Here is a 288,358-nt window from a genome sequence, read left to right on the forward strand (position 1 = left end):
GCAGCTTGGTCTACAGAGTGAACTCCAGGAGAGCCAGGGAGACACAGAGAAACCCTGTTTTGAGAAAATAAAAAAGAAAACAAACAAATAAACAAAAACACAACAAAATGAAACAAACAAACAAAAATAAAAAACAAAGAAAAGAAAGAAAAAGAAAAAAGACAGTGAGCAGAGCTTAAAGCCCATCTCAGTTGGTTTTTCCTCTTGAGAGCAAACACAGAAATGACATTTCTCAGAAGGTAGCAGCTCACTCACTACTAGGTGGCAGCCATATTGTTCTTTTCCCGGCCCCTCTTCCCACCTGCTATAGTTTGGATCTTGAATATCTATCTCTCAGGTGCCCACAAGCTAAATAAATAAAGCCTTGGATCTCAGCCTGGGGCAATTTAGAAAGAGCTAGCATCTTTAGAGGACGCTGCCCGATGAAAGGAAGTTGGGTCACTGGGCTCCCTGGATTCATGTTCCTGCAAAGACTGTTGGGACCCTGCCCTCTTCCATCCTCTCCTCTTGCCTCCTTACAGTTAGGAGGCGAGCAGCTCCTTCACCGTGTGCTCCTGCCCCAAGTACTTACACTGTTGCCACGGGGACCATGGCTGAAAGAAAGCTCTGAAATTGAGAGGCAAAATAAACGGTTTACCCTAGAAGTTGTTTTTCTCAGGTGTTTGTTACAATAACAGAAACTGACATTCTTCTCCCTTTTCCCCCCCGACACCAGGCTGGCAGCCAGAGGCTCATCCTCTGCTTCCCATGTCCAGTGTCGGCCCCCCCCCGCCCATCCCCAGACCCTAACGTGGAATTGAAGCTCATGTAAAGACAGATCACCTTTAATTCCTCTCAGCCGAGGCACACCTGGGCTGAGGTGAGCAAAGCAACCCAGAGAGTCACCATGGGCTTCTTGACTCAGGCTCTTGGAAGGTCTGGAAAGTGGACCCCTACTCCCACCCCCTAGTTGTCTAAATCTTGCCTTGAGTCAGGCTTATGTTATAAATCTTGCAACCAGAAGAGGTTCACTCCCAGCAGGAGTTTACATAAAAGCTGCCCAGTCTTCAGTGGGCTGAGCCTGAATGGTGGAAACACATCACTGGGGGCTCTGAAGGTCCTGTTTGCTCCACGTTCCAATCTACATTTCTCTGCCTCTTGTTCTGAGTCCCATGAACAGCCTTGATTGTAAGGCTCTGCCCCCAGTGTCGCACCACTCCTACCCTTATGCCTTGCCTCAGGAAACTAGTCTCTGGTGTTTTGATCACGGAATGCCAAAATAACTGATACGCTTAAGGGAACCATGGGAGGACAAGGTCGTCTCTCCTGCCCTCCCATGGATGCTCTTTATTGGAAATCACACACACACACACACACACACACACACACACACACACACACTGAGAGAGAGAGAGAGAGAGAGAGAGAGAGAGAGAGAGAGAGAGAGAGACAGAGACAGAGACAGAGACAGAGACAGACAGACAGACAGACAGACAGACAGACAGACAGAGGCAGAATTCATCCCTCTATGCTCTAAGCACTGGGCCATGGTCCTACCCCCCCATTCTCTCACTAGAAACCTCACATCATAATACAACACACTACACACCCTGACATCACCCAGACCTGCGGATTCAGGAGAAAAAAAAAGAAAGAAAGAAAGATGCTGCTTCCGCGCCCTTCACAGAGGGGCATCGGGCCTGGCCATGCTCGTACTTACTCTGTCCCCTGTCAACACTGGCTCACTTTTGTATCCATTAGCCATTTATTCACTGCAGCACTGAAACAGGGCATCCCATTAAGAAAGGCAAAGGGGAGGGGAGAAGGGGTCGGATTTACAAATGGATAGAAGGCACCCCGGCCTGAGATATTCAGGAGTGAGCAGCTACAGCCCTCAAGGCCTCACAGTAGGATGCCATTAGCCCAGAACACTGGAGTCCAGCCCTTGCCAGGCTCCCAGGGAGTCCTCCTGAGCACTCCTGCGCTATTGGCTTTACAGTGTCAGAAACGCAAGGGCTGCCCAGGCTAGCATTTCCACTTCTTCCTGTACCACGGACACCAACAGTTAACTTAATGCGAGGGTGCGGTGTGCCAGAAAATTACTTCGCATTTAGTGACACATCAGTGATGCCCAGGAGCTACATACATGCGCTGCAGAAGTGAAGGCTGGCACTTGCTTTGGGGACACCCCACCCCCCCCCCAGCCCACCCCCTGTAACACAGTGTCCTCAACACAGTGAGGGAAATTGTTGATTTCGGTTTGTTTGTTTTTAATCCTCCCCCCGCCCCCTCCCCCCTCCGCTGCAAGAATCTGGGTTTGAAGAGAACTCCAGTAATCCGTTATCTGTTATCTTACCCACTTCTGGTTTAAAACACCAGCTTGCTGTCAGCTTGACTGCAGTAGTGTTTTAGGCTCAGACTCAGACAACACCAGGTAAGGTCTTCTTTGGCATGCTTATATTGAAATACTAAACAGCAAAAGCTCATTTTGCCTGGAGTTCATGGTCTGGATTCTTTTGAAAGCAATTTAGTGAAAAACAGGGCAGACTCTCTGGTTTTGAGAACAGTACTTAAGAAATACATGCTGCTAATTTTGTTTTGTTTTTGAGAGTCTTGCTATGTAGCTCAAGCTGGCCTGGAATTGAACAATTTCTACTGCTTTGCTTTAATTAAGCAAAGGGGTGTGTGTGTGTGTGTGTGTGTGTGTGTGTGTGTGTGTGTGTGTGTGTGTGTGTGTTTAGGTATGGGTGTGGCTGTGGCTAAACATGGAGGGTGTTGTGTGTGAGTATATGTACTCAATCATACATGGAGGTCAGAGGATGGTGTCAAATGTCATTCACAGGAAACTGTCCACTTTCTTTGAGACAGAATCACCCATTGGTCTGGAGATCACCAATTGGGCTAGCCTGCTTGCCCAGGAAGTCCAGGGGATCTTCTGTCTCTGCCTCCCATGGCTGCTGGGCATCCCAGGAAGGTCCTCATGCTTGCAAAACAAGCATTTCAATGACTAAGCCACCTCCCAGGGAACTTCCCCGACTCTCCCAAGTGCTGGAGTTATAGGTGTTCATCACACACCTGACTGAAACCTATGGGCGCAGAAGACAGCCAGGCATTCCACCTATCCTTTCAGAAGAGAGGATGGAGAGGCTCGTTGATAGGTTGGCAAGGGGAGGGGTCATCAGAACCCGGAAGGGACACTCTTTGAGTTTGTGAATAACTCACACCCAGCCTCTCAAGAGGTAGAACAGGACCACCGAACCTGAGCTTGTCACCTTGAACTGTGTGCCACAGGTTACCAGACAAGAGCCTCTTGTCGGGTTTCTCCACCTGGCCAGTTCGCTTGGCGTCGGAGATTCTTTGCAGTTTAGTTGTACTTTTTAGAGCTGCCTTAGCCTCCGAGGCGAGGAGAAGCGAGGTGACCACAGTGTGGCTCTGTGTCACCAGCAGGGGACGACTGGCATCCCTAACATCCGCTGAGTTTGTTGGCTTGCTGTCTTGCTTGCTGCTTTGGTTTTATTGCTAATTAAATCCCCCTAAACCTCCTGTCTGTCTTTATTCTGGGCCCTACTAAGCTAAGAACCAGGTGGCCTAGATGTGGAGGCTCGTTCTTTATTGTGTCATGAACTGTCACGTAGATCCTGGTGTGTCTCATTTTCCTCTTTTGCAATATAAACCCATGAACCAAAGAACTTTAAAATTGATGAGATTTTTAGATGCACCTAAATATGCCCGCTTTCTCTCTCTTTCTCTCTATTGCTGTCTCTTGCTCTCTTCTCTCTCTTCTTTTTCTAAAGATAAATTGAAACAGAGAAGTTAAAAGAATTGCTCCAAATTTCCACCTCCAGGGTTGATAATACAAATGAGGTCACACGCAGAGGGTGATGCAATACTCTGAACGCATTATTGCCTTTGGCCTTTTCTCTTCCTTTCCTTCCAGCACTCATCGCTGGCTGTCATTCAGATCTGCAGTCACTGTGAGCCAGGAGGGACTGGTAAGGCAATCACACCCACTGTGGCTTTTGATGGTACACTTAAGGGCAGCTCCATTTGTCTTGCTCAGGAATTGTATCACAAGAAGTATTAGTTTAGCAACTTTTAGAAATATGAAGAAGAGATGCTGGCCGTTGCTCAGCATTGTCTGTGTGTCTCCGTGTGTCCGTGTGTGTATGTGCATGCGTGCGTGCATGGGTGCGAGGGGAATTTCGTGTTATATGGGTGTATTGGGTGCACACATGGCACAGTGGTATGACTTTTCCAAATTGTGGCCTCTGGACTTAAACTCGGGTCCATATGCTTGTACTGCGAGCACTTTCCTGACTGAGCCTTGTCCTAACCTCCATTTTTTATTCCTACTATAGAATCTTAAACATAAAAAGACTCAGGCAGAATGCAATTATTTCTAGGGAAAAATGAACAAGATTTTGACAGGTCAGGAGCCAATCTATTGCTATGAGACTCTCTATTCTTCCTACAAGCTTGATGGCTATTTGAAGGCAACACAATACGAAACAAACTTTGTGTAGAAAGTAATGACCTGTGATTAATTTTCAAATATTGTCCTATCAGCTCCCAGTTGAAAAGTGCTGGCCCAAGTTTGAAAAAAAAATAAAAAATAAAAAGACCCAGCCCTACACCTTGCCTCTGTGTGGCAAACAGAATGCCCAGGACTGTGATGGAGATGGACCAGCAACAGTGCGTTGACTGGGAAATGTCCTCACAACCAACATTTTCCAGGTCTTAACTCTACTATTTGGAACCACTTGAAGTACAGTGGTCCTGGGTATCTGGGTTATTTTGAATTTGCTGGTGCTTGTCAGTATCTGAGGAGGGGAGTGCACAGGCCACGTTCCCAGGTGCATCCTTGTTTCAGGCCTAGAGTGTAGTTTACTGGGTGACAGTTATAATCCAGGCAGACCACACAATCAGAATGGTGTGGAGAGGCCCACAGGGAATAGCACAGTGCCTCAAGTTAGCCAGACTAGAAGGCAACCACCAGCCTAGCCCTGAAGGGCCAATGAAAAGGAGTGCTTACTGGAGCCTACAGAGGGTGGCAGCACAGGAAAGGATTTTTGACCTTGGGGAAGGATGCAGCTATTGTATATTAATCCTGCAGAAGGCCATTCACAAAAGCTAGTGCCCAGCAATAGATGAATGGACCAACCAGAGGTAGTTTATCCATACAGTGGGATAGCATTCAGTCTTACAAAGAAATACAATTCTAGTGCATGCCTGTTGGGTGGTGCAGCTGCCTTCAGGGGTGGGTCTGCTGTACTTAGTTTACTCTGGAAACATCCTCCCAGGTATGCCGGCAAGTGTACCTTGCCAATTTTTCTAAGCATCTCTAATAAGCCATCTTGTCTTTTCATCTTGCCTTCTGCTCTCTAGAACAAGGACTAAAGCTTCCTACCTTGCTATCAGAAAGAACTGCTTTGAGAATGTTGCCAGCAGGTGGTACACAACCAATAAACACAACAGTGTATTTTCTGATTAGCCCACAAAACCATTTTTTTAGTGCTACGATATTTTTACACACACATACACATCTTGTTCTAGACATCCTTACTTCTAGGAATCAGTAATCTACCTTAAGGGTGAAATCAGAGATTATGGCCTAAAGTTATATGCAAAGACATTCACTGCAATACCACTTGTAGGACTAGCAAGGTTGTGCACAGCACTTGGCTTTGACTTCCCAGAGCCCACATTTAAAAAGTAAAAGCCAAGTTGAGTGTGGTGGCGCACACCTTTAATCCCAGCACTTGGGAGGCAGAGGCAGGCAGATCGATGTGAGTTCGAGGCCGGCCTGGTCTACAAAGCGAGTCCAGAACAGCCAAGGCTACACAGAGAAACCCCATCTTTAAAAAACAAACAAACAAACAAAAAACCCCAAACAAAACAAGAACAAAGTGAAAGCCAGACGTGTCAGTGTGTCTTATAATCCTAGCCATGTTCCCAGAGTGCCAGGCTCAAGTGGATTGCTGGGACGCCCTGGCCAACCAGCCTAGCTTACTCAATGAGCCCCAGGCTAACTTGATCTCAGAAGAGCAACGTATACAGCTGCTGAGAAAGATACCTGGCTTACACACACACACACACACACACACACACACACACACACACACACACACACACGCTCATGAGCATGCCACTTCAGGCACACATACATGCACCTAAACCACCCCCGCCTCCCAAACACAGAAGGAATGTTAGCTAAATCCCAAGAGGCAGCTGAAGGTGCCACATCTCTAATGTAATATCAATCGAGGAAGCAACTGGCAAGCTGACTCTCTGGTCCATCACCTGTATAAGAAGGTACGGATCTCACTAGAAAGTTAAAGGGATTACCTTTTGAATCATTGAATTAAATATTTTTCCAAGTTTTCTTATTTATTTATTTAGCATTTTTGTTGTTGTTGTTGAACACGATTCACCCTTACAATCAACAAAACAAAAGCAAATACAACTTGTAAAGGCCTTGTGACCCACCTTGAGTGATAAATATTCCCACTAAGGAGCCCCATAGCCTCTGCCCTGCCATCCTGTATAAAAGGCATTGATTTACCTGCTGGCTGCCTATTAATTTGAAGAGAAGCAGCCAGAGGAAGGCAGCCACCTCCCCTGTAATAGACAGCGTGTGTGGCTGAGGGTGCAGCTTTGTGTGATGGAATATTGCTAACCGACGAAATTCTATCTCCCACAAGAAATTATTTCTGCTGGCTGTGCAGGCGTCAGGCTGGAGCCTGCCCTTGGAGAGGCAGCCGCATCGCTAAGTATTTGTAAAATCAGCAGAGGCGGCGCAGGAGCGGTCACAGTGGCTGATTTTACAAGCTACTCACGACGAGCATCTGCACACAGAAAACTGTAGCTCAGAGCATATTTAACCTGCTGTGATGCTCTCTTATTTCCTGCTTTGCCGTTTCGAAAGGGTGTCATTTCACTCAAAGGGGAATGCTCTTTGTGTATGTAGAATGGCTTCGCAGGCGTATGAAAACACAGCATATTAACCTGACCTACATGTAACGTGACCTAGCTCTTTTGTATTGTGTTTATTTAACCATTTGTCACCCTGGTACCTCAGACTCTGAGGTAGTGGCTTGTCTCATTACCATGCCAGGTGTGCATGGCAAGGTTTCCAGGAAGAATGGAGCTCTGGGTGGGCACAAGTCCTGGGAGACAAATACCCCATTATTCACTTTCAGCCCAGTTCCCCTCAAAATGTCAGGGGTCCACCTCCACGCGTGGATCATAAGCCTGCCGGATCTGCTCAGTTATGGCTCTCTAGCCTGAAGAGATCCTATCATTGACAGTGGTCAGGCTGGCATTTGCTGGTACAGAGACATTTGTCCCTGCATTCTTGACACCAAGGCAGTCTATAAGGGCAGATGAGAAGGAAATTTAACCCACAAGGACTGTATGTCCTTCAAAGAACACTTGGTGAGCTCCCCAAACTTCTAGCCATCTCTTTTTTTTTTTCCACAAGAATCGTTTGTTGTCCATCTTACCTTCCATACTGGCGTCTGGGTTTGGGATGTTTTAACCAGGGACATTAATTTTTGTATCAATCAAATCAATAAAATAAGATGTGTTACAGGAATACTTCAGATATCTTTTTGATTAGTGGATAAGAGATTGAATTCCTGTGTGTGTGTTGCCGGGGGGGGGAGGGGGGGTGTTACTGTACATGTGTGCACTGCACAGTGATTGCACTTTTAAAAAATCCTGGGAAACTCGGGAGGCAGAGGCAGAAAGATCGCTGTGAGTTCGATCAAGGCCAGCCTGGTTTACAAAGTGAGTCCAGGACAGCCAAGGCTACACAGAGAAACCCTGTCTCAAAAAACCAAACCAAAGGAAAAAAAAAATGTCCTGGGAAAACGAGGCTGATCTATTAGCATTAACGTAAGTAGAATACCTTGAAAGGAATAGTTTTTCTAAATTTTTTTTTGCACTTGGTTGCTTTAACTTGGATCTTTTCCCTCAGTACTGGTATCAATGTAGGGCCATGCACTTCCTAGGTAAGGAAGTGCTCTCTGCCAACGAGCTCTGTCTCTTGGATCTGGATTATGCCTTAAAGGCCCAGGCATTGGAGGCTTGCCTGCCTGCCCACGGTGCTTTGGATGGGAGACAGAATCTTTAAAGCTAGGATGTAGCCTTAAGAGCAAATCTAATCTTTTGACATTTTTAACACATGGGCACACGGTGGTGACAATGACTACAGAGTTCACATTGGAAGAGGGTGCAGTTGAGAGTTACCAAAAAAAAAAAAAAAAAAGCCAAGGAACCCACAAAACAAAACAAAAACCCCTCTCATGTTTTAAGTCAGTTTATGATTTTATATTGGAGCATAATCATAGCTATTGTTTTGTTTTGTTTTGAGATGGAGTCTCTCCACATAGCCCTGGCTGTTCTAGAATTTACTGTGTAGATCAGGCCCTGGTCTGGAATTCACAAGAGGTCCACCTGCCTCTGCTTCCCAAGGCATGGGACTACAGGCATGTGTTGTCACACCCAGCCAATCATAGCTATTCTTGACTTCATACGTCCTGTGGGTCATGGGTTGGATATGCCTGGCAATGAAAGAAACTTAGGTCAATGGCTGTGTTCTTAAAGGGAATGTTGAGACACAATGCTTTCTTTCTCTTTCCCTATTTGCTTTCTGGCTACCATGAGACTTTTGTTCTGTTCTGTTTTTGTTTTTGAGACAGTGTCTCCTGCCTCTGTCTCCTGAGTACCGGGATTATGGCATGTGCTATTACGCCCAGTCGTTCCGGCTACCATGAGGTGGAGAAGCCTCCTAAATCAATGTCCCATACCATTGATGTACAGAGCCATCAATGACCTAAAAAGATAATAGCAAGTAATTAAGAACCAAAATGAGCCGGATATGGTAGTGCACGCCTTCAATCCCAGGTCTACAAAGAGAGTCCAGGACAGCCAGGGCAGGGCTCTGTGTAACAGAGAAACCCTGTCTCCAAAAAAAGCCCAAAACAAACAAACAAACAAACAAAACAGAACAGTGAGTCTTTTTTTTTTTTCTCTATTAAGTTGATTACTTCAGGTATTTCACCACAGTAACAGAATGCTGAGTAAGCTATTTGTGTTTACATAAGGCAATGCCCCAGTGGTAGAGCTGTTGTCCAGCATGCATGAGGTCCTAGATTCAAAGCCCCCAACCGATAATCATCTAACACAAAGCAGAAGGCTCTTCGATGCCAGCTTTGTTCATATCTGTGCAGCACTTTCTGGTCTCCAGTCAGAGCAAGAGAAGATCCCCAGTCCTTTAATGACTAACCTGGCACTATTTCTAGAGAGAAATCTAATGGAGTATAAATAACTTGGCCAAGCCTACAAAGACAAAGGCATACATATCTGAAGATACCCAGAGACGCAGAACTGTAATTGTACTTGGGTCTAAATATAAAGCATTTACTCAGACTGGGTGTGGTGGCACACACCTTTAATCCCAGCACTGGGGAAGCAGAGGCAGGGGGATTGCTGTTGAGTTCCAGGCCAGTCTGGTCTACAAAGCGAGTCTAGGACAGCGAAGGCTACACACAGAGAGAAAAAACAAAAAGCATTTACTCAGAGGAAAGTGGATGTTTCTTAAATCAGCACTGAGCAAACACAGAATCCTTTTTTTTTTTTTTTCTCCCTGTTTGATAGTATTACATTATCAAAATTATCAGACCACCATCCGACACAGCCAGAAACGCAGGCAAGCCTCCCTAGAATTTTCTCGAGTGCATCCAGAGTTATGAAAAAAGTTGTTAAACTACATGTCAGGCAGTAAGGCTTCAGTTAACACAAAGACAAGTGTTGCAATCAAAGGACCGTTTCTTCCTGAACTCAAACATGGCAGAGCTGTAATTATATGTGACTGTTACTCCAGGATCACCTGGGCGGCGGGTCTGCTTGGAGCCCTCTGAAAAAAGTCTTGATAGCGCCTGCTTCGAGGGACAGTACACAGATTCATTTTCAAACTGCAATGCTTTACAAATAATGCGGCTTTGTGTGCTCTCTGCAAATACAAAGAGAGCCAGGCAGACGTCAGGGGTTTATTCTCCCACAAAAAGTTATTACCAACTTGAAGGAGCCCTTCAAATTCTCTCAGGTGGTTTGGATTTTCAAGACCTTAAAGTTGGTTAGAGGGAAAGGCGACACACAGGACAAACTAATAGCTGGACGAAAAACTCGCTTGCCGTTGAGACTGATTTTTTTTTTCTTCCCCATACAGAGTCGCCCTGGGTGCTCCCAGAGACCTGCCACAGTTTCTGAGAAATGTGTATACAAAGCTGACCAGTGTTATGCTAGATCCCCTGAGCAAGGGCGGCGAGGCAGGGGCGTGCAGCCCAAATCGCCTCGCTCACACTGGAGCTCAGTGCGATGAGCACATTTGTTTGTCTTCATTAAGACAGCGTTGCAGGCGCTAACTGACATGCGGAGGCAGCGTGCTGGGACAGGGCCAGGGGAGCCCAGCAGAGGCGAGCAGAGGCGTGTCTGGGGAGCCTGCCCTGAACAGAGCTCTGGCCCTGACAAGCTCGAAGCCTTGGGAACCCAGATGCTTTTCTGAGGTCCTGGGTAACTCATCAACAGCAAGAGGCATTTAGATACAGGTTTCCCAGCTGTGATTTCCAACGCCCACAGCATCCCCTGCCCACGCCCCCCGTGGCCCAAATCCCCAGGGTCAGTAAAGACCAACAAGAGCAATGCCTGGTCCCATTTCAACCGAAGCTTCTCCGACTGACTCCTTATTACACTAAATGACTGCTTTTGCAAGGTGTGAAAACCATGAGACTGGGGAGCCTTCCCATTTTTTCACTAAGAATAAGGCGAAGTAAAGAACAGCATTTTCTTCACAGCCGAGCACTGCAAAAGCTCTTAGAAGCGGAGGAACTCTGGGCAGCTTGCCTGGGTCCACCGCCCAACTCCTTTGCCTTGAACTGAGTGACTTTGGCCTCAGTTTCTTCACCTGGAGGGCGGGAGTAGTAAAGACAAGGATCTTAAGGGATCGCCTTGAGGAGTCTGTGAGTAGGTAAAATGACTGCCGCCGAAACAAGGGCTTCTTCTTCTTCTTCTTCTTCTTCTTCTTCTTCTTCTTCTTCTTCTTCTTCTTCTTCTTCTTCTTCTTCTTCTTGGCCCAATCTAACAGCCAACCTTTGGGCAGCATCAGTAATAAAGCCATGACAGGGCGGCCCGAAGAGCTCGCTCGTTCCGTGTCAAGGTGCTTGGAGAGTAATCAGATTTGCTGAAAGTGCCTTTTTTTTTTTTTTTTTTTAAACAGTGCTGCGCACTTCTGATTCACATTTGGGAAGAAAAGCAGAACAGAAGGTGATAAATTCCTTTATGGGAAAGCTTGGCAGGAAAGGCAGATGGAACTCTAAAGTTAATTGGTGGCTGGGACGTGGAACTCCTGGGCGGAGGAGCCAGGGTGAGGAGGCACTCCCTCTCCAGCTCTGGTTTATGGTGATTGCTTCATTAGGGATGCTGAAAAGCCCTTCTTGAGCAGCCGCTGCTTCTGTCTCTGCCCAGACAAGGGTGATGTCAGCGTATAGTTTATAGAGTTCTGCAGCCCTCCAGAGGATTCCGGGAGCTTGCAGAGCTGTCTCCGGGCTTCCTGCCAGCATTCGGAAAAAGGAATCCCACTAGAACCTTCTGAATCCCAGCTTGCATGTCTCTGTCACGGCTTCTGCTGTTGTTGCTCTCTCTATACAAGGGCCAGGTGTGAGATGTCCTCTTAGCAGTTCCTTCAACGGGGCTCATCTTTTGAGCCTTCCTGGCTTGGCTAGCTGAGAACCCAACTTGGTTTCTACCTCCTCAGATTCCCAAGGGATAGAGGATAAGACAATACACTGGGGATTTGCTGGCCTTAAGATGCAAAATTTAAGCTCCTAAAAGGTATCATTATTTTATGCACCGTGAAGACAGACACAGATACCTACCAATTAAACCCGAGCTCAAGCTTTTTATTTTGTCATCAGTCCTGGGACACCCCTTCAAGCCTGGGCATGGGTTTTTAAAATTGCGTTTCACTTTTTAAAAAGGAGATTTATTTTTATTCATGTGTGTATTTGTGTGCGCCACGTGTGAACAGGTACCTCATAAGTTCAGAAGAGAGTAGCAGGCTCTCTAGAACTGGAGTTACACGCAGTTGTGCTTGCCCTTACATCTCCTTTTCAAATTCATATCCTCTTTTATAATTGTGTGTGTGTGTGTATACATATATATATATGTGTGTGTGTGTATACACACAGTAAGTCCAATTAGAGCTGCCTACATGGGTTGGGACTGAGCACTGGGACATGCACAATCTATCAGGGGGCTCATCCCTGAAGAAAATTGACTCCCCCTCCCTCAGGAGCCCTCAGTGGCCCATAACTGGGCCCTGTGAGCCTTTTCCCTGTTTTTGCTAGAATGTTGTCTGGTGTGGCCTTGTGCAGGTGAGCCTAGCTGCTGAGAGGCAGTTCCTGTCATGTAAGAAGACGATTTCATTGCAGTTCTCAGGAGCTTTGCCTCTTGCGACCTTTCTATCTCCCCTGTTGTGATGTTGTGCCCGTCATGGGATATTTGCGCTGTTCTCCAGATATCCTATTTAGGGATGGGCAATCCACAGTTGCTTAACCTCTGTATGTTGACTAGTTGTGGCCTTCTGTAGTATCCTCCATCTGCTGCCAAAAAGGATTCTGTGATGAAGGGCAAGAGGTGCCCTTACCTATGGGTCGAAGGACAAATACGGAGAAGGTCATTGGGTACTGTATTCCTTTAGCAAAATGATAGCAGTGATAAGGGTCTCTAGGATCTGCGTGTGTTCTCTCTCTCTACAGGTTCCTGCCTATGTTTTTGAGACACCCCCCTCCCCTCAGAACAATACAGGCTACTGTCATCGCTCTTGGCTGCCTGCCAGAACTTGAGGGTAAGATCTTATTGATGAGGACACCACACAGTTTGGTCACAAGACTTAAAGAAATCAAACAGGCACTGACCTATAGAAGCCTCTTCTCTTGGCGGATTGCTCTCGTACTGTCAAAAGTGCTATGCAGGCTTCCAAAGGAGAGCAGTTAGCAAGGGTCTTACCCAGCTCTAAAATACTTGGAACTTTAATAACAATTAGCTAGATAAGCCCAGTAGTGCAATAGCGGTGCTAATATCTTAGGGGTAACCAACAGCTGTCTGATCGGCCTTAAGACCCACTTTGTAGAATGGAACATATGCGTGGTACTGTAAATCCTCTCCTAAGGCTTTCTGAGTACGCAGACTCTGTGTCTTCTGAGTGACCTTTTAACTTACAGCTGAAATAAGCTTTTTTGTTGTAATTTGTTTTCAGATAATACAATCCTCCAGGATATCTGGGGCAATGAGTCTATGTCAAAGCACAGAATCTATGTTCAGATAGAATTGCAAATGACCTGGGAACTTGCAGGGGTAGTGTGTGTCAATGGGACAAGCTCTGATAGGTGTGGACTTGTGCCGTGAGTGGCAACTTCTGTGTGACCATTAGCAGGCTAGCAGCAACTGTAAGGCACATCCCAGTTGGAGAGGTGTTTAAGGATCCCTGAGGATTGCTGGCAAGCTAGACTAGACCAATCATATAGTGCCTTCTATCAAAAAACAAAAAATAACAAAAATAAGGTGTGAGTGGGGGAGCAATTTAGGAAAACACCAGACGCCAACCTCTGACATCTGTGAACACACACACACACACACACACACACACACACACACACACACACACACGGAGAGAGAGAGACACACACAGAGACGAGAGATAAAGAGACAGTGAGAGATACAAGTGCCTTGGCGGGCAGAGGAAGTATGGGCTTCCGTGGTGGTGTTTTGGTGAAGTCAGTCAGCGTTAGCTTTGGCTTTGAAGGCGTTGTGCTTGCCGAGCACTGGGAGTTCAGAGAGGGGGGCAGAAGCAGCAGAGCAGAGCAAGCCTTCACGACCCACATGTTGCGAACTGATGCTCTAGATTGCTTATTTCTCATTCTTTCCTTTCTTTCTTCCTTTTTGTTTTTGTTTTGTTTTGTTTTGTTTTGAGATAGGGTTTCTCTATGTAGCCTTGGCTGTCCTAGACTCACTTTGTAGACCAAGTTGGCCTCAAACTCACAGCAATCCACCTGCCTCCATCTCCCAAGTGCTGGGATTAAAGGTGTGTGCCACCACGCCCGGTTTAGATTACTTAATTTTTAAGTCAGAACTTTCTAAACCTGGGCTGGGGAGATGGCTCAGTCAGTCAAGCGTTTTCCACATAAGCGTGAGGATCCAGGTTTGACCATCGGCACGCGTGGAAAAAGCATCACGGTGTCCCATAGGCAGAAGGGTGCCTTGAGGTTGCTGGCTAACCATCCTAATCTACCAGGCAAGCTCTAGATCCCACACAACACGTGTCTCCCAAACAAGGCTGAAGCCTGGAGAGACAGCCCAGCAGATAAAATTCTTTCTGCTCTTGCAGAGGACACAGGTCCTATTGCTGTTACCTATGTGACAGCTAGTAACTTCTATAACTCCACTTTCAGGGGAGCTGATGCCATTTTTCTGGCCTTCATGGGTATCAGACATGGATATGTTATGTGTGCATACACACAGACAAACAAACAAACATAAAAGTTAAAAGTTTAAAAAAAAAGTTAATCTCTCTTTTTTGTTTCTCACCCCTTAGACTGGGTCTTGTACCTGCTACCAAGCCTGATGATGACCTGAGGTTAAACTCCAAAGTGGAAGGAAGAGAGCTAACTCCCACAGGTTGGCCTCTGACCTCCACACACCTGTCATGACACATACAAGGCACACACATAACAAAAGCAAACAAGGTGGCCGGCTCCTGAGGAGTGACACCAAGGTTGACCACTGACCTCCACCAGCACAAGCACACTCACAAACACACAGACTCCCAGATTTTGATTGGATTGTTTTATTGAGTCACACTATAGGGCGAGCCAAATCATTAACCTAATCAAAATGCACATGGGCTGACTCAAAGATCTATAGGATACATTCTGCTGGTAACGTTTTGGTTCTCAGTCACCTTTCACTAAGGTCCCTGTGTCTGGGCTGTCCTCCATGAACCCTCTTTTCTTCTCTGATGTTAGTGGAATCCCCTACACGGCTGAATGCAGCCCAGCACCCATGCCGTTACCACACAGCTTGCCGTTTCCTCACGTGTGCTTTTTCATTCACCTCCTTTCTCCGGCTGCACTTGCCACAGTGCCCTCTTGAAGAACCATGTTTCTGTGCTGGACCGCATGTCGGGGAGCAGGTGGGCACCCCCTACCTCCCATCCATACACACAGTACAAGTGCCTACAGCGGCCACCTGCAAACCAGAAGAGTCTCTGCCTTCAATTGATTCCCTGCCCTCTGTTCAGATGTTCCTGTAAGCCCTCAGAGGAGGAAACAGGGTGTGCATAGTGGCTAGTTTTTAAACTAAACTTTCTTATTTTTCCTAAAAGACACGGCTGATATAAACACCTGACTTTGCAATGTAATGGTTGAAGGACAGCCACAGATGTCACTTTCAGGAACACCATCCACCTCCTGTGAGGCAGGGTGTCTAATTGGCCTGGAATTAGTTAGGCTAGACTGCCTAGCCGATGAGCTTCAGAGAGCTCTTGTCCCTGCCTTTTCATCACTGAGATGACAGGCAGGTGCCATTGAGCCCCTGGATTAAAAAAAAAAAAAATCTTCTCTCATGTAGTACACCCTGACCACAGCCTCTCCACCCTCCACTCCTCCCACCCACCCCCACTCCCCAACACACACCTCTTCTCTCCCCTAGATCTACCACTCAGATCCTCTGTTCCTTTCAGAAAAGAGCAAGTCTCCCAGGGATGTGAACTGAACATGGCATAACAAGATGCAATAAAACTAGGCATAAACCAGGCATGGTGGCACATGCCTTTAATCCCAGCACTTGGGGAGACAGAGGCAGGCAGATCTCTGTGAGTTCGAGGCCAGCCTGATCTACAAAATGAGTCCAGGACAACCAAGGCTACATGGAGAAACCCTGTCTCGAAAAAACAAACAAAAGACTAGGTATAAACCTTCATATCAAGGCTGGACAAGGTAACCCAGCAGGATGAAAAGGGTCCCACAAGCAGGCAAAAGAGTCAGAGATACCTCCACTCTCACTGTTAAGAGTTCCACAAAAAACCCCAAGCCAAAACAACAACAGCATGTATGCAGAGGACCTAGTGTAGAGCCATGCAGGCTCTGTGATTTCCCCTTCAGTCTCTGTGAACTCCCATGAGCCCTACTTAATTGATTCTGTGGGCCATGTTCTCCTGGTGTCCTCTGGCTCCAACAATCCTTCCTCCCTCTCTCCTGCAGGGCTCCCCAAACTCCACCTAATGCTCATTTGGCTCTGGGTCTCTAGGGGAGGAAGCCTCTCTGATGACAGTTGGAGCTCAGCATTTTTGTGCTGGTCCTGGGGATCAGGAAAGACTTTCAACTATGTTGACTAGGTCTTCTTTTTTTGTTTTTGTTTTGTTTTTTGGGGTTTTTTGTTTTGTTTTGGTTTGGTTTGGTTTTGCTTTTGTTTTTTAGAGACAGGTTTTTCTGTGTAGCTCTGGCTGTCCTGGAACTCGATTTGCAGATGAGGCTAGCCTTGAACTCACAGAGATCTGCCTGCCTCTGCCTCCCAAGTGCTGGGATTACATGAGTGCACCACCACATCCAGCTTTGTTGACTAGGTCTTTAAAGTTTTTCTTTTTTCAAATTACATGTATTTAGTGTATGCCATGTTGGGAGGGGGCAGAGGACAACTTTTGGGAGTTCATCTTCTCCATTGTGTAGGTTTGGGGGGAATGATTTGTGGCCCATCAGGTTGGTCTTGAACTCAGGGGTTTAAGTGATTCTCGTGCCTCCCAGAGAGCTGGGCCAACAGCACTACAGGTTTCATCCACTACACACAGCTCAGTTAACCTGGCAGCTTAACTACACCCAAACCACACACACTCTCTCTCTCTCCTTCTCTGTCTCCTTCTCTCCTCTCTCCCTGCCCTACACCTACCTGTTATGAAGGTCATTCCATGTCAAGGAAAAGCAGAGAGTTCTGGGAAGGCCTGTTGACCTCTCAGTGCACTCACTCTCCTTCGCCTTGGTGATGTCTCTGACCTCTATGTTTTCTTGATCATCTGGCACTTGCTAACGATGCACACACAGCTAATTCACACAACAACATCCCTGCCCATCTCTGCCTCCACAGTGGGACACCAAGAATTCTCATACTTACCTTTTTACAGAAAATAAATGTTATAAAGTGACCTTGATTTCTACTCCTCTATTGACTCATTAAGCTCCTTTATTCCTTTTCAGACACATAAAACATTTGGTAGATAATTCACACCCCTTAGTATTTTACCTGCCCATCAAATTAACAAACAAAAGAAATTCAAACAGGGTTTCAGGTTGTCTTTCCTCCCCACCTCTGGTGTTGGAGAATCAGACCTAGACCCTTGCATATGGTAGGCAAGTACTCCTCCCCTGAGCACTTGGCTTTAAACCAGATGTTTTCCAGAAATGCATTCCTTTGAACCAATAAAGGTCCCAATTCTGGGCAACGCTAGACAGTTGAGCTTCTTAGCTGAATCAGTTTCATGATGATAAAAATCCTGTCACTCATCTTGCCACATCAAATAGTTCTTTATTAATCCTGTTACTCAATCTTGCCGCAACAAATGCTTCTTTCTTCTTAATTAATTGAAGGGAGAGAGTCTCTCGAGCTACAGCTGCTTGACCAAGAACCCTGGCCACACAACTGCTGATGTTGCCTCTCCCTACGAATACCAACAGAGGACTGACCACTCTGAATCCTTTAAGGACGGTTTCCTTCTATGGCTCATCTGTGGTTATTGACAAAAGCATCTTCACTTTTCAGGAGAATTGGGGAAAGAATTTGATAAGTAAGGTTAGTAGGTGGGGGCAAGGGGGTGCATAGGAACGTTCTGGCAAATATTTACAGCTGTAAGTTAGACCGGTTCTGATGTCACATACCTTTTTTTTTTTTTTTAAGATTTATTCATTTATTATTTATACAGTGTTCTGCATTCATGTGAGCTTGCACGCCAGAAGAGGGCACCAGATCTCACTATAGGTGGTTGTGAGCCACCATGTGGTTCCTGGGAATGGAATTGACCTCAGGACCTTTGGAAGAGCAGACAGGGCTCTTAACCACTGAGCCATCTCTCCAGCCCCGATGTCACACACTTATAACCCCAGCATTGTGGAGTAAAACTGGAGAGTCATGAGTTCAAGGTCATTGCAGCCACAGTGAACTCCAGGCCAACATGGACTACTGAGACCCTATCTCATAAAAACAAAGAAATGAAAATAAATAAAGCACAGAAATACTGGTTTCCCCTCCTTGGGTTCAGTCTTGGAAATCTTTAACATATAAGGAAACAGATAAGTAGCAGTGCACAAGGTCACTCTTTCCAAGAGATGGACCTTCACTGGAGTGTAGAAACAGAAGACATGGGCATCTTGGGGAACCCAGAGGCCACAGAGCTCAGACACAGGCTAGTTTGAATAGGAATGGCTCCATAAACTCAAACATTGGAATGCTTGGTCATTAGGGAGTGGTGCTACTTGAGGGAGATTAGGAAGTGTGGCCTTACTGGAGAAAATGTGTCACTGGAGGTGGGGTTTGGGATTTCAGAAGCCCAAGCCAGGACCAGTGGCTCTTTCTCTTCCTGATGCCTTCTGATCTGGATGTGGAACTCTCAGCTACCATGTTTGCTTTTGTGCCGCCATGGCCCATGCCATGGCGAGAATGGACTAAACCTCTGAAACTTAAAGCCAGGCCTCAATGAAATATTTTCCTTTATAAGAGTTGCTGAGGTCATCGCATCTTTTCACAGCAACAGAACACTGACTAAGATAGACACTCTGGTCCAGTTGTATATGAAGTTAAGTCTACATGAAAAAGCTCCCTGAGAGTACCAGTTTCAAAGTTAAACAACCTGTCTAATTTCCCATCAATCCCTTACTCATTGAGAAAGGACAATAAGCCGGGTGTGGTGGCACATGCCTTTAATCCCAGCACTCAGGAGGCAGAGGCAGGCAGATCACTGTGAGTTCAAGGACAGCCTGGTCTACAAAGTGAGTACAGGACAGCGAAGACTACACAGACAAACCCTGTCTCAAACCACCTCCCCCCCCAAAAGAAAAAGGACAATAAAAGCACTTGCAACAGGACTTGTAACAGGAAGGACTTGACAACTTATGCAATACATTTCAATAATCAAGGAGGAAAAAAAAAAAACCCATGTTTTTGTTTAGTGGGTAGATTTATTTACTGCTAAATATTTCTGTACAGAATGTATGTACACTACAACTAGAACTATATTTGAACCATGGGTGTAGGAGGTAGCAAGCAAAATGAAGGAGTCTTGTTAGAATGGGACATATGCATAGCTTTTAAAAATCATGCTGTTATAATGCTACCCTATTATTTGTTTCTAAAAGGAATCATTACAATTTAGTTCTTAAATGCCCCCCCCACCCCCGCAAAGATCCATGTTCTAAAGGCTTGGTCACCAGCCTGTAGTGCATGTAAACTGTGGGCTTAGTGAAAGGAAAATAGGTCATTGGGAGTATGCCCTTGAAGGGATTACTGAGACCCCCAGATCCTTACTCTCTCATTCATTTTTATTTTCTCTTTTCCTCCCTCCTTTTTTTCCCCTCTCCTTCCCGGTCACTATGAGGTGAGCAGCTTTTCCTCACAGTTGGGTCAAAAAACAACGACCAAGTGCCCGTGGAACAGAGCCTCCGAAGCCATGAGCCAAAATAAACCTTTCCTCCTTTGAATTCATTTATCTCAAGCATCTTCTCACGGTGATAATAAGCCGATTAGCATATGAATGAAAGAAAAAATTGTTCTCCATCACCTGGCAAGAAAGGAACTTGAGTATCTGTAGCTTCTATTCAGCAGGTGTACATTTTTTTTTGCAGATGAGAAATCATGAGGTGAGGTGATAAGCCTTGAATGACCTCAGGGTACACGGTGAGTCGGCGTGAGAACCCCAAGACGGATGCTCCATCATTGTGTTTACAATTCTTTCACTGTTCATCGGTGTTCAGAAATGATCCATCTCAGGAACTTCTAATCTGGCATTCCCAGACCCTAACCACGTCATCATGTAGGGCTCATCGTCAAAGAGCCATTGCCATTTCCCTCTTCGGTTCTTACCTACACTAGTGAGTCCATGGCTTTGCTCCTCTTGGTGGCAGGACTGTGGTGGCTTCTGTGATAGCCGTCCAAGCCCCAGCTGTGCTAGATATGGAAAGATAAAAGTAGGTAGTTGCCTAAAGATTATCAACCATGTCTATGCTACTTGACTATTGACTGTTTCCTATTGTCCTGTTTCAACTCATTAATTTTCAGCTTGACAGTACTAGGAACCATAGGAGGAGTTTTGTCCCATCCTCTGTCATAATTCCAGGCAGAGACAACGAGCTGCAGTCAATTGAGGCTTTACAGTATGTTGTGTTGATGAGCTATGACGTTCATTCAGTTAGCTAGGCTGAATGCCTCTTGCCTTAAAGGTCTTTTTAAGTTACAATGGGCTTACTGGCATATAACTCCATTGTACGTTGTGGAACACCGGTCCGGTGAGCATGCAGATGGAATGTTGACTTAGACCCTGAGTCAGAGGTGAAATTAGACAGAGAAGAGATGAGGTGGAAGGAAAGTGGGAGAGGCAGCAGGCCATCCTCAGTGACATCAGCGTTGGCAAAGGTGGCCTTAGCCACTTGCTGGGGGTACTGTTGAGAGTTTTAAAAGTGTTTCTTAAGAGGAACATAGCAATACACGCAAAAGCTATGTAGGTTGCCTTGCTTTTATCGTAGCCAAATTATTATTTCTTACAATTTTTCACTGTTTTGCTTGTTTTACTTAAAGCCAGCTACTTTTCAACCACCCTGACAGCCATTTGGGTTTCAAAGTTTACAATCTAAAACCAGCCAGTACTAGTTACTTAAAAGATCAGTCACTGTTGCTTGTTTTTTGTTTGTTTGTTTGTTTGTTTGTTTTTTGTCTTTATATGCTTGTTTGGCTTTGGTTTTTGAAATATGGTCTCTACATGTAGGCTAGGCTGACCTTGAATTCATAATCCTCCTGCCTCTACCTCCATATCCTGAGATTGCAGGCAGATACAACCATGCTCAGCGGAAAAAACAAACATTTTTTTCAATCATTTGTTCAAAAATGAGTCCAAACAACCTTAAGGATGCTGCCCACTTTGAGATTCTATACTTTTTTTTTTTTTGAAATAATTTTATTTTACAACTTGTTCTTGTCCTTGTGTCAGCCTCTCAGAAGAGTAGAGAGAAGAAATACTTTTATTTGTTTTGAGGGTTTCCTTTAACCAAGGCTGTTTTTCGAACTTGCTGTCTAGGAAAGGATGACGCTAAATTCCTGCTCCTCTGGCTTCCATCTCCCAAATGCTGGGACAACAGGCATGCGCTGTTCTGTTCCTCTTGGGAAACACTTTTAAAAGTTAGAGAACAAGCCAGGTGTGGTGGTGCACACGCCTTTAATCCCAGCACTCAGGAGGCAGAAGCAGGAGGATCTCTGTGAGTTCGAGGCCAGCCTGGTCTACAAAGTAAGGCCACGACAGCAAAGGCTACACAGAGAAACCCTGTCTGCCCCTCCCCTCCCCCACATAAGCTAGAGAACAAGTATTTCACAAAGGGCAGTGTAAAGACTCATGATTAGCTCAGCGGTAGAAGGCTTGCTAGTATGCTTAAAGGCCTCAATTCAATACCTAGTACCAAAAAAGAAAAAAAAAGGGGGGGGGAGGGCTGGAGAGATGGCTCAGCAGTTAAGAGCAGTGGCTGCTCTTCCAGAGGTCCTGAGTTCAATTCCCAGCAACCACATGGTGATTCACAACCATCTATAATAAAATCTGGTGTCCTCTTCTGGCCTGCAGGCATAACACTGTATACATAATTTAAAAAAAAAGAAAAAGAAAAAAGAAAAAAATGGGTGTGTCAGTTGGAATAAGATTTGCCCCCCCCCCCCAGGCTCATATATTTGAATGCTTCGGGAATGGTCTTGTTAGGGTGGGTGTGGCCTTGTTGAAGAAAGTGTGTCTCTGGGGGTAGACTTTGAGGTTTCAGATGCTCAAGACAGACAGGCCCTCGCTCTGTCTCTCTGTCTCTGTCTCTCTCTGTCTCTGTGTCTCTGTCTCTGTCTCTTTCCTTTCCTCTCCTCTCCTCTCCTCTCCTCTCCTCTCCTCTCCTCTTCTTTCTCTCTCTCTCTCTCTCTCTCTCTCTCTCTCCTCTCTCTCTCCTCTCTCCTCCTCTCTCTCTCTCTCTCTCTCTCTCTCTCTCTCTCTCTCTCTCTCTCTCTCTCTCTCCCTGCTGCCTGCTACCTGCTAATTAGGATGTAGAACTCTCGGCTCTCTCTTCAGCACCAGGTAGCCTGTGTTCAGCCATCCTTTCTACCGTGTAGTAATAGACTAAACCTCTGAACCTGTCAGCCAGCCCCGATGAAATGTTTTCCTCTATAAGAGTTGCCGTGGTCATGGAATCTCTTCACAACAACAGAAATCCTGACTAAGGCAGTGAGCAATTTTAAGTAAAAATGATGGTCCAAGGGGCTGGAGAGATGGCTCAGTGGTTGGGAGCCTTAAGACTGAGGTGTGGCGTGGGGTGGTTGATTCCCAGCACCCACAAGGTGACTCTCAACTGTCTTTAACTCAGGCTCCAGAGGACCTGATGTCCTCTCCTGGCCTCCATGGGCACCAGGCACACATGCAGTACACAGACAGACATTCAGGCAAAGCACACATATACATTTAAAAGAAAAAGGGGGGGGCCTTAAAAGACCTCCCCTCCCCCTCATTTTCTTCTCCTATAAAGTGGAGGGTCATGAAAGTTCCCAGGTCCTGGTCTGGGGAGGTGACAGCTGTTGTGGTACATGGATGCTGAAGCCCCATGGGGAATCCTAGCTGTAAGTCACACCTGCCCCTGTAAGGTCCTATAAGCTTAGATATTTCTTCTCTCTATTCAGAGAGTTTTACAGAAGCAAGGGAATGAGATTTAGTGTTCTAGCGTGTAAAGTCCGAAGGAAAGTTCAAAACCTCCGTGGGGGAAAAAGCATTGCAGAAGTGCTAAAGATTGCTGACAGCTAGGCCTGGTGGCCCATGCCTGCCATCCCAATGCTTGAGGAGACAGAAACAGAAAAGTTGAGTCATCCAACTTTTAGAAGCGTTTCTTAAGATGCACATAGCAATGTGTGCCTAGAACCCCAGCATTTTGGAGGTGTAAGCGACAGGAGCGAGACTTTAAGGCCATTTTCTGGCACACAGCAAGTTCAAGGGGACAGTCTTGGCTAGATGAGAGCCTCAAGACAAATAAAAAACCATTTCTTCTCTCTAGTCTTCTGATAATCTTACAAAGATAAAGGGACAAGCCTCAAAATAAAAAGGCCAGCACTATCTTTTTGTAAAACAAAACAAAACAAAAAACCAAAAGGAAACAACTCACCTTGAGTCATTCAGAAAATAGTCATAGGAAGTCACTAGATGTAGGAGATTGAGTTTCCACTGAACTTGAGTTAAGGGGGGCAGGGCGGGGACTATGACTAAGCAAATGTCACTAGCTGTAACAGAAACTCTAGGTAAAGGAAGAAACTTCTGACCTACATACATCTTGAGAAACAAGACATGCTGAAGAGCATTGCACTTGAGAAGCACAGATGTGTCATCTCTCTCCATCTTTATCTCTGTCCTAATGGATAGTTAGGACCCCGGGGCTCAGACCTTCTGGGATGAGTGCATCTCAAGTTCTCAAGGACATATGAAAACTTTGGGAGTCACCAAAGTGGCAAACCAATTAATCTCCGAAGCCACAATATCAAGCCATGATCACACACACAGTTTACAGAAACCAGAATCCCTGGCCAGGAAGGGTGGGGTGGAGCTTACGGGTAGAGCCCTGAGGACAGTAAGGCCAAAGGCCAAAGACCGCTGTCCTGCTCCAAGCGAGGGAAGGTGGAGCCAGGAGTGAGTGACGTAGAGCCCACAGTGTGGGAAAGCTGAGCCGCTGTCAAGCAAGTCCAGTATGTTAAGACAAAAGGTGGGAGCAGACCCAGGAGACAGGTCATCCCACATTAGGGAACACAGACACACCCTTCTCCACAGGGCCACTTTAATAAGCTTTCATTTGTACTTTAAAACTTTAGCCAGAAGGCTCTATGCTGCATCCTCCCCAGAGAGAGTCTCTTTCTTTCTTTCTTTCTTTCTTTCTTTCTTTCTTTCTTTCTTTTTTTCTTTCTTTCTTTCTTTTTTTCTTTTTTTTCTCGAGACAGAGTTTCTCTGTGTAGCCCTGGCTGTCCTGGACTCACTCTGTAGACCAAGCTGACCTCAAACTCACAGGGGTCCGCCTGCCTCTGCCTCCCAAGTGCTGGGATTAAAGCCTTTCAAACTGTGTACCGTACTCATTTGTGGGTCATAAAATTTGTGCTGAATATCTCCCAGTACTTATTAATGAAATAGAGAGAAAGAAAAAACAGAGGAGAAAATGGCTGTGTGCGTTGCCACAGACGGGGCAAAGTTGTCTGTGTTAGCGTGGGTGCATGTACTGCAAGCATGTTCTGAGGCCCAGAACATGTGGGAATTCCCTCAGGAACAGCCTGTCTCCTCCTTTTCAAATTGGTCCTTCTGAAGTTAAAGCCCCTCCTCAAGAAGTTATCAAAGGGCGGGGCCAAAGAGCAGATCACAGGGCAGGCTAAAGTTCAGGTCCAGTCTAGGTTGAAGACGGTACTTTGGTTCTGATGCTAAGAGCCCATTTGCTGAGAGTTTACTCCCAAGCCTGAGAAGGCCATGGTGGAGCCATCAAGAGAAAGGGTCCAAGTGCAGAAGTTAGGGCATATGGGACAAAGTTATATACCCTCGCTCCTGGGATAAAGAGCTGGTGATGGGTTGGAATGTCCACTTTGGTGTTTGTCCACTTGGACCTGTAAGAGTCACCATCTGCTGTACCAGTCTAGCAGGGCTTTGGCAGAGGCTCCTGAGATGTCTTCTTCAGGACTTTACCTAACAGTGAGATGAAGCTGGTAACAGAGGTAAGTGATTGTTGAGTTAAGCCAAGGGTTACGCTCATTTTTTTTTTTTTTTCTGGACTCTTTGGCTTTGCATAACGGGGCCTCAGTACCTGCCAATGTCTGTATCTGAGGCCATTGTGTTTCCACACCAGTGACTTCCCTCTCACTTGAGCATCTGTTTGAGTGAGACTGCTGTACAAACACCAGAAATATTTTTCATTTTTTATTTCCCCTCTTGGTAAAATGTTCCTTTTATCTTAGTTTTGTGTGTGTGTGTGTGTTTGTGTGTGTGTGTGTTTGTTTTTTGTGTGTGTACATACACACACACACACACACACACACACATACATACATATTTTTTTTTAAAGCAATTTGCCAGTGGGTTTGGGTTTTGTTTGTTTTTCACATCTGTTAAGTTTGGGTTTGGGGGGTTGTTTTGTTTTTATCTTCATTTCCCCTCTCCTCACCCCACCTTCCACTGACTTATCTGGAACTCACAGTGATCCACCTGCCTCTGCCTCCAGACTGCTGGGATTAAAGGCGTGTGCATCACCCCAATAAAGGACGTAGGCTGTCAGCCAGAATTTAGCAAGGTAAGGTGGGAGGATCCTGAATTCCGGAGATGCCTGAGCTACAGTAGCAGATAGCAAGACTAAAAGTAAAGGGAGAGATTATGAAGGGGGTGGGGGGGTAAAGAGGAGAAGAAAAAGAATGAGCACCTTAATTTAAGATGTGCCTTTGTGCCCTTGTTTGCCAGGTGTGGCGGTGCCCATCTTTAATCCTGCACTCAAGAAGCCGAGGCAGGAGGTCTCTGAGTTTTAGGCTACAGTCAGAGTTACAGAGTAAGACCTTGTCTTAAACAAACAAGAGTAGAGCCATGCCTTTCTAGGTTTTGATAAACGGAGAGTTGGCAATTAGCCTTGCAGATGAAATTGTAATGCCTTCCTGGCTCCCAGACAGGCTGTGTAACAGCTCTGGATGTCCTGGAATCATGCAGTAAACCAGGCTGGCCTCGAACTCACAGAGGTCCGGCCCCCCCCCCCCCGCCCCCCCCAGCGCTGGGATTAAAGGCATGGGCCGCCACACCCACGCAGATGAAATTTCCGAAGTCTAAGGGTCAGAGTTCACAAGGACAGGTGAGGGTGTGCCTGAGATCCCTTGATGACAAGAGTGCTGTACTGTGAGCTCCAACTGTCTCCCAGAGGTCTCTCCACGGTGCTACTGGGAGGTGGGAACTTGGTGGACCAAGTTAGGTCCTCTCTTCTTTTTTCAGCATGTCCTGGTCACAGGAGGTGAGCAGCCTTCTAAGGCAAGGACCTCAGTCTGATGTCCTGTGTCATCCGAGGCCCAAAGCAATAGAATCACGTGACCGCCGACTGGAACTTTTAAAACTGAGAGCCAAGGAAATTTTTCTCTTTAAAAGTTGTTTACCTCCTTAGTCATGGTGGCACATGCCTTTCTCCCAGCACTTGAGAGGCAGAGGCAGGCAGATCTCTCTGAGTTCCAATGAGGCCAGCCTGGTCTGCAGAGTGAGTTCCAGGACAGCCAGGCTGCATAGTGAAACCCTGTCCCCCCGAAAAAAAACAAAACAAAACAAAACCCCGAAAACGAAACAAGATAACAAAAAAATGTTGATTACCTCAAGCATTTTATCACAATGAATGGTGACTAATACAGAAAGGAAAAGTGAAGGAGAGTGTTGTCACACCTTTTGAAAGCTAAGAGCTGGGGGAGAGGACAAGACAGAGAGGCCCCTGGTGTGGGAGAGAGACAGCAGTTAAGGATGCCAGCTCTGGTCCTGGGCCCCCAGTGCTTATCTACTGGGCAGGGCGGGCCCCCAGGGATCTCAGGATGTGCCACCAAACTGTTCAGGCAGATGGCAGAACCCCAGGGCAGCCTCCTATTTCCTTGAAGTGACCCACCCTGCTCTTACTGCTTAAAGGTTTGAGCTTCCAGAAGCTTCTCCACCTCTTTAAATGTTTTACACTTAGTGACACAAGATCTTACTATGCTGCTCAGCTTGCTTGGAATCTGTGGCCTTCCTGCTTCAGCGTCCTAAGTGCGGAGAGTGAAGGCATGTGCCGCCACGACCAGCCAGAATCCTTCTCCCCATCCCTAGCCTAAAGACTTCTTCAACTCCTGTGGAGGGAGAAAGGAGTGTTTCTTTAAAATCTCACATTAAGGTTTATGTAGGAGAAATGGATGCTTAGAAGTCAGGCAGGCAAAACAACAACAACAACAACAAAAAAAAACAAAAACAAAAACAAAAAACCAAAACTACATAGGCCTATTTTTTAGGCCTGAGTGGTGGCTCATACCTTTAATGTCAGCACTTGGGAGGCAGAGGCAGAGGCAGGCAGATCCTTGTTAGTTCAAGGCCAGCCTGGTCTACAAAATGAGTTTAGGACAGTCAAGGCTATACAGAGAAACCCTGTCTCTAAAAATCAAACAACAACAAAACAAACCAACCAAACAACAACAAAACAGAAGTCAGGCAGGCTCAGGAAACACTCACCAAAGACCTGCTGTGAGCTGCTAGAGACTTCCAGTTTCTAAGTCTGAAAATAGAGAAAGTTATGGGTCTTTTTTTTGGGGGGGGGGGCGGGGATTGTATTGTGAGAATTACATAAGATAAAGTTCATAAGCTGCAAGGCTGGATGGACATTTAGCTAATGAAATCAGTGTATGTATTATTGTCACTGCCACAGCGGCTCCAGGGGAAACCAAAAAAGAACCTTTAGAACCAGTGCCCAGTACAGAAGTAATTGGGGCACGAGTATGGAATTTATTATTTAAGATGATGATCTTTTTTTAAAGATTCATTTATTTATTATTTATACAATATTCTACATGCATGTGTGCCTGCAAGCCAGAGGAGGACACCAGATCTCATTATAGATGGTTGTGAGCCACCATGTGGTTGCTGGGAACTGAACTCAGGACCTCTGGAAGAACAGTCAGTGCTCTTAACCGCTGAGCCATCTCTCCAGGCCCAGGATGATGTTTTTTTGTTTGTTTTTTTTTTTAAGTTTTTAGGACAACATCAAGGTAAGAGCTGCATAGCTAGTTTTTAGTCCTGGGTGGTTACCAGTGTGCATTCTCCCAGCACTTTCTCTTCCTTCCTATCAAATGCTGGCTCCTCTGTGGAGAAGGAAGTAAGGAAGTTTGCAAGAAAGGCTTACAATAACATAAGCAGTCCAGATTTGAGGATTATCTAGTCTAACCTGAGCTTTTAATTAATTTATTTATTTTGCAGTGTTGGGGATCGAACCCAGGGCCCTGCAAGTACTAAGCAAAGCATGTTACGCCTGTACCACTCTGCCCACCGTTGTCTGTTTTCTGCCTCTTACTCATCCCTACTTTATTCTACATTTATCATTTGCTTGATGTTTTCCTCTCTGTTGATTGTTCTTAAGAAAAATAAATAACCCAACATGCGGAAACATCACAGGTTGAACCGGCTGGTAAGATCAATTCTTAAGTGGGGCTGGGGATGCAGCTCAGGGGGTAAACTGATTGCCTAGCATGCGTGCGGCCTGTGTTTGGGTCCCAGCACCACACAGACCAGGCATGGCGGCACGGGCCTGTAACCCCAGCACAAGCAAGGTAGGAGCAAGAGCATCAAAACCTCAAGGTCATCCTCACTACAGAGCAAGTTCAAGTCCAGCCTAAGCTATGTGAGAGCCACCCGTCTTTAGAGAAATCAGTGGCTAGTTAATTAATTAATTAAAGCAACTGCCCCTGTGCCGCTTAAAGCCATCTTGTGTACTGCCGGAGGCATAGATGGGTGACCCACGTGGATATATACACTGATCCTGTGAGCCCCTCATTTTGTGGAAGAGCAAGTTCCTGAGGACCAAGCAAGTGAAACTGCTGCCTCTGGGGTTCATGGTCCCATTAAAAGTCTGCTTTATTAAATAAGTTTGTAATTAAAACCATTTACGTAGGTTGGATGTGTGGCTTAGCATCACAGGGGCGTGGGTTCTATCCCCAGCACAACAAATTAACAAAGCCTCTACGTTTTTGAGTTGCAGAGATTTTCCACTTTCCAGCTTTTCTTACACTTCCCATGATACAAGAGAATCAGCCATGTAAGCATTGGCCTTTGTGACAAAAAGAACATGCCCTGTTATGTATATTCTTCTAAAAACACATGGAGATGGGTCAGAGGACAAAGAGCTAGTTTCTGGTCACTTGTTTCCCTCCTGAAACAATTTCAATAACCGCACGAACACACCACAAAGTGGAAACACATTTACCTATCTGTTTGTCCTGTTTTTTGAGTTTGTCAGGCTGGCACGATTAAGGTCAGGAGTGCTGGCCTCCTCCTGACCCCGACTGCCTTGTGCATTGAAACCCAAGTGTTAGTTCCTGTTTGCACCATTGTACCTTGTCAGAGAAGGTATTTCTAGTCTCCAGAGAAGGGACAATAAGCTACTGTATGTTTGGTCTCTCCAGTTCATTTCTTCATGTTTTCATTAGTTTTATTCATAAGATTCTATTAGAGTCGATTGTTAAACAGCTGGAAACGTCCCCAACAAAGGACAAAAAGGTTCTTCAATAAAACAAGAACAGCCCATCCCCTGCCCAGACTTGAAGGACCATAAATTAGTGTCATAAACTGCAGGATATAAGTAAGGAGCTTTTCTTTTTACTCTTCTAGGGACCTGGCGCTTGCGAGTCCATGTCTGAAACTAGGTCAGCAACCTAGTAAAAAAATAATCTTACTAAACACGAATTTGAGTCTGATGCTTTGAGAAATTATAGCTCTGCCTAGTTAAATTTTAACCCAGTATGCTCATTTGGCTGGATTCAGGTTATCTTACACAACTTAGAAATAATTGAAATTTTTGTTTAAGTTGTTAATCATAGCCTTTCTTAAAATAGTCCTCTTTTTAAAAAAAAAAATCCCTACCATTTCTGGAGATCACGGTCAGAAAAGCATTTTTCTGTTTGTCCTGGAGATGTCGCCTGATCTGCTTCCGTCGTGGCGTGGCATCACACTTCTCTAATACCTGACAAGCCTAGACCCTCTTCCTCTGTATTTTGAATTCCAGAAGGAATCCCGATGTAAATCCACTTTGCTTCATCACTATTTCGAGCTCATAAGGCACAAAGGGCACTATTTCAGAGTCTGCCTGGCTGTGTAACCTGAAGCCAAGAGCACAAAAGCGAGCCCATCACTTAATACTTATTAAGAATTAAGTACACAGAAGGAGCGAGTCACCAACAAAGGTGGAAACACAGTCAGACCCTCGTCACAGGAGGAACTTGGCCCATACATTGGAACGAGCCTTAATCATTTTTTGTGAATTGTACAGTTTTAAATCAAGCAACATGGAGCTAATCATTATAGAGAGGAGAAGAAAAAAAAATCTGTTTGGGGAAAAAATGTGAATGTATTGGAAACACATGCCAAATGCTTCCCCGGGTTTTGCTGTAGTCTCTATGAGTTTGGCATTGTTTTTAATCCCAGTTTCTAAGTCTGAAAACAGCTAGGTTAAGGAGGCAGGAACAAGAATTCTCCAAAGATAGTTGTTTTTCAGCAGAGTGAATAGTTACCTTAGTTTGAACTAAGTGTTTGCTGGCAGGCAGCTGGTCCTCATCCACCTGCCCCCGCCCACCCACTCATGATGTCTGTCCACAATTATTCCCCTAGCACAGCTAGCAGCTCTGGCTCATCCTTGGATTCTTTAAAACAAGTGGCCAGCCATCTCTCCAAGGCGCTGGAGGAGTATTCCCAGAACAGGAATCAGGCTCTCTGTTACCCGTGAATGCCTCATTTGTTCCATAAGCACCAGGGAAATTTCCTAATTGTTTATTCATTGCTGGCACTCAGAAACTGACAATCCAGAAACCAATGGCCATTCCTTTTGTGACCCTTAAATTAGGTCTGAAACAGTGGGAGGCTTAAGGAGAAGGGTTCTCCCTTCCTTTAGGTGTGTGGAGGAACTGTTTTAGGGATCTGTGGAACCCTTCAGGGAACATCACACCTGCCTGGGCAGCAGCCCCAAGGCGCTGGCACCTTCAGAGTTCTTCCTTGCTCTGGACACACCTACCAGGCTAATGTTCCCCTCCGCGCTTCCATTTTAAAACAGGACCTGACTTAGAAGCAAAAACCTTGTTCTGACTGGGCCTCTGTGAATTACACAATTTTAAGTAAAGCAATATGGGACATTACAATAGAGTGAAGACAGGACAGTTCTCTGGCACCCTAACACATTAGAAACACATGTTAAAGGCGTCCCTCTGTGAATGGGACCAGACCCCTGTTCTGCCCTCTGTCCCCTGGGCTGTTTTTCAGGTACCCCTTGGATCTGTTGACACGTTTGACCCCCATGCTGCACTCTGCCCCCCCCCCCCCATGTTTGCCTTGGTAGGAGTCTGAGTGCTCAGAGGCCTATGCTTTGTTGCTTCTAGGTCAATTCCATATCTCCGGCTATCCTATTGCTGGGATCTTAGTTTCTGTCCTTCCTGTGGCCTCTCTCACATAGTCCTCACCTGTACCAATCCAGATGGTAGATATAAATTCAAACCGGAGCCAAGCATGCAGGGGGGTGATCTGTGATCTCAGAATTCTGGAGGTTAAAGGCAGAAGGACACCAAACTCAAGGCCAGCCTGGGCCATGGTGAAATTCTGTCTCAAAGAAAAAACAAAGCATTTTAGAACCAATTAAAGAAAAAAAGAAAGAAGAAAAAACCCTCACAATTTAGTATTGTGAAAAATGTAAAGCATTTAGATGACCAATGCTATTGACAGTTATCACTTACTTGAAAGAATTATTAGTTCATACAGATGTCTCTTCTTTGTTTTATATTCAAGAGGGAATTACTGTGAGGGATAAACTAGAAAGAATGTGGCAGAGGCCAGGAAAACATGCAGAAGTGTTGGAAAGGGCGAATGATAAGAATGATAAACAGACGTAGAGTATTTATTTATGAGAAAAAAATGCATTTGTAACTTCGTAACTCTCTTTTAGAATGTGGGGTGGGGCTGAGGAGATGGCTCTGTGGTTAACAGCACTTGCTGCTCTTCCAAAAGACATGGGTTGGATGCCCAGTGCCTGCACAGAAGCTCACAATCATCTGTAGCGCCAATTCCAGGAGGTTCAACGTCCTCTCCCACCCTCCATGGGCACCAGGCTCACACAGGGTACACTTCCATACAAGCAGGCAAAACACTCATACACATGACATCAAAATAGTAAATAAGTCTTCTCAAAACAAAACAACAAAAAGAAAAAAAGAACATGGTCCTGGTTTTGGAGAGGTGGCTCAGTGGTTCGGAGTACTTCCTGCTCTTGCCAAGAAGCTGAGCTGAGGTCAGTTCCTACTGTCCATGCCAGGTGGCTCACAACTGCCTGTAACTCCAGCTCTGGGAAATCCAGCATCCTCTCCTGGTCTCCTAAGGCACACACACACACACACACACACACACACACACACACACACACACAGACAGACACACACATGTAAAAATAAAACAGTATACCTTTAAAAATGTGGTACCCAGCTGGGTGTGATGGCACATGCCTTTAATCCCAGCACTCGCACTTGGGAGGCAGAGGCATGTGGATCTCTGTGAGTTCAAGCCAGCCTGGTCTGCAAAGTAAGTCCAGGACAAGGCTCTGTTAGACAGAGAAACCCTATCTCAAAAAACCAAAAAGGAAAACAAAACAAACAAACAAAAACCAGTGGTACCTAAACACTTTCTCCCCTAGCAACAGCACTCCTCAAAAAAACAAAAACAAAAACAAAAAATACAAAAACCAAACAAAAAACCCAAACCAAAATAAACCCTTCTCTTTTGAAAAAAAAAAAAAATACGATGTGTGACTGCATGAACATTGGCTTATATTGTTCTTTCATTTCCTCTGTTTAATAAACATTACTGTAATATAAAATATGTGAAGAGAGAATACTGCTTCTAGTACTCACTGAGTGTGGAAGCAGCAACAATTTAAGTAAATCAGGGAGCCAGGTGTGGTAGCTCATGCCTTTAATCCCAGAACTCAGGAGGCAGAGGCAGGAGGATCTCTGTCTGGCCTAAAAACTGACTCCAGGACAACTGGGATACAAGAGAAACCCTGTCTCAAAAAAAAAAAAAACTAATAATAATAGTAACAACAACAACAGGGAGATGAGTGTCTCCTGAGACTTGCCAGAAGCAGAGTTTCCTAACCTTTACTCACATCCTCAGCATGGCCCAGCTCACCCTCTAAGTGATGAAACCATCCCACTTAGCATCTAAGTCCGCCTGGAAGAATGTGCTCTAAAACAAAGAGAGGAAGCAACAGCTGTACACTTGCCTATAGCAGCATTACTCAAAACGGACCATCTTCTACGATCATCATCCAGGCCCTCTTCTTCAGGGCTTCCCGCTCTCTCTCAGCATCGGCAGGGTAAACCCCCAGAGGCCATGATTGCACTGTATAATGTCATCTCCCTACCTATGGCTCCAGCACTCTAGCAGGGATAGAGCTGCCGCAGCTTGGGTGTAGAACGGAGGCGGAGGGGGGCTACTGTGTGGTGAAGGTGGTTACTGTGATGTGAATGCCCGTGCCCTACAAGAAGAGACATGTCAGGTAAGAGGAAAAAAAGAGAGTGGGGCAGACTAACCAAAAGAAGCAGAAGAAACGCAGGAGGGGCTACCCAGGTCTGAAGGCTCCTTCCAGACCCTCAGCTGCCCTTGTAGTGAGTGAATTCTGTGACATCACCGCTACCTTTATAAGAAGGCATCCTTTAAACTGGGTGTGGTGGCGCACGCCTTTAACCTGAGCATTTGGGAAGCAGAGGCAGGTGGATTGCTGTTTGAGGCCAGCCTGGTCTATATATAAAAGGCTACACAGAGAAGCCTTGTCTCAAAAAAAACCAAAACCCAAAAACAAAATAAAAGAAAAAAACAAAACAAAACAACAAAAAGAAAAAGGGAAAATAAAGAAATAAAGAAAAAGAAAAAGGGCTAGAGAGTTGGCTCAGTGGTTAAGAGCACCGTCTGCTCTTCCAAAGGACCCGGGTTCAATTCCCAGCACCCACGTCGCAGCTCACAACGGTCTGTAAATCCAAGATCTGACACCCTCAAACCAATGCACATAAATTTAAAAAAATTAAATAAAAATATTTTAAAAAAAGAAAAAGAAAAAAGGAAAGGATCCTTTAAGGTTAAAGCATATTGAATCATTGCTTTCTTTTTTGTTTTGTTTTCTTCCAGACAGAGTTCCTCTGTGTAGCCCTGGCTGTCCTGGAACTCACTCTAAAGACCAGGCTGCTTTCAAACTCACAGAGATCCGCCTGCCTCTGCCTCCCCAGTGCTGGGATTACAGGAGTGTGCCACCATCCAACTGAATCACTTTTTCTTTCTTATAAATGAATGTTTTTTAGAAGATTTATTTATTTATTATCTTATGTATACAGTGTTCTGCCTGCATATATGCCCAGGCGCCAGAAGAGGGCACTAGATCTCATTATAGATGGTTGTGAACCACCATGTGGTTGCTGGGAATTGAACTCAGGACCTTTGGAAGAACAGACAGTGCTCTTAACCTCTGAGCCATCTCTCCAGCCCCTATAACTGAGTCTTAACAAGACACAAGAATTAAAAACTAAGAGCAGTAAGGAAAGGCTTAAATAAATTATTGCATGTTAGCATGGTTAATTAAAAAAAAGATTTATTTCACTTCAAGCTATGTATTATCGTGTGGGTATGTGTATATGGGTGCAGCTGCCTGTGGAAGCCAGAGGTATCAGACCCCTGGAACCAGAGCTTTGTGAGCTGCCTGGCATAGCTTTGGGGGGGGGGTGAACTTGTATCTTCTGCAGTAAATGTCCTTTCAAAAGTGCTAAGAAGAAAAAAAAGTGCTTTTTGAAATTTATAGTTATTTGTATAGCTATATGTATAGTTATTTGTGTCTCTATGTGAGTATGTGCAGGTGAGTACAGGTGCCCACAGAGGCCAGAGATTCCTGGGGCTGGAGTGACTGGCATTTGTGAGCCACCTGACGGGGATGCTGGGAACTGAACTCCAGTCCTCTGTTAGAATAGCAAGTGCTCTTAACCACACAGCTGCCTCTCTAGGGCAGAGCAGCAGCTCAGTGTTTTTTAGCCACTGAGCAGTCTCTTCAGCACCTGGATGAATGGTTTTAAATCAGTGTTTCAAATTGTCTACATGGAGAAATGCAGACTGTGAAACTACATGGACACGTTACACGCAACTACTAAGATGTAGATGCAGCCAACAAGGCCTGGGGGAGTCCACAAGGCAAATAGCTACGACGTACACTGGAGGTTTGGAAACATTAATTTTAGAGGGGTGGCTGAGAATTAAACTCAGGGTCTCATAATCCATTCATGCTCTCTGCCATTGAGCCATACCCTCAGATCTCCAACAATATCTTTTAAATAAAGTTTGAACCACTGGGATTTTTTAGGTAGTTTTCAGAATACTGATTATTTTGATTAGGATATACCTCATTTGTCTTCCCTGAAAACACAGTTAGTTGTCCTTGAATGCTGCTGCTTGTCTGTTTTTGATCAGTGTGTGTGTGTGTGTGTGTGTGTATGGGAGAGAGAGAGAGAGAGAGAGAGAGAGAGAGAGAGAGAGAGAGAGAGAGAGAGAGAGAGATGTGTGTAGGCATATGCATTTTTCCGTGTGTGTGGGTTCATATGTAGGTGCACATGGATGTGTGTGTGTGCCTGTGTGTGGAGGCCTGAGGTTAATGAAGCCTCCTAAGTTTCATATCCATCTTTTTCTTGCTGCAGGGTCTCTCAGTCAAACCTGGAGCTCACAGATACGGCTCATCTTGGTAGCTAACTTGCCTTCAAGATGCCTTGTCTTTGTCTCCCAAAGTTACAGGCTGGCTGCCCTGTCTGCCTGGCATTTCCTTGGGTTTCCGGGACGCAAACTCTGTTCCTTGTGCTTTAACTACGGAGCCGCCTCTCCAGCTTCATGGCTTTCATTCCCCACACACAACCGACAAATTCAAATGTCTGTAACAGGGAAGTCTGCTGCTGATCCGCCTCTTCAACCCATGTCAGCAGCATGACGCAGGAGCCACTATCTCACTTGGGTGGCCACGTGTCCCTAGCCAGTTTCTCCAGATGTGCTTAGCTCCCTCCTGTCTCAGCCTTCACAGAAAATCAAGGGTGGCTATCAACTGATAGCCAGACTTCATGACTACTCATTTCTACTTTCCCAAAGAAGAAAGCAGGGTGCCCCGGGGAATGGAGTGATTGTAGTTTTGGGCAAGAACTGTGAACGATTGGAGGAGACAAGACTTGTATAAGGCTAGCCCAGGACATCTTATCATACCAGATGCCAGTGAAGCAGCTCAGGGCTGTGGAGGTCATGTCAGAGACTCAGAAGGCAACTTAAAGAGGTCCTGTTGGCACAAGAGAGGGCAACTTAAGTACTGACTTTCAAAATAAGCAACTGCAAGAGGCTGGGTGCTTACATCATATCCTAAAGGCTGATGAGCTCGTTCAGTGGGTGAAAGTGTCTCTGCCCAAGCCTGATGACCTGGATGCAGTTCCCAGAAGTCATGTGCTGGTGGAAGGAGAGAGCTGACCCATAACGTTGCATGTTCATCCCCACGTGCTTACCATGGCATGTGCACCCACACATGCACATAATAACAAGAATGTGCATCCACATACATACTCAGTAACAACAACAACAACATTATCATACATTGACCAGAATGTTCTGCTTTTGGGTACCCAGTAACTATTTGTAAAAAAAAAAAAAAAAGCAAATTTAAACATTTAGGGGCTGAAGAGATGGCTTAGCTGTTAGAAGAACTTGCTGCCCTTCTGAAGGACAAGAAGTAAGTTCCCAGCACCTGTATTAGGCAGTTCTCAATCTTCCTGTAAGTCTAGCTCTGGGGTCTCGGATGCTTCCTGGCATCTATGAATACCTACACGCATGCACATGTGTACATATACACAAGCACACACATGGGTACATCCACAGACAAATAAAAATATTAAAAACATATAAATATGTTTTAAAGAGCAAAGTCATCGATCCAGTAGAGACGAGATCATTGAAGAATGGGTAAGACTCAAAACAAACAAACAAACAAAAAACAACCCTGTGAAGCTGACTGGGGGCCTTTGGGAAGTCTGTGTGTGTAGCAGCATCTGGAAAGGACTCAAAGAGTAGACTCTTGGGAAGACAAAGGAATTTAAGAAACATGATTACCTTAGGCTTTTTGAGCCTTATGGAATGCCTTAGTCCATTCCTATAGGAAAATACCATAAGCTGGGTACTTAATGAATGGCAGAACTTCATTTCTCATTGTTCTGGAGACTGAGGAGCCTTCAATCAAGACAACAGCAGTATCTGTAACATGTTTATGTAACATGTATATGTGTCACTGTTTGTGAATACATATATACATATGAATATATTACAAATCAACTGAAAAGAAAATATCGCCTACATCTATTAGATATACTATTTTTGTATGTTATGTGTATGGCTTATTCCCAGTGATTTGTGACATGACTATTTGGGGTGGGGGGGGGAGGATTTAATCCAGATCTTATTTTGAAAAGGTTTATTATTAATTTATATGTATGTATGTGAATCTGAGTGTATTTATGTACACAAGTGCCTGTGCAGGCCAGAAGGAGTTGGACCCTCTGTAACTGGAGTAATAGCTTATGAGCCACCTGATGTGGGGGCTGGGAATAGAACTCAGAGTACAAAATGTGTGAAAAAAGGAAAGAGATTGAGATGTGTATGTGTGTGTGTGTGTGTGTGTGTGCCCGTGGAGGCCAGAGGATAGTGTCCTACTCTATGGTCCCTTGAGACAGTCCACTGAACCTGGAGCTAAGTCTTGCAGCTCACCAGCCCCAGGGATCCTTGTGTTTGTTTTGCACTGAGCTGGGGTTCTAGGCATGTGTGGCCATCCCTGGCTTTTATGTGGATGCTGCGAATTTGAACTCTGACCTCCACACTTGTTCTGCAAATGCCCTTCCTTACCCACTGACCCATCTCCCAAGTCCAGTCTTACACACATTACAGAAACGCTCTATCGTGACGCTGTGGCCCCAGCCCTTGTGACTTTAGTTCCAACATGTGTCTTATACCTGCTAGAATCCATTCCCAGGCTCTTACGTTCCGTCGAGAGGTTTGTCGCCTCCGCTTGCTATCTGCTGCCACCAGGATCTAATTAATACTCTTTTGTAGAATGGTTTAGTATCTGATACAGCTGGTTCCCCACCTTGCCTTTAGATTAGTATTTTCATTTACTTGTTCTTCCAGAAGAAGACAGTCAGGATAAGTTCCAAATTAAAAAAAAAAGTCCCTTTGAACTGCCTGTGCATATACTCTGTGAGAGGAAAACGTCTGGAAAATACCCAAATGCTAGGACCAGAGTTTCCTGCCTCTGGGTCACTCAGGCTGCGGTGTCACACTCTCCCCTCTCCCCAGGTCACACTTGTCTTGTTGAGAATGGGTGTTCACCTGCACGATGATGCCTAAGAGGACCTTATCTCTTAGAGCTGTCGTCCAGAGTTTGTGTTTATGAGACATTTGTGTTGTGGCTCATCTTAGACTTGAAGATGGAACGCAATACATTTTCAACACAAAGGAGCTAGGTGTGGTGGTGCATGCCTGTAATACCAGCACTCGGGGAGGCAGAGGCTACACAGAGAAACTCTGTCTCAAAAGGAAAAAAGAAAGAAAGAAAGGAAGCAGCCCCTGTGGTTGGATAGTTATCTTTCTAATTCACTTAACTATTTACAAATTTATTGTGTATTAATAAATATACTTATTATTGTTATGTTTATTACAAAGTAGGATATGAATTCTCTGCCTATTAATCCTGCTCTTGAATGCTGAATCCTGTAGTTGTGCAATGCTGAATCCTGTAGTTGTGCAGTGCACAACCAACATTTGTGTGCTGAGAGTGAAAGCAAACCCACACAGTTACAGTCGTCCAAGGCCATGTCTAATGTTGAATTATACCCTGAGAATATTGAGGCATTTCCCTCGGTGCCTCTTGGGCAACCTGTACATTTCCTGAGGCAGGGGTACAGATGATAATAAGATGTTACAAATTCCTTCTTGCTTCTCCGTGTCTCCTTTTATCTTCATTATATCTGCTTTCTGTGAAGAATGGGAATTATTACAACCCACGCATTCATACTGTATTAGAGATGAGAAAAATGATAGATCATGTGACCTTTCTGGATAATACGTAGTAGAGTTAAAGCCTTTGGACCCTAAAGCATTAACTTCACATTATTAGGCTTTGCCCAGGGCAGGGAACATGATAGCTCAGGTGATCAAGTGCTCGTCTTGCTAGCATAAGGCCCTGAGTTCGATACCTAAACCCACACATTCACAAGCCTGGTGTAGTGGTGAACGCCTGTAATAACAGAGCTGGGGAGGGGGAGACAGACAGATCTGTGGCCCTTAGTAGCCAGCCAGCTTAGCCTGCTTGGCAAGCTCCAGGCCAGTGAGGGACTCTGTCTTGAAACAAAACAAGCAAAAGAATAGTAAAGCTCCTGAGGAATCTCTCTCTCTCTCTTCCTCTCTCTCTCTCTCTCTCTCTCTCTCCCTCTCTCTCTCTCTCTCTCTCCTCTCTCTCTCTCTCTCTCTCTTCCTCTCTCTCTCTCTCTCTCTCTCTCTCTGTGCGTGTGTGTGCATGCATGTGTATATATGTTGTTAGAGTGCATACTTAACATGTGTGTGTATGTATGTGTGTATGTGTGTGTGTATGTATGTATGTGTGTGTATGTATGTATGTGTGTATGTATGTATATATATGTGTATGTATATATATATATGAACTTCGGGAAAGAGGGAGAGAGAAGGAGAGAGAGAGAGAGAGAGAGAGAGAGAGGTGTCTACCTTTTGTTGTTGCTGTTGTTTTCCACTCTAGATTCTGCCCCCCCTTCCCATGTTCCTGATCTTCCTTCCTAGTAAGTAACTAATACATTTCAGTTCACGTCTGCCTACTGTCAGCAACGCAATCTATAACTTAAGTTTTCAAAAGGAAATTTCCGAGTCACCAGCAGTAATGATGATGAAAATAAACACACATGGCATCTTTCTCATCACTGGATATGTACATGCTACAGCTTATACATGTTAGAGTCCCGAGGACTTGCAAGAGACACCTGCTGCCTACACCTAGGCTGCAACCACTTGTATGGCATTTAATGAAATTTCATGTCCTATACTCTCCTCCCATTTCTGTTCACTCTTACGCGATGGGACTAAGGCAATGGGTCACTGTGGTAGTTAATGACAGTTGTAACTTCACAGTGAATTCGGGGCATAATTTATGCTAATTTAAAGGGCAAGAATTTCTTCTCTTATGTAGGGAGTACTTAAACCATTTGAGTCTGCTTATATTTATCTTCCAGTAAGACTAGATAATGGTAAAAATAGAATATACTACAAAACAAAGCAGCCTAATTGTATGCATACAGCTGAAAATAATGCAGTATTATTCGAGGCTTTGTGTTTTTCTCCCTTTAAACACTGAGGCCTTGGTTTAAATATGCTATTACATATATTTACAGTTTTGATAACCAAATGGGTTTTAACCAGAGTAGAAAATAGACTACATAGGTTGCTATCATGATGCCCAAAGAAATAAACTGAATAATTAAATCTCTGATTAATACATGAACATAAAAGAAGTGCCGAGACACTGAACTCATCACTGAATGCTTTCATAGATTTTATTTTAAAGTCTTAGGTCCACAAAGAAGGACTGTAAAAATGGTTATTAAATCAGAGGACGTGAACGCCCACAGACAATTCTTTTCATCACTGTAAGAAAGAAATCTATAATTGAGTGATGATAAGGAAAATCTGGAAGGGGTTTTTATATATATGTTACATTTTATATCTAGAATGTGAATCTACTTATGACAGAAATTCTACATACGGATGGGAAATAAGCACCGTGAGTTCAATTATTTAAGGTGATTATTACGAATATGTAGAAGGAGCATTTTAAGATGAGAAATATTTACTATTATATTTCTTTCCCTCTTTGCAATCTGAAATTCTTTGTCTCGGCTACAGTGCTTGTCCTCTTAGCTACAGCCTGTTGTGCATGTTTTCCTTCCTCTGTCCTCTCCCTTAGATGACAACCACAGTTGCTATTTTCATTGCGCCTTTTAATGAGGGAAGTGAAACATGGAAGAGGAAAACTGAGGACACAGAGTGGGTATCCAGATCTTGCCTGGGGCAGGTGCCGAACGCATGCCGGGTGAGTGGAGGGTGCCCAGCGCACACTGGGTGAGACCTTCTGAGTGAGTGGAGGGTGCTGAGTACACTCTGGGTGAGTGGAGGGTGCTGAGTATACATTGGTTAAGAGGGTTTTTAAAAAATCCAGGCAGTTAGTGAAAAAGCTACAGGGACCATATTATAACACAAGGTCAGAAAAATAAACAAACTGAATAGTCATATCCTTACATTTTTGGTATTTTGCCTCCAGTTGTTTTTATATTTATTTTAAATTTTTAACTTTGAGATTGTAATTGAATTACAGTTCTCCTTTACCTCCAATTCTCCCATATACCTCTCCCTGCTCTCCTTCAAGTTCATGAACTCTTTTGCATTTTTTTTTTCCATTTTTTGAGACAGGATTTCTCTATGTAGCCTTGACTGTCCTGAACTTACTTTGTAGACCAGGCTGGCCTCAAACTCACAGTGATCCATCTGCCTCTGCCTCCTGAGTGCTGGGATTAAAGGCGTGTGCCACCACGCTTGACTTTGCATTGATTTTTAATAATATTTATTCAAAATATACTGTTCTTTAAAGTTAGGAAACGGAGGCATACATTATTGCTACTGGACATAGTACATTCTGTAAGCTATGGTCCTGAAAGATCAGGAAGTAGTGTACAGAAAAAGCAGCTAAACTGATATAACCATGTTCGATGACTGAAACTAGCTTGGATGCTGATTTAAAAATATTTGAGTAGTGAGGACCTTTTCCCCCCCTTTAAAATATTTATTTATCCAGTTGTAGTGGCACACACCTTTAATCTTGGCACTAGAAAGGCAGAGGCAGGCAAATTTCGGTGAGTGGAAGGCCAGCCTGATCAACATAGCACGTTCTTGGCCAGCCAGAGTTACATAGTGATGGACTGTTTCAATTTTTAAAATATCTAATTAGTCATTTATTTGGGGAGGAGTGTCACTTTGTTCCTTGCTCAGGATGACCAAGCTCCTGGCCTCAAGTGATTGTCTTGCCTAGGCTGTCTCAGGAGCTGGGACTGCAGGCATGGGCCAGTGTCCCTGGATCCCTGCTTAAAGTCTCCACTTTAAGCTTAGCTCCTCTTAGGGAGTGCACAGGGAGGACCTATGGGGTGAGACGGACAGATACACCTGGTTACTGGGGAGTGGCCGGCAGGACTTTTGGAAAAGCCCAAATGACCTCTGCTTGTTGGAGATAGCTAAGGGAAAAGGGAGCTGAGGTGCAACGGAGCCATGTCAACATTTCACAACCTGAGACCAAGATGGATGAGACGTGGGCAGGGCAGGCCGCTGCTCTGCAGACACTCAGCAGGCTCCTGGATCTGGGATCGGCATAAGGCAGTGGCAGAAGAAAATGATGAGACGAGAAGAGTAGACCCTTCTGTGGAATACTTCTCTGCTTGATTCAGGAGACAAAGTAAAGCTGCTGAAAATCCTTTAATTTACTCCTTTTTGTTTCTAGAGTGTATTAAAAATGTTTTCAGTTCTTTCACAGGAAGGCTTTTTAAAATGTAGAATGTGTTGTTGCTGATGTTTAAGACTCATGCTTCTTGCCTTTAAATGATGACTCTTTTTCTTAAGAAGCCTCACACACCCTGCGGTGTATACAATTGCTGTTTGCTGTGTGTGTGTGTGTTTGTGTGTAAAGCCTGCACTTAAATATGCTTTAGTTTTCTTAATAAACTCCAACTTTGATTCAAAAGAAAAAAAAAAAAAAAAAAAAAACCAGCAATGAATTTTGGCCTTTTTCTCTTATCACATGTTAAAAAAAAAAAAAAAAAAAAAAAAAAAAAAAAAAAAGAACAACAACAACAAAAAAACTTACATTTGATTATGAGCCTAAATGTAAGATTTAAAAGCAAAGCAGTTTCAGAGGAAAGTGGGGCAAGGGGCCTATCTTAGTGACTGGCTTTGACAAAGATTTCTCAGATACAACACACAAAGCATGGACTATAACAAGACATCAATAAGCCAGGCTTTAAATTAAAAATCACAATTCCTGATGGGATGGATAATATTAAAACGACAGATCCTATTAGTGATTGGTGAGGATATGGAGGAGCTGTTATGGACTGTGGGAGTGCAAGATGGGACAAGAATGATGCTCAGCAAATGCGCGCTGGTGCACACCTTTAATCCCAGCACTCGGGAGGCAGAGGCAGCGAATTGCTGTGAGTTCGAGGCCAGCCTGGTCTACAAAGCGAGTCAAGAACAGCCAAAGCTGCACAGAGAAACTCTGTCTCGAAAAACAAAATGAATGAATGAATGAATAAAATTAAACATATGCCCACCAGATGACCCAGCCACTCAGTCTTTGTGTATCTCTTCAAGCAAAATGGAAGCAAACAGCAAATCGAATACTCATCTACAGGCCGGGCAGCGGTGGTGGCACACACCTTTAATCCCAGCACTTGGGAGGCAGAGGCAGGCAGATCTCTGAGTTTGAGGCCAGCCTGGTCTACAGAGCAAGTTCCAGGACAGCTAGAACTGTTACACAGAGAAAGCCTGTCTCGAAACAAAACAAAACAAAACAAAACAAAACTCATCTACAGATGCTCACAGTAGTTTGATTTGTGATAGGTCCCAGCCGAGACTAACTCAAATAACCATCAACAGACACACAGAAAAAGAAATTGTGATATAGCCACACAGTGGAACTCAGCACCGAACAAGAACAAACAGCTGGCACTGGAAGAGGGAAATCCTCTCAAAATAATGTGCTAAGTGAAATAAGCCAGGAGGGGAAAAAAAGAAAAAAAACTTGTGTGATTTTTTTCCTCTCTTGGTAGAAGTAATAAACCAGATGAAGTCTCTGGCTTATATTCTAGTGGAGCTGCTATGAAGAAAGCAGCTGAGGAAAGGGTGAGGGCAGGTGTGATGGCTTGAATAAGAATGGCCCTTATAGGCTCCCTTAGGCTCATATTGCTGAATGCAGGGAGTGGAACTCTTTGGTAGGATTAGAAGGATTAGGAGGCATGGCCTTGTCTGAGGGAGTATGTCACTGGGGGTGGGCTTTGAGGTTTCAAAAGCACATGCCAGGCTCAGTCTTCTCCCTCTTTCTTTCTCTCTCCTCCAGGGGATCAGGAGATAGTCCTTAGCTTCTTCTCCAGCACAATGTCTGTGTGCTTTGCCACCATAATCCTGCCATGATGCTAATGGACCAACTCCCTGAAACTGGAAGCAAACTCCCAGTGAAATGCTTTCTTTTCTAAGTGTTGCCTTGGTCATGGTGTCTCTTTACAGCAATAGAGCAGTGATAGAAGTGCCTGTGTTATTTATGACAGGACGTCTACAGGTGACAGTCTTTAGTGCCCTAGGCATGCTGGAATGACTTGGTACAAGCTAGCTTTACCATGTGTTCTCTCTTATCTGTCCTTAGGTCCTCTATTTGTTCATGAGGTAGGACTGTGCTGAGAACAAATGGGAGTTGCAGGGCAAACGCCCTATCTTCCCACCCTATCTTGAGGACTCTGAGGTGTGTACCACATGGCGCCAGGAAGGTTGCTGGTGGGTTAGGTTGACCCTCTGCTGTTTTCAGTGGTATGCAGACCATTACAGACCCCTGTATTGGCCTTCCCGTCACTGTCTCACCCCTTCACCCCTCTTCCATTTCTTCCTGGTACCATGTTAAAAAAAATTTTTTTTTGTTTATTTTTATGTTGTGTACATTGGTGTTTTGACTGCATTTATGTCTGTGTGAGGATCAGATCTTCTGGAACAGGAGTTACAGACAGCTGTGAGCTGCCATGTGGGTGCTGGGAAATGGACTCAGGGTCTCTGGAAGAGCAGCCAATACTCTTAACTGCTGAGCCATCTCTCCAGCCCCTTGGTACCACATTTTACAGAGTCTACATATGCTAATTATAATCTGATGTTTACCATTAAAGGAACCCAGCCTAGGTCTGTGTGTCCAAGTAAGGAGACTCTCAGAATGAGAGTCTGCAGCTGGGTTGGTTCCTGCCAATGATACAGAAGCCACGGAGTAAGGAAATAAAGGGCTCAGGTCAAAAAACCAGCCGAAAACCAGACACCTTCCCATGACATCATCTTTGTAGATGTAGAGTCAGCAACTAGAGTCAGCTGAACAATATGACTCAGACACGATGGCAAATTAAACAGAACTGTAAAGAAGACTGGATTCGGAGGCCAGAGGGTTTCTTAAGCTGAAGTCAGGGGCTTCTTAGGAAGAAGGCCCTGAGACCTCTCTGACATGGGTGTCTGGGTGATAGACTTAAAAGTTTGAGTTTCCAGATTTCTCTTAACGTTCTAAGCTAGAGTATTCTGGAGTTTTCCCCTTACTAGGTAAAGGCAGGCTTGAGTTGTAGAGCCTTTTAGAGGCCTCGCCTAGAGCAGATACATTGCAAGATAATGCTTGTCTGCAGTTCCTTATATCTTCTGTTTCTAGGCCAATATTTCCCAGTTTTGTTTTGTTTTGTTTTTTCGAAACAGGATTTATGTAGCCTTGGCTGTCCTGGAACTCGCTCTGTAGACCAGGCTGGCCTCGAACTCACGGAGGAGATCCGTCTGCCTTTGCCTCCCAAGTGCTGGGATTAAAGTCGTTCGCCTGGCTGTCTTTTGTTGTTTAAATGAGTCACAGAGAGAAATGCTATTATCTTGTTATGTGATAAAGGGCTTATTCACCAAAAAGCACCGCAGAACCTGCCAAGTATGTACCGACCAGAACCAGAGAATGGATCTTAAAGCACCAACGACGAAGCTTGACGGGGGTGTGGGGGGTGTGTGGGGGTGTGGGGTGTGTGGGGGTGTGTGGGGGTGGGGGAGTGTAACCAACACAGGTGCGCAAGACGCTTGCTTAGCACGGGGCACGCCAGCTCTTGAAGTTGAAAGTAGAAGGAGATGCTAGAACTTCTTAGAAGAGAGATGTGAGCAGTGTCGGAAGGTCAGAAGAGATGAGAAGGAAGGACGTGCTGATTGCCAGAGAGTAAGGAATCTTCCTTAGTAGGGCCCAGAAGACACGCCTCTTGTTACATGAGGAGGAACGATCTAGAACATTCTGAGCAGCTCAGAATTGTCTGCCCAGAGTCGGTGGAGACAACAAGACTCTAGGGATCTGCTTGGCGGCACCAAACCACCAGCAACAGAGGGGCTACAATTAGTGCCACCTGTTCCCGCCAAGTTAATTCTGGGGACCTAATGTTGAGGAGTGAAAAGAGGATCTCAGAAGAGCACATGATCATGTTATTTTTAACATGGAAAATGAAAGTGTGTGTTTGCAGGAACGACAGGTGAGCACATGAAACTAGAATAACTGTTAATTCTGGGAGATGGGGGAGTGGGGGGGGGTGGAGGGGGATGAATGGTGATAAAGAGGGTACATAAAGGAATGTTTAAGAATGGCGCCAGCAATAGTTTTTTTTCAAGCCAGCCAGTGTGCACACGGTGTTTTCCCTGTTGTTATACTCTATGCGTACAGATTATAGTTTCTTGGATATATTTAATTTTTAACCAAGTAATTTAAAGACATAGTGTCTAGCCATAATTTCTCACGTGTTATGATGCATAGTAAAGAACAGTTTATTAGCGTTTTTGGGAGTCATAGAACTCATGGAATAAATAACCCCCCTCTATATATATGCACACACACACACACATATATGTGAGAGAGAGTGTGTGTGTGTGTGATATGTGTGTACATGTTTGGGTGTGTGCATGCACATGTATCACATGTGCTCCTGTGTGTAGGGGCCAGAGGCCTATGTCATATGTCCTTATTAATCGTTTCTCCATCTCATTTTTTTTTTTTTTTTAAGATTTTTTGAGACAGGGTTTTTCTGTGTAGCCTTCGCTGTCCTGGGCTCACTTTGTAGACCAGGCTAGCCTTGAACTCACAGCGATCCACCTGCCTCTGCCTCTCAAGTGCTGGGATTAAAGGCGTACGCCACCACCACCACTGCCCGGCTTCTCCACCTCACTTTTGAGACAAGGTCTATCCCTGAATCGGAAGCTGGTCACTGATTTGGCTAGACAACTGCTCAGCAAGCCTTGGGGATTGTCTTGTCTCCACTTCCCCAGTGCTGGGATTACATACACATGCCAGCGTTCCTAGCCTCTGACATGCATGTTGGGGGTCCAAGCTCAGCGCCTCATACTTTATATGTCAGTCCCTTTACTGACTGAGTGTCCCCAGGCCTCTGAGGCTTCTAACGCACCGTTTTAGTGATGTTCACCCAGCATCGTAGTAGTGATGGGCAAATGATGCATCTTATGGACATCTTCTACTCAGACCTTGCTCGGAGCAGGTGCTTACGGACTAATTCCTGCTATTCTGATTTGCCTGTGCTTCCCACCTCTTCTTCTTTAAGAACATTTATAGCTTCTTCGTTTAACTTCATTCCACTTAGTTTGTCCTGCAAGCAAAGCATTATGTGGGCAGGCCATACCTTCGCTTCTAAATACATATTTTAGCTTCTAGACTGATGTCAGTTTCTACCCTCAGATGGGCACACAGAAGAAGATCAATCAATCTTAGTAAATAAACAAAGGAAACAGGTAGGTGTTGTGTTCTGAGTCATGTTCCCTTCCAATTCCTACATTGGGAATCGTACCCCCAAGAGCTCAGAATTCTAGCCATATTTACATATAAAGTTTTGAAAGTGGTGATACATTTAAAACAAGGCTGTTGGAGTGGAGCTCTGGTCCAGCGTTGCTGATGTCTTTGTCAGAAGAAGAAGTCAAGCCAGGGAGCCACTCTCAAAGAAAACATCAGGGAGAAGAAGACAGCCCATCTGCAAACCAATGAGAGAGGTCTCATGGTCACTGGACTCAACCCCTTAGCCATTGACACTATGAGAAAACACATCTCTGTTGTTTTAGCCTTCTAGCCTCTGTCTGGTATTGTTAAGGAAGTCCTAGAAAACTAACATAGCAGGGCAAGTATAATGACCTCATTTATAAACATGGACCAGCTTCCAGGGTAAAGATGTGCGGCAGCATCAACAGTGAGTGGCAGAGCTGGCGCTGACTCAGTCTCCCACTGCTTTCTGCTACTTTTCATGGCATGTTCTGTTAAGACTTACGGAGCTGGACATATTTAACTTTTAAATTAAATCATGTTGTTATCAAAACCAACATAGGGGCATGGAAAGGAAAAAGGAGTCCTTGCCTTTTCCCTCCTGTGTGACTAGGGACTGACGTGCTATCCAGAGTCGGCAAAGCACCTTTCCCTTCATCTAACATGGTTTCCTTAGTGGTCACTTTCAACTCTAAGGATACCCCTTTAGCATTTGCACCAATAAGCTTATACAGATGGGTCCTAGTGTTTCCACAGCGGGACATCATCTAATATTTCCCCATTATTAAAGACGAGCCTTTAATAATCACAAGACATATGCTTAGCTACATTCTTGAACGTTTTTCCTTTCAAGATAGGGTCTCGCGCAGCCCTCAAAGATGCCATGTTGCCAAGAGGATGACTTTGAACTTTGACCCTCCTACATCTACATTTTGAGCTCTGGGATTACATAGCACTGAATGCAAGGCTTTGTGCAAGCTAGGCAAGAACTCCACCAACTGAGCTATATCCATAGCCTCCCTTTTGTTTAACATACATTTGCCACAATCTTGTTGCCTCCCCCGCCCCTTCCATATTGTCCTTTTTAAAATCTTTACATTAACCTGTTTTCAAATATCTGGTGATCATTGATGGTCACTTGATTAATGTATTTATTTTTGAGATTACAATATAGCTACTCCTCTTTTTTCCTTCTCCCAAGCCCACCCATGTAGCTCCCTGGTGTTGTTTTAAATGAAAATCCCAAACATTCTATTTTTACCAATAAATACTCAGGAGCCAGATGCTGGCATGAAAACCTTCTAGCTCAGAGGGACAGAGAAAGCATCCAGCTGAGCTTCCTACTCAGTTCACATCCCTATGGAAAAGGCCCAAAAGGCTCACTAACTCAACTGACAGCCCAGGAGGAAAAGGCCAAAAAACCCCAAAGCCAAAGGCTGCTAGCTCAAAGACCAAAAAGCCAAAGGCCAAGGAGCTAAGGAGACAGAGAGCTAAAGTGCTCCTTCTATTTCTACACACTGTCTTAAATACCCCTCAACTCAAAGTCTCTCCTACTCTTTAGTCCCTGTCAGCTGGTTTCTTGCTCCGCCTTCTGACCCAGGGTTAACTTTATTCAATCCTGTGTACAGAAAGCTCTTGGATTAAAGGTGTGTGCTAGGGCTCAACTGCACCAAACAAAAGACAGGCATTTACAGCTCACAATCTCAGGGATCACAATGGGATCAAATATCCTGTAACACCCTTGTTCTCTTTCAAATATGTGGTCTCTTGTTCTTTAATTGTTGTTACATATATATGTATACACACACACACACACACACACATGCACACATGCATGCACACACGCACGCACACACGTATTTCTAAATACATAAATACAATTTGCTCAGTCTGTATAGTGTTACTCGTATGTATGTTTTCAGGGATGACTATTTGGTACTGGACAACCAATACCTCCCTGAGGAAGGGCATTTCTCCCGCTCTCAGCATTCCTTAGATGCCTATAGCTCTTTGTGTGTGGGCAAGGCCTCATGAGCTTCCTTCTCCACTTCAAGCTAGCATGCCTATTGGTGAAGTCCTTGTTTGGCTTAGTTTCCACTTCCTGTGGCTGCTGGTGCTTTGGCTTCTGACATTTGCTTGTGCCTGGATAGATTGGTTAGTTGTTGTCGGATACTCATGGGAGTTCAGGCCATGGTCTTCGCCTCTCAAGTCAGACACTCCTGATGTCCACCGTGTTCTATTTCTGGAATTTTCTGACATCCACTCTCTGCAGCCATCACTTTCCTGTTCTCTTTTTACTTTTTGTGGCTTAAACAAAACAAAAAGCAAAACAAAACAAAAACAAAACAAAAAAACAAGAACAAAAACAACATCAAAAAGCCACCACCAACAACAACCAAAAAACCTTCCCATTGCTACCTTAGGGGGTTTTGGGAGGAAGTGTAAACAGACACAGGTTGCTAACCAGAAGCCTATTTTTCTAATTTTGACTTCTCTTGAATTTTGTTATTAGTCAACAAATATTGGTTCCTTTCAGTTCAGTGCAAATGAATCAGAATTTCCCTAAGTAGCCCCCTTTCCAGCTGCTGCTTCGATACCTTTTTCACACAGAAAGTAGGTGTGAAGGGCAACATAATAGCACATGTAAGTATCACTCATATGAGACAGTGCTTAGAGGAAGGCGAGGAGGTATTGGCCAGCCACTCTGGTGCTGTTTCTGTGGATCTTGAGGAGGATGAGGAAGGCTTCTCATGAACACGGCCTAGTATGGGATGGCAGAGACTGAAAGAGGAGGCCATCTGATACCAAGGGTTAAATCCCAACAAGCTTGTCACAGTCTTGTAGCCTTTTTTTCCTTCCATATTGTCCCTTTTCTTCTTCTTCTCCTCCTCCTTCTTCTTTTTAAAAATCTTTTAACTTATGGGGGTACGCTGGGTGACTATAAGACCCAAACTGGGAGCCAGCTGTGGTGGTGCATGCCTTTAATCCCTCCCTCCCTCCCTCCCTCCCTCCCTCCGGAGGCAGAGGCTAGTGGATCTCTGTGAGTTCGAGGCCAGCCTGGTCTATAAAGTGAATCCAGGACAGCCAGAGGCCAGAGCTACACAGAGAAACCCTGTCTCAAAAAACTGAGAGAGAGAGAAAGAGATAGATAGATAAATAGATAGATAGATAGATAGATAGATAGAGATTGACTGATTGATTGAGATCCCCAAACTGGGGGTAGGAAGGTGTCATCATGTGGGGATAGCCTGGCACAGAGGTCAGGCTGCGAGGGTAGTGGCAGCCAAAAGAATAACCAAGTAAAGAGACGTATTCGGGATAACTGCAGCCTTATGTGTCACGTAGGAGAATGGAGTCAAATGTGAAAAGGGAAAGAACTAGAAAAAACAATGCACTATTGAACCAGAAGTAACTGCACTGTGAGCCTATGATTGGGATGCGTCTCTGCCGCCTGTTCAGTACAGTGTGCATAGGTGGTGTCTTTGTGCAGGCACTGCCTTTTCTGCTGTTTAAGAGTCCAAGAGTTGCTGGGCGTGGTGGCGCACGCCTTTAATCCCAGCACACGGGAGGCAGAGGCAGGTAGATTGCTGTGAGTTCGAGGCCAGCCTGGTCTACAAAGGTAGTTCAGGACAGCCAAGGCTAACACAGAGAGACCCTGTTTCGGAAAAACAAACAAACAAACAAACAAACAAACAAAACAACAACAACAACAACAACAAAAGTCCAAGAGTTGTGTATGCAAACTGCAACCACCAGTCCTTCAGAGATCTTGGCTCCCAAGTACCCGTTGTCATTTGAGAGGAACCAGGGGTCCGTGACGAGGTGCCAGATCTAGCTAAAAATAATAATAGTAAATAGCAAACAGTCCTCACATAAAACTTGATGCATGAAACATATCTATGTTAAGCATTTATTCACCATTTATCTAAAATTCAAATTTATCTGATTTGTATTTAGCTTGACAAAACACTCCTTAGATCCCATCATTGGGACAAAAGTACAAGATGAGCCTGGGACACTTTGTTGTACTATAAGGGAAGTAAGTAATATTCAGAGCTGGTGAGATGACTCGAAGGGTAAGGGCACTTGCTGTTATGTCTGATGTTCTGAGTTGGATCTTGGGGACCTTCATGTTGGGAAAGAAACCAACTCCTTCAAATGTCCCTCTGGCCTGCGCATCTACTCTAAGCTCTGTACCTCTGGTCTGCTCATCTGTCCAGCATCCGTCCCTCCGGCCTGCCCGTCTACTCCAGCATCCGTCCCTCCGGCCTGCCCGTCTACTCCAGCATCCGTCCCTCTGGCCTGGTCATCTACTCCAGCATCCGTCCCTCTGCCCTGCCCCTCTACTCCAGCACCTGTCCCTCTGGCCTGGTCATCTACTCCAGCATCCGTCCCTCTGCCCTGCCCCTCTACTCCAGCACCTGTCCCTCTGGCCTGGTCATCTACTCCAGCATCCGTCCCTCCGGCCTGCCCGTCTACTCCAGCATCCGTCCCTCTGCCCTGCCCGTCTACTCCAGCATCCTTCCCTCTGCCCTGCCCCTCTACTCCAGCATCCTTCCCTCTGGCCTGCATGTCTACTCCAGCATCCGTCCCTCTGGCCTGTCCGTCTACTCCAGCATTCTTTCCTCTGCCCTGCCCATCTACTCCAGCACCCGTCCCTCTGGCCTGCTCATCTGCTCTAGCATCCGTACCTCTGGCCTGCCCCTCTACTCCAGCATCCGTCCCTCTGCCCTGCCCCTCTACTCCAGCATCCGTCCCTCTGCCCTGCCCATCTACTCCAGCATCCGTCCCTCTGCCCTGCCCGTCTACTCCAGCATCCGTCCCTCTGCCCTGCCCCTCTACTCCAGCATCCGTCCCCCTGTCCTGCCCGTCTACTCCAGCATCCGTCCCTCTGCCCTGCCCATCTACTCCAGCATCCGTCCCTCTGCCCTGCCCATCTACTCCAGCATCCGTCCCTCCGGCCTGCCCGTCTACTCCAGCATCCGTCCCTCTGGCCTGGTCATCTACTCTAGCATCCGTCCCTCCGGCCTGCCCATCTACTCCAGCACCCGTCCCTCTGGCCTGCTCATCTGCTCTAGCATCCGTACCTCTGGCCTGCCCCTCTACTCCAGCATCCGTCCCTCTGCCCTGCCCCTCTACTCCAGCATCCGTCCCTCTGCCCTGCCCATCTACTCCAGCACCCGTCCCTCTGGCCTGCTCATCTGCTCTAGCATCCGTACCTCTGGCCTGCCCCTCTACTCCAGCATCCGTCCCTCTGCCCTGCCCGTCTACTCCCGCATCCGTTCCCGTCCTGCCCCTCTACTCCAGCATCCGTCCCTCTGGCCTGTCCGTCTACTCCAGCATTCTTTCCTCTGGCCTGCCCCTCTACTCCAGCATCCGTCCCTCTGGCCTGCCCGTCTACTCCAGCATCCGTCCCTCTGCCCTGCCCATCTACTCCAGCACCCGTCCCTCTGGCCTGCCCCTCTACTCCAGCACCTGTCCCTCTGGCCTGGTCATCTACTCCAGCATCCGTCCCTCTGCCCTGCCCATCTACTCCAGCATCCGTCCCCCTGTCCTGCCCCTCTACTCCAGCATCCGTCCCTCTGCCCTGCCCCTCTACTCCAGCATCCGTTCCCCTGTCCTGCCCCTCTACTCCAGCATCCGTCCCTCTGGCCTGTCCGTCTACTCCAGCATTCTTTCCTCTGGCCTGCCCCTCTACTCCAGCATCCGTCCCTCTGGCCTGCTCATCTACTCCAGCATCCGTCCCTCCGGCCTGCCCCTCTACTCCAGCATCCGTCCCTCTGGCCTGTCCGTCTACTCCAGCATTCTTTCCTCTGGCCTGCCCCTCTACTCCAGCATCCGTCCCTCTGGCCTGCTCATCTCCTCCAGCATCCGTCCCTCTGCCCTGCCCCTCTACTCCAGCACCCGTCCCTCTGGCCTGCCCATCTGCTCTAGCATCCGTACCTCTGGCCTGGTCATCTACTCCAGCACCCGTCCCTGTGGCCTGCTCATCTGCTCTAGCATCCGTCCCTCTGGCCTGCCCGTCTACTCCAGCATCCGTCCCTCTGGCCTGCTCATCTACTCCAGCATCCGTCCCTCTGCCCTGCCCCTCTACTCCAGCATCCGTCCCTCTGCCCTGCCCCTCTACTCCAGCACCCGTCCCTCTGGCCTGCCCATCTGCTCTAGCATCCGTACCTCTGGCCTGGTCATCTACTCCAGCACCCGTCCCTGTGGCCTGCTCATCTGCTCTAGCATCCGTCCCTCTGGCCTGCCCGTCTACTCCAGCATCCGTCCCTCTGGCCTGCTCATCTACTCCAGCATCTGTACACACAGTATAAAAACGTGAAAAGAGGCCAGAGAAGATGGCTTGCTGGTGAAGAGGCTTTTGTAGAGGGCTAGAGTTGGTCCTCGGCACTAAGATGAAGCTCAGAACTGCTTGTCATTTCAGCCCCAGGTGATCCAGTCCCCTCTTCTGGCTTCTTCAGGCACAATGCATGCATGCACATATGCTCCCCAACTTCATACACACAACTGGAAAATAAGTCTTTTATAAGTGTAAAAAATAGATATTCTGAAAATAATGGGTCAAAATGACAGAATGTAAAGGGGATTCTGCTACCTAAATTTGGGCCAATTTGAACATCAGAACAATCATTAATACTAAGAGATCATAACCTATTGAGCAAAATAAAAAGTAATACTCTATACTGATAAAATGAAAAGAATATACTGAAAGTTTGATGAGGAATATAATACAGACAGAGAGCTAAAATATTTCCTTAAAAGTTAATTGCTAACTTCAAGTAAAATGCTTAGCAGCTTCACTTTCGAGTTGCTTCCTTGTGAAGAAAGCTGGCAGACACCATTTCAACCAAGTGACTGAAGTGAACGTCATCAGCACTAGGATGAATTAAAAATGTCACCTGATGCACAAGGCGCATATGCTGTTAATTTGGTGATATTCTTTTTGTTTTCATTTATTTATTTGATCTATATGAGTGCTCTGTTTTCATGCACACCGAAGAGGGCATCAGATTTCATTACAGATGGTTATGAGGCACCATGTGGTCGCTGGGAATTAAACTCAGGATCTCTGAAAGAGCAGCCTGTGCTCTTAACCACTGAGCTATCTTTCCAGCCCCCCACATTGGTGATATTCTTACTAAACACAAACAGTTTTAAGTTGAGGGATATTTAACAAAGTTATTCGTTGTCATCTTGAATAGACCAAGGTGTGAAAGCCAAAGGTTTATTAGATGGGAGGATAAAAAGATGGGACAATTAAGCATAACACATTCTGAAGTGACCTATTTTGCTATAAGGCATACGATAGATATGAGGAGGATAATTGTACTTAACCAGGTTCTAGGACTATATTAGCATACATTTGATTGTTAATTGTAATTATTTTTAAAAATATTTATTACATATATACCTGCACATCAGAAAAGGATACCAGATCTCATTATAGAAGGTTGTGAGCCACCCTGTGGTTGCTGGGAATTGAACTCAGGACCTCTGGAAGAACAGACAGTGCTTTTAACCTCTGAGCCATCTCTCCAGCCCGTTAATTGTAATTATTAATGAGAACACCATACATAGTTCCCTTTAAGCATTTGGTACAAGAGGGTATAAGGTTGGCAACTTAACCTTAAATTGTTCAAAATAAAGCTGTTTGTGCTGCACTTACAACTCTTAAGTTTTTTTTTTTTTTTTAGCTTGCTTTAAAATAAGCAAAAATGCTTACTTTTTGTTTGAAAAGAAAAGGCAGATATAAACATTCTTTTATTTGAGTCTACTAAAAAGAGCTTAAAATGCCTTTAATAAAATGTGGTTTTTAATAACAATACAAAAGACTAAAAGTCAGCCATCTGGAGATCACAAATTCATTTATTAAAAGATGATTCTAGGGCTGGAGAGATGGCTCAGTGGTTAAGAGCACTGGCTGCTCCTCCAGAGGGTCCTGAGTTCAGTTCCAGCAACTATGTGGTAGCTCCCAACCATCTGTAATGGAATCTGAGTCCCTCTTCTGGTGTGCATGGAAACAGAACACTCATATACATAAAATAAATAAATAATTAAAGAAATATCTGAAAAAAAAAAAAAAAAAGATGATCCTAAAATTAAAATTTCAGTTTTGAAACTACAAGGAAAACCAAAACAAAACATATCAAACCAGTGGCTTCTTCAACTACATATTTATGTAGAAAGCACAGGCAGAAAACTGCTATCTAGAACAAAAGTATTTCTAGGGTTTAGATAGTAGTATTTCATCTCTAGGGACGATCTCGGTCCTTTGTGTATCTGGTAATTTTCTACCCATCTCTATATTCCACGTTTCTCATTTACAGCCCTCCAACCCTACTCCAACCGAGGGGCTCATGCAAAACACTTCTCAGCTGTATTTGGAGCATGGCAGGACCTCACAACATTATGCCAATGAGGTATAAATGAAAGTGTTCTGGAAATACTGGGGGGAGGAATCGTTGTGGATGTGACTTCTGAGGATTAGCAGTCTTTTGTTACTTGTTAACTAGATGGTAAAAGTCAACAGGGGGCAAATGCCAAAGGAAAAGAAATACCTTGGCTTCAGGTTTGGATGTGAAAGGTTGCCTCTGCCCTGGCCAGGTTCCTCTGTTTGAACACGTGGTCCCTCAGCTGGTGGTGTTGTCTTGGGATGACACGGGGCCTTTGGCAAATGACATCTGGCTACCCTGAGGTGGGTCAATGTGGGCAGGGCTTTGAATGTTCTGGAAGCTCCTATTGCCAGAAGAGTTCCCAACTCTCCTGTCTTCCTTGCCACTGTTTTCCCCTGAAGGTGTTTCTTTCTAGTGTACAGTTCCATTACAGGGAGGAAGAAATCACCATTTATACTTCATGAAAAGACTTTTAGGGATGCAGCTACTGGTCATGCCTGTTACTTATGCCCAAATCTTATCTGTGATGCTAACCACATGACCCCGTCCAACTGCAAAAGAGGCTGGGGAATGTGACCTTCCCGTGGAAGGACTGTGGGCTCTTCACTTACTTGGGAGACTTTTGAAAATTAGGCACTATGCCTTTGATAAATGCTATTTCCTTTTCTTTCCTAGGATCAGGTAAGTACAGTAACTCAGTGTGATGAAGCTACAGTGGCAGATGGTGGTGGTGTGCTGCAGGTGGCAAGCTGCCTGCTAAAGGATAAAGGGGCCCAGTTGTAGACTTTGCTCTGCTCCTCTTAAAGGCGGATAGTAAAGAAGAAAACTCAAGTTAGGAGGTGCTCTTGAGTACAAATCAAGGACAAAGAAGTTCCAACGGTGTGTCTCTAGAACAGTCTAGGATCTTCCAGGGAAAGCATGCTGGCAAGAGCTGTGGAGGGAAGCAGTGTCCATGGCATGCAGATTCCCTTCAATAAACAGGGGTGCTCAGTAATTGACTCCTCGAGACATCTGCAGCTGCTTTCACTGGATGTCAAAGATAAGTACCAATCTACTGAATAAAATAGAGAACCTTTCACTAAAGGTTCCAAATGCGTAATGGACTTGAGTGACAAGCTGTTAAAAAAAGGAGGAGAAGGCAGAAAACAATTCTCTGTATTAGTGGAGGGGACAGCTGTAGTTTCTCTAAGAAGGCAAATGGAGAATGCTCTGTGTGAAACTCGACTGGATGCAGGCTGGGAGGTAAGCCATGGGAAACAACGTTAGGGCAGGAAAAATGAAATCCAAACTGAAGTTGTACATAGGGTTTTTTGTTTTTGTTTTTTTTTGTTACTTTTCTTAGGGAGGATCAAAAGTTAGGGTTGGGTACAGGTGTATCCTCTTCCTGAGTACTTCCTGCTGAAGCGCTTCAAGCCTTCAAGAGTCAGAATGCCTGAAAACTTATTTCAAATTGTCCAGAAAGCAAATACGGCAAAATGTGCGTGGCTGAACCGAGGTGGTGAGTGCATGAAGACGTATTAGCCTGCTCTTTGTAGTTTTAGAAATTGACATAAATTTCAAAAATAGTGATACTTGTTACATCTTTGCCTGTCAAGAGAACAGAAGCTAAAACTCATTTACAGAGAGAACACATCAGGTGCTAATCAGCAGGCCTCTCTCCCCTTCCCCTCGCCCCCCGCCCCAATGGGGGTCTCTCTGTGTAGCCCTGACTGTTCTGGAACCTGCTCTTTAGAGATCCACCCACTCTTGCCTCCTGTGTGCTGAGATTCAAGGTGCGAGCCATCAAGCCCCAGCTTAACAGTTTTAAATGGTAGTGGCTGGGTTCAGCTATTCACTAGGGCATATTCTTGCCACTGGGCTATACACTCCATGAAGTTTTTTTTTTTTTAATATTAAAATTGAAATTTATGATTTTGTGTGCGTGTGCAGAGATCAGAGGGAGGGCAGCTTGTGGAAGTTCTCTCTTTCCACTATCTGGTCCCAGGGACTGAGGTCAGTCTGTCAGGCTTGGCAGCAGGCATCTCTGTCAGCTGAGCCATCTCCTGGGCTCTGTTTTTCTTTCTCACTGCAGAGCCTCTCTCTCGCACTTAGCCAACTGCTAGGAAACAGGGATAAGTGTGATTTTTGTCAAATGAATAGTGATGTAAATGTGAAAATTCAGTTTACAAAACTTTCTACTTTCTACATATCATGACATTTTGGAAGTAAAAACAAGTGCACACTAGTAATGTTTGCACAATTAGCACTCTTAGAACCTCCTGTAAGTTCAGTAATGTAGGTTTTGAATTGCCAGGTAGATGTTCTAAAGCTTTTGTGCCACAAAGTCACATCTAAGTCAACCTTAATATTTTTGTACATTTATTAAGATGGCTTTACTCAATATATTAAAAGCAATGGCTGGATTTTATTACGTATTTCCCTAACAGTGTAAAACCAAGTGGTTATATCCTGAGAGAGACGCGTCTGAGGCTTTAAGGCTAGATTATGAATGGTTACAAACGATTCCGATACTATGCTCCTTTTAAAAGTGGAAGCCAGTGGTCATCTACCACTTTTCAGAAGTTCTTTCGCAAACTCAAATGAGAACAGTAGCCCCAGAGAGTCCTACTGGTCTGCAGGCTCCCTGGGTTGATTTCTTTCTTTTAAAATGTCATCGATTCTGACATCCTCCAACACCTGTCACAGCACTGTGAAACTGTTAGGGACTTGCTCACCAAATCAATGACCTTTCCTGCAACACCCGAAGCTCACTGCCTACTGCTTTCTTTTTATCAATTTCTTTACACACATGTCAGGGAAAAGAGTGGATTGGTTCTATGTTGAAGGGTAGAGAGAAGAAAACTTCATCTTTAAAGTAAGTTTCCTTTTCTTTAATCCCCTTTAAGTATTATTAATCTTAAGAATGTCATTCATGTAAAAAGTAATCTTCCACAGTTTCATACGCAGTGACCTTTGATTACATCCCCCTCCTCCTCATCTTTTCTTATTCTCTTCCTGGCAAGTCCTCCTCTCTCACAGGTCCTAAAACTCTTCGGCCAGAAGCAAACATACTCACCTAAGAGCTCTGCTACATGGGACTGAACACTATTCTAGACCCTGGGAATCACTGCTTTACTGCTCCAGAAGACTGAGTCAATGGGATAGAATGGTCTCTTTTTGAAGACTCGGGGCGGAGCTCAGCTTTCCTATTTACTTGCTTTCCTGACTCTGGGTAAGTCAATTTCTCAGGGCCTCAGCTTCCTCCAGTTTTAAAATATCATTGAGTCTAAACAAAGAACTGAGATAAGAATAATAGTCAAATATAGTATATTGGATGGTATGTTACAATACATGTAGAGTTACTGAATAAAATTATAAAAATAATTCCATATATTTTAGTAGGGACTATAGGAGGAAAGAATAAGCCATTGTGACTTTTATAAAAATCAATGAACCAAGGAAATGAAAGACAAAAGATCTGGTGGGAAAACACTTTTTTATAATTGTCTATGAGAAAAATACAAAGCAACAAGATTTTATTCATATAGCTTTGAGAGTAAACATTGCCTTTATGAGCTGAGGAAAATTATAATAAAACTAAGATGTTAAACTTTTAATAGTTGAAAACACATTGCTTTGGAAGCAATATATGTATGTGTGTGCATATACATATTTTTGTATATATCCTACTTTAAAGTTTACAATCAACTCATAATTAGATAAGCTAAATTCTTATTTTAGAAAGAATCTGCCCTGCATATAACTCATTTGGTGACATTACTGTACCCCAATCTTGGTGTTTAAATATAGACTACAAAAAGATGCTGGAAGTGTGGGTACTTCAGAGAATTGCTATTAATATATGTGGAGTCTTGGTTGTGAACTTGACTACATCTGGGACTAACTAAAACCCAATTGGCTGGGTACTCTTGTGAGGGACTTTTTTCTTAATTAAACCATTTGAAATGGGAAGACCCACCTTTAATTGGATTTTTTTGAGGTGGGAAGATCCCACTTTTAACCTGTGCCACACCTTCTGCTGCAGCCTATATAAAGGATGTAGAAGGAAGCGTGCTCTCTTTGCTGCTTGCTCTTGCTCTCACTGGCATGGCCATTCCTTGGCTGGCGTTAGAGCCCACTCCTTTGGTACTCTAGAGTATCTGAACCCCAGCTGAGGCATCCAGCCTCACAGACTGAACACTACTTGATCCTTGGGCCTTCAGCAGCAGACAGCCCTGGTAGACTAGCTGGACCACAGCCTGTAAACCACTCTAACAAATCCCCTCTCTGTAAGTTCTGCTCCTCTAGAAAGAGCCCTGACTAATACAATAGTGGACATAGGAAAGGTCCTCAGCAGTCAGTGATTGCGTAAATGTAAGTTAAAATTGAAATGAGACTCTCCACACTCGCCAGGATGGGAAAACAGTGTTTGCCAAGGATTGTGTGGAGCAATGGGCCTCATATATAGCTGACGTAGCTGTATCACGTCAGAAGACCATGTGGCATTATTTATTCAATTGTACGACATACACTTTCAAGTACAGATTACACAAAAACGTATGAAGATGAGTTGGCATACACACTGACAGGGTATTTCTAACAGTGTTTGTAACAGCCTGAAACAGAACCCAGACTTCCATTAACAGCAAAATGGCTAAACAAACTGTTTTATATATAGTGACAATGGAACACTGTATATTCAGCAATTAAAGGGAACAAATTACAGCTACGTGAACAACCTGAACAACATATGGATTACAGCAGGGTTGAGCAAATATGGTAAGCATAACAGATTACATATCACATTATCTCATTTATATAGCATTCACAAGAAAGGGAAAAACTAAACAATGCAATGCTTAGGGATGAACACCTGGGATAAAACAATAAAGAAAAGCAAGGAAATGGTTACCACAAAAGTCAGAATAACAGTGCCCTCCAGCAGCGAGCCCTGTGATTAGGAAGGCCATTAGAGAGCTTTTGGAGGATTGGCAAAACTCCATTTATTGGCCTGGTGACTGCTCACATGGTAGCTTCGTTGGTAATTACAGAACACAACCACCTTATGTCTTTAAAACCTATTTCAAAAAAAAAAAATGTGTAAAATTAACTGAATTTTTAGAAGTTTTGCTGGATAATATAGGTTATGTAATCTTTGACAGTAGAAAGCACTGATGTGGGATAGTAAACACTGACTAGTTTCTCATAGAAGCTCACTTTTAAGGGGAAAGTTATGAACCCTACACAGATATCTCTTTGCTAGGCTTTAACATAGTACGCAGAACTTCATGATAAACTGATGAGCCAGGAAAAGAATCTTGTTGGCTGAAATAAGCTTTTAATTGTGATCTTTGTCTTTGGAAGTCTTATTCACCTGATACATTGCTCTTATGGATTAACAGGCACTATAAGGAACTGAAAGGTCATAGAACAAGCTGCAGATGCATCAATTCCCCCTCTCCGGCAGCTAGTTGTGTAACAGTTCTTTTCTCCTGTTACCAGGCTGGGCAGGGAGGTGAATGAATCTTACTCAGTAAGCTTAGAGGACCGACTGTTCCTCAGGGCTCTCCTGAGTGTCATTCTGTCCCTCGGTGACAAGGCTCTAAACATTGGCAATGAAACAGATCAGGCCTCTGAACACTATGTATGGTGCACACTTTCCCAGAAGCATTCTCACTTGCAGGGCTCTGATGTTTTACTCAGCTTCAAAAAAATCAATCAATCAATCAATCAAACAAACAAACCCCCCAAACTCCTCTAAACCTGTATTTTACTTCTTTAATTTCTGCTGTAAGGGAGTCCAACAAAAAGGACTCTGTTGTAGCCATATTGGACTAGCTTACTGCTCTAAATCTCTGCGAATTTTGAATACAGCCAGCGAATGGATCACTTTTGTAGATAGTCAAACACAGGGTAATTAATTGGGACCAAGTTATCTGACTCCCGGGGTTTCCGGTGGTGTACAGCAGGGCTGGGTACGACTTTTTGTGAGTCTCTCCCTACTTTTTGTGGCATCCTCCTCTCCCCTTTATAACTCTTTTTTTCCTTGCAGCCTTTGAACAAAAACACCCCGAAGCCTTGATTTATCCGTGTAGACATTTCCTTGATCTACGGTTTGCATGTGGTGGTGGCAGCGGTGGCATAAACCCTGGGCTTATTTCCTAAATGTGTACACAGTGTATCTGGCCCAATCTCCTAAGCAAAGTGGAAAGGCCCAAAACACTTAGGATGGCCACTACTGGTTCTTCCAGAGGAGGGGAGTGCAGGGCTCCAGCCATACAACTGTGAAATCTGTTTCCCTTCATCTTTGCTGCTGCTTTAATCTCATTCTCCCCTCACCAAGAAGGACAGGTTGGGGACAGGTTTCTGAGGATTGTGGTCCCTTTGTCTCAAAATTCTTTTACTAGAGAACCACTGCTTAAATTTCACAGCTTAAAATTTCCTTAAACTTATTTCCTAGAACAGAATCTGTTGGACAAATGGCCCAATGTATTTATTAATAACACCCCCCCCACACACACCATCAGAGGCAGAGAGTGATTGAGAAAAGCGAGCGTTTGAATAATACCTGAGATGTGCCAAAATAATAAATCTTTTTTGAAGACAGTAAGGCGCACTCTGATGAACGAGATCAGCTTTCTAAAAAGCTCAAAAAAAAAAAAAATCCAAAGGACAAGCAAGAATGACTTTTGAATGGGAAGCCCGATTACATTTGCCCCTTGAAAACATGGAAATCCCCTCTATCCTTTGCTAGAGGTTGGTTCTCTCCCAGCCCCCCCAAGCCTGAAGTAGTGACTCCCATCCCTTTCCTTTCACGTCGGGGGTGGGGTGGGGTTGGGGGGGGGATGCATTACACTCTCAGGTTTCTACGCTTCGACTTAGAAAACGCTAGCGCTTCCACCCTCACCCCCGAGTTTCGCTATTGGAGCGCGAGAGGCATTCATTCATTCATTCATTCGTCAAACCTTCGCACTACAAAGAATACGGAGCAAGTTTTCACCCCACGCCACGGGAAGGGTGGGGCGCACGCTCCCTGGAGCAGGTGCAGCAACTGGGCTGTAGGTTAACTTTTCCACACGTCTCGCTGCTCCGGGTCAAAAGCCTCACCTTCGGGTGGTGCGCGCCCTAGCCCGGCCCCCGAGCCTGGGCCTCCTCCATGCTCCCAGAGGAGCAGTCCGCACCTGCCCCGGAGGGAACGGCTACGGAGCTCCCTCTCCGCGCCGCCCTCGGGTCAGGGGGTAAGATCAGGCGGTAGCTTAGGCTCGCCTGGGCTCCTCCCCTTCCTCTCTTCAGTTCTGACGCGGCCGTAGAGGCGGTGGCGGCAGCAGCGGCGGCGGCGGCAGCAGCAGCAGTCCCGCGGCCCGAGGCGCACCCACCCGCTAGCAGATCTCGACTTCCTCTTCCCTTGGTGCGTCATCAGAACGCGCCACACCCTCCCAGGGCGGGGCGGCTGGTGAAGGGGGAAGAGAAAAGGCCAGCGAAGGAAGGCGCCCAGAGGAAAGGGAGGGGGAGGAGAGCGGTTGCTAGGCGACTTGCGTCATCTCAGGGCGCCGCTCTCCTCCCGCCCCTCTCTGGAGTGAGGCGAGAGCCCCGCACAGAGCGAGGGAGACAGCGAGCTGTGCTCCGGGCGCTGCTGCCGCCGCCGCCACCGCCGCCGCCGCCGCCGGTGAGAGCGTGAGAGCGAGTGAGTGAACGAGCATCCGAGCGACCCGGCGCCCGTGCACTGGCCGCCGCCGAGACCTTCGCCGCAGCCCGGGCCAGCGGGAGCCGCGGCTACCGTCCGCTCCCCCCCTTACCTTCCCGGCCGGCAGCCGCAGCTGCACACGCCGGAGCCGGAGCTCCAGCCGGAGCCGGAGCCGGAGCCCGCGGCCGGGGGGCAGGGAAGAAGAGGCTGCCGCGGGTCGGGACTGCTAGCTGCTCTGCCAAGAGAGGACGTCCACGAGGGGCTGGGCTTTCTGCCTCGCCCCGGGGCGTGGGGCGAAGGACCCCCCGAGGTGTAGGGAGGGGGTCCCGGCCGCCGCGACACATGCGGGAGCCGGGAGCGGGGGCGGCGCCGATCCGAGCCCGCCGGGTCCCCAGCCTAGCCGCTGTCCGGTCCGGTCGTCCGGGGCCGTAGCATCGCATCGCGGAGTGTATGAGCCGAAGCCCCCAGCCCAGGAGCCACCCCCCGGCCGGGGGGGCGGGGACCCCGATGTGAAGCGGCCGCGGCGGCGTGGTGAGCGGCCCCGGCGCCGCCGTCCTCTCCTTCCCTTCCCCTCCCCTCCCCTTCACCCCCTGTTGGGGGTGGGCTTCTCCTCGGGCCAGCCGCCGCCCCCCTCCCGGCTCCTCGGCGGGACTCCGGGAGTTCTCGGTGCCCCCTCCCCGCCCCAGCCCCCCTGGGCGGCGGGGCCGGGGGGGACTCGGGGGGGGCCGGCTGCAGCCTCCGCCCAGAGGAAACTTTACCCAAACAAAATCATCGAGCTTTCCGATCGTGACTGTCCCGGGACAAGTGGCCCTGGACGGGCAGAAGCCACAGCCTGCAGAGACCCAGGAAGAGGAAAAGCGGTGACCGGGGCCGCCGCCGCCACTATCCCGGCAGCGCGGAAGATACCCGGGTGGCTGTCTGGTGGAGCGACTCTAGCACCGCTTCTTCCTCAGTTCCGCGCTGAGCCTTCCGCAGCTGCTGCCTCAAGCCTGAAGGAGGAAGGGAGCCAGCCCACATTGTCAGGGCCACCGCTGTTTCTGAAGCGTGAGTGGACCCAGGGGAGGGGGACGTTCAAGGGTGCCAGGTGGGAGCTGGTGGGTGCTCGAGTTCGGCTGTTGTTTCTCGGGAGGCTTAGCAGTGGATACCTTTCCTTCCTCCTAATGGGAGGAAGCATCAGTTTGCAGGACCAGTGCAAGTACACCCGGCTTTTCTTAGTGGAGCTGTCTCTCCAGAGTGGGCGTTTGCACTTTTCTGGATACTAACGGGCAAAGGGAAATTGAGAAAGCCTATGGACAGCTCTGTTCTGTACCTTTTCCTGGCACACTGGCTGTGCTCCACCACAGTGGTTTTTGTTTCAGGGAAACTCTCATGCATGGAGTCCCACGTGGCAATCACTTGAATCAAATTATTATTATTATTATTTTCCTTTTTAGCTATTGGTTTTGAAGTTGGCCTTGAAAGGAAGACCAGTTTTTGTTTTAGTACATAATGGAATTCGTGCCCCCCACACCTTATGTCCCAAGTGTGCAGATTGCTGTGTGTAAGGAAGATGCTAACACATTTCAGACGCTCAGGAGAATGCTAATTCCAAGGATGTGCAACTCACTGAGATTTAATAAATTACCATTTCATAAGAGTTGCAGTACTTTCTCTTCCTTAGTGCTCTTTTCTGTCTTTTTTGGGGCGGGGGGAAGGAGAGTAATATATTTTATATGATGGCACATTGTTACTAGGCATTGAAAGGACATATGCAGCTTTTCTAATTTGGCTCCATCTGTCACCTTAGGAGAAACTTCATACTCTTTCAAGAAAGCATTTCGGGTATCTTAAGGGTGCTAAATTAGAGAGACAGAAAAGTATTGTTTCATATATGTGAGGTTAAACTAAACACCTAGAGGGTTAACACTGCTGATTTTGTGTAACAAGGAGCATAGGTAGCGTGAGACTTAGAATTCTGGTCCATCCAGGCAACTAAATGTGCACAGAGTAGAGATGCTCTGTAGAAATGAATGAAAACTTGTGCTTACCTGTCTGTCTAGCCATCTGTCTGTCCATCTGTCCATCCATCCATCCATCCATCCATCTTAATTTCTCCATTCAGGATCATGATTTAATTTGTTTGAAAGTTTCTGACATTTCACAATGTTCGGGTCCTGGTCTCCTCTCCTCTTTTTAAAGTAATGAGCCTGCAAGTTTATTAGTTTCTGCATTATGTAACAATTCACTTATTTTCAATCTGCCTCCTCAGTCTTCCAAGACACAGTTTGAGGAACGATAACACACCGTGAGTTCATCTTTTCTCGCTTTTGTAGATTTTAGTTATTGCCTACTGTCGTCGGCCGACAGCCGCTACCACTGCTGCTTCCTGGTCGTCTTCTACCTCTTCTCTCCCTCCTCTTCTTCCTTCTCCTTTTCCCTTCTTTCTTCCTTCCTTTGTTTTTTCAAGACAGTTTCTCTGTATTGCCTTGGCTGTCCTGGGACTTGCTCTGTAAGCCAGGCTGGCCTAGAACTGACAGAGATCCACCTGCCTCTGCCTCCAGAGTGCTGGGATTAAAAGGCATGTGCCACACCTGCCACCTATGTCCCAGCATTTTAGAGTACTTTGACTTTTCCCACGTTTCTTTGATCACATTGGCCTCCTGTTTCCCTTTAGATGCTTTGTGCTTCATGTGCTTTCACAAGACACCTTAAAGTTCCCTAGATAGGAGTTGGCATGAAATGTTGAATTTTGAGTGTTACTTTAGGTCTAGACTAAAACATGGGTTTGGATCTGTTAACCTTATTTTGTGGCCCTGAGAAAGTCATGAATTCTAACTTCTAAAAAGATGATGATTGAGAAACTGCAGTCTTGCATAGTTTGCTTTTTAGAAAGAAAGGGACTATAAACCAAGATATTACACTTGAGTGTGTGTTGCATCTGGTCAAAGTTGCTCAGTGACATGAGGGCCTACTTTGTGTGTAAATTGGTTCTGAATTATGGGAGTACCTTATTGACTGAAGAGATAGCAAAACATTTTGATACTTCCAGTCTTCTTTCTTACCAATGACAAAGGCAATCAAATGCAAAATGCACAAAACTGTTAGGAAAAGTTGGGCTGGTGCAGTGGCCCAGTGGGTAAAGCTGCTTGCTGCATAAGTCTGAGGTTGTGGAGTCTAATTCCCATAACCTAAAGTGGAAGGAGGAAACTAAGTCTATAAAGTTGTCCTGTGACTTGTGTCATGTGCATGACCATGCGGTGGTCGTGGTCGTAGTCGTAATAGTAATAGTAAAAATAAATCAGCCCTTTAAAAATGTAGGCAAAGGGGGATGGATTACTGTTGTTCCTCTAAGATCACTGTATGCCAGGAAATGTTGATTTTTGGATTATCCAGGCATAATTGGAGTGTGGGAGCCAAATCTCGGGGAGTTCTTTTAGGAAAAAAAGAATACATACAAAAAAATATTAAAGACTTAGAGTCAGACTATGTAAAAGTGAAATCTAGTTAGGAAGTTAGCTTGGTAGGGATACCAACTGAGGGAGCTTCTTGGCTAGAGTTAAGGTCAGTTTGTGTTTGATTAGATGCATGGTTACAGTTCATAAAAGAATTTGAAATCAGTGTTCTAAAGAGGGTAGTGTCAGGTGATTGGGGAGAAATTATTTTTAGAGACATTATGCTAGCTCTTAAGAGTTTGTTTCATTAGGAGCCGAACATTTTCACACTATGGTCATCTAGGGGGCAGCACAGGAGGAGGTGTGAAAAAGGAAATGCTCTCAGTGTTTTTTAGCAGGGTGCTAGTAGTTTCTCACGAGCAAGAAATCAGAACCAGGGCAGCCGACTCTGCTTTGGATGCTGGAGTTTGGGTTAGGAGCTGGAGAGCCATATAATTCAAGTGTTGGTTCATTCTGTTTTTGTTTGCTTGCCTGTCTTTTCTTAACAGTTTTTCACTTTCTTTCTAGACTCTGTTTCTTGTCCCAGGCTGACCTTGAACTTGCTGTGTAGCTAAGGATGACTTTTTAACTTGTAATCACCTTGCCTGGACTTCCTGAATGCTGAACGTACTGGTGTATGCCACCATGTCTGGCTTTGTAGTCTGGGGATGGAACCTAGTGCTTGTGCATGCTCTGCAGGCAAGTGTAGCTCACTTTACCAACCGAGCTACATCCTCAGGCCCCGCCCTATGGAGCTTTTAAGACTGCAAAGGTTTGGTGGTATGCTGACAGTGTAGGTAGAGATAGGCGTCATCCTCATAGTCTTTCGGTTTCTGAAATTACTGACTGGAGCAAAGAGATGGAAGACGAGTTTTAAATTTTGGGGATGGGGCTTGTGTTGGTGTAAGCACAGGCATAATAAGAGAGATACTCCCCAAAGAGATGCTTTGTAAGTGAGCAAAAAATGACAGTTGAAAAGAGGAGCAGTCATTCACCATGGCTGCCAGCTCAGTTCCAGGGCATATAATTCGGTTTTAGAAGTAGTTAAATGTTTTCAATAGCATATTTAGATCCTGAGATATACCAGTTCAGAAAACAGGACTTTGTTAGGGAACTTATAAGTAAAATGGCAGTCTACTTTCTCCAAACTCAGGGTTTTAAAGTTTCCTTGCATTATTATAGTCTTAAGCTTGGTCTTAATACTAATGAACTGGGGCTAAAATTTGATGAAAGAGAAGGGTGTTTCTCTTACTTGCAGAGATGTGCGTCTTTATATCCCATACAAGGGAGGGGCATCCCTGTGTCAGCACAGATGTGTTAGGGATACTTTTTTGTGTGTAAACTTAAAAATAATTTAGTACTTAGGAGTATTTAAACAAAACAAACAAATAAAAACCCAAGCCAGGTCAGGGCACACACCTTTAATCCCAGCCTCAGGAGGCAGAGGCAGGTGGATCTCTGAGTTCGAGGCCAGCTTGTTCTACAGAGAGTTCCAGGACAGCCAGGACTACACAGAGAAACTCTGTCTTGAAAAATCTCTTGGAATAGATATTTTTAAACAAAGAGGTAGGCCTACCATGCCGTTAGGATGGGGCGCTAGCGATTGGAGTGTTTGCTGGATAAGGATCCTTTTGCTGCTTTCCTTATTCCTTACATGGGTGAAGACGTGCTTAAGTATATTTAGAAGGCAACCTTTTAGGCTTAACATGATTTACTAATATGGTGGATTCCATGATGGAGAATGGTACCATTTAAATTCTTTGCCTCGGCAATTTTGCTATTAATAGGTGAGCCTTGAAGGTTGCTGTCGTGTGTGTCTTAGTACCAGAGTCCTTGTGGGGCTTAGCAGCAGTTCACTTAGATATTCTTTGAAGATGATTCTTGGGAAAGTCTTGTGGGACGTGAAGAGAGGATTGGCAGGATTGGCAACCTTTCTGTGTGGGTCACAACTTTGAGCTGATCCTGTCATGTGAAAGCAGCTATAGAAAATATGGAAGTGGGCTACTGTTCCAGTGGGAGGGATATCATGAGTTACAAACAAGAAGCCGACGGGATGTATCCTGTAGGTGGAGTCTGTACGCAATGTATCCTGTAGGTGGAGTCTGTAGACCCTGCACATACCTAAATCCACCAGCATATAAAGTGTGAGCTGCATCCCACTACAGAGCCAGATTGCCCGTTTCAGGCTGGATTCAGTTTCCCAGATAAGATGTGTTGCTCTGGTCTGCCTTGTAATGATGATTTTTGCCATCATAGTGATGAGAATTATGGACCAGGAAGCAGAGGTGATGCTCTCTAAGTGGATCTGAAAATATCTTATCAAAACATGCCATAATTGATGTCTGCAACAAAACCAAGGCAACTTACTTTTTAAAAAATTTATTATTATTATTATTTTTTAAGGCAACTTATTAAAAAAAAACAAAAAAACAGCTAGCATTTAATTTTGCTTACGGTTTCAGTGGGTGGGTTCATGATTAGCATGGCCGGCAAACATGGTGGCAGGCAGGCATGCATGGCCCTGGAGGAGCAGCTGAAAGTTCACATCAGAGCCCACCCCCGTGACACACCTAGTCTTTTCAAAGCAGTTCACCAACTGGAGACCAAGTATTCAAATAGATGAGCAGTGGGGGCCGTTCTCATTCAAACCACCACAGTTGGTATGCTGGGATATACTTGTTTTCCTATTGTGGCTAAAATAATCTTGTTCAGGGAGAAGCTTGCTACCCGCACCCCCCCTGCCACTGGGGATTGGAACCCAGAAGCACAGTGTGTGCTAACCAAGCATTCTACCCCTGAGCTACATCCCCCAATGGTAGAAGCTTACATTTGAAAGGTTCTGAAAAATTGTAAAGCATTTGCTTTTAATGTGAAATTAAAAGCATTTAAGTTGTTTAAATCAGACAAAGATTGGTCAAGTAAGATGCTAGGAATGTTAAGGTTTAATGCTTTCTTTCCACTTCTTAAAGTCATTATCTTACTCTAAATCAGTGTAAAGAATTTAGCACAAACTTATTTTCATTTTGTTTTTTAAGTATTGTTAAATTTTAAATTACCTAAATCATTTGAAGTATACTTTAAAACAATATTACTACCTTTATGAGTAAATGCAAATGTATTGCATAGGAAAGACTAGCTATTCATTTAGTGCAATTTTTATGTTACAGTCAATGTTAAAACACTTGTTTCATATGTCAACAAATACCTGCATTAGATGATAGTATATTTACTCTGTTTTGCCAGTTTTGTTTCAAGATGCTCCTATTTTTTAGTGCAATACAGTACAATAGTGATTTCTTTTTAGTTAGTGTCAAAGCTGTATTTACTATAGTATAGTATATACTACACCCCTCGGTGGCATAGGACCCCTGCAGAGAGCAGAATCTGAGAATGTTTTTAAGTTGCATATATAAAATAAAGAGCTATTGAAAGGGCCTGATGAAGTGGCTTGCCACCATGTCTGAGGACCTGAGTTTCTAGAACTGACATGATGGAAGAAGAGAATTTACTCTTGAAAGTTGTCCTCTTGCCTCCACATACACAATAAGTGTGTGCCCCCCCCATAGGTCATAATCAAAGTATTTACATGTTGTGTGCTTTTATATATAAAGACATATATGCATGCACATATGTATATATCTATAAAAGCAACTTCTGTATGCTTTAAATTTCACCTCTAGATTACCTGTAAATACATAATACAACATAGAATAGCACATTAACCGTTGTTATGCTATTTTGTGTAGGAGATAACAACAATAAAAGTCTACAAATTTATTACACATTTTTTTCTGGGTGTTTTTGATTTGTGGTTGGTTGAGTTTGTGGACATGGAACTCACAGATAAGGATGTCAACTGTTTATTCTGTAATATAGTTCATAATTTGATTTCTGTTTTGATATAATCTGGCAATTTTAGTGTCTTTGAGAGGGTCACTTTAATGTATGTTTAGTATTTTTTTGTGGGGTTGGGAGGGTGAGCTGTTAGCTTGTCTGTGTGTGTGTGTGCACGTGTGTGCGTGCGTGCATATGTACGTGTGCATGCAGTTCTTTTAAGACAGTCTCTTTTACCATGACCCAGGCTGCTTTTGAATTTGAGATACCACTGCCTCAGTGTCTGGGGTACTGAGATTATAGGGATCTACAGCCATGCCTGGATTTATTTCTATTTTTTAATAATCTTACCTTACACATTCTGCTTTGTAAAATAATTTTTATCAAAGGATGGGTGACAAAGTTAGAAGACACAAGTGTTCTTCTCATGCCTGCAAGGAATTGAAATACAAATATTTTACTTTGGCAAAACTTCGTAGACCAGAAATGGTGAGCTCTGTGTGTGTGTCTGTCTGTCTGTGTTTATTACCATTGCAAATAGATGGGTAATTTGTTTTCAAATAGTGAACTCTTCTTTTGAGACTTTTGTCATCTAGTGTAAATCATCCTGGGGTAGACCTGAACATACACAATTAGAGTTTTGCTGTTCTCTGATGTTACCTTGCTGATAGTTTCTTGTAATACCTTTCATATATGCAAATGGAGTATATTTCCTAAATGCATATGATATTTATGCCTATCCTGGTAAGTACCAGTTTACATATAAATTTACTTAAAATTATTCCTAAGACACTTAGAAATTATGAAATCCTTGAGACACAGTTCCAATTTTCACTGAGCTCTGGGACAGTAGAATGATTAATTTAAAAGAAAAAATTCTAGAATGTTTAAGTGCTTTGAGTACACTCAATTTTTCTAATAGAGTAAGCTTAACAAGGGAAGTGGAAGCAGTGTTCCTGTTGTGTTATCTTCCCTGTGTGCAGAGGGAAATGCATAAGACATCCGCTGCTGTTTGCTCTTTCTCCATCAGACCTAAAGCACAGCTGTGCAGCAGTGAGGTCCTACTGGTCTGTTGCTAAGCCTGTCGTCCCTGCCCTTTGCTTCTACCTCAAGAATAACTACTAGAAATCCGTGTGCCTTTGGCATGAGGTAGCTCTTTTTTCCCTCCCTCTTTGTGCGTTTTATACTGGTATATTGTGATAGATGCTTTTTTCTATGCTATACGACTTCTTTGATACTTGTACATCTTAAAAGCTAGTGCAAAATAGGGTTAACAACACACACACTTAGCCTTTTTTATATTGAGAAGTCACCATGAACACACTGTGTTTGTCTTGGGCTTTCTTATCCCAGGCCACCCTGAGACTCATCTATATAGGCCTCAACTGGAGAGCCCTTGTTGTAGCTTCCCAAGTGCTGTGAGGATAGGCCTGTGCCACCAAACGCCATTTGCCAATACTGATAACACCAGTCAGCGAAATTGCCAGGCCAATTGCTGGTCTTCCGGAATAAAGACTATCATTGGTTGATGTTTTAGGATGTCAGTTTTTTAGGAGAGTCTACGGATTGTTAGAACGTGGCATGATGTTCTTGGTCTGAGACTTTTGCTTCACCAAAAGTATGGAGTAATTTATAACTAGCTATATCCAGTGAATGACAACTCATTCCTGGAACCAGCAATGAGGTGCTAGCCCGTGTCTCATCTAGGGACACAGTCACACTTCTGAGGCAGAAGTCAGTTAAGGGGGAGCAGTTAAGGGAGAGTTTTTAAGCTTCATGGCCTTGGACAAGTTACCTCCTCAGTACCCATTCACCAGGGAAAGCATATTTTTCACAAGGCTTGCTGTGATTCATGAGATAATTGAAAGCTGTGCAGAGCTCATATATATGATCACCAGTGTTAATTGATTAAGTTACATGCCTTTTCATGTATGATGTGAGTAGAAGACCAGGATCAGGCATAATTTTACCCAACAGTTTTGTCTTAGTTAGGGTTTCTATTAATGTGAAGAGATACCATGACCACGACAACTTTTTTTTTTCTTTCTTTCTTTTTTGGTTTTTCAAGACAGAGTTTCTGTGTGTAGACTTGGCTGTCCTGGACTCGCTTTGTAATCCAGGCTGGCCTTGATCTCAGAGAGTGCTGGGATTACCGGCATGTGCCACCATGCCTGGCAGGGCAACTCTCGTAAAGGAAAACATTTGATTGGGGCTGGCTTACAGTTTCAGAGGTTTAGTCCACATCATCATGACAGGAAGCATGATAGCACACAGGCAGACATGATGCTGAGAAGGAGTGGAGAGCTCTACATCTTGGTCCTTGGGCAGCAGAAGTGACCTACACACTAGGCCTAGCTTGATCATCTGAGACCTCAAAACCTGCCTCCACAGTGACACACTTCTTCCAACAAGGCCACACCTCCTCACAGTGCCACTCATTACTATGGGCCAAGCATTCAAGAACATGAGTGTATGGGGGCCATTCCTATTTGACACCCGCCCCATTCCCACCCCAGGGCAACAGGGTTTCTCTTGTCTTGCCTGTTCTGTAGACCAAGCTCTGTAGGCCTCACAGAGATCTGCTTACTCTTGCTGGGATTAAAGGTATGAGCCAACACTGCCTGGCTGAGTTTACCCAACATTTAAATGAATACTTAAATTTGTATTCCTGTTTCATAAGCATCAAAAGTAAATACATATTTAATTAACATTTTATTAATAAGTACTAAAATCTAGAGAAATGACAGAATTATTTATAGACAGCGTAGACTTATGTCAACATTGCTGAACTTTTAGTTCATTGCCAAAGACCTCAGTAGTGCATGGAGCTAAAGGTTTCCTCTTTATTCTTGAATAATTGGTGGCTTTGTTTTTTTTTCTGATAGTGATTAGGATTCAAGTTGCCTCTCAAAATCCTGGGATTCACTTATTAGTTCTCATTAGATACTCCCTCTTCAACCCTGGAAATAAAAGGCTTTGGAATATCGTGAAGCCAAGTAGAAGATTTAGCTGTATCAGTTACATTTCAGACTAAGATGGAAATAGCTTTATTTAGATAAACGCATTGTTAGTAGATCTACTCTTTTCATAAGATGCTTTTTTTTAGGGGTGTGTGTGTGTGTGTGTGTGTGTGTGTGTGTGTGTGTGTGTGTGTAATGTTCCTTAAATACAAGATAGCTTTCAAAAATACTTTTTCTTCAAGTCTAGAATAGTTTATCAGCATACAGAAGGAATAAATGCTTCTTGATGGTTTTAAAAGTTGGTTTATATTATTTTTAATTCTGTGTATATGTGTATGTCTCTGTGTGTACTTATGTGCAGGTGCCTGGAGAGGCCAGAGTTGTCAGCTCCTCTGGGGCTGGAGTTACTGGGGCTCATGAATGCCCCAGTGTGGGTGCTGGGGGCCAAACTGGGGTCTTCTGCAAGAGAAATGTCTGCTTCTAATGTCTAACCCATCTGATTCTCTTGATTTTGTTTTGCTTTTGGAATTTTCTTCTGGTTTGGGAGCCATTTGGTTAAGCTTTTATCAATTTTTATTTAACAGAATTATATATTTAAGTCTGTGAAAACCCCTTGGCAAGATAAAAGATTGAATATGTCTCAGCAGTAATGATCTTGTTAGCTCTGGTCTTTACGCCCGCCCGCCCCCCGCCTTTTTAGGCAAATTTCTCTAGATTTTGATGTAAATGCAAAAGTAGGTTGGTTTATCTGCAGGTGGGTCTCTTTATTCGATGGCTATTTGATGAAGACCTAACTTTTAGACATTTTAATATTTTAACCTTTTCTTGTTGGTAGCAATTGGCGTTAGGTCGTCTCTAGCTTTCTTTCCACTTCAGTTATTTTCAAGAGGGACCTTAGACTTAGGGTGTGAACACATCCTGATTTCTATAAGAAAGAACTCAGTCATTTGTTACCATTGTGTGGTCAGTAGCTCTTAGCTGTGAATCTGGTGGTGCAGGGCGTGCAGGACCTTTCTCTATGGATCATTACATAGATGGGACTGTTTTCACTTGGGAAAGATAAGATTTTAATGTACTGGATTGAGACATTTGGAGCAGGAAACAGATATTTAAATTTGTTATAAAAGTCATCGAGTAGGAGAGGTGGAAGGGAGGTGCAGGGTGAGGGGGAGAGACAGCAGAACCGAAGAGGGAGGGTTGAAAAGCAGACCTGGGGAGCCTGTCTCCGGAAGTTTTGAGGTCAGCCTTAGTCAGAGGTCACACCCTGTTATTTCTCTGGGTTGTGGACTTGGGGTGTTACCAGTTGTTATCTGCTACTCTTTGAAATGCTGATTAGAAGATTGATTTTGTTCCTGGCTTTTCAGCATCTGGATTCTTTAAACCATTGAATATCTAATCTGTATTCATAATCAGTGCGTCCCAGGGTGGGAAAATTTCCACTATACCTGACAGGAGGAGGTCTGGACAAAGGATCAGCCTTTCTAACTCACCTAAGAGGGATGCTAGTAATTCCATGTGGCCAGCTAAGAGGTGAGCTTTGAGTTGATGGCCCAAGTTCAGTGTGTTTGCTGTACAACTGTGAGGATGATAATAGTACCTCCAGCTCTCATAGGGTAATTAGGACGACTGGCATTGTGCATGAAAGCCTCTGCACAGTGTGGGTCAGTGCTCAGTAAATGCTAGCCGCTGTGCTAATTCATAGTGCAGTGTTAAGTTATTGTTATTTCTGTGAGGTTGCTCTGTTTTCAGGAGCTGATGTCATCTGTGATCTTTGCTCTTGAATACGTCTCTATTTTGAATACTGCCTTTATTCAGCAGAAGATATTTACTGAACACCTACTGTGCCAGGCCTTGATCTAAGGGAACAAAGCATAAAAATACCTGCTTGCTTGAAACTTCTCTCTTGGAGGAGGAGGCAAGACACACGCAAATTAAAAGCAAAACAGAAACGAAGGAACCGGGTTGGTGGATTTTGTGTGTTGGAAACTGCCGTGAATCAAACCTGCTAGTCTCTCCCGTTTCTGTTGGGAGCTCCGTGAGCTCGGGACACAGCTGGCTCCATGGTCCCTGGCTGTGGTCTGTCTCCCTTTGAAGGCAGCTCCAAAATTTTCATCTTAGTACTTAAGCTGGCTAGCTCCAGCTTCCCCTGTGAGTCCTCCAGACCCCTGTTTCAGCCTTGGTTTTGCCTCTCTCCAGCCTCCCACCTTTTTGCCTTTCATCTCTGTCATTCTCAAGAGACAGTGCATAGCAAACCTCTTTTCAAATGTGCTCTCTGTTTATGTGCATTTTCCTGTTTTGTGTTTGCTCTCTTTTCATTATCTTTAGTTGAGATACTTAGTTTGGTTAGTCTTATTTTTTTAAAAAAAATCCTATTTTTCTTGTATCTTTAATTAAATTGTGAACCTCTTAAGGTTACAAACCACTGTTCCATTCTAAGTTGAGCTTCCTTACTTAGGAAAAAAGGATACTGCTTGCCCCAAGGGGTGTTGTGAGTTTACTGAGAGTTAATGTAGGAAGATCTTCACAAATGGTGGGCCCACCTTCCTCAGCACTCTGCTTGCTGCAGCTGTGACCACAGTGCTGAAAACACTTGCTGTCTATCCCGGGCCAGTTTGGAGGCTTTACAATTTCACTTCCGTTTTGTTAACAGTTAGTTTTAGGGTTCTTTAAATTTTTATTTAGTTATTTATTTTTTTAATGTTGCAGTGTTACTTTTCAAAAATCATATGAAAAATGTGATGCGGCAGCAATGATTATAGAGCAGGCACTCAAGGCACCACGTGTGGGTGTAAGCCCAGGCCCTCACACTTACAGGTTGTAGGGCCTTTGGCAAGTTCTTTGAGCTCTCTGTTCAGTTCATCTGCATGATGGGGAAAATTAACACCTACCTTGCAGATGCTATGCTTTTAGGGAGAATGAGAATCACAGCACTGTATCTGGCATGTGGTAACTAATCTAACAGTGGAGGTGTTTCTGATGGTCACAGCTGTGTGGACCGTGAAGAGAGGAGCAGAGTGGGCAGTGGGGGGAGGGGAGGGGGAAGGGAGGATGAACTAACTAACTGGTATCTAATGACTAGAGCCTGCTATGAATGATACATAGTGCAGTTCTCACAGCAAAGGATTACTTGGTCTAGAATACCTGTACTGCTACTGTTGGGAAGCCTGCTTCATAATTAAACTCCCACTCTTTTATTTGAATTTGTTCTTTGTATAAGCTATTTTACCTGCTAGATTCTGTTTAAGACCTGATTGTTGATAAATGTGGATATTCAGTCTAAGAAAGACTTATAGGAAAGTCAGTCAATAGCACTTTTTTTTCTTTTTTCTTTTTGTTTTTCTAGGCAGGGTTTCTCTGTGTAACAGCCCTGGCTGTCCTGGAACTCGCTCTGTAGACCAGACTGGCCTCAAAGTCACAGAGATCCTCCTGCTGGGATTAAAGGTGTGAGCTACCACCACCAGGCACCTTTTTTTTTTTTTTTTTTTTTTTTTTAAAGGTGAAAGGGCAATTAGTTCAAAAATAATTTAAAGGTGTATATGCTCTTTTAGAAACTGGGAAATATTTCCTACTTTCTGGCAGATTTTACTAATTTTAAAAAAATTGGTAAACTACTCATGTAAAAGTATATTTAGAACCAAGAGCTTGTGAGTTATGAATGCTAGAATATGTATTTTGTAAATGTGCATTAAAAGAAAACACAGATCCAACTTAAGGAAATGACCTGATGGGAAAACTTGGGCCATGTGTGTTCCCTTTCTCTCCTCTTGTTTTATTACTTAACAAGCTAAGGACTTTTCTGTCTGTCTTCTCTTTTTAATTTTTTTCTCATTATTTAAAATTAAATCTTGCTATTCTTTGTTGGGCCTTTTTCTTTCTCTGCTTTTTTCCTTTGCATTTTCACCTCAGCTGACCCATCGTTGGTAGCCTTTCTAGTACAGATCCTATCTGCATGCAGACTTCCCTTTGCTGTCCCCAGCTCCTGGGAGACTTGTGGCCCTACAGCCTGAAGCAGGAATTGGGATGAGCAGACTGCTATGCAGTGTTTGCTGGCGTGCCAAGAAAGTAGTCACATGCTTTTCAGTCTTTTGTAGTTCACGTGACTTTTATCATTTGTATGTAAAAGACTGGCTGTGTTTTCAGGTATATAAAACATGCATACTTTATGTTTGTGTCTCTGGTTGTGTATAAGGCTACCAGAATCTGCAGCACTGCTTATAACCACTTTGAGCACCTTGAATACCCATCTTTACGTTACTTCCAGTAATACTGTGTAAAGGTAATGTAAACAGTCATTAAGCCCTATATCTAAGACAAGAAAAATATGTGTATTTGGTTGCACAAAGCAGTTTTTCTTTGTGTGTCTGTGCTCATGCATTCGCGCATACCTGTGTGTTGGCATATGTGTACGTGGAGACCGGAGGTTGACATTTGTTTTGTCTTATGTCATTTCTTCCTTATTTTTTGGGACAAGTCTGTCATTGAACCTGGTACTCACCAGTTGTGCTAGGCTGGCCGGCCAGTGTGTGCTAGGGATTCGCCTGTCTCTGGCTTCCTAATGTTGGCTATAATGACTGGTTTTTAACGTTCATCCTAGGCTCTTCATGCTTGCATAGCAAACTGTGTACTAGTTGACTTATCTCCTCATCTCCAACAAGCACTTTAAAAATTTTTGTTTCTCCTCCATGGCGGGTCCCCACCCCCCCCAACAGGGCTTCTCTGTGTAGCCTTGGCTGTCCTGGAACTTACTCTGTAGATCACGTTGCCTTCAAACTCACAGAGATCTGACTGCCTCAGCCTTCTGAGTGCTGGGTATCATGAATGTTTTTGATCTTGAGTTAAACTGAGGATGTTGAGTCTGGATTTGGAGCCCATAGATGCAGAGGGCCAGCTGTACTTCCATGTGTATTTGTCTCTGCTCCTTTCTGTTCCTTTGCCTGGAGGATTCTTTGTCCTTTGAAGACCCTACTTAAAGATCGTCCTGGGAAACGTGTCCTGATTAATGTAAGTCAAATGAGTTATGTTTTACCTGCAGTGTCTGTAGCTTTTAACAGCATGTGGTGTGATTCTGACTTTCTCTTTGTTCTCTTTGAGGGTAGGGTCATGTCTTACTGATAGTTCAGTGAGCTTCTCCCCCAGATGTCTTAACATTCCTGCTACATAGTAGGCATATGGTGTGTGAACAAAGACTGAAAGAGAGCAACACAGGAAGTCTTTTCAATAGTCTCTAAGCTGGAAGCTTTGTCTTGTTACCTGTGTATTCATGTGCTTGGTAGTGACTTCTTGAGAGTTAGTCTGTAAATATTTCTTTAGTGAATCAGTAGTAACTTCATTACACTTATTTATACCTGTGTCTCAGTGTGTATGCCACATGTGTGTAAGTGCCTGTGAAGGCCAGAAGAGGGCATCTAGTCCTGTGGAGCTAGAGTTTGAGGTGGTTGTGAGCCACCCAACCTGGGTATTGGCAACTGAACTTGGGGCTTCTGCAAGAGCAGCCAGCACTCTTAACCCCTGAGCCATCTCTACAGCCTGAGAGGCAGATTTTTATAGTTGATAGTTTTCATGTGACATTTTGAGGAAACATCTAATTCTAAGACAGCTTTGCACCCGTGGGAGAACTGTACCTTAGGCTGGCTTCTCTTGATTCAGTAGTAAGATTCTGACATAACGCAATCCGTTTAAACTTGTCTGCCTTTATGGGGCTGGAGAGATGGCTCAGTGGTTAAGAGTAGTGGCTGCTGTTCCACAGGACCTGGGTTCAATTCCCAGTACCCACATGGTAGCTCACAGCTGTCTGAAATTACAGTTTCAAGGAATCTAGCACCCTCACACATACAGGCAAACACCAGTGCACATAGAATAAATAAATAAACAAATCTTTAAAATACTTGTCTGTTTTTTATCTATGAGATTTATATTCAACTCTGGGTATAGATATGCAAATTAAACATTTATTAATAGTAAATGAAATATTTAAAGCAATTCTTTGGCCATAAAGAATTAAGTTTTACTTAGGTATGCAATCTTAAGGGTATAGACATTTTCAGCATCTTTCCAGAGATGGTTGACATATTGATTCTATAGTTGTCAGTGTTGAGAATGTTGCTTTGCTTATTGTTTAGTATAAATGGCAGGGGTATGTTTAGGGAAATTTCAGAAATTGTTGGAAATTTTGTTCTAAACTCCAAAGCTCACTGAGTAACTTTTTGAAATGAAATTTGAGCCAGCAACTTGTTTCTAAAACCAAACATTCTAGGGCTGGGGAGATGGCTCAGTGGTTAAGAGCACTGTGTGCTCTTCCAGAGGTCCTGAGTTCAATTCCCAGCAACCACGTGGTGGCTCACAACCATCTGTACCTCTTCTGGTGTGTGTGAAGACAGATCATTCACATACATAAAAATAAATAAATATTAAAAATTTAAACATTCTAATATAATACAACCCAAAGAGATAGGAATTTGATACTTAGATTCTGAGAAATGATGATAGGAATATACTAAAAGTCTTTGTTTTGCATAATCAAACCATTATGTTTGTGTAAGGGTGGGAAACTTTGTATAGACAGTAAACACACTGCAGTACTGTCATGGTAGTCTCGAATCTGACACAGCCCATTTCAGTCAATGTGCATTTGTGCTGCATGGCTGCAAAGTGCTTGTGTTCTGTGTTCAGAACCAAGGCTGTAGTGAAGTCATGTGGCACAACAGGTACATACTACTTAGATTCATTATGCATTTGAATTTGAATTAGCTTTCAGACATTGTGTTTCAGAAACTTTTACCGTTGCCAGCTTTTTCATGACCTCAGTACTGAGCTGTGTGACCCCTGGTGGGATAATGGGCCACAGTTGAAGAAACTGTCATCTAAAATGGGCTGCGTAATGATTCCTCATTGATTCCTTTTTTCTATTCACCAGCCTCTTCTGGTGTTGTGTTTGTTGAAAAAAACGAATGTCCTATGAGCCTTACATTACATAAGAGCTGTTAGTAAATAATAATGCTAAATAAAACTCGGAGGCAAGCCAATGAATATGTATTTTTATGTCTTGACCATAGCCGAGGGAGGCCTTTGAGGCTTAAAGAAGGAAAGCTCAGTTGGAAGTGAGGAAGTTGCCACTGTATCCCTTTTTCTTTTGATGATTGATTTTAGCCTCAGTCTTGCCCCAGTAACTGACAGGTAGAATTGTTTGAGTGTAGAAGGGAGAATTGTGTGAATTTAGGACATACATGTATAGATGGGCTCATCTGGTAAATTAATAAGTCACTGTGCTGAGGACTTCCAGACTTGAACACAGGGCTAGGAATTTGATCTCATGGAAGCTATGCATGGTACTTTACATATTAAGTTGTACTACCATATGAGAAGAAATTGTACGATTTTGTTGTTAGAAGCAGATTGCAGACTCAAAGAAAAGCAGTTCCCAGGTATCTGTCTATTTTCAAAATATTTGTGCAATTTAATCCTCTATTAGAATGACTTTGCATGAACCTCAGTTCTTAGTCTTGCTTTTAGTATCACTTTTAGATCAGGTGTCCAAGACATTGTCACTTCACCTACAAAAGTTTATTAAGATAAAATGTATTTAAAACATGAACTAGGGCTGCAGTTCAGTGGTAGTCGCTAGCCTAGCGTGTGTAGGGTACTAGGCTCCGTACCTAGCAATGCCAGAACGGGGCATTGGGGTCAGAGTCAAGGGACTTTTGTCACTTTCATAGTCAGCTAATATTCTTTAAAATTTTAATTAATTAGTTAGGATGGGGTCGCAGGTAGTCTGGGCTGACCTTGAACTCCTGATGCTTCTGCCTCTAGCTCCATACTGCTGGGACTACAGCCATGCACTGGCATTCTTGAGGAAGAAGATGAGACTTTGAAATACCACTTACAGTTTGAAAATTATGGTTGTAAATGTGTGTGAAGTATAGCAGAAACTTGAGAATTAATACTTGTTAATCTCTTGAGTGTGTTATTTAAGTTAGTTATTTGTGGAATATTTCGCTAATGTTATTTCTTTTTGGTCATTTAAGGAATGTCACTTTTTTTTCTTTTCTATATTTGCCTGCAGTGAGTCTTTACTCAGTATATTATTGATGCTGCATTTAAGAAGTACTTCTGATGTCTGTACTATTTTTATGTGTTTATTGGAGGATTTAAAAGTTTCACATTTTAATTTCATTACTTTTATAAAAAGCTAAGCCTGGGGATTGGTTTTGAAGTGTTTGTTTGTTTGTTTGTTTGTTTATTACAGTGGTAGAAGTCAGGCCCAGGCCCTGTGCATGCTAGGCAGGCAATCCACCACTTTTTAGTAAATAGTGTTACATATCTTTAAACTTTGCCTATTTGAGAACTTTAAATTCTGTGCTTTTGTAAAGTTTTATCAGAGGTTACATGTAAGAGTAGAGTACCTAATAATGTTCTATTAAAGATTAAAAAATAGTGAAATGGGGGTGGCTGGAGAGATGGCTCCACAGATAGAGCTTGCATGAGTTGCTCTTCTAGACAACCCACGTTCAGCATCCCTGCCCCTAGCTCATAACCTCTTGCAACTGGCTCCTGGGAGGCCACCAGCACTTACGTGTACGCACTTCCCCATCCCACATCTAAAAATAAAATAAATATTTTGGGGGAAAAAAGCCTGAATTTGGGCCTGAGATTCTTAGTAGGTGCTACTTCCAGGTCTGACAACCGTGTTTAATCCCTGGAGCTGACATGGAATGCCTGGAACTGGAGAGAGCGAGCGGACTCCCACAGGTTGTCCTCCACATGCATACTGTGACACATGTATAACAACACACAAACAAATGTACATCACACAGCAACAATAAGTCACATCTCTCCTTTAAAAGTGCCTAACAGGTTGGGGTTGAATTCTGATAGCGGAAGCTGGGGATTGGGACAAAGAGAGCCAGAAGTCTTAAGCTCTTCAAGTCCTTGGACATCGTTGACCTTTCCCCAAAGTTTTCTTTCTTAAAGTGGCTGTTAGTATTGGGTTTGTGCAAGTAAATTGATAGAAACAAGGCCGAATGTTTAATGCCAGAGGCTGCGGCCCAGCATGTATCTACCTCTTACATACTGAAAGCTTGGCATGCAGATGTTAACTGTCACCCTAGGATTGTGTGCAAGAGACCTCAGTGGGTATCCTTTACTGCCAGTGCTGCTTGCCAGGCTATTTCTTACATGTGTTTTAATAGAACAGAGCCTGAACCACACAAACACTATAGCATCTTCAGTGGCAGTTAATTATGTATTCTCTAAGTTTGGCGGAGCATGTATTATTCTTTTACTAATTTTCACTTTTTAAACATTGATTTATTTATCTGTGTGTGCGCGCATGCACATATGTGTGCACATGAAGTTGGTGCTTGTGTGTCGGCCTCTGGGCCCATGCCCACAGTGTGGGTATGGAGGTTAGCGGACGGCTTGTGAGATTCAGTTTTCTGTGTTTACCAGGTAAGTCCAGGGATCAAACTCAGGTTGTCATGCTTGGAAATAATCACCATTGTAGCTGGCCCTATTTTTCCTATTATTTAGATTTCAGACTTTATGTGTTATTTCTAAAGTTCTGGGTTGACCATGTCGATGTCAAAATGAGCTTTTCTGACCACTCAGTGATTCTCACAGGAGTGGATGAGAACCAAGGCTGCTGCTTTCTCCCACCCTCTTCCCTCCTTGCTCTTCTCTTTGTATTTCTTTTTGTTTTTCCTCCCTACCCCCATTCCTTTCTTTTCCCCAGCTGCTTAGGAAGACTGACAGAGCACACTCAGTTTGTAATCTTGTTTGTGCACACAGTTGAAGGAAGAAACACAGCCTTACAAATTACAGTCTTTTTAAACTGTGAAGTTTTGAGTACATTACCTGATTTTACTCACTGAGTAAATGTGATATACTGGAATTTGGGCTAGTGATGAAGACTGGTATCACTAAAGAGAAATAAGCCATATTTTCCTCACATCTGAGAAGTCACCGGCTTTTCACTGCTGCATAAACAGTGATCACAAACTCATCACTAACAGTCTGGCCAGGAATCTGGGTCTGCTTCAGCTGGGTCCTTCCTCAGAGGACATCCAAGCTGAAGGAAGTCCAGGCCTCATCTGCCTGTTGTCTCTCTTCCTGATGCTCTGGCTTGTCTTGGAGGATAACTGGCTGGCAGAATTGGGGTCGTAGGACACACGTCCACGTTTTCTTGCTAGCCGCCGGTTAGGGACACTTCTGAGCTCCTCAGAGGCCTGTTCATGTTCTTGCCACCACTCTAGAGCTCAGTCAAAGCCTGGTGATAGAAACATCTGCATACGTGCCCTGGGATGGCAGATGGCACCTGTCACGTGTGCTTGTCTGTTGTTGTTCCCTAGGTTCTTTCAGTCAACTTTACTGGGTTTATCTGAAAGAAGCACTATTTAAAATATATGACTTGAAGAGTTTTGACAAATTTATATACCAGAAAACACTACCCCAAGGGAGGAAGTCGCATCTTCCTTTAAAGACTGCTTCTCATCCCAGTCAGTCCCTCCTTGAAGTAACTTCATCTCTGACAGATATTCATTTTCTGTTTTCCCTAGGCTAGTTTTTCTCTCTGGTATTTTAAATAGCATGAAGAAAAAAGAAGAGATGGAGACAGGTTATTCTTCTGTTTTTAAAATAAATAGTTAAAAACGATCTTACTTTATTTCATGTCTGTGGGTGTTTGTTTGCATCACAGGCGTGATGGGTGCCCACAGAGGCCAGAAGAGGATGGACGTAACAGCAGTGTGAGCCACTGTGTGAGTGCTGGGAGTTAAACCTGCCTCCTTTGGAGCAGCCAGTCCTCTTAACTGCCGAGCCGGTTCTCCAGCCCTGACACAGATCATTCTTACTTTGTTTTCTTCAGATTCCTCCTTGACAAAATATTTCTTTGCTAGGTGTTGTTTTATTGTTTTGGGAAGTGGTAAAAATGATTCTCGTTGCATTTTCCTCAACATAGTTCCAGCGTGCACTTGCATCTCTGTTAGCTCTCCTATGCTAGATAGATCTGAATCGGTAGCTTCCTCGTCCACTTTTCTAGTTGCTGTCTTGTAAGGCCCAAACCAGGTAATTCCAGGATTATTGAATCTTTTCACTGATACTGACCCCCCTCCCAGGGAAGTTCATAATGTACTCATCTCAAGTTTTCTTGTTAAAATTCATGTCACAGTATGAATTAGACTTGAACAATATTCCTTGTAGTCACTTACTGTCACGCCTTCCCCCTGCCTTTTGTATTATCCAGTGTTGTCTAGTGCAGGAAGGTCTCTAGGAAGCCTTTCTTCTTATAGCAGGAGAAAAAGGGAGCTCAGAGGACTCAATAAGACTCCCTGAAAGCTGTTAACTGCTGTCTGAGGCAGTGTTGCATAGTGCCACATACCTGAATGCAAACTTTCTACTAGTGGTATCGAAACAGGTAGTGCTAATTTTAGTGTATTTTAAAAATATATTTATTATATATTGGTGTAATACATCCAAATATTATACTTCTGCATTTAAGCTAAGAAAACTTACTGAGGTATTAAATGTTATTTTAAGCCAAGAATGGTGATGGATGCCTGGGGAAGGCAGAGGCAGGTGGATCTCTGTGAGTTCGAGGCCAGCCTGGTCTACAAAGTGAGTCCAGGACAGCCAAGGCTACACAGAGAAACCCTGTGTTGAAAAACAAACCAACCAACCAACCAACCAACCAAAAAACCCAACCAACCAAAAAACCCAACCTAAAACAAAAACAAATAAACAAACAAACAACAAACAAAACAAAAACAAAACCCAAAAAGATATTTTAATGCTGATCTTTGAACTCTTGTGTGTGTTTTGTCCTTTACACGTCCAGTTTTAGTGTTACTACCCTCCCTTCTCGCCTTAGATTGGCCTGAGTTCTCTGGGTAACAAAAGCTGGCTTCAGACCCTTCGTTCTTCATCTTCCTGCCTCTGCTGGGGTTGTAGATAGTTGTGCCATCCCAGGTGCCCAGTGGTAGGTGTAGTCACGTGGCAGGTGCCCATGGCGGTGCTGCAGTACGCAGTGCTTGTGCTGCAGATGGTGACACAGCCTCACATGAAGTCCCTAGGAAGTTGCCTTTGAACAATGTCTGATTATCTTGTAGGTTAGGGTGGCAGCTCAGAAGCTTTCTGTGGTTACTTTTGTGAAGTTAAATATGTTGTAATACAGTTTTATTATACAAATCATGGCATTATTGAAGAGGTGATGGGGTTTGGTTGAGAGACTTGTTTCCTCAGTCCAGACTTGACCAGTGGTATGCTTGTCTTGAGTTCTTGTCTCGTAAGTATTTCATTTTAAATCAGTGAGAGAAGTAAATTCCTTTTTTTTTTTTTTCTTTCTTTTTTTTTTCCTTTTGGTCTTAATTCTTCATATTAAGACATTTATTATTAATGTCTTTAAAGCCCCTCCCTCCTCCCTTTTCTTGTTGCATTAACTACAGGGTCTGTGTGGCATTTTCACAATAGTCTGAATGTTTCCTGGATAGAAATCTGTTTTATTTAAGATGCAGTCTCATAGCTCGGGCTGGCCTAGAGTTTACTGTGTAGGTGAAGATGGGCTTCACCGCCTTATACTTATGTCTTCATGGAGTGCTGCACTAACTACCTACGGGAAGTTGTCTCCTGTCTCACTCAGAATTTTTAAGCACAGAAAGAAAGGTAAAGTAGAATAAATGGGAAAACAGAAACCAAAAGTTCTTTTTATTTTGTTTGTAGAATCAAAAAAGCATGTGACACTCTGTTGTGCTCTCCCAGCTGTTCCTGTCCAGTCTCTGTAGCTCTGGCTGTCCTGGAACTTGCAATGTAAACCAGGCTAGTTTCAGTAGAGATCTGACTGCCTCTGCCTCCTGAGTGCTGGGATTAAAGGTGTGCATCACCACGTCTGGTCTACCCTCTTAAGCCTATAGTGCATCTGTTAAAGTGAGGGAAGAGGACTCGCTCTTCTCACCACTGTGACAAAATACTCAACAAAAAACGTGTAAGGAAGAAAGACAAGATTTCTTTTGGCTCATGGTGGAGAAGGCATGGCAGCAGGAACTGAGGTGTTGGACAGTGTGACTAGAAACCTTTGCACCATCTTGAGCAGAGGGTTCTGCATATCTGGGCCTGCCTGGCTGCTTCTTAGGGTAGCAGGCAGACTGCGCTGCGGAACACAGTCACCTTTGCTGTCCTGTAGAAGGGCCGTACCAGCTTACAGTCTATCCTAGTTTCCTTCCTCTTCTGTTGTTCATGCTGTGTCACATTGTGTGTAACTGCTGACTCAGAAAGCAGCTTCAGCCATCATTAAGGAGTGTTCCCAGTTATTGTGAGAATACATTAGTATGTCACCATAAAAACATTTTTTAGGGGCTGGAGAGGGGCCTCAGCAGTTAGGAGCACTGACTGCTCTTCCGAAGGACCAGGGTTCAATTCCCAGCACCCACATGGCAGCTCACAACTGTCTGTAACTCCCAAGATCTACACCCTCACACAGACATACATACAGGCAAAACACCAATGCACATAAAATAAAAATAAATTAAAAAAACGAAACACTTTTAAAACCGAATTACTTATTGGAGTGTGCGCGTGTGTATTTTCGTGCACACATACCTGTGGAGGCTAGAAGAGGGGGTCAGGACTCTCGGAACTGGAATGAGCAGGTGGTTGTGAGCCTTCTGATAGGAGTGCTGGGATCTGAATTCAGGTCCTGTTGGAAGAGCGTAAGTCATCCTAACTTGACAGTTATCTTCTCAGCCTCAGTGTCTGACCTTCGACTTCTCTATTCCTTCTTTTATCCAGGAAGCAGTAATTGGTCAAATATATTACCTTAATATCTTCTTTACTTGTTTATTGTCACTGTATGTGTTTTCCCAGTCAATTCATTGTTGTTTTCTCTCTGGCTCAGATCACTTATGAGTCACATTTACTTGCTGCTGTATTAGCTGCTTTCCTATTGCTGTGATAGAATACCATGACCAAAGCAACCGATCGAAGAAATCCAGAGGCATCAGGATTTCGTCACTATCCTTGTGGGGGCAGCAGGCAAGCATGGCCACTACAGTATGAGGCAGAGAGAGTGCACTGGGAGTGGTGTGAGTTTTTAAAGCCTCAGAATCCCACCCATAGTGAAATATTTCTTCTAATAAAACCAAACCCCAAACAGTACCAGCAACTGGATATCAGGAACCCAAATGCCTGAGATTATGGGGGACATCTTCAGACCACCACAGTTTCCACGTGTTCTTAACCTCCTTCAATCTTAAACAATAACAAAACTCTTGCCTTCTCTTACTACTAGACTTTGGAAGTCAGCAGTTTTGTTGACTTTCTGTTTCTGCTTGCCTTATGTTTCAGTGTGTGTTGACTGTTGTTGGCTAAGAATACTGCAGAAATGGTATTATGAATCTTATGGAATAGCACACAGTATTGGTATGTCAATCTATTTGGTGATATCAGCATTGTTACCTGGCTAAGCTGATGTTAGCATTTTATACTAGTTCATGTTAACCTTGCAATTAAGTATCCTGTGGGGAAAATACCTTGTAATTAAGTTGGTTACCTTATTTTCATCATGCTTTTAGTTTCTAATTTCAAATTCTGTTGATAGCTTGTACCTGAATGAGTATTATTACTTTGGTGTTTGCTCAGTGTTTTTTTCTGTTTCTATCCTTTCTCCTGTGAGGAAGAGCGTTCTCTTCTGACGTATGTACTTTGCTTTAAGTGTATCAAAATAGACTCATGGATATTTTCTCTTATTAGATAGCCTCAGACTCTTATTGCCCCCATCACTTTCTGAGGGCAGATTACAGCACAGGGTGTCCCAGGTTCACCTTGTCCTTCTGCCCTAGCCCTGAAATCACCTGTGTCACTAAGAACATTTGCATTGTTTTACTGTGGGTTGAAAACCTTCCATTTTTTTCACCCTGATAACATCCTTTTGAAATGTTTGTGTGTTAGAATGGCTTTGGATTACCTCGACATATGACCCTGTTGTGCAGACACTGGTTTATAGCCAATGGTTGTCTTTATGGTGGACTTTGTTTCCCAGCAGGTTCATTTAATCATGGAGGAGTTTGACATGTTAACATTGCTTCACAGCTGGGCATGGTGATGCAGGCCTGTAATCTCAGCACTCTATCTAGGTCGCAGAGGCAGGCAGGTCAATGTGAGTTGGGGGCCAGCCTGGTCTACAAAGCAAGTCCAGGCCAGCATGACTACACAGAAACCCTGTGTTGAAAAACCAAACCAAACTAATCATCCAACCAAACCAACCAACCAACCAACCAACCAACATAGCTTCGCGTGTTATTCCATGGGAAACAACTGCTATTTGTCTTTCGTTTTGTTGAGTATTTGGTAATAACAATTTAAAAAGTCTTATGAAAGTTTCCTTCTAATATATGGTATACAAATGTTTACTTATTACATGTAATGCTTCAGTTTTTCCCTAAAGAAGTCTAGACTGTTTCTAGATTCTTCTAGTCTACTTCCATGTCAGAGGTGGGTTACTCTCCAGAATACATCTGTCTGTCTTTGTGTGAGGTTTGGTATGTTGTTGCTATATGTGTTCATGATGCATGCACACACATATGCAGGTGTACATGCCCTGTGCATGGGTATGTGGAAATTGAAGGAAGTCATTGGGTGTCTCCCTTTCAGGCTCTTTGCCTTATTCTGTTGACACAGGGTCTCTCCCCAACCAGAAGCTTGGCATTCCAGCTGGGCTGGCTGGCCAGCAGCTTCTGTTTGCTCCTCCCAGTGCTCTGGCTCAAGTTCCTGTGTTTGCATAGCAAGTGTTCTTTCCCTGAGCCTCCTCACTTCAGATCAGGCTCCACAGGCCCACAGTGCCTACAGTAGAGTTCATCCCCCCCTGCTGCTTTGGGTTTTCAAGCAAGTACTGTTCTCAGTTCATATCCTATCTCTGTTGTAAACTGTAGCTTGAAATTCGCAGTGTCTAGAAAGCTGGACAAGAGGAAAACATCATGCAGCATGGCTTATAAGCTGCTGCTTCGCAGTGTTGTGCCTTTAGCTGAACAAGACTCTAGCATGTGCTTGGGCTGTACTGTTCTGCCGCACAGAGTTCACCCATACTCCCCACTAATTTATCCCAGTTTTCCTTCCTTCTTTCTTTCTTTAGACAGACAGGGTTTCTTTGTGTAGCATTGGCTTTCTTGACTCATTTTGTAGACCAGGCTAGCCTTGAACTCACAGCAATCCTCCTGCCTCTGCCTCCCTGAGTGGTGGGATGAAAGGTGTGTGTCGCCACTCCCAGCCCTCAGTTTTATTTCTAAGTTCTGTTTTCCCGTAGTTCTCAATGTGCCCCCTGCATAGCAGCATCAACCTCAACTCAGAGCCCTGGTCCCAGGCTGGGAGTTTTGTGTTAGCTCCTCCTCCAGGTGCTCTTGGTGGCGGTGAAGCTGTGCTGATGCATTTCCCAGCGACTGTGCCAGACTGCAGAGCAGGGCAGGAGCAGCCAGCTCACCCTTCTGTCTGTTGAAAAGCAGCTCTTAAATTTCCACGTCAGTTAAGTGTTCTTCAACTGTTTCTTGTCATTTTTTTGCAGGTGATTTGCTTAGTGATGCTAATTAAACTTTTGTGTATGGATTTATGTTAGAAAAAAGTATAAAATCTTGATTATTGGTTGTGTAATGGGGACTAAACTTCAACACTGTTGTCTATACTCAGTAGCTAGGTCATGCTAAGCTTTCCTCTTTCATGCTTCACTTCAATGTGTTCATATGCAACGAGATATGAGAAAACAAACACTGCTTTTTTTGGTTGTTACTAAATATTGAAAAACATTTTTCATTAGAGTTAACTATAGAGTTAATTTTTGTGAAATTCTTGCACTATTCATGCAGTGAGCAAAGAACTTAGGATATTTATTTATTTATTTAGTTTTTTTTTTGAGACAGTATTTCTCTGTGTGTAGCCTTGACTGTCCTGGACCTCACTCTGTAGACTAGGCTGGTCTTGAACTCACAGAGATCTGCCTGCCTCTGCTGCCCAAGTGCTGGGATTAGAGGTGTGCACCATGTCCGGCACAAGATCTTTAAATGATTTCTGTTTCGTCTTCATTCCCACAGACTGCCTAGCATCCCTGTTATTGGCATGTGCATACTGAACAAGTTATGAACTCTACCCCTGATTTTTCATAGTCTGCCTTAGAAAACTGAGCACAAGCATTTTCAGCGTGTGTCATATAGGGGATAAAGCAGGGAGAGAAACAGTGGTTTCTTCTTCTATACTTCTAGCATAGCCAGGGCAGTTGGCTTGATAAAGCTAATTTTTGGTGCCTACTTGGTAGTTTTGACATATGAGGGATTAGTAAGGTCCATGCTGTTATTAATAGTTATACTTGGTTGTTACATTTTGGTTTTTTGACACAGGTCTGGCTGTGTAGCTCAGGTTGGCATCCAACTCACAGTCCTGCTTTAGCCTGACGAGTGCTAAGAGCTCAGTCCTGTGCCACTAGGACAGGCTCATCATGTTAAGTTTTTAAACAGTGACTTCTTTTTAGCAGTATTTCTTTTTATTTGGAAGTTCTTTCAGAACTCGTGTGAAGTTCTGGTTGGCTGTGCCCCTTGCATTTGACTCACTTAAAACTGAAGAAAGTAATTTTTCAAAATTTGAGTTTATTTTTGTTATTGTTACAAAGGTCTTTCAGGCCATGGGCAGTTGTTCCTAAGTAACTGAGGTGACCCTGACCTTAGGCCCTCTTGCCCTACTTCCTACCACTGGCATTGTAGGCTTGCTCCAGCATACCTGCTTATGAGATGCTGGGGATCAAACCAAGGGCCTTGTATACCCTAGGCAAGTACTCTACCAAGTGAGCCACATCTCCATTTGTGCCACTTCCTTTTTAATCCAGTCACTTAAAAAGTACAATTTAAAGTTATATTCAGAAGATGTTAAAATGCTTCAGATAAAAATCAAGACATTTTAGTTACCACTTGTGGTTTATGTAATTTACGTAGGCATCCTCACAATGCATTTTTTTGTAAAAAATCTTGTAGTAATGGTGCACGCCTTTAATCCCAGCATTTGGGAGGTAGAGGCAGGTGGATTGCTGTGAGTTTGAGGCCAGCCTGGTCTACAAAGTGAAGGACAGCCAAGGCTAGCCAGAGAGACCCTGTTTTGAAAAACAAACAAACAAACAAACAAACGAATGAACAAACAAAAAATAAAATCTTGTAGTAAATATATTATACTTTATATTGAAAATTGAAAAACATTCACTCCAACTGAAACAGTTAATGGCTATTGACAAGATGAGTATTATTTTTATGTGTAAGTTTGAATGAAAAGGCTTATGTCATAGGAATAGTAAGAAACGGGACTTTTTAACAAGAGCCCTGGAAAGAGCTGCTCAGTATTAAATTTTTCTTTGTATCATGCCTCATTGCCATGAAGGATTAAAAGAAAAGAAAAATCAAACTTGTTCATGGGTAAAAGTCTACATTGTGGGCTGGCAGGATGGCTCAATAGGAAAGGTGATTGCTGCCAAGCCTGACCCAAATTTGATCCCCAAAACTTGATGTGACTTGTGACTTGTGTACACACACACACACACACACACACACACACACACACACACACACACACGTTTTAGAAAAGACTGTAATTAAACCAGGAGCAATCTCCTTTAATAGTTTTTTTTCACAAGTAAAACCGTTCTCTGTATATATGTATAAAGGTCTCAAATTTAGAGCAAATATTTAGGTTGCATATTCCAGTTGATTTACATTGTGGAAAGGTTGCTAATGGATCTCAAATGCTGACTATTTTGAGTTTGGGTAGTGCACACCTTTTTAAGTGTGCTTCCTCTGTGGTGTGCTTTTACAGCTCGGGGTCCATGTGTCTCAAGTAGTTACAGCACTGCTTTCTTCCTCTCCGGGGTCGGCTGCTCTCCTGCTGGTGTCTGATCACCTGGGAGGGAATACCAAGTGCTCCTGCTGGTGTTTATCCCGCCAATCATCTGTTCTGCAAGTGCATGGTGATGTCTAGAGGCTTGCTGTAGAGTCAGGAGTAAGCCTATGAAAAAAGGAGGAGGAGGCGGAGACACTTGAACAAACCTGCTAGCTTTCCTTTTGAGAGAATTTGTCCAGTATTTTGTTTCTAGAGTGCATTCTGTGACAGTAATTTCAGGACCACTGATCCCGAAGAGGGAGTTTGTGTGATTACACCATGTACTGTAATTATAGCCTGTTGAGATTAATACTGCACATTGATATGCTAAGGTTTTTGAGCCTTCTCTTGAAAAAAGAAACCTATTAAGCTTGTTTATCCTGTATTTCTTAAGTGTCCTGGACAATGGAATTTTTATTCAGGCTTGTCTGTCCTGTGATAAATGCTGCCCTCTAGAGGTACACATTCACCGGCTCTTCAATTTTGAGCACCACAACACTTCCACGTGTAGTAAGCAGCTGTTAAACCCAAGTGCCTGGTAGAAAAAGATTGTCTAATTTAATTTTAAGAGAATGTATGTTCTAAATTGAATTTATTACACTTATTCTCCCTGCCCCTTGTTTTTTGAGACAGGGTTTCTCTGTATAACATTGGCAGTCCTGTAACTTGCTCTGTAAACCAGGCTGGCCTCGAACTCATAGAGATCTACCTGCCTTTGCCTCCCAAGTGCTGGTCTTTCTTTGGTGGTACTTGGGATGGAATCTAGGGCCTTTGCTCCATGGGCTTCTACCATTGTTCTACATCTGCACCTGAATACATTTTATCAATAGAAGAGATTGTTACTATTTAATTTTCATTACACTTTAATTTTATGAACATGTGCATAGACTTAAGAGAATAACTAGCAAAAATCAGTTCTTGCCTGATCCTGGGCATCAAACTCAGGCCATCAGGCTTGTCAACAAGCACCTTGGCCTGCTGAACCATCTTGCTGGCCCTAATATAGCAGACTGTTGACACATAATTCTTCAGTTTCGTTCCCCCATTATCTATGAGTGTTTCTTGGTGGTGCGTGTATGTGTTTCTCTTAAAGACAGGCTTTCATTCTCTAACCAGTAAACTCACTCTGTAGTTCAGACTGGCTTTAAACTCCTGCTGAACCTCCTGCCCTGTCCCACCACACCCAGCCTTGCCTACTTTCTTGAAGACCTAACATAGTCTGGCTTAAGAGAGTGACCAGCTGTTCCCACAGTCCTTAGGGTTCCAGATCTATAACTGGAGCTGAGACTATATCCTACTACACCCTTGTGTAGTCAGGCAGGGATGAAAGGATTGTGTAGAGTGTAGTTTTTAAAGACATGCTAAGCTAGCAAACATTTTATACATATGTATAGAACAACTTGTTTCTAAAAACGGGAGGGGAGAGGAGGAAAAGAGAGGAGGAGCAGCCACACACATAGACACCATGCTTTCACATTTTTGCTGACTGAGTCAATGTATTATACTTACAAAGATTCTAGATTCAGTGTTTTAGCTCAAATAGTTCTAATTGTTTGCTCTTGGTTTTGGTATTGTTATAAACTAAGTGAGACTCACATACACTTAAAAGAAAGTGAAAAAGTTAAAGGAAACTGGGTGATGGAGTCCATTTATCAGTATGACCATTTTCCTGTCTTTCTAATTCTTTCTCCAGAATTCTCCACTAAAGATCCTGAATACACTACATTTCCTAGGTGGGAAAAAAAAACCTTCAAGGTGCTGCTCCTGCTCCTGCTCCTGTGGGTGTCTTCCCTCTTTGCAGGAAGGACTGTTGGGATGCTAGCATGCTCTCACTTTCTTAAGAAAGCTAGGCATCATTTCTATAAGGAAGCGTGATAAACGTGATGGCCAGAGATACCCTGGCATGAACTCTTGCCTGTGGTTGTAAAGTGATGGAATTCCTAGACATTAAATTGAAGGGCAACCCATTAGGGTCTGTTAAGTTCTGCCCCACTCTCCACCCTCCTTATACTGAGGATTGATCCTCCCTAGGCCTTTGAGCGTGATAGGCAAGTGACCTGCTACTTGTGTTCCTAGGCAGTATCTAAGTTAGTTGCATAGGGTTGAGTTTGGGAGCGAGCCTCTCCTTGGCCTCTGCGTGTTTGAAGTACAGGCTTCTGTGAGAAGGGGCTGAGTTCCTTTTTTATATGCTTAAGTGTTAGCACACTCGCCCTCATTCTTTGTACTCTTGCTCCCCTTTTGCAATGTAGTCTGTAGTTTATAGAAAAACCAGGAAATGGCTATCAGTTAGAATTTCTGCTGTTAGAGTTAGTACAGCAGCTGAGAGGACTAGTTTTCAGCTTCCTATGAGGAAATAGGATTTATTTTATGCAAGTCTTAGCTAGAATCTATAATTTTTGAGAATCTTGTTTAGAATTTATTGTTAAGAATAATTGTGAGCCGGGCAGTGTTGGCGCATGCCTTTAATCCCAGCAGAGGCGTGTGGATCTCTATGAGTTCAAGGCCAGCCTGGTCTATAGAGTGAGTTCCAGGACAGCGAGAGCTACACAGAGAGACCCTGTCTTGAAAAGCAAAACAAAACAAAACAAGAATAATTGTGTATGCTGGTCTTTTTTTTTTTTTTTTAAGTCCTTATTTCAGATAGTCCGTAGGTTTTGGGACATTTGCATGCTAGACTATAATATGTTGAGTCCTTTGTACTAAGATACAGACATGTGGTCGAGGCTTTGTGAATCTCATGCATCCATAAGAAACTAATTCAAAAGAGAAATGCAAGGTGACAGCTTTTGCTTGGAATGGCCACTCCATGTCATATGGGGTGTGAAACACTGAGCTTGTACAGTGGCCTCATGAGCTTTTGTGGTACCAGAGTACTACTGTGGGGATCATCTGGTAGACTTTCCGGTGTTCCTGCCTGCACAGCCTGCTTTAGCTCTCTCAGGAGACTTCTTTGACTCATCCAATATGTTTGAACAAGCTCTTTTTTTTTGGCAGCTTAGATCCCCGGTTTTACAGATTTTTGTTAAGTGTTTTATTTTTCTAAGACCTAAAAATTGCCAAGCACTTTACTCCCAGTTTCTTCCCCCCAGAAGTTTACATTTCTGGCCACTTATTCTTGCGTAGTGTGTGTTTCGGATTGTTTCTGTGTCTGTCCTTCACCTACTCCGCTTCAGTGCCGCTGTGGTTAGGACGCCTTTCTGCCAGCTGCCTTCTTTTCTTCTGAATGCCAGCCACAGTTGTCTAGGTGTAAAGTGTTGGTGTTTCTCTCTGTATGCATCTTAGCAATGCACTCCCTGTGAACTGGTAACAGCCGCTGTCTCCTGCATTACTCGGCAGAATGCACCTCTTAGAGTCAAGGTCACCTGGAAATCAGGCTGAGTGACCTGAGATAACGAACTAGTTAGACTTGATTTACCTTAGTAGTCTGGCCAGGAGGCCCAGTTTCCTCCTTCCTTACTGAGGCTCGGGCCTGCTCTCATTAGTAGGTCATGGCCTTACCAGCTGAATTACTGTCTTTGTAATGGTTTATGATTTTTGCCTTGACAAAAGCCTCTATTTATCTCCCACTTCCTGCCTAGTTCCTCTCATTGTACCTTTTGGAATTGGTATTCATCATCAGCAAGCTTATTATTTTAAATACTTCTACTAAATAATGAAGTGAATCAGACACTATGGAAGTTAGAAGGTTCTGTAACATAGCTTTTGTGCTTAATTCAAGGTCAAGGAGACATTAACCTTTGGCCTCCCAGGCATCCCTCATTTGTTTTTATAGCACAGGCCGGCTTTGAACTGATGATGATCCTCTGCCTTAGCTTCCTGGCTTCTAGGAGCTTTTCTTCCTTTGAAGTTTTTTCCCTCTCGGCCGCCGTCTTCTCCTTTCCTAAGTGCCCAGTGTCCTAAGGCCCTGTGGTCATTCCACTCTTGTTTTGTATGTCTGAGAAATGTACATACAGTGATCTGAACATTGCTTTCTAGATGCATTCACTTGATGGAAGTTCGTTTCTTAAAGCCTCTGTTAACTTCCCATGTTGAGTAAGCATCGGTTTGCTGAGGGATAACTCGGTTTTGGTCTTTTGGCAAGCGAGACTTTAGCTTGCACACGGTGTTAGAGTAAGTGTGTGACGTGATCTGGCAGTGGCACTAGAAAGTAGAGGGTCAGAGGGTCTGGGTTCAGGTATTGCTTTTGGGTTCAAAAGGGAGTTACAACTTGATACCCGCTACCATGTTTCTCTTAATTTTATGTAGCCTCCAATTGACCTGTTTGGAAGATGAGAGTTGAGTTTTCATAGTTTTTTAAAAAAAACTTTGATATAAAATTTATTTAATTTTATCACTTTAATTTCTTGTGAAGTTGAACATCTTCGGTCATTCTGGTTTTCTGTTCTTTGAATCTTTTCTTTGTATGTTTTATATTTATTTATTGTATTTTGGCTTTATATTGACTTTCTGGTCCTTATTTTTTTTTTGTAATTTGTGTATTAGCGTTTTGGGAAATATGCATTGCATGTACTTTTCTAGACTCTCTTACATTCAGCTCTGTTAGTGTTTTAGTTTGTTATTGCTGAGTGCCAGCCTGATAGATTGAGCCAAGGGCCTTGGTAAAGAGCACTTCTGGGAGGAGCCGCCCTGACTGTGGGCTGTGCCAGTCCTAGGCTGTGAGGCAGGTGGAGTGAAAGGGGAGAGAAACCAGGTGTACACAGCTGTAATCCCAGGACTCCAGAGGCTGGGAGTTTTAGGTTCCTTTGGCTTACCCAGCAGGACCCCACCTCAAAGGCCAGGCACTGAGAAGACGCCCAGCCGTATAATGTTAGTGAAGTGTGAGCAAGGCCCTGGTTGGATCCCCAGAATTGTACCTCATCCCACCCCAGCCAGAAGTGGGCGGAACCCTGAGGGTGGAAGGAGGAAGAAGCCTGTTGGCATAGACAGGCATGCTGTCTTTCTGCTTCCTGACACCATGATAAGAGCTATTCTCCTGTGTCACACTTTCCGGCCACGATGGACTACAGCCCCAAGCCAAAGGAATCCCTTCTTTAGAATGTTTTCTGCCACGTTCCTTTAGCACTGGGAAAAGCCTGGCTAAGACAGTGAGTTTTATTTGTATTGTTTCTATTTTCTGTACTGACTTGGTTTGTCTACTTTAGTGTCATCATCCCACCATTAAAATTAGAACAGTTTAAATGTGTTTTGATATCTAATAAAGTGAACATTCTCTGAAACTTCTAGGTCAGCTTATCAAATTTCAAACCTTCCAAAATAATCTAATAACAAGCAAACCCAAACAACTATTGGGATTGGGATTGGAATCTTACTGAATTTATAGCTTTCAGTGTGGAAACAGTCATCTGTCTCCTTATGAACTATTTAGTGTTGATTGCTTTCATAAGCATCATCTTTAGATTCATGCTTGTTACTGTAGCCCTGGGTAGTCTGGAACTTTCTATATAGACCAGGCTGGCCTCAAACTCAGACATCCATCTGCCTCTGCCTCCCAAGTGCTAGGCTTAACGGTGTTCCACCAAACCCATGGGCCTATCTTCCCTGTTTACACCTCCCCATGCCCCCCCCCCCACAGTCTTAATTCAAATAAGGATTTTTGAATTCTTGTCCTGTGTTGATAATCCTATAATTAGCAGCACTGATTGTTAATGCTGCCTGAGCCTTTTCCTTTTACTTTTCCTTGTACTAACAGTACTGTAGTCCTTCCTTATTCTTGATTATTTTAATGCTAGTGTGTGGAGAAGGGGTGAAGATTTGAATTTTAAGGACCAAAAAGTCTTAACTGCAGTTCTTATAAAGGTTAAATACATAGTTCAGCTAGCAGTCCTTTACAGGGCAGAAACTTTTTCCCTTTGCAATCTTGTTAGTTGTACTGACATGTGAAGATCACTTTCATGTTGCCTAATAGATTGATTTATAAGAGAGGCTTTGATATATCCCTTAATGAAACTTCTGAGTCAGGCAGTTCAGAGCTGCAGTGCAGTCGCTATTTAATACATTCCTATAACTGAAACCACATTCTGTTTGGACACCTACTGTAACCTGAATCCTTAGCGTTTGGGGCGTCCTGAACTTTCTTACAGCATGACCTTTAAGAGAGTAACTAGGATAAACCCTTTACACTTCTTGATGCTGTTTCCTTCATCAGTAGAACTGTCGTTGAACCTTGCTGTGTAAAGGCTACTAGAATTAATCAATCACAAGCATCCTAACCACTGGGGTCAGCTCTGTCACCTGCCACCTACTGCCTACCTGGAGACTTTTAAATTCTGGGAAGACACGGTGTAACAGCGTTTCCAACCCTACGGTAACTCTTCTTGGCTTAGTACGTGCTTGGATGACAAGCTGGTGTTCTGGGTTTTGAACTTCCTGTGATTCTTTTCTCCTGCAGCCTACTCTGATTAGCATGGGAAGTACGTTAGTGATTGTTAACACTACTGTCCTTCAAGGAAGCTGCATTAGCTGTTGCCGCTATAGCTACTGTACTTGAGCGATTCGCTTCTTCTGTGCATTTACTTGCCCTGTTTTGCTTTGCTCTTGCTGTCTGAGTCTTGTCTACTTCTTGGCCAGGTTTTAACTCCTCCATACTTGAATATATTTGTCCCATTTGACTGGCAAAATCCTTCTTCTAGATTAAATCAGTTACCTGTTTTCTTCATTCCTATGCCACTTAAATGCTGCAGTAGAAGCCGCCCCAAAGGACACACATATACACATGTGTATGTATGTACACACACATATATATAGAGACTAAATTACAAATATGTAATTGTATATATTTGTAATATAAGATTATAAAAATGATTATAAATTTATGGCCATCAACAAGCTTGGCTGCCTGTTAGAATTCTCTTGATAATTGCTTTCTTGTCTTCCCAATATCATTTCAGTCTTTGGTTTTCTATGGACTCCCGTCAGTGTCTCCCCCCATCCTCCTCCGCCCTGGCTGTACTGGACTCACTTTGGAGACCAGGCTGTCCTCTTACTCAGAGAGATCGCCTGCCTCTGCCTCCTTCAGTGCTGGGATTAAAGGTGTGCGCCACCGGGCCTGGCTCCCAGTGTCTCTTCCTACAGAAGATGACAGGGATGACAGGAATCCCAATGGCATTCCTTAGTGTCTTCCTTCTTATTGGGACACAGACCCCTTCCTCTGGACCACTTAACATGCTCTGCCACTCTGCCTTTTTAAATGTTTACCTGCCTTTGTCCTTTGATTTAATTATTAAATAAAAAATAAATCTTGATGCTTGGTTCTAGACTGCTCTCTCCAGATTTTTCTTTTTTCTTTTCTTTTTTTCTTTCTCTCCAGGCAATTTCTACATCTTGATTTATACTTCATATTAACCTGTGTTCCAAACCTATTTTATAGCTCTATGCAGCTATCTTAGAAGTAGCTCAAATAAAACCTGTCTAAATATGAGTTAGCAATCTCCACTCACATAACTTGGCCTCTAGCCTACCTTCTCAGCTTTTTCTCTTTTCCCTTTTTATTTCTTTTAGTATAATTATTCTGGTCCTATGTCCTGAATGTACTGTATTTTTAATATAGACAAAAGTTACTAATGTCAATTATTAGGGAGATGCTAGTTAAGCCTACAAGGTAACCATCAAAAAATAGCCCTAAGGACTAAAATTCCATGACTGGCAATTTTCTTTCTTTCTTTCTTTCTTTCTTTCTTTCTTTCTTTCTTTCTTTCATTCATTCATTAAAATTTTTGGTTGTTTTGTTCTTTGTTTGTATTTTTTAAGACAGAGTTTCTCTGTGTAGCCCTGGCTGTCCTGGAACTCACTCTGTACACTAGGCTGGCCTTGAACTCACAGAGATCACCTGCCTCGGCCTCCTGAGTGCTGGGATTAAAGGCACATGCCATCACTGCCTAGCCAGATTTTCTTAGGAAGGTACTCCGGACCCTCCTAGATTACACCTGGGCAGCCTCTTACAGTCTGAAACATGCAGCACTTATGGACCTAACATTGTCCTCCTGTGTGTTCCAAAGAGAAATGCAAACACTCATTCATAAGAAGCTCTTTGAAAAGAAGGCGTACTAGATTTATTCAGAATAGCTGACAACTGGAAGCAACCCAGACATCATTCAGTAACTAACGGCTAAAGTTTCCTGCACTGGAATCCTACTCATTACTAAAAATGAACTCCCGGTGTAAAAAGAGACATTAATAAATTGTACAGTACACTTAGCAGAGGAAACTGGATAGAGAATTCTATAATTTCATTTATGTTTAGGTAAGATAGAGCAGTCTATGGTGTCAGCAGTAAAAATAGTGACTGCCTTTGGGTTTGAAGAACGCTGGTGGTGGGTAGTCACCTGGACATGCTTCCTAAGGTGGTAGAAGTGTTCAGTGTTTCCAGAGTGCTTACTTGATGGACAGCTAAGAAGTGCATGTTTGCAGCTATGGAAGACTTACCTCGTAATTATAAGAACAGTTGAGAGCCAGGTGTGGTGGCGCACGCCTTTAATCCCAGCACTTGGGAGGCAGAGGCAGGTGGATTCCTGTGAGTTCGAGGCCAGCCTGGTCTACCAAGTGAGTCCAGGACAGCCAAGGCTACACAGAGAAACCCTGTCTCAGGGGTATGGGTGGGTGTGGGGGTGGGGAACAAAACCAAGAATAGTTGAGTAGCTGGGAATGGCAAGTAAAGTGAAATAAGAACTGGTCGATGAAGTTGGGCACATTCTGTTTCTTCTCTACATTTTATATATGCTTGAAATTTCCACAGTCAAAATTTGAAGGTCAGTGTTGTGAAGACACCAACAACAAAGACCTGTGTATGTTCTGTATTTGTTCAATAATTAATACCCTCTCACAATTCTACACTGATTTCCTACTCTCTTGAGTCCCTTATTATTATTTTTCTTTCTTTTTCTTGTTTCTTCTCCTCCTCCCCTTCTTCCTCCTCCTTCTTCTCTTCCTCTTCCTCTTCTTCTTTTAGGCAGCAGTTCACTGTGTAGCCGAGGCTGGCTGTTTGCCCAGGCTTTGACCTTGAAGTCAAAGTCCTTGTGCTTTAGTATTCCCAGTGCTGGAGTACAGGTTTGCTCAGCCGTACTTTGCTTTAAAACCTTACTCAAAAAACAAGGTAAATGGCTATCTTGAGGAACCATGCCAAAGGTCAAGCTCTGACTCACACACACACACACATACACGTACACACACACACACACACACACACACGTACACATGCACACGCGTGTGTGTGTACACACACACAGCCCACACAGCCTTTACTTTAAACATCTTCTCTATGGGTCACTTCCATGGCGAAAGCTGTTCCTGATTTAGAACATTGACTAGGACATGCCCTTTATAGTTCTTATCACAATCGTGGTTTGGAATTAAATGACCATTGCCGGTTCATGTTTTGAATTCTTGTTCACAAATGTATGGGAAGTGGGCCTAGCTGGTGGAGGTGGGTCACTAGGAGTGCCCCTGAAGGTTTTAGCCTAGACTCTGGGTCTGGCACTCTCCACTTCCTTGTCTGTTGTGACGTGAGGGATCTCTAGCACAGGCTTCTGCTTCCAGGAACTCCTCTCCGCCCTTCCTGCAGTGCTGCATGCAAACCTCCGCCCTTCCTACAGTAATGCAGTGCAAACCACTTAAATTGTGCACCTCAGCAAGTCCTTATTAAGTTGTTTCTGTCCGGTATTTTGTCATAGTGATGAGACAAGTGATTAATAAAGTTATTTACTCTTTTCAGAAGACTTACACTTGCAGAGGGCAGATTGTAACTATTCTTGGTATTCTCCTATTGTTATCACTCAGGCTTTTTATATCATTCATTGTGAGCAGTACTTGAGAAAAGCAACTAAGGAAACTCTCTTTGTGTGTGTGCACACGTGTGCGTGTAAATTTTTATTTTGGCTATACACACACACACACACACACACACACACATATTTGTATTTATGACCCTTTTATAAAAAAGTTTGGGTCAGTTTGACTAGTTTCTTAAAAACAAAACAAAACAAAACCTCCTTTTTTTCCCAGAGGCTTTGAGAGATTATCTTTTGTTCTGGGAGGGTCTTGCAATGTAGCCCAAATTGGCCCCAACCTTTCACTGTTTTTTTCCACCACCTTCTGAGTGCTAAGATTAAAGGTGTGTGCTCCCATGCACAGTTCTTTTCCATCTAGTTTTCCCCTATAGTGTAGAGGCAATTTGTATGCATTAGGAGGATTGAAATTTTAATAGTACTAAGGCCTTCTCAGTCCATGAATATATTTCTCTATTTTATAGGTCTCTAGTTACTTTCCTCAGCTTATAGATTTTTACATATTTTGTATATGTATACTCATTTCTCTTTAAAGTTTTTTAAAAAGATCACTGTGTATATGCTTGTGTATGTGTGCATGTTGTGGATCAGGGATGACTTTTGGGCGTGCGTCCTCTCTTTCTACCATTAGATCTGGGGCTCAGACTCCATGTGGGTTCTCAGGCTTGCCAGCAAGCTTATCTGCGGAGCTGTTGGTTGTCTCCTCCTTGATGGTTTTGGAAATGTTATTGCTGCTTTACTCTTTCTTTTCTCCCTTAGTTACTTTTCTATAGCTGTGATAAAACACCAAGACCAGGACAACTTATAAAAGAAACTGATTAATTGGTTCAGAGGGTTAGAGTCCATGATGGCAAAACAAAGACATGGTGTCAGAAACAGCTCAGAGCTCACATCCAGAGCCACAAGTAGGAGGCAGAGAGGCACACCGGGGTGGCAGTGTGTTTTGCACTCTAAAGCCTGCCTCCAGTGACATACTTCCTCCAACAAGGCCATACCTCCTTATCCTCCCAAACAGTTCTGCCAACTGGGGACCAAATAGTCAAATATAAGTGACTATAGGGACCATTCTTATTCAAACTTCCACAGGCAGCAGAGCACTTTTCCTTTCTAGCCCAAGTTTTTTTTCCCTAATCAGGAGTAGATGCCAGATTTCCATCAAAAGCCTCTTCTTAGATATGAAAATAGTTTTTCTTGCTTAGAAAATGATCGTGTGTGTGTGTGTGTGTGTGTGTGTGTGTGTATTACGTGCACATATACATACATAATTTATTTGGTCTGGATGTGCACACAGGCCTATGTCACCACTTCTTTCCAAGTTCAGAGAACTAATTTTGGCAATTGTTCTCCTTTCATCAAATGAGCTCTGAGGTTCAAACTCAGGCACACTCAGGTGGCCAGCAGCAGACATGCCTACCTACTGAGCTACCTTGCCTGTTCTGCTGGGTTTTTAGAAATGCTGATCCACATGAGTGTTCCTGTGATAAACCACATTTGCTTGTCAGCCATTTCTTATTCAGTTTCTATATTTTTAGATTGCATTTTCTTATGTTTTGTTGAGGATTTTTGTGTATGTTAAAATTTCCCCCCATACTAATGTCCTTTAGCATTTTGAGTTGAGACATACTCCTTCTTCAGTTGCCTAGAAGAGATTGCCTTTAGGTATTTTGTCACTGTGTACATGTGAATGTTCATTGCATAGTTGTGAGCCCAGCACACAGCCTGACACTTCCTTTAGGAACTGTTGGCACTTGCAGGTTGGTTCTCTTTGTTTAGGAGAACTCAGATATGACTTTCTTACCTAAGTTTAGCAGTTCATGTGTTTCAGGATGAAGTGAGCATCCCTTTCCAGCTGCAGAATTTGTAGGCATCATGCATTCGCTAATTGATGACTGTTGTAAGGGCTTGGGCTGTGATCTCCGCTCCCATTCCTCCTGTTTCTTCATGTGTTGGCTACTTTAGCAGGAGACCTTCTCAGTGGTACCAAGTGTTCTGAAGAGCCGCCTTTTGCGCGTACTGTCTTTCCTGCTTCCCCTCCAGTGTATTGGCTGATTTCGGCGCGGTTACTGTCGTCTTGCTGCTCCTTTGAGTTTGCCTTGGTCTCTCTTGACGGCCCAGTGTCGTCGTCGCCTCTGTTCTCCCTTCCTCCTCTCTGTCCTCTCCCTATCCCCATCCCTTTCTCCTCCCAATTTATTTCTTTTCCTTCTTCTTTCTTTTTCTGAGACAGATTTCCCTTTGTAACTCGTGCTGGTCTTGAACATTGGGTCTACTTGCAAATTACAGCTATGTGCCATTTCCCTTCAAATATAGGCAATTAATGGTATAATATTTCTCCTAAGCATTGCCTAGACTACATCATGCACATTTAATATTGTATTTTATATTCACTTACCAGTTTTACAAGTTTCTTTAGACTGTTTATGGGATCATTTGCTTTTGAACGGAAAGAAAAATGCTTTAATTTTTTATGAGGTTAATCCTAAAGTCTTACTTGCTTTGTAGACAATTGGGGTGGTAGAAAAAGATACTGGGACTCTTGGTGGAGTAATATATTGCCTAATGCAGGATATGCTCTGTAATGTAGTAGGCAGTCTCGTTGTGTGATAGCAAGCACTTACACAAACCTAGATGGTTATAGGTCAATTACTCCAAGTAGCTCCTTGCTGCAATCAAAAGATATAGTAAACATGAGATAGAGCTACACAGTACACAGTTTACAGTAATTTTTTGTTTGTGTGTGTTTTGCTTTTTGTTTTGAGACAGGATCTTATTACGTAGCCCTGGCTGCCCTGGAACATGATAGATCTGCCAGCCTGGCCTCCCAACTCACAGCAGTCTGCTTGCCTCAGCCGGCTGAGTGCTGGGATAGAGGCTTGCATCAGCAGTCCACTGAGTAAATGCTTTTTATAAGTAGAGAGTAAACTAAAATGATGACAAATGATATACTAATCATGTGTCATTATCAGGCAGCGTTCAGTGGACATACTGTGTGTGTTATACTATTGTATGCTGAAGGCACAGTATGCTATTTTACCTGGTGTTATCACAAATACACACAGGTGCACTTTGTCATGCTATGAGTGGGAGGAAAATTTCTCCTCCATTTTGACCTATGGAACCATCTTCATGTACAAGTATACCATTGATGACCACAGCATAACACAGTGCATGATTTTACTTTGGTCTAGGCCATCTTGTGCTAGCATTTTAAGTAAATTCCTATGCCTTTTTTGTGTTAGCCACTTTTAAGTGGCAGCAATGAGACTTCTTTATAATATCACACTTAAGTTTTGTAGTACAAGATGGAAGAGGTTAAATGTTTAGTTATCTTAAGCACCCTTTCTTGTCTTTTATAAACCTAGTGTAGATCTTGCAGTTTTAAGTATTTTGTACTAGTAGTATTCCATGAAGTCTAATTTGCTGCAGAGCTGCTAGCTGCATAGCAAAGGAAGCAACATTGTGTTTCTAGAGTAATTTCATGAGGACTGAAGAGATGGCTCAGTGATGAAGAGCACTTGTTCTTGCTGAGGGCCTGGGTTCTATTCCTAGCACAAGGCAGCTCCCAGCTGTCTGTAGACTTCAGTTCCAGGTGCTTTAGCCTCCTCTTCTGGCCTCGTGGGTACCCAGCAGGAAACTGCTGTACCTGCACACATGGGAGAAACACCCATACACAGCAGATAGAAATCAAACGTTTGGAGTAACTGGGAACAGGAATTAGAATTTGTACAGTGTAAATGACACAACAGTAAAAGGATTCACTAGTGCTTGCGTTGGTTTAAGGAATATGAGTACTTGATAATGTTGGCTACTGATAAGAACTGTTAGGAGTTTTGAAACAGTTTGTGGAAACAATGAGGAAAACTGTAAGGAAACCTGTGTCCCATAAATGGGGTGAGTGGTACTGAAACCTGTTTTGATAATTGGAATAAATCAGATGGTTGAAAGGTACCAGCCTTAGCTTCTTTCTCATTTGCTGGAAACAGCTATGTGAATGTTGGAAAATTGAGGTAGTCCTTTCATACTGAGTGGCCACATGAGCTTTCTGCTGCTCTTTTGTAGCCCCAAGTCCCCACACTTTGGTAAGGAAATAGAAGTGCACCAGGAGGTCATTTTAATAAAAATTTAAAAAGATGCTTGAAGGGAAAGATAATAAATAGAATATAGTTCTGTATAAGGTTAAGGAAAAATAAATTGATTTACACTAGGCTCATTTGTGAAATATTATAATTAGAGTAAACCAAACACAGGAGAAACTTGGGAAATGACTTCTGAAGTTTGTCCCAAGTAATTTACGATCTGATGTTCATGTATCTACAGTGGCTGCCTCTTATCTTATGATGTCAGTGGAGGCTTGAAGCCCCAGATAGGACTGAATGCTGTAGATCTCATGTGTTTCCTATAAAGTTGAGAATCCTCACTGTTCCTACCGAGGAAGCTCTGTACAGATCCTCTTTGTCATTGAGGGCCACTTTATGTAAAATTAGGGGTACCTGGAGAAACTGCTCCCAGCTGAAGTGGTTACTGAGGCGTTGGTTGGTAGACATTGGTGTGTGCAGTTCATGTGCTGGCTGAAGGCATAACTCATCATAGGTGAGAGGAGCAGGAGGGCTCCAGATGTCACTATACTCATTTGTGCACAATTTAAACCTTACTGGTTGTTTATTTCTGGAATTCTTCATTTAATATTATCAGACTGTGGTTGATCTCAAGTAACTAGATCCATAGGAGGGAAACCTGAGGATTGTGGGAAGGGACAACACTTACAGTTTTTCAAACTCTTCATCAGCTAAGGAAACCCTTGCCTTTTTATGCTTCCAACTTTCCTTTCTTAAAATTAGAATTAAAGACAATAAAAATTAACAATTACTTAAGACTGCTACAAATGGAAGCAGGAGAAAAGGCTCAGTGGTTAAGATAAGAGCACATACTGCTTTTCTAGAGGATTAGAGTGAAGTGTCCAGGACCCATATCAGGAGGATCAGGACAGCCTGAAACCCCATTCCCAGAAGACCAACACTCTCTTCTGTCTTTCAACAGTAACCCCGCCCCCAGTGTGCATGCACAGATAAGTTAAAAAAAAAATCATCAAATTATAAGTACCATTTAAATGTGATATATTAAAACTTTTTTTTTTTTGTAGGACAGAAATAAGGTTTTTTATTTTAATTTAAAAAGCATGTATGTTTGTGGGGTCCCATGCAATGTGATACGTATATGCATTTGTAATGTTTTAAGTCAAGGTTAGCATATCTACCTCTTTAAACAGTTACCTTTTTTTGGTAGTGAAAACATTCATCATTTCTTTGTGGTGAAAACATTTAAAGTCCAGCTTTTTTGAAAAACATGTTCTGTTGTTGTTATCTGTAGTAGTTAGGTTACTGTGCAACAGAACACCAGAACTTGTGATTTTGACCTAGTGCCTGGGGAAGTGCTAGGTTGCTAAGTATCCATGTTTGCTGGTTATGACCCAGGAAGAAGCTTAGGAACTTCACTGTCGATGAACAGTGTGAAGCCGCTGAGGTAGCTGTACTTCTGTTTTAGAGGAGACTTCATGCTGCATTCTTACAGCCTTTCTGAGGTCTCTGTGTTATCAGCAATCATAGAATTGGGTACTTCCCCATAACAAACCCACAGTCTGCTTCTGTGGGCTCTGTAGATAGGGTATAATCTGTTGTCTTGCCTTTGGCCACTGTAGACTCTTACCTTCAAAATAGACCCACCTTCCCTCCCTCCCTGCCTCCTTCTCCCCCTCCCCCCTTGCCTCCCTCCCCCCTGAGGAGTATAGATCTCTTTGGGGTAAGAGTTCAGTAGTTAATCTTTCTCTTTCAGGATGACGAACTTCTCATTAAGAGAAAGTTTCCCTTTTCCAGTTATCACTTACATTAAAGGATGCTGATAGTGTCCTTAGTAATTGAAAGGCGACCTCAAACAAGTATGCTTCATGTTTAAAGGGAGAATAGAATCTGACTTAAAAATCAACTCAGGGGAAGTATTTCTGTGCGCTTTGGTCTGGAAGTGTTGGCATCTGTATTGTGTGGCTGGCTGTCTTCTCATAGAACACTCATACCTCTTGGTGACTGAGCTTTTTCTACAGGCCAAATTCTTACATCATGGTAACATTCTGATGAGTCCATCTCTAATGGATGCTGGCTGAAGGCCTGGGTTTGCAAACAAGTGGGTTTGTAAGATGACTCAGTAGTTAAAGGTCTTGCTGCCAGGCCGGCTAACCTGAGTTCAACCCTTAGAACCAGCATGGTGGACAAAGAGAACATATTTAGACGGGTTGCCCTCTGATTTCCATGTGTATCTGATAGCACTTGTGTTCATACATGCATACACAAAACAAACATGTTAAAAGAAAGCAAAACATGTAACAGTCCAAGGCCACTCTGCTGTTGTAAATTATAAAGTTAGGTATTTTTTTTTCAAATGTGTTAAAAACTTCAAGTTGAGGCAGGATGCTAATTTAGTTTAGAGAAATAGAAATTGTTTACAGTAAGAGACAGTGATAAGGTAAATAATAAGAAATGAGATACTTGTATTTTAAATAAGGAAGATACCATTGTCAGTATTAACAAGAATTTTAAGGATATAAGAATATTTATTTGTAAAGCATTTCTTCAGCAGATTCAAAAGACTTTTCTTTAAAAGGCACTGTTTTTGTTTGTTCGTTTTTAACCTCCATTTGCTAACACTGAGTAGTTGGTTTTACAAATTCCTGGCATGACCATCTAGTCTCTGTTAATTCCTTTATATATGTGCTGGGTTGTGCATGTGTAGTTTTGTTTGTGTGTGTGCATGCATGCCATAGTGCATGTTTGAGGTCAGAGGACAACATTCAGGAGTTGGCTCTAACTCTGCACTGTGGATTCTGGAGATCACATGACTGGGGCTTGCATGTTAAAGTTTTGCCTACTGAGACAGCCTGCTGGCCCATGTTTGTGGATTTAACCTGAGACTGCTTATAAGAAGTATTAGCAAAGCGTGGTGTAAGTGCTTGCCTTGCATGCATGGTATCCTAAGTTCACCCCCTCCCCTCGAGAAACCATTGATAAATGGAGTTGGGGCAATCACTCAGTGGGTTACAGTGCTTTACAGCACAAACATGTGCCAGGAGAGCCATGTACCCTTGTGACTCTAGTGCTTGGGGCAAGGGTCAGTTGGAGACAGAAGGATAATTGAGATTTGCTGGCCAGCCATCATGGCCAAAAACCACAGGTTCAGTGAGGGACCCAGGCTCAAGGGGCTAAGGCAGAGAGTGACAGAGGGGACCCCACCTTCCTCCTCTGTATGTGTGCACATGAGTACATGCAGGAACACCACTCACCTGATGGAAGGCTTGAGCCTTTGGGGTTTCCAACTTTTGGGTTAGACACCTAAAGGGGTAAACTACATGGCAATATTCTAAAATCAGAAAACTTTCTTTTTTAAAAATATATATTTTTACTTTTTATTTAAGATATATTTATTTTATGTATATGAGTGCTCTATCTGCAGATGGTTGTGAGCCACCATGTGGTTGCTGGGAATTGAACTCAGGACCAGACAATGCTATTACCTGCAAGCTCTCTCCAGCCCCAGAGAACTTATTTTCAACAAATAATATAAAAGCATGAAGAACCATTGCTGGTAAATTTATATTTAGATTTATGCTACTCTTAAACTTACTAGTATAGATGAACTGATCAAACTTAGATTACCTTTATATGATGAGCAAAAGTAATTTGGAAGCTGGGTGGCGGCGGCGGCGCAGAACTCCAGAGCCGCAGAGGCAGGTGGCTGTCTGAGTTCAAGGCCGTCTTGGAGCGAGTTCCAGGACAGCCAGGGCTACACAGAGAAACCCTGTCTCAAAATCAGCCAACCAACCAACTAAATAAAGTAAAACAAAACAAAACAAAAAACTAATTTGGATACACTGTTATAGGCTGTCAGATTTTCAGATTAGTGTTTTATGTGTCATAAACTTAATAATATAAATTTGTTTTATTAAAAAGTGATTTGCCAACTTTCATACGTTGCTTTATTTTCACAAAGTGAACATACCCCTTTAACTTGCCCCAGATCAAGAGCTGCGTTCTTCAGAAGCACTAGCTAGTAGCTCCTTCACAGGAAAGCTGACTACCCTGGGACTGTAGCAGAGGAAAGCCTTGTCTGGCCTCATCTAGCCTTGGTGTGGTTTAGTAGCTAGGTCCTGAGTGTGTGCTTGTGCTCATTTTTGGTTCTGACTCCTTCCATGTCGTATTGGATTTTTGAGATATATTTTATTTTGTTTATGATACTGGATTTTTATATTCTTAAGTAGATTTTTATTTCATATTCTTAATTTAGATACTGTTATATGACAGTACTGCAGTTTATGCCCCCTTCTGCTGTTGATATTTGGAGTCTGTGCAGTTTGGGGTTCATAGGGATAATTTGCTGTGGCATTCTCTCCCTGTCTTCTTGTGTGCTCATTCTCACTGTTTTTGGTGGAATGTTGAGGAGTGATGCTGTGTGATCAGTGGGCTTCTGTATCTCTGCTGTTTTACGTTTCTCTATCCAGGGTATAAGAATACCAGTTGCAGCACATCCTTGCTTGCAATTAATACCAGGCAGTTTTAAGATAAAAAATTATTTTGGTTTCCAGTAATATTTCATTGTGATGATAATCTGCATTTTCCCAATTATGTTGAATATCTTTTAAAATGATGTTTTGAATTTTTATTAGATCCTCAGTCTGTCTTAAAAGTTAGGTTGTCATTTTCTTTTAAAAATGATTTCATTTTGGATTGTGTGTATACATAGAAGTGTCTGTATGGGTTTGTGCATGTGAGTGCAGGTGCCTGTAGAGGCCAGGAGGACTTTGAACCCCATGTCCCTAGAGTTACAAGGTGCCGTTGTGGGTGCTGGGAACTGAACTGAGGTCCTCTGAAAAAGCAGAAAGTGCCCTGACCACAGAGGCATCTCTCTCCCCAGTGTCGCTTATCATTTTCTTGATGATTTGAAATTGTTTTCACCATGTGTTTTGGATATGAATCCTGGTTGCACATGTGCCTCGCTGGAGTTCTCTAGTCTGTAGCCTGCACTTGCAGCTTTTCATAAAGAATATCTCAGTATAATGGTCCAGGTCCCCCACCCTCTTTGTGTACTATTTAAGAAATCTTTGCCCAATTTGAAAAAGTTACAACCATTTCTTATAAAAACTTTATTGTCCTAAATTTTCTCTTGAAGTCTTTATTTATTTAATTGTTTTGTGTTATCTTGGCTGTCCTGAACTCACTTTGTAGACCAGGGTGGCCTCACACTCATAGTGATCCACCTGCCTCTGCCTCCCAAGTGCTGGGATTAAAGGTGTGCGCCACCTGCCCAGCACTCCTCCTCTTCTTCCTCTTCCTCTTCCTCCCCCTCCCCCTCCCCTTCCTCTGTTGTTTTGCTTGTTTGTATTTCCAAGACAGGGTTTCTCTGTGTAGCCCAGGCTGCTCTGGAACTAACTCTGTAGACCAGTCTGGCTCTGAACTCAGAGATTCATCTGCTTCTGCCTCATGATTGCCGGCATTAAACGTGTGCGCCACCACGCTCATTCAGCCTGTTGAAGTCTTTAATATACCCCTTTCTTTCTATATTTCCACAGTCTGGGGTTGGCTGCTATCAATTTAATTGCTCTTGATTTTAGCACAAGTCTATTGGTGTGACTTATGCTAAAGTTACATTGATTTATTTAATTTGGTGTGCATGTGTGTGCTGAGTGCATACATGTGTCAGAGGACAACTTGTAGGATAGGTTCCTTCATCGTTACGTGCTCTGGAGATGGAACTGAGGTCGTCACACTTCACATCTGGGGCCTTTAGCTGCTGACCCATCTTGCCAGCTCAAGAAACACTTTAGTTTTGTTAAGTGGCAGTATAATTTCTACATAGTAACAGTTTGTGTTGTTAAATCTAGCGCATCCATAAAAGGAATTTTAAAAGTTTTTTCCACCATGCTTAAAACTCAGTCAGCTTTACTCTAGTGCATTTTTTGAGACTGGTGGTGATGGTGGTGATAGAGGACGTGTATTTTCTTTTGAGGTAGTGTCTCCAGCTCAGGCTGGTCTTGAGCTTCCTAATGAACTCTTGATCCTCTTGTGTCACTTCCCAAAAGCTGAACCCATGGCCAGCTTCTAATGGTAGATAGAACTTGAATGGTGCGGGTCAGCGCAGCTGCTGTGTTTAAGCAGGTGGCTTAGTCATTGTTAAGAATGAAGTGATTAACAACCAAAAGATAACCAGATGCGTTTTAAAGTCCAGAGTGAAATGCCTGCAAGTAGTAAGTTCCCTAGATATTATTTAGTACTCTTATTCCTGAATTTTTGAACCCGATTAAAACAGAGACCTGACTGAGACGATTCATAGCTGTTTTATTAAGTAAGATGACTTAAATCTGACTTTTATAAATAGTAAACTCAATTTGCCAGTTATACATTTCTTTTTGCTATGGATAAAACATTTTGGTATTTTAAACGTTGCCAGTGTTCTTGTAGCTATTGTCTCATGTATGCATTATGCTTTTTTTTGGTAATGCTATTTTTAAGGTAATGAAAACTTTGTTTTAAATTAGGCAAAGTATGTTTAACCCTGTCATTGAATAATTGTTTTTATTTTTATTATTTAGGAAACCTCAGCTATCAACAAGACTTTTAAAAGGCTCTCTAAACACTCGGTAAGTGCTTGCTTTCTGTGTACTTCTGCATGGTCCTTAAATTTATGCATATGCTACGTAAACACCCTGACAGCAGAGAGTTAAATTGCAATACGAATTATATTTGTTTTCATTTTTACCTAGGTACGAGAATTTCTTCTCTTTATATCTTTTGTGATCCCTCTACACATTGTATCTAGAAAATCAGGTTAGTAAGTAGGAATAGTAATTTATGAATTAAATAAGACTTTCTACCTCAGATTTTATAATAATTACCTATTGATTGCCAAAATATGCAAATGATAATGATGACTGTACTATTTTTTGCGTGACTGTTCCTTAATGTATCGAGTCTTTTTCGTACAGTGTCTCAGCATAAGCACTCTTACTGTGGGTCAGCATCTATGCTGTTTCCATTCTGGATTACCTTAGTTTCTTTGTTCTAAGATTAAAATGAAAACTTTTGTAGTTGCCTCTATAAAGATCTTATAAGTCACCATTTCAGTAGGGCAAGCTGCCCCCCTCCCCATGTGTTAGTGTATGTGTGTGGTGTATATATTTGTGCACTTGTGAGAACAGGTATTGCATACACATGCATGCTGAAGCCAGAGGAAGAGGTCAGGTGTCTTGCTTTATCAGTCTTCTAGCTTATTCTCTTGAGACAGCGTCTCACTGAAACTGAAGCTCACCACCTTTGGCCAGGCTGGCTGGCCAGCAAGCCCTAACGATTTTGTGTCCCCCAACCCAGTGGTGAGTTACAGGGTTACCTGACCATGCCCAGCTTTTACATGAGTATTGGGAGTAAAACTTAGGTTCTTGTGCTGTCTTTCAGTCGCCAAGCCGTCTCCGCAGCCCATCTCTCGTTCCTGGTTCTTTGATGCTCCTTCCTTACCATCCATTCATGTACCTGTCATTCTGCATGCAAGAGAAAACAGGTGTTAATATTTTTCCCTGTGCTTGGCATAATCATTACTTCACGTGATGGTCTCATTTCCACCCATTTTCTTACCATATTTTTACTCTTCTTTATAGCTGAGGGGGAAAAGACTTCCCCCATAATGCAAACGTGCTACAGTTTTGTTTTTTTTTAATTTTGTCTATTCCTTCATCTGTTGTGTGGCTGTTGTGAATAGCACTGCAGTAACCACGGATGAACATAACACTTTGGTATGCTGACTTAGATTCTGTTAAGTGTGTGCCTAGGAGTGGGATAGTTGGATCACATGAAGTTCTTTTTGTAGCTTTTTGAAGACCCTCTGTACTGATTTCTGTAGTGGTTACACCAGCTTATATTCATATAGCAGTGTGTAAAGAGTTCCCTTTAAAAAATTATTTATTTATTCACTTTACATCCCAGTCATAGCCTCTTCCCTCCTCTCCTGCCAGTCCCACACTCCCTCCCTCTTTCCCTATCCTTCTCTCCCCCCCTCCCTCCCTCTTTCCCTATCCTTCTCTCCCACCCTCCCTCCCTCTTTCCCTATCCTTCCCTCCCCTATTTCTCAGAAAAGGGGAGCCCCCCTTTACCTACCCACCTCAGCTCATCAAGTCACATCAGGACTGAGCGTGTCCTTTTCTCCTGTGGCCTGTCAAGGAAGTCCCACCAGGGAGAAGTGATCAAAAAGCTGGCAACAGAGTCACCCCCCCCAACTCCCCTTACTAGAGAACACACATGAAGCCTGTGACCATTTGTTGTCTCTGAAGAAAGAGCTATTCAAAGTTTGTGTTCATTTTTCAGAGCAAAGAATTTTTTTGAGATGAGTTTTTCTGTGTAGCGTTGGCTATCCAGGCTGGCTTTGGATTGCAGGCATGTACGATGTCTGGCTCAGAACAGATACTTTTAATGTTGGATTGTGAGCATTCTTTACAAATTGTGACTACTAGAACTTTATCAAATATATGCAAGTATTTTCTCATGTGAATTATCTTTTTACTTAAAAAAATGTCATTGAAAGAAGGGAAAATTTTTGCTTATTGAGACAGGGGTTCTTTGTGTAGCCTGGGCTGTCCTGGAACTCACTCTGTAGACCAGGCTGGCCTCCAACTTAGAGATCTGACCACCTTTGTCTCCCAAGTGCTGGGATTAAAGGTGTGTACAGCACCACTACCACTCAGCAGAATGAAACATTTCAATCTTTATAGAGTTCAGCTTTCATTCTGTTTTGCATTGAGCAGCATGAAGTTACAAGTTCATTTTAGAATAAGTATTATTTTAGTCTAGGCTTCATCTCAAGTCCACACAGAACACTGGCATCTTTTGTGTCTGATGGCCAGAGCCCAAAGGAAACAGTTACTATTGTATTTGAGTTTCAGTTCCTCATGTGTTAGTTTCCACTGGCCTTATGTTTGACTTTGTGTGTTACAAAGAATATGTTACTTGTATGTTATTGGTTTATTTATATGAGTCTCTGTTGTGTGTGTTAGTCCCCCTTCCCCTGAGGTGAGACAGGGTCTTGCTGTGTGGCCCTGGCAGGTCTTGGATAGCACAGCTTCCTAGGTTCTGGGATTTTGGCAGTTTCGCATGCCTGCCTATGATATCTGTTGTTGAAAGAAAATTGATCCATACATCTTTGTTTCTTTTTTTACTGAGAATGATTTTGGACTTGGCCTATGGCGTGGGTGGCCAAAGCGTTCTTAGGGCGTCACAGACAGCACAAGGCTGATAGAAGAGTCGAAGTGCTGGGAAGAAGCTCTGAGGCAAGGTGACGTCAGAGGACGTGAGACATGCATCTGAGTACAGTCTCTGCCCAGGTCTTTCATTGATGACCATAAGCTTTTACTCCGTTGCCAGGGTAATGTTCTGGGCAGCAGGCTGATACATAGGAAGGAGTGGGTCAATGGGAACTCAGCACAGGCAGTAGCTGCACACTGCGAAGGAAACGGTTTGGAGTTCCTATCCACCACCCGAAAAGCAGAAGCTCCTCTGAAAGAATACAGCAAAGTCGGATACGCTGTTTCTTGACTTACATTGTCCATTTTCATCCAGAACTTATTAGATGTGTATGGAAAGTAGATAGATATGTACACTAGAGCTTAGTTATCTTCAGATACAGAAAATTAACAAGTAGAAACTAACTTTGAATAGGACTAGATAATAATTAAAGGTCTTAAAATAACTAAATATCATCAGAAAAAAACAAGGAATCCTGTGTTCAAAGGGCTCAAGGAGAATAGTTAGGCGTGAATAGACAGAGCGTAGAGTATCAACAGAGACACCTTGAGCACGCAGGAGAGTTTAGGGCTCTCTGGAAGGACAACTGGTTAGCAATGAAGAGAGTCAATTAACTTAGAGTAATAAAAGCCATCAGCTGGAAGGATGGGGAGAGTAAAGCAGAGACAACAGGGAGAGGCCTGTGAGAAGACTGCCAGCTTCATGAAGTTACCTGAGGATCGATAGTGGAAAGTGTCAGCCTACAAACCCAGGAAGCTCAGGCAGAACCAATAATCAAGAATCCACATTTAGCCACGGGAGTGGTCGAGCTGCTCGGCTACCACAAATGCAGAGAAAAATCTTGAAAGCAGTAATAGAAAAAGAGCTTATCAGGTACAGGGTCGGTTAGATGAGGAGCTGGTCATTCAGTGAGCTGAAGAAAAGCTATCAAATAGAAATTCTGTCACCATCATGGTTTGAAAGTAAAATAAAGACACGCTGGGGTTTTTTGTCATCTCAGCACAGTCATGAGTAATTCGAAAGGAAATCCCATCAGTTTGAATGGAAACAGCCCCAGAAATCACATCAAAGCTAGTAAATATGTAATTACTATAATTTTTCTAATTATAAAAAAACTTCATGCTTTTTCCTTACTGTAAAAACATCTATCTATAATACTATATTGTTGACTAAATAATGCGTACATGAAAACATTTATCAAATTGTGGGGTTTTTTTTTTAACTAAATTTTGGTTTTGTTGATGATGTTGTTGGATGTCTTGATTGTACTTTTGCTTTTCGTTTATTTGACTGCCTCTCCTGTAAAACATCTGAGAAACGACCTATCAGACTCTTCAGTAAGTCATACCATGACAAGTTGACGTTAAATGATACTTAATCTTTTAATATATGAGATCTGTATACGTCTTTAATTTCTATTTAGGATGTTTAGTAGTATAATTGTCACTTTTTTAAAATGTGAAAATTTCAGGTAGGCCATTCAGTGATATTAGTTCTGTTTACACTGTGTACACCTCTCATCATCTGTATACAGAACTTTATTTTTACTCCCACCACAAACTTTGTACTCAGTAAGCAATAGCCCTGCAGTTCCTCTTCTTTAAGAATTTTTAGACAGGGCCCAGAGGGGCCTGCTGAGATTGACTGTGTCTGGTCTGGACCTATGCCTCCTACAAAGACGTAGCTGGACAGGCAGCTCTGGCCTCATGTGGGTTCCCTAGTAAGGGGAGCGGGGGTCTGTCTCTGACGTGGACTCTGTTGCCAGTTTTTCAGTTACTTCCTCCTGGCAGGATTGTCTTGCCTGGCCACAGGAGAAGGAACTCTGCCCTGATATGGCTGGATGAGCTGGGGAGGATGTGAAGGGGAGCTCCCTTTTTCTGAGGAATAGGGGAGGTGATGGGATAGAGGGAGAGAGTGACCGAGAGGTGAGGAGGGATGGAGCTACACCAGGATGTAAAGTGAATAAATAAGTTAATTAATTAAAAATAATTATTATACTGTCTGAGCCATGAGAGCTCTGTATATTCTCAGTACAAGCTACTTATAGCTATTTGTAGACTCTTAGTTTGTGACTGATTGTCAGAAAGTATTTTAGTAGTTCAAAGGCCATTTTATATTTTTATTTTTACATTTCATACCTTTTGTTTTGGAAATTCTTTTAGCATCTCTATATACCCTAATGGCCCAAAACTCATTGCATAGACAAAGCTGGGCCTTAAATTTGCATTGGATCTGCTACCCACAACTCCTGAGGGCTGCACTGTCAACATGTGCCACTATGACTGACTTTGATATATTTTTTGTTTTATATTGTATTTTGGAAGACTGAATAATGCCTCCCCAAATATGTCTACCTCCTAATTTTGAAAACCTGTGTTGTGCTTTGTACTGAAGGAACTCTGCATATGTAATTAAGAATGTTAAAATGAAGAGGCCAGAGAAGAGGAAGAGATGAGAGAAAGATGCTTTGAAGGAGGAGAAAAGGACCAGTAGCTGGGGAATTGAGTAAGCTTTCTGCAGGCTGTGAAAGTAAAGGAGAACAAATTAACTCGCTCTGCCAGCACTTTGGATTTAGCTCAGTGAAACTAGCTTTGCACATCTGATTTCACGAACTTTGAGTTAATAAACGTATTTTCTGCCAGTGAGTTTGTGGTAGTGGCATTAGCCACAGAAGCTGATTCAGACTTTGTCACCTATTTCTCTCTCTGTGTGTGTGTGTGTGTGTGTGTGTGTAGGACTCAGGGGATGTATAGCAACTGGTAGAATTTTGAAGAACATGAAGGGAATAAACCTAGCTTGCTTTGAATATGGTAGAAATAGAAAAGTTTTGCTGAGGAGGCCTCAGCAGGAGGTAAAGGAACTTGATAAAGAAAGCTAGAATTGGAGCTAGGGAAACAATAGGGAGGAGTTGAGGACCCTCGCTGCTCCTACAGAGGACAGAGTTAAATTCCCTGCACCCACATTAAGCGGCTCCCAAGTTCCTGCACCCTTTAGCTCCAGGAAATCTGCGAGCCTGTCAGTGCCTCTGCAGGACATACATGCCTGTGCCCATACTGACACACATGCACGCAAGCACTGGCACACTCACACACAGAAGTAAGTAAATAAAAATACTGAAAGAAAAGAGAGGAATGAGTAAAATTCTCATAAATAGAACACTAATGGAAATGTAAGTGTTGAAAATACTGCTGGTGAGAGTCACCTGTGGGTGTGTATGTGGGGGCCTGTGGGTGATGTTGGGGGCTTTCTTTCATAGTCCATTTTATTTGCCAGCACAGGGTTCATTGAATGTGGGGTTTCCCAGTGGGTTAGACTGGCTGGCCGGTGAAGCCCCGGGCCCTCCTGCCTGTACTTGCTCAGTTCCACATTACCATTGCATGCTGGTCTTCGTACGTGGGCCTGGACTCAGGTCCTCAGGCATCTGCTCACCTAGCCACCCTTCCAGGTCCTGGTTTATGTTTTCATAAGGTATCAGCATTGCTTGGAACAAATACCTTTTAGAGCCGAGCATCAAACCCGAGGGTCTGCACATGCTGGGCAAGCTCTGCCACTGAGCTGTATGTATGTGTGCATCCCTAAACCTGCATGCTTAGGAGTTACCTTAAAGACGTTTTAGCTTCTTTTTGAACACATGGATGGACATCTAAGAGTTTAATTCAAAGCCCAGGGCTTCCTTGTTTAACAGTTAAAAGTTAATTTTATGATGAAAAGTTATTCTGCAAAATACATTAGTCCATTTGGATAAGCTTACTTATTGGAGAAAATTACTTGGAAAGTGGAAGTGCATGACTTTTGGAATAGTTCTAAATGGGGAGTTTTGGTAGTGGCTAATGAGCACATTTGATCATAACTATCCATATGCTCAGCCTTATGTACCTTTAAGACCTTTGTTCTGTGGTGCGGTCGTTTTGCTTGTTTTCTGATGGAACACATGCAAGAATATAATTACTGTGCTTTAAACTATCACTAAGTTGAGATTCAGTGTCTGAATTTAAAGTAAAATATAATGCTCCTTAGTGTGGAATTTCTAAATATTACAGTTCCCTCTTCTGTCACTTGAGAGTTACTGCACATGCTTAGCCTTTCTGATTCCTTTCCATAGCTGGCTAGCAGTTACCAGCAACCACACTGGTTGTATTGTTAATACTTCTTTGTTAGTTAATTTAGGACACTCATTGCCAAAGTTATTTGTAATTAGTATGGGAGATTGGGTAAGAAGACAACACAGTGAAAAAACACAGGCAGTGCATGGTTTAAGGAATCTAGTGTGTTTCTGCTGGACAGTGGCAGGGGAATCCATGCACCTAGAGAGTTCTTTGGGGATGGGAGAGCCTAGTGGCAACAGTGCTACTCCTTCCATCTGCTTAGACCTGCTAACGATAAAAGACATTTTTGAGACAATATGGAAAATTGAATATTGACTGGTATTAACTGTTAGGGAAATGTGGTTAAAAGGATGATATCCTATGGTGATTATGTGAATGGGAGAGGCATCTGTGAAAGAGTGTGTGTGCGTGTGTGTGTGTGTGTGTGTGTGTGTGTGTGTGTGTGTGTGTGTAAAAGCATGGTGCCTGGGACTTACCTGCAACAAAGTATAAAATATAGCCATACTGGCAACATCTTGAGTTGAATGTAGGTGTAATAAATATAAATATAAATACACTGTTCTTTATGTATATGGGAAACTTTTTGTCTAAAAAGTTATTTTTACCTGCTGGCTGTTTTTGCTGGCACTGCTTCTCTCCTAACATTTAAAAGTGTCTGAGATACTGTAAGAGCTTTATGATTGTTTTGTTGCATAAATGAGTTGTTTGTAAACGGTCTAGCCTTTCTACCTGTATTTTCTCCTTGGCACTTAGCATCATTGATTAAAGTGATTATTTTGCTTGTTATGTCATTTTTCCCCCCAGGGGGTGGGCGTGAGGCTGGGGTACCAGACAGGGTTTTTTTATGTAGCCTTGGCTGACTGGGACTTTGTAGACCAGGGTGGCCTCGAACTCACAGGGACCTGCTTGCCTTGTGCTTCGCCAAGTGCTGGGATTACAGGTGTGTGCTGCTGGGCCTGGCTGTGTCTTTTTTTTTTTTTTTTTTTTTTTTTTAACTTTATTTTTGTTCCTGGAATATAAATTTAATTCTAGTGGAAGAGATTTCTATCTTTTGTGTGTGTGTGTGCTGGGATTACAGGTCTGTGCCACCATGTCTGGCTATGTCTTTTTTAAAAAAACTTTATTTTGTTTGTTTTTGTTCTTGGAACATAAATTTAATTCTGGTGGAAGATGTTTCTGTCTCTTCTGCAAAATCTTTGTTACTCTTACTTGCCTAGCACATTGGGTGTTTAATAAGTACTAGAGTGATTGAGTGAATGGGGATTAGTTCTAGAAGACTAAGGGTTTGGTCAAAGACAGAGAGCCAAAGAGAATGGTTTTGAAAATTAATCTCACAGGGCTCTGGGATCCTTAGCCTGTGGAGAAATGTGGGCTAACACTCAACAGGTTTGGAAGAGTAAATCACCACCTCTTTTTTTTTTTTTTAAACTATAAAACCTTGATATTTCAAATATTTAACATAGTCTCAACAACAGAAATTGCTCTAAGTTCTTGTGCCATATTTTTTTTTTTTTCTGGTTGTCTTCAAAATGTTATGTGATTTTGAGATAAAATCTTACTCTGATTTCTAACTTGCCTGGGAGCAATCGCTCTGTTTAACCTGTCTGTCACCTCTGGGAGTTCATGCCTATGCTGCCATGACTGTTTTTTTTTGTTGTTGTTGTTTTGTTTTTTAATGTGTTTGAGTGTTTTGCTTGCATGTATGTCTTTGTACTACATATATGTCTGGTGTCTGTGACCAGAAAAGGGGATTAGTTACGGATGGTTGTGAGCTGCCATGTGGGTGCTGGGAATTGTACCTGATTCCTCTGAAAGAACAGCCAGTGCTTTTAGCCTCAGAGCCATCTCTCTAGCTCCAAATAAATTCATACATTTATTTAAAATAATGATATTTTCCTTAAACAATGAAATAAGAAGGATGGCATTGTATTTCGTTTTTGTAAATGTATTCAAGGTCTGGATTAAAGGAGTACATTTGAATTCTTGTATTGCTTCTGCGTCTAGACAAGTGAGACAGGCTGTAATGAGTAAGGAAACCTCTCAGGTAAGTAACTGCAGGTGTCTTCCTGTAGCATAGATTGAGAGTCACAGACTAAGCAACATCCTTGAAGTATTAAAGAAACAGTTTTGGTCTCATAGATTCCGTGCAAGAATCTTGGGGACACTCAGAGTCCATATTGCTGGAGTGAACCATTTGTTATGGGTATACTGTTGATGAGCAACATACTATGTGTTTAAATGAAAGAATAATTGTTTACAGGTGTAATAGAACCAGTCTGGTGAGGTTTTATTTGATGTATTTTTCTTGAGGACTGTTGACAGTAGTTTGTGTTTACTTACACAGATAAAAGTGGGCCAAAGAATGTCCTGTCGCAGAGTTGTGTTTGTAGGTTTCTGCCTGGATGGATGGATAGGTGGACAGACAGATGGAGCGAGCTGGAGATGTAACCAAGGGCCTTGTGCTTGCTAGGCAAACACTCAAGACTACTACTTAACAGATGGATGGATCCTTTTATTTCCTCAAGAATTGAAAATTAATTCAGTTTGCATACAGTATTTAACTTTTCAAAGTAAGAATTTGCGTTGAGTTACTTGTAGTTAAGAAGGAAAGTAGTTAACTCTATTGAACTCATCACGAGGGCTGGGAATGTGGCTTAGTGGTTTGAATGAGAATGGACCTGATGGCTTGTATATTCAGTGCTTGGTCCTTCTTTAGTCAGTGAAAAGGTTTAGGAAGGGTTAGGAGGCGTGGCCTTTTGGGGGGTTGGACTCTGAGTTTCAAAAGCCAAGGCCCAGTGCTTCCCTGCCTCCAACCTGCTGACAGGATGTAAGCTGTCAGCTACTATTCCAGCGCCATGCCTGCCTGCAGCCATGCCTGGCGTCACGAAGGCCAGGAACTCACCACCTGAAACAACTGGAAGCTAGCCCCAGTTAAGTTCCTCCTTGTAAACGTTGTCTGGGTCGTTGTGTGGCCTCACTCACTGCAGTAGAGCAGTAACTAAGACAGTGGCAGCAGATCACTTGCTTACCGTGCTTAAAGCTCTAGGTTTCATCCCTAGTACTAGAAAGAAAAAAGTAATTATAGTTTTAACTTATTATTGATCAAAGAGATATAATTTTCCTCTGCTTTTTAAAAAGGTCTGTATGTAGACTTGATTAAATATTCACTGTCCTTTTTTCAGAATAATATTACACTCATTTTTCTGATGTTTAAAAATGTTTATTTCTGTTGGTTAAGTCTTCAAGTTCTGTCTATATGCAATCTAAGGATCGATACTACATTGACTTAGCTGACAGGGAAAAAAATGATGAATAATGAAACTAACCATTATTGCTTACATTCTATTTTTGTTAGAACTAATTTAAGAGCTAAGGGATATTGGGGGTGGTGGAGAAAGTGAGGCCAAGGAAGCATTTCATGACTGGATGTTTCAGAAACATTGTTTGGGAATTTTTTACTGTAGGCTTTGTTTACAAGCAGTAGTAATGCTGAGGGCTGGTCAGATAGATGCCTTGCTTCTATTGAGAGCAGCATACATTTGTTGGAGACTTTAATTTGACACTTGGTTTATTTTGCACACGAGGATGTATTTCTCTATTCTGAGCATACTGTATATTTATTGGCAGCGTAAGTTACGTCAGGTGTTAATGCTTGGCTTCTGTTCTTACACTAGCACGATGCATTCACTTTTCAGTATTTTGACTAGCTAGAGAAGCACGTCAGCAGCAATTAAGACAGGACCCGTTCTCCGACTGTTTTTGACAGGCATCTCAGAAGGTGGCAGCACAGCTAAAGCCAGATTGTAGGAAGTTCTGTTGCTGCATCGTATTAGAAGCTTAGGCTGGTAGTCTGCATTTTGCATGCTCTGTGTTCTTGGCTCACTGGCTTGTATGGCAGCAGCACAGGAAGGTGGACCTCATGGAAGCTCAGCTCTATTGCATCCGCAGATGAGAATTTAAGTTCTGTTCAGCATACAGTGCCTTCAGCAGGCCAGTGAGCGGTTACTGGATTATTTTGCTTGTTTCTTTTCTTTATTTACAGAAGGTTGGGCGTTTTTCTCCCTGTGAAGTGCATGCCTGTTTATAAGTATTCTGGAAACCTGATTTAAGTATAACACCACTATGAAAAGGATAGTGCCAGGTGAAGGCAGAAACAGCATTGGCTCTTCTTAGCTTTAAGTCAGGGAAGAAAGCAATGCAAGACTACACAAAGAAGGAGCCTTTCAGTACCTCTGAGCATAGGATCTCTTAATAGAAGGTGTTTTTGTTATTTTTACTTTTTTTTTTTTTAAGGTATGTTAAAAAGAACTAATATCATTGGTATCTGAGTTCAGTAAGTTATTTTGAATATGATTATTTACGTTGACTATGATTATTTATGAAGACTAACAGATTTGTATTAATATCACTCTTATTTTGGGAATTTAGAAAGAATAATTATTATTAGACTCAAGTAACTTATGTTATCAGGAAAGGTAGAATGCTTTAAATATAAAATTGTTAGGGACTGGCTAACAGCGTCAGTGCTGTTGGCTTCAGTTTTGGAATTTCTGCCTACTGAAATGCAAACGACTGGGAAAAGATGCAGCGTCAGGATAGGGTCTTGCTGCTTTAGTTATTGCAAATATCACGTACGTGGCCACGTCCATTTCTTCTTAGTGAAGCTCTGGACATTTATGTCAGCAGGGATCCCAGGGCTCACCTTGCTGCTTAGTTCATCCTTATCTGTAGTGACTATTCTGTAGTAGAATTTTATTTTCATTTCCTCTCAGGTCTGAGTACAGTATTCAGAGGAAATGTTTTATTCCGTGTGTTATACTCAGCCACCCTCCTGCCCTCTCCCACCACTATTCAAAGATTTATACTAGCTACTGTCCAAATTTTATTTAAAAAAAAAAAAAAAACAAAACAGATTTAGGTCTATGTTTTGTTTCTCCCCGAGTTTTAGGTTGACTATTAAGATGGAGACCGGTTGTGTAAATTTACCTGGAGTAGAGCAGTGAACTGAGTGAGTGTCCTTACTGTGGGGGCCGGCAGGCTTCTGCAGGTGTAGAGCCATAGGTCATCAGTTCTGATTGCTGAGCTAGAGTCTGTCCAGCAATTTGCTTCCCCTGTTTCTCAGAGCAGCGCTGCAGCTGTTCTTTCCAGATCGGAGTCTTTCTTGAACAGTGTGCTGGGACAGCGAGGGGTGGGGCTCTTTCCGGTTGGCTGTTGAAATTGCGTCCATTTACAGAGGGAACAGGTTGGATAGGCTGAGCTGAAGGAGTAGGCAAACAGATCCAAAACTGATGGAAGACAGAAAGAGTGGTTAGTATGTTTTGGGGTGCCTTGAGTTTGCTCCTTTGCTAAGTTCTTGAGCTTTAATATAAACACGTTGAAATATTAAAGCACCTTACAGTCTCTGTGTAGTAGCCAGTAGAATTAGCTTTTCACAGAGTTTCTTGGCGATGAGTTTGTGGCTATCTGTATCACTTCTGTAGTGAAGTTGGTTTTTTGTTTGTTTTTGTGTTTTTAGCAATGTTTCTTTAAGCCAGAGAGCTGCAGAATGAGTCAGGTAGCCCGTTTTAGTATAGATAGGCCATTACTAGTTCTGTTTTTTTAAAGTCAAATTCTCTTTTAATGATCAAGTCAATGTGTGGCTGTGGCTGCTTCATTGTTTCTTTTTTAATGAAGAGGTTGAGCCGGTCGACTTGCTGCTCCGATCTGTTCCCTTGTAGCCACACATCAGACCAGTTGCAGAGATTTTCCATCGAATGTCCCAGGCAACCAAAGGTAACTACATAGATTTATTTCAAATAAAAATATACAGTTAAAATGGCTGCATTATAAGTAGAACCAAATAATTAAACATAGGAGACCAATTAAGATGTTCTTAGCAGTTTTCTTGACCTTGCAGTAGCTATCCAATATCATTTTGTCATCATCAGATTGTGGCAGTGGAAATGTACTGCAGTAATTGATTTTGTAATAGGATCAGGTGATTTACCAGCGGCACTGAAAACCACTTGCTGGCTCTGGCTGTGCAGCGCTCTAATGGATGTTGTGATTGCAGCCTGGAGTTGATGCGAGGCTGCGGGCCACCCACAGTAGCAGCATTTATTTTAAAAATCAGGAGAGTAGTAGGTTTTTCTTGTTTGTTTTCTTTGCTGTCAGTTTTACTTGAGTGCCCCTGTACAATCTTAGAGATTACAGTTTCCTTTTTCACTCACCAGTTCATAAAAAGTTTATCGGTGTGACTGGCCCTAACAAAACACAGTCTTCTCGCCCCACTTCTGAGCTCAGCATCAGCATACTGTGGTGCTGAGCTGAGGACACGTGTCGGACGTGAGCCTCTGTTAACTGTCGCACACTGTCTAAGTGGATAGAGGATTCCTAACCTGGAAATCCCGTCAGGTTTCAGCTCCAGCTGAGCGATAGCATTGGAACTCAGGGAATTATTGGTCCCGAGAATTGTTAGAAATTCTTTTGTGTCTTCTTTTAGTGTTTTGATTTCTCAGTGGTTTATTTAGGAACTCTAAACTGTATCATTTCTTAGGAATATCAAGAGAAACAGTAAGCATGCTACACATTAGTAACTTGATATCCAGTATTATTTAATATCCAAAATTTACAAAAATAGCTACATTTTAATGATTTTGGTTTTCATTTTCCCATGCCTCTAAAGCAAGTAATTGGTTACAAATATGTGCGCATAGAGCTCATTTTTGGTGGAGAGTGTGCCTGCTGCTGTGGGAATGTGATGCCCATGCTGAGGGCCGGGCTGCTGAGGTTTTGCTACAGTGAGCTTTTGCTTCAGGCTTTGTATTAGTGAAAAGTACAATCTCTTTCTCCTTACAGAACCACTACCTTTCTACTTAGTATGTAATATAGTGTTTTGTACAGAGCCACACACACGGGGATAATGACTTTTCTGTCATTCCTCAGATGTGTTCTTGCTATTCTCCCTTCCACATTTCATAATACTTAAAATAATTTAATAGTATTTAAAATTAGCTATTGTAGAACCGAGCATAGCACTGCCATTGCATATGCTATCAAAGCTCTAGCTGAGAAACTTCACTCTCTGACAGGCCCAGAGGTTAGTCCGTGCTGTCTGAAGCCATAGTGCTTCTTCAGAGGCAAGAATGCTAGCAGTCACACTTTGTCCAAACCCAGACACTGAAAAGGTAAGCACAGACGATGCAGTGTCGACATTGGAGTTCATAGTCTTAATTCTTCCTTAGGGAAGTTTCTTCTTCACCTCCTCCAGCCAACAACATAAGTCCCTCTGCATACATTGGTGATATGTACATAAGGATGTTATTACTATTTGAGATTCACTCAAGGGCATGTCTAAATTCAATATTTAGTGAAAGTGTTAAATGATGTACCACCAGCAAATCAATTTCTGATAAATGTTTCACTGTAGTGCCGCACGTTAAAGCTCCCCCCACCCCAGTCCCAACTTTGTACAGTTGATTGAGCAAGTCTGATGAGATGTGAGTACCAGTGTGTAACTGCCTGCTTACAGTAGTGACTGTGAAAGGCACAGGGCACTGTTACGGATCTGCAGTGTAGTGATAGTGTTTCCTTTAAAGTTAAGTAGTGTGAAGATCTAGCCCCAGTGAAACGGGCTTTCCTAAAGAGCCAGGCCAAACACTGAGGACCTGAATTTTGTCTGACTTTGTTATGAATACATTTGATGATCTTGGTGAAGTTACTTATGTATGAACGCTTTAAGGGTCCCTTATATTACCTGTTAAAAAGCAGGCAATGTACTGTGTCTGTGGGAGGTCCCTGCAGTACTAGGGGGTGAGGCTGCAGAAGGTGGAGTTCAGTGGGAAGAATGTAGAATTTCTTAAAGTGTCAGTTTGTAGGCAGTATTGATACCTTTTTTTCCTATTCATGTCTTTTTCTTTTTACTGAAAGTACTGTTTTATATTTTTGATACTTAATATACTTTGAATAGGGTATTTGTCCTATAATTTGTAACTCCAGATTGGGGTTAAAGCCTGACACTGATGATTTTTTTTCATAGGCTCTCTAATGGTGATGTTGTTAGGGCATTTTTGTTCAGTATTCAACACGATAGTTTGCAGAGTTCAGTGTTTGGGAAGGCACTGCTATTTCTACTGCTATGGCAAGTGTGCCTGGTAGGGAGGTGTGTGGAGGCTTCCATGTGGTTTAGGCATCCAACAGGGTAGGCTGCCGCACTGGTGCTTTCCCAGGGATGGGGATGTGGGGCTGACTCACATTTCTTCTTGAACCTTTCTTTGGGACTCTTTGACACTCTTTAATAATGACTTTGGTGTCAGTCATTTCATTTGTGAGATGGCACTCTGAATATTTTTAAGATAAGGAGACTGAGGCAGACCAAGGTCTCATAACTTTCCTAAAATGAGACAACTAGGAAATAGAGTAACCAAGGTTGAGGCTCTACTTTAAAATACTTTCTTTGCCAACACTGTGATAAAACACTACTATTTTCTGACACTTTTAAAGAATTTTTTCTTTTATTTAAGCTGTAACTGCAGAGATTGAAGCAAATGGCTGAAGATACACTTGTCTAATATTTATGTCTTGCATAAGAAGGAAGTGACATGCTGGCCCTCTCATTCAGTGCTCACATGTATGTGATAACTTGTCTTGTAAACATGCCGTGCTGCGTGTCCTCCTGCAGTGGTGCTTCAGGGATCGCTTGTATCACCTGTAGGGTGGAAAGGAGGGAAAGTAAAACTTAGGGCTGGGGAGATAGTTTAGTCTGTGCTTGGTGTGCAAGCATGTGGACCCAAGATTAATGCCTGGTCCTTATGTGAAGGCTAGATGCAGCTCCCACTACTGGGGATGCAGAGACAGGATCCCTGAGATTGCTGGCTAGCCTCAGATGCTAAAAACAAGATGGCCTGTGCCTGAGGATATACAATAGCCTAGGTTGATCTCTGGCTTCTAGATGCACTTGGACACATTTGCAGGTGTGTCTGCATACACATGCACATCTGTGTACTATGTACACATTACGTTAGTAACCATTGGCAGAAGCTGTGTAATGGGGTACAGGGATCTTTAATTTGGAAAAACGTACTGTGTGTATGAATGAGTATGTGCTGCGTATGTGCAGCACCTGTGGTCTGAGCTTCCCATACGGATGCCAGAGTCCTCAGCTAGAGCAGTATATGCTCTTAACTGCTGAGTCATCTCTCTAGCCCTGGATTCTTTTTTTAAAGAAGTTTTTTTTTTTTTTTTTTTTTTGCATGAGTCTTTTGAGAAACAGTGATAATGAGAACATATTCTCACTTTAACTTGTTTTGCATGTTGCCTGCGAGTTTTTCTTTTCTTTAAAAATTTATTTATTATTTATACAGTATTCTGCCCACATGTGCATCTCTCATTTCAAATGGTTGTGAGCCACCATGTTGTTGCTGGGAATTGAACTCGGGACCTTTGGAAGAGCAATCAGTGCTTTTAACCTCTGGGCCATCTCTCCAGCCCAAATTTTTCTTTTCTTAAGAACTGGTTTTGTAGAGAATCAGTTTTTGTAAAATCATGCTTTGGACTGATAATGGTGCCGAGACAGAATGAACAATTACTTTTCATTTTGATTCAGCCCCTGGTAGATGTCGGTTAAGAGGACGAGTCAGGTGCCGTTCTTGTCACTTACTGATAGCTGGGTAACAGTTAAATTCTTGTGAAAACCACTGGAAAGTACTGAAGCACAAAAGGCAAAAACTGCCCTGGAGAAGTGGCTGATCCCTTTAGGAAAGCGACATTGGAGAGCATAGGTGTGGTTCAGCTGCTGCCGGAGCTTGAGGCTCTTTGGCTTGCTTTAATGGCTTTGAAGTGGGTAGCGTGCGAGCCATCTCAGAGGAGAGTGGTAGACAAGGAGCCACTGATTGTACTTTTATCACAAGTTCTAGGAATCTGCCCTGGGAGCTGCGCCCTGCGCCCGTGCCTCCATGGGATGGCTCATCCCGTTGAGCTTTAAGGATGAGCTGTGTTGGTGGCAGCTGAGACGGTGAGAGCATGGTGTGATGGCCGGAGGAGGGCATGGAGGAAAGGGAAGCCCTAAGCAGCAGCATTGCGGGCATGAGTGTGGAGAGAAGGCGCTAAATGCTGCTGAGTTGCAGCCAGGATTGCAGTGTGGGCTGAGTCAAAAGCCGTAGATTTTACTCGAGCTTGAGAGGTTGCTACTGTTTGTTCTTTTGGTTTTGGTGGGGGATGTTCAATTCAGATGGCTACTCAGGACATGACAGTAAATGTCCTCCTAAGACAGACCTTCACATGCAGCAGATCTAACCTGGCAAGAGCACTTGGGTGTCGGCTTCCATGGGCATGTGTGGGGAACAGTCTAGTAGATGGCATCCTCTAGAATCTAAGGCCTGCCGTTGTTGCTTCTGTGCAGTCAAGCAACGCAAAGCACGTCCTTTAGCTTGTGCTCCTTGGCCTTGTGTCTGGGGTAATTTCAGGAGAGCCTGAAATCCTTAGTTACTCTCAGATCTGGAGGCAGGACAGTACAGCCTCTACTCACTGCAGACTTTATTATTGATTTTACTTTTTAAAACATTTCATTCTAATACTAGAGTTTTATTAAAGATAAATTGAAAAGAAAATCAAATAAAAAATTAAACCTGAATGGTTGAACTGGTTCTCTCCTCATTGTGAGACTTCACCATTCACCTTGGTTTTGTGTTGGCATTTAAGAATGGGTGTTGGAAGCTGGGCACACTGGCGCACATCTTTAATACCAGCACTCGAGAGGCAGATGTGGATCACTGTGCATTCGAGGCCAGCCTGGTCTACAAAGTGAGTTCAGGACAGCCAAGGCTACACAGAGAAACCCTGTCTCAAAAAAAAAAAAAAAAAAAAAAGCCACCACCATCAACAAAACAAACAACAGCCCCTCCCCCAAAGCCAAAAAACAAAACAAGAATGGATGTTGTAGACTTGTGCATGCTCACAGGAGGGGTGAACGAGCTTAAGGAGCTGCAACTTTTGAGCAGGAGGGGAGTGGTTAGTGGGTCCAGTTTCTGGACCAGGAAAGACATTCAAATGAACTGATGTCATTAGTTTGGAAATGATAAGGGAAAAGGAAGGAGTTATAAAATAAACCCTAAGTTTTGAGATTGGCATATCACTCAAGTTGGCATATACTCAGTTTCTGAAAGTGCCAGTCATCTCAGTGAATAGTGAAACGCCAGTTTAGCAGGGTGAGTTTTATTGCTCATAAACACTTTATCCTGTGCAGACTGTTAGTTTTTGGTTTTTGTTTGTTTGGTTGGTTTTTCAACACAGGCTTTCTCTGTGTAACCTTGGCTGTCCTGGACTTTGTAAACCAGGCTGACCTCAAACTCACAGAGATCCGGCTGCCTCTGCCTCCGGAGTGCTGGTATTACAGCAGAGTGTAGTTTTGAGTCTTACTTATTAGTGTTTTTATCAAGAGTGAAGATTGCTCTTAATTTACTGCTTGTATTTATTTTTCTATAAGAAAGATATGTTTGTTTGTTCTATATTAAACTTTTTGCAGAGGCCAGGTATGATGTGTCACATGTCATTAATACCAGCACTTGGGAGGCAAAAATAGGTGGAACTCTGTTTAAGGGCAGTGGTCTATATAGCAGTTCTAGGATTACATAGGGCCACACTGTGAGATCTCAACAAAACAAGACCAAACAAACCCTAAAATAAAATTTTGATAGAGACGCCTTATAGAGACGCTTTTGGTAATTAAATCATTAGGAAATGAAAAAAAGAAAAATAGAGTTTTGGAATAGTTATTGACCTTAATCCCAAGCCAGAAGCTGATTGAAAATGTTAAAGCAGAGAGCTGACATTGACATAAAAATTAAAAAGGTATGACTGACAGTTCCAAGGGATATTCCCAATACAGTGGATAAGCTGTATTGTGGGTCGGGCAGGGCTTACTATGTTGGTGGACTTTAAAGCTGCTGCCCCCCTGGACCCTAAAGTGCCACACACTCGCTTTTCTCTTACTTTTTGCTTCAGTGATTCTGTAGTCCACAGCACCACAGACGGTACTTTTAAAGTACAAAATGCAACGATTTAATTTTTAATCATTTGTATTGCCAAAATTTTGATTCAGATAGGAAGGGGTAAATACATGTTACATGATGAAGTCAGCTTTATTATTGTTCAGCTTAGTTAAAGAATTACCCACAACCAGGGATGGTGTGCACTACTTTCTCCTTGATAATTTGGAATTCTCATGAAGAAAATAATTTCAGTTTTGCTCTGCTAAAGGCTAAAAAGATGACTGTAGGGGAATATGTCATTTAATGGATGATATTTTTGTCATATAGCATTATAAAATCAATGAAACTGATTCAGTTTTTGTTTCTAAAAATAAGACGGCGTATATGCCAGAATTGAAATTTAATTTGCTATAAAGGACCACAGATCCCAGCTTTATAATTATAACTTGTATTTCTAATTTTTATGAATATTTCATTGTAACCATCTTTGTTAGTGTTTCTTAGACCACAAGCTTAAATGGGAATTATTTGAGGCTTACTGAACATGATTGAAGTGTTCAGCAGGAATAGAACTTTGTCTCAGTGTAGATGGTCTTTATCACATGGTCACAAACACTGAAGAAGTAAAGCACTTGATAGCTCTGAGCATCCTTAAAAGCTATTAACAGAAGCAGCTCTGTTACATACAGTGCTGCAAAGAGGAGTCAGTGGGTAGAGTGCTTGCCCACTGTATGGGGACCAGGGCTTTGATCCCCAATGCCCAGGTAAAAAGTCAGGCTGGTAGTATGTATCTGTAATGCCTGGACTGGAGAGACAGGTGAGGGTGGGGTGGGGGTGGTAAGGAGAGTTCCTGGGGCTTGCTGGCCAAGCATTGTAGCTAAATTGATAAGCTCTAGGCTCAGTAGGAAATACTGTCCCAAGCCAGAAGTGGTAGTGTATGCCTTTAATCCCATACTTGGGAGGCAGAGGTGGGGAGATCACTGAGCTTGAGGCCAGCTGGGTCTACAAAATGAGTTCCAGGACAGCTACTTAATAGAGAGATCTTGTCTCAAAAAAGACAGAAATAAATTAGGAAAGAAAGAGAGAAGGAAGGAAGGAAGGAGGAAGGAAAGAGAGAAAGACATTGTTTCAAAATATAAGAGACAGAATAAGGAAGATACTTAATGTTGAGTTATACCCTCCACGTGTACACATGTGCAAACAACCATGCATAGATAATCAATCACACATATGGTCCACATGCACACAAATAATATACAATCTATCTTTCTCTGAAAAAGAATGAAGCTCTGCAAAACCAGGTTCTGAAAATAAGCATGTGGCATTCAGAAACTTCTGTGGTCTTGAATTCTGTGCCAACAACAACCAATAAACATTCTAATAAAATACCAGGTAAACATGGCCACCCAGTGTCAGTTCTAGGTCTTACAAATTAGGGCGTATTTGTACAGCTGATAAAATTGTTGAAATTAACGAAGGGCTCTATCTAGGATATAGACTTTTTATCATTGCCACATCCCTGTAGAAATAAACATGGAGGAACCATTTCTTTACCTGTACCCAAAGCATTGCGAGGAAGTTTAACATGGAAAGCCTAGTGATTGAAGCCATTAGCCAGCCTATCGTTGTTCTTTTCTTTACAAATTTTTTAGACTGTTCATTTAGTGAATGTATGTATGTGTATGCATGCATGCCATGGTGCATGTATGGACACCAGCAGACAATTCGCAGGAGACTTTTTCTATCATGTGGGTTCTGGAAAATGAACTCAGATAATCAGACATGGCAGCAAGTGCCCCTCTGGCCCTTCAGTTGTGTTCTTTTTTTTTAAAGATGTATTTATTTACTATGTATAATATATGGTGCTCTGCCTACATGTACACCTGCAGGCCAGAAGAGGGCACCAGATCTCATTATAGATGGTTGTGAGCCACCTTGTGGTTGCCGGGAATTGAACTCAGGACCTCTGGAAGAACAGCCAGTGCTCTTAACCTCTGAGCCATCTCTCCAGCCCTTCAGTTGTATTCTTAATGCCATTATTGTTATTGCCCTCTTAGAAAGTGGTTTCTAATGGTGTGTTGGCTAATTTTCATGTCAACTTCACATAAGCTATATTCAGTTATTTGAGAAGGAATATTTGCTTCCATAGATAGGATTTATTTGTAGACAGATCTGTAGGGCATTTTCTTGACTGATGTGACAGGGCTGGTTTACTGCTGGTGATACCACCCCAAGGCCTGGATGGCATAAGGAAGCAGGCCAAGCAGGCGAGTACACAGTACTTTCCCAGGGCCCCTGCATCAGCTCCTGCCTCTACATTCTTACTTGGAGTTCCTGTCCTGACTTCTCTCATGGTGCACTGGATGTAAAACTAAGCTGAAATAAACCCTTGCCTCCCCAAGTTTCTTTGGTCATGGTGTTTTATCACAGCTATAGAAATCCTGAAATAGATGAACTTACATTACTGAAAATTATGGTGGACTAAAGTGACCTTACCATTATACCAGCTTCATCTCTCAGTGATGAACGCATGAATTAATTCACACTATAGAAATGTTTCATAGAGGAATAAGCTGTAGTTTCTAGCCCCAGTGTTTTGTCATTGATTCTTTATGTATTAACATACATTTTAATTTATATTTTTCTTCTGTATTATTAGTGTTCCAAACTTTTCTCTCACATGAGAGGGAAGCAGTTCTGAGCACTTACTGCTTTTGCAAATCACTCTGAACACCCATATGGCCTCCTACAGCTGTCTGCACCTCAAGTTTCAGGAGGTCTAAAACCTTCTTTTGTGCTTGAAGGCACCAGACACCTACATGGTATACATATATGCAGGCAAACACTCAGACCCATAAAATGAACATAAATCTCTTTGTATAACTTTAGGGTGTATAGCTTATCATCGGTTTGTTAGAATTATTGTACATTTCACTTTGTATACATGCTGACTTAGACATAAGCATTTCACTGTAGTAGAATAGAGGAGATTTGTAATTAGGCAAACTTGTGAGCTGTTTGTGGGAACCGGGAACAGTGCTTGGCTCCTCTGCAAGTACAGTAAATGCGTAGGATCTAGGCAAACCTGATGACTGAGGTTTGGTTGTTTTGTACTGCTTATTAGTGGCATCCTTTTGAACATTGAAGCAGTTTATTTAAAACAGAGCAATGCTTGGAGTGTAGCTAATACTCAGCAAACATTACTGTCTGTGTGTCAGCACTGTGGTTTGAAGACCACTCTATTCCCATCTTTAGTTGTTTTTAGAGAAAAATGAAGCCAAATTTAGCTGTAAGTTCAGAAGTGGAGTAGTAAACACGCATAACCGTGTACACTCAGGATACTGGATTCTCTTACTAACTTAAGGCTTTCCTTAGTTGATAGCTGTTTCATTTGTTCACACTTTTTCTACTTTGATTATGATGGTGGTGATGGTGATGACAGATTGGCAGGGAAACCTTTAATGTGAATTCTTACTCTAGTTAGACTATTTCCACGTGAGAATGCAGGATGCTGCACCCAAGGTTGTGTCAGCAGGTTCATTCATACCTGATTGCTCATTTCTAGTAGCATATGAAAATGTTTTTTTTTAGCTAAGCTATAGTACTTAGACATTGCCAGTTCATTGTTTACTTAAAACACACACACACACACACACACACACACACACACACACACACACACACACGGCATTTATCCCAGTATAAGTGCAACATACTGAGTTGCTTGCTTTGTGCTAACTATGAGTTTTCTTTCATGACAATTTGTAAGTTAATACATAGCTAATCTACACATTATAAAGCCAATTCCTTTTTTGTTTTTCCTTTAAAAATTTTTTTAAAATGATCATTATCTTACTGTTTAGTGATAAAAATATAGCAACATTTTTTTTTTTCTTTCCCTAGTTTGTCTTCTGGTAGGAGGAATTGAGATTTGTTCGCGTTGTCTACAGTTATTTACCTCACAGCCCTGTTACTTGCTATGCTAGAGGATATGCATGGTAGATTTAGGAGAGATGTATGACTTTATAGAGGTAATTATATTCTTTTATGTTTTGCAAATTTAAGAAGCAGAGTTTATAGTATTTGACATTGCGCAATGCCTCACTTCTATAAGTTTTAAACTGTCTATAATAATTTAGATTGTATATCCAAACATGTTTATTTTTCAAAGATTTATTTATTTACTATGTATACAGTGTTTTTCTTGCATATATGTCTGCACACCAGAAGAGGGCACCAGATCACATCATAGATGGTTATGAGCCACCATGTGGTTGCTGGGAATTGAACTCAGGACCTTTGGAAGAACAGGCAGTGCTCTTAACCTCTGAGCCATCTCTCCAGCCCCCAAACGTGTTTATACTAAGCAGTGAGCTTTGAAAAGTTCTGTGCTGTGTTTCTTTTCATAGTTGTTATTTTCCAGTGAGATTCCATTATATGCTGTGCTTCTTTTCATGGTTGTTATATTTCAGTGGTGTTAAGAAACCTAAAGGGAGTGTGCGTGCGTGTGTGCGTGCGTGTGTGGTTATGTGTGTGTGTTTAGTTAGTTTCACAAATAAAAAAAAAAGAAAATGATATGTTAAATGCTGACATGCCATTAATACTTGTGAAGAAATATGTAAAGAATTAAAAAGTGAAGAAAGTGTACTTTGTCAAATAACCTCAGGCATGTATTCAATTCTTAGGACCTTGTCAGGGAGCAAATCCCATGTTACTGAGTATGTAAATCAATCATATGTATGACATATGACTAAGCTGGATCTTTTGTTTACTCATTTGTTTGTATTTACTGAATTTCAAGTGCAGAACTGTATCTTCTCGGTCACATAAGCTTTCTTCCTTCTTAGACTTAGTATGTGTAAACCATAGCCAAATATCAAGTAACTGATAGTAGGTTTAACTTTTTTTGTTTGTTTTTTTTGTCATACATTTGCTTTAAAAGATAGTTGGTTTGTTGCTTCTCATGTATCTATTTCAGTTGCCTGGTGAAATAATTATGATTTTTGTTTTGTTGTGTTGTTTTTCAAGACAGGGTTTCTCCATGTAACAGCCCTGGCTGCCCTAGACTCACTTTGTATACCAGACTGATCTCAAACTCACAGAGATCCACCTGCCTCTGCCTCCTGAGTGCTGGGATTAAAGGCATGCACTGCATGCCCTGTGTAATTGTAATTAAAAAAAATTTTTTTTTACCTTGCTTATAGTGGTAAGAAAAAGAAGCAAAGAATACACATCAAAAAAGCATTTATATGATCATACTTTAAAGTAGTTAAATTTTTTTAAGTATTAGAAAAGTATATTGGCCTACTTTGCAGTTCTTAAAATAAAATACGAAAGTATTCCTTTTGTATTATTTACTTTTCGTGTTACTGTGATAAAACATGCTTAGCAAAAGCAACTTAAGGGAGAAAGAACATATTTTGGCACACAGTTGATTATGGTCTGTCATGAAGGGGAATTCCAAGTGGTAAGGTTGCTTTCTTAGTGAAGAGTCGGTATTGAACTCTTACTGCCCAGCATCTCTTCTCCTTTCTGGATCCAGGAGGTAATGATACCTCCCAGTTTTAGGGTGGCCTTCCCAGCTTCGAAAACCTAGTCAGGTGCAGGCATGGCCAAAGGCTGCTTTCCTGGGTGATTCTAGGTCCTGTTAATTTGACAGTATAGACTGTCACACTTTCCAGATGCTAATGGAATCTGAGTTTTCAAGAGACTGCATGATTATGACGTAGGATCATGCTCACATACACATAGATGTAGAGGGCAGAAGACAGCCTCTGATTTAGTCTTCAGGCACTGTCCAGCTTGTTGTTTTTGTGTCAGTGAACCCCAGGGAACTTCCTGTCTCCTCTGCTGGGATTAGAAGCACTATCATGTCTGCCTTTTTACCTGGGCTCTGGGAATTGAGCATAGGTCCTTTGTGAGTGTCAAGTGCTTTACTGGTGGAACTGTATCTCTAGCCCACTCGTCTTATTTTTTAAGTTTGAATTTATAAGCACAACTAGAAATGATTTTCTGACACCTTACAGTTTGAATTCCTATAAGCAGGCACCCCTTCCTCACCAGCTGAATAGTGGATAAGGAGGTGTGTAAAGCTAATTAACTGACTTGATGAATGTGAATACTGTGCCAAGTAGTTTCTAACAGAAGCGTTAAGACGGACATCCCATGCTTTACAGTAGTATGCTCTATCAGTTTCTGCATCTCATTCTGCTCTACCCTGAGATCACACATACTGTTGTTACCAGGTTCCCTCAGCTCTTGTGTGTTAGCTGAGATACTTCAAAGGGGTTTGCAGAAGAGTTCATCAAGCAGTTTATCACATAAAAGTTGTTGTAAGCAGACAGGAGAGGGCTAACCAAGAGGGATAGCCTGTAGGTCTCAGGCTATGAGGATTGTTTTAATTTTTTTTTCCTGTGTCCTCTACTTATGTCCTCTTCCTTCAACCTTTTGATCCATGGTTTTATAAAACAGGCTGTTGCTCTTTTGATCTTCTCCCAGTATATGCACCACTGCTAACTTGCTTGTGGTCTGGTGTCCTGAAGACAGATCACATGACCATTTGTTAGCTCTGATATCCTGTTACTATAGAGCTAAGATTAAACAATGCAGGCCTAGGAGATTCCAAGATGGTGGTGAGTGGTATGGACCTTGTTTAGAAGCCAGAGGAATCGAGTCAGGGAATTGGGCTGATTTCGAAACCAGGAATACCAAGCTCCCCACCCGACTACAGCGGGAGTATTCCACAGTTCGAAAGGAACAAACTAAGAAAACCTGAGCAGCCCTGAACACGGGAAGAGCATGGACCCTCTGGAGAGCAAACCATCTCAGCAACAGTGGTGCCTGCTGCAGGGGCAGCAGCTGAGGTTGGCAACTGGGAACGGCTTACAAGGAACCCACCAGCAGAAGTGATTGGCTTGGGGTCTGGGAAAAAGAACTCAACACACCATTTGGGTCCAGAGACCCTACCTGGACTCAGTGTGCAGTTTGGGTCCTGGGATCAAAACAGGACTCAGCTCACGGTTTGGGTTTGGGTTCAGAGATGCTAATTGGGGGCAGCTCGGGGTTTGGGCCTTGTGATGCTAACGGGACTCAGCGATTGGTCTGGGTCCCAAGACGCTACCTGGACCTGCAGACCAGGGAAGCATCAGAGCTCCAGGACTAGGGAAATCTCAAGGAGACAGGGAATGGAGTGGCCCTCAGACCCCCTGCATTCGACCCAAACCAGTCCCCAGAGAGCCCCGGTGCCACGCAGGGGTCCAGAAGGCTGTGGACACTTTGGCAGAACTCATCGCACATTCTTAGGCCCAAGATGCTTCTAGGACCCACAGTAAAGGGGAGCAGGAGATCACTGGCTGGGAGAGACCCGTACTGAGGGTCTGGCCTCCTGCCATCCAGACCAATAAAGGAAGAATCAGAGCTCCTGACCTAGGGAAATCATAAGAAAACAGGTAAATCTGCCCTCAAACTCCCTACACCTGATACCAGAAGCTACTCCACAAAAACATAGACAGCAAGGTGACTAGAGGCCAGCGTAAAATCATAAACAACAAAACCAACAACAATAGCAACAACAAAACCCCAAAACAATGTGGCATCTCTAGATCCCAGCTATCCCAAAGAAAGCAATCTAGAGAACTCAAACACAACTGAAATACAAGAAAATGACCTCAAATCCTTAGTAAAGATGATGATAATGGAGGAAACAAAATTTGTAATCAAATGCAGGAAGACTCAGCCAAACTGGTGGAAGACATAAAAAGGCCTATAGAGAGGCACTGGAAAAAATTCAGGAAAACACAAACAACTAGATGAAGGAAATCAATAAAACTGTTCAAGCTCTGAAGGCCTATAAAGAGGCAATGAAAAAAGCTCTGGAATATACAAATAATCAGATGAAAGAAATCAATAAAACAGTTCAAGATCTGAAGATGAAAATGGATACAATGATAAAGACACAGACAGAAGAAAAACAGGAACGAGAGAGCTCAAGAGAGGAAGGCGAACAATACAGAGGCGAGCTTTTCTAACAGAATCCAAGAGATAGAGGAACGAATCTCGAGTCTAGAAGATACAATCATAGGTCTTGAAGCAACCATTAAAGAAAACACTAAATCTGGAAAATTCCTGACACAAAACATCTAAGAAAACAAGGACACCATGAAAAGAAGAAACCTGAGGATAATAGGTATTGAGGAAAGAGAAGCTGTCAGACTCGAAGGCCCAAAAATATTTTCAACAAAATCATAGAAGAAAATTTCCCCAATTTAAAGGAGTTTATAAACATACAAGAGGCCTACAGAATACCAAATAGAATGGACCAGAAAAGAAAAATTTCCCATCACATAATAAACAAAATACAATAGAACAAAGAAAAAATATTAAAAGCTGCAAGAGAAAAAGGCCAAGTACTATTTAATGGCAAACCTATCAGGTTTCTCAGCAGGACCATAAAAGTCAGAAGGGCCTGGACAGAAGTCCTGCAAACCCTAAGAGACCACAGATGGCAGGCCAGACTACTATACCCAATGAAATTATCAATAAACATTGAGGGAGAAAACAAGATATTCCATAACAAAACAAATCCAAACTACCTATCCACAATTCCAGCTTTACAGAAGATAATATAATAGAAGGAAAACTCCACCCCAAAGGGACAAGCTACAACCAAAACTACACAAGAAATAGATAACTGTACCATCCCAAAAACACAACCACACAAACTCTACTGAAACCAACATCAAAATTAAGGATCTTAACAGTCACTGGTCATTAATATCTCTCAATGTCAGTGGTCTCAATTCTCTAATAAAAAGACACCGACTAACTGAATGGATACATAAACAAGATTCAACATTCTTCTGCATTCAAGAAACACATCTCACCCACAAGGATAGACACTACCTCAGGGTAAAATGCTGGAAAAAATATTTCAAGCAAATGGTCACAAGAAGCAAGCTGGTGTAGCCATTTTAATATCTAACAAAATAGACTTTCAACCAAAATTAGTCAAAAGATATGAGGAAGGACATTTCATACTCATCAAAGGTAAAATCAACCAAGATGACATCACAATTCTAAACATCTATGCTCCCAATACAAGGCCACCCACATCTGTAAAAGAACTATTAAAAAAGCTTAAACTATACATCAATCCCCAGACAATAATAGTGGGAGACTTCAACACCCTACTCTCACTGAAGGACAGGTTATCAAAACAGAAACTAAGCCGAGAAATAACGACATTAACCAATGTCATGAATCAAATGGATCTAACAGATAACTACAGAACTTTTGACCCAAAACACAAAGGAGTATACCTTCTTCTCAGCACTCCATGGGACCATCTCCAAAATTGATCGCATAGTAGGTGGCAAAGCAAGCCTCAACAATACAAGAAGATTGAAATAATACCTTGTATCCTTTCAGACCACCATGGTCTTAGGCTACATTCCAACAACAACAGAAATAACAAAAAGTCTACACATACATGGAAACTAAACAACTCTCTACTTAATGATACCTGAGTCAGGGAAGAAATAAGGAAGAAATTGTGGGCTTCCTAAAATTCAATGAAAACGAAGGAACAACATACCCAAATTTGTGGGACACACTGAAAGCAGTGCTAAGAGGAAAATTCATAGCACTAAGTGCCTTTATAAAGAAATTGGAAACATCCAACATAAGGAACTTAAGGAAGCTCTAGAAAACATCTGAAAGCCCTAGGAAAAAAAAGAGGCAGAAACACTCAAGAGGAGTAGACATCTGGAAATAATCAAACTCAGGGCTGAAATCAATAAATTAGGAACAAAGAGAACAATCCAAAAAATCAACAAAGCCAGGAGCTGGTTCTTTGAGAAAATCAATAAGATAGACAAACCATTAGCCAAACTAAAAGGCAGAGAGATACTATCCAAATCAACAAAATCAGAAATGAAAAGGGAGACATAACAACAGACACTGAAGAAATACAAAGAAACATATAAGATCCTACTTCAAAGGCATATATGCCACAAAAATTGAAAGTCTAAGGGAAATGGACGATTTTCTTTCTTTTTTTATTTTTATTTTTATTATTTATTATTTATTATTTATTTATTTATTTTTCTTTTTTTGGACGATTTTCTTAACCAATTCCACTTGCCAAAATTGAGTCAAGAACAGATAAACAAGCTAAATAGTCCCATTTCTCCTACAGAAGTAGAAGTAATCATTGATAGTCTTCCAACCCAAAAAAAAAAAACAAAAAACAAAACAAACAAAAAAAAAAAACCCAGGACCAGATGGTTTCAGTACAGAATTCTACCAGATCTTCAAGGATGAGCTAATACGGATACTCTTCAAGCTACTTCAAAAGATAGAAATGGATGGAACATTACCAAATTCATTCTATGAGGCCACAGTCACTTTGATACCTAAACCTCACAAAGACCCAATAAAGAAAGAGAATTTCAGACCAATTTCTCTTATGAACGTGGATTCAAAGATACACAATAAAATACTCGTAAAGCGAATACGAGAACATATCAAAGACATCATTCACCATGACCAGGTAGGCTTCATTCCAGGCATGCAGGGATGGTTTAATATATGGAAATTCATCAATGTAATCTGCCATATTAACAAACTGAAAGTTAAAAAGACCATACATGATTATCTCCTTAGATGCAGAGAAAGCATTTGATAAAATCCAACACCCATTCATGTTGAAAGTTTTGGAGAGATCAGGGATACAAGGCACATACCCCAACATAGTAAAGGCTATATAAAGCAAGCCAATAGCCAAAATCAAATTAAATGGAGGGATACTCAAGGAAATTCATCTAAAATCAGGGACCAGGCAAGGCTGCCTACTCTCTCCATATCTCTTCAGTATAGTACTGGAAGTTCTAGCCAGAGCAATAAGACAACAAAAGGAAATCAAGGGGATTCAAATGGGAAAGGAGGAAGACAAATTATGCCTATTTGCAGATGATATGATAGTGTACATAAATGACCACAAAAATTCCACCAGAAAGCTCCTACAGCTGACAAACACCTTCAGCAAAATGGTTGGATACAAAATTAACAAAGTCAGTAGCCTTCCTATATATAAATGACAATCATGCAGTGGAAGAAATTAGGGAAACTACACCCTTCATGATAGCCACAAGCAATATAAAATATCTAGGAGTAACTCTAACCAAACAGGTGAAGGACTTGTTTGAAAAAAATTTCAAATCTCTGAAGAAAGAGATTGAAGCTGACAGACATCAGAAGATGGAAAGATCTCCCTTTTTCGTGGATCGAAAGAATTAACAGTAAAAATGGCCATCTTACCAAAATCAATTTAGAGATCCAATGCTGTCCCTACCAAAATACCTACACAAATTTAAAGGACATTGAAAGATCAATTCTAAACTTCATATGGAAAAAGAAAAACCTAGAATAGCTAAAACAATCCTGTACAATAAAGCATCCTGCGGAGGAATCTCCATACCTGATCTCAAGCTGTACTATAGAGCAACAGTAACCGAAACAGCATGGTACTTGCCCAGCAATAGGCTGATTGACCAATGGAATCGAATTGAAGACCCAGAAATGAATCTACACACATATGGGCACTTAAGTTTTGGCAAAGAAGCCAAATCAATGGAAAAGGATAGCATCTTTAACAAATAGTGCTGGTCTAACTGGTTGTCTATATGTAGAAAGATGCAATTAGATCTGTATTTATCACCATGCATGAAACTGAAGTCCAACTAGATTAAAGACCTCAACGTAAAACCAGAGACACTAAATTGGTTAGAAGATAGAGTGGGGAAGAGTCTGGAACACATTGGCACAGGAAACAACTTTCTGAACAGAAGTCCAACAGCCCAGGCCTTAACGTCAATAATTAAGAAATGGGACCTCATGAGCCTGAGAAGCTTCTGTAAAGCAGAACAAAGCATCAACCCACAGCATGGGAAAAGATTTTCACCAACCCTACATCTGACAAAGGGCTAATATCCAAAATATATAAAGAACTCAAGAAACTGAACAGTACCAAACCCAATAACCCAATTAAGAAATGGGGCTCAGACCTAAATAGAGAATTCTCAACAGAGGAGTATTGAAGGGCTGAGAAACACTTAAAAAAATGCTCAATGTCTTTAGTCATCAGCGAAATTAAAATCAAAATGACTCTGAGATTCCATCTTATTCCCATCAGAATGGCTAAGATCAAAAACTCAAGTGTGAGCACATTTGGCAAGGATGTGGAGAAAGGGGAACACTCATTCATTGCTGGTGGGAATGCAAACTTGTACAATCACTTTGGAAATCTATCTGGCGTTATCTCAGAAAACTGGGAATAGGGCTTCCTCAAGACCCAGCTATTCCACTCCTTGGAATATACCCAGAAGATGCTCCAGCACACAACAGGGACATACGCTCAACCATATTCTTAGCAGGCTTATTCATAATAGCCAGAACCTGGAAACAGCCTATGTGTCCCTCAGTAGAAGAATGGATAAAGAAACTGGTACATTTACACTATGGAATACTACTCAGCTATTAAAAGCAAGGAAATCCCGGAACTAGAAAAGATCATAATGAGTGAGTTAACCCAGAAGCAGAAAGATTCAAATGGTATATACTCACTTATAGTTGGACACTAGCCCAAGAGTCATGTCTCATGAAAGACCTCACTTACCACGAAATTGGGATAGATGAGAGGACATCCTATTAGGACTCTAGGTGAGAGAAGTATGGGAGAATGGGGAAATAGAAAGATCCAGAGGGTCCTAGAAACTTACAAGATGAACATTATGATGGGTGGATCTGGGACCAGGGGGTCTGCTATAACTACTGCACCAATGAAGAACAATATGTGCAGTAAACATTTAACCCCTACCCAGATCTAGCCAATGGACAGGGCATTCTCCACAGTTGAGTGGAGAGCAGGGACTGACTCTGACATGAACTCTGGTGCCCCATATTTGATGCTGTCCCCTTGATGGGGAGGCCTGGTGGCACTCAGAGAAAGGATAACAGGCTATCAAGAAGAGACTTGATACCCTATGATCATATAGAGGGGGAGGAGGTCCCCCTCAGTCACAGACAAGGGGAAGGGAATAGGGGGAAAAGCAGGAGGGAGGGAAGGAGGAATGGGAGGATACAAGGGATGGGATAACAATTGAGATGTAATATGAATAAATTAAATAAAAAATTTAAAAAACAATGCAGGCCTACCACTGGACCCCTTCTTCCATTGTCTACTATGCCTTCTACACAGGCTGTGACAACTTAGAATAAAGTAACTTAAATGACTGGCCAGATCAGCTATGGGGAGTTTCTGTCAGACTGACAGATCTTATCTTTTGCATTTAACTGTCACATTTTCACAAGCAGTGGCTTTAAAGTGTAGACTAAGTGGTGATATTCCTAGGCAGCCTAGCTGAGGCTTTTCTCTGAAGCAGTATAAATTCTACCAAAGGTACAAAGAATTCTTACAGACAAAGCTCCAAGATAAAACTCCATGGAACAGTGAAGGTTCAACAGACAGGTGAACTGGGGAAAAAAAAAATGTAAGCACCAGAGGGTCAAACCTCTGTTCTAGTATGCATCTCATTTGCACTTTAAAAAGAAACAGAAGAATGGGGAAGAATCTGTTATAAAAAGGCAATCAATATTTTAAACTGTAGAAGTATACTTGTTATTACACATGAAAGCTCAGAGGATGTCAGGATAATAAAAATAAATTCACTCTCAGACACAGACATAATAACTATAAAATAATCAGCCTAAAGAAATATTTAAAATATAACTGAGAGCAAAAGTAATTTACCTAAAAAGAATTAGGTATTCTGCTGCTTGTGAGTAGAAATAGAGGGAGCCTGGTGGTGGTAACTTTAGTTTGCAGAGAAAAAGGAGGCAGGAGGCTGATATGTATATAGTAATTCCATCTATATTGGCTTTTACCTGCCATGTGACTACTGCCTACCAGACCAGAGGCATCAAAGGAGGAGTCTATGCTGGGTTACAGCAGCTGCATAGACTTCAATGTCTTTGCAAAGCACGGCCCTTTATAGTGTGTGTGCCCAGCTAGTTTTGTGGCATTTCATGTTCAATGAAAACGAGTCAGTATACACACTATCAGCTGTAGTTTCTTTTGTCAGAAGATTTCTCAGTACAATGCATTGTTGTACCACCCATAAATGTCAAATGTTACCCTTTGTTAAGAGGACAGCTACTTATTTTGAGAATTAGCTTAAATCATAATCTTTGTTAATTTTACATACCTTGCAAGTCTGGGGAGAGGTAGAGGAAGGTTTTGCTCTCCCCTGACCTACGCCTACAAAGCAGCAAGATTCCAAGCCCCAGCACTCAAAGGCAGTTTTGTACATGATGCAGCATTTATTCCCAGAACTTCAGAACACAATTTAGGTAAAGGTGTGAAGCACCTGTAGCCATGCAGCCCGTGTAGGGTCTGTGTCTGAGCGAAGAAAAGCGAAGGGCAGCAGTGGGAGCTGGGTACAACAGCCGAACCCCAAAATTACACGGTTACTTACAGTGTTTTTTTCCCTTTTGCCTCCAATGGTGGCTGCTGGGGGATCTTGGTCCTCAGTAACACGGGCTCTGTAGAATCTGTGTACAGTCTCACCCCACTAGTATCTGGAACCAAATAAATGCAAATCTAATGTGTGCAGGGAACACACCAGAAGTCTCCCTGATTTAGAGCTTTATACTCTCATAGAAGCAATCTCTTGGAACCTTTTGATCAAAGAAAGTAACAGAATGATGGAGTCTAAAGTTGTGTGAGAAATACTTTAATGAAATTGGGCAGCTATATTGGGAAAGTAAGTTAGAGAATGTCACAGGTGGACTTTGATTTTACATCTGCCAGAGAGGCCATAGCAAATTTAACTTCCCTTTTTTTTTTTTTTTTTATAAATTTTATTTATTCACTTTATATCCTGAACATAGCCACCTCCCTCCTTTCCTCCTAGTCCCACCCTCTCTCCCTCTTTCCCCTATCTCCCCTCCCCTACTCCTCAGAAAAGGGGCGCCCCCTATCCCACCAACCCACCCCAGCACAGCAAGTCGCGTCAGGACTGAGAGCATCCTCTTCCACTGAGGCATCCCTGCCAGGGGGCCATAATTAAAAACCAGGCCACAGAGTCTGTGTCAGAGACAGCCCTCCTGCTCCACTTACTAGGGGACCCACATGAAGCCTGAGCTGCCCATTGGCTACATCTGTGTAGGGGACCTAGGTCCAGCCCATGCGTGGTCCTTGATTGGTGCTTCAGTCTCAGCAAGTCCCCCTGGCCCTAGTTAGTTGGCTCTGGTCTTCTTGTGGAGCTCCTGACCTCCCTGGGTCCCTCTCTCCTCTCCACTCTTCCATAACGCTCTCTGCGCTCCGCCTAATGCTTGGCTGCGAGTCTAAGCATCTGCTTCTATCTGCTGCTAGGTGTAGTCTCATAGGACAGTCATGCTAGACTTCCATCTGCAAGCTTAGCAGAGTATTGTTATAGTGTCAGGGATTGGGTCTCTCCCAAGGTGTGAGTCTCAGGTTGGGCCAGGCATTAGTTGACTATTCCCTCAATCTCTGCTCTATCTTCAGCTTTGCCCATCTTGTAGGCAGAGTAAATTTTGTGTTGAAGTTTTTGTAGGTAGGTTGGTGTTCTCCTCGCTCCACTAGAAGTCTTGTCTGGCTAGGGGATAGCTGATTCTACTCTATTAAAAACAAGGAAATCATAAATTTGCAGGCAAATGATAGAACTAGAAAATACCATCCTGAGTGAGGTAACCCAGACCCAGAAAGACACAGATGGTACATACTCACTTATAAGTGGATATTAACCATACAGCATAGGATAATCATAGCCAGTTCACAGATCCAAAGCAGCTAAGTCACAAGGAAGACCCAAGGGAAGATGCTTAATTCTCAATAAGAAGGGGAAATAGAATAGACAGCAGAAGTGAATGAAGAGAGGGAACAGGGCAGGGGATGTGGTGGGGAGGGAAATGGGGATGGAGACCAGATGTGGGGTGAGTAGAGGTGGGAGACCAGAGGGCTTGGCGAGAGAAGAGAAACTGAGGGCCCGGGCACTTCTGAGACAAGCTGGAGGCCTATGGCAGGGTAGACTCCTGGGATGATTTGGGGGCAACTCTAGCTGAGTAGCAAGGGTCATGGAGACCCCTCGGCCAGGCAGGTAGAACTTTCAAGGGAGAATAAAGGAAGAACTTGGTATGTTTAAAATAGATGTACAAAATGCAGTGTATTGCTTGGATGGTATTTTGTTTACTCTTACAAGAACTACTAGCAATTATTGGTTACCTGCTGTGTGGGTAGTGCTAATAAAATCATCCGACTTGTGTTAGTTTAATATTTACAATGTCTTTCAAAGTACATTATTCATACATACTACTATACTCAGGACGTAAAGAGAGCCTTGAGCGCTAATGACCTGGCTTCCCAATTTGCTCTGCATTTGCTAGCTGTTGTAATCTCACCCATGATTTAAATCTCTACAGGCAGTTCCAGGGTCAGTTGTGAAGCTGTGAGCACAGAAGACAGTGAGACCCCCCCCTCATGCTCCCCTTTAGAAGGCTGGTGGTCTCTGTCACCCATCTCTTCTTCTGGCCACCTGAGCAGTGGTTTCAGACCAGATTGAGAACGCTTTCTGTGTGTGTTCTGTCTATTCTATTAAATTCTAAATCGGTAAAATTAAACCGCATAAGCCCAGTTGTCTATTAGAGCACAGATACCACCATGAATTATTGTCAGCGCCCGCCGAGAGGAAGTGGGAACAAAGAGGCCGTGGGGCCAGACCTGGGAAGTTTCTGTCACTGGGTGTCCTATGAAAACGTGGAGCTCAGGGTGAAAACAGTGTGCCTCCATATACGTTAGATTCTGAGGCTTTTAAAAAATTCCTCATACTTGAAATTTCACGCCCCCTACTCCCCAACCCCCAGCCCTTTTTTTTCCCCCCAGACAAAATCTCAGTCTGTGATTTATCCTGGCCCACAAGTAGTGGCAGTCTTTCTTATACTTCCTCCAAAGGGCCAGGATCAGACATGTTATCAACATGCTCTGCTTTAACTTTTTGATATTATTAGCTAATCAGTAATATCCAGTTATTAGTTTTAAGAAGACTTTTAAAATAAGGTGCTTCACAAGAAGAAACCAATTTCAAAATTTTCATATTTTGAGATTTTGCTTTATTTCCATAGCTGTTATTGATTGATAAGTCCTGATTTTAAAAACTGAAATCAGAAATGCCCCAAAATTCAAAATTGTTTACAGTCATGTTGTCATGCAGAAAGGCTCTGATTTGGCAACAGTTGGACTTCTTGGGATTTTGGAGTAAGGCATGTGCGGCCTACAGTACTCACTGTGTGCCAAAATACCTGTCAGCATTGTGTGCGCACACTCTCTCAGTCAGCCTTTAACACTGCTGTGAGGCACAAGTACAGCCATTGGAAATCACCTTGTGCAGATAAGACAGCTGAGATGTAAAAACATTGGGTAATTTGTCCAATTTTACAGGTAGGTGCTGGTACAGCTAGTGTTTGTATCTACACACTACAACTGCAGTGTTAAAGCCTGTATGTTCTGTAGCCGAGTGTGTTTCCCCATCCATCTGCTTTGATATAATCTAGCAATGGTCTGTTTTTAACGTCTTTATTACTATTTTTGCCTTCAACATAAAACACCTCTGCTGGAAGTGGAATGGCTTATCTTTGACCACAGCATATATAACTTCTACAGCCCTGAGAGTGGAATTCAGAAGGGCAGGTGTGTTGCAGCAGGTGGTCAGTGCTTAAGAATTTTGAGCCTGACTTTCTCACCTATGATGCAGCACGTATATCAGAGGTCTACTTTAACAGTAGAATCACACTTTACATGCACAGCACCTGATAATAATTTATTTTTGCTAAAAATGATTTTAAAAAATAAGTAATTATGTAATTAATAATTAAAAATAACTTTAAAACTTATTTATAAAAATAAGTTATTTTTCAGATGTGTGAGAAATTAGAAGGCAGCAAGATGAGGAAGTTGGATGTGTTCTTTGTGTTAGAACTCAAAATTTATTTTATTATTTTGCTTTAAAAACAGTTTCAGACATCAAAGTATTTATAATTAGATGTAAATACCATGCTTGCTTAAACTTATATGCAGCTTTGGAACTATTTTATAACTAGTAAGCAAGGGTGTCTTAGTGACTTTTCTGTTGCTGTACTAAAACACCATGACCAAGGCAACTTATAGAAACAAGTGTTTATTTGGACGTAGTGTTCCAGATGGTGGGGAATTGTGGCAGCAGGAACAGCTGAGAGCTGACATCTAAAGCCACAAGCAGGAAGCAGAGAGCAAACTGGAAATGGTGTGAGTCTTTGCAAGTAGAAAGCCCAGCCCCAGTGACAGACACACTTCCTCCAGCAAGGCCACAGCTCCCAAGCCTCCCTTCCAGTGCCACCAACTGGAAACCAAGTATTCAGATGCCAAAGACAATAGGGGACATCTGATTCAAGCCACCACAGAGGGCAGTAACAATGCGTGCATGAGCCTTGGGGTATGCACAGGAACTGAGGTGTTGTTACAAATGACCAAGACACGTTAGTCCTGATGCCGAGGTCTGAGGAAGAGAGTGGTCACTGTCTTAGTGTTAAGAGGGAGCTTTTCCACAGAAGGCCTAGTCACAGATGGTGCTATTTGCTGCTGTCAGCTCTGTCTTGTCTGTGTTGGAAGACAGATTGACTTATTAGAGTGTCTTAGAAATGCCCAAATTTAAACCTGTGCCAGCTACGCTTTAGTGCCCGTTTCCCATTCCACAGACTCTGAATACTGACCTGAGTCTAGATTAGATGAGTGTGGGCCTCCCCACGCCCAGTGTTGGAGTGGGCGCTCTGAGTGCTTGCTGGTTAGATGGAAACATCTTTACCAATCTACCAAACACAAAACCAGCTTTGTACCTGCTGACATTTTATTTTTTGTATTCTTAGTATCTTAGTTGGTAGAATAAGAATGGATCTACAGCATTTTTTTGTAATGTAGGAAAAGCTTTAGTGTTTTCCTCTGTTTCTTTCCTTTTCTTATTTTGAATTAACGCTTGGATTTTGTCTAGGCAAAAGGAATAATTTGAAGTGAAGGAAATGGACTCAGAAATTTTAAGATCTGTACACTAATCCTTTGAACAAACGTGGAAAACAGTGGTTTCGGAGGGTAGTGGCCCCCACTGTCCTCTTAGCTACTTGAGTGGCAAAGTTAGTGATAAAGTCCTTTGCAGCCTCCACTGTGATGAGGAATTCAAGCTTTGACCAACCCAACGCTGCTGCTTAGTTTTAGGGTGAGTGCACAACACAGCGTTGTTTGTACCGAAACCGAGTGTGTCTCCAAGTTGGAGCACGCTTACAACTGCTGCCTTGTTAGGTCGCTGCAGAAGTGCTGCTCTGTAACCTGAAAAATCTGAAAAATTTCTTGTGTGAAAAATACAGATTATTACAAACAAGATCTATTTTAATGATTCATTATTAAGACAGTGTTGCTTTATTTCTGCACAAATGGAGATCTTTGTAAGGGAGCCACGGTATTTCTTCCCATCTGGAAAATAATAGCTCATAGTCTCTGTTAGAGAAAGAACAATTTAAAGGCTTTATAGTATATGTTGGAGTTATAGCTGATGTTCTAAATGGCTCTGGTTTGGAGAATTTTTACAGTGATGCTGGTTTGACCACTACAGTGTTGACAGATAGGAGGAACCAGACCAGAATGAAGTACACATCACCTGATTGCTACCATAGTTATATTGCCTTTCCAAATCGTCCATGTTCACCATGCTGAGAGAAGGTCCAACTAATGAAAAAAACTGTTTTCTTCCTAATTTTAAGTCGCTGTCGGTAGCTACTGCACTGTTTATTTTAGATGCAAATATGCCTTTGGCCCATATTCTACCCCCAGTGCTGGCCCATAACATTTACATCTCTCTTAATATATGTTGTATGAAAACCGTGTGCAGGGTAACTGGACAGTGTCTTCCCTAGTGCCTTCTTGCCAAGAATCTGAAGGGCGGATAAAATGATTTTTTCTGAGACCCTGTATATGACAGCATGCTCATCTAAATAGGTCATCTTTTTGCCTCAGAAACTGTTTTAGCTAGGGTTTCTATTGCTTTGATGAAACACCATGACCAAAAAGCAAGATTTTTTTTTTTTTTTTTTTTGGCGGGGGCGGGGGACAGTGTTTATTTGGCTTACACTTCCAGATTATAGTTCATCATTGGAGGAAGTCAGGTCAGGAACTCAGGCAGGGTTGGAACCTGGAGGCAGGAGCTGATGCAGAGGCCATGGAGGTGCTGTTTACGGGCTTGTTTCCCATGGCTGTTTAGCCTGCTTTCTTACAGAAGCCTGGGCTGTCTATGCTAGCTCAGGGATGGCATCACTCACTAACTGAGAAAATGCCTCACAGCTGGATCACATGGAAGCGTTTCCTCAACTGAGGCTCCTTCCTTGCTGATGACTCTAGCTTGTGTCAAACGAACACACAAAACCAGCCAGGACAGAGAGTAAGGAGAGAAATCCAGACAGGAGTTTTTAAGAATGGAAAGTAGATGAAGTAAGGGCAGCATGGATTTAGCCAGGTTGTAACTGCATACTTAACAAATGAGAACTCTCAGGAAGTGATGCAAGAAGGGTAGGCTCTGTCAGAGGATATGGTTCTCAGTTTTAAACAGCAAATTGTAGCAAGACATTTCCCCCTTATGTTTCACCACAGTAAAATGGCAGCTAAGTTGGGAACCCCAATTAAGGGAACAGACTCCTCACCGGTTCTCTGTGAACACCGTTTTCCATACTGTAGTGATAGATTTATTTTTGAAGTTCAAAAACATTCTTGCAAAATGATATTGAGGCAGAGTGGAGAGAAAATCTAAATGGGTTTGAATTCATAATGGTTACTTTCCCCCCTCCCTCCCTCCTTCCCTTCTTTCTTTTGCCCCACCCCCACACTCCCAAGATGGAGTTTCTCTGTTTAGCGTTGGCTGTCCTGGACTTGCTCTGTAGAGCAGGCTGTCCTTGAACTCACAGTGATCTGCTTGCCTATGCTTCCTAGTGCTGGGCATAAAGTCGTGCCCATCACACCCAGCTTTCCTACAACTCGTGGCTTTTTTTTTTTTTTTTTTTTTTTTTTTTAAAGAAACGGAGTTGTTTCTGATACTGAGCAGGTCTGGGTCTCATTGGTCCTGTGGTCACTAAGTTTTACCTAGGGCAGTTGCTTATATGACCCTCTCATATTATCTGTCAAAATTTACCTGTTAGGGAACACTGGTCGTGCACTGTGGGCTGACTCTTGCATTCTAGGAGCTATGCCTTTGGTGAAATTGGTCACTTTCCCTATTGAATTAGAAAAATCTGGGTCTTTGTCCTTGTTCCCTAATGAGATTTTTTTCTGGTGTTATTGTAGGGAGATCCTTACTAATGAGGGCATGGAATCCAAGGCCAAACCTTCCTGAGCATTCAGCAACAGACTCATAGTAGGAGAGTCAAAGCAGATAGAGAAAATTGTATTGTCTTCAGTTTGACATACACATGCATGCACACCCTCTCACACTCATTTAAATCGAGGTACTCTAGCTTAACATGGGAAGCACAACTAAGTTCTAAACAGCATATATGCTTACACACCTAGCACATCAGTTAAGATACAGACTCTCATTGCAGAACATTCTTTTTTTAAGTCTATGTATTTATATGTATGTGTGTATTGTATGTGGAATTGTGTACTTGGTACAGTGTCTGAGGAGAAGAGGGTATTGAATCATCTGGAGCTGGAGTTACAGGCAATTGTGAATTGTCCAGTGTAGATACTAGGAACTGAGCTCTAGTCCTCTGGAAGAGCAGCAAGTGCTGCTAACCCCAATGAGTCATCTTTCCAACCCCCCCTCAAATTCTGTTATGCCCCATTTCAGTCAATCTCTATCACGCTTAGTAGACTTCTGTACTGTTTTATATCATTGTAAATAACCTGGGGGGGAATGTGTTGGCAGAGCTTTTGAATATTTCTTTTTGTACTTTGTGTCTGAATACACATGCATATACATTCCTATCCATGCATAGAGACCTTTGCGTGTCTTGTCCTACCAACCCCCCACCCCAAATTCCCTTCATACATTCTCTTTCACACAATTTGGAGCTAGACTAGTGGCCAGAAATCCCAAGTAATCTTGTCCCTCCCCCCTCCCTCCGTGAACTTGTTGAGTAGATTTGGCTAGCTAGCTGGCCTGCAAGCCCCAGGAATTCATCTGTCTTGGCTTTCATTTGTGGGGAAGAGTTAAACATATAAATATTTATAATCTGCCAACAAGGTATTGACATTTCAAGGTCTTGCAGTGACTCAGAAGGTGGAAAAAGAGTGAAAGAGACACATAGTAGAAATGACTAGTGATGCTATTTAAAGTTCAGTAAATGACCTGTCTGCTTTATTAAGCAAGACTAGAGATCTGAGAGTGGTTGTGGAGATACCTGTGGTAGGCTTATCTGGAGTTAGTTATGATATGAGAACTGAAGGTATGAAGGTGTTGGGGACACAGCAAAGGTAGTTTGTGAAAAACGATTGGGACTAGAATTATGTTCCATGTCCTCACTTTAACTCTCAGAAAGCTCTGGGTATAGGAGCTAGTTACTGTTTATTGCTGTGTTAAGACAATGTGACCAAGACAGCATATGGAAGGTGACATCTAATTACAGACTGTTAGAGCCTATGACAGGGAACACAGTGACAGGCAGGCATGGCACTAGAGCTGTGAGCTTCCATGTGATCCACAAACAGGAGGCAGAAAGGGGAAGAGGAGGGAGGGAGGAGAGGGAGATCTGGGAACGCTGTGGGGCCCTCTTCCAAATAAGGCCACACCTCCTAATCCTTCTCCAACAGTTCTCTTAACCAGGACCAAGTATTCAAGAACAGGAGCCCATAGGACCTTCTCATTCAAACCACCACAAGCACTAAGGACTTATTTTGCCCTGACCATTTGGTAATGATTTACCAGCATGATGCACTATCTCATCCAAACTTTAAGTATGCCCTTTGTTCTCTTTCCTTCCCTCTCACCCCTCTCCTCTTGTCCTTTTCCACTCCCTTCCCCTCCCCCTTCTCTCTCTCTCTCTCTCTCTCTCTCTCTCTCTCTCTCTGTGTGTGTGTGTGTGTGTGTGTGTGTGTGTGTGTGTGCGCGCGCGCGTGCGCGCGCATTTGCATGTGGGGACCAGACAGCAGTCCTCAGGTGTCATTCCTCAGGAGCCATCCACCCTGTCTTTTGAGACAGTCTCTTACTGAGGCTCCAAGCTTTCTGTGTAGGCCAGGCTGTCCAGAATTTTGGGGACGAGTCTGTCGCTGCCTCACCAGCACTGCCATTACAAGCGCATGTTACCACACCCAGCTTTTTACATGTGGTCTGAGCACCAGACTCAGTTTCCTCATGCTTGACTGGCAAGTACATTTCCAGCAGAGTTATGCCTGCCCATTTAGTATTCATTTTTATATAAACAGGACATTTTTATGCATAATGACAGTATAGCTATGAAAGTGAAGATGTAGGCATCAATTCAGAATTATTGAGCCTTCCTTTCAGTTAACCAGTTATCCAGTTAATGTGTCTCCTAACATATCAATGTAAGAGTTTGTGTTGCATTTGTTATGTTTCTGGAGTAGTTCTTTGATCTCATATTTTACTTTCATTCCCTTAACACACGTGATGCTGTTGCTGCTTGTACAGTAACTCTTGCCTGATGTATGTATCAGTAGCAGAAATACCAGAGACATGATGTTAACATTACCTCATTGCTTAGGTAGGACCATGACCAGGGATGCACTTTGAGTCCTTGTCAGTCTGTTTACACGGGAGTAAGAGCATTCACGTCTCTAGAACACCAGGGGCCAGCTCACCTCTTCAGGTGCTTGCCTTGCAACTCTGATGATTGGAGTTTGATCCTCAGAACTCACAGAAAGGTAGAAGGAGGAAACCTACTCTACATAGTTGCCCTCTGATCTCCATATAGCCTTTGTAGCAGGTCCATGCCCACATGCATATCGTATAGAGACATGCAGTAATAACAAAAAGAACACCTGCACGAAAATGGCTTCCACAGCTTGGTAACTTAGCTTGGCCCTGAGTTGTAGATAAAAATAGCTCACTGTCAGTCACCAGTGCTCTTTTGGAAAGATGCTGGTCTGTCTCTGATGTGTGTTTCGGGTGCGCCTTAGTAGCCCTTTTTCTGTGGTGCCCTCTCTCCACAGAGTATCAGCTCTTAAGGTATTAGAGCAAGAGGTGGAGACTCTATTTTTCCTACGTTATCTTTATTATATCATCAGATCTTCCCATAGATTTCTGTGTGATAGATCCAGATGGTATATACCAGAATAATTCTTACCCTCATTTTTCTTTCTTTCTTTCTTTGTTTTCGAGACAGGGTTTCTCTGTGTAGCCTTGGCTGTCCTGGACCTGCTTTGTAGACCAGGCTGGCCTGGAACTCACAGCGATCTGCCTGCCTCTGCCTCCCAAGTGCTGGGATTAAAGGCATGTGCCACCACCACCCGGCCTCTTACCCTAATTTTAATAAGAGTGAAATATGGCATTTAAGCCATCCTTTCTTTGGGGAAAAATATAACTCCCTGGTAATTATTCAATTTTTGGTCTTTGAAATCAATCCCTTATCTTTTCATAAAATTTGCAAACTCATAAGAACTTTAATAAAATACGTGTAACTAGTTTGAGCCAAAATGGGGCGTACTTTTTCAGAATCTAGGCTAGATGACTTAATTTAAATAAAGGCCTTCAGTTGATTACTTAATTTTATTTGTGCCATGACAGTTATTTATAGAGTTGAATAGTAAAGTTACTTACGCCAGTAACCCAGGAACTAGGAGCAGCTACATAGCCTAGAGGTAATGGCATGAGTCTGAGAAAACATTTTCTCACTTAGTTCTGTCAGCTGTGCCTGCTCCAGTTTAGCAGTTGGACAGGTCTTCTATCCCGAGCTCTCTGGTGCTTTTGAGCTTTAAGAATAGAAACTATTTTACTTGTTCTTTTTTTCCTGCTGCACAAATAATCTGGGTCCCATGCCAGATGGGTTAGTCAGGAGATCTCCCTTTCATATGACAAGGGTTGGGGGGCGAGCTTGTCTGTCATCGATGCTGAGTTAGAAAGGCTCCTGTAGCCAGGCATGGTGGTACACGCCTTTAATCCCAGCACTTGGGAGGCAGAGGCAGGAGGATCTCTGTGAGTTTGAGGCCAGCCTGGTCTACAAAGCAAGTCCAGGACAGCCAGAACTGCAAGAGAAACCATGTCTCTAAAAAACAAAACAAAAAACAAAACAAAACAAAAACAAAAAAAAGAGGACTCCTGTGTGCAAGTTAAAAACATGGCATAATGCTTATTTTCCTATACAGATAGCAGGATATTCTTTACAGATGTTGAAAATATGCAAGGAAATTAGTTAAAAATATCGTGAGTTTATCTCAAGACTGCAGCGCATCATCATTTTTTCCTCGTCAAGTCAGGCTACAGTCAGTCAATTCTGAATAGGCTCTTCCAGTTACACTGACAGAAACTTTTCCAGGTGATGCCTCGTGAGACTCCAGACTTGCTATTTCCCTGTCATAATGGCGGTGGTGTCATTCATGACGTCTCAGAACACATACTTCTCAAAAGCTTACATTCCCTTTATATCCATGAGTCTTGACTGATGGAATAAAAGCAGCCGCCATGTTCTTTATGCTGTACAAAGATCGCTGTAGGCTAGCTTCTGTACCTTCATCTTTAACTACTCAACACAATCTGGTTGTGGTTGTCTTAAAAGGACTTCTTCTAGATGACGCCTTCCCGAGAGATTTTCCTTTGCTAACCCATTGGATTTCTTTGGTTGATAATATTTTGAATGTTCTTGAACAAGATTACCTTCATTTGAATGAAGTTAACGATTTTCTAGCACCTTGTAGAACCAAATAATGTTATTACTAGAGTTTTGACTCTAATCCCTGTAGATAGCTATCTTCTTTGTTAGTATGTGTTCTCTGAAATAAATGTCAAGGACAGATTTAATGTGCAAGGGTCTCTCACCTCCTTCTAGGTAGTTGATTGGAGGAGTTCTTTTTCTGATATTCTCATCGTGCCCTGCAGATGCTTGGGCAGGTATAGATGTTGCCTTGGACTCACATAGTTGGAGGCTTTGTTCCTTACTTTAGTTAGGTTGAAAGTATATCTTGGCTGGGTACCACTTTGGACACCACATCCTTCTTACGCCATTCACACTGTGACACTCTTTCCCAATATAGATACCTTTTTAATCCTGCACACATTTAACGTCCCCTTCCTCCCATACGTGCCCTTACTATGTTCTGCCTTTGACCTCACTATGTGGATCCCTCTTCATCCTTCTCTGAGTCAGGCTATAATGCTGCTTACTGCTCTGTCCTCTTCCCATTTCCCATTCAAGCTCTTTGTGCCCTGCGTAGAGCAGCCTCCCAGTTCTGTACTGTCCTGCTGCCTCCCACATACACACCTGACTTGCTTGACTCTACTTAGTGGAGTTTTGGCTAAGTTGAGGGAGAAGACAATTCAGAGTTGGTCGTGTTTCTGTTGTCTAAAACTGCCTGGGATGTGGATACATATTTTCTCAGTGAGCAGAGGAAAGAGTAAGAAGATCTAAGAGTAATTTGGGGGCCTCAGTATGAAGGGATAGAAGTTTGGGTTTTAATGTAGTGAATCGAGGGTGACCGTGGAACACCTTCATACAGCTGGGACACAATAGAGGAGTCTACCTGGAGATGGTGGACACGAGCCTTATATGACAGCTGAAGCTGGGTTTAAATTATTTAGTTTAGATTCATACAACTCTGGATTATTTCTTGCTTATATGATGATACTACTTTTTATATTGTGAAAACCACAAAAGGGACAAAAGGCTTCTTTTGACTCACAGTTCTGGGGTGTGGCCATCATGGCAAGGGAGTCGTGGAGTGAGGAGCTCGAGGCAGCTGGTCACACTGCATCCCAGTCAGGATGCAGAGAGAGGGTGAGTGCTGGTCCTCCGCTCACTCCCCCTTTTTGTGCAGTCTAGATCCTAGCCCACGGGATGGTGCCATATTTAAGGTGAGTTTTTCCTATTTAGTTAAATATTTCTGGAAGAAACCTCATAGACTCACATGGAGACGTTCTTGGATAGTGAACCTGAATCTAGACAGGTTGACAGCAGTGAAGGTCAGTTATCACGCTCCCTTGTAATGCTCAGTCATTTCTTTGTTAATGCATTTCTTAGTCAGTGTTCTGTTGCTGTGAAGTATTGGCAACTCTTATAAAGGAGAGCAGTTAGTTGAGGCTGGCTTCCAGTTTCAGAAGGTTAGTCTTATATCATTAGGGTGGGGAGCATGGCAGGGAGCATGGTACGAGTCTCAACTAAGGGTTTTACATCTGGATCTTCAAGCAGCACGGAGAGGGAGGGAGTGGGGACGGGGGTGGGGGGGAGACAGGCGTGCGTGCGCGCGCGCGCGCGCGCACACACACACACACACACACACACACACACGGCCTGGCTTGGGCTTCTGAAACCTAAAAGCCCACCCCCTAGTGCACACTTCCTCCACAAGGCCACACCTCCTAATCCTTCTCAAGTAGCTCCACTCTGTGATTTTAAGTATATGAGCCTATGGAGGCCATTTTTTTTTCAAATCACAACTATATCATTGAGGATCTTTGAGTTATTTTGTGGTATCTGATTTTCATCTTAAATTATGTTTGACTCCCATCATTGGGAGATAAAGGACCAGAATTACAAAGACACAAAACAACAATAATTTGAAGTAAATTTGAAATATTAATCTGTACTAAAGATGACAAGATTTTCCCCCCTCTGTTTTATTTTGAGATAGTATTATTGTAAAGACTAGCCTGGTCTCAAATTAACAAGTTTCTTGTCTCAGCCTCCTGAATTCAACCTTAAAAAGCAGGCTCCAACAGGGCTCGCGGTGTAGGGGCTTGTCACTGTTTTTAGTGGGCTAGTGAGAAAACGTGCACACACATGTGCTAGTGTGCATGCCACGCAGAAGCCGTAAGTTGATGCTGGGTGCCATTTTCTATTGTTCTCCACCTTATATTTTGCAGCAGGGTCTCTCAGTAAGCCTGGAGCTTATGATTTCCTCTAGACTGCCAGGCAGGCTAATAAATGCTTGGGATCTGGCTGTTCTGCCCTGTCCAGCACTGGGGTGGTAGACTTGGACTGACACGCTAGGGTTTATGTGGGTGCTCGAGGGCTGATCTCATCTCCTCATGCTTGGGAAGCAAGCACTCACCCACTGAGCCACATACCAGCCTAGCTGTGGCCTATAACAACCATTTGTGGACATTTTTGTTTTTTGTTTTGTTGTTGATTGTATTGCTTAAAATGACCCCCCAGTCATACAACCAAATCACCTGCTAATGTTTGTTAGCTCAGGCTGTGATGCTACCTTAGGAAGAAAATAAGGCCTCAGTCAGTCATGAGTTATACTAGTTGGGCATGACTTCAGTGTTGAGTCAATTAAATGCATTAAATAAGATGTCTTTAATCAGAAGTGGAGTTCTGAGTTGGCTGGTAGATGAACAATATTGTGATCTAGAGGCTGATGGGAACCGTTCTTACCCCCCCCCCCCCAGGAGCAGTGGCTCAGGATTTACTAATTCAATATGTAAAGAAACCATGAATACAGAGAATCAACTATAGTAGTGACTTTAGGTGTTGAGAATGTTTCATTATCCCCACTCCACCTGAATCTATTGTTGCAGATGTGTTTAATATTTCCTTGTAGCCTTACAATATGAAATCTTATGTTACTGTTCTGGTCAAAAAGGCTAAATATCATTGCTTGAAACAAACAGAAACATGTCTTAGATTTTTTTTTTTTGTTTGATTTTGGTTTTGGTCGTTTAGGGGTGGGTGGTATGAGAAAGGGTTTCTCTGTGTAACCCTGGCAGTCCTGGAACTCAGTTTGTAGACCAGGGTGCCCCCAAACTCAGAGATCTACCTGCCTCTGCCTCCCAAACTCTGGGATTAAAGGTGTGAGCCACCACTGCCCTGCTAGAATCTGTTGTTTTATAATTTATTCTTGGTAGTACTTGGGATTAGGTGAAGAAACAATTTAAATATGTCCCTCCAGGGTATTAATGTGGGTCTGGAGTGGATGCTTGTTTTAGAATAATAGTGTGTGAACACCGCATTGGTTCTGGTGTGAGAGAAGGCAACATCAGTGTTAGAGCATACTGCGCTTAGGGTTTTATCATGTGCTTCTTGTAGACTAAGGCACACAAAGAAGATGCAGTCACAAGTTCTTAAATCTAGGTTGGTTTGTTTGAAGCCAGCAGCCTTGAGATGTGTACTCTCGTTGCGTCTCAGTTGTCAAATGTTTAACCGGGAACATTTGCAGTTTGAAGTTTGTGTGGTTTTGTCACTGTCATTCATGTTCCACTCATATCCAGCTGGGAAGGAAATTGAGCACTATTTTGAAAATTGTACAATGTAAACATATATTAACTATCAGATTTCATTTTTCTGAACTCTGGTTAAATCTCATTAGATATTGATAAAAACATAAGTTTGTACTTGATATATATTGACATTATGTATTTCTACTGGTATAAAATAGTAGAGCATTTAAAAATTTTAAGCTTGAGAGTTTAAATGTAAACACAATAGGAGACTACCCATTGCTGTTTGTGTTTTATGTGAATGTTCTGATTCATACAAAGCTTTCACATTAGTTTGTAAAACAAAACGTGCGTATTTGGCAGCTTAATTTGTTAACCTTTTCTGTGTGAAATTTTCCAGGTTCAGGTTCTAGGTGCTTTTTAAAATGTGTGTAACGTGTGGAAATTATTTTAGTTAAACCTGAATGTGATTAGATATCAGCAAAGAATGTTCTGCATGATGAACACACTGAAAAGTGTAACATGAAATATTAGAGCCTATGCCAAGACTCAAAAGAAAACATACCTGGTGTGTAAGATTTGAGAAATAAGTTACCGCCTCTCTAAACACCCAGACTTCATAGGAACATCATATCTTGCCTATAAATTCTAGCTCATGGACTATTTTTTAAAATTAATTAATTAATTAATTAATTAATTAATATGGATGTCTTGTCTCTATATATGTCTGTATATGCTTGGCCAGAAGAAGGTGTCAGATCCCCTGGAACTGCAGTTTTAGACAGTTATGAGCCCCCATGCAGGTGCTAGGAATTGAACGTGTGTTCCCTGGAAGAATGGCCGCTACTCTTAACTGCTGAGCCGTCTCTCCAGCCCGGCTCATAGACTCTTGTGTCTTAAACATCTTGGTGTTATCCTCATCCACCTACCCCACCTCCTCTCTGCATCCGTGGGCATTTTCCCTATAATTTTCCCTTTCCTGTTTTAGGATTACTTCCTTAGAATAGATTGCCACAGGTGAGGTTACTGGGTCAGAGGGTATAGATCTGTGAATATTTTGCTTTTGTATTTTTTAACTACAATTTTAAAATTTCTTGTTCAATTGATTTATATTCATTGTGGATTGTAAAAATCACAGTGATTGTGCTTCTTACCTGAAGGCAAGGCTTTGTGACCACAGAAGCCTGGGAAATTGCCAGAATAATAAAGCTTTTAGAAGGGGATTTACTTCAACATTTTCTGAGCCAGGCTGTACACTTTATAAGTGCTTTTGATTAGGGGTTTTTTTTGGTTTGTTTGTTTGTTTGTTTGAATATGTTTAATACTTAGTGAATGCTTTATATAGGACATAGTTTCTGAATTAATGATTTAAAATTTAAAATTGTTTTATTGACTGAGTTATATCATATTGATCAAAGCAACTAAACTATCACGCTTTTAGAGGTTTATGAAAAACTATATATGTCTGTATATGCCTGATCACCTGTTAAAGGTCTTTAGTATAAGTCTTTAAATGTTTTATAACTTATTTAATTTAAGACTTATTTATTATAAAGAGTGTGTGAATGCTTTCCACAATTATTAATTATACTTAGACTATAGACAACAACACAGATTGTACAAACCTTGTTTATCCCCCATTTCCTCCTACAGAATGTGAAAACCTTTGCATCTTCTGATAGTCTAGCCAAGGTTCAAGAAGTAGCAAGCTGGCTTTTGGAAATGAATCAGGAACTGCTCTCTGTGGGCAGCAAAAGACGACGAACTGGAGGCTCTCTGAGAGGGAATGCTTCCTCAAGCCAGGTAGATGAGGAACAGATGAATCGCGTGGTTGAGGAGGAACAGCAGCAGCAACTGAGACATCAAGAGGAGGAACACACTTCGAGGAACGGTGAACTTGTGGGGGCAGACCCTAGGCCTAGAGACCACAATGATTCCCAGCAAGGACCAGTGGAAGAAAACAATAACCGCTTTATTTCAGTAGATGAGGACTCTTCAGGAAACCAGGAAGAGCAAGAGGAAGATGAAGAACATGCTGGGGAGCAGGAGGAGGAAGAGGAGGAGGAGGAAGAGGAGGAGGAGATGGACCAGGAGAGTGATGATTTTGACCAGTCTGATGACAGTAGCAGAGAAGATGAACACACACACAATAGCAATGTCACAAACTGTGGTGGTATGGCGGACCTGCCTGTCCACCAGCTGTCGTCCCCATCCTACACAAAGACGACAAAGGTAAGCATCTCCAGGCTTCATCTGACACGCGGCGTCACTCTTTCAGTTTTAGGAAATTGTCCTTAGAGTCTGTAGCATTGCCAACTAATCGTCACATGTATAACAACTTTATTAAGTAAATTTTAGTTTGATAAAGGCATCAGTGCTATAAATAGAAATACTGTTAAGAGGGCAACCTGACTGCAAATGAGTGGGGGAAGCCAATCTTGTTTACCAGAAAAAAACCACCAGCTTTACATTTGCTGCCAAAGTAGTTTGTCTGAGTGTGCACGGTTGGTGTGAAACATGATGTGTGTAAATCAAGTTATTAAGAATCTTGTTATTTGCAGAATAACTATGTTTTGCCAGAGTTACTCTAGCGCGTAAGTTATTGGAACTCACTGCAGACAGTTCTGTTTCGGTATTTAGATAAATACCTGAACATTTAAGAGCGTCTCTTTTCAATACAATTTGTCTTGGAACAAAGTGTTTGATACATTTGGCTTAAAATTCAGTTTCTGTTTTAGGTTATAAAATAAATTCACAGAACACGTGTCTCTAATCTCTATAGCCCAGTCACATTATTTATTTGTTCTTGCTGTTGTTAGCATGACCTAGGAAGGAAATGCATCAGGTAATGGGATTTCTTCCATTTAACCGTCTCTGTCTCAAGATGGATGGTTTGGTCTGGACTGACAGTAAATGTTTTGCTCTCTCTTTTCATTTAGAAAACCTTCCAGCACTCTGGAGGGCAGGACAGGAAGAACTTGAGTTCAAGACAGCAAGGCATTGTCTCAAACACTGTAAAGATGTTTTTTTTTGTTTGTTTGTTTTTGTTTTTTGTTTTTTTTTTTGAGACAGGGTCTCTCTGTGTAGCCTTGGCCATCCTGGACTCACTTTGTAGACCAGGCTGGCCTCGAACTCACAGCGATCCTCCTGCCTCTGCCTCCCGAGTGCTGGGATTAAAGGCGTGCGCCACCACGCCCGGCTTGTAAAGATGTTTTTAAAGTGACCTGTGGCTGCATTAGGAAGACTTCACATAGCTTTTAGTTTAATAAGGGAAACAAGGAGAAACTTGTACTGTTTTAGTATTTTATTTTAGAGACCTTTACATCCTTGGATATTATAAAAAAGAAAAAGAAAAAAACAAAAAAGCTGTATGGTATCCTGGGCTGTAGTTTCATTCAAATCCTAAAAGTTTGACCTTTGAAAAAAAGTAGGAGCATGAGATGAAAACTGTCCCTTAGAATCATGTGTGGTGGCACACACATCAGTAATCTCAACACTTGAGGCAGGAGGATGACTGCAGACTTTAGGCCAGCTTGAGTTGTCTAGTGACTGTGAGTCTGGCATGGGCTGTACAGCAAAAATCTGTCTTCGAGAGAAAGAAACCACCACCCCCTTCTTCAAGTCTCCCTGAGTGTGCTTTACAAATAGTGGTGTGCAAGTCTCCTAGCAACTCTGGAGGGAGTTAGACTTACCTGCGTTCCTGCATCATTTCTACATTAATGAGTAAAAACGGTGGGCTCTCTATTGCACTGGTGTATTCTCCAGAATACAGTGGAACTACCAGAACTCTGAGGATAGTTTCCTCCCTGGTCACTGAAGGGTGCCCTCTTTTTAAGTGTAGATAGACAGGACTTTTGATCTGTGAAGTGGGTGCCCTTAAATGATGGGAGTGAACAATGGCCAGCCTTTGTGTTAAAGTAGACTTCCACACTATTTCTTAAAATTTCTGAAACTGACAGCTTTTTGAGGTATTTTCTGTCCAGGTGATTGACAGAACAATTTGGATCAACTCTTAGTTGTAGGGACACTCTGTTCTTTACCAAAAAGCTGTGTCTATTCTTGGGGCCACAGATACTACTACAATCTACAATTCCATTAGAGTAGATACTAGTTAAACAGATTGGAAATTCCAGCTATTCTCATATTAAAGGCCAAGAATTGCTGTTTATTAAATACAAATCATTTACATATTCCCAAGACAGATAAGTAAATTGAGGTCATAGAGAGCCAGATGTTTCACTCCACACTATACTTCTTTTTTCATGTTTACATCTTTTCTCCCTCCCCCCCTTTTAATTGAGAATAGAAATTTTTTTGTACAATATATTCTCATTATGCTTCCCCTCCCCCAGCTTCTCCAAGATCCTCCTCACCTCCCACAAATCCTTTCTGACATCTAAAGAAAAACAGTAAAATAAAATAAGATAAAACAAAAACAAATGAGCCACATAGGACAGAGCAGACAGAGAAACAGAAGATGACAAAGCACAAGAAAGATGTATAGATGCAGAGATACAGGTGCACACACTCAGGAGTCCCATAAACACACAGAACTAGAAGATGTGTGTGTGTGTGTGAGAGAGAGAGAGAGAGACAGAGAGAGAGACAGAGAGAGAGACAGAGAGACAGACAGACACCTGTAAGGTAAGAAGGAAAAAAATGTTCTGATAAGACATTGTGAGACAAAGAACCTCTAAAGATGCCATTGAGTTTGTGTTGGTCATCTACTGCTGGCCATGGGACCAACCATTAAGAGCAGTTTGTTCCCCCCAGTGAGACTCTGTTGGAGAAACTATTGTTTTTCGTTTGCAAGTGGTTATCAATTCTGTGTAGGCCCTGTGCATGTTCTAAGTAACAAAAGGTTTTATTCTTGATCTGCCCAGTTTCTAAGAACCCTCTCTTTCTGTGTTATGCTGCCCCCTATGGCAGGATGTAACAAACAGTACAACAGTGTTTCCTAGTGTCATGAAACAATCTAAGCTGCTTTAGAGCTTGGTTTACCTCTTCTCTTGTGTTTAACAAGGCATTATTGAAGATAGGAGGTTGAAAGGCTGAAGCTGTAAGAAATGACTATGGAAAAGGAATTGGAGGCTCTAGAATCCATCCCGTGCTAGCTCTTTGTCTTAGTATGACTAGTCTCCCTCACGTTCTAGAGTCAGCTTGCCTTGCCTGTGATGAGTGTCTGTCTCTGCGGGTTTAACTGTGTCAACAGCCTACTGTATCTTATTTCCCCCTTAAGAAATTCTCAGCTCATATTGAAACTTTAGCAGGTAAAAATTTAAAGTACAGATTATTAACTTTTGTCACTTTTATTTTTATCAGCTCACTTTTCAGTAACATGAAAAAGCAAATGGGACGACCAGAGGTCAGGTCTTTATCCTCCTGCTCTTCTCATGGAAACAAGCGTGTTTGGAAAGTGATTGCTGAAGGAACCCCATTCCTTACGTCAAAATTGCCTTGGCTGTCTTGGTTATTAGATCTTTCTAGTGATGCTTGTTATCCATTTGCCTCCAGGGAGAACTATGTGCACACATGGATGCACATGCAGAACAGATGCTTGAGTAGGCTGGGTCCTTAGGCTCTAAGCACTAGAGGACAAGCGGGGTCCAGTCACACAGGCCTGTAGTTCTGTGGACCAGAGAGAAGGCCATTAGACCACAAGTTTGAAGGCGCCAGGACCAGGGTCAAGGTTTAAGGTAACAGGTGTGTGGTGGCTCTGGTAGCGTTGCAACTGCCAGAAAAGTTGATGTAATAACGTGGCCAACAGCTGAAACTTAAAGGGCAGCTAAGTTAAGTTACACTGTGGAGAATGAAAGCCTGTGGCCTAGTTTTGTCTAACTCTAAACTCCAAGTTTTGTTAGGTATAGGCGTGCTCAGAGAGCAGATGTCTGACATATCATTGTGTCCTTGTGAAGAAATGGAAACATGGTGAGGTCTGACCTAAGTTGATTCAGAATGTGGGGAAAATGATGAAACAGGGAAAGGGGCCGGCAGGCCACAAAGGATGAGATGGGTTCCCTTAAGCCAGGGAGTGGTAGCTCTTGGTGCCTGAGCTTGGGTTACTATATGACTATGTATGTATAACCTTATCAGACTTCTGTGGTTTTCTAAGGATGAAGTAAAATCAGATATATAAAGTGAGTAACATAAAGCCTGAGAATGAGGCTGTGTGTAAGCAGGTGACTGGGCGTGGTCCCTGCGTGTCCCTTACATTGCGGCTGATTCTCTACAGCATGCACATCTTTTTTGTGATCTTTAGGTTCAGTCCTTATGTCACTGCTAACAGACAAAAGTTACGGAGAAATAAACAGATAATAGGTTAATACTTTAGTAAAATGTATGCAGTTAATTGGACTTAAACTGGGCTTCAGTAAAAAGAAAATAAGCTCTAATTTCTAAGTGTTACAGATGTTGCCAGTGAACAAGGCACATGCTGTTACTTGTAGTAGAATTTGTCAGTGAATTTGTCCTTTTTCCAGTCTTGAACTATAAAGTTTTTTTTTTTAAATGCCCTATAAGCCTTCCATTTGATTGACAAAGTAAATGTCAACTAGTGATAAATTCTAAGTTAATTTCTATTAATACAGTTTTTAATATATTTTAACATTGCTTGAAACTATAATTGCTCTAAATATGTTTTAGATCTCTGTGTTTATCAGATTATTTTCAGTCTATATATTATTTACTGAAAATAATGAAAGGATTATTTTAACTAAGAGCTTTCTCTAGAAACAGGAGGTTGTACCTTACATTTGGGAAGCAGAGGCAGAAACCTCTTTAGGCCAGCCTGGTGTACTTGATGAGACCCTGTCAAAAGCAAAAACAGAAGAGGAAATGTTAAAACTTTGAGTACAAACTATAAATTTCTGAAATATGTATTAGTATCAAGTAGAGTTATTCCTCGATGTTCTTGAGGCAGATCACTTTATATGTGTAATTACAGGGCAGTCTTTTAAATGCTATTTTGTGATAGAGAAGACAGTATGCAGGATGAACATACAGAATTCAGGGTGAATTTCATTTTATTTTGATAGTCTTAATAATTTTCTTAAATATAGTTCCAGTCTTGTTAAAGCAACCATTTATTAGTATCAGAAGAAAATAGATGTAACTGCCAGCAACCATTTTACTCAGGCTTTTGTGTAACTTTTATAATGCATAATAGAGAGTTAGAGAAAGGTTTTTCCTCCCAAGAACTAGCATATGCCCTTAAAGGAGGGAGAGCAGTGCGAGTAGAAAATGTCAGCACTGAGTGTAATGGGAAGAGTTTTATTTTATTGTCCAATGTGATTGGGTCCCACATCTGAGGCCCATTTGGAACTCTGGCAAATTCTAGCTAGGTGAACTGAGTTCGTTGCTGGAGGAAGATGGCTAGCGTGGCGCTGTATTTTCTTGTTTGTTGAGAATTTTTGCAAAGGTTTGCTTTTATTTATATTTGTGTGTACTCCGTGTACATGTGGGTGCCCCAGAACTTAGAAGAAGGTATTAGATAGGCCCACTGGAGCTAGTTAGACAGACCTTGGTGCCTGGTGGGGATTCTAGGAACAGTAGTCGCAATCTTTGGGAGAATCATGGGTGCTTTAACCACTGAGTCATTTCTCTAGCTGAAACACTTTTTTACTATGTAGTTTCGTGAACAGATTCTTCAGTGTGGTCCTGGCAGCTTTTGGCTCTTTGTGTGTTACTTTTCTGTTGTTATGAAGAGATACCATAACCAAGGCAACGTATAAATGAAAGCATTCAGCTGGGGGCTCGCTTACAGTTTCAGAGAGTTAGTCTGTGACCATGGTGGGGTGTGGTGGCAGGCAGGGAGGCGAGCATAGCACTGGACGAGTAGCTAAAAGCTCACATCTCACCCACAAGCACAAGAGACTGGGTCTTGTGTGGCCTTTTGAAACTCAGCAAGGCCACGCCTCCTAGTCTCTCTCAAACATTCAAATACACAAACCACTGGGCTCCTTCTCCTTCTAACCATCACACCATGAAGCACAGTCATCTTTTATTTAAGGGGGGCAGTGTGGGATTTTTTTTTTCCCTTTTAAATGTGTATTGATGTTTTGCCTGCATGTATGTCTGTGTGAGATCCTCTAGAACTGGCATTACAGACAGTTGTGAACTGTCATGTGGTTGCTGGGAATTGAACTTGGGTCCTCTGGAAGAGCAGCCAGTGCTGTGCTCTTAATCACTGAACCATCTCTCCAGCCCTGAGACTCTGTCTTTTGAAATAGTTCTGAAGTGCCTAGTGCTGTAACAGGAAAGCAGCAGTGCTTCCCTTTTCTCCTGACTCCCCATTTACTGAGACCTGTTAATACAGTGAGCTGTTTACCTTTCTGTTCTGGGTTTTAAATATCCTATAATAGAAACAGAAATGGAGGGGACCTTTGGGATCATCAGCTCCAAATGTAAGGTCATCAATAGGGGCTATTCCACTCAGCTTTATGTTTTTTACATTGACCTCTCTTTCTGGTTATGCCCTATCAATAGAAGACTGCTGTCATAGTTAATGTAGTTGGTGTATTCCCTGGACCAACTTCCTGGTTGTTTTTTTCTAGAGAAGCTGTTCTTGAAATGTTATGCCCTTAAGTCAGCATGATGTTGCTGAGGGGCAGTTGCCCAACCCATCTTCTGTCCGTGTTTTGGTCCTCACCAGTGCAATGGGAGTGGCATCAGTAATATTGCTGTAGTTCCAGCTACTTTGTATTCTCCTCCCAAGGATCACGTGAACCCGTATGTTCAATACCAGGCTGGGCAACATAGAAAGACTCTGTCTCAAACAAACGAAGAGAAGAAGCCATTTATTGAACACCCTTCTGTGTTTGGAGCACTCCTAGATCCCTTTTGTGTGTGTTCTTGCTGAGTCTTACGGCAGTCTCCAGTTGCCAGTCTCGTGTCTGCAGTGGCCTGTGAACAGGGGTTCAGTTGGTCATCAGGTGCATAGCAGAGCTGGTTTTGGAGCTGAGATCTCCCTTTCAATCCAGGTAATACTCTCTTTAAAATAGGAATAGCCAATATTACCAGCTTTGGGATCTACAGACTGTGGAATAGCCATAAACCTTAACATCTGTTTTCAGGTACCCCGTGTTACCCCAACGAAATCTCTGTTCCTATGGCAAGTTTATTAAGGCTTATGTAAAAATTGGTTTTTGACAGCTTTGCCTAATAATATTTATCACCTATCAGACATACTCTGATGTAAATATTAGTGATTACATAGCAGCTTCATTTTTATAATATTAATTTGCCAATCTTTGGCCGCATAGATACATATTTTTCATAGCTCAGACCTGAAGATCTCTGTAGATTCCTGAATTACTATAACAGACTTAGTTAATTTGATAACCTGTTTAAACAGTTACTGTGTAAACAGTTGGCCTCTTAAAAAGAAAACCCCTCTCTCCACAACTCAAATTAAGCTCCATTAGCATGAATTCTTTGTACCTGCTTTCACTTCACTTCGTCTGTGTAGTCACCCCACCGCTGCAGTCCTTTAACCTGATAGGAAGAAATGCGTTGCACCCAGAAGGAAACCTGTCCTCGAGTCAACAACTGCTCCTCCAGACTTGTGAAAAAAAATTTGGGGGGTTCTTGGGGGGGAATACTTTCCCATATTAGCCATTCTTTTTAATTATTTTAAAGTTAATAAACTTCTTATTTTCAAGTTAATAGCAAAGTTGAGTGAGAGGCCCCCATATGCTTCTTACCTCCACCCACATGTATTGTGTCCCACAGTAAGCCCCTCACCAGAGTGCTACATTTTTGGAAATGATAAGTCAGAAGCCACATTAGCATCAGCTTTCACTCCTGCTGTTATGGACCCTGTGGGGTTGAACAAACGTGTAATGATGTATTTACCATTGTAGTATCCCTCAAGATTAGCCTATTCAGTCTCCATCCACTCAACCCCAGGCCACCACTAGCCTTGTTACCATCTCCACATCTCCTTTCTAAAGTGCCATATAATTGGAATCATATACTATATAGTCCTTTAGCTTGCCATTTTAATAGCATTCATTACATTTCTTTAGTGGTGTATTTTCATGACCTGCAAGTACTTTTTATTGTTGAATACCATTCCTTTGTCTGGATGGGCTGCTGTTTACATATTCACTCACCTAGTGGAGATTGTTTTAGTGTTCCAGCTCTTGGCAATCATAAGCAAAGCTGCAGACAAGGGCTTTTGTAGCGGTATAATTCCTCCTGTAAGGAACTGCAGAGTGTCTTCTGTTGACTGTAGGTTTTGCATCTCACTGGCAGCGAGTGCTCTGTCCTCGCTGGTGCTTGGCATCATCTGTGTTCTGGACTTGGGGCCTTCTGAGCTGTGTTGCATTTCATCACTGTTCTTTCTCAGCGGTGTTCCTCTAGTGGTGTGTAGCAGTGAGCATGTTTTCGGATACATCTTGCCATAAGTTCATCTTTGCTGAGGTATCCAGGTCTTTTGCTTTTTAAAAAAATTAGATTGTTTTCCTAGCAATGCTGTTTTTAGAGTTTTATGCCTTTTTAATAAGTTATATATCAGGTGTGTTTTACAAGTATTTGTGGCTAGTTTGTGGCGTGTCTTCTTTGGCTGTCGATAGTGCCCTTTCAGAGACACCGCTTCATTGTAATGATGTCCATCTCACTATTCTTTCACAGATGATGCCTTTCGCTCTGTAACTAAAATGTCAAGGTTGTCTGCCTAGGTTTTCTCTTGTTGCATGTTTGTGATCTACTTTAAGATAATTTTTGAAAAGGGTGTAAAGTCTACACATGATGGTGTTGATGCTGATGATCATCGGTGTGTAGAGATTCAGGTGTTGTGGTACCATGTACAGGAAACTAACTCTTCTCCGCTGTGTTGCCTTTGTGTCTCTGATAAGGATCTGTATTTGCATTGGTCTGTTTCTGAGGCCTCCATCCTGTTGCAATGATCTGTTCCCTCACACTGCCCTCGAGATTGCTGGGCTTTAGGAAAAGACTTTAGGTTGGATAGTGTCAGTCTTCCCGTTTTGTCTTTCAGCATTGTGATAGCTCTTTCAAGTCATCTTCCTTTCTATTTAAATGTTGGAGCAGTTTGTCAATGTCTGCAAAGTAACTGCTGGGATTTTGGTTGGAACTGTGTTGCTTCTGCCCTGCCTTCCCATTGTAGAATTTTAGAATTCTTTATTATATACTCAGCATATGGATAGTAATTCAAAAGAAAGTACAATAATGAAAAGCCACAAAAGAGATGGGGATGTTCAGTTTTTAATCAGTCGGACACTGATATGTTTAGCAGTGCACTTAGTAAATTTGAGAAAGTAACTTTGGCAGTGAAACATACGTAATCATTTAAGTTTCTTCATTGAACACTAGAGGGCCATGTTGTACCTTGTTGATGGTGCTGTTTTCGTGTATTTGAATATATTCCTGTCTGCTTCCAATTTGGAATAAATATTATGGGAAGTTGTATATATTGTCATATAATATTTTTGTATTTTTTAAATCAAGCAACTAGCATGGTCTCATTTTGCTATTTTGTAACAAACTCATGTTCTTTGGTAGGATGAGTTTAGTTTTGTACTTCTCAAGAATTTACTCATAATCTTTAATCAGAAGACCTTCCATGACTGGTTGCTCCGGGCTTTCTCGGCATTTGCCTAAAAAAAGAAGGATCCTTGTGTTAGCACTAACGTGGGCTGTAAGCACTCAGTCATCAGCTGATTTTCTTGATTTGTCTTAGGTAGTGGTGGTGGTGGTGAGCCATAACCGCCAGGCCCTAGCTCGGTGGTGTGACTGTGTAAAGAGGACCTGGAGCAGCGTGCTTAGATGGGTAGAATATGGACTGCTATGTGCTCAAGTTCAGAATCGCAGTAGAGTCCTGCTTAAATGTTCATTTCTGGCTTGTAGTTATTTGGCAGGACAGTTCTCTTAATTTTTGTACTGTGTTCCGGGGAGACAGGGACTAGTCAGTGTTCACAGTGTGGACACAGGGACTAGTCAGTGTTCACACTGTTTTTAAGAAGTGGGCGAGGATGCTGAGCGCTATGGAAACGCCTATCTACAGCTGTGGCCTGGGGAAGAGAGGGCTGGGGCTCTGGCAGCTTCCCTGCGAGCTGTCATTTCACTGTGAAGTCACTGCCTTAGTTTACTTACTAAAATAAGCTGGCGATTGTGGTTTGGACATCTATATTTTATGGGCAGGTTGATCCCTTTGCATATCGATGGATATTAAAATTACTGCTGTTGGCAAATGGTTGTGTAACTGATTGATTGCAGTTGACCTGCTTCCACCATGTTCTTGCTGGTTCTCTGCAAAACACAAACAGTCTTATAACTTGGCAGATTAATGTGAGTTTAAGTAACTAAACACGTTTTGCTCTAGATAATGAAATTAGTTACAATAATCTATTATGCTGGTGAAAGTTAAATTCCTAAGTGACTAAAACCATAAGGTTAGAAAAGGGGTCCGATCTGATGTGAGAAATGCCTGCACTGCTGCTAACAAAGTAGGACATACTGCACGCTCCCGAGGAGCTGGAGATGCTAGCCTTGCCTTTCTAAGCATGTGCTTTCAGATGGGGTTTTGCAATTTCTTAATAGGTTGCATGCTTCAATTTTAATACAGCCTTCCTGTGGCTTTGTTGCCAAGTGGGCAACCTTCAGTCTAGATCACAGACAGAAAAAAGTGGGTGTTACTCATTGCAAAATCAGAATAATCAACTTGGTAGAAATAAAGTGTTGAGTGCCACAGCTGTGCTATGTGGTCTGCTTTCCTTCTCAAATAGATGAATTTCAGATGTTAAACTGCCAAGTGATGCAATTTCATCATCATTATAGTCACCATTATTATTATTATTGATATTTTTTATTTTTATGTGTGTGAGTTATTTTGCTGTATTTATGCCTGTGCACTGCATGTGTGCCTGTTGCCTGAAGAGCCAGAAGAGGGTGTTACATCTCCTGAAATTGGAATTGTAGACAGTCGTGAGCTATCGTGTGTGTTAGGAGTTGAACTGGTCCCCTAAAAGGACAGCCAGTGCTCTTCACCACTAAGCCATCTCTGCAGCCCCAGGGGACCTCATTTAAGGAGATACGTATCCCAACTTTTACAAGGAATTTGAGGTGGTCTGTATTTACACTGCACCTGATAAGATGTTAGTGTATGTGAAAATCAGTGCCAGTGAAAATACTGGAGTAAAAATGAAGCCACAGCCAGAAGAGGGCAGATGGAAAAAGTTACAATGTACTTACAAAGTAAGTAAGCTGATAATAGGATGTAGATTGGACACTCCTGAGCTTGAGTTGCAGTATTCTTCAAAGTGGGACCCCTGAACTAACAGCACCAGACACATCTGGAGTGATAATTAGGTCAGTGAAGTCTATACCACAACAACTTAGCCTAACTCTAGGACTGGAGTGTGCATTTTAAGTGAGCTCCGTCCTAAAGTTTGTAGTACACTGGCCTATAGAGTGGTGCCATAGGTTCCTTGATAAACTTGAGGACAATGTACACAGTCCTCCCAATCAAGAACAAATATTCTGTGTCTGTCTGTCTGTCTGTCTGTCTAACTCACTCATTGGATTTCATGCGTGCACTAGCAGTACCCTCAATAGTACCTGTATAACAATGCATCAAAGTTCATAAGTAGCAGGAGGCACTGATCTCTGCAGTGAGATAGCTAGCCAAGGCCAAACCAACCATTAACTCTCTGATGATGTTAAGAGTGGTGGTAGTACCTGTCATATAGTGTTACTGAGAGGGTTTGCTGAGGCCGGAAAGGTAGCCAGGACAAGGACTGGGAGTGTTCAGTAAATATGACCTAATTAAATTACATAATGTCAGTGATTTTTAAGTTAGCTTAATGCCATGTTATGCAAAGCATTTTTTTGTTTCTAAGAGATTGTCTGGTGACTTGAAATTGTTCCCTGACTTCTGCCTAAATGATTGTGGCATTTAACAAGGAGTGGAACTGTAGGCCATTAAAGTTTAGTTAGCACTAACTATGAAGTAATTAATTGCTTCATGCTGAAACTAGAAGGAATTTGGAACTTAAAAGAAAATACTGATAAACTCGGGCCAATTGAGAATATTCAGAAGAGAGGTTTTATTTCTTACTTCGGGTTGTTTTTCTTGAGATGATTGGGTGTGGTGGGACTGAGTGACTGCAGTAAATGGGGTCCATGCGGCACATCTGTAGGTCCCCTTTCTGCTTTTTGCTAGAGAGAATGCCCACACGTTCACATTAAGATGTGATCGGAAACAAAGGCAGCAGTGGCTGCGGATGGGTTGAATTACCTGTGCTTAGAGTGCATTGGGAGAATGTGCTTTGTGGTCCTCACCGGCTGTCAGACCTGGAGTCCCATTGGCTTGTTCCTAACATAAGTGGTCTAGTTAGGGCAACATGCACTGGAAGCTTCACCTCTCCCTGTGAGATGGGACGGAGGATGGAATGCTTCCTCTCACTGATCACCAAGGTGGAAAATGATCCAAATATTTTAAAAAATGTATTTCCCCAGAAAAGAGCCTGCTTTAGACAGATGTGCATTGCCCATCTATCAGGTGGTCCTTGCTGATGCACTTGTTAACAGTGGCTTCTCAGCTTTGCAAATAGCAGCTCCTTTTAGGGCGTGTTCTATTTTCAAAGTGAATATGCTTTAATTATATGGGTTTCTTGTTGTTGAAATAAGATGCCAGTACGGATTGCGGTGTGAGGAAAAGGCTGCTGATTTTGCGGAGTGTTGGGAGTTAGTAATTCGCTTCTGCTTGTCTACGTTGACCTTGGGCTTTTAATGAACTAATAATGCTTGTGGTTTACTAGGGCATTGGCATCTATCCTAGGGTCTAATGGGTGACAGTTTTGAGTAGACTGAGGCACGACTGTAGTGTTAAAGTCAGTTCTGAGGATTATTGTTTCGTGCTCTTACCTCCTGTAGCATAGATTGGCCCAGTATGGCGATTTACCCTTAGCCCCAGCACTTAACTTGTAACAGACGCAGGCAGATCTCTGAGTTTGAGGCCAGCCTTGTCTACCTAGTAAATTCCAAGCTATTCAGGGCTATGTAGTGAGACCCTATCTGGAAAGGGGGTAAGGGGTTCAAAAAGATTATATTAAAATATTGAAGAGAATTTGTTATCCTCTTAATTATGTATTAAATATGTTTACTTCTTTTAAATTATTTTGTACTTCTTTATTCCAGGCAGAAACAACAGAGATTAAAACTGTTGTCTCATAAAATGTTTTTTTTAATACATTTAAATGTATTGTCAATGCTTAAAATATCTGAAAAGTTTACAGGTAAAAGTACTTCTTTTTCCCATTCCTTTGGAACTCTAGGGTATGTGGCTTCCTAGTGGCTTATGCTTAAGTGACACAATCAGTTACCCCTTTGGTTGGGATTTCCAGGTCTCAGATCTGATGTACGTTATTTCTACTTCCCTACTACTCTGTGGTCATTTGAGTGTTCATGAAATAAAGATGAAAGTGTCATGATAAGAAATTTAAAATAATTAATTTCCTTTTCTTATATTAAAGTAGCTCAGATGAAATCCAAGCCAAAGTATTGTATAACATTTTTTATGGTTTTGTTTTGAAAACAGCCAGAGACTTGCTAAATGAGTCATTTTCAATAGATATCAAAGTGGGAAGTTGTTACCAAAATATTTTCCACCCTCAGAATAGCAACTAATCTTTGCATTTTAGGTCACCTTTTGTTTTCTCCACTGTTGTTAAAATGTGACGTTGACACTCATTGGGGAGACTACGAGGACACCATATTGCAGTGAAGACTGTGTAGGGACCATTCACAGTGAAGGCTTTGTAGGTGTAGTCTCACAGTGAAGGTGTGCCCTTTGTGTTGATGTGTATTTTGTGATCCGCTGGCACAGTGCAAGTCAGGGTGTGGCTAGAGGGGAAGTGGTGGGTCTGAGTCAGCTGGAGGCTGGACAGTCACCCGCCCAGCCTGCAGTCTCAGGCTCTACTCGTATGTGCCCTTAACTGAGCTGCCTTGGGCTTTATTCTGTTTCCTCAGATCACTTGGGTATAGAATATCAATATGAAAAACAAGCTGAACCTTTTTATCGCAGGGCGTTCCTTTAAACAAAAAAGTCTGCCCATTTTTTAAAGTGAAGAGGATGTGGGCTCCATTTTTCAGAGTAAGCATTAGGGTCCTACTACAAAAAGAGTGTGAAGGCAGGAAGACCGTAGGACTGTCACTGAGAATGTGCACGCATGGGGTGTTGTCATGCCTCTGCCTTTTGTCCTGTCTGTCTCTCCTTATGTAGAGGCTAGGGATGGGTGACGTCTCTCACTGAACCTCCAGTTTGCTAGACCAGCTAGCCAGCAAGCTTTGGGGACCCTTTTCTCTCCTGTTGGGCACTAGGATTTTAGATGCTGGGACCCACAAGCATGTAAATGTGAAAGTGGGGGTTGGGGATTGAATGTAAGCATTGGGTCTCCATGTTTGCATAGCAAGCACTTACCCAACTGAGCTATATCTCCATAGCCTCTGACTCCTTCCTCTTAACTCCCAAGATCTTTCTACATAAGCACACTCGGGATTATAGAAATTGAATTAATTTATCTCTTTTGAAAGCTAATTAGTGTTTTATTTATTGAAGAAATGAAAACTCAGACATCTGCTGTAAAATTAATATTGAGATTTATGAGACTGTCAGTTCATACAGGAATGAAACCCTAAATTAATTATTCTACAGCTTGATTGTATATTTAATCTACTGTATTTAGAGTAAATATTCCTATTTACTCTAATATTTACATTTTAAAGGTGTACACATACTCACTCTGTCACACACACACACAAAACACGCAAACACACACTTTGCAGGAGAAATAAATAATTTATAGGTAATATTAAATCTGTTTTAGCTGAGAGGTTGGTATGCTATTTATGCATATTTATGTAATTTAAATAACAGACTTTAAATGTGGACGATGAAGTTGTTTTACTCTTCTTCCTCCATCCTCACATGGGGTTGGGATTCTTGCATGATTGAAATACCTGTAATTACAATGGCATTCTTGTCATAGTTGACTTAAAGGTACAGCTATATTAATCACCAGCTGAATTCTTGGTGAGCAGCTGTGTAAGGCCAGTTTAACAGCTGGGGTAACCCGGCACAGAACATCAGAGTTAAACTTAGTCATGAGGTAAATTATGTTACAGACATAAGGACTTCGTCCTGGGCACTGCAGAGATACTTAGAAAACAATCTGAAAGTTGGACTTCAGGATTTAATCTCACATATTTCTTTAAATGACTGATAAAAGAATGAGAAGTTTGTTGTGAAGTTAACAGTTCATACACACACATATAGGATTAAAATTCAAAGCTTACATTAAAAAAAATCCCTTATGTATATCTGTCATCTGTCTATATACTTTGTATGTCACTGGCTCAGTTATCACAGTAGATAGGAGATGAAAGTAAAAATATATAATTTATTGTAGTGTTAATTTCTTGAATTTTATCTTTTGGTCTGTTTTTAAAACTTCTTTTTTATATCTATACCTTCTTTCCAGTTAAAATATTTGGTTTGTATACAGCTCTACACTATCTGCCACACAGTGTTAGCTGCCTGGTTTTAAAGAATATACACAAATGAATTGAAGCAGTGAGTATTGAGTAAATGTTTTATTTTAAATATTTTTTAAAATCATATTTATTTTTGGAGGGAAGGTATACATGAAGGTTATAGGACAGCCTAGGAGTCGGTTCTCTCATAGCATCAGGTCCTGGGAATCAAACCCGGGTCACTGGGCTTGGCAACAAGCTCCTTTCTCCACTAAGTCATGCTGCTGGCTCTTGGATATATTTTGTAAAGCTAGCTCTACTAGTCACTAACTTGTAATAAAAGAAGGCTCATAAAATTGATAATCCAGCATTGCAAGGCATCTCCACGAGACTTGTAAAACTATAGCATGCACTCCAACCTGTAACTTTCACCCGAGTCGTCTGTCCCATGCTCTCCTTGGAAAGCCGACGTATGAGGTGAGTGGCCAGCTTAAGGGTCCCGGTTCATGGTGGCCCTGAAACTAGAATGAAATCCACCTGATATTCTACACGTGCTACGCAGCTGCCTGCCAGCTTTGCACAGTTCACCCCGGTCAGTGGTTCTCAGGCTTCCTAACTCTACAACCTTTTATGCAGCAACTCATGCTGTGATGAACCCGGTCATAGAATTATTTTTGCGGCTACTTCACAACTGTGATTTTGCTACTGTTATGAACTGTAATGTAAATATCTGTGTTTTCCTGATGCTCTTAGGTGACCCCTGTGAGGGGGTCATTTGACCCTGAAAAGGATTGTGACCGTTGGTGGAAAACCACTGGCCTAGAGGCTCTTACAGTTCTAAGAGTAGTTTAGTTGTAAGGAAGTTAATAGATATTAACTTGAGAGCCCGGCATGGTGGCGCACGCTTTTAATCCCAGCGCTTGGGAGGCAGAGGCATGTGGATCTTTGTGAGTTCGAGGCCAGCCTGTTGGACAAAGTGACCCTGTCCGGAAAAACTGGAAAAAAAAGAAAGAAAGAGGGGAGCTGGGCGTGGTGGTGCACGCCTTTAATCCCAGCACTCGGGAGGCAGAGGCAGGTGGATCGCTGTGAGTTCGAGGCCAGCCTGGTCTACAAAGTGAGTCCAGGACAGCCAAGGCTACACAGAGAAACACTGTTTTGAAAAACTAAACCAAACCAAGAAAGAAAGAAAGAAAGAAAGAAAGAAAGAAAGAAAAGGATATTAACTTTGAAGTATCAGAGTATCTGGTGTCTGCGGTGTGGTTCCTGTCACCTTTAAACTGATCATTTGAGGGGAACTTTCTGACATTTTACATTTAATGTGTAACTTATTTTTAGCCAGTCATTGGACACAACTGGGAATTTCCAGTGAAATTTGGAGCAGCCACCTTGACTATAGCTGCAATACCTTATACAAGCCAATATTTTGGGATTTGTTGTTGTTGTTGTTAAAAACACTGTGGGGGTGTGTATCTGTCTCTCTCTCTCTCTCTCTCTTTCTCTGTGTGTGTCTGTGTGTGTGTGTGTGTGTGTTTAGCTCAATAGTAATTTGTGATCCATTAGTGATGTTCTCTTGCTGCGATGCCTCAGGAAGTAGAACTTGTAAGCTCCTGTTAAGTACTTTGAATATTTTAATGCTGCGGTGAACTTCTTTAGAAATCATTCTGGGTGGAACTTCAACTTCATCCATCCTTCCACCCTTCCCTCCTTCCTCCCTCCCTCCCTCCCTCTCTCCCTCCTTCCTTCCTTCCTTTTTGTTTTTCAAGACAGAGTGTCACTCTGTAGCTCTGGCTGTCCTGGCACTTACTCTGTAGATCAGGCTGGGCTAGAGAGACCCTCCTGAGTGCTGGGATTAAAGGCGTGTGCCTCCATTGCCTGGCTGGGACTAATTTTTATAATCCACTTGATGTTGCTTCATGAATACCCAGGGTGTAGGGAGCACACCGTAAAGTTAGCTTTTAATTTATCCTCAGTTGTCTTTCTATAGTTGAGGTATGACTAATACAAGCAGATAACTTGTTGGTTTATGACTGTTTCCTGTTTTAGTTTCTCCATCTTCATGTATAAATTGCTTAGGGAGCGATAATATGAGTCTCATCTCTTTGGTACTGTGCTATGAAAGATTGAAAATTGATTTGGCATAGAAAGTTTTTATGAAAAATTCCAGAATGTGGTTGACAATACTACATTCTCTATTGGAAGGATGGTTTTTCTGACTTATTTCACTTTTAATATTGCCTTTAAGTATCTAGAATTTTCTTTTTCTCTGAGAATAGTTACTTCTGGCTTAAGTTCACAGAAGCATTGAATGATGCTGAGATCCAGTGGCATGTGTTAATATTCTCCTTATTGAAAAAATACAGAAACTCATGATACAAAATCAGTTTTTTAAAGCTGGTGCAATGACATGTGCATGTAGGCCCAGCTACTTAGAAGCTGAGGCAAGAGGATCTTTTGAGAGAAGATTGCTTGAGAGCAAGAATTTGGGGCTAGCCTGGGCAATGTAGGGAAACCCTTTAAATATACAGAGCTATCTCAGGCTTACTGTGTCACAGTTGAGGCGCCATGAACATGTCCACATTTATTGTGCTTTTCTTTTTCTTTTTTGCGTGTCTTTGTTTTTTGGAACAGGGTTTCTCTGTAGTTCTGGACTCTTCGTAGACCAGGCTGGCCTTGAACTCACAGAGATCCTCTTCCCTCTGCCTCTCCAGGGGCTCGAATTACTGGCATGTGCCACCACACCCAGCTGAGTGTGGTTTTCTTGAATAGTTAGCCCATGGAGCTGGCTCCAGCTTAATGTCAGTGGTTGTGATGCTGTACACTATCCATATTGTCTTTCTTGATCAGGGTTTTCTTGTGGAGTTGAAGGGTTTGATGCTTTTCGCGTATCCACTCTAGATTGAGAACAGGGCTCAGAAGGAGGTCCTCAAAGCACAGACACTTGGACAGTAGTGCCCCACATTGACCATCACTGAAGACTTGGCTAGATGCTTCCACCTGGTGTTAGGTTGGCTGGAGTTGCAGTGCTCCGCACTCTCCAGTTGAGGGCAGCTGTTCGCTGATTTAAACCGAATTTACCACTTGGTGCTTCTGAAAATGTGGTTTCTGATATACAACAGTGTTCACTCTTTCTTGTGGGTTTTGTTTTGTTTTGTTTTGTTTTTTTAATCATGAATAATCACAGGAACATGCAAAGTTCAGTTTTGCTTCATACTAATTGTTCCGTTCTTTAGGAATCTAGGAAGGAAACTTTATTTGTAGTGAGGTATTAAAGAAAGAAAATAGCAGTCTTAGCTCTTGAGTAAAGTGAACATCTGAGGAGACACGGAGACTGGAGACTGTAGCATTTCCCCCGGAGAGGCTGGTGGGACTGTAGACACATTGCTCTTAGCTGTCAGTTTTAACTTTCCCTCCAACCAAAGCAGTTTATAGATTTCCATTGTTCTTAAGCTGTCTTTTCTCCGTCCTAACCCTGGATCTTTGTTGAGGAATGATGCCATGTACACACTGCCATGTGTTTCTTAGAGCACGCCCTTGCTGAGAGGTGACATGTGACTGTGATCATTGCCCACCATAAGTTATTTTACAAATAATAAACATGTCTGTGTGCCCTGAGCACACATCCACTTACCTGTGTGCGTGTGCGTGTCTGTGCTGTGTACTCCCATGCAGAAGACAGGAAGGCATTAGATGTCCTGTGCAACCACTCCTTGCCTGATTTCCTTGAGACATCCCTCACTGAACCTGGAGCTAGGCTAGAGGAAAACAATCCCCAGTCATCCTCCTGTCTCCCAGGGGACCACACCCAGCTTTTCATCTGGGTGTGTGCCAAGCTTGGTCAGCAAGAGCTCTTAGTCCACTGAGCCAAGGCTCCAGTCCTGGGATCAAGGACTTCTGTTGTACATGTCTACTCTCATTTACTTTCTAAACTTATTACTGTAGTTGAATACCTTTAACATGAAATATAACGTTTTAACCTTGTTCGTGTACATTCAGTGGCGCTAAGCACATTCACAATATTGCACTATGGTTAGTTACACTTTTCCTCTCTGGAACCCTCTCATCTTTTCTGGCTGAAACTCTGTAGCAGTTAAACATACTTACTTCCACAGCTTTGGAGACCACCCTTCTGCTTTCTGTCTCTGAACTGGACTTTCCCACATGCTGCTGATGTCTTTGGAGTCATGCTGTGTCTGCCTCTTTTTAATGCACTTGTTTTACTTAGTGTGATAGCCTCAATTTTCAATGATGTAGCGAGGCTGGAATTCTCTTTTTGACGGTAAAACTGCATTCAACTGTATGCGTGTAGCTCTTCGTTGACTTGGTCATTTCCACTTTGTGATTGTTGTGAATAGTGATGCTGCAGTCATGGTCCTTCTAGTCAAGTCCCTGCTCTTGAGTCGTGGGCATGTCTCCAGAAGTGGAAATGCTGAGTGACAGGTTGACTTGGCCTATAGGTTTAGGGAACTGTCATACTACTTTTCATAGCAGTTATGGTGTTTCCCACAATATTCCAATTTTCCTACATGCTGCCATTGAGTTCGCATTTTAAACTGCATTTTTTGTTTGCTTTTTTTTTTTTTTTTTTTTCCCAAGACAGGGTTTCTCTGTGTAGTCTTGGCTGTCCTGGGCTCACCTTGTAGACCAGGCTGGCCTCGAACTCACAGAGATCTGCCTGCTTCTGCTTCCCAGTAATCCCACTGGCATTACAGGCATGCATCACCACATCCAACTGCATTTCAAAATTTGATATTAGAGAGAAAGATCTGGTTTAAGAACATAGCATTAGGATAAGGCTAGGAATATTTCTCATGTATAAACTGTCTTTTTATCAGTTACCGATTACTTACAGAGTAAGACTGATCTTTCCAAAGTAGGAGCAGGGAAAAAAGGCCAGACAAGGCGGCTCACCTTGTAATTCTGACACTTAGGCAGGTGGATCAGGAGTTTGAGGCCATTTCTGGCTACATGGCAGGACTGAGGTCAGCCTAAGAGGTTAGTTTAAGGAACTATTGGAGATTATGATGCAACAGTTCGTTTGGTGATACTTTCAGGTGGAGTCCGTCTCCAGTGGGACCTTAGGCATTAGGGAGCTATTGAAAGTTCCCTGGAAATAAATGTTACAGTCCAGTCCTTCTGTGAGTTTAGGAAGATTGGTCTAATTGATATGTTGGAGAAATTAAGCACTAAGAATTTCTATGCGCCACCTAACATTCCAGTCCTTTATTGTAATCTGTGTCAGTGTACTCAATGCCATACACACTACCGGGTGTTCTTAGAGCGTGTTCTTGTTGAGGAGTGACATGTGATTGTGATCACTGCCTATTATAGGTTATAAATAATAGACAATTTATGTGTCTCCAGTCAGTCATGTGGCTGTTATAATAGGAATCAGAGACTTTTTCAGAATTGCAGAGATTGGTAATCTCTAGTAAGATGATTCTGTCTAGTAAGATGATCTAGACAGAGATAGAGTGTGTTTACTGTCTGGAGATAAAGAACGGTTTGTATGGAAAGGGAAGCAGACACACTGGCAAATAGTTGAAAAGAACACCTACTAATACAAATGAGGTTGAGGTTTTTAACATGCGTAAACTCCTTAAATTTAAATAGACTCAAAGCACTCTTCAGATATTTGTGGTGGCATTTGAGAAAGGAAGACAAGAGAAAGTAGACTTGTGTGTGCTTTGAATTTGTAAAGAAAAATCTTACTTCTCACTCTCTAGGGAGCACCTTGGTTACTTAGTTGGAGGAGTGCTCCCGGGGCCGCAGCCCAGCCCTGCTCTGCTCCTGTCTGCACCACTCACTGGCTGTGGGAGCTCACCAGCTGTTTGACTGGCAGGAGCAGGAGCGCTCACTTCAGGAGTTTATAATTCCTGGCTATTCTAGGACAGTTTGCACTTCAGCAAGCCTCAGACAGGTCAGGGCACTCGCAAAGAGAAGGTTGAAAGACAAAAGCAGCAGCGGCAGGCCTTGGGCTGTCAGCCTTTTACAGCTACTAGTGACTTTTTTTCCTTTTAATTTGGTGGTTAGCGTTTTAGTAATGTGCCTGTATTACATGTAGAGAGTATTTATCAGCCAAGAGAAGTGTAAAATGTCAAAACCGGGAAAGGCTCCTGTGAGCCATGGCTTGGTTCCTGTCGATCTGAAAAGTACAAAAGAGCCTCTTCCACATCAGACTGTGATGAAGATATTTAGCATTAGCATCATAGCCCAGGGCCTGCCCTTCTGTCGAAGACGGGTAAGTCTGTCACGCTTGGAATCATGAGTGTTTATTTAAGTGCCATTTCTCTTCTGGTAAAGCAGTGCTTCAGGCTCCGTGTGCGTATTTGTGAGGAGAGCTCACAGTGTGTTGTGCTGCCAGGGAAAGCTCACACAGTAGTAACTTTACAGATGATCTGGAGCCTGGCAGGGCTCTCTACTGTGACTTGCTCTCCCCTCTATTTTTCATGAGATTAGAATCTTGTAAACTTATTTCAGACTGGTAAATGTGAAAAAGATACATCTTGAAATATGCTGATAAATAAATTCAGTCTCAGTTTTGTAGCTTTTATATTGATGGTAAACCAAAAGCTGCCGTTGGGGTATTCCTTACTTGCGGGAAATACAGCATCTAGTTCAAAGAGCATTCCAGGTCCTTAGACTTCTTTGGCCCTTAAAGCTGGGTTATTTTTAAAATCTGTTTCATGAATTAAAACTTAATAAATTAAGAGAGATGTCACTTTTTTGCTGGAACAGTAGTAGCATGCTGCTGTGTGGTAGAGTTTATATATAGACGTCCCACGCTAACCTGGATGTTCAGAACTAGTGTTAATGTAGAATCACCATAAGATCCTAGGATGTTTTTCAGCACTACCCACTGAAGCTGTTGGTGTTAGCGATACGTGTTTCTTCTGACTTAGCTGCTGTTGCCATTTTGAATTATTTACTAGAGTGATGTATTTATAGATCTGAAATACATTTATAATCCTGAACACAGTAGACCTGAATCACGCGTATATGTCTGTGTGTGTGTGTGTGTCTGTGTCTGTGCCTGGCTATCTTTGGAAGTAACTGAGAACTGGTTTAATCAATGTTATTACTGTCTTACATCTCTTAAAGTTACTTTTTTTTGACTGTTGGAAACAAGTAGAATAACCCATAATACTAACACGAAAACAAAACAACAACAACAAACCCAAACAAATAGTTCTGTCTATGTAGAGACTCTTTTTACTTAGATTTAAGTAAACATTGTAATTTTTTTCCTAAGTAGCTTAGTTCCTTTTGAATGATTTCAACTTCTATCTGAAGCAGGTGGCAGCCATGTTGGAACCAAAGTTAAAACAATGCCTTTTAAAATTGGAAAACAGAATACAAGTACCTCTCTTGTCCTGTTTCTTCTAGTCTTCCTTCCTCTCCTGTTTACTCTGTCTTCGTAGTTTCCTTGTCTTTTCCACCTGTTAGTTTGAGAGCCTCTATGGAGTGAGGTCACTGCTCGCATTTGAGATTTTACAAGAGGCCTCTAACAGCTGTAAAGCCATTAGTAAAATAAGTGATTAATTTACTCCTTCTGTAAAAGAAATTACCAACACAACTAAGTTTAAAAAAGAAAGCTTACCAAACATAAAAACATGAGGTCCTTTTTACATTAAACAATTAAAAATTAATAACCAAGTTAATATTATTCTCTTGTTCTTATTTTGTGGCAAACCTAGGGAGTTTTATTATGTGAGAGACTGTGTCACAGGGCATTTGTTTGGAAACTACATGGAAGCTGCTCCTGTAGGAAGAATGAACAAGGACTTGCGGCCTTCCTGCGGTTTTTTTACGTCACTGCTCGGACTTTCCTAGCTTACTGTGCTGAGTTAGAGCCGTACAATGCTCTATGATAGACCTGCAATGCCATGATAAACTAAATATGGAAATAAAAGTTGTACTAGAAAATTAGAAGGAAAAAAAAAAAGGTCTAAAGGCTTACAACAGTCTTTACAAAAACAACAGTACGTTCAGTTTTTGTCTGCCTGCTAGTAGTTGACTGTTGCATGACTCATTGGTTCTGACTCCTGGGAACATCAGTTAGGAGACCTTCTCTCTCCATATTTGGTTACTTTAAATGGACTCATATTATCTTTGTTAGTTTACTAACTCTCCTCCCTGGGATATCTATGACAGATATTTTAAGTGTTTATGAGAGAATTCTTCTGAAATGCCATCTAGCTGCTGATGGTGTCTTATGCCAGATGTTGTGGAGAACAGGATACCCCGTCCATAATGCTGAGTCAGTTAATGTTTGCAGGGCTAATGTTTTGAACAAAACTGAAAGCATGACAGTATAAAAACTAAGAAAATGTGTTTATCTTACCAAGTACGACATCAGTCTAGTTGATTAGTTTTTCTAGGCTCCCACCTAAAGTATGTGACCATGAGTCTTTTTGTAGCAGTAAATAAATAACAAATTAGCTACTAATCAGTCACTAATGACTTAAAGTACTTAGCATTGCAGAACCCATCAGCTAAAATATTTGTTTAAAAACCAGCTCTTCAGGGGGCTGAAGAGATGACTCAGTTCTTAATAGTGCATTCTGTTGTTATAGAGGTGCCTGCACATCAGATGGCTCACAACCTACCTGTAGTTCTTGCTCGAGGAGACTCTAGCGCCCTCTTCTGGGCTTCTGAGGCTCCTGTACTAACATGCATTCTCCCCCCACCCCCCAATCAGTAAAAGTAATCTTAAAAGATAAGCTCTACAGGTAATTCTTAGTATAAAGAAGTTTAGCAATATACCTTGTAATTTTTTTAAAGCTCTGATTATTCTTTGGGAGAACAGATGTACTGCATGAGTTGCTTTATTTTTTTCTTTGAAATTAGGATGCTTTTAATTATGATAGTAATATATTCCTGGAATCTCAATTTCATTATTTTTCTATATTTTGAGCATATCTAAAGCAAGAATGTAGACAATTTTTTTTCATTTTACTAAGAGAAATATTGGTGAATCTTAGTATATTTGAAGAAAACCGCTCTTACAGTTAATATGTTGGAAGAAAATCACTCTTAATGTATAAATCTCATTTATTCACTTATTTTAGCTTTGGGCCACTTAATCATCTTGGCTTTTTGAGTCAGGGTTTCTCTATGTAGCCCTGACTATCCTGGACTCACTTGTAGACCAGGCTGGTCTCGAACTCACAACGATCTACTGCCTCTGCCTCCCAAGCTCTGGGATTAAAGGCGTGCGCCACCACGCCCTGCATAGAATTATTCTTAAGTGTTACTATTTTGTACGAAATTTTGGAATGAAATGCAATTGTTGGCTTAGATAAGAGTTTTAAACATCTGGTTGTTCTAGCTAATGGCCAAATGGTGACGGCAGAGTGACGTTGGGTTGTGTGGCATAGAAGCACGGCCGACCAAGTGGGGTAGAGCATGGTGACAGGTGGCGTGAGTATAGGAGAGGGCTCGTGGGTTCTTTGTCGCTATTCATTTGTGTTTGTTTCTTGAGGCAGTTTTACTGTGTACTTCAGGCTGGCCTTGAACTAGTAATTTTTTTGCTGCAACCTTCCTAGTCCCAGGCTTATAGGTGTGTGCCACCATGTTGATTTGAAAGGGTCCAACACTGCTCTTCTGTTTTTTTTTGTTTTTTTGTTTTTCTTCCAATTTAATCCCCAGGTGACTTAAATGTGAGCTAAATACTATAAACCAAGATGTTCCCCCAGTTAGTGGACTAGGGACTGGGGACTCAAACAAATGACCTCTGCCTGGTTTCATGGTGACCAGTGGAGCCAGTAATTCAATCTCTTTGCTGATCTTACGGGTACCTGCTCTCCTTGCTACCATCTTTGTGGTTCATATAGACCTTTTCCTTACACACCTGACACTTTGCAACTACTGTGATAATTGCATTTGGAAGATAAGTCTGGGAGCATCTTACTGCTAAAAGTAAATTCTTGTAGCACAGTCCATTTGCAGTCACCCTCAGGGCTTTTAACTTAAGCCATGCGTTATGAAACAGTTTTACTCATTAAAATCTTGAAATGTTTATGTCACTTGTTGGTTTGTTCATTGTAGCCTTGTTAGCCAGAGATCATACCTGATTGGCTGAGTGCAGCTGGCAGCCGTTGAGACAGGTCTCCCTCACACTGGCACAGTGTCCTTCCTGTCCACAGCCTTAGTCACTGCTTTGCACAAGGACAAAAGTGTCATAGCACCTCTTCAGCAACATTGTTTTGGGTTTGGATTTTTTTCTCAATCATTGTGCCATTAATAGAGAGAAAGCTGTATTCAAGTTTTTAGTGTTCTTTCAGACATAACCTAATGGGTTGTTTTGTGTGCATAGACAAGTTAGTTTAGGCTGTATGTAATTTTAATCTTGTTCTTTTAGTGGGCTTTAGACCAGCTAGTTAGAATTTTTCAGCAAAGATCTGCCAGAATTATTGTTGTTGTTGTTGTTGTTGTTGTTGTTGTTGTTGTTGTTATTGTTGTTATTATTATAGAGAAAATGTTGCTAATTATCCCATTTGTAGTAAAATATTTATGTGTATAGAGATTTTGCATGTTCATGAAAACTATATGACAATCATGAGGGCCTTTCTTGGTAAAGCAAATGCACAAATTAATACCATCCTGAATTTATAAATGTAATATTTCCCCAAGTTATCTGAATTGAATAGCTCATATAGTGAAATTTTATTTTTCTCTAATATTAAATACCTCTTACATCGCAAAAATAGGGCATGCTTAGTATATGCAAAATAAACTATTTTTCTTTGTAATTTCCTAAATTGTTAGTAAATCTATTTGCTCAGAAACAATTAAAACAATAGTTTTAAATATTTAATTATTTTTAAACAAAATTAGCAGTTGGACCCATTCTTAATAGTAAACATTGTTCGTGTCTCTCCAAGACCATGAGTACTGTAATGTATCTAATTTGCCACATGAATGTGCCTTGATTCTTCTACAATTGTTAATTGGAATAGTGACAGGCTTTGGTCATATGTATACAAAAATATTTCTTTATTTTTTTACAAAAATATTATAATCATAACATGCACAGATTTATAGAGGTAAAATTATTTGGTAAATAACTAACTTTATTCTAGTCTTAGTAGATAACAATAAATTGTTTTCCAGAAAATTGTACCAATTATAAAATATCCAAGGGCTTTCTAACGTTACTAAAATATAAAGACAGTCACAAGCCTGTTTATCCTTACTGAGACATTTTATGGATATACTTAGGTGATCTCTGCTCCAGTATTTCCATTAAGTACATATTATCACACTTCATGAAGAAGACATGGAAATAAATCCAAAATCATTTGTTCATGATGATTGTCTTCTTTACTGGACATTTGCCATAGATTTGCCACCTGCAGTATTTCCAAATGTGAGAATTTTCTACTCTTCTGTGTTTTTGTCCAAATAGATTGCACACATGTACGATTTCAAAGATGTATTCTGATTCAATGTTGCCCTTTTATTGCTGGTCTTCTGATAAGTGTCTTGGTTTTTATTTCACACTATACTCTTACACTCCTGGATTTTAGTGAGGTATTTTTACAGTATTAATGGCAGCCTCTCCCAAAGTGTACTGCTATTAATAATCTCCGCTATGAGAGTCCTTCTCGTGCTAGCAGCAGCAGCTGCCAGAGATACTTGCCTGTTTCTTATACAGTGTTACTTAGTCTAACATTTTTGTCATAGCTTTGTCAATTAGCCACTTTCTAGGCTTACCTTTGTTGCCTCTTTCTTTTCAGTTCCATCCTTGCCATGATTAACTTTCATTCATCATAGTTTTATTAAGTCTTCTTAAGATACCGTGGTGGCCGATCGCAGTTCAATAAGGCTTCCACACAATTCAGCGACTGTTTCCAGAACCTTCAGCTGAGTGTATAGTCAGACATATATAACAGAGAGAAACACACATCAACTACCTCGTGTTACCTGTGGATCTTCATCTCCTACTAAGCCTTCCCCAGGAGTTGTGCTGGTTTCTGTCTTGACAGGATTTGGGCTGCTCAGGGGTGCCATGTGACACTTTGTAGAAACTTTTGCTGCCTTCAATTAGGCTATCAACTCTTAGACCACACAGGTTGGTACCAGTACTTTTTATGCTGCAAGTGATGTGCAGGAGGGAGTTAGTCTAAACATTTGTGTGACTGATTTGTTGAAAGAGCTGCTAAAGTTGGAAATTTCTTCTAGGAGTTTTTGTACTGTTAGAATGTGTCATGTTTTTGTTTATTGTGTTTTGAAATGACTGTGCAGCTGTGATTTTGAATCTTTCATTTTCTAAATTTAACCAAACTCAGATACAGTTTGACACTTAATTTTAAAAGTAATTACTACTTACCAATTTTGAAAGCGAGGGCGAAACAAATACACAGTGTAGTCATCCAGGAGGTACAGGGGCTTGAAAATGTCAGAAAAGGCTAAAAGAGACAAAAGCAGAATGCTTGGAAGAAGAGGCAGTGCAGCATGGTGGTAGGAGCCAGTCTAGAGAGGGCTTCAGAGTGAGGAGGTGGCAGCACTGCTCCTTCAGTGTGCCCTCTGCACACAGCCCCACGGCAACGACAGAAGGGACGAGTTTCTGGAGCCTCCGTGTCCTATAAGGCTGCAAGTTGGTTAGCGTGAGGAATGAGTGAGCAGAGTGGAGCTGCTGAGTTTCCTGGGGAGACAGAGTCTCTGTAACATGCAAGACACTGGCTATAAATAGAAGCTCTTGTACAGGGCTACACAAAGATTTTTTAAAAGTTAAGAAAACCACCTACAATCTTTTAAGCATCTTGTATCTGTGGTAAAACTTCAAGCCATTGTAATATAAAAGGGAAACCGCCTAAATGGGCCCCTGTACAGGGGGGGGGGGGGGATCAACAGTTAAGAGAGGACTTCAGACAGTTTTCAAACATGGTATTTGCCAAGCAGTTGACCTGAGGGTGACAGGAAATGTGGGCTGTAGCTTGTGCCTACATCTTGTCTCACATTGATTCTGCTCCTGCAGATTATCCCCTTGTGTTGTGCCAGTAAACAGAGAGTAGCCGGAACCAAGTTCGTCAACCGCATCATAGTAGACAGGGTTTTCTTTATACTGCTGCTAGGATCCCTTTTATCTTGCCCACCAAAGATACTGAGTACGTGGAACAGAGTTGAGAACCTTGAATGAACCTCTTCATAAATCAAGTCATCTTTACATTTTTCATATACAGTAATCGCAATATGTAATTATGATGTTGCTTTCTAGACATTTCTGCCATCAGATCTTACTAGTACTGAGTTTTACTTCCATTGTTAAATCTAAGCATAAAGCAAATTAAAGTAGCACATGATACACAATTTACAACCACACTGAGGAAGCACTGAACCATCTCTTCTTACCCATAGCAAGCTGTTCAAATGGTTAATATCAAAGGGTGGGGCCACATACACTTGGAACTGATGTTTCAAATGAGTTGGGCCTAGTGGTGGCGCATGCCTTTAATCCTAGCACTTGGGAGGCAAAGGGAGGCTGATCTCTGAGTTCAAGACCAGCCTGGTTTACAGAGTGAGTTCCAGGACAGCCAGGGTTACACAGAAAAGCCCTATCTTGAAAAAACAAATGGAAGAAAGGAAGGAAGGGTGGGAAACAAATAAACGAGTTGACTAGCATGACTTGTAGAATGAGAGAAGCAAATAAAAAATATGCTAAAAATAAACGTGGAAGTAAGTTCCTGGCAAAGTAAATAGTTGAAATAAATCTTCACAATCCTTTGCCTGCACACCAGAAACTTACGAAGTCCTGGAAACCAAAACTTCAGAGACTTCTTTAATACCTACTTAAGTGGTTATTTATTTTGCTGCAGAACTACTAATGTAATGCGCTAGAACTTTTTGTTATATGTAGTGCATGTGCCACATTACCTTTCTAAAATCCAAAAAGCCATATAAGAATGCAAATGTCTTCAAAGTTTAGAGAACTAAGTCAGTAGAATCATAACATTCATAACTATCATTTACATATAGAAATAGGACACCCTTGGAAGTGTCAGGACTGTCTAAGCTTTATCTTAAGTCTCTGTGGACAGACACTTTTTATTTTATTATTTTATTTTTTAAATTATTTATGTATTTTTATCTTATATGCATTGGTGTTTTGCATGCATGTATGTCTGTGTGAGGGTGTCAAGTTACTTATAGCTGGATTATATAGACAGTTGTGAGCTGCTGTGTGGGTGCTGGGCATTGACCCCAGATCGTCTGAAAGAGCAGCCAGTGCTGCTAACCACTGAGCTATCTCTTCAGCCCCCAGACTCTTTTATTATACACTTAAAAATGTGTGTGTGTGTGTGTGTGTGTGTGTGTGTGTGTTTGTGTGTTTCTGTACATGCATGCAGATCTCCACAGAGGCCAGAAGTAGGCTCTCCTGGAACTGGAGTTACATACAGGTTGTTGTGAGCCACCTAATAATGAGTGTTTAGACCCAAACTCAGGTCCTCTATGAGATCAGTACACACTCATAACTGCTAAGCCATCTGCTGACTCTCTTTTATTATATACTTCTGTTTTAAAATTACTTCTCAGTAATTCATGTCAAAGTTGTTATACACTTGTAAGTATACACACATACATGGATACGTGCACTTTACCTATTTGAATTGTTGTGGTCCTTATTAGAATATACAATCTACTGCTTCTCAGATACTCCAGTATAAAAAATAGAGTTTGGATTCTCTTAAAACAATATACATGATTTTATCTTACTTGTGTTTTTATAACAAGACTTTTGTCTGAGAATCTTTAATGTCCTGTCAGTAACACTCCAGTGACTCGCTTCTGAATTACTCCTGGGTCAAAAATGCCCTTGCTTTCTCTGACTTTTCTGAAAAGTTACATAAGTTTGTCTTTCATGAACCAACCAGTTAAATAATAATAAAAACAACTAAGAGTTTTTGAAATGTGATATGCAATTTTCTGCTGAGTTAATAGTAGCCACTTACCTGAGATTAACAAGTGTAAGCTTAGAGAAACCCCAGACAGAAAAGGTTAAATACTGATCCTAAAACTATATGGAGTTTACATGTTTGTTTGGGGTTGTGATATCTTCATGTGATGACTTTGAGATTTGTTTTGAGAAGAAATGAAATACAGTAATTCTGGATAACACTCTATCACCTTACATTTCTTCCTTACTGCTCTTGAGTATGGAAATTAGAATTTGTTTTCCTTGTGCTTGTTTACATTTGTGTGTGCGTGCGTGTGTGTGTGTGTGTGTGTGTGTGTGTGTGTGAATGACTCACATGTAATAGTTCACTTGTGAGCAATTGGCTTCCAGTCTTCCTCAGAAATCTTTACCAGTTTAGATTTTAAACTGTCACTGTTACTACTACTGTGACCGTGTAGGGGCAGTATTGTACTGCTTTGGTAAATCTTGTCTGAATCTGAAGATTTTTAAGCTGTTGGAGTTACTGGCTTGTTCCTGGATGAACGATAATAGTATATCTCACTTTTAAACTCACAGTTGATCCTGCTTTGTTAAGTGGAATTCAGGTTCTTAGGTGTACTTTGTAAAACTCTTGTTTTACAAAAACTTATCCTTAATTTGTATTTGAAGTCAAGGAATATGTTGATAGTTAAAAGAGTAAAATTCATCTGTAGTTAGACAATACGATGTGACTAAATTAATTCATGAAATTTGGCAAACTTCTAAGCAGTTTGTTAACTGTTTTATAAGAGCCTTTGAAGAATGTGAGGGAAATTTTTGTCAGCTTATCAAGCAAATAAAAAAATTAGATTAATATATAGTCTTACTTTAGGATTCTTTATCGGTATGTACTATTTTTCAGTATTAATATGGTAATATTTTACACACTTTATTACAAATTTTTGGTATAGTTTTTTTTTTTTTCTGCTGCTGATTCTTAGTAAGAGAAAACTTAGCAGTTGTATTCCCATCTATCACTTTGTTGTTTTCAGTGCTTCCTGTGACTGTTTTACACATTTGGAAACAACACAGAACAAAGCAAGCCCGGTCTTCTCTGTTGGTTCATGTCAGAATAGCTTAGAGTTTTAAGTGCATGGATGATGGCGCTCTCCAGATCTGCCTATGAGTTCTTACTGTTTTGTTTACCAAGTGAGCCTTGGTAATTCAGCCTAGTGAATGGAAAGGGCTGTACTACCTCACAGGGTTGCTGCGATGGTCAAACAGAAGAATCCATAGGAAGTGTGGCTCTGTAACAAGAGCTCACTGTCCTCAAGCCCGAGTGGCTACAGGGTGAGGTCAGTTCTCAGTATCAATATATTTTACTTTTATTTCAGATATACTACTACTGTTTACTATTTTTAGAGTTAGTATTTTGAATATTTTTAACATTTTAAAAGAAAATGCATTGCATCAATTTTGAATAGTCAATTATCTTTTAGTTTGCTGAGTGACTGGTAATCACTGCCTATAGAACGTTAATGTGACTTGGCTCCACTTACATTATGTAGATTCATTCAGTGTGACTACCCTGTATAAAAAGTAACCCCATTATGTCTATATCAATGAGAAAATGATATGTGACATCTCTGTGTTTTGTTTGGGGATTCCCACATGTCCAGAATAAGTGTGTTGGCTTGAAATAGCATTAAATAGAATTTTTACAAGTGCTATACAAAAATTGAAAACCAAATTTATTGGCTCATGTGTTCTGCCATTTCCTTCAGTGTCTCTAGACAGTACCTTCCATTTCTGATTTTAAAATGTGAAACTCTTTCTCTTCCTAAAGCCCCTCAAATTCAGTAATTAAGAAACGGAGCATACTTGTTAGCATCTTTGAAAGTGATCTGATCAAAGAGGTGCTGGTGACTGTGCAGGAAGAGACTCAAACGCATTTGAAGAATGAGCTTCAGATAGTAGCAAGTACACTGTAACCTTTAGACCTTTCTTTGGTGCACCGTGATTTCCTCATCCTTTTATATTTTAGTCTTATAGGAACCACGCTTTAACATGCTTACATGTATGAAGGCCCCCTCCCCTCACACAGATGCCCAAACACTATTCTGGTCTGGTTAATAGCTGATCAGCCATGTTCTGCCGCTTTCCCATAAGCTTTGTTATCGTGCAGTGTCTCTCAGCTGCTCACACTCATTACCATACAGCTGGTGTGCAGAGCCCGGGAGGAGGAAGCAGGCAGAAGTTGTACTGGCTACAAGAATAAGAAGCTCTTTTGCAGATGGGCTGCTGGCAGATGGGGCATGTGTTTGAGCAGGTTTTTACTAATGACAGAGTGTGTTAAAAATCATTCTGAGAAAGTCCAAGGTCATTGTCATGAATTTAGAGCTTTTGGGGTTGTTCAGCCTTGTATAGAACAGACCTTTTTAGAGTCCTAATTAATACAAATGCAATAAGTGACAAGCCACAACTCCAAAAACATCTGATGAGTTTTTTCTTTTAGTATATTTATCCTTCTTTAACATGAGATGAGAAGCATTGAACCTCAGTATCTCTTACCAGCTTCTGCTGTCATAATTTTAAATATATTAAAATTTTAAAGCTGTATATAGGAGCGTATGCTTTGAAAAAGTATAGTAGCATTCAGTTTTGCTATATGATGTTAAAATATTAGAAGACAAAATGACAGAAGAATTGGAAATCTGTGGGTATGGTGTTGAGTATAATAAAACTAAAATGACATGTGTGATACGTACTTGTAAGTTCAGACAGAAATGGTATGAAGAGAGAGGTGTGTCTTTTGTTGAAATATCTTGTGCTTGTTTTTCTTACTCATAAAACGGTATGAGGTCAAATTACAATAACTGTCAATATGTACTTTTACAGAGTGTCAGCCAGGCAGGGTAGCACACACGTGCACTCTCAGGACTTGGGAGGCTGCAGCAGGTTGGTGCTGCTCTGATCGCGTAGTGTATGCCAGGCTAGCCAAGGCCGAGACTGAAGAAAAGCCACATCACCCCAGTGTTTCAACAGCTCCCTGCTCCTTTTGACTCCTTTATTAACTGTAGTTTTTTTTTTTTATATATATATCCTGTCTCAGTGGAAGATGATTAAAAAAGAGCAGCTAAAGCAAAATACAGCTAGGCAATTGTAGGTAAAATGTACAGTATTCACTTTAATTATAATGTAAATTGAACTCTAATTTTTAATGGGGATTAAAGTATATAAGTGCACATTACATAAAATATAGATAGGTAATTTCAGAGTTTGCTGTTACAACATCTTTGCTATTAACTTTCATGCTTTTATTTATTTATTTTGATTAATAAAGTAGAGGCACAAAATTCTGTTAATGTATGTAAATAAATAAAAAGATAGATTTTTAGGAAATGTTATACATTAATAAATACTATTAATGTATGTTCCATTTATAGTGAAAATTTATAGTCAGTTGGGCATTTTTAAAGGTACAGGAAGTTCTAAGCCATTTCATTGCATTTTCATCACGTACCAAATTATATTCCTGAGACATATAACTTTTCCCTAGTGAGAAAATACATAAATATATAGTATATAGGTAATATATAATAGAATAAACTAAATAGCTAACATTTAAAATTTTTGTAGGTGTGTGTTTCTTTGGTAGAGTATACCTTTTATTGCCAATAATCTCTTACAAGTTTTGTTTGTTGATATGCTGTTTGTACAAGAAGTTTGGGAAGAACTAAGATAACAGAAGCATCTAAATAGAAATGCTCACTGCTGCCATGAAACTTATGTTCTCATTAGGAAGATGGACACATACGTATTCACACCATGACAAGGTTCCGGCTTCACTGTGATTGGCAGCTTTAGAAGGGGGGGATGGTGGGGAAAAAAATGAGAAGTAACCTTCATGCAGACGGTTTTCAGTGCTTCCTCTTCAGTCCAGACCTTGGAGCTTCAGAGCCAGTTGGTACATGGTACATCCTTGTCTGGATGTCCCAGAGGCATCTCATGTTCGTTTGCTTCTATCGTCCAGAAAACAGATGCAGCCGAACAGCAACAACAAAGCCAGTCCTTGTTGTGTCACTCTGGTCAAGCAGATAAGAAAAGTGATGCTGTCTTTGATACTTCCCTCTCCTTTGTTTCTGTCATCGGCCCCCAATATGTCCTTTCAGTTTTGTGTCCAAACAGCTCGACTGTTCATCTCTGTGTGTCTGTTACTACGCAGTTAGTCCCAGCCGCCATTGCTTCTTGCCTGTCCAGTGGCAGATCCATCACGGGGTGTGCCCATATCCTCTTTCAGTCATCTCACCTGCTTTCATCCTTGCATTCAGAGTCATTTTTCAGGAAAGGTTATCTGATGGTATCTTCCTTTACTGACAACCAGCATTAACTTTTTATTGCTTTTATATTAAAATAACAATTGTTTTTAGAAAGTTTTACATAATCTGGTCCTTGCCTGTTTTTCTACCCTTATTCTGTGCCACTAGCCACGCAGGGTGTCCCCCCACCCCCACCCCACCCCATTACCCAGCTGAGTCCCGAGATGAGCCATCTCTGAACACACCTATATTAGAACAAACCGTGAACATTGCTCATGCTTCTTAACATTCGCCAGCACACAAGCGCACAGCAGAGTTTTAGGTCCCGCCCCCCCCCCCTTTTTTTTTTTTTTTTTTTTTTTTGCTTTATTGTCTTTCTTACCCTCCTACAGTATAATTTAGAGCCATGAAGTTGAGTCCATAGTTACCTTGGGTAATACAGAACAGGCGACAAAATGAATACATATTGAATGAGAGTGACTGTTGGAAATTAAAATAGCCACATAAATCTGTTTGTCAAAATTGTACAGCCTAGTCAGATGAAGATAGAGAGAGACAGGATAATAAAGTATTGCATAAGCTTACAGAGACTAACATTACATTTACTAACAGTGGCGTTTCCTGTCATTGGAGGGGACAAACGTGGCATTTATTAAATGTGGATTTGCTCTTAGAGAAAGAATTTATGTGGTAGAATCAAGAAACAGGGCCAGAGCCAGGTGCGCTTATGCCCATTACTGGAGAGAGAGAGTCAGGCTAGCCTGGGCTGTGTAGATGCTCCAAGCCAGCCTAGGCCGTATAGTAAAGCCTTGGAGATGGGGAGGTGCAGGGGAGGAGATAGCCACTTTATACTGTGCATGTACTTAAATGTCTGACGTGAGTCCATATAGGGAACCCTGTGAGTCTGTATATTCTCCTTATAGTATAGTTAGGTTGGATGTGAAACTGAAATTCTTTAGTATCAGATGAGAGCTGCTTCAGCTCCTGCCTGTGCGTTTAGATCAGAGGAGTCAACACGCAGCACTTAGAGCTGGGTTCTCAGGTTAGTTAGTGGGCTCAGTCACTTCTGTCAGTTGCTCCTCGGGCTCGTGTCACTCAGTAAGGACAGAAGACCTTGCAGCTTCTTTGAAAAGATGTGTCATTGGAGATCCTTCCGTGTATCCTGGTCCCCACTGTCCTTCATATTTTCTTAGAAAATAAAGCAGAGGACCATGAAGGAATGGGGGTTGGACATCCATTCTTCAAAGGGCTGGGGAAACAGCTAAGAGCACTTGCTGCTCTTGACAGGAACCTGGGTTCAGCTTTCAGCAGCCGCCTTTGGTGGCTCAGCCACCTGTACCTCTGACACCTGCTTTTGGCATCCACAGACTCCTGCATACATGTGATATGCACAGAGATGAGCAGGTGCGTGCACACACATGTGCACACACACATTAAAAAAAATAACATTTTGATTTTTAAATGCTCTTAAAGGAATTAGAAAAAGGAAGCAAACTTCATATGTTGTGAACAAGTTTAGGCTTTCTTCCTCTGCCCACTGGTGTCTGTCCAGTCTTAATATATGTAATGCCAAGAATAAAGGAAGTTGCTCTGAGCAAGGGACATCAGTAGTTGTGTATCTTGATCTTGCTTCTTTAGGTAAATTCATACATGTAGTGTGTCAGTGAGCACATACAGCTAGCTACCTAGTAGCTAGTTTGTCTCTTGTCTGTGTCTGCCATGGCTATGATACAGAGACCGTCCACATATGACACCTTTGCATGTTGACACAGCTCGAGAAACATCCTAGAATATCTGAACTATCAGTATTTCTTGCCTTAACTTAGAGAACTTTATTTCATTCTATAGTTGGAGGCCATGATTGGCGTGGGTTTGACTACCATATTTTTCTGTCCCTGGGGAAGTTAGTGAATTCTTGGCCTCTTTCCTCACATGAAATAGGGGTCATCGTCATGACCTCTTCTTCCTAAGCCTGTTGTACAGTTTTCAGGAGCTAATGAACAAAAGCACCTGGAAGGGGCCTGGCTTAGTGAGCTCTCTTCCCAGGGAACATTTTCCTTTATAAAAGGGCATCTTTGGCTAAAAGGAGTTGCTTATTCAAACTAAAAACGAATAATATACAAATATAGCCTCTTTGATTATAGCCACTGAAGGGACACTACACTCAGTCATTTTACATCTAGTGAGTATTTTTCCCTTTATTGTTTTAGGATAAAATATTATCACATGCATTTTCTAGAAATGTTTATCTCTTCATCTTTCTAATTATATGTGTTGTCATATGGCTTGAGGAATATGACCCAGCCGCCCTCCTCGTCCAGATCCAGAGCAGTCTCAGATCACCCGCACCATGTGTCATCATGTGTGCATCATGTGTCCTCCATCCACACCTCCATGTGACTAATGGAGTGAGAGCTGAGGATACCATTCCAGAAAAAAGAACCTTTGGAAGCCAGGAATCAACTGTCTAAAGTGATTCTCTAGACATCTGGGGCCCTCAAGTATTTATCGGTAGACATCTTTATCTTTAGACCACGGGCTAATTTTTTAAATGAATTTATAAATAGAAAATTATGTCAAACTCTTACTAATGGCTTGTCTATTTCCAGCAATGTGCTTTTGTATTCCAACTGTCTTTAGAGTCTTCTGAACAGGTAGGGATCATGTAAGCATTATGCTACTTGTAATTCCTGCAATTTGTTAAATTATACACGCCGTGACTGCTTCAAATGTAAATTGGTGTTTTTGATATGAATATTTAGCACCTTCCTTTCTTTTTAAACATAGTGGGGCGATCGCTGGGTTCTTTCCTGCTCACTTGACAGTACCTCAGATGCTTGAACACTTGAGAGAGTGAGGACGAGCATCAAAAGATTGCTCTGATGAACATTCATAACGCTGGTGGTGCTTTGATTATTAGCCTACAACCAAGGGAGAGTGGCTACTCAGTGTTTTAAGTAAGTGAAGAAACTTTGTATTCACAGGCATTATTCATGATTAGCAGTTCAGAAATTTGCTTAGCAGGCCAGCTGGAGCTATGTAGTGAGACTTTTGACTCAAAAAAAAGAAAAAAAAAGAAAGAAAGAAAGAAAAGAAAAGAAATTGAATAAAACTATATTGTTATTCTAAATTCTAGAAAATCACTGAGTTGATGAGAAGAAATGCCTATTTCTAAAAATTCAGTGTTTGAGTCTGACTTTCTGTATCTACCCACCAAATGTTGGCACCCGACCACAGTTGTCAAAGCCAACCATAGCAAACCACAGCGTTGCGGAGCAGATCTGATGACTACTTGTTGGCCAGGCCAGGGTAAGAGCACTTTGGTTGAAGGTCTCCTTTAACTGGAGGTTCTGTGATTGTGCTCTGTGTTCCTCTATGGTCACAGAGTAGTTGACGATGAAATGCCCTTTCACTCCAGTAACTGAAGCTAAGAACATCTTTTATTGTAGTAGACATTTCCTAGGACAAGCACTGGCAGATACTCAGACAGTATCAGTGGGTTATCTGAGCCCAGTTGCTCGCTAAAAAAGTAACTTGTCAAATGAGAACACAGAGAGCAGAAGAGCAGTGAAGTAGGCCTGTAATGGTACATCCTGGTTCTCACAGAATTCAATTAGTAGATGTAAAGAGCCTTGACTGGTACTTACAAGTGGTACACAGTAATATATAATATACATTACCGTGTCTCTTCGTGTGGGGGTGTGTTCATGTTCAAGTGGGGAGGTCAGAACTCAACATTGGGTACAGTCCCTTCTAGCTCTTCACCTTAGTTTCTGAGACACCGCCTCTCACTGAGGCTGACGCTAGGCACTCTGGGCCGCCAGCTCCAGGGCTCTTCTATCTTCCCCCTCTTGGCCCAGCGCTAGCGTTGCAGACAGGCGCAGTCTCAGCTGGCCCGGCTTTTATGTACCAGGTGCCGGTGATGCAGACTCAGGTCCTGTGCTGTGTGGCAGAGACCTGATTATATCTCTTATTTCAAAAAGTAACGGTCACCTTGTGATGACCTTCAACTTTACATTGCTGAGACTACACAAAAGAATATGGGGAGACATTATTACAGGGAAGTTGTGCTAAGTCGTTCCATTTTAGAAGCCCTTTAATGTTTCGCATTGTAGCCTGGTCTACAAAGTGAGTCCAGGACAGCCAAGGCTACACAGAGAAACCCTGTTTTAAAAACCAAAATGGGGGGCTGTAGGGATGGCTCAGAGGTTAAGAGCACTGCCTGTACTTCTAAAGGTCCTAAGTTCAATTCCCAGCAACCACATAGTGGCTCACAACCATCTACAATGAAATCTGGTGCCCTCTTCTGGCCTGCAGGTGTACATGCATGCAGAACACTGTATACTTAATAAATAAATAAATCTTAAAAAAAAAAAAAAAAAAAAAAGACTTGCATTGCACTTTCAAACTCTTGATTGTGTTCTGAAGATCCGTCATGTTCTGGCCTGTTTTCACCTCTCTGACTTTCACCTTTTACCATTATTTAGCATAGACACACTGCCCGTATCCTTACTGAACCTGAACCTAGGCTCAACCCTACTATTTTGGCCGAAAAATTGTCTCCTAGGTGCTACCATTCCAAATGAATCTAGCCTTGTAGTTGCCCGCTTGTTTCCTAGAACCATGCTCAGTATATTGGAGCTGATATGAGCGTCCTGTGTTCATTCCCTAGTGTGTTTGCCTCCCTCCTCCCACAGAACAGCCGCACTCCTTCCAAGTACAGTGCTCATGCACACACGGATGCTCAGCGGTCAAGCCTGTTTGTTTATGGACAGGTAAGGAAAGAAGGGGAAAGCTTACAGGGTATTTAGATGGCCACCATTAACATTTCTGTACTTAGGTTTTTCTTCCCTCCTCCTCAGGGGACCATTGTTGGACTTCAGTGTAGCCCTTTCCCAGTTTGGCATGTGATGAACAGTAGTGAGGTACATATTTTAGAAAGAAACTTTTGGGTCCTGAGGCATAGGAGAGAGGGGTATAAGGTAGGACAAGATGAAAAAATTCCAAGCAAACTGTCCATTTTTGAATACTAAGGGTCGTATCCCTCTCTACCTCCCTGAAGTGCATTGAAGAGTATAGCATTTTAATAATGGTTAGGAGGTCCCTGTGCGCCTTTCCCCCACTGCACTGTATTCAAGAACACAGCTTGCTTGTATATATCACTTCAAGTGTGAGTGTTGAAACAGACCCTTTATAGTCAGTGTTTTCAACTAAAATTAAAAAAAATGGAATCTTCATGCCTACTTACACATTGCTGTAAGTTTTTCATGTACAGAAAGCTTGTGAGACTCTTAAATGAATTAAGGTAGATTGGCTAATAAGTAAAGAACATTGTAACTTCACTGTGAGCTGAGTGGTTCAGGGATAGGGCTGTGCATGGGTTACCCTGAAATGACCCTGTTAAGAACACTGATGAGAAGCCATACCCATTTCACTCCCATCAGTTAGTGGTTGTATTTCCAGAATTTGGTCCACAAAAGGGAGATTGGTGTGTGTGTGTGTGTGTGTGTGTGTGTGTGTGTGTGTGTGTGTGTGTGTGTGTTATCATTTCTTAGTTGCTTACTTATTATTTCTTAACTAGTGGGTTTTTCACCTAACTTTTTCTTCTCAGTTGTTGTCATCTTTTCCTCATTGCCACTTGCCTCAGGTTTCCTACCTACAATAGAAGTATGGTTGTCAGGACAAGGGTAGCCATTCTACTGAGCTGAATAATTATAACGTTAACTTGTAGCTTGCATTTATAATTATTATCTGAATAGCAGAGCACGTTTTAAAAAGCAATGTCGGATTATTTCTTTTAGCTCAGCTTGACCCACCACCTACATGTAATGGGAATTACAAAGAGATATTGACCTCTGGCAAGTCCTGGCAAGGCACTCGGTCCTCAGTTTTGTCATCTGTTGATGGCAGATACCATTTGTAGGGTATGTGTTAGATATTGGATAGTCACAGAGTCTCACAGTTACTGTAAGTGTCTGAGCAATACTGTTCATTACCAATTGAACTCACATGTCAAGTGACCAAGGGCACACTGGAGTTTAAGCCAAGGCTCCTCTGATTCTGCCTCTCAAGTTCGTCCCTACGCAAAGGAAAGTCAGCTTAGATGGCTTCCAAGTCTACTTCGTAGCATATGGGTTGCTTCCTACTACTCAGGGATTTTTGTTGGTTCAATAGATAATAGGACTTTTACTTAATTAGCTTTTAGCTTTTTTAAATGCCCCAAACTTTATTGTCATAACTAAAAACAAATTTAAGAAATTAGCTCCAGAGTTTTAAACACCTTGCAAAATGAACACAGGATTGATAGCCACACACAAGATTTCACATACATGAAAACTTTTCTTAAATATATTTGTCCTTCATAGCCAGCCCCAGTAACCCTGGAATGGATAGAGAATACCGGATGGTAAATTGGATTCTAGGCCTTACATTGAAGCAAAATTAATTTCATCATTTCATGTTTACCATGTGTGCTATTTACTGTTTTGTTTTCCTTAAAGTCAACTTTTTTTGGCGACATTTTCTTTACTGAAAATATTACTATAAGGATAGGTTTACAGTAAAAATGTAAAGGGAAACAACTAATATGAATTGGAGATGCTGGTATTACATTAGATCTGATGCATAAGATGGAGAAACTCAGGCCCTGCCAGGTGCACCACGATAGCTTACGTGCCTTGTTGTCAGCTTAGTATACATACAGTTTTATGTTCATTTGCGGTTTGGTTTACTATGGCTACAACTTTTGTGTGTTGTTATAAACTCCTCATTTGCGTCTTTCAGTTTTATTTTAAACTATGTATTATACTGTCTAGCTTTGGGGATTTTTAGTTATACATTAATATTATAGTGTTGGCTTAGTTAGGGAGTAGTTTCTGAAACTAGATTTTGGTATATTTTTAGAACTAATTTTATTAGGGGTTCTAAAAACTTTGTGTGTCCTTGTCCTTTCGTAATTTACTATACATTTAGTAGAAAAAGAAAAAGTCTTAAATTATATACTGTCCTGTGCTTGGCATATTGCAAGAGCCGGCCAATTTCGAAATGAATGTAGGAAATACCGTACTGGCCAGTGCCCTTGCTGTACACACCCGGGTGCTGACAGCACCTGCAGAGAACACTCCCATTGACTTGGCACTTTTAGTTGGGAGCCTTTCAATATGAATTTACATCCTAGAAAGTTAATGAGAGTAAGTTAGGAAAGTTTCAAAAGTTTGTTACAGCCTCAACATGTTTGGCATTCCTTTCTTTGATGTAGGAAATTTGAACTGTCTATAATCTAAATTCTGTGTGCAGGGCAAGAGAACTGGCAGTGGCAGGCAGTTTCCTTTTCCTTCCCAGAGCATACTGCTGTCATGTGACATCAAAACACGCATCCTCTTACTGTTGTAAGGTAGAAGTGTACTTTTAAATGTTAGCAAGGTAACTAAGAAAATAACGCTCATAGCACAATAAACATGTAACTACTAAGTGTAGTGGACATTACGAAACACACTGTACGTACGTGTGCACTGCTGGATCATGGCTACTCCTGCTTGCCTTTGTGGCCAATTGTTTACAGCTGGTTTTGTTACATACACTTTTTTCTGGATATCTTACAAACAACTGAGTGAGGTATGAACTTTAGGGAGTATAATGCCAGAGTGCTGTGGCAGAAAGGTGCCAGGACTAGTTAGCCAGCAGTGGTGGGGAGCAGTACTCTAGCTGTGTGCTCTAAGGGAAGTCAGGGGCCAAAGGTCAAGGCCAGGAGGATATGTGCTCACTCTTCTTTTTGTTGACACTGTGTGTGCATACGTCACTGGCATCATGCACAGGAGCCTGGTTATTTTTTCTCTCAGTATAGATTTTGTTTGTTTCTGTCTGCAACCACAACTAACTTTAACAAACTCGGTGATTCTAACCGTTTGCTCTGAGAGAGTCCCTTCACTCGGACCAGCTGTGGTTAACCGTTCCCCGGCCACTATCTCTCATAGGCTTAGGCTCTGGGGCGGAGCATCTGTGTGCTGCTCACTTCTGGAGTTACTGCTGGCATCCCCTTGGATACATCCAACTCAAAGCTGTTCACCTGCTAACAGGTTTTAAGTAATGCTTATAGATTGTTGGTACAGAAATGCTTTTTCAAGAATAGGAAAAATTACTGCCTGGCTGAAGTTCCATGAAATTTTACTTTATTGTCTGTGTTGAGGTGTTCATGTGCGATCTTGTGGTAAGAAGATACGGCGTGATTTCCAGTGATAGCACTTAAAGGGATGTTGGGAAAAACTTATTTCCCTTCTTACTTTGAAATCTGATTAGGAAATTGGTTAGCTTTGCTTGATTAGTTCTTCACAGTTAAATTAACATTGTAAATTAAGTATTGGGAGAATTGTTTGAAAACTTGGTAAAGGAAGGTCATCATTAGTATTTATAACCATACATATTTTCACCTAAAGAATAAGTAAATAGAAGTCACTCTCAAGTGGTAACCTTGATACTTGAAGGAAATGGGGGAGGTATAGACTTCCAAATGTATCATTTTGATAAACTTTTGTTAGAAAGTTGTTTTGTAACTTCATGGCCATAAGTTACTGCCATGTAACCATGAGAACATTCCTTTGAGTAAATAGAATCAAGGTATTTTTCTTTAAATAGCATACATTTTGAGACTATATTCCATTTTACTAATGAATGTTAACCTCTGTTCTCAACTCAATATTTACAAAAGGTTAATACATTTGGAGGTAGGCCACAGTCTTTGCCAACACTGAAGAGAACACCAGCCTAAGTCTACCCTTGGCCACACTAAACTTACCAAAGACAAGCTCTGCAGTAGGTTCCAGTTCGTTGTTAATTTTCCTTAGTAGTCTGAAACAAACAAGAAAGCCATATTTGCTGTTGGTGGTGGGTTTGTTTGTTTGTTTGTTTCCCTAAATCATGAAGCAGCTAGTAATTAAGGTTCTGTTTATCTTTTCCCAATTATTGGATTCTCCCTCCTCCCCCAAAGTTAAAGATTTCAATTTAAAAAGAACTTCCCTTTGAAGGGAATGAGTTTTTTTGCTAGGAAAAATAGCTCTTACTGAGCATGTGTGTGCATACTGTATCTGAAGGGGGAATGATGTAAGAACTAGGTAAATGTTTGAGAATATAATAGACAGTAGAATATAATTTCTAGGAGAGAATCCAAGATGTGCATCTTCATAAAATTTACATTATCTTATTTTCATTTGAAAGTAAATGGTATTGCATTGACTGTCTTAATTATAATGGTAAACATTTTTAAAATTGATATTTCATGTAGGGTTCTATTACCATGCAGAACTCTTAAAATATATTGCTTCAAATAGTGGATTCTTTTTCTGAAGAAACTAAGTACTCTAAATAACTATAGGCACATAGCTTCCTTGTAATAAAGAACATTAGTGGGGTGGGCAGAAGTTAATTAATGGGGCACTGGGTAATAGCTTTCTTATCCAAGGATTCTTATCATCTCTTCCAAGGGCAGTTGTGTAGCAAGTTGCAAGATGAATACCTAAATCTGTACAATAATTGTTCTAAGAAAAATGTTGCCTTTAGGCAAAGTTAGTTTCCTTATTATTACATAAAATTCCTTTTTAATGCTAGGCGATGTGCATTGTCACATTTTTTTTTTTAGGTAAAAGTCCACTACCTCCTGTTGACTCAGTGGACTAATGTCAGGACCTTCCCCAGTAAGCAGAGGCGTAGGGAGAAAGTAGCCTTCAGACAAACATCATGCATTAGATAGAACTGGTTCATTTTTAATGATAATCTCCCTTGGTTCCAAGAATCACTGGTAGTTATCTTGAAAACTATATTTAAAAATATATATGGTAAAGCATAAGAAATATTTTCATTAAATCTTAATATAGGAGACATGCCAGCTGAAATATATCTTATATTACATAATTTCTATAAAAGAACCCTTATGCTCCAAACTGGTTTATTTTATTGGCAGTTCCCCCAAGAATACTTAATTTTTCCCTTTGGAATTGCCCACATCGGACTGTCCAAACTACTTGAAGAATATGACCAGCCTCTGCCAAGTCTATACAGTAGGATGACAGTTAATGAAAATAGCCTGCTTTGCCTCTGCTGGGGGGCAGGGGTTACCCAAATGCATTTCATTTTCAAAATGTTTCTGGGAGGACTTATTTGTGGTAATGCCGATTGCTATTTAGAACCGTCAAAAATGTGGGCTTTAGAAAACACAAAAATAATGTCCTGAAAGTTTGGAAAGGGAGAAGGGCTGTGGTGTGGGGGCGGTCCCTGCTGCCCACGTCCGCCCTCTGCTCAGTGCGTTGTGTGCTTACGGGCTCCCTGGAGCAGATCACCATATAATTGATGTGCAGTCTGCATTGCTGAACCCTGGACTGCACCATTCTGTGTTCAAGGGAAGATGTAATCTGATCCCGCTGCTGCTGAGGGAGGAATCTGTTCAGTCAAGGCTTTGACAGGGCATAGTCTCCTCCAATAATCTTGTGGGTTCTCGCTCATTATTTCCCGAGTTCTCCTCAGTGGAGCTGCATGCGTGTGTGCGTCCCGAGCAGCGTTCTGGTTCTGAGCTGCGTCTGCTGGTGCTGTGGAGGTTTGCTGCCGGTTCCGCTGCCTAATCTTCCTTTTCTGGCGTGCCTGAGCATGTCCACGTTAGAATCTGTGACATACCTACCTGAAAAGGGGTTATATTGTCAGAGACTGCCAAGCAGCCGGACACACGGGGGCACAGAATCCCTGAAGGGGAAAAATACAGAAAATATGGGTTTCTACGGCACATTAAAAATGATTTTTTACAAAGTAAGTAATCTGTTTTCTTCCTGTGCTGTGTGATTGTGAGTGTGTGTGTGTGTGTGTATGTGTGTGCCTGCCTGAGAAGGAAAATCTGTATCATCAGAGATGGCTGCAGTATCCTCTAATTTTGGTGGGTGGCTGGATGTCTGGTATTCTGTTTGATTTCATGAATGTTGTAAGCAACTATGGAACGGTAGTGTGAGCTGGGAGAAGCTTTAAAATAAAATGTATATTTCCGTCTGAGAATTTTTCACTGCAAATGTATCCAGACTTCAGAAATGTGGCTCTGTTAAATGCTGACCTGGAAATACTCAGCCTCACTTGGCTTTTCGTGAGCCTTTCCGTTCAGTTGTCCTGTACCATAGACATATATATGTGCCCATCAGTTAACTCTTGGAGTGTAGTCACTCAAGTGTGTGGGGTCTATATTTGAAGAGATTGTACCACTTGTGGTACCCTAAAAAATGATCCAATTAATTTCTGGTCGTAAAGTCAATATTTTCAGTTAGTAGTACAGTATGTAGAAGACTTGTTTAGTCATTTGCAAGGTGCTTTGCTTTATAAAACAATTTAAACATAAGCCTTTTTCAGTGATTTCCTTGATACATGCTTTAAATATTTTATTTATTGAAAGATTCCAGATAGAAATAAAGTTTGCTTTTAGTGGCAGATGGCATTTGTACCAGCATATTTACAAGACATTCTGGGAAGTTCTGAAAGCCAGTGTTACTGGCTTAATTCAGATGAGTGTCAGAGACTCTCCCAAAAATCGTGAAGTCAGTTATCAAGTTCTGTACTGACTGGCCTTCTGATGGGTTCATTTGGGTGTATGTTCATATCTGTCGGTCTGTGAGTTCTACACGTACCTATGTGTTACAGCGTTTACATTATTTATGTTTGTTTTTTGATAAAATTATTTACAAAGAGAAAGAAATAATAGATTTTGGAGATTGTCTTTAAATGATACGAGTATAGAAACTTCCAGAGGGAAGAAAGCAGGCCAGTTCCATCTCCCCCAGTAGGCATCTTATGAATTAAGGTATAAAAAACTGTGCATAAGCTTCTTGAACCTTGGCAGCCCCACATCATCCAGTGGTGACTGGAAGACTCTGTCCACGATGATAAGAAGTCCTTGCTGTCCCGTCGCAGAGTTAGAGTCTTTTTACTGTTTTTAGTATTTACAGTATATGTACTGTGTTCCATGTGTTCCTATGTGAAGCACTTGGTAGGAAAGTGATGCTGCTGCAACATAGGGGTTCCGCCTTGCTATAAAAATGAAGGTAGCTATCTCCCCATACCTTACAGTGAGACGTAGCTAGTGAGTGCGTGCAAATCCAAGAGGGGCTGTTGAAATGAAAAAAAAAAAATTGGACCTTAAAGGTCTTATTGTTTGGTTATGAAATATGCATATAGTCAAATGTCCTATATTAACTCATAATGAAATACAAAAATAAATATTTCAATATTGACAAAATGCAATTTTGAATGTATTGATATCATAACACAGCATAGTGAGAACCTTTAGGATGTACGTGTTGGATATGTCTTATATGTGATATATCTTAGTCGTAACTCATTCTTAAAATCCTTCCGTTGTTCCAAGAGTATTTTATCCTGAGTATGGGCTGTGTACTCTGCATGTAGCAGTTGATGACTTTTCCTTCAGCTTTATTGTAGCAGAGGCAGATTCTCTGCTGTTAGGGACTTACTAATTGCTTTCTCTTTATTATAATCACTATTCAAGATTAGCTTATTTATGTTGCTCTCTACCTTCGTATAGTGATACAAATGTTTGAAATTCAGTTATTCATATTTCTAGTTATGAAAATTTTTAATTTTTAGGGAAAAATGAAGATTAGTAAGGAAGACATGTTAAATAAATATGGTTCTTTTCTGTGTGTGCTAATAAATGTTTCTTGTTATTAAACTGAAAAATATGAAAAGTATATAACACTCTAAGGATACGATGAATATTAGTTTCTCACCAAACACTGTTCCCAACAGAATACTAAGGAAACATTACCTATCTGGTCTATAAGAGTTAAAGCAAATAGGAGAAACTAGGTAGTACATTTTCTGCTTAACCTACCATTAATAACCGTTGCAGGAACATGTAAATTTAACAGTTTTAAAATATTAGCATGCAAACTCAGAGTCTGATAAAGGACCAGGTAATTTAAAAAAAATTTTTTTTTATCTGTTTTACCTTATAGATGAAAAGAAAGTTGGACCATGGTTCTGAGGTCCGGTCCTTTTCTTTGGGAAAGAAACCATGCAAAGTCTCAGATTACACCAGGTAACGCTGAGTAGAGGGGAGGTGGGATGCCATTTGAAAGCATTGCTTTGGATTTGTTTTCATAGATTAATGATGCTTCTGTATTCGGTGTTGTTGGCTGTTCTAACGTATTTTGACGTTACAGAAATGGGGAAGGGCGTCAGTCTGAACCCAAGCAGGAGGAGAAGGGCTGCCTCTGCCCATTTTGCACTTTGCTACTAATGCACTGATGGAGACACATGCAGGAGTTCTTTGAGCAACATTTTAAAGTCACAATTTTGGGGACTTCTAAACAGTAAACCATGAGATTTGAATGTGAGGAAATGTCTCTAGTTACTATAGCAACTGCTGTTCTAGGGTAGATTCTTACATATACCAAATCGAAGATAAATTTATTAGCAGTGAGGTAACTCTCCCGGTTACTAACTAAATCTTACTTCATGGGATGAATGTGTTAGAAACCCCCATTTATTGGCTTGATGGGTTTTATGTTTTAACACATACATTTCTACACTTGTAGAATAGTTTCCATAACAACTAAATACAAGTGTAGTCTTGTTTCCTGCTTCACTCCATCATTTTTGGATTGTGCATCAGTATAAAACTTTGCCCACTCTCAAGCTAATTAGGCTAACTTAAGCACAATATCTCATTTCCCAGCCAATTAAAAATGGCTTTGGACATTACTTGGAACTCTGTATTCTAAATTTTAAATGACAAAAGTATCTAAAGAATCTTTGTGGTACCCTTCCTCTCCGTGCGCCCCATTTGAATAACTGGTCAGAGTAAACAATAGAAATTCTAGAAGGACATTGTGGTTATGGCTTTCTATTTCCTAAAGCATTTCATTTTATTTGTACTCTATAAAATTAACATTGCCTAGATACAGGGTATCTTTTTTTTTTTTTTTTTTTTTTTTAACATTAGTACAGATTGTAACCCCCAGTTTGTTTTTGTTTTATTCAATTGTGGAAATATTTTTAACGCTCCTTTGTAAAATTAGGAAGCTCTGGAGAGATGGTGCAAAGAGAAGAAGAAAGCTTCCTTCTCCCCCATCGGACGGTCTCACTGTTTTGGGCACTTCCACCAGAGGGTGTGGAGGGATAGAGAGACATCTGAATTATTCGTTTCATTTTGCTTTTTCTCCTAACCTTGATAATATATCTCTCAGATGCAAAAGTGGAGTTTAATGTTAAACTAATTGTAAATGTAATTTTTAATTCACAGATTTCACTCAGTCTACATTATTTTAGTCTTCTAGTAAAGACATACTAGCAAAACAAAAATATTAAATGTTCAGTTGTTTTAGAATGAAATTTGTGGTACACAATACATTTTCATGAAACTTTAGTTGCTTACTTTTTATATTGAGAAAGCACCTGCTTTAGTCCTTTTAACAAGGAATCATACATACTAAAGCAGAGTTAGAACCAATACATATTTACTTCCATGTCTTTGGGGCAATCTTGTCAGTCACTAACATACATGTTTGATATTTAGTAATGCTCTGGACAGATAATAAGATGAAACTTGTTTTGTTGTCCCATGTCTCCCCCTCCTTAGGAAATTTTAACTATTAACATATCCTGTCTTATTTTGAAGGGGGGAAAAACCCCAAATTTGCTTTTGAACTCTAAAGAAGGAAGCATTGATTTACTTATTGAATATTAGAGATCATCAAACAGATATTAAAAGACTCGGAGGGTGCAGGCATGAATATTTTTTCTATAAAAGGCAGTGCTTTAGGAATCATTTTAAAAATTGAAAGTTGCTTCATTAGCAGTCTGTCAGATATTGGTAATCAGTTGTTAATGTACAGCTTTTATGCGCCTTTTTGGGTTTCTTTTGATTCATTTTTGTTTTTGTTTTTGTTTTTTAATTCGAAGCAAATTCCCTATAGCCCAGCCTGGCCTGGAACTCAGTATGTAGCCCAGGCTTGCCTCAATCTTGGGGGCAGTCCAGTGACCCCGATAACAGGTGTAAGCTGGCTGCTCTTTGGACTTCAAGCACTTGATTATCATAGCTCTGTGCGCTGCAGGCTCTTTCACAGATGGACTTTGCTGAGCAGATCTTGTCCCTTTAGTACCGCCTGTAAGGCAGCAGTGCTTCCATTGCTCCAACCGAGATGCTCAAGCCAGCTTGGAGGAGCCACTGCCCAAGACACCAGCAGATGGGACTGTCTTCTTCCTGCTGCTCATCAGCAGAGAAATAGTTCCAGGGCTTGCTTGATCAGAATCACTGTACTCGGCTCTGTATTCATTTGTTTAGTTTTTTCATTATCTCAAAGACAAATTATTGGATAAGAATTTTTTTTTTTTTAAGATTTATTTATTTATCATGTATGCAGTATTTCCCCTGTATGTATGCCTGCAGGCCAGAAGAGGGCACCAGATCTCATTGTAGATGGTTGTGCACCACCATGTGGTTGCTGGGAATTGAACTCAGGACCTTTGAAGAGCAGATAGTGCTCTTAACCTCTGAGCCTGGATAAGAATGTTTCAACTATCTCTTTTCACTTAATTTTTCCTGAAAGTTCTCTACTTCTTTTGAAAAACTGCATGTCTCATCAAGGCTGACTACTACCAGGTACTGAGGCTCAACTTAGCAAATGCCAATTTAAAATCAACAGTCGATAAATATTGTAAATTTTAATGCATCTGGGGAAAAGATGTAAGCAATGAAATCCAAATTATTTTTACCTCTGAAATATTGATACCATTAATGCTTTTTTATAAAGAAAATCTAAACTTTAACTATGTGCTTGAAGGCCAATTATAGAAGTAGGAGCTGTAAGCTTTAAGGCTGTGTTTGTTTGCATGCTTAGTCACTTCCTCACTCACTCACTCACTCATGGTTAGGCTTGGACCCACCAGCCCGCGTCCACTTAGCCTTTGGGCTGCTACTCATTGCACCTGCAGCCCTAAAAATACTTACGAGCAACGAAGAGGTGTGTGGTAGAGTCTTTCATTGCGTTGCCAGTAACATTGCTGGGATAGTGGTAGGGAGGAAACATGTTGTCGTCGTCGTTGTCATCGTCGTCATCATCAGGGTGGTTATAGGGAAGAAACGTTGTTGTTTCAGTAGGGCCAAATGTGGCCCACATCTTCTATTTTAGGCATTGAAGACTTTTGAAGCAGAATTGTAAGTTCAGAGCTAGCGTGGGTGACACAGTAAGTTCAGTGCTGACCTTGACTGCATAGTGTGATCGTCTGCAGAGCAGGAGAAAGAGAATAGCAAAGTAGGCTTTGTGTCTCCCTGCCCGCTGAGAGTAGGCAGCAGAGGGGATTGCTGTACTGATGTTTGAAGAACACCAGACCATTATTCTGATTAAATCAGAGTTCATAGTTCTTAAGACCTATCTTTGCTTCTACTCTTATACTTTTACTTATTTTTTAGTACCACTGGGCTTGTACCATGTTCAGCAACACCAACAACTTTCGGGGACCTGAGAGCAGCCAATGGGCAAGGGCAGCAACGACGCAGAATTACATCTGTCCAGCCGCCCACAGGCCTCCAAGAGTGGCTGAAGATGTTTCAGGTGACTGTGTGAACACTGTTGAAATGCTTCACTCAATTGTTTGGGGTAGGGGGTGGGAGTACAGAATCATTCAGCCACTAAAAAAAAGGAGTGTGTTTGGTGCTGTGCCATTTATGAGCATTGGAAACATTGCACTAAGTGAAAGAAGCCAGATGTAAAAGGAAATGTTTATTAATAAAAAAGAGACTGGGCTGGAGAGATGGCTCAGGTTAAGAGCACTGGCTGCTCTTCCAAAGGTCCTGAGTTCAATTCCCAGCAACCACATGGTGGCTCATGACCATCTATAATGAAATATGGTGCCCTCTTCTGGTCTGCTGACTCACATGCAGACAGAATACTATATAAATAATAAATAAATCTTTAAAAATAAAATCAAAAGGAACAGAAAATAGGTTAGTGATTGCCAGGAAGAAAGGAGAGAGGGCTTGGGGGTTCCTGCTAAGAGGTGTGTAGTGTTTTGTTGGGGTATGGTGATAGAACTGTTCTGGAACTGCATAGGGGTCGTGGTCATCCAGAAAGGCAGGCATCCTCGGATTCCCTAAGTGAATACTTAAAACAGCAAGCCTGTTATGTGACACACACATGTCTTTCAAAATGAAAGTACAGTGTTCGGTTTGTGTAAGTGTGTATTTACATATTTTATTACTTTTAAACATAAGATGTTTATTGTTTGTGTTTGGATTTCTGTGTTGTTGACTATATTTTTGTTTCCTGAATGCATTTCTTGTAAGTTAGGAATGTAAGGTTAATTTAGGAAATGCATCAGCCAGTCACTGGCGGCAACTTAGCCTTCACTACTTCCCCAATAGAGGTGACTTAGTGACTTCTCTCTTCATGCCTTTCTCGCTTACTCCTTCAGTCTGCTCAAATTCCAATTCACTGGGAAGATTAGTTTCTTGAATACTGTGGATTTGATAACTTAAAGTTAGTAGGATTGTCTTTCCTCATTGAGAATGATAGGCTAAACCAAGAGCTTACAGAACAGCTGTCACAGGTGAAGTACTCAACAGTTCTTTCCAGACAATAATTAACAAATCCTGAACATACTTAATGCTAGCCACCATGTTAATATAAGATGAACACATTTCCACTGCCTCTGGCTGCTTGAATTGCTGGGTATGTAATGAACACAAAAGGAAATTATAATTTGAAAAGATAGGTTGAGTCATTTCAGATATTTAAGAATCCTGTTATGTAAATCCTAACACTTTAAATACTTAGGTGCTGTACATGCATGTGTGTGTAACTTGCTTTTGTCTATAGCTGGAAAACTTACTGGAAGTGGTGTGGTTTTAGATGGGCTTTAAGACTGTTGTGTGCCTTCTGGTGATTCCTGAAATAATAGCAAAGTGGGTTGGGGCGGCTAGAGCTGACAGGTATGGATCCACGGTTCTGAATAGGGTTTGGTTTTTCCTCAGATAGTAGGTGAGGTGGCAGGTGTGGGGGAGGGGAATCCTTTTGATGTCTGGTAAGTAGTGCCCATCCAAACAGCCTTCAAACTGTTGGTTGGAAAAAAGCTTCCTGTGAGTTCACAGAAATAATGTGGAATTAAAGAAAATGTTTTCCTCAAGATATTCTGTAGCAACAAAGGTCAACCTGACACGGTAGAACCGACCTTACTCTTCCGAGGTCCGAGTCTGTCTCTGATGTGCCCCAGGCCTGTTGTCGTCCACTGCCCTCTCTAGCTAGGGTTTTATTGTTGGGAAGAGACAGCAACTCTTATAAAGGACAACATTGAATTGGGGCTGGCTCACAGTTTCAGACGGGTAGTCAATCCATTATCATCATGGCAGGAAACTTGACACTGTGCAGGCAGACATGGTGCTGGAGAAGGAGCTGAGAGTTTTCCGTCTTGATCTGCACGCAGCAGGAGACTGTGACACACTTCCTCCAACAAGGCCACATCTCCTAATAATGCCACCCCCTATGGGCCAAGCATTCAAACACATGAGGCTATGGGGCCAATCCTATTTAAAAAGCTGCATTGTTGTACTGGATGGTTTTGTGTCAACTTGACACAAGCCAGAGTTATCAGAGAGAAAGGAGCTTCATTTGAGGAAATAACTCCATAAAATCCCACTGTAAGGCATTTTCTCAATTAGTGATCATTAGGAGAAGACCCGGCCCACTGTGGGTGGTGCCCTGGGCAGATGGGCCTGGATTCTATAAGAAAGCAGGCTGAGCAAGCCAGTAAGCATGACCTCTGTCAGCTTTGCCTCCAGCATCCTGTCCTGTTTGAGTTTTTGAATTCCTTTAATAATGAACAGTAATATGGAAGTGTAAGCCAAATAAACCCTTCTCTCTCCAACTTGCTGTTTTTCATCACAGAAATAGAAACCCTAACTAAGACAGCCCTGTTTGTTGTGGTGGTGGTGGTGTTTCTAGGTTGGTGCCAAACTAACTAGACCTGAATCACTTGCCTAGAGGCCTGTGATGCTTCAGTGCCAATCTTATAGACAGCCACAGCTCCATAACAGAGTAGGATAGTGTGAGCTGACCTATGAGGGATAATGAAACTGGCAGTCTTTCTGCAAATAGGCGATTGGGCCATTTAATGGTGACTGCCCTGTCGGGTAACAAGCAAAATGGGAGCTCTTGTCCCCTCATTGTCCTCTATTGCTCCTAAGGCAGTGATACAACACTTGGTCCAGCTTCATCTATCCTGACAAGTACTCTGCTTCATTTGTAAGTTGAATGGGAACAAATGATACACCACTGTAGCTAACAGCCTATTAATGAGAACAGAAGTGTAAACTAAAGACAAGCTTTGCACTGTTTGATTGGTTCAACTTTTCAGTGGCCATTGTTTCTGCTTTCTTCCCTAGCCAGAGGGACAGAGTTTGTTTGATTGTTCATGTAATTTGGGAGTTAGCATATGGGTTTTCACTTAAAAAATTCAGAGTACGAAAAAACACTAATGGAATTAGTCTTCTATGGTTCAAAGACATCATGGAAAGGAAGCATGTATGACCTAGATGGAAAATGTCTTTGCCCCTTAACTAGGGGGTAATTTTATTATGAAATATTGTTCCCATTATTTTCATACTGCATAAAACAAATAATACACTAAAAATGTCCAAAAGGCAAAAGATGTAGATGTGCATACAGCTGTACATGGAAGCACAACAGAGTCTTGACTCCCATTGGTCAAGACAGCTTTGGAGCCTCAGCTGTCTTGGGTCTAGAAGAGCTGATCTGTACTAGCCTCGCATCGGATTCTGAGGGACAAGATGAAGTGTGTGCAAGAGCTTTAGCATTGTGCAAATGTCTGCACACTTTATTATCAAAGCAGATTTGCATTAAAGCTGTGTGTTTTGGAATGTTCTGTTAGACTCAAAACAAAAAAAAATGTAAAAGAAAAAAATACTTCTGTTTTGATATTCATAATGAGTAAAGTCTATAAAGATTTACCATGTTCCATGCTGTCTGAAATTACATATATTTTCTGATTTACTTTACTTAAGATTAAAATCTACAAGAGTGACAAAACAAGATCATTTTTTGCTTGTTTGTTTCTTTGAAATTGTATTTGTTACAGCATGATTAAGGAAGCTTATTAAACCTGTGTAATGAAGTTGAAGAAATTCATGTATGTAGTCAGGGAAGACTAGAGAAAAGCACTATCTTTAATAGTCCAAACCTTACATCAAACCCAGACTGAGTCTTGGGTTCTCTAGAAAGTAATCATGCTTTCTTAGGTGCATGGTGAAGCTGTCTGGACTCCTGGACTCACCAGGAGAGCTGCCCACAGTCGTGAGAGATGGGTGAACTGGGTGTGCTGGCTCTAGCCTGTGAGCCTAGCAGAGAAGGGAGGATTGCTATGCATGTAAGACCAGCCCAAACTCTACAGGGCAAGTCCCCATCTCAAAACAGCAGCCAGCTACACCAGACCGCCATGCTCAACGTTAGAGAGGGGAAGTTTTCTGCCATGTGAGTTCACGCTCAGGGCTGCCCAACAGCTTAAGTAAGACCTGTGCCTGACTGGAATAGTAAGCACACCCTACCAGTGTTCCCAGGTACTGACTCATGAAGTACCTGTATCAGCAGTGGGTGGAGTCTTTGTATAAAAAATAAAGTGTCCTTGGAGTAAATTGTGGGACCCTGGGCAGTGTTCGAGAACCACTGTGCCAGACCAGGTCTCTTATGGAGGCTTCAGGCTGTAAATAGAAAAGAGACTTTGGGGAGTAGAATAGAAGAAGAGCAAAGATGGGAAGCTGAGAGTCCCCTCAGAGGCCTGCGAACCATCAGCTGGAAGAGACAGTGGTGGCTTAGATGGCATGTAAGGACCAGCTGGGGGGGTTGCTTTGTCCCCGAGGCCCCTGAGTCTGTACTATTATTCTGCTTTCAAGTGCTTAATTAAAGTTGAGGTTTTGTTGAGTCAGTATAGTTGTCCATCTCCTAAAATGGCCACGGCTGTGATAATGTCCTGTAATGTAGGACAAGTGGAAATGACCAACATTGTTTTAAAAAATATTTAGTTCTGTGAGGGATATAAGTCAATAAATAAGTAAATTTAAATTATTTCTACTGTACAGTCAGTGATGCATCAAAATCGACTATGTTGCTAACTAGGTAAAATCAGAGGCAATGCCCAAAGTACTGTGGGAAAATCCAAAAATCCAAAGCTTCTACTCATATGAGGGGCACTACATGTTATATTGTAAACCTCTGTGTGTAGATCCTGTTTGAGCACAGAGGATTCAAGATAACTGCTTGAGGTGAATGTTTTGAACATTGTATGTGCACAAGGATGTGACTGACTGGAGCCTCTGGTTCTTCAGACTGGCAAAGTGGAGAGGGTCACGGACATAACATAGTTCAATAGTAACTAGTATTCCGTAGTGCTAACTTCATCTGTAGCTTATAAGAAGAGGTGAGGTCATTACAGAATCCAAAGGAGTAAATACCTCTTTAAGAATTATTCAGCTTGCCGGGCGTGGTGGCATACACCTTCCCAGCACTCGGGAGGCAGAGGCAGGCAGATCACTGTGAGTTCAAGGCCAGCCTGGTCTACAAAGTCCAGGACAGCCAAGGCTACACAGAGAGACCCTATCTAAAAAAAAAAAAATCAACTCAGTCTTTATGTATCTTACATCTTATTGAATCTAATGCAAGTACTAGAATAAGGATCATTCATCCATGTCCAAAATGACCACAGCAATCCCCAGAGGTGCTTACCTCAGCCCACATTTACAAAGACCTACTTGGATATGCTTTCACTTAATAATTAGCAAGTTACTTAAATTTTTTACATGGTTATTACAAAAGTCTAACATTTAGGTTATTCATATGGCCCTAAAAGTTTTTCCTTTTAAGAACCATGGCTTTTCTAAGCAGTCATGCTCACTGGGGGGAAAATATTTTAAAAAATAATAAATTTTTTAAAGGAAATTGTATTTTTGAAGAGTAATATGTGTTTTCATTTTCATAAATATAAAGCATTCTTATTCTTTTTGGTCTTTGTTTATAGTCTATGCAATATTCAGCTAATCTTTTCTGTTGCTTGCTGTTTGTTATCTATGATTTTTTTGTGAAGCACATTTTAAAGATTGTAGAAGATGTGCAGTTAGATATGCAGAATATCCAGTATTAATTTCTCTCTAAATGGTATTGCAAGCCTCTTCTTAGCTCTTAGAGGAAAGCCTTAGTCAAGTCATAAAATTTTATGGCTGTCCACTAAAAAAGAATATAGAGAAAGAAAAATGATCTATCAAAGTTCCCTATATATTCAGTAACACAGATTGATGTTTCTGGAAGATTTTGGTATCTACACTAGTGTCTTGGTGTTAGGTGAATGCATAACTATTATAGTTAAAAATAAATGTTTTTTCTGCCAGTCATGACTTTTAATGCTTTGTGGGAAAGGTATTCAGTAAACTTGCTGAAGCTAAAAACTGCAATTGCTTCCGTGGCTTCTGGAGACGAGGGCTCTGTCCCTGGTCCCTCTTCATGCAGTTGCACTGCTCAAGCGTGGATGTGCAGGGGCACGCGGGTCTTGTGTATGAGTCTGTAATGTGTCTGGTCCCTCTTGGTAGAGCTGGAGTGGACCAGAGAAGTTGCTGGCTTTAGATGAGCTCATTGACAGCTGTGAACCGACCCAGGTGAAGCATATGATGCAAGTGATAGAGCCCCAGTTCCAGCGAGACTTCATCTCCTTGCTCCCCAAAGAGGTAAGCAAGGGCTGCCAGTTGTGCCCCACGCAGGTGCTGCCTGAGCATAAAACTGCCACCAGTTATATAAGCACTGTCTTGCTTATTATGGTTTGACACTTTGACAGACTGCTGTGGCTTAATGGTGAAATTGTCACATAAAGTATGCTTATAACCAAGGTGGTACTTCTGCGTGGATAAGGTAAGTCTTCGTGAGAGTCACTGAGATTCTTCAAGGATTTTTCCCTAGGTTATTTGAAGCCTGACTTCAGTTGTTGTGGTCATTTTGTCAGCATGGCCTGATAATGTTTACTATCACGCCAGTTTGGCCCAGATGAGAAGCCTTAGCAGGTACTTGGGATTATGGATGGGAGGTAGCTTGATAGAAATTATTAGAAGCAGATGGCATGGGGTGGGGTCAGGGCGTAGGCTACCTGTCTACCCCAATATCGGAGGTCGTTTAGGGGATTAATATCTGCCCTGCCCCAGGTTAACTAAGGCTATTTTAAAATATAACAGGTGTCTGTGTCTTGATTGATTGCTAGTGGGTTAGAAAATACCACTGTAATAATAACTATAGGCCTGATAATAAACATTATTAGGCCATACTGATAAAATAACTGCAACATTAGTTGTTTGGGTATAGTGGATATTTTCAAAATTCTGGATTCATTAAGCAACAATCCTATTTTTGTTTTTATTTCATTAATTATTTATCTTACATCCCGTCAAGACCACTAGTTTTATGATTGTTGTATTTCTCTGGTTCTTGCATTTTGCAATTATTTTTTAATACATAGAATTTTACATATATATCCCTGTGACATTTCTACTAATCGTCTTCATCTAAGAGGGATAGAGAGAGAGAGAGATCGATCACATATAAATTACATTCTTATAGCACTTCATCATACAGCCATTTGTGGCACTATAGTTTTATTTAAATAATGCATACATTGACATTTTAGACTTCATAGCTTAATTTTATCTGAATAAAGAAATGATGCAATATTAAATAATATCCCCATCCTCTATATTTTCTCAAATTACCATACACATGCTACTAATTAAATGTCAGCTAAAAACACGGCACAAAAACCCAACACATAATACCTCAGATTTGAACAGAAAAAGAGTTAGGCTTTCTCTTGTCTTAGATAACCACTCTAAATTCCTAGTGGCATTAAACGTAGTCCTAGTTATAATCTCACATTAGATTTGAGCAAAATCAATGAAAGGAAGCATAACTGGGGAAAAGCAAAACTGATAAAATATCTATTTCCTGGTACTTTCCCCTTTGGGATACTTTTTAAAAATGATACTGTCCCAGAAGAAGCGTGTTTATTCCTCCGAGCTCTTTCTGCATTAAAACTCTTTGAATACACTTAGGAAAGTAACGTGAGATCTCTTTGCTTCTACCAGGACATAAAATAATAAGAAACATTTTTTAAGTGAAGTGAATACTCATCTTGATATATATTAATCCCTAATACCCACCTTTAGAATTTTAATTTTCATAGAATCTCTCATAACTTAGTGTTTTTACCTCTCTGTGAGAGTTTTTCTATTTTGTTTTGCTTTATTCTAACTTTTATAGTTAACTCTTAACATGCAAAAACCTTCCAACCTGAGTTTACGCATTCAGTTGGAATGGCTGGCTCACCAGTGAGATCCCATGTGCAGGCACTTTGGCTAGAACAGCCACGCCTGGATTTTACAAGAGTGCTGGGATCCGAACCTGTGTCTTCATGATTGTACATGAAACATTACTGACCCCATTGCCACACCCCAGATTTTGAGAATGTTTTAGAATTTAAGAAGTAAGCACAGATTATTAATAAAAGGTAAAGCCCCAAAGTCTTCCTGCTTTCATATTCTTTCAAAGAGGTGGGGGGGGGGGACAAATGAAGTTAGGAAAGGAGAGCCCTGGCTTAGCATATCATCTATGTTTTTTGTTTCCAACTGCAGGAGAGTGGGGGTTCTTCATTTGGAAAATGCTTTATTTCCTATGTGGAAGAATAGTAGCATAGGCCTAAGCCCTTAGGGAAGTGTGTTATCAGAGAGCGTATATTAAAACATTATTACCATACTGATATCAAATGCACTTGTACTTTTCCACTAATGGGTGTGAACAAATCTCAAGTCTCTATCAACATTTAGGTTAATCTAAGAACTTGACCACTAGGCTCACATAGGAAACTTGTGATGAGTGCCACTGTTCTCACTTTGTAAGTAAATACCAATAAAGCCACGGGCCGCATACTCTTTGCTCTTAAACTCCTGCTTTTCTTGCTTCACTCAGCGCCCTGGAATCCAGTAGTCCTAGAGAGATGCTCATCCTGTGGAGAGTAGCCTCTCTTCTGTGTTGTGTTTGTCTGTTTGTTTGTTTGTTTTGAGTGTGAGCATGTCATCCTTATTTTCTTTTCTATAGCTGGCTCTCTATGTACTTTCATTCCTGGAACCCAAAGACCTGCTGCAAGCGGCCCAGACCTGTCGATACTGGAGAATTTTGGCTGAGGACAACCTTCTCTGGAGAGAGAAATGTAAAGAAGAAGGTAAGGTTCAGAGTCACATAGAGAATGTATTTCTACTCTGAAGAAGCAAAGGGTTCTGGAAACTTGTTGACAAAATAACTTTTCCTGTTCAGTGGTGCCTGCCAGAATGAGTCTACATCCATTCACTTCCTTGATCCCAACAGGAAAAGAGTTCACCTGATTCAAAGGAAACCACCAATCAGCAATTCAATACCCAAGTAACTGAATAGTGTATCTACTCCTCCCATACATACTTGCTGGAAGCCTCCTGTGAGCCAAGCGTTCATAATGCTGCTTCATCATGGCCTTCCTGTCATGGCCTTATATTCCGGAAACATAGTTTGATTTTACCCTTTCCTAGGGAGTAAGTATTCTCTGCATTGCTCAAAGGGAGGACCTTCTATTTTGTAAACAGGTTTCTCGATAAGTAATCATTTAGGAAAAGATCATTGTTTCTGAGAAGCAAAATACATTCTGTAGATGATGCCCCTTTTGTAGCTCACCCGTGTGAGCAGGTGGAGAGCAGTGATGCTTCAGGAGGAGGAGGAAGGCGTGAGGGACAGATCTCAGGGCCTTCTGCTAGGCCTGGTTCTGCAGTCAGCCTTTGGCTGCTACTGAATTAATCAGTAAAATCCTTCTTCTCAAGGATCTTTCTGTGTAGACCAGCGTTAATCAGTTCTGCCTTACCTTTCTCAGAAGCCCCCCTGCCATCTCCCCTTGAGACAGGGTCTTGGTATGTAGACCAAGCTGCCCTTGAACTCAGGGAGATCCACCTTCCTCTGCCTCCTGAGTGCTGGGACTAAAGGGGTGTGCCACCATGCCCAGCTTCAGAATCATTCTTAAATGTCCTTTCAAAACTGTATTTGATAAAAATGATTCTGAATAGCTTGGTCTACATAACAAGTTCCAGACAACCCAGACTGTCCTGGGCACCATATCTCAATATACATACATACACACACGCACGCACGCATGCACGCACAACCTGAGGTAATGATGTGCATCTGTCATCCTACCACTTGGGAGACAGAAGCCGGATTGCTGGAAGCTGGAGGCCATCTTGGTCTACATAGTGAGTTCTGTTAAGCATTTTATTGTGTATGATTCAGTGGCACTCTCCTCATTCCTGTTGCTTACATGTTTTATCTTTGTAAGTGGACTATTCTAGGAACCTGTGATATAATTATTACAGGAGTTACCCTTTTGTAATTGCCTTATTCATTTAGCAAAAAGGTCCGTGTCACAGCATGTACCCAAACAGCATTCCATTGCGTGGATTACTGCATTTGTTCTTTTCAGTTTTGGAGGACACCTGGACTGCCTCCCCGTTATTTAGGCTAGCTGAACGGTATCAGTATGAGCACGGCTGTAGGTTCATATCTCTGCTTCTGATTCTTTCGAGGTACATGCAGAGGTGAGAGTACTGGAGCCTGCGTTATGTTTGTGACTTTGAGGAATCATTGTACTAATTTCCACAGCAGCTACTATTTCACATTCACAGAAGCAGTGCACACACATTCCCGTCTTTGCATGTCGAGGTAGTGAGTGCAGACTTGCTGCAGCATAGCACAGGGTAGCGTCAGAACGCAGGAATCTCTGTTTCACTGGTGCTAAGCAAAAAAACAAGATCTTTATAAACTGTGTAACTTTTATTAGTGGTGAAAGGCATTATTCTCTTGAACTCTTTGATACTTTAGGAATTGATGAACCGTTGCACATCAAGAGGAGGAAAATAATAAAACCAGGTTTCATACACAGCCCATGGAAGAGTGCATACATCAGACAGCACAGAATTGATACAAACTGGAGGCGAGGAGAGCTCAAATCTCCTAAGGTAATGTTGTCATGCTAACAGAAACCTTCAGTCAGTACCAAGGCCTAGTCTCTCTCTTCACTTGCTGGCTGTTGTTGGGTAGGTAACTGGATGCCTGCCTTCTGTGGGGAGAAAGTTGGCTATATTTCAGAATTAACCCCAAGTACAGTTAGCAGTGTTTTTTATTTCTGGTCTCTTTCACCTGATAATTTTATTGTAATCAAAGATGAGTTGATCCAGACATGTTGTCTCATCCTTGTATTCAGCTGAGGCAGGAGGATTAGTGTGAGTTTAAGGCCAACCTAAGCTATATGTAAGACCTTGTCTCAAAAAAGTTTCTCCCCAGAAGATGAGTTGAGTGGTCTAGATCTAAAGGATGGTTTAAGATTTCTTCTAGGCCACTCACATGGCATTGGGTTATAGTTCTCACTAAGAGCTGGCAGTCTCTCCAGCCAGAGGGCCAAATAAGATTTTTATTTTGAGAAATAACAGTTTTGGTTTTTTTTTTTTTTTTTTCTGTGTTTTGCCTTTTATAATTTGAAGCAGATATTTCATTTTTCTGTCTTAAAATATTAGATTTTAGATATATAAATGGTAGAAATACTCAATTCATATACTTTTATAGCAAAAATTTAGCCAATTGTGGAAGCCATTGTTTTATATGCCAGCATGCACTGGCATAATCTTTAGGTTGAAAAAGCTGTTATTTGCTATTTCTCTGTTTCTAGGTGCTTTATATTTTCTTTTTTGCAGGCTAAAAGTTGAACCTAAGAGCCTAGTCTTCTTCCCCTCCTCTTCCCTCTTCCTCCTCTTCCCCTCCTTTTCTTCTTCCTCTGTTTACTTTTGAGCTGAGGGTTAGCTCAGGTATCCAGGCTGTCCTGGAGCTCACGTTGGTAGTCCAGACCAGCCTTAACCCTGTGTCCTTGAGAGCTACAATTAGGAGCCTGTGCCATCGGGCCTGGTTTCTTTTTGTCTATAGTATTTACTAAAATAAGGTGACTATCTTTTGTCTTAGACAGATTAGACACTTGTGTTGGAACCATCTTTATGAAGTTTTGGCTTAATGAAATGTTAGTAGTGGCCGTTTCAAGTTTAACTAGAGTACAGATTACTGTTCTGATACATGGCTAATTCTTGTTTCCGTGTGTGTGTGTGTGTGTGTGTGTGTGTGTGTGTGATGTATGCTCATGTGTGTGTGTGTCCTTGCATGCACACATGTACACACACATACAGGCCAGAGGAGGATGTCCATTTTCCTGCTCTCATTCTCTGTCTGACTTAGATTTTGAGATAGAGTCTCTCAAGCTAGGCTGGCAACCACAAGCATCGGCAGCTCTCTGGTCTCCACAACCATCAGTGTCAGGTTGACAGGCCTGTGGTGGCCATACCCAGTTTTTATGTGAGTTCTGGGGATTTGGCCCCACATTTCATGTATCTGAGCCATCTCTGCAGCTTTACTCGCTGTATTTTAAAGAACATGATGTGATAACATATATGTGATGTGTACATTTTTCTTATAGGTGCTGAAAGGGCATGATGACCATGTGATCACATGCCTACAGTTTTGTGGTAACCGCATAGTTAGTGGTTCTGATGACAACACTTTAAAAGTTTGGTCAGCAGTCACGGGCAAAGTAAGTCCACTTCTTTCCATCCTTCAGTGTGTCCCCATTTTGTGCGTTTAGTCACAGCAAAGGGGTGTGACATCTTTGTTTGACCTCCAACTATTTTGATAACAAAAGAAACATGGTGCTTCTCCCTGTGTTTATGAATGTCACCCTGGTATGGTGACTATTTCTTAACTTAGTTTGTCACCTCTGTCACTTAGATAGTATAAGATTTCTCAGGTGCACGTCCTCTCTTCTGACGTGTCCATGTGAGTTGCAATCATTACTTCCTAATATCCTCCAAAATACGACTGAGGGATTTGTAATTCTAAACCGCTTTGTTGCTGAGCTATCTGTAATTTAGAAATCAAGTAAATCCTGCTAATCTAAAGTTATCTCATGGTTAATGGTAAGGAAAGGAAACCAAGGAGATTTTAAGTATTGGGTTGAAGAGCCAGCTGGCCCAGGTACTGGCTTTACGTTGCATACCATTCCAAAGGAGTCTCTGGTGAATATTGACTTTATCTGTCTAAAAGAGAACATTTGCATAAATGATTTACTATTTAGAAAGTATGAGAAAAATCCATTTTTAAAAAAATCTTTTGCCATGTTGTTCCTTGGACAAGAATGTTGTAAGTACTCAAAGCAGATGTTAAAAATTTCAACACAGCTACTGGTTTCAGGGTATAATATTAGCTTTGGATTTATCTCAGAGTTTCAGTGTCTGTCTTTACATGTCTAGAAGTAGCATAGCCAGCCCCTAACTACTGCCTTCAGACAGATCGGGTGAATTGGGTGAACCATGGTATGTGGCCACACCCAGCCGAGGCATTCTTGCCTTGGTTCCGTCCCTGGAAGACACTGTTTTGCAGGTTTAGCATTATTTAATCATGGCAGCCAGGCTAGAGCTGTCGAACTTGCTTGCATCTTAATATATTTGCTTTCTGTCATGTTTTATGCTTTGTATCATATGATTCCTCTTTGTAATTATTTTTACTTCATTTTATTATTTTATGTGTCTAAGTGTTTACCTATATGTATGTCCGTAGACCACATGCATGCTAGGAGCCCTGAGAAACCAGAAGCGGGTATAAGGTTTCCCTGGCACTGGAGTTACAGGTGGCTGTGAGGTACCATGTGCATGCTGGGAATCAAACCCAGGTCCCTAAAGAGCAGCCAGTCCTCTTAACCAGTGAGCCATCGCTCCAGCCCTATCATGTGACCCTTATGTTTCCTACCATGTTTTCTTTCTCCATACTTGTCCCTCACGTGTGTATGTGAGTTGTAAGCATATGCTGCTACCAAATAAGCAAAGTGGTAATGATGGCGTTATGTAGCATTGGTGTGCAAAAATGCTTTCCTACTGCTCTCGTAAGACTGAATAAGTAAACTTTATTCCAGATTTTAATGAGATGTTAGTATATTCCTTGACTTGCTTTCATTTCTGCCTAAAATTAATCATCTGATGTGTTTTTCCAGTGTCTGAGAACGCTAGTGGGACATACAGGTGGAGTGTGGTCATCACAGATGAGAGACAATATCATCATCAGTGGATCCACTGACCGGACTCTCAAAGTGTGGAATGCTGAGACTGGAGAGTGTATACATACATTGTATGGGCACACTTCCACTGTAAGATGTATGCATCTCCATGAAAAAAGGTAAAGGAAATTATGGTTGCTTGTGAATTTGGGGTTCATACAGTGCTAATGAGCTCTTAAAGTAGACACTAATGAATAGAGTGCAAATGTTCCTAAACTAGGAAAGTCAGGTTATATTTGCTTAAAATTGGAGATTGTCTTACAATTTCCTTCTTCGTTCGATGATGGTATGACTGTTTATCTTTAAACTCCGCTCTCTAATCCATTTTGTTGTTTTGATAATTCATCATCTTTAAACAAAAAAAATCTTTTCTTGACATTCATATTTATGCTACTCAAGAGCAACAGATTCAGTCAATGGGACTTCGAGCCTGACTCCCCGAGTGACCCAGCCACTTGGTCCCCACACCATCACATGCCTAGATGTAGGCAAGCATGGAGGTCCAGAGCTCGAATGTAATTCTCTCTCTACTTGTTGGCTGAACTGTTCAAAGTGCTCCTTTTGCCGTGTGCACAGCTAACAGAGCCCTCATGTTAGGGAAGCATTGTTGTCCTGCTGCTGCCCACCAAGTGGCTTCAGCCAGGCCTGACCTGTTTGCTCTTCCCTTCCCAGTGCCTCTGCCTGGTGCTTTTCATCTCCTCTGTGGTGCCCTTCTGCTAAAACCATATCCATCTGTTGACACATCCTCCCTACACCCAGCTAAGCAATTGTGTTTTCTACTTCATTTGTCCAAAAGTATGTTTTTGGTCTGATGTGACACATGCTGCTGATCTTTGCTCTGGGAAGGGTGAGACAGGAGGACACCTGAGGTTACAGCTTTTAGAGGAGACCCCTCCTCTAAAGGGTCCGTCTTAGAAGGGCCCATACAGGGAGTCCACAGTGTTCATGACCTCTGACTCTGTCCATAGTGCTTTCTTATTAAGAGCTGTTGCTGTAAATAGGCCTTCCCTTCTGCCATGATGTGTGCAGGGTACTCCTTTCCACTTGTAAATTTGAGCCTACCTTGCACTGAGTGTTGTGTGGTTAAAATTTAGGGGATGGGTTTCAAAAGACATTGCATTTCCATTTTGGTTGTGTTTATTCTTCCACACTCAGCGTTCCATTCTCTGAAATGTGGAGACTGCCTTTATCTCCTGGCAGTGACGTAAGGTGCCTGGTTAGTAACCCAGAGGTAACTGCATGATTGTGTCACTCTGGCTTTCAGAAGGGTGTAATTTTTATAGCGTTCAGGCGGTTTCTCCAGGCATTTCTGTTACTTCTGTAGGAATATCTTTAAAAAAAAAAAAAAAACCTGAATCAGCAACTATGAGCACATGTCTGAAACAGATTTTCCCTGAATGTGACGAATAACGAAACAGCCATAGATTTCTGTGTCCCAAATCTATATGCACTCAGATAGGTAATAGGAGTCCATAGTTGAAATGTAGTGAGATAAAAAGATCAAAGAAGGAAGGTTCTGCTCTGCTGTGAGCTAACACCACCTCGAGCTGCGCTGAGGGTTCATGTGTGCACTCTATTCAAGATCATGCCATTCGTGTGGAGAGCTGCTTGCTTCCTGAATACAGTGCGGCTCTTTCCAAACTGTGCCAGGGAACCAACCAGACAAACTCCATATCTTTTTCACTTCGTATTCCAGGCAGAGTAACTTGAATGTATATTTGAAGGCATCAGTAGAGTTTCTTGTAAAAGCATTTCTGTTTGAGAAAAAGAGGAAAAAAAGGGCCTGTCTCACCTGCCGTGTGCGGTCATGCTCTTCCAAATTCTAATTCTTGTGTTCTGTTCCACTCCGCAGGGTCGTTAGCGGTTCTCGAGATGCCACTCTTAGGGTTTGGGATATTGAGACCGGCCAGTGTTTACACGTCTTGATGGGTCACGTAGCGGCAGTCCGCTGTGTTCAGTATGATGGCAGGAGGGTTGTTAGTGGAGCCTATGACTTTATGGTGAAGGTGTGGGATCCCGAGACTGAGACCTGTCTGCACACGTTACAGGGACACACCAACAGAGTGTATTCCTTACAGGTAAGACAGGCTCCCCGCCCTGAGGTGCACTGCTGATGACTCACGAGATCACTCGCCTCAGAGAGTTATATCGGTTGCTGTTTATATATACGTTAAAATCAACGTGAAGAAACATAAATGTCAAAATTATTTAACTGATTTAACGGTTTCAATTTCTGTGATCCGTCTTCTCTTTAAAATGCAAATATTTGTCTTGGAACCTGATACTTCAGGGCTGTAAATTTTGTGACATTAATTAATAGTTAGATGGTCTCATAGGAGAATAACTTGGATTTTAATAAACTTCTTAGCTGAGGATTAATTTGGCCAAAAGCTGCCCCTTTGCCTTGATAGCTAGAAGTTGATGGACCATGTAATTGTGATTCCATCCCCATTTGCAGTGGCTGTGGAACCTTTTGCAGAGAGCTCTGTACTTGCCCAGGGCCACTGACTGGGAGGCAGAGAGATGAATTTGACTAGCCTGTTGTTTTCCTTTAGATTTGGACTTGATTTTATTAATAGATTGTAATATTTCAATATCTTCAGTAACTAGACCTAAAACGTGGGCCACCTTTATTTCTGGAAATGCAGCATTTTCCATTTTAAAATATTTTGTGTTACATAATTTCCTTCCCAGTTACTGCCTGTTAGTGATGAGCAAAGTAGAACAGAACCCCATTGCTGACATTGCTGTTCTTAGGGCATTTGATTCTTAGTTGATGATACTGCCCAATAATGAAATACTGATCTGGGATAAAGATGTTGATTACTTGAGAAAAGACGGTGACTTCCAAGAGAGTGGCTGGCTGCTGCCATTGTTGCTACTTGTGGTGTGCTCAGAACCTTGGAAGAATGGCCTCAGAGCAGATAGTCACACACCATAACACCTTCTAGGCTTTGTAGGTATTTACTGGCTTTTAGTGTCCTTGGGAAGCTAAAGAAGAGAGGCTCCATAGCTCGCTTCTGTTCCTAAGATGCCTCTTCTAATTCCTGATAGAGTCATCTTTTGGGATACTTGCTAGTTGGCATTAAGTTCCTGTAAACAGCCGCATTTTACAAACAGTTTCTAATGGAATTTCCTTTGAGCATCATGAAAGTTATCTGTGACCCTTCCCATGCCATGGGTGCTGGGAAGCGTCTCAAGCTCTGGCTTTGGCTTCCTATGGGCAAATCAGACTCAGCAGTCTTACGAATGCTTGGGATATAGTGTCCAGCTGAGGCCAGGTGATCTCAAAGGCATGGCGTTCATTTCAGGTGCTTTGTTTCCTTTTTTAAGTGTATCTGCCTCCTGTTGGAACTATTGGGCTATTTTGTGTTGTTTCTTTTTTTAATTTCTGAGAGAAGTGTTTTGGAGAAAATCTGCAGACTCACATGACAGCATGTGCATTTAGCTTCCCTTGGAGTTTTTCCCAGTATGCTCTTTGTTCCGGCCTTCCTTGTTGCCTGTACTCCCCTGCCCATGAATAAGGTGAGAGGAGTCCATGTTTCTGTTCTAACACCCTGTGTCTCCTGTAGTTTGACGGCATCCATGTGGTGAGTGGATCTCTGGACACATCAATCCGAGTCTGGGATGTGGAGACAGGGAATTGCATTCACACATTAACAGGGCACCAGTCGTTAACGAGCGGGATGGAGCTCAAAGAGAATGTTCTAGTCTCTGGGAACGCAGACTCTACAGTTAAGATCTGGGACATCAAAACAGGACAGTGTTTACAAACGTTGCAGGGTAAGTGTTGGCTTCCCTTTAGCCGTGTTCTTTAAAAACGCCATTGCTGACGGAGAGAGCCCCTGCCCAGAGCAGGGACTTAGCCTCATGCTGAGTACCTACTCCTGATGACTTTACGAAAACGAGGCCACCTTGAGAAAGGGTTTTCAATTGTGTCTTTAATGTGAAAATTCTTACTCATTTCCTGCATGTTCAGTTGACTCTTTAACCTTAACGATGAGAAGAAAGACTAGGCTGTCTCACAGAGCAACACTTTTTTTGAGTGATCATTTTATTTTGCATTGAAGCATCTCTGATAGGAAATTACTTTAGCCTCCATTTAGTCAACTCCTTCATCACTTGGGATGGAAGGACAATAGTGTTTTCTGTGGTAAGGCACTTGGGAGAAGCTTTAACATCAGGAGGCATAGCACCATTGGTTCTTCCTGAATAGCTTTTTTCTCTTTAGTCACAGCCCTTCGAAGGTTTTATTTACGGTTTGTATATTTGTTTGTTTCTTAGTGAGGCCATCTGGAAGCTATCACATGGCAGCCTTTGCTCATTAATTGTAACTGTTCCTGGGAATTTGGGGGTGGTCGTAAGTTCAGTTTTCTTCTCTGACAGGCCAGTTTAGAGTGGTAGAGTGACAGATTTGTCACATTCATTTTTCCAACAGTAGAATGTCTGCAGCTGCACTGCCTGTGACATTTCACATTCAGGGAACACTCTCTTTCATAGAGCCAAAGATCAGAATGTGTGTGTGCTGGCTAGCAGGGTTATAAGGAGGCAGCACATTTGAGAGTTGGTGCTTTAGCTACAAATAGCTACCAGATTTTCTTACATCCAAACTGGCCCTAAACTACAAGGTTTCCAAATATGCAAATTTAAATGCTGCGTTTCTTGTTTGTTCTGATGCAGAGGAGTACAAGTCCTGTGCAGCAGCCCCAGCCGTGCTTCCAAGCATTAATTCCGTCCTTTTGCCTTTGCCCAGGTCCCAACAAGCATCAGAGTGCTGTGACCTGTTTACAGTTCAACAAGAACTTTGTGATCACCAGCTCAGACGACGGGACTGTAAAACTTTGGGACTTGAAAACGGGTGAATTTATTCGAAATCTAGTCACATTGGAGAGTGGGGGGAGTGGGGGAGTTGTGTGGCGGATCAGGGCCTCAAACACCAAGCTGGTGTGTGCAGTTGGCAGTCGGAATGGGACTGAAGAAACCAAGCTGCTGGTGCTGGACTTTGATGTGGACATGAAATGAGGAGCAGACAAGATGAATTTTGTCTAACTGTGTAGACAATATACTCCCTGCCCTTCCCCTGCGCAGAAAAAAAAAAAAAAAAAAAAAAAAAAAAAAAAAAAAAAAAAAAAAGAAAAGAAAAAAAAAAAAAAACAGAAAAAAAGAAAAGGAAAAAAAATCCCTTGTACTCAGTGGTGCAGGATGCCGGCTTGGGACAACAGATTGAGAAGACCTACAGACTGAGAAGCTTAAGAAGACACAAGAAACCGTAACTGACAGGAGGCGCATCACCCAAAGGCTTCACTTTTGACTGAGGGGCAGCTTTGCAAAGTGAGACTTTCTGAATCCAACCAGGTGCAATTATTCTTTATTTTCTTCTTCAGTGGTCATTGGGCGGAGCTATACCAAAACGTTGTTACCATCACATAGACAAGAGTGGCAATAACATCCAAATACGGGCTGGCTGTCTTCTAATCAGAGAGCATCTGCAAAAAACAGTCATTTTTCTGAAGTGGAAAAGCTTAAAAATTTTTACTGTGAATTGTTTTTGTACAGTTATCATGAAGCTTTCTTTTTTCTTCTCTTTTTTTCCTTTTTGCCAACCATTGCCAATGTCAATCAAGCACAGTATTAGCCCTGTTAATCTCTTTACTGTCGCTTCCATATCCACTCTTCAATGCATACGTTGTCAGCGGTGGCAGGTTGTCCTGGGTTCTGTGAGTCCTGAGATGGATTAGTTCCTGATGCTGGTGCTAGAGGTAGGTCTTCGCGCACGGGGTCCTTGTCCCGCCCCTGTACTGTACTCCCAGTGGCCAAACTTATTTATGCTGCTAAATGAAAGAAAGAAAAAGCAAATTATTTTTTTTTATTTTTTTTCTGCTGTGACGTTTTAGTCCCAGACTGAATTCCAAATTTGCTCTAGTTTGGTTACAGAAAAAAAAAAAAAAAGACTTTTTTGCCACTGAAACTTGAGCCATCTGTGCCTCTAAGAGGCTGAGAATGGAAAAGTTTCAGATAATAAAGAGTGAAGTTTGCCTGCAAATAAAGAATCGAGAGTGTGTGCGAAGCTTATTTTCTTTTATCTGGGCAAAAATTAAAACACATTCCTTGGGACAGAGCCTGAGGTGCCTGTTCTGTGGAGAAACTTCTTTTTGAGGGCTGTGGTGAATGGATGAACGTACATAGTAAAACTGACAAGATATTTTAAAGATATATATAATACAAAATAAAAGAAAGTTGCTGGTCAGTGGTAGCATCTTACAGTATTTGGGAAAACAACTGTTACAGTTTCATTGCTCTGAGTAACTCACGAGAGAGGAACATTCGCTCTGTAGTGACGGCGTCACACGCGAACCAGCGCGATGAACAGGAGTCAGATGGTCCGCCTCATTCACCAGGAGCCGTAACTCAAGCTGAACTGTGAAAGTGGTTAACACTGTATCCTAGGCCGTCTTTTTTTTTTTCCTCCTCCTGTTTATTTTTTTGTTTGTTTGTTTTATTTATAGTCTGATTTAAAGCGATCAGATTCAAGTTGGTTAATTTTAGCTATGTAACAACCTGACATGATGGAGGAAAACAACCTTTAAAGGGATTGTGTCTATGGTTTGATTCACTTAGAAATTTTATTTTCTTATAACTTAAGTGCAATAAAATGTGTTTTTTCATGTTATTATGCCTGTTTCTTCCACTTAGATAACTAATAGTTTCATTATAAATATATAGTGTTTATGTCTGATATTTTAAATAGTCAGGTTTTAGCTTCTTAGCATCCCCTGCATGCATTGTGACAGAGAAACCAGTGCTTCCAAGTTCAGCTAAGGCTGAGGCACTGTGAGTATCACCGTGCGCTGTCAGGGAGGCCCCTCCACCATGCTCGCTTCCTTCCATCGAGTTGCATAGGGTATATAAACATGATGTCTGGTTCCTTCAGTCATAAAGCTTGTGTGATAGTTACAACTAGAAACCTTATAAATAATAAGTTCATCTTAAAATTCCATATGTCTAGTCCTCACCAAAGCAGCTGTGCACACTCTTCTCTCAGGCTGCCTCCAGCCCTGACAGTGGCACTGTCACCTGTGCTCAAAGATGGGCTGGAGGGCCGCAGCTCAGACTGCTTAGGAAGTGCCTCAGCTGACCCATTGCGATGGCAGCTTCAACCATGCTTTCACATGCTGAATTCATGCTGCCTTTGGTGACATTCTAGCAATCCAGAGGTTTGGGAGGAAAACGCTTCCATTTGTTTGCTGTTGCACACCGTCTGGAAAGACGTACATCTCTAAACTCAGCAACCCAGGACAAAGGATACAAATGTCAAGTCAACACGGAGTCCTTCCTTGTAGAGAACAAGGCTCTCAGAGCTATAGCGTGTGTACCCTTCACCCACAGAGCTCACCACAGAGCTCAGAGGCTAGTCAGTTACAGGAGTCTGCCTTAAGGATGTCCTGAGCATGGAGAGGCACCGGCTTGCACACTGTGAGGGAACTCGCAAACTGCACGATAGGAGCAATGGGAAAGCAGCAGGAAGACTGGAGTATTACATGACAAAAAGCAAGTTCAGTTCAGGCTAGCTGGGCTCTAGTGCAGCTCTGAGAAGAAGCCACTACCCAGAGCCTTGCCTGATGTTAGTTAGCATTGGTGATGCTGGTTAACAAAACTTGGCTGGCTGATAAGAGTTCTTGGAGTTGCTCTTTTCAAAGGGTCCCATAAATGACACTATACTGTGGCATAATTGAAGAAAACCCCCACCTTTAAAACTTGGCAGAAAGTAAGAGTCCACTGGTTTTGAGATAATCGGGCATCCCATTTCTGACCTCAGTCGACCTCATCTGCCTTCACATTCATATGGGGCAGATAGCATCTTCTAAGGTTAGCGTTTGGCAATTGTTTTTGTTACTCATTCAGGTATGTAATTTAAATAGCATAGGTATATATGTAGAATATTTGTGTGTGTGTGTACTGTATTACACCAATTTACATTATTTTAAGTTGAGTCACATAAATTCTGCAGTCTTACAAAAATGTAGTACAAACTAATATTGAGCACCTACCAATGATACTGTGTCTGCTCAGGTGTTAAGTGTCCTAGGACTACATAGTGTTTGAGGAGGTATAGTGGCTCACTTGGTAGAGTGCTTGCCCAGTGCGCACAAAGCCCTGGGTTCAGTCCCTAGCACCACAGAAACCAGTTATATGATTCCTGTAATCCCAGGATTCAGGAAATTGTGACAACAGGGTCAGAAGTTCAAGTTTATCCCTAGCAAGTTCTTTAAAAAAAAAAAAAACAACAACAACAAAGCATTTATTTTATTACACAAGTATAAAACAAACTACATACAGCAGGGAGAACCATGTGACAGTCATGAGTTCTATAAATGTTACAGTCATAGTGGTTTGGCTATTTGTATTTGTCCAGCTTGAAGTAAATGTCTTTCCTGTCTTGTTGGGTCTCCCTAGCAAGTTCTATTCCAGTTTGGAATACATAAATAAGACTGTATTAAAAGAAAAAGTAAAAGAAGTGTTCAGTTGATCTGTTCTGAAAGAAAATGTTAGTCCAAAGAAAGGAAGGAATTACCATATTTAAAAATCACTGAGGCTCCCTCACTGTTTTACTTGCTGAAGGAATTTGCTGTAACTACATTTTTAGAACATTGTAACAAAAAGTAATGCTAGCATTAGGGCACAGAAGTGACCAGCGCAGGTGCTCAGTGGGTGTTGTCAAGGTAGCAAAGGGCATGGGTTGTGGTTTTTATTTATTTATTTATTTTTCCAGCTACAAATAATTTATGTATAATGATGATATCTTACATACAAGGGCTGTCATTTCTTACTGAAATTGTTCGAAGTTTTGACTCACAAGCGCCCTGACAGACTCACTTGCCTCAGCTTTCATTAAGCCGCAACAGCCTAGTGCCTACCAGGAAGCTACATGGGTGTGCCAACCTATTTAATTTCAAGAAGAGCAATTGATAACTATTTGTATCAGCTTTTGTAGGCCATTTTATCAATCCTCTGGTTAGTTTATTATGTCTGTTCCTTTTAATGGATTAGAGGGTACAGTCAAACAGCAACAGGAGAAACCTCTGGAGCCTGTCTCCAGTGGATGAGGAATTGGAGGCAGCTTCCCTCACCCAGCCATGCCATGCCTTTCTAGAACCTTCTCCCTAAAGCCCCCACTGCAGAAGAGCGGGGCCCTCGGTGAGCCTGCCCAGCTGCCTTGCCCTGGGACCTGTGTTCTCTGAGGAAGCCGAAAACATGAAGCCCTACTGCTTGCGTCCTGTGTCCTCTGCGGTGGGTCACTGGCTACTGGCTCTAAGAGGTTCACATGATGTTCCTGGATTTCCCACATTAAGTAACCATATGGCATTTTGAAAAGTTGGAACATAATTTTTCACTTTGGCATTTTCCACCATCCACAAGTTAGATACTGGTAGATCCAAAAGTGGCTGCACTCAGCTCTCTTAGTCACTGCTTTCGCAACCAATCATAGCGTGATCTGGCATTGCAACTGGTCAGCATGTCTCACGAGCCGCTCAGTTACTGCCAGCGAGGCCCAAATGAGTGAAGTTCCTGCCAACTGCCACCTCTTTCTAGGTGGATGAAGCAACAGAACAGAAAACCACCGAAAGGTTATTTCAAAGGTTCTTCAGGGAAAGAGCACCAGAGCACACCTTTCCCAGTGAGGAGGAGAAAGGGATCCTAGATCCAGCTCCTAGGAAGGCTCATTGCTGCCAAAGCCTGGCACCGGCCCAATTTGCAATTGAGTCTAAAAATAGCAGCGTTTCCATTTCGGATCTGACTCTGAAGGACGGGGAACCACTAAGTGGACATTCTGACGGTTCTCTCCTCCTGACCGTCTTGGTACAAAACCTTCCGCCGTTTGTCTTCGGACTTTGTTTCCCTTCAGCAGCTGCGGTCTGCAAAGAGAAAGTACTTTGAAGTGATTCTTGCAAATCGAAGGTTCAGCTATAATGAGCCACAAAACATTGACCAGTTTACTCTTTTTTGGTTTTTTTCACCCAGGAGGTTCACAGCTTACCAAAGAAACAGCATAGCACTCCTCAGTATGAGGGGGTTACGAAGGAGACCTACTCACATCGCAGTCTGTTAAGACTTGATAAGACCCTCCTTACGCCATCTAAACCATAAGCAGAAAAGGCGACTCTGTCAATCTGATGATGCTCCCAATACAGTGAAGTGACTAGCTTAAATACACCCAAAAAAGATCCATATGTGTATACAAAGGTTAGGGTGCACTTGTAAAAAACTGGGTGCCGATTTGGGACAGCTGAAGCTTCCTAAGTTAAAGACTTGTCAAAACTGGATCCAAAGTGAGCGTTTAGAAACAGAATGATACAACAAAGTACTGAAGGCTCAGGAATGAGGATCACTTCCTTCTGAGATGCCTAGGTCATCAGATTTGTGTATTAGAAATGCAAAGCATTGCAACATGGCCTCTGCCCACCAAGGACTACAACTCCCAGCAACCCTTGCCCATCTGGAGTACTACAACTCCCAGCAACTTATTACCCTTATGTAGCTTCTTCAGTTTCAAGGTGACTAAGTCTCTCAACTTCCGTCTCCTCATCTGTAAGTGGAGTAATACAAGGACACAATGTAGGTCAAGTTAGTATAGGAAGTGACATGTAGTTGTCGTTAAAGGGTTGTAGTTACTACTGAATGAAGAAAAGCAGTAAAAGAAGGACATGACTACTCCTGGGTGTGGTGGAGGAGAAGGTTTATTAGAACTTTGAGGGAAGGAGAGCCTAGACATGTTCCTCATTCTGGACCTATCAACTTGGAAGCTATAAAAGTGATCAGCTGGAGAACTGTAGAACATACGCGTTAGTTTCCCAGTGTCATATGCTGGGATCCTCTCACTTTTTCCAACGGCAAAAACAAGAGTTGACAAAGAAGAATTTGTTCCATGAGATCCACACAGCAGAGGAGATATAGGAAGAGGGGGTGAATTGGGTTGTTAAAAGTCCTAAGACACCCTTTTAGGGCAGGTGACATGGCTCAGCAGTAAAGGTATTTGTCACCAAGCATGACAGCCTGCGTTCAATCCCTGGGACCCACATGGTGAAAGGTGACAACAAGTTGTCCTTTGACCTCTGCGTGCCTGCACCCACCCCCTACACTAATGATAAATGTAATTATAAGGCTGTTTTCAGTCCTTGGGCAGGGGAAGGGATAATTGCTACAGAAGCTAGATACTTCAGTTATATAAAAATTTTTAAAAATAGTTGTTACTGGTCTACTTGCGTGCCAAAAACAGCCATCCAAATAGAGGAACAGCAAGCTACTGCATTCTTAGACATGAAAGGAGGCCAGACCATGCAGAAGGTAAGCGCAGGCGCAGTGAATCCTCAATACGTGTTAGCAGCCCATTTCTATTATTCACTGTCAAGAATGAGGGACAATTGAGTTCAGATTCCATAGCAGACACTTGTGTGACTCTAGAAGATGTTTACATTTTTTTACACTTACTTATTGGGTGGCATGCACATGTCATCCTGCATGTGTCGAGGCCAGAGTGTGTGACCAGGTCTATGTTTGCTTTGCAGTGGCCATCATCATCACTGTCACTCTCATTAACAGTGTCTTGGTGACCATTTCAGACTTACTCATCTGTAAGACTCCTAGCACACAATATCCAAACTACCTCCTGAAATGCACCAGGAATCCGGAAGCAATATTCCTGTGGGAATGTGATGTGCACTGGAGCCTCATTCCCTGAGAGGGGAAAGAGAAAGCATGTCTGCGCAGACTGACGTTGGGTGAGAGGCCTGGGGGTCTGCATTGTGCTGAAGGGCTTGAGACAACGGCTGTGGTGCCAGCAGGAGTCCTAGAGCAGCTGATGACCCACTCAGTCAACACAGCTTCTGTGGGCATACATACATTTATTGCTTAACATTTAGCATTTTGCAAGGATAGCCCAGGCTATCCTTGAACTTGTGGTACTTCAGCCTCAGCCCACATTAGGGAGTCACAAGCATGTACCACCATGCCCAGCTTCCTTGGTCTTTTAGTGTCTGTCTCTTAAATAGGATAGGGTCACTGTGCCTTTGAAACAGATTATAATTTCAGAGTAATCCTCCTCCTCCAAAAATACCATATAGTCCCTTAAGGGACTATGAGTTAGGAAGATGGCTCCATGGTTAAGGACACATACTGCTCCTGCACAGGACCAAATTTGGTTCCCAGCACCTATTCTGGTTCACAACTGTCTGGAACTCCAGCTCCAAGGGATCTGAGGCCTCTGATTTCTATAGGCATCTACACTGTTGTGTACACACACACAGAGACATACCCATATATAAAAATAATACAAAATCCTAAACCATGCTATCCTCACAGAAGAAAACACTGCGTTTTACGGTAGGGAGTAAAATGTAACTTTTTAAATGCGCTCATGGAAACTAAAACCTTCAATTCAAAATTAAAAACTAAAGAAAAATTAAAGGAAAATACAGAAAGTAGAGAAATATAAAAGATTAGAAAATTGTTCTGGGATACCTTCTGTCCGAATAACAGGAATTTCAGAAAAGAAAATAGAGAATACAGAATTAATTATTCAAAAATAATACAAGAAAAGGAGCAGAATTGAAAGCTGATTGGAAGGACCACTGAGATCTTTGAATGAACTAATGAGAGAACCTGCCATACTGTGATCATCATAATGAAATCTTAGGGCACACGGGCTGGGGAGGAGTTCCTAAGCCTAAGAGAGAGAGCGGAGAATCAGAGATTGAAAGAAGAGAGCTAGAGGGGCTGGGGGGTGTAGCTGGGTTGACAGGACACTTACCAGATGCCCACTAAAGCAGGTGGTATGCACGGATAACTTAATAATGCGGGACCACTCCTCACCTGCATCAAGCAACACTTCTCCAAATTAAGTGGTCGCTACAACCTCAAGCTCCTTAGCAACCCTAGTAGCTTCCTTCTTGTGACCAAACACGTCCTGGAACTTATTCTGAAATTTGAGGCAATGCACCAACCAGTTCAGCCTACGGTAGGTCCATGTGCATTAAGGCAAACTGTGTCTTCTCCTGTTTTAGGGATAAAACTGTGTTTACATCTTATACATATGCATGATTGGATGTGCTTATGATTAAAAGCAGACACATCCTGGGGAAGAATACATGCAGTGAGCAGAGGCTTGTGTAACCTAAGCCTGTCAATCAAAACAGAAAACCACCCATACCCTGTCCCTAGCAACTAACTTCTTCCTCCTGGAAGCCAGGAAGGCACCCGATGCTGAGCTTCATGCTTGCTCAGGATGGGCAGCTCCTGTGCAGTGAAGCCCCTCTGTGTTTCCACTTTGCTTCTGGGAAAAAAAAATCCCTTTATTACTTTGCCATCTCTGTGGGCGACTTCAGTTATTTGAACAAGACACCAAGCACCTGAAGCCCCATCTGATCTCTGAGACCCCTCGCTACACATTCCCAGAACTGCAAAAAGAAGAGAAGAAGGAAGAATTGAAACTTCAGATGTCTCGATTAACATCGGTAGATGCCAGGGACCTTCATACTTACATAGGTGGTTTATTTTCAATTTAGGAGTCAACACCTAGCCAAAACATTCAAATGAGAGGGAGAGAGAAAGGACATTTCCAAACAAAGAAAGACCCAGAGAGGCATTGCATCCCTAGTAAAGGAGTGGTCCAACAAAACAGTGAGGTAAGCCACGAGCAAGGAATATATGTGTGGTGCTTTGAATGAAAAAGGCCACAGGGAGTGGCATTATTTGAAAGGGTTATGACTTGTGGCCTTGTTGGGGTGGCTGTGGCTCGGTGGGAGAAATTGTGTCACTGTGTGGGTGAGCTTTAAGGTTTCAGAAGTTCAAGCCAGGCCCAGTGGCTCACTTTCCTTCCTGCTGCCTATGGATTGAGATGCAGACCTCTCAGCTGCCTGGCCAGCACTATGTCTGCCTGCATGCTGCCAAGCTTCCCACCATGACGATGATGGCTTAAACCTCTGAAATGTAAGCCAGCCCCAATTAAATGTTTCCCTTTATAAGAGTTGCTATGGGCGTGGCGCCTCTTCACAGCAATAGAACACTTGACTAAGACAATGTGTCATTCAGAAAATAGGTGTTCAGTCAGAAGCTGAGCAAAGGGCATTCTAAGGTGACAGATGGGCAGCTGGACTTAGAAGAATTGGTTGAAATGGGAGCCTGGTGGTCCCCTGAAGAAAGGTCCCATGAATTCAAAAGAAAACAACAAATCATCCACCATGGCAGGAAAGGAACATCTCCAAGTTCTGAAGTTCAAAGGATACATTTAGATAACAGAAAGATTGGATATACAAAAATCTATGCAATAGATAAAATGAGGCAATTGGTAATTCAAAAAAAAAGTGTGAAAAAACAGTCAGTGCACTATTAGCCCTAGCATTTACAGTATTTACAGAGCCATAGGATGTAAATACTAATGATTTTGATAAAACAAGGGAGGAAGGACTAGAAGAAGGGAGTTCACTCCTCATTGGCCGTAATCAGACATTGATAATATCTAATGATGAAACTCTAGGTATGCGCTTCCTGTAAGGACAGAGGTACATGTCAGAAGTCAGGAGCAGGATGCTTGTCTCCATGGGCTTGGAGCTTTAGATCCAAGTTCAAACTAAGAGCATGTGGAAGAAGAAACAGCCTGTACACCCTTCCTGAAGAGGGCTCGACATTCCTGGAGCCTCAAGGACAGTAACTCTACCCTCCTCCTTGGCCCATTTTCTTCCTCTTCATTCTTCTTTCCTCCTCCTCCTCCCCCTCCTCCTCCCTCTCCTCCTGCTCTTTTTCCTTCTCTTCCTCCTCTTCCTCTTCCTCCTCCTTCTCCCTCCTCCTCCTCCCCTCCTCCTCCTCTTCTCTCCTTTTCTCCTCCTTTAGAGTATCAGTTTTTATAACCTTTATAACTTTGTTGTTCTCTAAAACATATCTAGACCAAAATTTCAACAAGGCCAGAGTAGAAGCCAGTGTGTTGGGAGGAATTCTCTGGGTATGTAGTAACAACCTGGCCTCCTTAAACCAAATACACAAATCCCTGACACCAAAGGCCTTTTGTCCCCCAGGAAGTGACCGGGGAAATGAGTGGGTGGACACTGGTACCATGGGCCATGGCTGACCGTCCATTTGCAAGGGCAGGGTCACAGCTGTTTCTTGAGTGAATTCATGTGCCCTAGCTTGGTTTCCTTGAAGATTCTAGAAGCAGTGAACCACTGTGGACCAGAGTGTGGTGGCCAACAGCAGAAGGCTAGCTGGTGTCACTCCAACTCTGCAGACCAAAACCCAAAGTTTAAATGACAGGCAGATAGTTGTCACCTGATCTTTCTGAACACACCCTAGACTGCTCCAAGGCTCCCAAACCACAGACATGGCCTTGTGAGCTCTGTGGTTTTGTGAATCCTATAGTCATAGGGCCATCCATTTGTGCATACTTCACTGTGGCTTTCTGGTTGGTGGCCTAGACTGTTTGTTATACAGCAAGATGACTTTAGGTTTCAAATCAAAGACAGACCATGCATGATCAATTTTATCCGTCTTGTAGAGCTTTGTAACTATTACTTACCAACTGAAATCGCTTGTTTGCTGAAGCAAGAAGCTTCTTAATTTTCTAAAGTATTGTGATGGCTCACTCAAGCCTTTAGACCTTTCAAAGTATCTGTGAATACATTTAAGGCTCATGCTATGACCTCAGCTTTTTTTTTAAAGTTAAAGCAGGCCTTAGAGGGTCAGGGTCTAACTTAACTAAATGACTAGGTTCCACACTCAAGGTTTCAATGACAGAGTCCCTTAACTGTTGCTTGCTACCTCTGGAACTTGGCCCAAGTTCCCACATGGGTGTGCCTTGTGAAAAGGGAGAATGCTGTGTCCTGTCTTGTATTAAAGTCTACACCGCCTGTTTTCTTTGCTTGTCTTTCCCCACTCCCTCCTTTCCTCTGTCCCTTCCTTCTCTCTTTTGAGTCCCTGCTGTAGCTCCCAGGTTGGCCTTGAACTCTGGCCTCTGCCTCTTGGATGTTAGGATTACAAGTGTGCAACACCACACCTGGGCCAAGTTCAATCTTTTAAAATGTGCAGGGCCTGTAGGCCTGGAGAGATGGCCCAGTGGTTAGGAGCATCTGCCATCCACCATGAGAACTAAAGTTCAGATCCAGGAACCCATGTCAGTAACCTCAGCTCCAAGGGATCTGACTTTTTTGTGGTCACCAATGACACTGGCGCACGTGCACGCGCGCGCACACACACACACGCACACACACACATACACACACACCCCTCAATAAAAATAAGTTTCACCAATAAGAAGAAAGAAATGAGAAAAAGAAAAAACCCAAAGCCTCATAGTGATTCTGGCACTGGACCCCTCCCCCAAAGCACGCCCCCTCTTCAAACACACACATGCACACATGCATGTGCACAGGCACTCCACCTGCAGGTCCCTAGTGTATACCCTCCCCAATATTTCTATTCCCACTTACTCAAAGAATTGTTGCAGGGAAATAAGTAAATCGCTGCTAAATGAGACTGGGTTTGCACGTCCGGGCAGCATGGCTTTCCATAGCATCACTGGCCGTTTTACGTTTCTGTTGCCTAGGGGTCTGGTCTGCTGCATCAGGGACCCACAGCTAGTGAGTGCACAGAAGAGCAGACTGGAGCCAGGGCCAAAGACACCTCACGGTCTCTTCCTGCAGGAAAAGCAAATTACTTTTACCTACAAGAGATTCCCAGACCACCCGGAACACCATGCTTTCCTCTCGTCCTCTTGGCTGTGCTGGAGAGATCCACATGAGAACGCTTCCTGTTTAAAATCCTCAACAGAGGAGAAAGACAGAGCAGCCTGGGCTAATATTGGTAGTGGGGAAGACCAATTAACAGCCGCAGGAATTGTGCTGTTCACACTCTATTCCTAAGGTTAATTATGCCATCAAGTAATAGCTTTTGCCTTGACTAGAGGGCCCTCAGGAAGCAAAAGTGTGCTTCCATTTGAAAGGCGTGTCTGCCCGTGGTGGTTGCAGAGGAGCTAGGCTCAGCATGCAGAGCTAACATCCGAGAAGTAGCTCAGGAGTCAGGCTCAGCACGTACTGTCACTGCCACAACTATCAGTCAAGGCATGTGTCACTTAAATGGCGCCAAGACTGGGAGATACATGAAGCACAGAGGTGGGCTCCAACTCTCTCTACTTTTTTTTTTTTTTTGCACTCTCTCTACTTTAGATCCCTCTCTCTCTCTCTCTCTCTCTCTCTGTCTGTCTGTCTGTCTCTCCTCTCTCTCTTTGTGTCTCTCTGTGTGTCTCTGTCTATCTCTGTCTGTCTCTCCTCTGTTTCTCTCTGTCTGTCTTATGTCTCTGTCTCTCTCTGTGTGTCTCTGTCTCTCTCTGTCTCTGTCTCTCTCTCTCTCTCTCTCTCTCTCTCTCTCTCTCTCTCTCTCTCTCTCTCTGTGTGTGTGTGTGTGTACATGTGTTCCAGGAATTGAATGCAGGTGGTCAGGTTTGGTGGCAAGCACCCTTCTCCTACTCTTCCCCTCGCCCCGCCCCCAGCCATCCCACTGGCTCTGCTTTGAATTATCTGTTATTCTCTCCTGAAGTTGTAGACTTTTTCCATTTTTCTCTATCGGGAAGAATCAATACAATTAGTTCCTCTGTCCTAAAATATACAGGAACTAGACAAATAAAACCCAAAAGAACATCATCCTTGTTTCATGGATGTGCTCAGCAATGTTGTCTGTTCTGGTCACTGTTAGTACTAGATTGTCACTTTTTTTTTTTTTTTTTTAATGACAAAATAAAATATAATAAAATGAAGCAAAAACCTATTATATCAAAGTTGAGTATGGCAACCCAAGAGGAGGAAAAGAGTCCCAAGAGCAGGCACAAGAGCCAGGGATATACTGGTTCTCACATTAAGGAGTCACATACAAATACTAAGGTAATAGCTATAATATATAGGCAGAGGGCCTGGTATAGACCCACAGTGCCTGTGCTTGCCGCTTCGGTCTCCGTGAGCTCATCTGCACCTCGCTTCGTTGATTCAAAGGGTCTTGTCCCCCCAGCTGTCCTTCATTCCCTCTGCCTCTTACAGTCTTCCCTCCTACTCAGCTGTGGAGTACTCTGAACTCTGAGGTGAGGGGGATTTGATGGAGACCTCCTACTTAGAGTCTCTCTATGTGGGTCTCTGCATCTGTCCCCATCTGCTGCCAGAGAAAGCCTTTCTAATGATGACTGGGTAAGACACTGACCTATGCATATGGAAGAATGTCATTAGGAATAGTTTTTTTTTATTTTAATTTTAATTTTTATTTTTCTTATTTTCAGACCAGTAGTGCTTGGTTTTACCAGAGGTCTCTGGGCTATCTGGTCTTTGGTTCTTGGTTACCCAAGCAGTGTAGGGTGAGGGTTCCTTCTCATGGAGTTAGCCTTAGGTCAAACCAGACATCGTGCCACCGTTACCCTAGCATATTTTGCAGGAAGGACAGGTTGTAGGTGGAAGGTTTTGTGGCTGCGTTGGCATTTGCGTTTCTCTTGATAGCCTGCAGAGCACCTTCCCGCACCAAAGAGATGAGGACTTAGAGGTGAGGGTTCCATGTGGGCACCAGCTCAACCTCTCTGTGTTTGATGAGTTGCGTAGGTGCCCCAGTGTCAGTTTGCAGAGTTCAACCTTTTGCCTTAGCAACAGCCTGGGTTGTTTGGGGATTTCCATGGGACCCGTATGGCCAACATCAATGGAATACACCCTAGACCCATCACTAGAAGTCTTGCCTGGCTACAAGACATGGCTAGTTGAGAATCCATATCCCCCATTACTAGGAGCCCTAATTAGGATCACCTTGATAAGACTACAGGAAGTTTCCACTGCAATAGGTTCCACCCCACCCCCACCCCCGCAACCCAGTCCTGCCATCTCTCCCTCCACTCTCTTTCTTCACTCCACTCTTCCCCACCTGATTCCCTCCTCTCATCTCAGCCCCACCCTCCCCGAGTCTGCCCATGAAACCTATCCTATTTCCCCTTCCCAGAGAAGTATCTGTGTCTTCCCAGACCCCTCCTCTTCACCTAAGCTCTCTGGGTCTATGCATAGTAGCTTGGTTATCATTCACTTAATGGCTAATCTCCTGTTATAAGTGAATACATATCAAATTTATCTGTTTGGGTCTGGGTTACCTCATTCAATATGGTTTTTTTTTTCTAGTTCCATTCATTTGTCTGCAAATTTCAATATATCATTTTTTTAAAAGCTGAGTAATAATACTCCATTGTGTAAATGTTCTATATTTTCATTATCCATTTTTCTGCTGAGAGGCATCCAGGTTGTTTCCAGATCCTGGCTATTACAAATAAAGCTGCTATGAACATAATTGAACAAGTGTCCTTGTGGTATGGTGACACATCCTTTGGGTATATGCCCATGAGTGGTATAGCTGGGCCTTACGGTGGATTGATTCTCAACTTTCTGAGAAACTGCCAGACTGATTTCCACAGTGGTTGCACAAGTTTGCACTCCCATCAGCAATGGAGGAGTGTTCCCCTTTCTCCACATCCTCACCAGCACGTGCTGTCACTTAGCCACTCTGACAGGTGTAAGGTGGAATCTCAGAGTCATTTTGATTTGCATTTCCTTGATGGCTAAGGATGTTAAACACTTCGTTAAGTGTCTCTCAGCCTTTTGAGATTCTTCTATTGAGAAGTCTCTGTTTAAATCTGTTCCCCATTTTCAATTGGATTATTTGTGGGGTTTTGTGTAATATTTTTTGAGTATGTGTGTACACCTAAGGCATATGTGGGTATGTGCAAGCACCTGTCCACGTGTGGAAGCCAAAAGAGGAAAATGGGTGGCCCTGCTTTATTACTTACTCTTCACTTTACTCTCTGAGGCATGGTCCTTCACTGAACCTGGAGCTCACTCCTCGTCAGCAAGTCGAATAACCCTCTATGTCTGCCTTCCTCAGCATTGGGGTTACAGGCAGGCACCTGCAGCCACGTCCGGCCTTTTGTTTGTCATTTCATTTTTATTATGTGTATGCGTGGAGGTGTTCACATGAGTGCAGGAGGCTGCAGTTGCTAGAGGGTCAGATCTTCCTGGATGTGGAGCTACAAGTGGCTGTGAGCTGCCTGATGCGGGTGCTGGGGATTGAACTCTGATCTTCTGGAAGTATGGTACCTGCTTTTAGCTACTGGGCTATCTCTCTAGCCCCATGCTTGGCTTTGTATATGGGTGCTGGAGTCCCAAATTCAGGCCATGCTTTTACAACAAGAATTCTTACTCATTGAGCTATCTTTAGGTCCAGTTTTTTTCTTTTTGAAAGATTATTCCTTGGCAAGGTTCCTCACATGGACTCATTCAAGCATTTTCACAGTAACCTGGTGAGGTAGATGCTGTGACCCAACCACCCTATTCTTTACAGCTGAGGAGACTAAGACACAGATAGTTTGAAAGTCATCCGCATGACAGATGTCAGCCTCTCCAGTCACTTCAAAGTCAGGAGACCCCCAAATGACCAGAGAGAAAACTGATTTCTGTAGAGGCGCTCTGTGTCTTGCTGGGAGTCGTTGGTGACCTGTATTATAAACTCAGGAAGTGTTTGCTGAATCTAGGCCTTTCTCATGGCCATGTAGCCATGTCTGACTTGCCAGTGTAGCAGAGTCTGAGATGGTATGTTGTTTTGAACAAAGGCTCACTAAAGATGAGTCTCAATTAAGAACAACCCTTACCCTACTGTTGAATGCAGAACAGCCTGTAGTCCCTGTGTCTGAGCACTTGGTCCCCAGATGGTGATGTGCTTAGGTGAGGTTTTAGAACTTAAGAGGCAAAGCTTTGCTGGAGGAAGTGAATCTCTGAGCGTTACCGAGGTAGTGGGAGGTATGTGCCTTGAGGTGTTACAGGCTAGCCTCACTTCCTGTTCACTCTCTGCTTCCTGGCTGTTGATGCAATGTGACCAGCTGGCCTCCTGCTCCTGCTGCCATGCCTGTCCTAGCATGATAGACTGCATCATTGGGGGCTAGAGAGATAAGTGAGCAGTCAAAGCAATTGCTGCTCTTGCAGAGAACCAGATTTCAGTTCCCAGTGCCTGTGTCAGGTTGCTCACAACCATCTGTGATTCCAGATCCAGGGCATCTAATACCTTTGTCTTGCCTCCTTTGGCACCTACATGTATGTGCAAGTGTATACACACACACACACACACACACACACACACATACCACAAAATAAAAATTGAAATATATGTATCCCCTCAAACTGTAAGCCAGAATCAAACTTTCTTCTTTAAACTCCTTCTTGTCAGGTATTTACTCATGCCTATGAGAAAAGCAACTGACACACAAGAAAGCATCTGCTGAAATCTGAGGAGGGGGTGTGTGCACAGTAGTGCTCTGCTCAGGCGGTAGAGTCAGACGCAATGGAATCCAGCCCCACTCCACATCTCAGCGGCCAAGTAAATGAGTCTCTTTGCACCTCAGCAGTCTTCATTATGGCACGGGTTGTACTGAAGATGGAGTTAGATCACCCAGGTAAAGGCCTTAGCTCATGGCTGCCGCAAAAGTGGTCCATGGACCAGTGCTGCAGAAGTCTTACCCCGGAGTTCCCCAGAAATGTGGCGTCTCAGGTCCCACCTCAGGGTCCTGCAGCAGCATCCGTACATTAGCACTCAACTCTCAGGGTCATGCCTATGGGCGGCACTTCACCTCAAAGACTGAGCTGTGAGATGTAAGTGAAAGGTATTGTGAGCACTGGGGATGATTACACACATCTAGATGATCCTATCAAGTCCCCTCAGTGTATTTCAGGGGCAAAGTGTTGAAGTAGAGGGACCTCAGAAATGGACAACAGGGGCCACCCTGGAAACCTCTTCCCTTGCCTCTGTTGACACCATCACTTCCTTTTTTCATATTCTCAGGGATAAAGAGAACACCTGAAGACAGGGATTGAGGCTTTTGGGAATAACTGTTGGGAAATCCAAAGTCAGGGAAGGAAAACAGCCATGAAGCTGCACAGGACAGTGACCGCAGCCAGGAGTCCCTGGCTCCCTAAACTACAGACGCCCTTTCCTTTTCTTGCAGCACAAACCAGCTCTCCATCCGATCGTGCTTTGAGTTTGAGTGTCCTGTTACTCCTCAGAAGAGGCTCGCAAGGCCTGAGCAAGCCACTCTCCTTTCAAAGTCTTTTTAGAATGCAGAGCTTGAAGATTAGTGTCGGGAGAGAGAGCATTTGACTGCCTAAGTGTTCAATCTCCCAGGTACTTAGACGCTTCACAGCGAGAACTGATGTTCATTAAACTGTAAGCAAATTAGGGTTCAAGCCAAAGCTATAAAGGAAGGCATCGTTAGTACATGCGAGCCATCCACCACCATCAGACTTCTCGTCTGTAAGAAATCCAGCACCTCACGATTCATCTTTTGCACAAAAGAAAATTACACCGCTGCCTTTGCAGTCGGGTCTCCGCTTTGCTGTCCTCCATTGACAACGAAGTGGAGCAGAAGGCTGCAAGCCCGCATGAAAGCTTTCAGTTCCCTTTTGGGTTTTTGTTCCCTTTTGGGTTTTTGCCTCTATGTTATCTTTGGCGGGCCCTGGAATAGTTTGATAAATAAAGCATTTTTGTCAATCAATAAATTATTTTTTTTTTAAAGTCATTTTTATCAAGTGGATGTTCAATTGCCACTTCACAAGGCAGAAGCTTCCTGGGTGTCCAGGGCAGGGGAGGGCTGTGCCATCCCCTCAGCAAAACTGATTTGGAGAAAAGCTCTGTTCTTTGTCCCTCAGAGCCAAGGCGTGCATTTCTCTGTGGCCAGATCCACCATTCCCTGAGCCTGCGCAGCTTTTAAGGAGCTGAACTGGCCGAGGAAGACAGAGCTCACCCGATTCTTGCAGGCTGACCCTGCAGCCCCAGTTTCCCAGGGAATAAATTCTTGGGTGTCCCTCAGTGCAGTAAACTATTTGTGGGCAGGTGAACCAGGAGCCCCAAGCAAGGCAGGTTTGAGTTTCCAGAAGTGCCCATACCTGGGACCTATATCTCCTCATTCCTCAGCCTTCATGAGTTAAAAGTTGGGGGGAACAGGGCAAGAGTCTGAAGTAGGCTCACCGTTGGCCTGGGGACTGGAAGGCAGTGACAGAGTGGCCAGAGCCAGCTCCAAGTCCCTTGTCTCTGTACAAGGCAGAGGGCTCCCAGGATCAGGACTGAACAGGAAGCCTGAGCAAGCTAAACAGACCACTGAAAAGTTTTCTAGAGGGCCCGAGATAGGAAGCTCCAAGCTGTAAGATTCCCCAGGGCCAGGCTAGCCTCCCATGTAGCCTCCTGTCTCCTGTCTAACCTTTGCAGATGGTACCATTATAGGCAGGCATCTAAGCACACTGTTTAGAAACTGGCAATGCTGCTATCAGTAACAGGCACTTTTTGGCAAGCTGATTTTGATGCAGCAATGGGCCTAAAAATTTTTTTTCACTTTAGCTCTATTTACCAGTGAGCACTTGGAGGCTTACGTGTACCCCTGCCATCTGGCTAAGCACACTCAATGTATGGTGTCTAGATCCAGAAAGCGTTTTGCCTGGGAAAGATGACATGGAAGCAGACTCAGGACGTGCGTGACTTCGGAGGGAGGGAATAGAAATGTCCAGAAAACTAGAGGAAGCAGGGATTCAGGAAAGCACAGAAAGAATGAAAACAAACAAAACAGGTTTCTGTGAGGAGGAGAGGAGGGACAGTGGTTGTTAAGTATGTGCCATGTATGCAACATACGTGGTGTAAGATTTATTGTAGAAGCATGGTAAAAGAAGGAAACAGGGAGCACCCCAGCGAGGACAGAGAGAAACACAGGGAGAGAGAGACAGAGTAAGAGAGACAAAGTAAGGAGTGATGGGTGGCGGGTTTGTCCTTTTTATCCAGTGCCCATGGTGGTGATGATGTCAGAGGTCGCTAAGCAACCTGGGGACTGGGGGAGGAGCGTTATGCTAACAGTAGCAATGGAGGAAAGCTAGTGGCCAGCAGAGTTCTAGACATGGGGGGGGGGGGGTGGCACTCCATTCCACTCCCCACCTCATCTGATGTAAGAATTCTTAAATCCTCCTGGGATCACAGCCAGGATAGAGTGTGAAGGAATGTCGCCCAAGTCATTCCAGGGCCATCTCTGAAGTGACCAGCCATGGTGCGGCATTCGGCTGGGGCAGAAACCTGCCTTGGACAAAACTCCAGCAGCAGCACTTTCTCTAGACATCCCCAAAGCAGTATAAGGAGTTCTGGTGCCGTGTCTGTCTACATGATGGCATGTTCCAAAAAAGTTGCTTAGCAGTGTCACCACAGGCTTTTGGAGTTGGGTGATGGAGGCACCCTAGTGGAAAGGCACAGTGTCCCAGAGCTCTCCGGACAATGCTCTCTTCCAGTACCTCTAAGTGCACCCAAAGGATATTTTCTTTGTTTCTTTTTACAAACTGCATATTTAAATTTATTTAATTTGAATTACTTAATTGTTAATGTAATTTCCCCAAAATGAGCTGGAGTTTTCTTTCTTTGAGTTGAGGTCCTGCCTAAACTAGACTAGCCTCAAAAAAGCCTTATTAAGTACTCGAGGATGCCCCGAACCTCTGATCCTCTTGTTTCTAACTACCAACATGCCTAAGCACTCTGCCAACCGAGCCTGGGTAGGAGGCAGGATAGGTAATGAAAGAGAGGCAGAAGAAATGAGAAGTCTTCTCCCGGTGCGATGAAGGAATCACTCAGTGCTACCTCTCAGCAGCGGCACACCCTCCGCACACCCTCCTCCTTGCTGGGGGCGTGACAGCACCACGACCTGGGTTTGCCCTGCCCATGACTGCCCTCATCATTAAGCAGAGTTTCTGAGAAGCTCTCTTTATGAGGCAGATGAGTGGGTTCAATTTGCCATCCCAAGAACAGGCAGGCCGCTGAGCCCAACAGTCTATCAAAGGAAGCGGTTCAGCTTCCTGGTGGGAGGTTGGGAGCTGTGAGTACAAACAAAGCAGATCCTAAGGGGCCCAGAGGCCACAGCGCAGGCAAGGACCTGCCAGGCGAGTGTCCAACAGGAGCCTGGACCCTTGGGAAGATGCTGAGGTGGATACGGAAATAGAGCAGGAAGGGCCTAGGCACAGCAACCCCAAATGTTCAGAATCTCCAGGACTGTCTTAATTCTCACCTTTTTTTAAAAAAAATAAAAACATATCAGCGGTTTTATGACCTAATGCCACATTTATTTTTGCTAAAAATGGCATGTTTAAAAAAATAATAAAGCATATGGTGAAAATAGAGTTTAGGTACCAGCGAAAACTAAGCACAATCCCTCTAACACATTCGTGGCATTTCCATATGGCATCGGGGGGGGGGGGGGGGCAGGGGGGCGGTGAGGACAGGGATGAACTCTCGGCAGCTTTAAAGTCTGTGTTCGTTGCTCTGCCTTTCTCCTTCTGCAAGTGGAGCTCACAGGATACTCACTTCCTGGAGGGAGAGGCCACATCAGAATTAGGCATCTGAGTCAGGATGTGGGCTGCCACGTTAATGCTGTTACCTTCGGAGGTCACGAACTTCTAGATCTAATTGTAGTTTAGAAGGAATGTTGACAGAGGAGCACAGAATGGCACAACGAGGTCACAGCGAGTCAAATCCAGGACAAACCTGATTTGAGCAAGCCAAATGTAATCAATAAATAAGTAAATAAACAAATAAAGTAACATTTGATAGTCAAGAAAAATTAAGCAGCAGCTTATAATATGTAATACTTAGGAATCAGTTTATGGGGCTTTTATATAGTATGATATTATGGTTAATTAAAAAGTTACCCATTACAGATGAAAATGAAAATACGGGTAGATATGGAAAAAAAAAAAAAAAAAAGTCTTAGTTGGTATTACAACAAAGGGATGTGAGATGCCTCCATGCTACGACTGGATTTTCTGTAGGTAATTAAAAAAAAAAGAATAGGATCTTACACTCTCATCAAGCAAAGCATCCCCAAGGGCAACACACTAACAAATGAACAACCCCGCTTAGTGGTCAGCTGAAGGAATTCCCAGTGGCCACTATGGAACAGTTTAAACAAACAGCAACAACAAGGAGAATTAGCTTATCACCCAGCACCCAAGACGACACCTGCAAACTCATGATGAGCTGAACAAGTGAACTGCATAAGGAGTGCGGGAGAGACAGAAATCTTTCAGGGTAAAGAATTCCAGATGATTGGTGTAACTATTCCTCTTTCAAGGAAGTGAGTCATGTTAGTTGGCTTTTCTGAGGCAATTCTTACCTTAAGAGAAAAGGCTTATGCTTGGTTTGCAGTCTTTGGGCAAGGAGCACAAAGACATGGTGGTAAGGGGCGCCTTGACAGCAAGGTGGGAAGGCAAAACAACCCATGTCATAAATCACAAAGCCAAGGAGAAAGAACAGGCCCTGGGGCCCACAGTCTCACTCATGGCCACACCTCAGTGACCTCCTGAGGTTTCTACCACCTCTAATAGCAAGCCTTCTACCCATTGCTCTTTGAAGAACATTCTAGATCTAAATTCTAGTGGTGCTGTTGCAGCTTGACTCCCCAATTTTAACTGCTGGTTGTTCACACATACATTCCCGCTGAGTCAAACATGAAAAAGAAGGGAAAACAACAACAAAACCTAGTAACTTCATAAAGAAACCGAATTTCAAATCTGGCATATATATATATATAATATTATATATGATATGTGTAAAATGTTATATATTTATAAATTTATAAAATTTAAATATTCATTTATTATGTTATATGTATTTTATATATTTACATATATTATACATATAACTGAAATGACATTTACTTTCATGATCTTCCTCCAATATTTGCGTAACACATTGGATGGGAGAAAAACATCTGGTACACCTAAACAGAGGGCTGGTATGAAACATCTGGCTAGCATTTCTCAAAATGGCCGTCACCATAAGAAAAGTCAGAAGCTGTCACAGCCTTACAGTGGGGGCTTACATACACAAAACAACTGAACGTAATGTAGTATCTTGCATAGGATCCTGTGGTGTAAAAATACATTAGATTAAAAAAAAAAAAAAGGCAGCAACAACTAAGGAAGTCTGAGTAAGGGATGGATAATGCATCATTTTGGGGTCATTAGTTGTGACAAATGTACTGTACTAATGGAGATTGTTACTAATAGCAACTGCTGCTATTTTAGGGTATATAAGGAAGCTGTTATTGTCATTTTCTGCAAATCAAGATTTACAGAAAAAAATTAATACATTGAAAACTATTCTATACTGAATCATAGCCAGAGGGCCAGGAGTGGTTGAAAGGTATTCTAAAATATATTTTAAATAATAAGAACGGGTAGGTTAGAAGAATTACTAACCTCCTCTAGCCCCCCCCCACGACCCCTCCATTAATTTTAGATTTTTAAAAAGTCTAGAACTTTATTATAACGAAAAGTTTGGTGAGTCGGTGAGCAGGCTGGGGCCAGAGGAGGCAGGCCTCACTTTTATCATGACAGTACTCAGCTGTCCCACCTCAGCACGGCTGGGCATGCCCTCACTTTCCTCCCACTGCAACTGTGCTTGTTGCCTTGGCCTTACTAATTCACATGCCCAAAAGCTCAATCCTAAAAGCACATGACATGATGGCCCTTCACAAGCTTTCATAGCATCTTCACAGCCTAGGCAGGAATGCCACGCCCTTCAGCAGCTATGCCTCCTAGCCTGTGTGCCCTGGCAGCTACTGATTGCCTGTCCTACATACCTGACTGTCACTATAGTTTTGATGCTCTCATCAAAATGCATGTAGAAATTTAATCTGCATTGTGGGATTAAGAGGTGGGACTCTTTTTTTTGTTTGTTTTTGTTTTTGTTTCCTCCTGTAGTCCTGGCTATCCTGGATTTGCTTTGTAGACCAGGCTGGCCTCGAACTCACAGAGATCGACCTGCCTCTGCCTCCTGAGTGCTGGGATTAAAGGTGTGTGCCACCACACCTGGCTGGAGGTGGGGCTCTTAAGAGACCAATAGGAACCAAGTATGGGCCAACACTTACAATCTCAGGACTTGGTAAGCAGAGGCAGGGGATTACCATAAATTTGAGGCCAGCCTCATCTATATATTGAGTTCCAAGCCAGCTCTCATAACTTGACTAACTCATTCATAGATTAACAAAGTAGTTATCAAAGGGGTGACTTTGATATCAAAGTACATGCTTTGTCTTGCTTGGTCTGCCTCGCCCTGTGATACCCTCTGCTTTGGCCTGATAAATCACATCTTTACAAGTTCTTTATTGGCAGACAACTAGAGATTACTTCTCCTATCCAGTGGGCAGCCTTTTCACTCTTAGAAGCTGCTGCCCTGTGAAGCACCATAGCTTAAATTTTTTAATTTAGTTGAATTAAATCCACACCTCCATCTCTCTCACCTCTCTCCCTCTTTCCCAGCTTTCTTCTTCTCTCTTGCTCGTTTGTCTCACATCTAAGGAAGCATTTTGGAACTCAGAATCATGAAGACTTACACTCATGGTTTCTTCTGAGAGCTCTCTAGTGGTAACTGTTACTGTAGGTCTATGATCCGTTTTGAATTGATTTTGTGTGGGGTGTGAGGTAGGGATCTGACTTCATTTTCTTGCTTGCGTGTATAATCATATCTGTTGAGCGATAACTTTTTTCTATTGAATCACCTTGTCACTGTTGACAACTCACCAGAAACATAAGGATTTATTTCTATTTCTTTGTTCATGACTATTTTTTTTTCATATTATAAAATATCATTGCAGATATTTTGGAAAATACGGCAAGGAACAAATGAGACGGTGTTAAAACATGTTTAATCTCATCATCTAGATGAGCAAGTCACGCTCTGAAGCTATAGTTTTGGAATAATATTTTCCCCTGTAAACAAAAAGTCTGGGGTAAAGGAGGCATGGCAGCACAGCACCCCCCCACCCCAGTTTCTGACACCTTGTGAGGTGGAGGCAGGAGGACTAGGCACTTAAGGTGCATAAACAAAACACGGAATTTTAGAGTATCCATCCCAGTTGCTACATACAGCCAGAGTTGAGAGCCACACTGAGAAAGGCTGGCTTACAGATGGATGTGCTCCGGTGCATTCTGGGAGCCAAGACTGAGCAAGTATCCTAGACAGGAAGTTGACATGGTGGGTATCCCAACCGCTGACTTATCAGCAGGAAGTGAGGTACGTGGGATGGTGGGTGACCTCCCTCCCTATTCCTGGGGAAGCACACCCTAGGCCAACTCATCTTTCTCTTTCAGTTATGCCATTCTAGTTCTTCTGGTTCAATTGTCCCGTGCTCCTCTTTTCTAAGTCTCAAATTCACAGGCCTCCATGAGAAAGTTTGGTTGGGTCCACAACTCCCTATCTAACATGGAGTTCTCCATTCAGGTCACCAGACGTGACCAGATAATTTGTCATTTAAATTAAGACACTTTTAAGAGGGAATGGAAGGATGAATAATAGATAGGAGAATGAGGTAAACTGAGGCTAGAAAGATTGGGGCAGATGGTTCCTTTGCTTCCATGTCCGATAGCTTCCTTAGTACCATGTTTCTCAAAGTGTGCCCTGTGTGAAATACTGAAAATTATGTCCTTTGTCTCCCCACCTCTTTGCTGTTGGTTTACTGTGAGTACATTAGCATAGCAATAGTGACAGAAAAAAAAATCTGAATAATTATTTGTATTTATTTGTCTGTTGTCCTTTATCTTCTGTACTTTGCGTCTGATAGGCTCCTTTGTTCTGTGATAACTCCTCAGGACCCCCAACCCTAGCCAATCCCCTCCCTTGCTTTAACTGAATGGTTCAGGGAGGGACAGTCCCATGAAAGCACCGGGACATATGAGAGGGTTCACTTCAGTAGGTGCACAAAAGGTTCCCACCCTTTTCTCTCCCTCTTCCTGGAGATGTGAAAGAGCTACTGCAGCCACACCGTGAAAAGAGTCTAACTGGGTCATCAGTGTGCTGGAGGGCAGAGGCGCCCTCCCTACACGCTCCGCCCAAAGAGAACAGGAAGAAGTGAGTGCTCCAGCGGCCCTCCTGCCATTCAACAGACTGTCCTTGTCACATACTGCTCAGAGACTACTCTCAAAGAAGACTATGGGAGGAGGAATCTCTTTCTCCCCAGAAGGAAATCCTGTCTTTGGTGACAAAGTGCCCCTGCCAGATGGTTTCTCAACTGCAGCCAGCCCTGCCTTTGGCTTATTAGCCAGTTAAATGCTAAGCCCTTTTGGTTTGAGTTCTTCCACTGAAATAAAAACAAACAAAACAAAAAACCCCAAAACAAACAAACAAAAAACAGCTTTGAGGAACACTGATTTTATCATGTTCTCTAGAGCAGAGACCAAAGCACTGGGTGCAGGGCAGTGTCCCAGCCCCCACATGGAAGCTGCCACTGATGACCAGCTGTCCAGGGAAGGGCGTGCTTGCAGCAGGAAACATGTGCTTCTCAGCAGTTTGGTTCACAGAGAAGAAGCCCAGGTTCCCAGTCACCACCTATGCTTGAGGAATATGCGCGGTTGCTCCAGAGAGAGGGCTTGGCTGTCTCTACTGTCCGCATCCCAGCATCAACCTCCATTGTTTTTTCTTTCCAACTAATACATGGCAGGCTGTGGCAGCCCATGCCTGGGACCCCACCACCCCAAAGGCAGAAGTGGGGGAGGGAAGGGGGTGAGGGGGATGGGGGATCCTTCAACAACAAGATCAGGACCCTCTTATCTAGAAAGCAGCCTCACACCCGCCTGAACCTCCTCCTCTGTCTGGTTGCTAATACGTTCAGCTTTCTGAAGTCAAAACAGCACCCGAGATCCGTCCTCAGCTCCAAGGCTAGAGAAGGCTTCCCAAGAGCCATGGAAACTCTAACCCATGTGAGGTTTTCTCTCTTGCTCACTGCTCTCTTGCCTTCTCTTGATGAGAGACCTTCTTGGGTTTATCCCCAAATAAACCTAGCTCCTCTGTTGAGACGCCTGGCTGGCCTTTCTTCTTCTTACAGTCTCAAGCTCTGGGGCCGACCTGGTCTGTAAAGGGAGGCCCTGTCTCAAAAGAACAAATAAGCATTTGCTGTAAATAATGCCTCAACGGACACTTTTGCATGAAAAAAAAATTGCTTGTGGGCATCTCTCTTTCCTTACAGCTGTTTACTCAAAGTGTGATTGCTCCCGTGTTAAGAGGTCGCCAGAAAGCTCTTTTACCATTGGTCAGCAGTCATGCAATGCCACATCAGCTGATAGTCCCTAGTCCAGTGGTTCCAAGCCTTCCTGATGCTGCGTCCCTTTAATACAGCTTCTCATGTTATGAGGACCCCAAGCGTAGAATTACTATGTTGTGACTTCATGACTGTCATTTTGTTACTGTTATGAGTCACAATGTACATATCTGATATGCAGGGTGTCTGATGTGCGACCCCCAAAGGCGTTGCGACCCACAGGTTGAGAACCAATGGCCTAGTCCCACATAACTGTGTACCTGTGGTGTCACACAAGGCCACTTTCACATCTTGGCCCAAGGACAGCAAATGAGTACACGGTTTCCATGTGTTGGTCATTTCATTCTTAAGCGGTCATTTCTAGTTAGTGCAAGACCCTTAGGAAAGGTTCCTCAAAAGGCTGCTCAGACAAAAGCATTCAAAGCCTGAACTCCAAGGCCTGCTGCCCAGGACACGCCCTGCCAGCTGCCACGGGCACAGTCAGGGGAGAGGAGGGGGAATCGGGCAGAGGAATCCGGGAACGCTGGGCAAGAGTGGCTTCCTGCACCTGAGGCATGGAGGGGCTTCTAGCAGAGGCAGAGCGCTGTGAGCTGCAGGGCCTCTTGGAATGACATGGGAGGGAGGAAGGAAAGGCACAGAGAAGGATGAAGAGAAAAGACTCAGCTTCCCTCTGGCATGGGATGCCATGCACAGCGTGGCCTAGCAGAGCCACAAAGACCCAGACCTATTTGCTCCGAGACAGAAGTATTCCTGTGAGGAAAGGAGCTTTGAACCCTGGATACAAGACACGCCTGCCTCTGGGGAAGCTCTGACTCCCCTAAACTGAAACTTAGGGCTTCTTTTTAGTCTCTCTTCAGTGAGAGACAGATTTCGATTTGTGAAACAATGTTAACTTTATTTTCAATCTCTGATCTGAGACACAGATCCACGGGGTCCCGCCTGACACAACCTTTTTTCTTAGGTCTCTCTGTTCCTGGCTACAGACCTCCTTCCACTCGACGGAGCCTCTCCCCTGCATCCCCACTTACACCCACACTCTGAAGGCCGTGGGAGCTAAGACTGATGATAAGGGTGTGTGTGTGTGTGTGTGTGTGTGTGTGTGTGTGTGTGTGTGTGTTTCTGACCACAGAGCAGGAAAGCAACGGATGAATAAAAACTGCACAAAATCCTACCTCCTCGGATAACTGTTATTACCACAATGCTCTCTGTGTCTTGTAGTGTCCTTGGCATAGATAAATGTGTAATTCTTTCAGAATGGGACGTGGTAAGGAACCTTCCCTCGTCTTCCACCTCCCTGTCCTGCAGTCTTTCGCCCTAGATAAGATGTGTGCGGCAAACTAATGAGCTTATTGAGGAAAGGGAGTGCAAAAGGATTGCTTTAGAAAATCTGTGATAAACGGAAAGCAAATTACTACCTCAGCGTGCATTTCAGGGGGTTTTGGTTTTGGATTTACAAATATGACCTGTCAAGAAGGCCCCATGCTTCCTAAAGCTTCCAGGAAGTGACGGTGAAAGAGATTCTTTTCCTTCTTGAATATCATAAATGGAAATGAAGATTCAGGCTGGGCAGTCCCAGGAGCTGGAATGATTGGGTAGCCGGAAACAGCAGCAGGTGGTGGCAGTTGGGGGCTTCCCATCATGGGAAGCAAGCCTGAACCCCACCCCACCCCAGAGGGTTCTGTGCCCACAAAGCTCTAGAGGGGAGCCTTGGGGTCTGGTTGATGAACTCATTCAGGTGACTTCTCGGGCTTCACCTACCCAAAATACCAGGAGAAAAGAGCGTGCAGGACAGGTTCCCATCCTGGGAACTGTGGCTGATGCAGAAGTGGAAATCAGGCATTTCAGCTCCTGGCCGTCTCTGGCTCAGATGGTGTCCTGCCAAGGTGTTTGCCCAGCAGGACCTATACCCATCTGAAGCCTGGGAATCATTTAAGGGGCACTGGACTGTAAACTAGCTCATTGAATTTGATGAGATGCATGTGTGTGTGTGTATGTGTGTGTATGTGAGAGAGAGAGAGAGAGAGAGAGAGAGAGAGAGAGAGAGAGAGAGAGAGAGAGAGAGAGAGAGAAGAAGAAGAAGAAGAAGAAGAAGAAGAAGAAGAGAAGAAGAAGAAGAAGAAGGAAGAAGAAGAAGAAGAAGAAGAGAAGAAGAAGAAGAAGAAGAAGAAGAAGAAGAAGAAGAAGAAGAAGAAGAAGAAGAAGACACCTTGGCTTTCATTTCTCAGGTATTTCTGGCCTGGAACTCACCAACTACCAATTAGGCTGGCTTAACCAGCCAACTCTCAGGACTCACTATCTTTGTCTCTCCAGCTCTGGGATTTCAAGCATGAGCGCTATGCCTGGCTTTTTTTTTTTTTTTTTAAACATGGGCTCTGAGGATGAACTTGGCTCCTTGTCCTTGCCTTGCATTGAGCCATCTCCCTAACTCTGATGACATTTCCTTATAAAGAATCATCCTGTTGTTACCTTGATCCATACAGAAGGGGGTGGGGCATACTCAGGCTCTTATTCTGTCCTTTAGCTGTCTTGGGGGATACTTTAGAGCAGCATTTTTCAAAGTCCTGTCTTCAGCCAGCAGCATCCGCTTGTCAGAGATGGAAATAAGGCTGGGGGGAAACTGGTAGCTCCAGACTTGAGTGCTTACAAGGCCCTGAGTTCAATGCTGAGCACTGCAAAACTATGTTGGTTTTTACAATCAATTGACAGCATGCATGGACAGGGAAGCAGTTTTGAGAGCAATTTAGGGTGCTTCTGGTGTTCCGTCAGTGTCAACGTCATGTGATCCCATGAACACACCAGTTGTGTGAAGAACCAAGCTGCCAGGAGAGATCTAGAAGGGAGGAGAAAGAAAAGCCAGATAGACAAACCAGCATCCCAAGGGTGATAGGACAAACTGGCCCCGCAGCCTCCAATTTAAAAGATGGAGTCTCACAACAACAGTAAGTGCTGTTCAAATGAGCCTGCATCATCTCAGTGGATTTCAGGGAAATGCCCTAGTAGGCAGAGCTTCAGGAGAGAGGAATAAAGGCTCCGTGCACATGGGCATTGCTGGAGTAAAGCCAACAGCACTGTAGAGCTATCCCAAGCCCCATTTCCCTTGTCCAAAGACAGGCCTCCAATTTTTCTTTTGACTTCTCACACCAGTTGCTCCTTTGTGTCATCAGCCAACAATGGGCTCTTTAATTTCCCACCCCTTGACCAAGCTCCATTCAGCAAGAGTCACCTCCTTTCCCCAGACTCTGTTGACAACTGCAGACTCCACTTGGGCATTGTAATCCATGAAAGCCAACTTCTCAGTACGGAGAGCCTGGAACAACCTTCTGGCTTCCAGGATCTACCCAGGTCCCTGTTCAGTGGTTAGTTATGGAACTTGGCTCTTGTTTAGGGCCATCCACAGTACCTAACGATGACTGTAGGCGGGAGGTGAGGCCTCAGCATCGCTGAGTTCATCCTCCTCATCAGGCCCTCTGTGGCTGCTGCTGCTGTAGCACAGCTAGGATCAGAACCAGCTGGGCTTCCGGGGGCCCATGTACCTCACCCAGACAGAAACCAGAGTCCTGGGGGGTGTATTTCTCTCTGGTAGCCCTGACTTATCACCTCATCCAACTCCTCCCTGTGGTTTGATGTCTCTCACCTGTATAATATCAGCCCCTGCAGGCTTTTTGTAAGAATTTAATGAGGAAAAATCAAGAAGGGCAACTGACATAATGTCTAGCATACAGGAAGTGCTCAGTAGAAATTATATTAGTTACTACTTAGAGGAGTAGAAAGCATCTATAGCGGTGAGCAGCTGGCCTGGGTCCCCGCTGCCTGGCCTGTTGGGATTTGTTTCCGGCTCTTCTCTAACTAGCTCCTGGTAGACAGAACTGGATTCCACACAGGAACCTGCTCCACAGTCCTCCAGCTTGTGCCACATTGGAGATGAGCACATTAGAGATGCCTAGACTCCTCCCGAGCACCTCCATGCCACTGTAGGGTACCACCCTGATGGCTCTGTGCCCTGTAACTACTTGAAAACAGGGACTGAATCTTTCAGTCTTATAGCCCCACTCCTGATCAATCTTTTCTGAGTCACTGAAGGACTAGATGACTGTGTGAATAAGTGTGCAAACTACCCCACTAGAGCTCTGCGTGTGTCTCCATGAGCTCTAATACCTTGCTTAGTCTGGCCTCTCAGCTGCTGGCTGGCTCCCTTTGGGAACGGTTCCCTTTCCTGATGCCTGGGCCTGCTGTCTTTCTTGCCTTGGAACAGGAATCCTGCATGGGGTTGGGGTGGGGAGTTAGAAACAGAAGGGCAGAGGGGCAGTAAAACTCTATTTCTAAGAAAGAAGCTCCAGTAATGGGATCTAGCCACCCGGCTTAGGAGGGCACCTGCAAGCCTTTCTTTCTCAATAAGACTTCACACAGAAACAAACTTCCCTTAAACAGCCTTTGATTTGAAACGTTACCAGTCAATATGCTCTTAAGAGAGTTCCCGGGATGTGGTTAGCGCCTACTGATCGCTGGGGGGCACAAGAGGAGGACTGTGCTGTTCAGAATGTAAACTAGGCTTCCTTTAAAAAATGATAAATAAAACATCCATTCCTGCCGATGTGTTCCTGGTGACCTTAGCTTCATTTTCTAGGAGGAAAGGTGGGTGTGGGTATCAAGGGGTATTGGAGTGGGAGGGTGGGGTAACAGCATAAATGATCTCACTCATGGTCATTGACATTTTCATAGCAACACGCAGTGAGGAAACATAGTATGGCATCTTGCTAAGATAAACACTTAGGTACAAGTGAAATATTAAAAATATGTAAGATCAAACTGTAACCAACCAATACTTAACTCTTGTTTTCTTTTTCATTAAAGGAAAAAACACTTTCTCCTTCCACCATGGGGCGTCCAGACCTTTCAGATTCCCATTTGTTAGTTGAAGAGTGGAGGAGAGACACTGTGACACTCCCTCATGGGTGCTTGGGGAACCTTGCAAGATGGGGCCGAAAGTGTAGGAACTCCCAGAAGCCATAGAGCGGGGCCCAAGCAGAATCTAAAAGATGGAAGGCTCCATGCAGTGCGTAGACCAGCTTTCTCTGCTCTCTTTAGCAAGGCTATGGCTCTCCTGCTATCACTGATGACACTCAACCCACTCTGCCTTGCTTCCGCTGCTCCTGCCTTTCCTTAGGCAGGCCACTGTTCCTATTACCTCCTCAATTTTGTGCCTGTCCACACATAGCTTGCGCTCTCTCGTGATCTGTCTTAGCACTCTATTCTGATAATGCAGAAAAGCTCTATATGTCCCTCCATCAATTAGCTTATCCGTCCTTTCATATACCCCATCTCAATCCCGAGAGAGGATCAAGTGTTGGCAGCAACAGTTTTCTATGCTTGGGCCAAGGTGTGCTTAATTACCAACTCAGGAGCCACTGGCTGGCAAATGGGTTAGCCTCCTAACATCTAGGATGAGGACAGAAGCCTTGTAAAGACAGGAGACGGTAAGACTATCGTTATCGCCCTCCATCCCAAGCGCTACTCAGATGTGTGCTCTTGTAACACATATCCAAGTAACAGACTTAATAGAGAAAAAAATGGTTCATCGTGGCTCATGGTTTTAGACATTTCAACCCATGGCAGGTTGGCCTGTGGCTTTTGTGTCTGTGGCAGGAGCTTGTCACAGAAGAAACTGCCCGTCAAAGTCCCCAGCCATCTGACCTTCAGTAAGCCTCACCTCTTACAGGTCCCACCAGCCCCCAACAGTCCTCCAGGATGATGTACAAGCCTATCACACACGGGCCTTTGAGCAGCCCTTGTCCAAGTCATGGCACCTCGGGTTCCATGTTAACAATCATTGGCCTTCTGGCAAATTCTCACAGCTTTTCTCCTGTTACTCCAAACTGTGAGCCCCCGTCAAGATGAAACATGGGTCTTTTACTTCCCAATTGTGTCCTCCTCTATGCGTGACAGGAAATCTGTAGGTTCCTAAAATTATTTGAATGGTTGGAGTATTTTTGCTCCCTGTAATCCTTGGCTTCTCCAGCCCCCCCCCCCCCTACTCAGTCAAGGTCAAGTGGAGACCAATTAACACCCATGCCTCTGTCATGCTAGGCTATTGAAACTTCCTCTGCGATCCCACAGCATGCTGTGTGTACTTCAGCACACCAATCCCACTTGACCCAGTAGCTATTTACTTAGCCACTGAAGGGACAGTGAGTGGTCCTTTCTAACCCCAAGGATGTTTAACAGTTTCTCCACATCTCCACGGCAAGCACCTCAAATTCCCACAACAGAACTCCTGCGTCCCTCCACCTCCTATGAGGCTGTCGATAGTTAGTGTTGATGTGTAGTTTGACAGCCAGATACACTCGTGAGATGCTTGGATTTGGATGTAAGTTTCATGGGAAAGGAAGTAGGACACGGCCCCATTCATTCTGCTGGCTTGGACGGTGGCAGATGTGACGAAGCAATAGAGCCAGCAGTGGTGGCAATGGCTTCCCGATTCAGAGGCTCCTGCCTGTGGCAGAGACAGCGTGTCTTTGGCAGGCTATTTTGGCAGGATTGTGGAAGCTCAGGCAAGAGCCCGTTTCTTCCCAGTGATTTTCTGAGATATTTATAAACCTCAATTAATCCCTACAGTTTAAACAAGCTGGAGAGGATTGCATTGTCTGCAAGCAAGAACCTTGACAAAAGCTGGGTTCATTTTCTGAGATGACACTGGGCAGGCCCAGGTGTTGGAGCTGTAGACCTGGATTTTTCCCATCAGACTGACCTTCAGGATGGGGGGGGGCGGGTTACTGGGGGCCGTGCTCATGTTTTGTTTTTCTAGCATTTAGCATAGAGTGACCCACATAGTAGATTCTCCAACCATACATTAGTCATGTATGTTTGCCTAATCGTATACAACTGTTTCCAATCAGTTGATATTTATGGTATATGGAAAGCTGGTATTTTTTTTGTTAAAAATTAATGTATTATCGTTATTGGGTGTATGTATGTATGATGTGCGTGGGGGTGCATGCGTGCCACAGCATACATACAGAGGTCAAAGGACAACTTTGCGGAGTTGTTTCTCTCCTTCCATCTTTATAAAGGCATCAGACTTTGGCTGTCAGGGCTACACCAATGGTGCTTTACCCAAGGAGCCATCCTGCAGGCCCACAAAGCTGCTATTTTGGGAAATCTGAACTGTGTCTGTTTATACAGAACACTACTTAGTCAAGCTACTCTGCTGGCCACTATGCACAGAAAGTTTAGTACGCTATGGCATCATCTGTCCCTCCTTCAGGTCAGCATCGTTCACCCCTGAAGTGTGATTGCAGCCATGCGTGTGGTGAGAAAGCAAGGCAGGGACCTGCTGCTCAGCTATGGCGTGGACCAGATCCTAGGAGCAGCTGTGCTGTTTCCTAAACAATCCCCACTCAACCAGTGTCGCATGTTCACTCCTGCTGCTGCGAGGAGGTGTCCCGACGAAAGCAACTTTACGGTAGAAAGGGTTTATTCCATTTTCCATTCCAGGGTACAGTCTGTCACTGTGGGGAAGTCGAGTCAGGAACTTGAAGCAGCCTGTCACATCCGCCGTCAACAGCAAAGAGAGTGTGCAATGTGTGCTCACACTCAGCTCCTCTTCCTTTCCAGATGCCCCAGGATCCAAATATAGGGAATGGTGCCGCCCACTTTTTTAAGCTGGGTCATCTTACTTCAGTTAACGTAATCAAGACAATCTATGATGCCTACAGGCCACCCTGATCTAGAGGATCCGTCACTGGTACTCTCCTCCTTCTCTGTGCGCTTCTAAAATGTATCAAGTTGACACTTAAAAATGAACTATCACATCCCGAGTCAGCTCTTAAGTTTCGGTCCTGATGCTGAGGGGAACAGCTCCCACTGCCTCAAAGAATAACGTTTAAATGGAGCTTGGGACTTTTTCCCCCTCTGGATCTGACAGATATTATTTCTGGGAGTTTCTTTCAGACAGCATGATAAGGCAGAAGCAGAAAGACCTGACTCAGTGGATCTGGGCGTTCCTCCAGGCTCCTGGCTTGCCTGTTGGTGCAAACCTACCCTATCACAGCCTGGGCTCTGGGAACGGATTGATGCTATCCTACTGATGCAGAGTACCAGACCAGAGCCACGGGCACCGAAACCCTCCAAGGTGGACACAGCATTAAGGGTTTCATCCCCACGGGGTTTCCTTGCCGCCATGCAGGGTTTCTGTAAAACCAGAGCGCGCTACGCTGTTGAGGTGACAAAGGAGGAAAGAGAAAAGTGTCCGTAAAACTTGAGAGCAGAAAGGGCACAGCCTAATCTGTTGACAGGCCTTGGACGGTTTTTATGTGTCTATTTTCTCAGGTGCCTTGTAAAACCTGCTTTTCTTTAACTCTCCTGGAATCCGAATTTCCTCAGACAATAGCTATTCTTGGCGCTTGCTTCCTGTCAGGCCCGGGGCGGAAGGCTTTCCTTGCGTGGGCTCAGTTAATGCCACAGTAGCCCCTGCCTGATGGTCATCCCATTCTTTGCTCAGGGGCAGGGAGGAAGTGGTGCCTCCCACCAGCAAGGGCCCAGCTGCCCGGTGACGGTGACGCTGGCCCAGGTGACAGCATTCTCACTCCTGCTTTACAGCTGCCCTCACCCAGGAGCCTCCAGTAACTTTCAGAAAGTCCCTCTTGTCCTTCCCGTGCCCGGAGAGACTCAGCCCTTTGCAGCCTCATCCTGTTTCCAAGTTAAGCCCTTTCTGCTCCTTTTCAGCGGCTAAGCCCCGAAGTGCATCCATTATGTTATTATTCTAACCTTACTTTCCTAAATTCATTGTGTAATAGAAAATCACATTCATCCTGCACATGGCTAATGGGGGGTGGCTGAGAGGGAGGGGAAAGAGAGGGAGGGGGGAGAGAGGAGAGAGTGGGGGAAGGAAGGAGGGAGGGAGGGAGGGAGGGAGGGAGAGAGAGATAGAGAGGAGAGAGAGAGAGAGAGAGCGGGGGGGGGGGGGGGGGGAGTTCAAACTCAGCATAATCCTCCTGCCTCAGCTTCCTGACCACAGAATTACGGAAGAATGCTATCGCTCCTGAATCCTATTAGCTTTTATTGTTGTGTAGTTTTCCTTTGCTTTTTTTTTTTTTTTTTTCTTTTTTTTTTTTTTTCCTTTGCTTTTTAAAGACAGCCTCTCTGTGCAGCCCCGGGTGGCCTAGAACTGCTACATAGAGCAGGTTGGACTTTAACTCAGAGACCCACCTGCCTCAGTGTCCGGAGTTCTGGCATTAGCGGTTTGCAGCACCACGCCTGGCCTATTAGCTAGTTTTTAAAAATGTTTGCCGCCGAGCTTTGGAGCAGGTGTTTCTATAACAGCCTACACTCGAATAAAGCAAGGCTCAGCTGCCTCCCATAGCGACAAGCTGTCCGTGGTGAAGTCAGCCCATGCTGCGGGGTTTCCTAGGCTGCCTCTCTGCTGAAGCCCACTCAGGTCTGCTGAGGCAGCGGCCTGTCGGAAGCCAGGCTCCGCTCCGATGCCCAGCTGTGTTCTTCCACAGAACGAGAGATCTTCCAAACAGGCCGCAAGGACGCTTCAGATAGTGCAAACGCTCCTTTCCGTGGCCTTCAAAGCCACAGTGGCAGCCGCGAAGAACAAGGTGCGATTTGACAATTTCATCCTCATTTTGGTGGTCTCCAAGTGGCTTCTGGGAGGAGTTAGGTCCTTTGGGAGTGACTGGGCTTACTGTCCTGTGGGCAAGGGTCTCGCTGCCTTCTGGATCGTTCCCTCCTCTGCTCCCTGCTCCCTAACTTCCCCCTCTCTATAAATGGCAGGTGACAAAAACTCCTGAGAAACTCCTCATGGCTGCATTTGTCTGCATCAAGGGAAATTAAAACACCCACATTTCCAGGCTCTTATTTGCATATTTTATTGATTTCAACCCCACCCCCACCCCCCGGGTCTGTGAGGAAAATGTGCCAATATGTCTACACTTAGTGCATTAGCTGTGCCAATGTTTGGCTATGTTTGGCTTTGTTTGGAAGGCTCCGGGAAGGACTCTGGAGAACGCTGTTTGTTTTGTGACTTTCCCTATAGCCTTCCTTGTTTGTGGTTTTGAATTTTGCCAAGTAAAATCAGTCTTACAATCATAAGCTTTTGGCTATGAAGAGTCCCTCTGAGGACTTTAATTTTTTTTTTCAAGATCTGTAACTTCTTTTGCAAACATGAGGGTGGAGACTAGCCAAGAAAAAAGACAAGGAAGAGAGAATTCTTCTCATTTTTGGGTGCCTGAATTTTTTTTGACAGTGTAGAGTTTAGAAACATGGCCCAAGTATGAGGAGGGAGAATACATGTATGTAACTCTCACATGTGCATATGTGTGCATGTGAGTGTATTGGTTGGTGTGTACCTCTCTCTGTTTACACACTGGGAGGAGGAGGAACATCCTCTTTTCACTACCCAGACTAGAGGAATGCCTGCTTGGACAATTAGGACTCGACTCTTAGAAACAAGGAATAAGAAATCAATTTTTAAAATAATCTAAGCAAGAATGAAAAAAAGAATGTTGGAATTGTTTAGCTCATTTGGTTGGAAAAGCTGAAAGTGGGACACTATCAAGCATGGTTGGACCCAGGCTTGACCTCCTTATCTGTTGGGAATGGCGTTAGCAAGGAAGGCTTGCTTTATCTGGTCGCCTATAGCATACCCAAAGTTATAATTTATCAGTTTAGCAGAACCAACAAAAAGAGCATGCTATGGTTCCTATGAGACTGGCTTGGTGCCTGTGTTCATCTCTTAACCAAAGACTGTGGCCAAAAGGCAAGGCCTGTGCTAGTCTGGAGCTGGCCCCACCTGTACTTTGGGCTGAGGGGAGGATGCTTTTCCAAAGCAAAATGCAAACTCTTCATCCAGAAAAAAAAAAAGAATGGATGGTGTGGTAGGTAACCTTGTCCATGAGACAGGCTCTAGGACCCTCCAGGAGACAAACCTCTGGTTAGACCTGTGAGAGAAAGGTCTGTGCTTGGCCATGAGCCATCTATGTGTGGGGATGGTCTAATGTATTTTGATGCTAATTACTGCTTGCTGTCTCTGTGACCCACCTTTTGATTAGTAAAAAGCCATCCCACCTGGGCAGGATAGAGGAGATAGATGAGGGGGAGAGAGAGAGAGAGAGAGAGAGAGAGAGAGAGAGAGAGAGAGAGAGAGAGAGAGAGAGAGAGAGAGAGAGAGAGAATAATCCTGGGAAGAAAGACTTGAAGGGAAGAGAGGAAGGCCGCCATGGGTTAGATGGAGGAGAGGCACATGGCCGGCGTGGATGGAGAATTCAGCCCAGATGAAAAACATTAGCAAGTATTTGGGATTATGGATGGGAGGTAGCTTGATAGAAGTTATTGGAAGCAGATGGCATGGGATTGAGGCAGGGATCCCATACCTGCCCCACTAGGGGAAGTAGATTAGAGGATTAATATCTGCCCTGCCCCAGGTTAACTAAGGCTATTTTAAATATAACACGTGTCTGTATCTTAATTGATTGCTAGCCAGTAATACTAAAATATTGATGCACGCGCGCGCGCGCACACACACACACACACACACACACGCACACACACGCACGCACACACACACACCTGGGTTTAATTCTCAGCACTGCAAAGTGAAACTAAAACAGAAGAGGGATGGATGGCAAGAACAGTACCCACATCACAGCGCTTGTTAAGAATGAAATATAAGATATAAAGTACCTTGAGGAGAGTCTGGTACCACTAGGAAGGCCCAATGTGTATTAGCTATTACAAAAAGTAGGAGTCCTATTCTACAGCCCCAAAGAGCTAGCTGCAGATCAGAAGAAACCTTATATTCACAGAGTAGGAAGAACTGTGCTAAACCTCTCAGACCAGGACGTGGCACACACTGAAAATAGAACTAGCATAAGAAAGGGCTTGATTAGGAGTGGGGCTCAATCACGAGCAGGTAACCTTTTCTCTCCCAGAAGCTCATGACACTTAGAGGGAGGAAAATCCATTTCTGGCCCCACCTAAGTCCCAGAAGCCATCATGGGCTGTGAAGAATTCAATTAGTCACTGGTTGCCATGCCAATGCAAACATCGCCCTTCCACCTACTCCACCATCAACACATTTGAGTAAGTAACAATGATAATAGCATGCACTAAAAAAAAATGCTATTTTTAAAAAAAGTTAAATGTACTTCTGTCAAAAGTCTGGTTTTTCAGAAATAATTGCTGTAGGCCAGATAAAGATTTGCATAGGATTCCTAAAATGGGTTGACTATCATGACAGAAGAGAAGGATCTGGAGATTATAAAGGGACTCCCAGAGCTCAGGGGGACTTGGGGATGGGGAAGCAAGGTTCTAATACTCTGAGGTGTTCGAGATGAAGCTGGGGCAGACATCTCTCAGCTCAGCACCACCCTTCTCGCACCCTGACCCAGGTCCCGTTCATTTATCACACCTTACCCAAGTGTTAACGGATACCTATAATTTGGTGATTTGAGGCCAAAACTTTGAAAAAGTGTATTTTAAGGGCCTCAGAATTTAGTGTCTCAGAATCGATTCCAAGAAAACCAATACTGACGCATATTAAGACTTATAATAGAAACAGCAAAAAATAAAGCAAAATAAACAATGGAAATAGTCTAAAATATTTTGACCATTGTGCACCCATATGCTAGGATACAACAGGCTGTTAAAAACGAGGTTGTCAGGGAAGAGTTGATGATGCAGGAAGGTGGTCTGTATTGTTAAGTGGGGCAAGCAGGTTACAGAGCTGGGAAATTTGATGAAATCCAGGTTTGATGTATGCAATTTTATGTAAATATATGCATAGGAAAAACTAGTAGTGTGTTACACTAAAATGTTAATAATGGTTATTTCTGGATAGCAGGATCACAGGCGACTTTTGTTTTTCTTTTGTGCCTTCCTATATCTTCAAAACCCACTTCGGATAATTTTGTATTTCTTCTATCATCATCATCATCAAATATCCAGTCAGCGTTCTTCACACACTGAGGGCTGTTCTGGGGTTGGTTACAGGAGAATGAGGGATTGGAGGGAGGGCTGTACGTCTTGGGCCATCTGTGTCCAGTCCCCTGCCTTAATTCTTGGAGCCCAGCAGTCATGTCTGAGCAGATCTGCCAAGATCAAGTCAAGCCTGAGATGACCTGGCCTCTCAGGGGATTAACTATCTTCCTGAGGAGGCATTTTACTCATGTGGTTTTGGCCACACTTAGTGCCACTATTAATAGTGGCTCATATCAGTCTGCACTTCTTGGTAATTGAGATGAACACAGATTCTGCCCAAGTAGCCTCTGATTTTCCCGCAGAAGGAGGTCATCATTGGGCTTGGGGACCCTCCACATTAAAGTTCAAGACCAAACTCCCACAGGAATGGTCTGTCCTCTACATCCCGTCCTGTCTTCTATTCCCCTGAAAAAGCCAAGAAAGGCAGACTGAAGAATTGTGTCTCTGTGAGCACAGGGTTGATGGTTGTACTTTTAGAAGTGACCTAAAACACGAATATTTCTTCTGTGTCATTTCTCAGAGTACAGCTCTTCAGTTATAGGCCCCAAATTTCCTGCCACGGAAAAAGCAGGTTCCTGGGTCCTACCCCAGGCAAAACAGCATAGGCGTCTTTGGGAGTGGAAGGCAGAGAGAACCGATTCCTCAAGATCCGGAGCTGGCAAAGAGCGCCCAGAGTGGCACGTAGGGTGGCCCCACCCGGACTGGCCACGCCCACTTTGGATGCTCACAGCTAACAAGGAAGCTCCTCCCTTAGCTGAGAGCTGGCTCATCCTCTCGGCCTCCCCACAGGAAGCGTTTATCTACCCGAGGAGTCGGAATCTGTGGTACATAACACAAAACAAGATATGGAGTCAGTCAGGGCGGCGTGAACCCGCTGAGCTTCCACAGAGCTAGCTCAGAGAGCCCCTCCTTGCCTCCCGCCACCATGGCTAACTGGCCTACTTGCGTCTGAGGCAATGGATGTGGCTACCAAACATGGCTGTTATTTTCTAGGCTCCTTTGAAACTAGGCTTAGTCCCATGACTAAGTTCTGGCCATGGGGATGGAGGTTACAGTAGCAGTAGCCATAAGAAAAATGTAGTAATGTTCATCCTGGGCACTTGAAAAGGCGCCTGGGGCCATTGCTAAGCAAAGCTCAGGTCTGTCTTCAGCTAAACCTTTGAGCCAGGCCATTCTTTTGGATAGACCAAACTACAGTTTGCTTAAACATTGTTTGCTGACCTCTTATCCTGTACAGTGTCTCCCTTTCCTTACATACCTGGACGTACCTGGAGGCAGAGACTGCTGGGTCCCGTTCTTTTCCCGTAAGACAGTCTAAGGTTTACCGCACGTGTGTCAATTCTTAGCTAAATAGTAGGCTTGGCATCAGAAACGTAGCCTCGGCATCAGAAATGTAGCCTGTTTCCTGCATTCCCTGAGTCTGTGCCCTCCTAGATTGCAATCCTAATTAGCTCTAAATAAATGTAATTTGTTCTTGACTGGGTTGATTTTATTTTTGCTGAGCACCCCTGTCCCGCCTCTGTGGGTGGCATGAATGTGGTAGGTGGTATGCGCCTTATGAGCAGAGTCCTTACCAGAAAAATGACAGAGGAGAGGATGGAAAGAGCTCAGGCTCTAAAGGCCATTGCAGAACACATGGCAGCCAACCTTCCACAGGAGACAAAGAAACTTTGGTCTTCTTCGAGCCAATGGTTTTTTTTGGGGGGTGGGGGTGTCTCCTTCGGTGCAGCAAAGTCACATGACTTCTGGACAATCAGTGAACAAATTGAAAAAAAAATTTTTTTTCCTGAAATTTGGAAGCAGAAAGCTGGCAATTAGCTGTGAGGAAACTGACCTGTCACGGAGAAGGTCAGAGGCTGGGTCAGCCCAACAGAAGGTGTCATGGAGTAAGCCGGCTAGTGGAAAGATGTGTGAAATTAGTGTGAAATGAAGAAAGAGGAGAAACAAGACCACAGGAGAGTAGCTCCCACCATCCTCGGTGACCTTCTGGCACTCAGCACAAGTCTTGTGGGGCCAGATGCCTTCCTCCCTCTTGAAGGGCATAAACTGCCTTGTGTTCTTTTATGTCAGCTGTTGTGAGCAAATTCCTTTTTTTTTGTTTGTTTGTTTGTTTGCAATAACAGGAGTTGTAATTAAAGCAAATGCCCTTTTTTATTATGCTACCATATTACATATTCTATTCCTATTGTTATGCTACAATAAATAATATTTTTATAGCCTTTCAGACCTAAGGGTCTCATTTCCCCCATATTTTAATATTTCTGAAAACGGGGTGGGGTGAACTTTTAAATATCACAAGTTTCCTCTTGTTAATGTTTAGCATGGTCAACATCTTATTTTTCCTTCTTGAAGTTAAGTTTCAGATCTGTCTCAGGAACACCTTCTATTGGTCTGGAAGCCCCCAGAATGAAGGTTCTGTTATCATGCCCACAACAGTGCCAGACGGTGATACACTTAGTGGAATGAGCCTACAGTTAAAATCAAGAGTTTATTACATAGAGCTAGACGGTGGCTACCCCAGGACTCAGCTCTTTATATGTGAACTCACCTTCTAGATGCATGGCCAGAAAACCCTCCCCAATGTCCCTCCCTTCTACTTCCTGTGTATCTTTCTATCCTGCCTCCTGACTTTCTCTTATTCTGTTTTTCCCCCCTGTGTGCATTCCCTGCCAACTGCTTACTTGCTCCACTTCTTGACTGAGGTATTAGCATAATGTTCTTGTGGACTGTGCAGTTGACCCTTGTTTATTCAAATGCTGATTTCTCTACCCCCACTATCTGGTTTCAATTTGGACATTGCATTGTGATGTTTATTCTAAGTATCTCCTGTCTCAAGTTTGTGTCAACATGTCACCATGTTGTTGCCAATAAAGGCCATCTAGCCAATGCTGAGCAAGACAGAGAATAAAGTGGTACATCCTGGTCCAGTGAGAGGAGGAGAAAGAACAGGAAGGATAGGAAGGATGCACATGGAGAGGATCAGGAAATACAGGAGAAATGAGCTAGATCCTCAGTTTCTTGTAGAGCAACTTCAGAACTTACAAGTCTTGCAGGACACGTAAGCAGGACTGTTGATGCTCCCCATCAACCTTCCCACCTGATCTGGACAAGGTAGTGATGTGACACCGGCCTTGGGTGGCTCCTGCCTTCCCAAATAGCCAATAATAGACCCTTTGGATCTCAGGACACTTGTCTCATGGCCCAGTTCTCTTGGAAGGCAGTTGCCGCTGAGGTGGTGCTGAGCAGGCCTGCAGAGTCTCCTCTGTGGCTGCTCAGCTGTGGTAGATTCTGGGTGGGCAGGAAGATGAGCAAGGCTCCTTTGAATCCTTTGCTTACTTTCCTGGCATGGATACAGCTAGAGGCAATACTCGGTGTGGAGCTTGGGCCTGCAGTTGGCTTCCTTCCAGGTGGCACACGCCTTTAATCCCAGCACTTGGGAGGCAGAGGCAGGTGGATCGCTGTGATTTCGAGGTCAGCCTGCTCTACAAAGTGAGTCCAGGACAGCCAAAGCTACACAGAAAAACCCTGTCTCAAAAAACCAAAACCAAAACCCAAACCAAACCAACAAACAAACAACCAACCAAACAACCAACCAACCAACCAAACAAACACCAAAACACCCAAAACCAGGGAGCTCCCAATTCTGAAGAAGAGAGAAGCATCTGAGTGAAACTCTGTCTTCAGCCTGAGAGGGCTCAGGCCTGCATGGTGGGGGGTCCAAATTTCCAGTTTCTCTAGACTTGGGGGTAACATGGAGAGAAGTAGGGGGACCAAATTGTGTTCCTGCCATAAAGAGAACAGGAAGCCCAGGAGGGGCTTGTCCTCATCTTCCATAAAAATCCATGCTTCTGCCACACATGTATCTGGTGAGGCTGACCTTGGCCTATTCAGGCTATGCTCGACCCAGGGGCTCAGTGGGAAGGGTGGGCAGGAAGGCCACTGGACAGAGCAGCTTGACGGGTCAGCTGCAGAAGCTCTGTACATCTTAGGCTGTTCTAGAGAAGTGAGCCTAGTCATCAGGAGGCCAAGGGCCACCCTCAGGCAGGAATTCTGAGGAGGAACAAGGGAGCAGGGATGTGGGCCTAAGAACGCTGTCCTGGGAAGGAGACAGGTAACCTTAAGAATTGGAAAGCATTCTCTGACCTGAGCATTCTGGGGCCAGCTGGTGTCCCCTCAGTGATGTCACGTGGTGCCCTGCCCAGTCCTGGAGCAGGTGTAGGGTGTGACCACGACTCTCCAGCTGCCCTCAGAGCTGCCCAGCAGGTTTACAGACTAACAACGGGGCCAGTGTGGAGGACGTTTGCATGGGATTTGCATACGATTTGCACATGAATAGCCTGCACTATCTGTTCCCAGGAAATTTCAAGTTAAATATTAATTGTTACTGCCCTCGGGAGGTTTAAAAAAAATTTTTTTTGAGTTTGCTTTCTCTGTTTCTTCTCACCCACTCGCTGTCACTGACTCAGATCCCTGTATGGAAGAGGAGAAAGAGGAGGAAGACGCCCCCACCAGGCTGGAGAAGGGCAGCTGAGGACCAGAAACTGGGGACTTAGGGAGTGTGGGCGGCTAGACTAAGTCCGCCAAGTGAGAGGCTGGATCTGCAGAGAAGACACACAGGAGGTGCAGTTGGCAGGTGCTGAAGAGATCTGTGTCAGCTGCACACGGAAAGCAACAGACAGGTAATGCAACCGACTAGCGGCGACAGCCAGTCAGCATTGGATGTCACGGTCAAGTGACTGTGATTTGCTCCTTAACACTCCACCCTGCCTGTTCCAGCACCCAATGGTTTCTCAGGTCCTGATGCTCCCGTCCTTGTCACTATAGGCCAGGATAAGAAGCTTCATGAAGGCAGGGCAAGGGTTAAAGAATGGCCAGAGAAGGCACAAGGGTGGTTAGCTCACAGGTTCCTGGGTGCTGGCTGCCTGAATTAGGATTCTGACTCAGCAGTCTAATGACTGAGTAGCTCTGGGTGAGGGATTGCTGAGCTTTGGGTACTGTTTGAGTGTGTCCCCTAAAGGTTCATATGTTAGAACCTTGGTTCCCCAACGCCTCCTGGTGTAGTGGTATTGAAAGATAAGGGAACCCAGGTGGAGGGAGGCCTAGGGAAAGGTGTGAGGTCATGACTTCTCTTGGGGAAGGACTAATCCTAGTGTCCCAGAGTGCTCTAGGTCTTTGTATGGGCAGATTAGTGACCCTGAGGATAAGTTCTGAAGAACAGACCTCCTGCCTTCCTCTCACATATATTCTCTCACTATATGATACCATCTGCCGTGTTGTGACATAGCCAGAGGTCCTCACTAGAGGTGACCAGTTGAAGCCACCTCACCTTATACTTTCCGTCCCCAGCCTGTGAGCTAAATTAACCTCTTTTCTTTATAAAGTACTTAGCACCAGGCATTTTTTTACAGAAACATGAAAAGGATTGAGGCCACGGCTCAGTTTTCTTTTCTGTAAAATAGAGTTACAAGCAGTGTCTGCCTTGGGGGGGAAGGGGGAGAGGGGGAAGAGGGAGGGGCTAGGGGGCTGAAGTCAGCTGTTATATGTTAAGCCCTGAACACTGAGCTTGGCTGAGCTGTAAATATTCAAATTCAGGTGGTGGACTTCCTGGGCCTAGCCTTGTCCATCACTAGTGCCTCTCAGAAACTGAATATTCATCTTGGGCTTGAAAGTTTCCCTGAGGCGGAAGCTCAGTAGCTCGATCCTCCTGGTGGAGCTGCCAAAGCAGCCTCTGCTGAGACATGGATGGGATGGAAGGATGTCCCTTTGGAGTTTTCTGCTCCAGCCCCTGTTAAGTCCAGAGAGTTCCTGAGGTGTATGAAGAACAAACCAACGGTGGCCAAATTTCCCAGACACACGCCTGGGTGCCTTAAATACAGGCTTCCTTCCTCTTCAGTAGGGAAGGCCTGCTGTCTGTCATCTCCATTTCACAGCTATGAGAACTGACACCTGAGGAGACCGAAGAGTTTGCCCCAGACAGCTTAGTTTCCACATGAAAGAGCTGGCCTAAAATGGGTTACTTCTCTAAAAGGATTTTTTCCCCCTACAATTGGGTTTCTTTTCTTTTTCTTCTGTTATAGCTGAGGGCTATGTCACCTCTTTGAGAACTGGCCTGTCTCTGTATGGCAAACATGATTTAGGGATGTGTCCTTACTAATCACATAAGTCAGCTTTCCTCTACTGTAACAAAATACCTAAGGTAATCAACATGTAAACAGATAAGGCTTCTTTGGTTTCATAGTTTTGGAGACTGAAGGTTCTGGATGATGAGTCTTGTTGCCTCAGGGCCTGTTGGGAGGCTGCCCATCATGGTAAGGAACGTGAGGTGCACAAGCAATTCCTTTCATACGGCTAGAGTAGGCCAAGGGAAGAATAGACCAGGGTACCACATTTCATTTCAAGTATTCATGTTTAGATTTAAAAAGGTTTTATTTTACGTGTGTAGTGCTTGCCTGCCTGCACGCATGTATACCATGTGCATGTCTGGTGTCAGAAGAGCAGGTTGTATCCTCTGGAACTGGACTTACTGGTGATTTTGTTAGTGGCCATCTGGGAACCGAGCTGGAATCCTCTGCAGGAACAAGTGCTCTTAACCACTGGGTCATCTCTCTGCTTTCCAGAAGCCTTTCCAAGGAATGTTCCAGTAACCTAAGACCCTCCCACCAGTGTTGTGGAGAAGTTATTAAACTCTAGAGGGCTTCTGCACTCCAGCTAATTCCCAAATAATCGAGACAGAGAAGTCTCAGATTTATAAAAGCTTTGAAGCATAGTAATCGGGCAGGTATCAGCCCTCAAAGCAATTTTCCTATTTCCTAGCTACACACCCCAAGTTACTTAACATAATTATTCCTGCCTGGGCTGCTTCTGTTCCATCAGGCCAAGTCTCACGGCCATCGTGGTGGTACACTCTGCTCCATGGTGACTTCCTTCTCTCCAGTTTCCTCTCTTCCTGTTGCATCTTCTGCTTCCACTCCCTTCTTCCCGGCCTCATGGTCCCTCTAACCCCTCCCCTCTCCCAACCCCCGACCCCCCACCCCAGGAACCTAAGCTCCGCCTACTTCTCTTTTGCCCAGTCACAGGCTGTCAGCTACTTTATTTAACCAGTCATAGAATGTTGGTGAGCAAAGTTTCCGCAACATTACTTGGTGTCCCTGAGAATGCACTAAACAGCAACCATATTTGGGGGCAGGGCAGAAATTAGCATTAGAATACATAGCACCAAACCAACGCTCAACACACCAAGACCCAACTCATTTTCTTTTATAAAGATTTAAATTATTTTTAGAGTTTACATGCATGTTTCTTGGTCAATATATACACATGTGTTCAGGTACCTGAAGAGGTCAGAAGGTGGTATTGGATGCCTTGGAGCTGGCTGTTACAAGCTGTTGTGAGTCCTTGGGCATGGGTGGGTGTTGGAATCCCAGCTCAGGTCTTGTGTGAGAACAGCTAGTACACTCTTAACAGACGAGCCATGTCATCAGCCCCACACCCCACCTTTTACAGGTTTCTCCTGTCTCCCAACAGCATTAAGCTGGGTGGGAAGCCTTCATCCAATACATGGGCCTTTGGAGGATGTAAAGTTCCAAATACCAGCAACATAGCAAGCAACAGTTTATTTCTCTGGGCTTCTGTAGTATCCCCCAGCTTCCTGGTCTGTGAAGACTGCTCCTTACCCTCCACCTGTGTGCCCCGGAAGTGCTCATTGCTGCTCCTTACCCTCCACCTGTGTGCCCCGGAAGTGCTCATTGCTGCTCCTTACCCTCCACCTGTGTGCTCCGGAAGTGCTCATTGCTGCTCCTTACCCTCCACCTGTGTGCCCCGGAAGTGCTCATTGCTGCTCCTTACCCTCCACCTGTGTGCCCCGGAAGTGCTCATTGCTGCTCCTTACCCTCCACCTGTGTGCCCCGGAAGTGCTCATTGCCTTTGGGACAAGGGTACAGCTCCCTCATCCACTGGCTCCATACTGCATTTCTCCTCAGTCCATGCTGTTACCATGCAGCCTGCTTACAGCTGCTATGCCTTCCGCCCACCGTGGGCTGGGCACATACAACACTGTTCTGTTCTGAGCTCTCAGAAGATCAAGACTTTGGATGGACTCTCTGAGCTGCATGGCCCAGAAGCGTCCCAGAGGACAAAGAACCACGACCCCGTCCGTGCTAGCTGGTAAAATTGTTCCAAATGGTCATGACCTTTGAGGCTGTTTCCAAATACTACCCAGAACTGCAAAACTCAGCTATGCATCAAAATGGCTATTAGGAAGATGGTTAACCAAGCTGTTATTTTCTCCATGTTTCCACGGAAACATCTCCAGAGCAGGACTCTTGTGTATGACATCAGGAGCCTGTGGCTTATGTGGATGTTCAGTTCAGATGTGATTTGTAACGCAGACCAGATCTTTAAAGTTGTAAGAGGAGTCTCCATCTGGGAAGAGGAGTCATTTATGCATGTCCAAGCAGGGCAAGAGCCGGTCTGGAGGCTTGATGTTCAAAGTTCCACGCTTTCTATGTGTTATAATAACAATCAAGATGACATGGCAAGATATTTGGTACAAAGGAGATTTATTGTGGGAGGGGGAGTGGTGGCGCCATGACAGACAGAGAGAAAAAAAGAGAGAGAGAGAGAGAGAGAGAGAGAGAGAGAGAGAGAGAGAGAAACCAAGAGAGAGAAGCGGGGCAGGAACTAGGGAGGCCTGTGGGTCCTTTTTATCCTTCATGCACCTGGCGCACACTTGGCCTTGGTCTTTAATTTCCAAACTTAAAAATTACAGCTCGTCATTCAGGGCTAGCGTGTATGCTTAGTGCTTCGGTTTGGATCCCCAGCACACTGACACGTGTACATACACGGAATCGTCTGTGACAGTCCGGGGTCTAAAACATCAAAGGCACCTCTCTGGCTGAGATACAGGTTCTCTGTGGATCAACGGAGCTAGGAACTTTCCCCACCTGGTCTCTAAGAAAGTAGAAAGAGACCGTAACTTGGATCTAATCAGGATGAAGGACCCCATGCTCCCCACACCTCTCCTCCACTCTGCCTCAGAGGCCTAGGGCAGCCATGAGGCATTTTTAGTGGAGCTCTTCAGCACCAACTCAGAGGTCTCTTTGCTCTATTTTCTCACCCTTTCTCCCAAGTTCTCATTCTCCTAGTTGCGAGCAAGACGGTAGATACAAGTAGTCAGTATAGAAAAAGTTGTATTTTATTATGGTGAGGGTCAGCACACAAGGTCACACTCTGAATTCCTAACTACGGTCCTAAGCCTATCGCCCCAAGGCTGCTCACCTGTGCAATGAATCTGCCTGTGCTGAAGAAGGTCAGGTCCAGTCTCTAACAGAGGTGTCTGGTTCCAGGGTCAGGATCCTGGAGGAGACGCTCCAGGGGCAGGGAGCCTCACCAGATGTGCAGAGCAGAGCGTTGCTCTCGGTCTCTGCTTATGTACTGTGCAGTGGGCATCCTGGGATTCTAGGACTGTGTCTGGTTATTTTGAGTGAGTGACATCACTGAGTTTTCTGGGTATCCAGTGCAGCATAGGGTGTGGTGGGGATCCTGATTGATCTGTTTTCACATATCTAAAGGCACAGGTTACTCAGCTCCACTCCTAGGCTGGCGCTCATGGGAGACAGTGAAAGCTGCTGCTGAGTCGTTGCTTGGAAGGCTCTTCTTGGACTGGGAGGAGGACAGAGCATCAATCCCTGACCTCCCTAATGAGTGTCCCACACCAGGTGAAGAACAGACACAGCAGGGTCCTCCTTGGAGGGCCAGAAGGAAAGTATTGGGAAAACCGGAAAACCGGAAAGCCAGGGCCGTTAGTTCTTGAAGTATTGCCTCTGTACCTGAGGTGCAGTGTCAGAGTTGTTGAGAGGATGTCCTTAATGCCCAGGATCATTAAAACCCAATAATCTCTTTGAAATAGCTTAACTGCTTCCTGCAAGGAGATAAAGCAAATAAAAGTGTCATCTCAGTGTCCGCTGTCACCATATTGATGCAGCTTTTCTTCTCTCTCTCGCTCTCTCTTTTTAAATAACCACAATCATTTTATTTCAGGCCAGTGCATTTATGTCATGCTGGTGGTATATAAATTTGGTAATTAAATCCTGTTATCTTGACACTGTGGGCAGAATAAGAATCACTTGTGATGTTTTGGAGAGGAAAAATACTGAGAGGAAAGGAGATTGTTTGGTATTCTTTAAAAAATTGTTATCACAGAGATTTATTTATTTATTTTTCTTAGTACCAGGTAGCTGACAGCTCCTAACGGAGAGGTCCTTTTGAGAGGAAGGCGCCCAGTGAAGCCTCTGAAGTTACTTTCTTTGTTATCCACCCCAGCAGAGGAGAGTGTAAAATGGCATTCCCAAAGAGCTTGGGTTTTTTTGTTTTTGTTTTTCAAGTCAGTTTTCTCTCTCTCTCTCTCTCTCTCTCTCTCTCTCTCTCTCTCTCTCTCTCTCTCCTCCTCGCCCTCTCTCTCTCACTCTCTCTCTCCCTCTCTCTCTCTCTCTCTCTCTCTCTCTCTCTCTCTCTCTCTCTCTCTCTCTCTCTTTCTTTCTTTCTTTTCTGTGTAGCCCTGGCTGTCCTGGTACTCACTCTGTCCCAGACAGCATCAGGAGGCTATGGAGCTTACTTGAGGAGGGCTTGACTTCCCTGGAATAGGTTGATTCCTGAGCATGGGTATTGTGATGGTTAAAGGTCTACAATTACCCAGAAGGCAAGCTTTCAGGGACACATCAGGGATTGTTTAGAATAGGCAAGCCTCTGAACAAGGCTGTGAGCAATTATCCACACGAGGTTAGGTGGGAAGACCCACCACAAAGGAGGGTGTCTTCATTCTCTAGGCTTAGGTCCTAGAGTATGTAAGAGGGGAAGGTTCTAGCTGAGCAGAGACATTCACTGCTCTCTTCCTCCTGCCTGCAGAGGCCACGTTGTTGGAGGATATTTTGTGCACTGTGTATTCAAATTTGTTGGTTTCTGTACCCAGAGAGCTGGCTGTGTAGTCTGGACATTGGCATGTTTGGACAAGTTGTGTAATTGTTGTTCTCCATCACTCTCTGATTGGTTAATAAAAGAGCTCAACAGCCAATAGCTTGCAGGAGAGGATAAGGCGGGACTTCCAGGGCCTAGAGCGATAGAAAAGACTTCGGGTGGGAACCGGGAGTTGCCATGAGGGAGTCACCAAAAGGACCCAGACGGAGAAGGAACAGCCAGGGAGAGGCTAAGATGGCAGGTAAGTAGGCCAGTTGAGTTAGACAAGATGAGTATTTGCCCAGCTCTGGTTCTTGAAGCTATTGGTAATAGCTATGTCTATTTGGGAGCGAGGATGGGCATAGAAAAGCCCATACTTCTAACTTTACACAATGTGACCATCTGCTCACTGCAGTGGACTGTGTAGCCTTTAACTGGGAGCCAAAGTAGTTCCTTCTGAAGCTGAATTTGTAATTTATCACAGCAACAGAAAAGTCACCAGCATAGGCCTTTTCCCATCCGGAGGCCAGAGTTCTGTTAAACATGGGTTGTAGCTGGCCTTTGCTTCTGGTTCTGGTTGCTTACAGGCCCCTCTTGTGTCTGTTGTTTTCTGATATACTCATGTGGCTGGATTACAGATGGGACCCTTATTTTTCTACCATAAAGGGCATCTCCAGAGAGGAATGGTGCAGCCAGGGCTCATGAGTAGAGCTACCCTGCTGCACTGCCCTTCAGACAAGATGAGAAGCACCAAGGAGGTAAATAGAGGTCTTCTTTGATGGGTCAGAGTCCTCAGAAATTAAGCAGTGTGCAAGGCCAGAGACTGGCACTTCATGAAGTTGGTCAGCTGCCCTAGCCTTTCTGGGGGAAGCCCTGGAAAAGTGAATTTGGCACAGTGGTTTCTTCCTGTCGGCCCTTTCTCTCCTTAATATCCTCAAGCATAGATGTCCCCTTTCCAAGATCTTTGTCCCACATCTTCACCATTCTTGGGGAGACTCCATACCTTCTCACAGGAGCTCAAGGACTCACCCTGTTCCCACATGGGCCTTGCTGCCTACTTAGGAAAGGGACTAGACACCAGGAAAAGCTCTGAGAGACTTGCAAGGAACAGGCTGGCATCCTCTGCAGTGGCTGCCTGCTGGCTGCGTCACCTCGGAGGGAGGATCACATGGGAAAGTTTCCCACAGCTTGGAGACTCTACAGTCTCGGTATAAGGAAAGATCACCCTTCCTATTATGAATGCTTGGTTCTTGCCTTTTATATAGCCTTACCTCCATCCCTTAATGTGTTAAGAACCATTTGGCTTTTTTGTGAATCTGCTATTGGATGACATTTGGCAGGCCATAGTCGACAATTAAATGGCTCTTCCTGTGGTATTCAGGAGGATGGCCTCTGCTTGCATTGTGCTGTCATGGATTCTCCTCATTAAAGGAGAGGGAGGACCCCAATTTATTTTATTCCCATAATTTTGCAAGTGTGTGTGTGTGTGTGTGTGTGTGTGTGTGTGTGTGTGTAAGCTAGAAGTATGAAGAAAATATCATGGTATACTAGAGCTTGTAGTTAATATGTGAGGTTAGACTGAGATGCAGTTAACGCGCAAAAAAGGAAATTACAGATTATTTAGCAGTAAATCAAATCAAATCAAATCATGTATGTTATTCTGTATTCCCTGCAGCTGCTGCTAGGGGCCACACCAGAAGTATATGCTCTTCTCAAGGGCCGGTCCAGATGTTGTTGTCTGCTTCCGGGTGGGAACAGAGGAACCTTGGGATCCAAGGTTCTACTTCTCTCAGGTTTGGCTAGAGCAAAAAGAATTTCCCACTGTGTTACAATTAGCTCGTTTTAATGAGATTCCCAGTACCAGATGACAGCAGTGGGAACTCAGGCGATCCAAAGCTGGTGATGATACCAAAGTGTCACAGCCCTTTGGTTCCCGGGCCATGCTAACAGCAGAGGATACAGGTGGACACCCAAAACCGGTCAGAATGCCAAGACAGTCTGCTGATCTACAGGAAGGAGGGGAGCACTTCCTTCCCCAGGATAAATGAGGAGTCTCAGACAGTCATGGTGAAAAGATGATAGCAGCTCCTTTATTTTGTGTTGGAACAGGGACTTATAAACCTCGAGCAGGTCGGGGGTGTTGGGGGGCGGTGAATGTGTTTGGCTGGGGCTAGGGGTGCCAGGGATACTTCGTTTACATGCCATAGCACAGTTCTGTCATAAGAGGGGGAATGAAGTACTTAATTATCCTGTGGGTGAGGGAAGAGCTCCCGGTGAGGTCAAAGGTCATTGGTTAAAATCAAAGACACTTTGCCATCTCACTAGCATAGAGTGGGTGTTTCCAGGACTCCCTAGGTGCACACTGAACGGGTTTCTGCTCATGAAAGGAGGAGGAAGGTTGGGCCTGTAATTTTCCTTGAGGGCTATGCAACTTGCCTTAGAGGATATGAGATTTCCCCAGATCTGGGGGAGAGGAGAGAACCCAGCCAAGGAAGGGAGTCCGTCATCTTAACACTGAGCTTAGGGGCTATCTGGTAATGCCAGACTTTGACCTTCCCAGCAAAGACTAAAATGGACGCTTGTGCTCGCTAGTGCACTAGTGCCACAGCATTGTTGGGAGGTCAGAGGTTAATCTGTGGACGTTTGTTCTCTTCTTTTACCTTATAGGTTCTGGGGACCTAGCACAGGCCATCAGGCTTATAGCAGGTGCCCTTCTTCTTCCTCTTCCTCCTCTTCTTCTTTTTTGTTTTCTTCTTGTTTTTTCTTCTTCTTAAAAAAAAATTGTTTTTGGCCACAGTTTCTTTGTGTAGTCCTGGCTATCCTGGAACTTGTTCCGTAAACCAGGCTGGCTTGAACTCACAAGGATTCCCCAGTGCTGGTATTGAAGATGTGTACCACCAACCCCCTGTCCTCACATCTTACTTGTTTTTAAATAATTTATTTAGTATGCTTGTGTGAGTGGGTCAGATTTTTCGGAACAGGACTTACAGACAGTTGTGAGCTGCCAGTGGGTTCTGGGAATTGAACCCGGGTCCTCTGGAAGATCAGTCAGTGTTCTTAACCTCTGAGGCATCTCTCCAGCCCCTACCTTATTTTTTTTCAGGCAGAGATTCTCACTGGGAACTGGGACTTGCTGATTTGGCTAGACTGGCTTTCCAGGAAGCCATGTGTCTTCCTCCTCTGTGCTGGGATCCTAGGGCTTACAACCATGCGTGGCTTTTTACATGGCTGCTGGGTCCTGAAAGCCAGCCCTCATTCTTGTACAGAAAATATTTCATAGCCCAGCTATTTCTTTCTTCCTTACCTTTCCATTTTGTTTTGTTTTGTTTTTGGTCTCAAGGTATTAGAAAAAAATGAAAATTATATGTAGGCTTTAAAAAGATTAGATCTGCATATAGTATATTATCCTGAGGTACTCAGTTAAACCTTATTGGACTTAATGCATTAATTTCACTCAAGGTCCATGTAAACGAAAGTTTTTTAAACAGCCAGCAATATTTCTATGTACTTGGGTTACTTAGCCAACAACAGCAACAGCAACCAAACCAAAAACCGAGGGATGAGCAAACAGCAGTGTTTGGCTTGAAGACCTTCCTTCCCCCACCCATGAATCAAGTTGTCATGAGACACATGATGCCAGTGGAAAGACTTCACAGACGCTCAGACTGCTGAATTGCTGCTGTCTGTCTGCTCCACGAACACCCAACACTTAACTTGTTTATTGGAACTACCAAATACCACTTAGCAATGAGCCTAGACTGTAAGCTTCCCCGAGGCAGAGGCACAGTATACCTGGTTCACAACCATGTACCTAGTGTCCTCAAAGTAAACAATTCATGAAATAGAATATTGCTTGGAAAAACTCCATTTTGGAGAAATACATATGACCCCCTATGAAGGAAAGATAGCATGGTATCCAGTGCCTCACCCTTTGATATGGTGGTCTTTCTTTTAAGAATAATTTATAGACATCAGATACTGCTGGTTAAAGTCCCTAAGAAATATTTAGGAAAGTAAAATGATCCTAGAAAAACGAAGTCATAAAGCAAAATTCCAGAATACTAAATTATGAGCTCCTTGAAGGACATCTTCACTTTCTTTACAAGTAGACTTTCTTACACAGCACAGTGATCCCCTCTCCTTCCTGTAGGGTTCAGGGACGCAAGTTCTTGTGGGGATACAAGAAAGATACAATCAGGAGGCCACAGGGTTAGTGACTTTCCCAATTTCCACCCCGTTTCTTTCCCTCCAGAAAGCAGCAAGAACTCCCTGTGGCCGGTTCCCAAAAGTTCTTAGGAGTTTGGCATTGTGGGGGTTTCCATGAGAAATGTCCCCACAGCTCATATATTTGAATGCTGGCCCTCAGTTGATGGTGCTGTTTCAGGGGAAGTGGAAGCTTGCTGGAGGAAGCAAGGCACTGGAGGTGTGCTTTCAGGTTTTACAGCCTGGCCCTACTTCCTGCCCCCTCTTTGCCTCCTGAGTATAGATGAAATGCGACATCCCTGCTTCTCTAGCTTCTGTTGCCGTGCCTTCCACACCCTGTCCCACTGGAACCCTTCAGAACCCACTGGAAGCCCAAATCAATCCTTTCTTTCTTCAGTTGAGTTTGGCCGTGGTATGTTATCACAGCAATAGAAGAGGAAGGACCGCAGGCATGTCGTCACTGGCGCTCACAGAGCTAGCTAATTATGGGCTCACCTCCCCCCTCCCCGGAGGAGGCTTCTCCCTGACATCCTCTGCTCATTTTCCCCCAAATCATTGCTTTGCTGCAGACAGGGTGAGGCAGTATCACCAGGAACGGTAATTCTGTTCTTGGGATCTCTGGAATCTTCTAGGAGGGT

General features: G+C 42.8%; 1 protein-coding gene across 5 annotated transcripts; it reads left to right on the forward strand.

Moving 5' to 3' along the window:
* Positions 1-64,461: 64,461 nt before the first annotated feature.
* Positions 64,462-234,954, forward strand: Fbxw7 (F-box and WD repeat domain containing 7). Of its 5 annotated transcripts, XM_051157382.1 has the most exons (14): positions 64,462-64,883; positions 113,332-113,379; positions 113,503-113,566; positions 163,166-163,744; positions 211,192-211,274; positions 214,650-214,791; positions 220,827-220,961; positions 223,372-223,495; positions 225,172-225,308; positions 226,808-226,921; positions 228,374-228,555; positions 230,289-230,514; positions 232,009-232,219; positions 233,190-234,954. In XM_051157382.1, exons 4-14 carry the CDS (start codon positions 163,235-163,237, stop codon positions 233,456-233,458), a joined length of 2,133 nt encoding a protein of 710 aa, XP_051013339.1. In that variant the 5' UTR covers positions 64,462-64,883; positions 113,332-113,379; positions 113,503-113,566; positions 163,166-163,234; the 3' UTR covers positions 233,459-234,954. The 5 variants fall into 5 exon arrangements, with proteins under 5 accessions (XP_051013339.1, XP_051013338.1, XP_051013337.1 ...); XM_051157381.1 differs by lacking the exon at positions 113,503-113,566; XM_051157380.1 differs by lacking the exons at positions 64,462-64,883; positions 113,332-113,379; positions 113,503-113,566 and having other exon boundaries at positions 163,166-163,403; positions 163,497-163,744.
* The last annotated feature ends 53,404 nt before the right edge of the window (positions 234,955-288,358 follow it).

The sequence above is a fragment of the Acomys russatus genome, chromosome 15 (genome assembly GCF_903995435.1).
Source record: "Acomys russatus chromosome 15, mAcoRus1.1, whole genome shotgun sequence".
NCBI classification, from domain to species: domain Eukaryota; kingdom Metazoa; phylum Chordata; class Mammalia; order Rodentia; family Muridae; genus Acomys; species Acomys russatus.

Bases quoted from the DNA above. Each gene is read 5' to 3' on its own strand.
- Fbxw7 (XM_051157382.1), top strand. From the start codon at position 163,235: ATGAATCAGGAACTGCTCTCTGTGGGCAGCAAAAGACGACGAACTGGA. The intron at 211,275-214,649 runs GTAACGCTGAGT...CTTATTTTTTAG, and splicing joins AAAGTCTCAGATTACACCAG to TACCACTGGGCTTGTACCAT. The intron at 214,792-220,826 runs GTGACTGTGTGA...CCCTCTTGGTAG, and splicing joins AGTGGCTGAAGATGTTTCAG to AGCTGGAGTGGACCAGAGAA.